This window comes from Silurus meridionalis, chromosome 4 (genome assembly GCF_014805685.1).
Source record: "Silurus meridionalis isolate SWU-2019-XX chromosome 4, ASM1480568v1, whole genome shotgun sequence".
Taxonomy (NCBI): domain Eukaryota; kingdom Metazoa; phylum Chordata; class Actinopteri; order Siluriformes; family Siluridae; genus Silurus; species Silurus meridionalis.
The window spans coordinates 11,868,357-12,140,462 of NC_060887.1; the positions used below are offsets into that span (position 1 = coordinate 11,868,357).

Here is a 272,106-nt window from a genome sequence, read left to right on the forward strand (position 1 = left end):
ACATTGGCAGGTTTTACAAGAGGCACAGCAAAGTATTTCAGTTGAATGTTTGCAGAAACAAACTGTCCAGATGCCAAGAGTGTGTAAAGCTATTATTCATGCTAAGGGAGGATTTTTCAATACAAAAAAAGTTCTGTATATATGTGTTTGCTTGGAAAGAGTAAATCTTCATAGCAATAAATGACCGAGTTTGTTGCATAGAAACAAAAGGACATTTTATTAAATCTTCTCAAGGGACAATACTGTAGAAATTAAACGTGGATATATTTTAGAGTAGTCAAGGTGCAGCTTGTTTAGCAGTACAGATTTACTGTCCTCTGAAAATAACTCAACATACAGGCATTATTGTCTAAATAACTGCCAACAAACGTGAGAACACCCTAAGTGATAACAGCTGTATGTCATTTAACTATGAAAAGTCACACATCTTATATCTTGTATTAAAGCAGTTAAAATGTGGATCTGGATGTTCAACATGGCACCTCATGTCAAAGACTGTCTGGGGATTTAAGAATTAGAATTGTTGCTCTACACAAAGATGCCAAGGCTATAAGAAGATCGGTAACACCCTGAAACTGAGTTACAGTACAGTGGTTAGGGTCATACAAAGGTTTTCCAAGACGGGTTCCACTTGGAACACATCTCACAAGAGTCCATCAAAGAAGTTGAGTCCTCGTGCTGTGCGTCAGGTACAGAAACTGGCTTTAAAAAACAGACTTGTGAGTGCTGCAGGATTGCTTTAGAGGTTGCAGAAGCAGAAGGTCCGCTCGTCAGTGCTCGGACCATACGCCACACACTGCAACAAGTCAGTTTGCATGGACGTCGTCCCAGACAGAAACCTCTTTTGTAACTGTCTCACAAGAAAACCTGCAAACAGTTTGCTGAAGATGACCTGTTCAAGAGCCTAAATGAATTACTGGAACCATATCCTGTAGTCTTATGAGACTAAGATAAATTTGTTTGGCGCAGATGGTCCTGCATGTGTGGTGATGCCCTGGTGAGTAGAACCAAGAAAATTGGTCTTGACTACAGTCAACCATGGTGGTGGTAGCATCATGGTCTGGGGCTGCATGAGTGCTGCTGGTACTGTGGATCTGTGTTTCACTGAGGAAAACATGGATTCCAACATGTACTGTGACATTCTGAAGCAGAACATGATGCTTTACAAAGGAAGCTGAAGGTGAAGGTGATGGTGTGGCCAAGTATGTCTCCAGACCTGAACCCTATTGAGAACCTGTGGGGCATCCTTAAGCAGAAGGGGGAAGCGCCATGTGTCTAACATCCGGCAGCTCCATGATGTCATTATAGAGGAGTGGAAGAGGATCCCAGCAACAACCTGTGCAGCTCTGGTGAATACTCTAAAATATATCCATGTTTCATTTCTATAGTATTGTCCCTTGAGAAGATATAATAAAATGGTTGCTAAAATGTTAGGGGTGTACTCACTTTTGTAAGATACTGTATGTGTCTCTTAAAAAAGACTTTTGATTGGTACTGTAAATAAAGCTGTCAGTTCACAACACTCCATCCTAATCACTGGCGATCTCTAGTGTTGCGCAGTCCGATGTATAAAGTCGTCAGACCACATTCACTGACTTGCATCCACAAATTCTGTAAACGTTAATGACAAACACATCGTTTTCTATAGATCGGGATCGGATGTCTAGTGTGAGGTCGATGGGCCTTTTTACGGTTGTAAACATCAGCACGTTGCCAAGCACGTGAGAGCTATATAAAACGGAACAGTCGAACTACAGAGCCGTTGAAAAATTGGGCTAAATTTAACACACTTGGCACGAAATGCAGTTGTTCTTTGAACCTTAATAAATGCTACACTTGGCGTCAGAAATACAACAACAGGTTTGTGCAAGAGAGGCGTGGGGGTAATCAGGACGAGTAATAAACCGCACCGTAAAGCAATAGTAAAGACGACGTTACAGCTCGGCAAGCAGGTAGGATTCATTACAGCCTTCAGGAACGGCTGCGTTAAGCACAGGGACGGGTGGATTTGTGCGGCAGGTGAAAGAAAGGTTTCAAAATGGCTGACGAAGAAGAGAGAGTCTGAAGAATGTACGCTCCTGTGTCTGTACATCCGTCCAGAAAATCAGGCCCCTGTTTCTATACAGCCCCAGTCGTCATAGCCATTATCCGTCCACGCATGTTCTCTTTCATGTCTCCGTCTTCATGGAGGGTCACGTGTTCTTGTGTTTGTTCTCATATTTACCCAGGGTTTTCTTATTTCGCCTTCCATGCCTGGAGGATGTGATTTGCAAGCATGGAACAGTCAGCTTTTCAAAGATTGACCACGGGAAGTCTGCATAAGGAGAAGGTACGAAAGAGAGAGAGAGAGAGAGAAAGAGAGAGAGGGAGAGGGGACAAGAGTAGGAGAGAAGAAAGTGACAGAGTTTATCTTGTGTGAAATTAAGTTTGAAATCCCCTGGCTGGAGAACGAGTGGAGATTTCACAGGTTGTTTTCTCTCTTCATTTCACTCCCCCCTCCTTCTCCTTTCCCTTTCCTCCCCTCCCTTTCCCTTCCTTTCTCTCTCTCTCTCTCTGAAAAGCTGATATGATTAGTAGAAAAAAGAAATTCTGCCTGTAAAACAGACATTTTGCCCGTTTAGCATAGTGCAAGAATTCCATTATTCACATCATATGCTATAATGATTCCTCTCATCACACAAATCAGCAGCGACATTCTCGTTCTGCCAAGAAACCTTACACCTGTTTGTCTTACGGTCCTCCTGAGGGGCTTTCCTTTGACAGTTATTTCCCAATTTTTCCTTAGAGGTGACCAGTTAAAAGATCTCAAGGGGTCACAACTGCCAGATATTCCTAGCCAGGAGCGAATATTTGGTCCCAATAAGATCTAAACACACACACACACACACACACACACACACACACACACACACACACAATCTACCTTTCTCTGTCAGGAAAAGAAGGGGTGCTCTGAAGAGAGTGCCTGCTGTCCTCTTGGGCCAGGGAATGAGGGATGGCAAGGGAGAGGGGGGGAGGGCGCTGCGAGAGGCTGCGGTCATAACTGAGACATAGAGAGAGAGGAGGAAATGCATTAAGAGAAACATCGCTCGCGTAGAAACTCGTACATGAGGAATAAACCCGAGACATTAAAATAGCAGCGTTCACATTTCAGAGATGCTGAGGGCAGGTTAATGCACTCGCCGTGTTCATCCACACGCCGAGAGACAGATAGAGACGCTGTGCATAATTACAGCTTTCGCTTTTTTTCCCCTTTTTTCATTTTTTTAAATTATTTTACAAATTACAGCCGGCAGTTATTATCTGCGCCAGAGCTACAGGTAGATAGTGCAGAGGAGAGCTCATGCAAAATTCACAGTATTCTTTCCCTCTCTCTTTTGCTCTTTCTTTCTTTCTCTCTTTCTCTCTCTCTTACACACACATTTAGGCTGGAGAAAGAGCTAGATCAGGTTCTGCTTTGAGTGCGAGGCAATAACCAGCGGAGGGTCGTTAGAGCAGGAGGCTGATGCACACAGAATGCATAATGCACAGAACATTGTGCACGTGTGTGTGTGTGTGTGTTTGATCTCTCCATAAGAGGCCGCACAACAAACCGACAGTGACTAGGTTAATATGATGACATGAAGTGCTGCTTGATCTATGTGAGGACTAAAAATGTCCCACGATCACTCAGGTATTGAACAACATCAATACAATGGTTCTAGAAATCAAGCTGCAACACACACACACACACACACATACACACAAACAGAAATTAATCCCATTTAAACTGTTTAAGTCAGTTTTTCAACAAGGTCCAAAACATACATTCCAGTAGTGGTATTACTGGTGCACTCACAGGATATAACCTGTACATTTCATTCATATAAAGGATTTCATATCACAACTTCATATTGCATCAGTGTATTCCCCTTTGCCATAACAGAGACCTGGGCTTAGGACCAGATGACTCCAATACATCATGAGAGGTATCTGCAGATTTGATCAACTGCAGCACTCTTAATAATTTAAAATAAACACTGCCTGCAGGTCCCCCAGCGCAGGTTGAATTAAAGCTGCACGACAGAAAATGGCAAAGCCTTCCACAATAGAGGCAGACCATCAAGCGTTTTTTATTTTTTCAAGAAGCCGTGCAGCCTTCTATCTAATGCCCCTCCACTCACTGAGAGATAACCGAGTGAAAATCTGTTGTTCTGGTGTGTGAAGTATTGCATTATCGGTCTGAATACACACACAAAACACACTTGTTTTAATATCCTTTCACTGTATTAAATGATAAATCTTTGGTTCTAGGACCGGTCAGATATTCCCATTTTTGCAGGGTCATGTAGTCCCTGAGATGATATATAAACACACACACTCACACAGAAAACACACTTCTTTTTTCTATCCTTTTACTGAATTAATTGATAATCTTTGATTCTATATATTCTTTCTTATATATATATATATATATATATATATATATATATATATATATATATATATATATATATATATATATAAACTGTTTCCTTCTGAGGACGTCAGATGTTCCTATTTTTGCAGGGACATTTAGTGCCTGACAAGATATAAAAACACGTACACACACACACACACACACACACACACACACACACACACACTTACACACATAAACACACACAGGGCAGAGAGAACAGATCAAGTCATGAAATCCTCTCACCAGAGTTTGGCCGAAATGATGAGTGCAGAGAGAATCAGGAGAGATGAGATAGTCACGGTCACATAAAACTGAGGATCCACTACAGAGAGAGAGACAGAGAGAGAGAGAGAGAGAGAGAGAGAGAGGGAGGGAGGGAGAGGGAGAAAAAGAAAATCAAATAGATTAGGGAATACAAACAGAGAGGCAGAAAAAAAAGCACAAGACAGAAAGAAAAAAGTAGCACTGTGAAAGTGCAGCAGAGAAAGAAAAAAGAATGCAATGCATCTGAAATGGTTCACTTTTCACTTTCCACGCTTTCATAATGCGTGGGAACTTGGAAGCTTAGAGAGAAGCATTGTGGGTAGTGGACAGCTCAATCTTCCATCCAGTTGCCCACCTTCTTCAGTCTCTCGTTCCTCCGCATCTCGTTCTGGCTCCTCTCCTGAGTCCTTGGCTTCGACGGACAGTGGCTGCTGTTGGGTTTGGTTGGCTTGGGCGTTCCTGCGACCCGGCCACACCCCGGGTGTGGCATGCTTCGTGCCTTCGGCTTCCTGGCTGGACGGGAAATGATGCGTCTCGTCCTCCAACGGTTGAGTGGGACCCCAGTCGACCGCCCAGAGCGGAGTGGGAGTGGCCTGGGGTGTGGCGGACAGCTGCATGTCGGCAGGCTCGTCGCCCGCGCGGCAAGGAGGTGGGCAAATGATGACGGCGACCAGCAGGAGGCGCAAGAGAGCAGCGAGTCCAGAGATGGAGCTAGACAGAAATGGAAAATATTTGGAAGGAAAGGATAAATATTAGCACCATCGATGTTTGACATTTTAATAAGAAGTCAATCAGCAGTTGCAGACTTCCGCACTCTTTTCATTACCATCGCTCCATCGCTTCTCTTTTCACTGGTGCTTTGCTCCTCTGATCATCTCTTGAAAGAGGAAGACGATGAGAGGGGGAGCGTCTGGCGCCTGACACTTACTGAAAGATCGTAAACAGATGGCTGTAGGGGGGAACGACGCTGCTGCTTGAGATGGAAAACACAAACAAACACATTAACTCACGTCTTTCAGTCATACATAACCTCAAGTATCAAACACACACAAAATGCCCCGGGAGGAACATTTAACCGCACATTCATACCCACCCACACATTCACAGATATAAAACAATTTTACACACATACACACACACACACACACACACACACACACACACACTAATAAAATGATTTCTATACATGGACACACACATATATACAATATGCAAGGTATGAAAATAAAGCATCACTGTATATTAAATGTATATATTGCCTATTCTACACACACACACACACACACACACACACATATTCACCTGTAGACACAACTACTGCTTCAATCCAGTTTCCGATCCAGGCAATAACTCTACAACTGGATTCAGATTTGATGACATCTTTTAACACTTCAACATGTAAAACACACAAACCCACAAGAACACACTCATGCAAACTACACACACACACACACACACACACACACACACACACACACACACACACACAATCCTGAAAGCAAATGCAAGCAAATACATGCAGATCACCAGTGTGTAGACAGCAATCAGTCCACATGCTTACCGCTCGCTGCTGATGGAGGGAGTGAGAGAGACCCAGAGTGTGTCAGAGTGAGGAAAAGCATTGGTTGCCTTAGCGACAGAGACATGGAAAGAGGGAGAGAGAGAGAGAGAGAGAGAGAGAGAGAGAGAGAGAGAGAAATACAGGAGCACGAGGGAGAAAGAGTATACAAGCGAGAAAGTGAGAGAGAGTATAAGGGGCATAAACTGGAGAAGGAACATAAACAAGAAAGAGAGAGAGAGAGAGAGAGAGAGAGAGAGAGAGATAGCCAAGAGAAAGATTAGAAGCGAGAGTGCATGAGAAAGAATTGGTGGTTTTCAGTAAAAGACGGATTTAAATGCTAATTATGCTTTTTAACTGGTTCAATTACACGGAACAGAAGAGGGAAAGAGAGCAGATTTTAAGGACACAAACCACAAGATGAAAAATGTCTTAATTTTTTTAGCCAAGAAAAAAAACGAGTGGGGCCAGATTAAGTATTGCATTCGTTTGAGGAGGATAGAATGAATAAATAAATAAAATAGGCAGAGGCAGGAAAAAAAAAAATCAATATGCATTAATTTGGTGTCGGGTGAAGGAGAGCCACAATGAAGAGGGACCCTGATATTTATAGACAAAAATGCCAGCGATGATAAATAATCGCACACACAAGCACAGTCATGGTATGGCACTTTTATTGGCTCCATGATGCAACATTTACATGAAGAACATGCTGGTGTCCACCCGCGCTCTCTGCCCTGCTGCCACTCGCTCAATCTGTTAAACTTCACACCTCACGTTCTAGCTCTTCCTTCCTCTATCTCGATCTTTCTCTCTCTTTCGCTCTGTCCTTATTCCGTCCTTTCTTTCACTGGAGGACGCAGCGTAGCCACGACGATCCTGAGACCTCTTCTGCATCTGGTGCATCGTTCGCCGTTGAGTCTTCGTCTTCATCATCATCTGCTGAAAAAGATTTTTTTTAGCAGATGAGAAAGTTTTTTTGGTATTTTAAGCAGGATCAGGACCTCAAGGTGAAGGTCACGACCATTTGCATTATGGGCTGAATATGAAATGTTAAACGGAATTCATTATGAAGCCGGAGCCTCTTTATCTCGTTCTCTCACCCTCACTCTCCTCCTGGGAGTCTCCGTCAGATTCAGCGAGTAGGCCGTCCAATCGGCTGTCTCGTCTCGCGTTCACGTCACCTCTGGAGTTCGAACAAACAGAGCACGATTGTAAAAAACGCCATCAGTAGTTACTATTATTCCAGTTGGAGGATTTCCTTATTAGCATAGAAGATGAATCTTTTTGAATTAGCTCATACACCACCGAAAGAAAGAAGACTGAATCCCAGCGTATTGTGTAGTTATGAATTGTACAGGACGTTATTTAGCGCCTAGAATAAATTGAAACAAACAGAGAAAGGAATTGTGGTTACGAGACTGAGAAATGCTAGAAAGAAAACGCAAAACCACAAAACAAAACAAAACAGCTTATTGTTCAGTTATTCGTTCTACGGGACATTATTTAGAACCTAGAATAAAGCAAAACTAATAGGGAAAAGGACTGTAGTTACGAAACTAAGTAGAGCTAGAATGAACCTGTTTAAAGTGTTAAAGCGTGAAGGCTGATTTGATGTGTGTCTTCAGGGAAACGGTTTGCACTTGGGTTAACGTGTTAATATCACCTCCTCTGATCGCGCTATTTATACACCTCTTATTGTTTCGGCCTTACAGGAACGTCGACCGACGAGTCTGTGCAACCTGACAGCTCTCATCACATCATGATGCAATCAATGGACACACGGCCCATCTTTATTGTTATCAATACAGGAAATCACGCTGACTGTGCTCCGAACGGGACTGAAATGCCTCCTCAGGTAGCACGAGTAAACTGGGCATGAATATTCCTTACAAGTCAATACCCGAGTCGATATTTCTCTTTTTATCAACACATAATTGCATGCTTTATTAAAAGGTCATGCTGACAAAACCGTTAAAGAGACCGAAAAAGTCCAATCTGTGGATACACAATACAATAAGAACGCTCGACAGATCGTTTATTAACATTAGTAGAAGATTAATGCCTTTCAATTCCTTTTTGCTCTAATTATATCTCCAAAGTCAGAAGCAGATAGCTGTGTCAAAGATTTGCAATGAACCTGTGAGAGGGAAAAATCTAAATACTCCATCCTATATAAACAATCTACAAAAATATATATTGAATTGTAAATATCTCTACCAGATTTCTGAAAGCAAGCAAATACACAAGATGTTTAATATAATTATGCTAATGTTCTTGGAGTAAAAGAGTACATGAATAATCAATGAGTGCTAGTTATGGAGAAAAACAGAGGAAAATGGCCAGACTGGTTCAAGCTAGCGTGAACTCTAATAACTACTCTTTGCAACCACGGTGAGCAGAAAAGCAACTTGAAATGCCTAAGGTGGAAAAGCTACAAGAGCAAAAGAGCAGTCAAGAACATTTAAGGCTACAGTGAGCATAGGATCTATTAGACAGATAAAGGATGCCTGGTATGAATGAAAATGCCTGGAATGGGTTATGTGGCAGGGTCAGAATTAAGCGTGAGCAGTAGCGTGAACAAAATCCATGTATCTGCCCTATGCCAAAAGTTCAGTCTGGTGATGGTGGAGTAATAGTGTTTTTTTTTGTGTGCACACATTGGGACCCTTAACATCAGTTTGAGCACTGTTGAAATGCCACAGCCTACGTGAGTTAGTCTCAGACAGCTCCATAAGCACGAACAAGAGTTTTCAGTGGCCTCGCTATTCAACAGATCTGAAGTCAGTAATGCACCTTTGGGACGGTTGCAGCGTGAAGATGCAGCTGTAAAAAATCTGCAGCAATTACGTTTTTGATTACCAAGCAAAATAAATAAATAAATAAATAAATAAATACCAGGTATTTTTGCAAATCCAAAATTTAAAGTTTGTATGAAAACAGCTGAACAGATGCATTTGCAACACAGACAGAGGAACGGCAGCATCGCACACATCCCACCCATGAAATTAGAGCATGAGAACTGTGCTTTATAAAACAGTGAGCTGTGCCTGAATATGGGATGATAATCTGATACTGTGCCACTTAGTATCATTCAGAATATTCATATATAATAGGCATATTCATAGAAAAATACAAACTAAATATGAGCAAGTGAGAACGCTTTTTCAATACTGGGGTAGAAAATATACATTCCAGTTTTATGGGCTCGGTGGAAAACTTAACACCACACCTTTTTTTTACATTTCCTGGAAGCTGTTCCCAAACTGTGAGTTCACAGCCTCCTGTGACCCAGCGATGACCCCCACTTGGTGTGAGCCACCAAGCAAAACATAGAATTCGTGGTACATCCGAGCTGGTGAGCGAGACGAGGTACCTACACTGTGGAAGAGAAAACACTGAGAGAGGGAAGACAAAGTGAGAAAGAGAAAGTGGATGGAGAAAATGTCACACCGTAAAAATAAGCTTTTAGAAATACATCCTTAGGATTCTTACGTACAGTTTAGGGTATTGTCTCCGCTGGCGAGGTCAGAGCATGAGCCAATCAGAACCCCTGGTATTTGATTGACACAATCCGTGACACCAGCAGTGCTGCTGTGATTGGTCAGTCGCCTCATTGTGCCTAAGAGAGAGACACCAAAGAGTAAGTATTACACATACACACACACACACACATATATATATATATATAGAGAGAGAGAGAGAGAGAGAGAGAGAGAGAGAGATTCATAGTATATCATATTTATTAGCATACTATGAATCTGCATTTACGTATATATATATATATATATATATATATATATATATATATATATATATATATATATATATATATATAAATGCAGATTCATAGTATGCTAATAAATATGATATACTATGAATCTGCACTTATGAATATGCATACTACGAATCTGCATTCATTTATATGCTAAATGTAACATAAATTAAGAATAGAATTGGGATACTTTTTTGAAAATGCCATCATTTGTCTCTAGCAAAAACTATGTCTTAGCTCTAAGGGTTTTTTTTTTGGTTTTTTTTTATACCTCCTCCTCTTCCTCCTCCTCCATCTTTAATGTATCACTTCAAAAGCACATGTGCTCCTGCCGCACGTGAAATGATAAACTACCATCATTACAGCGCTTTTGCATTCTCAATTAGATCATCACATTACGCCGCACGCATTCCTACGAACATCTCTGATGTATCTGGTAGAGTTGGTTTACAGATTTCAGAATGCCATCATTCTATTGAAGAAATATTCCAAGATCCCAGAAAAAAAAAATGTGCTTAAAAAAAATCCTGCTGCCCTCCAGCGAAGAGCTTTCCTGCTTTCTTTTCTTCTGCCTGTGCTCTCTGAGCCGCTGGCACTTTGGTGCTGAGAGCAAGCGTCCCTGGCCATGACACCGTCCATTAATAAATCCATTACATAGCCTTAGGTTGGGGAACAAATGTGTGTCTATTGTGGAGCACAAAATATCGAACACAGCGGGATTCGGCCAAGCAGATAAAAGAGGCCTTTTATGGAAGGAGATGCTAATGGGACATGTGTGAGCTGAAAGCTTAGCAGGATACTTACTGCAGCTCCACTGAGGAACCACCAGTTATTTGATAGAAAACAAATATCATCCATTTAGCTGATACCTTTAATATGAACCATTTTCCAATATAGGCTTATAAGATGTGTGCATCACTGACATTAACACTGTTGATCAGTGAATTTTTAACCCTGAAATTCAGCTAGTCAGCTAAACACTAACAGGAAATGTATGTAGTAAGAAAAGAATTCATGTCTAGAGTTTAAAGGGTTGACAAAGATTTTAATAAGCATTGTTCTCTTCAATATTTTGATCATTCAATTAGCACATATCATTTAAAACATGTACAGGTTAGCTGACTAGCATGCTAGCTTTTTTAATTAGCTGATATGCCTGTGAAGTAGCTAGCAGAATAAGCTACTGAAGTCACATTAGCAGTCATGTATAACACACATTTTAGCAAATGTGATGCTAAGAATGCAATTGTATGCGATATCAAAATATCGAATCTTTTTAACTGCTGTTTACATTTTCTGCCATTTTTCGTTCTTTCTTTTTTTCCTTCTTTTTTTGAAAGGAAAAGGAAGGTGATAGCTACCGGTTTCAATTATTAAAAACATTCCTGAAAGTAATCTGAGATAGAATTGCTGATGCTGTTTATGACAATGTATGAGACACTGTTTAAAAAAAAGAAATGTCGCAGAGCTAAAAACTGTAGCGCCAGCAAGTTCGAAGTCAGAATCCAATTTTTCCTCTCAGCAGAATCAGTTGGGGGGTGCAGCAGATTTCCAAGTGTGTGTGACTTATATATTAGACATGATTCAGATGATGTTACAGCTCAAATCTGATTATTTTTGGTTTTTTACACTTTTTTTCTGCAAGTGTATAAACAAGCTTGTTATTACATGCAAGTGTGTGATGATAAAGGCATAAAAATTAGTAATGATATACACATGCAGTTTGCCCAATGATAACCTGACAGTCATAACCCTTATGTGTTAGTTCCATCAGCTTCATAGTCACAGCGCAATTCTAAGTCTGGGTTAATAAACACATCCTAGCTTTAAGGTAGTATTAAGAAAAAGGATTTTTGATTAACGGTTGTGTAGGAGATGTTTGGCAGAATGGAAATGGCAGTGTGTATGTTAAAAACAGCATTGTTCAAATGCAGGAGATTGGTATTGTGTGTGTTAGTGCTGAAGCTCATACCTGTTCTCCAGTTAAGCACACGAATACTGGATCTCCCATTGGCCAGAAAGACGTGGTCGCCTCGGGCGCTCAGTCTTAAACTCCCATTGACCTCATCGACCCTGCTGCAACCAGTGACCTCTGAACCCCACTGATGCAGCTGGTTAAGGGGGTCCGCTGCTCGGTCACATACCACCCATACACACACGCTCCCATCGGTTGAGCCACTGAACACCAGAGGACCCTGGGACTAAGAGACAGAGAGGATCATAGTCCAAAGGTTCCATGAAAACCACTAGTTCAAAAATAACACTAATACTACTGCTAGTAATACTACTACAACTGCTACTACTACTACTACTAATACTGGACTACTAACACCACCACTACTACTACTACTACTACTACTAATAATAATAATAATAATAATATTACTACTACTCCTACTACTACTAATAATAATAATATTACTGGTACTACTAACACCACTATAACTACTACTACTAATATTACTGGACTACTAACACCACCACCACTACTACTACTACTACTACTATTGCTATTATTACTACTACTACTACAATAATCATAGCATATCCATTTTAAAGCATACTCATTTTGACTAAATGATTTCCACAATTTTGCTCTGTACTTTTCGCAGTATGAACATAATGAGGTGGCTACTGATTTCTAACACCGAATTGTCAAGAGTTTATTTCCTCAAAGAAAGACCGATTCAAACCCTTTTTTTTCTAAAATATAACAGTGAAACTGTGTGATTTGCAGATATGTAATTCGTAATATGATAAGTGTGAATGTGTTAAGCAAGAATGCATTAAACAAGTATGCAAGTCATTGTTAGTTAATTCCAGCAGTCCTTCAATCACAACTGCAGCAGTTGGGTGTTTTGACTTAATATCTTCATATTAAAAAAAAGTCCAATTCCAATTCCGACCACATGAAGTTAAATTACAAATTTTAAATGTCAAACATGAAGTGCATTTTGTGTTATAAGTTCAAATGATTATGGCAAAAAAGCTTTTCAGAATTATTATTCAATATCTTTTATAGTAGATAGTGTCATTCTATTTCCCCTTTGTACCAGACAAAATAGTCATAATAAAATGAATAGTAAACACATCAAGAAAGATAGGGCTTGAATGTTTGGACGTTTTCAAAAGAACAGATTGACTTCAAGTTTGGCTCTGGCACTGAAGCATGAAAGCTGAATATTAAAATGTGATAAAATGTGATAAAATGTGCTGTGTTGGTGCCACTTGAACGCAGAGGCGTTGTGTTCGACAAGGCGCTGTTGCCATGGCACCCACCCACCTGTAATGTCGTGACAGCATCCAGGTGCGCGTTGACTGATTGACGGTTCTCCTGAGAGAGCCAGTCCCACACTTGCAGCTTCCCGGCATCTGTCACACAGTCAAAGACCCATTTCTGACTCACACACGGACACTGACCATGCATACACAAATGTGTACAGTCCCTACAATCCACACACACGTTCCTACAAGTACATTCATTCACAACTATTCCACGCACACACGTTCCCATCCATAAAAGCTTTCACATCTATATAGGTTCATGTATAATATATACATATAATATATCATGTATTTTATATACACACACATATATACTGATTCCCATACATACACAAAACTACGTGCATTATATTGAGTAGACTCCTTAGTGTCTAATTTTTCGAGGCCTGGACTCCTCTGAAGATGTGCTGTGGTATCACCTATAGATCAGACCTGTTTGTCTGGCACATCGCTATATGATCTGGTGAATTTGGAGGCCAAGTCAACACCCTGAAATCTTTTTCAGGCTCCTCAAACCATTCCTGAACAATTTTTGTCGGGTGTATTATCCAGCTGAAAGAGACCATAGACATCAGGGAATATTGTTGCCATGAAGGGGTGTAACTTTTGTGTGCAACAATGTATAGGTAGGTGGCACATGCCACAGGAACAACTACATGAATGCCAGGAAATGAAAGAATACTCAGCCGATCATTCACCAGAGCATCACTCTCTTTCTCCTTACCATCTTTTCATAATGCATCATGGTGCCATCTCTTCCTCGGGTATGCATCGCAAACACACCAGGCTTGTAAAAAAAAAAAGGTGATTTATCAGGCCAGGTCACGTTCTTCCACTGCTTCATGGGCCAGTTCTCATGCTCATGTGTCTATTGTAGAAGTTTTCAAAGGTGTACAGGGTTCAGCATGTATACCGACTGGTCTGTGAATACGCAGCCACATATTACAGTGATGCAATGCTGTGTTCTGACTCTTCTATCATAGCAAGCATTAGCTTTTTCAGCAGATTGGGTTACAGCAGCTGTTCTTTCCGACCGGACCAGATGGGCAAGCCTTCCCCACGGTGTCACTGAACCTTGAGCAGTCATTCGCTTGTTGCCAGTTCACCAGTTATCTATCCTTGGGTCACTTTTCTAGGTACTTACCACTGCAATCTGTCCTTAGCCAAAGTCAACCTGAACCTTACACCTGCCCATTTTTCCTGCTTCCAACATATTCATTTGAATTAAGAACTGAATGTTCACTTGCTCCCTAATATATCCCACCCCTTAATAGATCCCATTGTAATAAAATTATAGATGTTATTTAAGTTTCCTTTTTCCGGTTGAAATCTTCTGTATACTCTATGTGCATTAATCCCCCTAGTTACGTTCCAAAACCGCCCACGATAAACGAACACCACCCCAAAAATGCTATTTTATGTATACAGTACTGTACTGTGTTAACATTTTACTTCATTTTATAATTAATAATTATATTTTTATTGATAGATTTCATTATTTCAACATGAAACTCCATAACAATTCCCTATAAGTTTTTTGGTCTACGGTGCTATCCGTGAGAGGCCGGGAAAATCAGCTAATCAAACCAGTTATGTGGAAAATGCAATTCCGCGATAAACAGGGTGGGTTCTGAACCGTGGTAAAGCGGGGGATTACTGTATTTTCTTTGCTCGTATCTTTGCTCATTTGCTACACAAATCACACATCCACACACTTTGACATTTCCAACACACTCACCTGAGCCTGTCACGATGTAGCCCTCCCACTCCGCTATGAAGCAAAGGCTTGTTACAGCGTTAAACGTGTAGATCGATTTCACGCACTGGCCTGGCAAGGAGACAAACACACAGCAGGTTATGATTCATATTTCATTTTATACCAAGCATCAAAGTATACTGATTCATGAGTGGTGCATATATTATTCGCTGTCAATTGTAAATATTGACAAGTGGTCTTCATTTACTATACTGAAATTACTACTACTACTCAGTACAGCGACACGACACCAGTGAGAAAATAAAGCTGAATCTGTCAATATGTTTAAACAAAAAGCAGCAGAGTTGTAGCTAATAAGTAAGAAGTGCAAATAAAAACTTAAGAGCTGAAGGTGTTTACTTTTATATGCTGCTAGATATGAAGCTTGATATATATTTACAATGGGATATTTCCAATATCACTCTATGTAAAGTCTTAAATAGATCAGAAAATCAGGTATAATGGATTGACCATTTTTACAACAGCTTTTCATGTAGTTTTATTTACATTAAAAACTTATCTTTAATTTTTTACTTGTACATATAATCTATGTATATAACAAATATGTCTATGGAAATATACTATATAGACAAAAGTGTTGGGAACCGTCCACTTCTAGCCAATTGTTAGCACAAAGTTGGAGGAACACAATTGTATAGGATGTAGCATGAAATTTTCCATTCACTTGAACTAGAAGACCCAAACCAGGTCTGTGAAAGTGAACAACGTCCATGGTTTACATGGGTTGGAATGAAAGATCTTGAGTGTCCTTCTACAGACCTCAACCCTCAACACCCTTGGAATAAATTGGAACACTGACTGGCTGAATAATCGCAACAAATCTCCACAACCACAGTAAATGCACAGTAACAGTGTGTAACAGTAACAGTAACTGGGGACTAAATGTGGTAAGATGTTTAAAAAAAAACACCTAGAAATCTTATGGTCAGGTATCCACAAACCTTTGTCTATACAGTGTATCTATAGAGACATTTTATAATGAATGTCTGCCTCGCCACTTGATCTAATGATCTAAAGTGATTTATAAACTTCACTTTGTAAAGTTTGAACCAACGCCATTGCACTCACATCTACATCAGAGCTACAGAGTGGAATTGAAAGCTGACTAAAGCTAGGGCCGAACATTCGCTCATTATCTCTGACAGATATCCGAGTGTTAAATTTTTTTGCCAGAAGCCACATCCATCACGAGTAAATGTCTGCGTTCAACTTTCGCATCACAATAACAACTTTGTGATGTCATCAAAACATGGTATGAAAAAAAAAAAAAACTAACAACAACAAAAAAAATGGTGATCTAGTGCGTAACTAGGCAACTGTTGTGTTTGTGAAAGGATTTGTTTCATGGAAGGATCGAGGTCCGGATTTATGGACGGGATTAAAAAAACGTTGAGCGTGTGACTCACCAGAAGTCAGAGTCCATATTCGTACACAGCAGTCGGTGGAGCCACTTATGATGAACCTTTCCTTCTCAGACAGATGCAGAGCAGATGCTAAAGAGGCAGAGAGGGAGAAATAGTGTGAGAAAGATTGAGAAAAGAGAGAGAGAGAGAGAGAGAGAGAGAGAGAGAGAATGGGCAGGTTGCCCAAAAGCATGATTATAGGAGCAACTCGGGGAAGAAAGATTTACACACACATGCAATAGAGATGATAAAACCGAGAACACAAAAAAAAGCAGAAAAATGAACTGGCATGTAAGAAGACGTCAATCATGTTTTTTGATGTGTGTGTGTGTGTGTGTGTGTGTGTGTGTGTGTGTGTACCTAATTTCCTGCAGTGTTCTGCAGGTGGTGTACTAATACAAGTGACGCCACCACTGTGACCCCCGAGATTGCGCTGCTCTGTTGCCGTGGGAACGTGCCACACCTTTACTGTGGTATCACGACTTGTGAAAGACAAGAGAATTGCACCAAGCTATGATTTCCAGGTCTATTAAAAGTCACAACTCCTATAGATTTGCTCAACAAAAAAAAAGATCTTCCAATACCTGCCAGAAATCACAAGATTGTCCACAGCAGCTACACAAGTAATGATGTCACTGTGCCCTTTTAGAGTCCTCAGGCGAAACTTGGCCTTTTCCCATGATGCTTTGAAAGAGGTGAATTCAGCATCTGGAACAGAAATGTGGATACTGGTTTACTCATCATAGTTTATTTTTAGGCCGGTATGCAAGGAAATTGAATGGGAAATAAGGCACCCTAGAGTAAGATGTAGAGAGTTTAAGATGCCTGAGCATTATTATATATTGGGGTGTGTGTGTGTGTGTGTGTGTGTGTGTGTGTTTGACCTGGGTCTGGGAGCTTCTGGCTTTGTTCTCCGCCCTCTTTCTCTTTTATATCCTCCTCAGTTCGACTTTCTGACTTATCCTCTTTCTTCTGGCGGTCTTCTCGTGGTAGCTTCGCAGCTGGAGTAGAATTTGGGTGATGCTCTGCTCGGATGTCGCTGTGGTCAGCGACAGAATGAAACAACAAAAGAACCCTTCATTTATCTTGAGTAACTGCTGTATCCTGGACAGAGTCACGGAGGAGCAGGATTCTGAATAGTAATCCAGACTATCTCAGGACATTTCATTCATTGAAGAGAGTTCACAACCATTGCCTGTGTGTGTGTGTGTGTGTGTGTGTGTGTGTGTGTGTGTGTGTGTGTGTGAAAACACCCTCGACCTGACTTTGGTATAGCACACAGTCCTCTATATAGAGAGTGTGAATGACTGTGGAGCAACCAACAAGACATAATGAGGAGGAATAGATTGTGGACAACAGGAGATCCATTTTACACACACTTTTGTCCCTCAAACTCGCACGGACTCACACAGATGCACACACTTCATCTCTCTCTACCGCACACTTACATTTGTCTTTTCATTTTATCCTCCTCTTCACCCACAATACATTGGGTTTGCTGGGGGCCAGAAAGTTGCAGCAGGAGCTCGGCCAATCTCCTGCGAAGCTCCTCCTTCTTCGAGACCTGACAGAAAAGGGAAAGAGTCAAATTAAGGGGATAAAAAAGAATTGCGTTCTCTGCATGCAAACTAAGTTGAAGTTAGAGGGGGGGGATTCAGGGGGAAAATGTGATCTAAGTCATTTTAACCATAGCATGGTTATTAGTGTCAGAACGTCTGGTCTGAGTATTTCAGAAACTTGAATGATTTCGTGAAATTCTATAAAATGGTCCAAAAAAACATCCAGTGAGCGAACAGCTCTGTGCTGATGAGAGAAACCGACGAAAAATTTGTTTCGAAATGATGTCTTTCCTTTCTTCTATCTGGTTTACAACAAGCCTGTGCCTTTTGAAGCCTTTTTCCTAGCTGATAACAGCGGAACCCCAAGTGGTCTTCTGGTTTTGTAGTCAATTCTGTTCATGTTTTATGTTTTGTGAGTTCTGAGATGCTTTTCTGCTCACTACGGCTATAAAAAGTGGTAAACTTTTGGTTTATTGACTAGACATATGGCACATGTAATTTTTTTCCCTTATCAGATTTCGAAATCATCAGCCAACAAAAGTTTCTGCTCGATCAAGTTTCTGAAGATCGTGCTGAATTTCTGGCCTGGCAGAGAATTTAAATGGATAGGGGTGGGCAGAATCGCTTGTCGGAAGACCCTGGCGTTATCTATTTTATGTGAAAAGTCATTTGCAATAGCAAATCAGTCAGCTCTATCTATGGCTTTGAGGTCATCGTGCCGGCTGTGTTGCTCAGTAACCGTATTCACGCTCGGTAATTTGCGCTATGGCGCAGAATAAACACCGCTAAACTAACCCGGTCTCAGAGCATCCTCCGCATTTGTATTCTTGTATCTCTTCATCTCGTACACTTTCAGCATACAAAACTGTGAATCATCAGTGCTGACCACTGCCTCTTTGTCATCACTGACATTTACATTGGAATTTGCCTGGACGCCCCGTACGAGCGTCTCCATAGAGAATTACTTGTAGACAGCGAGCACCTTTGAGCTTTCTGCCATCGTGTTCTGCAGTGTGAGTCGGCTGAACCTGCCTTTATGTAAAGCAGATGCCTCCTGGGCTTTGTAATCAAGAGCTAAAAATTTAAACACAGTCTAGCCGCATTAGCGGGAAAAACTTAATCTCCTCTAAATGCTCTCTTACTCGCCTTTAATAATTTGGTTGTGTGCAGAAGCATACAAAGTGCTGACTAGAAACCAGGAACAGGTCTGATTAGCCGATCCTGGGATTAGATTGATCAAGATTAGGGAGGTATTGATACAGTATGTAAGGAATTAATCTTGACAGGATGCTATAGGAAGGTAATACACATCAATACCTGCCTGAATAACAGGAAAGCGCTTGGTTTCCTCTTAAACCACAGGCAATGATCTGAAATTACATGCGGAAATTGATTCACGAATGACACAGCGCACTTTTTACCAATTTATAGTTACATCTCATTGGGAATGTCCCAAAGCAAGTTATTAGTTGTGCTATAGCAGGATTATACCAAGGGACTACACTACCCATCAGCCACTGCACCATGTCAGATGACCATTTCAGCTGTTTCACGTTCATAGTTAATAAGTATGTGTATTTGGTCAAATCCTGCACTTAAATCTTTATCTTGAGTTTGTAGTTAATGGTTGTGTTTCGTGTTCAGTTTATGTTTCAATGCTTCTTGTTTCTACGTCTATTTAACTGGTATTTAAATGCACATCGTTGTATTGTGCACTTTCAATTCTCTGGTAGACTCTGTGTGACCAAGCAAGCAATACGTGCAAATTTCTCCTTCCTGAGAACTTTCCTGTGGTGGAAAAACGTCCTGATTGTAACAAACACAAACGCCTGTGACAGATATAAAAGACAGTTTAATTAAGAAAATGTTTTTTAAAAAGGTTATTGTGACTTTTTAGCTCACAATTCTGACTTATTTTTTCCTCAGGATTGTGAGATATAAACCCGTAATTGCGAGAAAAAAGTCAGAATTGTGAGATACGAAGTATGAAGTCAGAGTTCAGACTTTTTTCCATCAATTGCGAGTTTATAACTCATTTGCGAGACTTTTTGGCAAAGCACGCAAAAGGCTTTTATATCTATTATAACATAGACAAATCGTAAAAAGGATTATCATGCCAAATAGTTAATATGGCCAAATAGTGTCAGGGTAATAGCATACAAAACTCTGTTTACAATAAAAAGGTAACTTAAGTGTTCTGTAAGAATCACATCCCTTGGTGCTTTGCCAGAAAGTGTTGCAAAATTAGTTATTAACTCGCGATTGCAAAAAAAAAATCAGGATTCTGACTTTATAACTCTTTTGTTATTGCCAATTGAGGGTTTAAATCTCGCAATATTTTGAAAATATGAATTACAAAATTGTGAGATATGAACTCGCAATTGCAAGGGAAAAAAAGTCAGAATTGCTAGTTATAAACTCGCAATTACGAGAAAGAAATTCAGGATTCTGACTTTATAACTCGCAATTGAGAGTTCATATCTTACAATTCTGAGAAAGAAAGTCAGAATTGTGAGGTAAAAAAATAACAATAACCTTTTTTTTTTTTATTCAGTGGTGGAAACAAGCTTTCATAGACAAAACTGTAACAAAAAACTGCTTTCTGAGCATCCCAGTCCACATTTAATCCCCATTTGCTGTTCTAATAACCTCCACTCTCCTGGGAAGATGTTCCACTAGATTTTGGAGTGTGCTAGTGGAAATTTGTGCTCTTTCAGCCATAAGGGTGTTAGTAAAGTTGAGGAGGCCTGGGCTACCTGGGGTCAGAGCTCTACAGCAGGCCTTGCTTACACTTGTATGTCTCCAGTTTTGTAGTAACAGTTTGTAGAAGAACCAGATATGGCTGGAAGAGTCAGGTGTCCCAATAATTTTTTTCCATATTGTATATAAATCTGTTACATGTGGTAGAGCCTGAACTGCATTCAAAGCTGATGTGTGGATGCTTCAAAAAAAAAAAAAAAACCTACACTTTACGAGACTTATTTATGCAAATACGATATGCGAAAAACAAAAGAAGAACTGGCAGTATAGCTTTTTACTGTCGCAAATAGAACTCAGTGCGTGAGTGTGTACATCTCCTTTGACCGCAAAGTGGTCGTGTAAAAGTGCTAAGAAATTCTTGGCAGTATTTTGGACAGAAGATACTGTGGTCAACAGAAAGCCGTGTTATGGTCTAGACAGAGACAAATGACTGATGTCCAGGTTTGTCTTCTGGGAGCATTGTAGCAGCTGCTACTCTTGGCATAGGTGTCCAGATATTTGGCATCCAATAAGAGCAGGTAAATTAACATTGCATTCGTTCTCTAGTTGGATGCTTTATCCTGGTCGGGGAAACACTTGACCATAAGATCTGCATGTGCTTTGCAAACATCTCATTCCTCAGTCCCTATTTGCTTTTATAATAACCTCGACTCTTCTGGAGAAGTGTTCCACTGGATTTTGGAGTGTGCTGTTAGAGATTTGCGCTCCTTCAGCTACAAGGGTAAAATCGTGTACCGTTGTAGGGTGAGGAGGCCTGGGGTGCAGTCAGCAAGCCAATTCAATAGAGTTTCCGTTCAAAGCTCTATAGAAGTACACTTAGGATCTTCTTCTTTAACCCAAGTAAACTACATGTTCATGGAACTGGCTTTGTGCACAGGGGCAGTTTAAGTGCAAAAAAAGACGTTGTACAATTGTGTGCCTCAAACTTTCAACCTTTGTTAAATACTTCTGTCCATATAGTATATCTGCATTGCTTTACTGACAGTATTTCAATCCAGTACTATGGTTCCTATCAGCCTGTACACCCTCACATGTCATGTCGCATGATCTGAATCACGTTGTCTTGCAATTAGCATATGTATAAGTCTCATCATTCACAACACTCATAGTGTCACATTTGTCTTCCACAGATCTACAGATGCAAGTGCAAACAGTTTTAATTAGCGGGCGAACGTGAAATGCTAAGACAAAGAAAACCATAACCCGAGCACGAACGCAAGGACTGTGAACGATACCCGACAAGCGTGGAAGAAAAACGCGAGAGTGCTGTGAGAGTGTAACGAAACGTGAGACTAATATATACATGTGCTAATTGCAAGACAAAGGGATTCCGATGCTGAGATCATGCGACATGGCTTGGTTCGGTTACACTTAATATGTTTCTATGTCAGGACGTTGATATTTGACCTATAGAAGGTGCATGTTTGGTTGCAAACAAAACACTGGTCATGACTATACAATCATGTGTATTAATCTGTTCAGGAGGTAAAGCATGTAGATAAATCCTGGAACAATATTATTGTTCTTTATCTGTGCTAGATACACAGTTGATGGCTTTTAATGTGTCAGAAACCCTCTTCTGTGTGTGAAAAGGGGGAAAAGGTTGAGAAACAGAGGCAGGGAGACTCAAATTTAATTGGTGTCTTGGCTATTTCATTTGAATAAAACCGAGCAGGTTTCATGTGCAGGGTTTGTGACTGGCTACATCGGCACAGCTCCACCTTGTGTACTGCCTTGAGAAATGACAAATATGAACTTGCCACGGTGAAAAAAAAAAACACCTTGGGTTTCTCACTTGCCATTAATGTGTCAAGAAGGAGCCTGTGAACATCGCTGAAATAGAACCCTTTACATGTTAAGTGTTGTTTAGGGAGGTTGAAATGAATCGAGGTAATAAGCTGCCTCAGAGGAGACCACCGGAATGAATCTTGTACCGTTCCCTCCAGTTGTGTGTATGTGGTGTTTTACAGATAATGTGGATTTACAGCAATAATTATACAACAAAAACTTTTATAAGTCACAACCTGCAACCATTACACAGGTGTAAAGGTCTCTTCATGTACTAGATTTTCTCTTGAGTTTCTCCTGCTCCATAAAAAAAATGTGCATTTCTACCATTTAAGGTTTAAGAAAAGTAATGAAGAGTGTAATAACATTTACATTTACAGCATTTCGGCAGACTATTTTATCCAGACTGACTGACAATTCTCTTATCAGAGCAGGTGGGGGGTAAGGAGACTTGTTCAAGGACCCAGCAGTGAAAGTGTGGTGCTGCTGGGATTTAAACTCATGACCTTCCAATTATTCATATAACATCATAACCTATGAGCTGCCACTTCCATAAAAAGATTACCATTTGGGAATGGCAGCAAGCATGTCAAATATAATCCTTTTACAATCTGAATATCTAATGGCCACTTGTTGGCATTTTTATTGCTGCTAAATACGGATACACTACATGTATTTGGGATGCAAATATGGTAACACTATTGTATATGTATGAGAGAATATGTTCACATTATATGTATTGGGAATACAAATATGGCAACACTACTATATATGCATTACAGATGTAAATGTGGTAAAGCTATATGTATTACGGATGTAAATATGGTAACACTATATGTAATAGGGATGTAAATGTGGTAACATTATATGTATTAGGGATGTAAATATGGTAACACTATATGTAATAGGGATGTAAATATGGTAACACTATATGTAATAGGGATGTAAATATGGTAACACTATATGTATTAGGGATGTAAATGTAGTAACACTGGGATGTAAATATGGTAACACTATATGTAATAGGGATGTAAATATGGTAACACTATATGTATTAGGGATGTAAATGTGGTAACATTATATGTATTAGGGATGTAAATATGGTAACACTATATGTAATAGGGATGTAAATATGGTAACACTATATGTATTAGGGATGTAAATATGGTAACACCATATGTATTAGGTATGTAAATATGGTAACACTATATGTAATAGGGGTGTAAATATGGTAACACTATATGTAATAGGGATGTAAATATGGTAACACTATATGTATTAAAGATGTAAATATGGTAACACTATATGTATTAGGGATGTAAATATGGTAACACCATATGTAATAGGGGTGTAAATATGGTAACACTATATGTAATAGGGATGTAAATATGGTAACACTATATGTATTAAAGATGTAAATATGGTAACACTATATGTATTAGGGATGTAAATATGGTAACACCATATGTAATAGGGGTGTAAATATGGTAACACTATATGCATGTTTCAGGTATTACACAGTAACACTATATCCATGTTTCAGGTATTACACAGTAACACACATGATCTGGGCAAAATAAAGAGAAATGAAGGGTTTTGTCTGGTGTACCTTCACTGCTTCTTCAGGGGTGAGAGAAACTTTCAACTCCAGATTCTCAATCTGCCTCAACTTCTTCTGCAGTTTCCTCACCTCCCCCATCTGTAGACCTCCAACACTTCTTTCTGTCCTTCAAAAAAATCCCTGAAATGGACTCGTGGTCGTGCAAGTGATCTTGAAATAATATTAAAGGAAATGTCCGTCCACTGGAGCCCCGGGGACAGCGGTGCACTGGACTCGCATCTGGCCTGATGTTGCTGTTAGATCCACTCTGTACAAGGGATTGAGTGTAAACGTGGAAACCGGAAATCAACAATGGGGAGGGAGCGTGGGAGGATACACGGCGGAATGCCGAATAAATGACTACTTCCTGTCTTAGTGCACTATTTAGTGGCGCTTGACAATACAATTTAGGGCACTTCGCAATATGTAGAAAGTGATTTGTAATTCGGATTTGGATTTTGAACACACGTACTGAATTTTCATTATCCTCCTGATATGTTGTTTTTGTTTTTGTTTTATGAACATGGAGTCACTTGTGGTTTTGTAACTTGGGGTTAGATATGGATTTGTGATAAAAGAGGGGTAGTTCTTTGAGGGTTAGTAGGAGAGAAGATAGCTCCAAATTAGTTCTCTACATTATTTCCTATTATACCTACACTATTATATACACTGTATGGAGGAAGACATTGGGACACCTCACTTTTCCAGCCATATGTTCTTCATCCCCCAAGCTGTGAATACAAAGTTATAGGAGGCACAAGATATATAGGATTGTTTTGAACTAAAAAACCTTTCCAACATGACACTGTCCCTGTGCACAAAGCCAGCTCCATTGACATGATGGTTTATATGGGATGGAGTGGAAGATCTTAAGAGCTCTGACCTCAACTCTTTGGGATGAATGTATACACTGACTGCACCCCAGGCCTCCTCACCTCACCTACATCAGTACTTGACTTTACTAACACCATTGTGTCTGAATGAACACAAATCTCCACAAGCAGACCTTAAAATCTAGTGGAACGTCTTTCCAGAACTGTGGAGGTTGTCATAACAGGAGTAGGGGAATAAATTTGAAATGAGATGTTTAAAAAGAGCATACAGAGTTCATGGTCAGGTGTCTACAAACTTGTGTCTGTATTGTGTGTGTGTGTGTGTGTGTGTGTGTGTGTGTGTGTGTGTATATATATATATATATCTATATATATATATATATATATATATATATATATATATAGGAAGTCTCTGACTTATTACAAAATTCTTAGCAATACTATAGCATATATCACGGAAAAACTAAAATGTCACGTGGAAATTGTTTTATTTTTTACAATTTTATTGTGTATCGCTATCATCATGGTAAGATCGGAAAATCGTAAGTCAGATTATAGTAACTGCAGCCCCTCCAAGCGTATCACAATGGCAGTAAAGTTTACATGCCCACGAGGCTGTTTGCGTCTCCAACGTGCATTTTAGTAAACCAGGATTTCATACTAATCATCACTGGAATCATCAAGAGCAGTTTTGTGGAGTGTCTAGTGTCACGTGTCTTATTTTTTTACTATCTATGATTATGATTATTATTATTATGTCATTACAAAATACCTATTGCTGATTATTACGAATGACATTCATTTGACCTTACAGAACTGTAATTTGGTCGATAAACGCCTGTAGAATTAGTGAAAACATATCGAGTACACTGCTGCAAAGCATTTATCAAATCAAATCAAATTTTTATTTGTCACATACACATATATACAGAGTACAACATGCAGTGAAATACTTTTTACGACGGTCCGGCATGAGGGAATAGGATGGTGAGAAAAATAAACCAAGAAAAAAAAGAAGGCAGATAAATAAAGAGTATCAAGTATATAAAATATAAAATATATAAAGATATATATAAAAAAACAAGTGTATCTACAAGGACGCTTATGACAGTAAACAGTAAAACAGTAAAATACAAGGTGGTTAATGTAAAAGAGTCCTGAAAGAGTTTTAATATTAAACAATAAAATAATTACAAATACTATGCAATGGCACAGTGATATATTGATATATGAGGTTTCATTTCTTTCTGGAGCCCAAAGTGTACTTTTATATGGCATAATGAAAGGGGGGTCGCGCATGCGCAGTATGCAGGACTGTACACGTATAGGCGCACCCTGGTGATAAGTCGACCTCACTGACAGGATAGGACGTCATGACGCACGGAAGACGCTCGCTGGATTTGACCTCATCTGCAGGAAGTGAAGCGTAGACAGTTCGGGCAACTCCGTAAGAAAAGGGAAAAAAATAGAAAAAAAAAAAAAAAAAAACGAAGGAGCGAAAACTCGCCGAATTTCTTCACTTGAGTGGTTTTCGGACTCCACAAACCGCCCCGAGTGGAGGAAACCCCCGGGAGAGGGGAAGCCAAGTCTTCGCGAGCGGGTAATTTCGGCTTGATTTTTTTTGTTCCCGTTTGAAGCCTGTGTGTGTGTTTTTTTTCGCTCCTCAGTTCGGCCTGCTCCGCCGCCCGGGAGCCGGAAGTCCTGCGTGAAGCCTCGGTTTCGGCGTCGACGTTTTTTTTTTTTTTTTCTCCTCTCTCTCTCTCACTCTCTCTCTCTCTCTCCCTCACTTGTTATTTTTTTCACCGATCCTCGTGTCTGCTCAGTGTGTGTGTTTTTCACTTTATTTTCACGGCCCGACAGCAGGACTGTGTGAATACGTGAACGTTCCATCTCGCACAAGATAATGTTACCGTCTGCTCACTACTTTGTATCAGTCACCGACAAGACTGTGTGTTTTCTTTTCTTTAAAAAATACAGATATAATCGCGTTTTATTTCTGTTCGGTACCGGGCTTTTCCCTCCTTTTCCCCCTTAATAAACCCCGAGAGCACTTCCTGTTGTGTATTAGTAATAAGCAGAGGTGTGTGTGTGTGTGTGTGTGTGTGTGTGTGTGGTGTCTGGGCTTTGATCAGTGTTTTTAAACTGCGTGTCGAGAAGAAAAAGAGCCCGCCAACTAAACACACACATCCGCACAAAGACCCGCTCCGAACCCCCGTATCATCTATTATATGGGCTGGGGGACATTAAGACAGGGGACAGGAGCAGCTCCGAGCCGTGTGCTAACCTTTACTACTGCTTCTCTACTCCGCTTTATCAGAATCATAGCTCGGTGGGCCTCCATTTACTTTCATTTACCTCACATTTACCTCATTTTTACCTCAATTTACCCCACCTTTATCTTTATTTACCCCACATTTACCTTCACATACTTCACCTTTACCTCCATTTACCTCACCTTTACCTTCACATACTTCACATTTACCTTACCTTTACCTCCATTTACCTCACCTGTACCTTCATTTACCTCACCTTTACCTCCATTTACCTCACCTGTACCTTCATTTACCTCACCTTTACCTTCACATACTTCACATTTACCTTCATTTACCTTACCTTTACCTCCATTTACCTCACCTGTACCTTCATTTACCTCACCTTTACCTCCATTTACCTCACCTGTACCTTCATTTACCTCACCTTTACCTTCATTTACCCCACATTTACCTTCACATACTTCACATTTACCTTCACATACTTCACATTTACCTTCATTTATTTCACCTTTACCTTAATTTACCTCACCTTTACCTTCATTTACCTCACCTTTATCCTCACATACTTCACATTTACCTTCACATACTTTACATTTACCTTCATTTACCTCACATTTACCTTCACATACTTCACATTTACCTTCACATACTTCACATTTACCTTCATTTACCTCACCTTTACCTTTATTTACCCCACATTTACCTTCACATACTTCACCTTTACCTTAATTTACCTCACCTTTACCTTAATTTACCTCACCTTTACCTCCATTTACCTCACCTGTACCTTCATTTACCTCACCTTTACCTTCATTTACCCCACATTTACCTTCACATACTTCACATTTACCTTCACATACTTTACATTTACCTTCGTTTACCTCACCTTTATATTCATTTACCCCATTTACCTTCACATACTTCACCTTTACCTTAATTTACCTCACCTTTACCTTAATTTACCTCACCTTTACCTTCATTTACCTCACCTTTACCTTCACATACTTGCATTTACCTTCATTTACCTTACCTGTACCTTCATTAACCTCACCTGTACCTTCATTAACCTCACCTTTACCTCCATTTACCTCACCTGTACCTTCATTTACCTCACCTTTACCTTCATTTACCCCACATTTACCTTCACATACTTCACATTTACCTTCACATACTTCACATTTACCTTCATTTACCTCACATTTACCTTCACATACTTCACATTTACCTTCACATACTTCACATTTACCTTCATTTACCTCACCTTTACCTTCATTTACCCCACATTTACCTTCACATACTTCACCTTTACCTTAATTTACCTCACCTTTACCTCCATTTACCTCACCTGTACCTTCATTTACCTCACCTTTACCTTCATTTACCTCACATTTACCTTCATTTACCCCACATTTACCTTCACATACTTCACATTTACCTTCACATACTTTACATTTACCTTCATTTACCTCACCTTTATCTTCATTTACCTCACATTTACCTTCACATACTTCACCTTTACCTAAATTTACCTCACCTTTACCTTAATTTACCTCACCTTTACCTTCATTTACCTCACATTTACCTTCACATACTTCACATTTACCTTCATTTACCTCACCTTTACCTTAATTTACCCCACATTTACCTTCACATACTTCACATTTACCTTCACATACTTTACATTTACCTTCATTTACCTCACCTTTATCTTCATTTACCTCACATTTACCTTCACATACTTCACCTTTACCTTAATTTACCTCACCTTTACCTTCATTTACCTCACCTTTGCCTTCATTTACCTCACCTTTATCTTCACATACTTCACATTTACCTTCACATACTTTACATTTACCTCACATTTACCTTCACATACCTCACATTTACCTTCATTTACCTTCATTTACCTCACCTTTACCTTCATTTATCTCACCTTTACCTTCATTTACCTCACCTTTACTTCACCTTTACCTTCACTTACCTCACCTTTACCTTCATTTACCTCACCTTTATCTTTATTTACCTCACATTTACCATCACATACTTCACATTGACCTCACCTTTACCTTCATTTACCTACATTTACTTCACCTTTACCTTCACTTACCTCACCTTTACCTACATTTACCTCACCTTTACCTACATTTACCTCACCTTTACCTTCATTTACCTCACCTTTACCTTCATTTACCTCACCTTCATCTTCACCTACTTCAACTTTATCTTCACATACTTTACCTTTATTTACCTCACCTTTACCTTTATTTACTAGGGATGCACCGAATATTCGGCCACCGAAAAAAGTGCATTTTCGGTTTTCGGCCGAAATACTTTGATCACCGAAAAAACACGGCCGAAACAGTTTGTTGTGATGACGCAAACAGAAACCGCGGCCTGCACGTGCATGTCTGAAACAACATGTCTGCGGTGTGGATGTATTTCAGTATATCGGAGAAAGATCCACGGATAGCGATTTGCAAAACATGTAATGCCGAAATTTCAAGAGGGGGTGCAGGAACTTTCCCAGTGATATTGTTGTATTGTATCTTTAAGCAGTTTCACTCTAAATGCACTTTGTTTTTATGAAAGAACATATTTAATTGTACAACCTTTCAGCAGGCCAGAGGACCTGTACATTATTATTTAAAGTACACGAGTGCATTAAAGTTAAACATTTAAGACTAAATTTTAATTTATTTAATCTTGTGCATTGTTGCAATGTGCTATAAATAAATATTTTCATAATTTGTAATTGATTTATTCTTTGAAACTTTGATATTAATTTATGCAATTGAAATGCCTTGATTTTAGTAAGGTTAGTACACAGTCATAGCCATAAATGCAATGGTAATAATAATTTGCATAATTTCTTTCTTTATTTACTTCACCTTAATCTTTGTTTACCTCACCTTTACCTTTATTTACTTCACCTTAATCTTCATTTACCTCACCTTTACCTTTATTTACTTCACCTTAATCTTCATTTACCTCACCTTTACCTTTATTTACTTCACCTTAATCTTCATTTACCTCACCTTTACCTTTATTTACTTCACCTTAATCTTCATTTACCTCACCTTTACCTTTATTTACTTCACCTTTACCTTCACCTACCTCACCTTTACCTTTATTTACTTCAACTTTATCTTCGTTTACCTCACCTTTACCTTCACCTACTTTACCTTTACCTTCATTTACCGCACCTTTATCTTCACCTACTTCACCTTAATCTTCATTTACCTCACCTTTATATTCACCTACTTCACCTTAATCTTCCTTTACCTTTATTTACTTCAACTTTATCTTCGTTTACCTCACCTTTACCTTCACCTCGTTACCTTCATTTACTTCACCTTTACCCTCATTTACCTCACCTTTATCTTCACTTTTACCTTCACCTACCTCACCTTTATCTTCACCTTTACCTTCATTTACCTCACCTTTATCTTCACCTACTTTACCTTCACCTTCACCTACTTCACTTTTACCTTCATTTACCTCACCTTAATTTGCCTCACTTTTACCTTACCTCTACCTTTTTTCCTTTTTGCCTCACCTCTACCCTCTCTTACTTTATTCTTACCTTAATTTACCTCACCTTTACCTTCTCACTGTGCTTTTACTGTTGTTCAACTTTATTTGGACCGCAATTTTACCTCACATTTTAACTGTGCCTGAGGTTTTACTCTTTTACCTCATTTATGCCATTTTACCTCCAGATTAGACCACACATTGACTTAATTCTGTCACTTTTACTACAGTTTTATCTCATCTGTTTTCACCATAACCTTCCTCATGTTTTCCTAATTTTAACATATATTTTAACATATACCTGGTTTCCTCGTTTTTACTTAATTTGTCATTTTAACCATTTTATCTTGTTTACCTCGTGTTTTCTTCATTTTACCTTATTTATTTTACTATTGTGACATGTTTTCTCAATTTATGCATCACATTTACTTTTTGTCACTTTTACCACATTTTTACATCACATTTACCTTGTTTGTACCATAGTTTTCTTGTTTTTGCCTCACATTTTTATTTTATTTTCATTTGCATCACTCATTTGTATCACAGTTTAACCTTACTTTTACTTAGTTTATTCTTGGGTCACCAAGTTTTCCTCATTTTCTTATTTTCTTTTATCTCACCACCAGTTTGACCTTTTTTTACCTCAGATTAAAACATTTTATAGAAACTTTTTATAACACCTTTATCTTAATTTTAGTCTAATTTTGCAGCACATTTACCTAATTTTAACCTCACAATTACCCTGGTTGATGTTACTTTAACCTCACCCTTTATACCTCACATTTACCAAATTATACCTCACTTTTACCAAATTTATATATATATATATATATATATATATATATATATATATATATATATATATATATATATATAAATTATATAATTTTTTTTTTTATATAAAAATATATATTTTTTTATATAATTTTTTTTATATATATTTTTTATATATATATATATATATATATAAATTATTTTTTTTTTTACCTCGACTTTGTCCACTTTTTACTCACTGTTTTTTCCTTTTACCTCAGTGACTACCGGATTTCTTTCCGGAAAATATTATTTAAAAAAAATATTTTGTTTGGTTTTTACTTCCTTTGTTTGTTTCTAGCAGCTTCCATAACTTAAGTTTCACAAAAAAGTAATAATTTTCTTTTCCCCCCCATTCCATTTTATTCAGGAATGATGGAGGATTCCCATTTTAACTCCTACTTCTGGTCTCCAGTGCAAGGACAGGTGAGAAAGCACGTGGCCTTCGTGTCCACCGGCGCACGTGTGTGTATGCACGCATGTATCTTTAAACCATGTGTCTATATTGTTTTGCTTTAATGCTTGGTTGGTGTGTGTGTGTGTGTGTGTGTGTGTGTGTGTGTGTGTGTGTGTGTGTGTGTGTGTGTGTGTGTGTGTGTGTGTGTGTGTGTGTCAGATTGAGAATGCTGTGTTTCTAAACAAGGTGAAAGAGCAGCTGGGCCAGCAGGACAAAAACCCTGCCTATCCGCATGGCTCCTCCCACTACCCCACCACAGCGGTGGTAGCCGTCGCCGGAGCTATGGATGCAGCAGGCGGGGGACGAGCGCTGAAGCAAGAACAGGCGCATCCACCCCATTCCTCACACAGCATCACGGTGGTACCCGTGCCATCCACCGGAATCATGACAGCTGGTACACTACATATGTACAGTGTGTGTTGTCTAAAGAAAGAGTCAGTGACGGGCCGTGCATTTGGTATCAGTGGGGACTTACCCTACTTAATCCACCTCTTAATACCACCACTATCATGTCACAATTATAGAAACTATCGATACAATACAAAAAACGCAATATAACAACGCATGGCATTACAGAGAGAGAGACATTTTGCATATGGAGGGTGAATACCATTTTACTAAAGCAAGCTCCAAACCTCTACACTACAACCGCAACTGTGCACCTACATCATCTGGAGCAGTTCAGAATCAATATTTGTCTAATAACATGACAAAAACATAATGTTAATAAAATACACCCTACTCTCCAGAGATGCAGATTCATCATTTGTACCGCTCCTCAGAGGCTGTAATCCAGTGGTACTATTCGTATTCACTGGTCTGGAAGTGAAGAACAAACCCTTTCCCTGGGCCGAGACAAGCTAGCTAGCTTCGGGGTTGGTCGACCTCATCATGATGTATAGCTTTTCTTTAAATTATATTTTTAAGTATGTCTGAGACCATGCGTAGGCATAAAAAATCCAACTCTGATGAATTAATGTGTGCGCAGATCGCTACACACGTGTTTTGCCAGTTGAACTTGGCTGTAACGGTTTCCCTCTGGCCAACCAATCAGAGGATGGAAAAATGCTGACGCTATTCTGGGCCAGCTAGCTTATGAATATGAAATCTGATTGGTTAAAGAAACAGACCCGTTGCTAATAGAGACTATGGTAAAAAGGCCAGCAGAACTGACTTTGAAGGCCCTGGGCAAATTAGATCCACATACACGTACTGGAAGCAGTGCAGCCAAGAGAAACGCTACGAAATGAAGAGAATAAGAGAAGACTTTGCTGGCCCTGACCACCCGCCACTTGAAAAAGTGTCGAGATAATCTTAATATTTAACATGATAGTATTATGGGGGTCACTTTGGCTCTCACGCTTGGTGGCTCATACTTTGATAAGGGAGGCGTTTTTGTTTCTTTGTTTGTTTTTAACGTTGAGAAAAAAACAACATGGAGGACAATGTCCTGGGGTAGACTTTCTTTGTGTTACTGGATCTATAGAAGTTGATTTACAACATGTTGAATATAGTATTGTAGATAAAATATGAAATGGCCTTTTCTTGGCATGCCACGAACACAAGTTCTTGTGTTCTTACTCGTTTTTTTTTTGGTTTTTTTTTTTCTGCAAAACTACAGTGAAGGAAAAACGGCATTCTTATCAAGAGATTTAAACTGACCACAGTCTTCTTTACTGATTATAGGAATAATTCTGATACTACCGACTGTACAAAGTGGTATAAGTGTAATGATGGTGACTGTGTGCGCGCATGTGTTTGTTACTTTAAATTTTGCTTCAGCCAGCACTTCCTTTTTTGAGGAAGTTGGAGGTTTAAAGAGAAAAAAAAACGTTTTCCATGTACATTTGGCCCAAATATACTTAGCTTTTTTTCGTGTGTGTGTGTGTGTGTGTGTGTGTGTGTGTGCAAAGCAAGCCAAAACTACAGCGACTTCCTCTTTCACGGCTGCGTTTATTACGCTTTGTTTCTTTTTCGCTGATTGACATATCTGCCTACTAAATACCTTTTTAAACCCCCAGCAAAGTGCAAGTCCTCCTTGTATATCACAACTGCATGCCAGATAGTAATACTTGTAGTTTCCTTTAGTTCTTTTATCATTCCAACCATAATAGACTGCATAAATAGAAAGCAGTTTTGCATTGCATTTATGTCAAAGGATGTCAGGCAGAATAATTTGCCCAAATATGCACAATACGTTCCCAGTATTCTACTCTTCCATTGTAATGTAATATTTGCTCCAACTGAGTATTTGTGTCCTAGCCGACACGTTTTTATACGTCTTCAATTAGCAGAACTAGTCTTCGTGCTCTTTGATTGCCATTTACGTGGTTAAATCTAATAAGCCGCTGTGACCCAGTCCGACAGGAAGTTATGACGCACGTTGACGCTGCAGAGGTTTTCACGTAGGCCTGTCAGTCGCTGAAGCGTTTTCAGTTTTACGCCTTCTCTTGAAACAGCATTGTGTTTTAGAGGGGCATATACACACAGCTCTGGAGATGTGACTCATTTCTGGGTTGGAAAACTCACAAAGAAATGAGTGAGACCCCTTGCAAGTTAGCATAGAAATACACTATGGACAAAAATATTGGGACATCTGATTTTTCCAGCCATATGTGGTTCGTAAAAACAAAGTTGTGGCCACACAATTTTCTAGAATGTTTTTGGATGCGATAGCATTACGTTTTTCCATGAACTTTGAGACCCAAACCTGTTCCTGGCACGACAATGCAGCTGTGCACAAAGCCAGATAAATAAACATATGGGTTAGAGTGGGAGATCTACTGCTCTGTATAAAAGATCTAATTGTTTTGAATAAGAGTGTGTGCGCCAAATCCTTCTCTCATTTTTTTCCCTTTACTTTTTCTCACTTGGTTCAGCGGGATTAGTCACTCTGGTGTCTCCGGTGTCCTCCGCTCCATCTCTAATCCCTGGGCATCCAACAACTACTATGATCACGGTACACACAGGTAAGTACACAAACCGTCCTGTTTTCCACAGAAAATAAAGCTAATAATATGAAAGGCACAAAAACTAATTCAAATTAATACCTTTTTTTTCAGATAAGAAAGAGGACGGCATGTCCTGCTCCCCCGTTGTCATCCCGTTACCATCGAAGCGAGGGAGGAAGAAGAAATCCACACATCCGTTAGTGGGCTCCCCGACAGGAAATGAGTCGCTGATGCTCAGTCACCTGGCTGGACAGGTATATTTCTTTTAAACGCAGGAGTGCTCCGAAGTAAGGAATAAAACCCTGAGTGTGTTGTTATCAAACACAGCATGGGGTGATGGTTCTTACATCAAGAAAAGAATGCCTTCATATTTTTATTTATTTATTTATCGAGGCAATTAATCCGCTACGAATAATCAATTTCAGCCCTAATAAATAAATATACGCGACATCGTTTGTTGCATTATATTAAAAGTTGAAGTTACCAGTATCATTCAGAGGAACAAATCAGATTGGCAAGTTCTTCAGAAGAAAAAAAAAAAAAAAGAGTAGTAGTGCATGTGGCCCAAAACCAGTAAGTCAGATCGAGTAATCGAAACAAAACATGGTGTCAGTTATTGAGACTTGTACCTTTTTCTTTTTTTGTGTCATCACATTGCACCCTAACATCTGGAGCAGTAAGTGTAGTAACCACCACACTGTTTCTAGATGTTTCTGTTGTGTGTATACTGGAATACAAAAACAGTGGTGGTTCTACATAAATAACAAGCACATGTACATGATGCCAACCTGAGACTGTTGCTGGTCATGTTTTCAGACAATTGTGAATTAATGGCACATACAAAATATGCCATATATATTATATATATATATATATATAACAGGAAATGTCCTGTTTGGACCAAATTTAGCTTTAGCTCTACTCTTCGATTCTCTTAGATGAGAGGAGGAGCAGACCCTTCGTCATTAGCAGAAGAGTCACTGATTATTAAACATTGCAGGATATAATGTCAGTCACGCACTCACCAACTCCAGGGGGCACAAGAGTATGGTCGGAATGCGCACTACTCAAAAGCGGCTTACACGCTTCGCAGATAAAAAAAAATCCCTTACTGCTATAGTGAATGTTTGTCAGTGCACCTTTTGGTGCCGTTACTATTTATTAGTGAGATTGAGGGGTTGAAGCAGGTAAAATTTTCTACGAATGTGTGTCCACCAGGAACCAGGAAATGAACGCTCTGCTCTCAAGACAAAATATTCCTCCAAGTATCTTGCAGTAACAGTTTCTACCAGAGGGGGTGGGATTTCTTAACCTTAGATATGGTGTTTTAAAAAGCCATTATTTGTTGTATATACATACAGAACTGTAAAAAAGTTTTTTCATATATTTTTAGGAGGTTCGGGTCAGAGCACAGAGTCAGCCATTGTATAACCGAGATTAATACTTGCTCAAGGACTTAATTCCAATTTGTTGTTCAGTTCCAATTTGTTGTTTAGTAACCCGGAGCTTTGACTTTTTCATTATAATTTACAGCTAAGTTTTATACCCTGTACTGACTCATCTAGTGTCTATATGACCGTGCAGTTTGGTTGTGTATGTTGATTCATTTCCTTCTGAAACAGGAAGTCAGTCTGATGTAACGCGGAACTGATCAAGCAGGCAGTTGTGCATGTTGGCGAAATAAAAGAAGCTCAGACTGTGTACAAAGCAGCTTGATCAAACGGCCCGAAAGAAGCGGCCTTATAACCACAGTATTATTATTCCCCCTGTCTATTAGACGGCTCAAGAGATCATTTAATTGAACAATCATTATCTCATTATCTCATGTCCAACAGATATAAAACAGGGTCTGAAACATGACTTGATTTCAGGGGTATTTTTAAGTGCAGGTTACTTCAGTCCAGCTCATCTCCCGCTGGCATAATGCATGTTACAGAAAGATGATTGGGAGAAACATCATGTCGATACAATAAGTCGAGCAATAAGTCCTGTAATGTATTAGCCTGCATTGCCTGTGACTTCTTTGTGAGCTGTCATACAACCATGTTATTGGTCATTGAAAAAATGTACACTACTATTTTCATTTGTGTTGAGTCAGGATGTTTTTTTTTTTTGGTTTTTTTTTTTTTTTTACTTCAGCATCACCCTGCCGACCCCTACGACCTCTCTGCTGACGAAGGACCTGCTGGAAAGGAGGGAGCAAAGACGTACAGGTACAACGTCTCGGACGTCAGCATGCGTATTGTGTGTGCGCGTGTGTTCTCTGAAAGCTTCTAGCGAAAGGCAGGACTGAACTAGAGCTATTTAGTGCATTGTCCACTTGCACTGCAGCAATGCATGGCCCCTAGCAAACACGCACGCACGCACACACACAACCACTCGAACGCACGCGCTAGTGCTTCTTAGGCTGCGTGTTGAATTTGTGTGTGTCGCAGTCTGTATGCGTCTTGGCTTTACGTAGCGTACGTAGTGTTTTTACTAAGTGTGTGTCGTTGGCTGCATGTGCCAGCATGGCTTTGCCAGTTCCAAACACACACACACTCGCACCAACCACACACTTCGCCACACAACAGCACATCTTTCCTCCACTCACTCGGTCACATCTCTTCCTTTCATCAGTCTGCGCTTGTATGTCTTGCCTTTCCTTCTCATCTTTCTGATTTGTCGGCAGAGTCTACAGTTTCCCCCTGTTGTTTTTCTTTACTGATCTCATCCCCCCCCCCCTCTCTCTCTCTCTTTCTGTCCCTTTACCTTTATCCCTTCACTCCACTCTTTTTACATTTCGTCCTCCATTCATTCCTTCCTTCACTTTTGAACTCACCCATGACCCCCATATCAACCTTCCCCAACCTGCACTCTCTTCACCACTCTTCTTGCTCCTGTGTTTCCTCTTCGACTCATCTCTCTCTCCTCTTTTCCCATTCTTCTATTTCCTTCCCGTGTGTGTGTGTGTGTGTGTGTGTGTGTGTGTGTGTGTGTGTGTGTGTGCGTGTCTGTAGGTGCCGGATGTGCGGCCTGACGTTCTGCAATAAGTCAGACATGCAGCTGCATTCCAAGTCGCACACGGAGGTGAAGGCGCACCAGTGCCCACACTGCTCCAAATCCTTCGCTAACTCCAGCTACCTGGCGCAGCACATCCGCATCCACAGCGGCGCTAAGCCCTACATCTGCTCCTACTGCCAGAAGGCATTCAGGCAGCTCAGTCACTTACAGCAGCACACACGGTACTGGAGGATGCACCGAGCGCCAGGATGTGGAGTGTGTTTGTTTGTGTGTGTGTGTGTGTGTGTGTGTGTGTGTGTGTGTGTGTGTGTGTGTGTGTGGGTGAGAGAGATCTTGAGATAAAGATTGGTAAACATGATGGGTGTTGGCACAACATCAAGCCCTTGCTGGGGTTGTGTCCAGGAAACCAATGGAAAGTGTATGATTTAATAACCATGATTATGTAATCCAGGGTTGAGTCTATATAAGTGATCAACATGAAAAATATTACCTCTGGAGATGAAGAACATTATTTCAGAGCCCACATTACATACATATAACCGTAAGTCGTTCACTGGACACGCTAATAGGAGAACATGTACGCCTACCGCTTCATGCATCTCAATCGTACGGCGGCGGCACCATGCATACGCGTTCTACAAATGAACGCGTTCTGATCCGTGAGCTTCAGTTAACGTTCACAACGTCATTAGAGTTTGTGCACGAGTGACTGTCGTCCAGAAATCTAGGTTCAAACGAATCCATTGAGAGAGAGTTCTGCCTTGACAAAAATACCATAACCGAAGCTCTCGATCTGCATCTGAATGATTTCATGCGTTACGTGGCTGTTTGCATGAATGCGCATGGGTACGGGTGTTCCTATTAAAGAGGCCAGCAAGATTACGAGTCATACATTTCTTTTCATTGCTTTATTACGTGTGTAGCTGCTCCAAGCACGAATTCTCAGGTTTCTTCCTCAACCTAATAACGCATGTAGAATTGACTGCGATGTTGTAGTGACAACGTGGCATCCATCCCATATTTTTATTTTATTTTGTATTTTATTTTTTTATTTTTATTTTTTTTCCCCTCCCGAGTTCTTCGTTTTCGAACCAGCAGTGTTTTGGCTCATTTGCAGTGGAAGATATGAAGTGCTTCGAGATTAAGCACCAGGATTAGTTCTTTATTGGCAGAGAAAAGGCTCATGTGAAAGGGCATGATATGACAAGTCCAACAGCGCTGGCAACGAATTTGAGTACTTTTTATTTCCGTAGCAACATCCTCTAGACATGAAGGGAAACACGTAGAACCCACTGCAGCGCTGTCCTAGACTTTGTCCTAGTCATAATACATGTCTCTATAGTTAGGAAGTAGATTGAGTCCAGTGAGAGAGAGAGGTTTCATCAAATTTACGCAAAGAGGCGGGGAAAAAAACCCTGAACTTTTTTTTTTTTTTTTTTTTTTTATGCTTTTAAAATATTTAAAAAATGCCTCATTTGGAATCGGTCTGTTTCTGAATGAGTGATTCAAAGAGCCAGTTATGTGTCTTGTCTCTGTTTGAACGTTTCTCGCTTCCTAACACTTCTGCGCTGTTCTATTTCTGAATCCTTTGTTTCCTTCCTGTCACACCTTCCATTACTATTCAAACCTGTCTCTTTTTTTTTTCCCCGTCTTCGCTTGTAGACGTCTCGCTCTGACTCTCAATCACCACACTCACACACAAACACGTTCAAACCGAGCAGGAGCGCTGTAATGGAGGTCACAGAAAGGTCCCGTGCCATGCTGAACTCTACAGCACGATTAAAGGCAGTGGGTAACTTTGGGGAAACTTTATATCGAGGGTGGACTCTGTAGATGTGGCCTTTCAGTCACCTAGAACAAACATTTCCATCGGTCGCCCAACCACCAGGCTTTTACGAGAACATTCAAATGTTATTAAATCATGACCCCAATATGGGAAGGGTTTATTTTAACTGTACGATGCACTGAATTTATGATGTATTAAATTGTTTATTAGTATCGAAATAGCTTGGTGGTATTTAGCAGACTGCTGTGATTGTTGCTAAAAATATAGTGTTGTGTACCTGCGGTCTGGGCGAGTTAATTAGAACCGCATCATCTATGGAGGAGTGTGAATAATAGAGAGAATAGAACGAGATGACTCAGGTTCTGCATGACGCCAGTGTCGGAAGGGTACTGCATTGCATTTACAGATATTCATATATGGTCATTTTTTATTTCTTTCTTTTTTTTTTATTACAGCGCAACTGAAACTGGACTCGCTCACCTTCTTTTTCTCTTCTTCCGTCCAGAAACCACACCGAGTCCAAGCCCCACAAGTGTCCGCACTGCACGAAGTCGTTTGCCAACACCAGTTATTTGGCCCAGCACGTGCGGATTCACACCGGAGTGAAACCCTACACCTGCTCCTATTGCCAGAAGACCTTCAGGCAACTCAGCCACCTACAGCAGCATCACAGGTAGCCTTACCTCGTCATCTTCCCAATCCCAACATCTCTGTTTACACTCTCTAAAGAAAGCCTATCTAACGTGAACCTGCGCTTTCTTCTTCAGAATCCATACGGGAGATCGGCCGTATAAGTGTTCCCATCCAGGCTGTGAGAAGGCCTTCACTCAGCTATCAAATCTTCAGGTATAGAGAAACCCCTTCTTAAACCCATTTTAAAGTCCACATTTCAATTTTAGTCCCCTTTTCGCTGTTTATAACCTCAACTCTTTTGGAAAGATGTTCCATTAGATTTAGGTGTGCGCTTGTGGAGGCAGGTACTGATATAGGTACGGTGAGAAGGCCTGGGGTGCAGTCAGTGTTTCAATTCATCCCTAATGGTGTTTAGTAGGGTTGAGCTCTGTATGTCTTTCACTCCAAACCATAGAAACTACACTATATTTCCAAAAGTATTGGGTCACCTGACCTTTCCTGCTGTATGTGGTTCTTTTCCAAACTGTTACCACAAAGCTGAAGGCACTCAATTGTACAGGACGTCTTTAGATGCGCTCTAATAAAATATTACATTCAATTGAACTTGGAAACCCAAAACCTGTTCCAGCATGGCAATGCCCCTGTGCACAAAGTGAGCTCCTTGAGGATCTGGTTTACATGCTATGGAGAGGAAGCTCTTGAGTGGTCTGCTATAGAGCTCTGATCTCATCCCTACTGAACACCTTTGGGATGAATTGGAACGCTGACTGCACCCCAGGTCTCCTCACCTACATCAGTACCTGCCTTTCATAATACACTTGTGGCTGATGAACACAAATATCAATAAGCACAATCCAAAATCTAGTGGAACATCTTCCCAGAAGAGTGGAGGGAATTATAAGAGCAAATTGGGACTAAATGTGGAATGAAATGCTCAAAAATCACACACCAAACTTATAACCAGATGACCCAATACTTTTGTCAATGTAGTGTACTTTTCTATTACCAGTTCCAGGTGGATTTATCTAAGACTACTTTTGTTCAATTTTCTACTTTACTTAAAAGGGGTGCTTTTCCATAGTGAAGGTGAAGATCGATATTGAATATACTGAACTGAAATAATCATGTTTAATGAATGCACATCCTACACAGAATGCAGATGGTAAACCACAAATCAACAAAAAGAAAGCAGTTTAAACGCGATCCGGCATATAATTGATCAGTATATACGCACACGTCGTCTGAGGTTTAGTAAGTGTTTAGTAAGGTTTAGTAAGTGTTTAACTGGTGTAAATATTGTTTAACTGGTGTAAAAACTCCCTGTTCGTGGTACCCATTGTGTGTTTAAAACACTAAAACACTACATTAATATTAATGTAATACTACAAATGTTCGTTTCTGGCTTGTTGAAAGAACAATAAAGTTGTAAAGCATCACTTCAAATATTGTTCACAGTCTCACCGTCGCCAACACAACAAAGACAAGCCATTCAAGTGCCACCACTGTAACCGTGGTTACACGGACTCGGCGAGCCTCGAGGTTCATCTGTCAACCCATACAGTGAAGCATGCGAAGCTGTACTCCTGCGGCCTATGCAATCGCACCTACACTTCGGTACGCCACTAACTGCAACTGAAAGCGTCTTTATTTACATCTGTTGATACATAAATATGGATATAAGCTCTTCTCTGTAACGATCGTTGTGCTTGTCTGATTCGCTCATAGGAAACGTACCTGATCAAGCATATGCGGAAACACTCTCCGGACCTGGTACCAACTCCACCATCTGCAGCTCAGCAGAGCCACAGCCCCGCTCATGGAGGAGCAGGAGGAAGTGCAGACGGAGCTGCAGCAAGTCGTGGTGAGAGGACCAACCCTTACTCGCAGCCAGACGGAGTGCCATGTGTATTTGACCTGCAGCAGTACAAACCAGTGTCGGCGCCAGACGTTTCCTACAAAACGGTCAGCGTGTCTGATCTGTCTTCTCACAAAGACCTGTGCATCACAGTGGAGGCCTCAGCCATACAAGTGGAACACCTCAGTTCATGAGTCAGGAGAGGCCTATGGGAAGAAAAGAGTGAACACAGACTATAAACAGAGGTGGTGCAGCGAAAACAAAGGAACAATGACGTGAACTTAAGTGACCTCTCCAGGTACGAGAGGCCTATCTAAAGTAGGAATGAGAAGAGGGGAAAAAAAAAAAAAAAAAAGGAAACGCAAGGACGATTCAATTAAATATATGCTGATGGAAAGGAATTTCCTACTAGGCCTACTCATGTTTGTCGAAACCAGTACAGTCAAAGAGGAGATAAAATATAGGGGGGGGAGCCTCTTTTTTTCTGTTTTTTTTTTTTTGTTTCTTTGTTTGTTTTTTCACTTTCTTGGTTCTTCACAGATATCCTGCTCTTCCTGATTCCCATCTATGGCTAGACCTATTGAAAGCTTTTTATTTAATACAAGTGGTTGTCATTTGTAGATATTTCTATCTACTCGTACACTACGAACTTTACACTCTGTTAAACGGACAGTATACGAACATCTCCGATATGTTGCGCAATATGCATGCGATCTTTTTGCCCTTACATTTTCAAAAGGGAAAAAAACAAAACAAAAAAAAGCAGTTTTCAATTAGGTTGGGGGAAAAACAATGTATATCTTGAATATCTAGTATATTGTGTGTATGTGTGCAAGTTAAAGGATGCTTTAAAGTAGTGGTTTAAAAAAACATAAAATAAAAAAAATTTAATAAAAAAAAAGCAGGAAAAAAAAAAAGAGGAACTTGAGAGGAACTCTGCACCAGCCAGTCACAAACTCTCCGAGTCCTGGCATGATGAACTTTTTAATAATAATCCTCTTCACTCTTCATTTGTGTGGATGATGTAATACGCTCACTCTTGTTAGTCTACCGCTACTTCATCTTAGTATTAACTCTTGTAATCGACCCTACGCCCTATCATAGTCATTAATACGATCAGAGTAGAATGAATTATCCTTTGAAAAAAAAAACAATAATAAAATGTAAACCGTGTCAAACGTGTTGTTTCATTGCACTGATTTTCAGAAATTGTGGATAAACATTGTTTCGAGACGTTCACCCGTCTGGGTGATCATGATGTATATGAATTGAGCAAGAAATGAGGACTGTTGCCTTTTGTTTTACAGCAATTATTTAAATGATGCCTAAATAAACAGCAGCAAGTACTTGATTACTTACACACACCCGCCAGGCCACGCCAACTAGTGACGGGTCGTTCATGAACTATTCGTTTGTTTTGAACTCTGTACAGTTCTATTTCCTGTACATAACATACAGGAAACAGAAGTGAATAGTTCACGTCTCGACTCTTCTAGTAGTAGTAGTAGTAGTAAGAATAGAGTAGTTTATCTGGAGTCTTCTGGTCTGAGTCATTTGTTCTTTTGTCACTTGACTCCCATCGATTCTGTGCATACTGTATATAAATTATTGGATCTGTACGTGTATAGGGGGGTCTGCTTATTGAACAGTAACATTTTATTTTATTTCTGTTCAAAGGAACGAAATGAGCTATATTGCAAAAAAAAAATTATTCGTGCATTATGATGAACGAGAATCAAAGAACCGAGTCAATAAAACGATCCGATTCTTTCCAACACGATCACGCGCCGCTTGGGTTTTTAAATTAATGGGCGCTACCATTCAGCGTTATGTGCGGGGGGGGGGGATTATTTTGGTAGTGCCTCGAGTTTTCTCCATTTTAGGCAGGATTAAACGTTCAAACTGGTTTATTGTTGGGGGTTTTGGATTCTGTGCGAGTATTACGGGCACTACGTGTGTCGTTAATGCGGAATAGGAAGAAAGAAAGATAAAAAGAATTAACCGGTGGTACGGTCCGTGTGGCTTTATGACGTCACAGGAGGAAAGTTCAGTATAAACAGTGAGTGAGTGAAGGAGTTAGGTCATAATTGCATTAAATCGCATAGTCAAAATGCCGCGGAAGAAGCCCTTCAGTAACAAACAGAAAAAGAACCAACTACAGATGAAGCGACAGAAAAAGAGAGGTGAGCATGGCGTCAAATCGTGTGTGTGCGCGCACGTGAGTGCGTGTGTGTGTATATGTATGCATGCTAGCGAGCCTAGTAGCTTAGCGGCTAACCTGATGTGCGTGAAAAAACACTGCGTCAAGACAGCCGCTGTTTTGTTTTGTTTTGTGCGTCTAATCATGCACTTACGGGTATGTTTATTGGTAAACAAATATATATATGTGTGTGTCATGACTCGCGTATAAAACCATGTCCTGTATTGAGACACGCTTAAAACGTTTTACTGTGTAGTTGGAGTTGAAGAAAAGTAATAACAAATTCACCTCAAACGTCAATGTATATGAATCATATCTCCTATTAAAACACCTTTCTAGGTCTGCTATTGATTTCTACTCGCAGTGACTCTGATTATCACTGCGTTCATTCTCAAGTCTTTTTACTGTACAATTGTAGTTTGGATCCATTTTGCTTTTATTATTGAAAGTCAGTAGGAGTAAGACAGAGTACATGTGTGTGAATGAGAGGGAGGACAGTGGAGTGGTGCGGTTGCAGAGAGAAGAGGTGGAGAAGGTGGAGGAGTTCAGGTACCTGGGATCAACAGTGCAAAGTAATGGAGAGTGTGTTAGAGAAGTAAAGAAAAGAGTGTAGGCAGGATGGAGTGGGTGGAGAAGAGTGACAAGAGTGATTTGTGATAGAAGAGTATCTGTGAGAGTGAAAGGGAAAGTTTATAGGACTGTGGTGAGACCTGGGATGTTGTATGGATTAGAGACAGTGGCATTGAGTAAAAGACAGGAGGTGGAGCTGGAGGTAGCAGAGCTGAAGATGTTGAGGTTTTCGTTGGGAGTGAGAAGGATGGACAGGATTAGAAATTAGTTTATTAGAGGGACAGCACATGTAGGACGTCTTGAAGACAAGGTGATGGTTTGGACATGTGCAGAGGAGGGACATGGGGTATTGGTAGGAGAATGCTGAGGATGGAGCCACCAGGAAGGAGGAAAAGAGGAAGCCCATTCCTGTATTCAAACTAATGGTAAAAAAATCTTCCATAATGCTGAAAGGCAGGTGAATTTGAATCCATGAGCATCAGCGAGGGTGGGGGGGTTTTAGTGCGTTATGCGCAACGTAACAGACGCTAGAGGCAATCTAAGGCTTTTGCCAGCCTCAATGCCCTCAAACTGATTCAAGATGTGCGCTTCAGCTAGATCCACCTTCCTGTCTGTTACTAGGGTCATAATTGTAAGACGATTCGAATGCCATCGAATAAAATCCGCTCTTTTAAGAATGTAGGTTATGATCGTGTAATGTGTGTGTGATTGTAAAGGTGATCCAGGTTTGGCTCAGGGTAGCCGGAACGCGAGTCTCGAGAGAGCCATGAGACGGGACAGGCAGTCGGACACATCAGACAGCGAGACGTCCGACATTAAGAAGATCAACCACCAGCCTGGCACCAGACACAGCAGATACGATCCGAACAGGTGAGCAAAGCGCTAATTCGCAAATTGTCGCTTCGTCAGTTCGAGTTACTTTAACACACAAGCACGATCTGAGTGCAATATACAGCGCCTTCCAGAGTGTAATCACTTCTGTATTTGCGCAAATGAACGGTGCCGTGCGATTTCTAAAAGACAAAAATAAACAATTAAAATCTTACCAGTTTAGAAAGTGAGCAAGCAGAAGAAAACCAGCATCAATTTCCCTTTTTTAAGCTATTTTTAAAAAGCACTAAGAAACTAGTGGTTTTGAGGACACTAGACTCAGTGGTCAGCCAAGGAAATTTAATGAAGCAGATGAAAGACCCCAAACTTAAAGACCCTGGTACACTGTAGAAATCTGGTCTTTATGAAAGAATTGCAGCAAGAAATTCTGTGGTGCAAAAAGTATCCCTATCCAGCTCTAGACTGATGTGCCAAAACTGTTAATATTGGCTGGAGATTGGTACAATAACGAGTGCCAGCAGGCGACAGTGAAGCATGGTGGAGGTGTCCTTAATGCTGAGAAACACAAGCAGCAGGATAACGACCCTACACCTACATTAAGAACGATCTTCGGTGTGGAGAAGATGAAGGAGTCTTGGAACTGATGGTCCTCACAGAGCCCTGGTTTTACCATTATTGAGTCTGTCTGGGATAACATGACGAGACAAGGGTTTGAGGCAGCTTACATACACAACAGATCTGTGGTTAGTTCTCCAATATGTTTGGACCAACCTACCTGCCAAGAGCCTTCAAAAGCTGTACAGGTCTACCTAAAAGAATTGGCTGTTTTCCAGCCAAAATATTGATTTTGATTCCTCTTCTGTTCGTGTACTTCCTGTTTAGTTAGTAAATACCTTACCTTCAGCGTTTTGAGCCACACACGCACACACACACACACACACACACACACTCGTTTGCTCCCGATGCACTTTTTTCTCCCCGCTTCATCCCCTTCACTCGTCACTGCAACAAAGGAAACTGATTAGTTCGATCACGTACAGGCGCGTTTCCTTTAGTCTCCGTCCTCCAATTTCGGGCAATTTATTTCTTTATATCTCTGCTTGAAATATGAAACACTTGAATTGGAGTGATCCCCCTCCTACATGCCTGAGTGCTGTATGCTTCTTTAGATTTATTTTGTTTAGTTCAAGTTGTAGCCTCCTGTCTTTATTTGAAAGCAAGTTTGATTTCTTGTCTTGTTTAATGCGACTCTCTATTGTAAAATTTTTACCTCCTTTTTCAAAGGCAACCATGTTTCAGGCGAAATGTCCTGGTAATTCAGAATTCATCAACGTAAGAGCCTCAGAACAGCTCCAAAATATCTAATCTTGGCTGCAGAGGTGGGAAGTACTGAAGTACAAATACTTATTTACTGTACTTGAGTAGATTTTTCTGGTATCACTACTTCATTATTTATTTTTCGGACAACTTTTTACTTTCAGTTTACATTTTTTACACAAATATCTGTACTTCCTACTTCTTAAATTTTCGTTGCAGACTCGTTACTCGTTGCAGACTCGTTACTCGTTGCAGACTCGTTACTCGTTACAGACTCGTTACACTCATTACAGACTTGTTACTCGTTACTGACTCATTACTCGTTACCGACTCGTTACTTACTCGTTACTGACTCATTACAGAGTTATTACTTACTCGTTACAGACTCATTACAGACTTGTTACTTGTTACAGACTCATTACTCGTTACATACTCGTTAATCTATTTGACAAAATGTGACACTTTTTTTTAGTCCCTCAAACTATTTCTTGTCATTGTGCCACTTTTTCAATATACCGCTGGTGTATCATTTCCTGGCTCTCACACACCACAGATGAAGACTAGATCACAAAGCCAACAGTGAGGAGGCAGGAGGTTACAAGAACTCTGGGGTTAACGTGGATGAGACTGAGGGAGTCAGTGGCATGAACATGACTGAGAGCTGAGACCTTCCTGATCACCATCTTTTCTCTGCTTGTGTTCTATAAGGTGGAAGTTCAGCCTGGATACATTCATTAGACAACAACATTTGAAATTCTTCTATATTAATATGATTCGAGGCTCCCAAACCAGTTACCAGTGTGACACTAAAACAGTTAATAGTAATGGCTACTTTTTACTTAAAAAGTCAGCACCCAAACTTCAGTCAGTACTTCATCTTTTACCAGAGACCTTTAAAAGTATCTGTACTTCTATTCGAGTGAATGAAGTACTTTTGCCACCTCTGCTTAGCTGGCACTGTGTTATATCGTTACCTCAGGGTTTTGGCTATAACACAAAATATGACTCTTATGCCCTCATAACTTCCTTTTAATCATAATGCATACACACAAGTGCACAGGGAAACATGCAAATCCCACATCTTCACTCTGTAGCTTAAAAAGTCTGTTGTTGTTTGGCTGAGAGAAAAGGCACACTTAACATCTATCTGCACTATTTTTCAACCCATGTTGTTTTTTCCCCCTCCTTCATTAATGTTTGGTTTTGATGAGAAAGAAGTAGCAGACTGAGACTGCTACTGTCTGATCAAGACAAAGTCTCTCTCTGTCTGTGTGTGTGTGTGTGTGTGTGTGTGTGTGTGTGTGTGTGTGTGTGTGTGTGTGTGTGTGTGTGTGTGTGTGTGTGTGTAAACAATGGGTGAAACCGTTGGTCTAAATGTCCTTGTGGGATAGACAGAGCCGGGAGTGAGCCAAAATGCCTTTTCTGTTCAGGTTTCAGCTACACTTCGAGAAGGACAGGATCGAGGAGGTGGAGAAGGGGAAGAGAATGGCCAGAGAGAAAATACTGCAAGCAGTACCTGAGAGGGAACTAGAGATGGACTTTCAAGATGTCTACCCCGAAGACCAAGGTTTTTACCTGCTATATTTATTCTTTTAAAAGTTGAGCTCATTGAGAGTTCATGGAGCTTCTTTAAATCAATGTCAGCCATGTTAACGGTCACGAAACAGCACATCGTTCGTCGTTCCTACTTCTAGTTTACATACATACTTTTTTGTTCCCAATTTCAGGGCTGGATTTCCCACGAAGGCCCGCATGGAATTATGGGATGTGCAGAGAGGAGCTGTTGCGGAAGGAAAAGGTGGTGTTTGATGAATTTCTGAAGGCTCTTCGTTCCAAGAATTCTTCTGACACCCTCAGCCATTTTGAACACAATCTGGAGGTTGGTTGGATTGTTTTTTGTTTTTTTTGTTGATGTTGTTGTTTTGTCACTGCAGTCAGAGTCAGGAGTTTGAGAAAAAATATGTAGCACCCACTCCTCTAAATCCTATTAGTAACTCGAGTAATTCAATTACAAAAAATTAATCTAACTACTATACACGGAACACAGAGTTTCCCACGGACCATTATTACTGTCGCACCGCCCGCCGAACTTTAAAGCGCTCTAGACAGGTAAAGACAGAAGAATGAAAAATGGAGGAACTGGGTGGGAACGGCGAGGGGTGAGGAGATGATTCGGGCCATAAAAAAAAAAACAAAAAAAAAACAAAGTTTCCAACATTTGGGATCGTTTAAAACTAAATCACTGTACAGTGCGGTTACCGTTTTTGCAATTTCAGCAATAAAATTTTTTTTTACATTTTTCTAAAAAGAGCACAAATTACTTGTTCATTTTAAGAGTCTTATTTTCTCTCTCTTATTTAGTATTACTCTTATCCGAAGCTCTTAATGTAAAGGATTTTTTTTTTTATCTTACTTGCGTTATTTAGACATTGACACCATATCCATATCCCATATTCCTCGCTCTCTTTCTGAATGTCGAATTTCGTTCTCTTCCTCAGACATGGAGACAGTTATGGAGAGTATTGGAGATGTCCGATGTCGTTCTGCTTATTGTGGATATCAGACACCCGGTGAGTGCTTTGTTAATCATGTGTGTGTGTCGCGTCAGCAGGTGGAGCTAACGGATCTCATTACAGATCTGAATTAGCTTCTGGAGTTCCCTTTGGCCGTGGAACGTCCCATTCCACATTTAGTCCCCATTTGCTGTTAAAACAACCTCCACTCTTCTGGGAAGATGTTCTACAGGATTTTGAAATGTGCGCCCATTCAGCCACGAGAGTGTAAGTTCAGGTTGTGACGTGAGCTGAGGTGAGGAGCCCTGGGGTGCTGCCAGTGTTCCAAATTTCATTCCATAGTTGTTTGATAGGGTTGAAGTCCGAGCTCTATAGCAGACCACTTAAGAGCTTCCACTCCAACCCAGATGTTAATGGAACTAGCTTTGTGCACAGGATCATTTTGGGTCTCCAAATGAAGGGAAAATTGAATGGTACCACATCTAAAGACACTTTCTACAATCGTGCCTCCAACTTTATGGTGAAGTAACATGTGCAGCTGGAAAAGTCAATACCATGTCCATACAGTTGACATCTTGTAATCATCTTGTGTTTGAAACATGTTTTTTTTTAGGTGTCTTCTACATGTTGAAGTTTTAGAAATCTGACTAGGTCGTACCCGGTCTGAACCAGGATAATGCAGAGTTATAATGTTCTTGTTTTTTCCCGTTTTGAGAGAAACGAATTGATTTGCGTCTGTCAGAAACGAGCCTCGATCCACTATAATAATCTGCCCTTCCTCTGTGTGTTCAGGTGCTGCAGATTCCCCCTGCTCTGTATCACTACATCACAGGTGAACTGCAGAAGCAGGTAATCGTGGTGCTGAACAAGGTCGACCTCTGCCCCGCGCCGCTCGTGTTGGCATGGAAACACTACCTGAGCAATCACTTTCCTCACCTGCAGTGCGTGTGCTTCACCTCAAATTCTGGACAATCCACCAGCAGCTGTAAGAGCACACCGAAATTAGAGCTTTTGTTGTAGTATTCGAATTGTAGAGAACATTTTCAGTCGTTCCAGTTTTGTTTTTTTAATCCGCATTTCTATTTTTCATCTGCAGTGTTGAAGAAAAAGCGGATGAGGAAAAGGTGTGGGTGGAGCCAGACAGAAGGACCGATCCAAATTCTGAGGGCATGTCAGAAGATCACGGCAGGAAAAGGTTTTTTTTTTTTTCTCTACACGCTTTTGTTACCATTTAGCAGCAGTTAAATCCAGCAGGGATAGATGTGTAATGTTTTTATTTGTTTAACAGTGGATTTAAGTAGCTGGGAAAAGAAGATACATAGGGATGCACTGGCTGTAGGACCAGATGGCGAGGGGTGTGATGACAGGACGGGGAGAGTGTTGATGGAACACCACACTGATGTCGCCATGGAGCTGACCAGCCCTACACGAGAACTTTACAAAGATGGAGTTCTGACGTTAGGCTGTATAGGTAACAGTGTATACACACACACACACACACACACACTATCATTGGGGTAAAAAAAAAAAAAGAAATAGTTTAATCTGGTCAGTAAGTTTCCCAGTGATCTTTCCTATAGTAATGGAACGCCAAAACCAAATCCAATTGCCTTTTTGTTTTTGTATTATACATACACACGTACATACATACTTGACTGGATAGATTATTCAGTAAATTGGCAGACAGAATGGATCATGCTTTGGATCATGAACAGATCCTTTCTTTCTCTATTTGCTGGCCTTTCCATTACTTTTTGGCCATATTGTGTATGTCGCTGCTTAATGTAATGTTTTTTGGTTTTGTTATTTATCTGCAGGGTTTCCTAATGTAGGAAAGTCTTCAGTGTTGAATAGTTTGGTTGGTCAGAAGGTTGTGAGTGTGTCTCGAAATCCTGGTCACACAAAGTATTTCCAGACCTACTACCTGACCCCAACTGTTAAACTGTGCGACTGTCCTGGACTCGTCTTCCCGTCTCACGTCAGCAAACAACTACAGGTAAAGTGAAACAAACACACACACACACAGAGTATGTGGTGTTGCAAAAAAATGCAGGACAAACACTATTTTTTGGAGACGTTAATGTTGATCTTTGCCCCTTTCAGGTTCTGGCTGGTATTTACCCAGTAGCCCAGGTGCAGGAACCCTACAGCTCAGTGGGATACCTGTGTGAGCGCAGTCCATTCCTGTCAGTACTGAAAATCACACACCCAGACAAGAGTACCGACACGTCAGACACTCCTGGCACTTGCGTCTGGACAGCCTGGGATGTGTGTGAAGGTAAGGACTGACCAAATTAGGGTTTGGAAAACCGGTAGCTGATATCATTTGGAGAATTACAGAATCTTTTAGTGTAAAGCACAAAATTAAAACTTCCTGTTGTCCAGCCGTTTGTGTGTTGGCTACGTACATACATTTTAATGGGTTCAGAGAAGCTGGCACCAGAGTTTCTGTTGATTGCTGAGATAACGAGGACATATTTCTCACTAACGCTTCCCTTCTGTTGCTCTTATTTTGGAATGAACAGCGTGGGCAGAGAAAAGACGTTATAAGACAGCAAAGGCAGCACGGAATGATGTTTATCGAGCCGCTAACAGCCTGCTGCGTTTGGCAGTGAATGGACAATTATGTCTGTGCTTGCGGCCACCAGGATACACACAGAGCAAAGGTATAAAAAAAAAATAATTTATTTTTATATATACAGTATGTATATACATACATACATGACTAAATGTGTTGCGTTAAAGGTGTTAATTTGGCCTCTTATATTTATGTATTTATATTTTGAATAAAAAAATGGTCTAACAAAAATATAATATATATAAATATATAAATAATATTTCAGTTTGACCATTTAATAATTTATATATTTATATAGTTTTTGTTTTTGTTTTGTTTTTAAGTAGCCTTAGATTTCAACCCATTCCTCCCATCTCTAATGTTGCCTCAAACCTCTTTATTTATTTTATTTTATTTTATTTATGCAGTACAATATTAAAATATTTAGTAAAAATATATATATATTTTTTTTTTTTCCAGATAAATGGGAGTCCCATCCAGATTTGGCAGATATCTTCACTCTGCAGGGACAAAGACCTGAGGACAAAGAGAACGAAGGGATGGACGAGGAAGACGACTGTGACGCAGACGATGACGAGGACGCCGACGCGGACGACGAGGACGAAAGTGCGCGGACCGACACAAAAGGCAAAGCCCACAGCCTGAGCCTGTTCGGCCAGCTGGGAGAGATCGAGTGTGAGTGAGGAGCGAGGAGCTGCTCATTCTGTCATCTCAGTCTTCATCTCTCAAATTCCTCTCATCTGCGTCTCTGTACAACTCTGTTCAAGTTACTTTAATGGTCTGTTAAGTACCGAAGCTTTCAATGAAACTTTCAGAGGTTGCACTCCTCAAGATTTTCTTGCCTCTGTGTGTGTGTGTGTGTGTGTGTGTGTGTGTGTGTGTGTGTGTGTGTGTGTGTGTGTGTGTGTGTGTGTGTGTGTGTGTGTGTGTGTGTGTGTGTGTGTGTGTGTGTGTGCGCACCTCTATACCCTTTTCAGCATTGTTTCATGCCTGTGATTTTGTTCTCATATGTGAGAGTTAAGCCTGAATGTAATTACAGTCAGCCAGTTGCGCAGACTGCGTACCGAGTACAATCGTTGATTGATCAAGAATCTGTGAGTTTATTAGCAAAAGGTCATCAGAAGGTCACCGGTAAAGAGAAAAGACAAACGGTGCCTTGGTGCTGCAAGACCCTGCATGCAGCGTTAGGACGAATACGCCAGGGGCATATAAGGGACATAAGTAAATACAAAAGCCAGCAATGACATAGAAATCGAGCAGAAGACAATAAGAGGGAGTATAGAATAGATCTTTAAAGCACTTGTTAAATCAGGAAGGAGCTTTTCAGTATTCCTGAATCAATCTCAACAAACGCAAGGGTGTGACCGGAATATGAAATCGATGCCTCCTGGAGACATCGTCATGTCGGAGTTGGAAAAATATACGCTGCGTTTAAAAAAAAAAAAAAATAGTAATAATCCCGCATGCATCTTTCGAAGGCAGTGACGTCTTTGTAATGTAAGACGTCCGTATTTACACAGCTCAGTGCGATGCGAGCATTAACGAGGAACGCGTTCGAAAGGAACTGCGTAATTCCCGCCTTTTCCGAGTCCATGACATTCCGTTCTCAAAGGTATTTTTTTTTATTTCTTGATAATGGAGCTAATCTGATCATTTGATTAAGTACAATTTTGTAGAATGAGCAACTAATATCTTGCAGATTATTAGCTGTATAGGATAATGGTGGGGGGTTGGGTGACCAGTTTTTAAGTAATGGAGGTGATATTTTGTTACCTGATTATAGATTTCTATCAGGGCCAGTCTGGATGGGGCTGATGCAGGGGATTTGTATTGTGGGGTTGCCTGTGCCTGTGCTTATCACTAAGCGACACTATGCAAGATTAGGAATTCTTTTCGAGTAGGTTAGAAATGAACGAGTCGTCGTGGAAGATGCGCACCATGCCGAGATATATTTATTTATGGGACATTATATTGTACTACACGCACTTAAATATTATGGATAGTGAATGCTGGTATCTAAGGATTATTTTCCTCCAATTTTTCATGCATAAAACTCTGGGAAAACTGGGAACACGAGCTTGCACTTGTTTTGACGCTTTATATATGCAGTTCTCTCAGATCCAATCGTGGATCTTTTCTAAAAGGTTGCCAAAAATGTGTGAGCACACAATTTTATGGTTTCTTCAGTGGATCTAAGGGACCCAAACCATTCCAGCATGACAGTATGTGTTTGTAAAAACCTTGTTTTCCAATGTTGGTGTGGGAGAGTCTGCACAGAGAAAGGATCTTAACCACAATGAAAACCTTTGGGGGGAATGGATTACTAACTGTACCCCCAGACTTCCTAGCATGTGTCCCCATCCCTCTTTGTGCAACACCGATCCCCACAGCCATGCTGCAGGATACTACGAAGGAAAGCTTTCCTGGAAGAGTGGGTGATGAAATAACGGCAACAAAGAACGAAGTCTGAAAGAATCGATGAATTGTGCAGATGAAGGTCACCAATGAAGGCGAGTGTACTGCATCAGATCAACCAATAATCAACTAGATCTCTAAAATAGGTGGATCTCGGTAACCTTCAGTTGGCGAACGACGGAGCAAAACACGGAATTACAATTCTGTAGATGGAGGAACAAGCAAGAAACGAACGAACACTGTTACAGTACGGTAAAAGTTTAAATCCTGTCCGGTCTCTTGCAATCAATATCCATCAAAAATGCTGTCAAATATATAAATTTGTGCTGTGGAAATTCATATACGCCGTACAGAAGAAATTCAATCTCAATCGCTGTCATCCAAACCACAGTTTATATCAGGAAATACTGAAAGTGTGCGGCATCATGCTGACATGACATTTTGACGATCTTGTTTGTGAACAATGTCAAAAGAACTTATTCTGATTATTGTGTGTTATATTTATATTGAATTATATGTTCATAGACACAAATACTAAACTTTGAGAGATGTACTAAGGATTTTGACAAAAGTACAGGCTTTTGCAAGACATTCAATGTATTATGCTGTTTGCACAAATTGTTTTGAGAATGCAAATATTAAGGACGAGTCGAAAAATGCTCCGAGAACTTAAAAAAAAAAACCCAGACTATTCAGGTGAAAGTAGTAAGATATACAGTAATCCCTCTTTTATCGCGGGGGTTACGTTCCAAAACCGCGATAAACGGACGCCACCCCGAAAATGCTATTTTATGTATACGGTACTGTCCTGTATTAACATTTTACTTCAATTTATAATGAATAATTCTATTTGTATTAATAAATTTTATTATTTCAATTTTAAACTCCATTAGTTTTACGGTCTATCGTGCTAGCCGCGAGAGACCGGGAAAATCAGCCAAACAAATTAGTTCTGTGGTGAATGCAATTCCGCGATAAACCAGTGGGGGGCGCGCGAGATTCGAACCCTAGTAAATTGGGGGAAGGGGGTTGTTTACTGGATTCTGATCAACATGACATAAACAACGATAATGCTGGAAACAGCATGCAATTGTACGCAATCAATTTAATGAACGTGCCAAAGCGCTCGCAATTTGTTCAAAGCATTGAGAGATTGCTTTTATGATGTGCACAAGTAGTTTCCAGAACTCCAGTTCTGATCAGAGAAAAAAAATCTTGTCTATATACACGATTACACATATTGGACTGCATATAAATCATAATAAACCTACAGTTCTAGAGTTTTCCCCCTCAGGATAAGTGTTGAGTAAACTTTTGCATATGGCACACGACGTAATTCATATTTGATTGGACAATTCATTTAACGGTCACATGCTCCAGTGTTTATTTTCCCGGTGTTTTTTATTTTTTTTATTTTATTATTTATTATGTGTGGTCATGTCTATAATTTGTTCTTGATTCCAATACAAATCACCTGTGACCACCCGTCTTCCTCCTTACCTCCCCCCACCACCGCCACAACACATGCACACAAAGCAGCCAAATTGAAAATGACCTAATTTCCTGTAGTTAGTGTAAATTCGATTGGCCGCTCACGATCGCTATGTTCCCAGAGCTGCTCTCGTGTTTCGCTCGGCGCAGAACCTATAAACTGCACAAATTAAATTCTGGCGTGTCGCATTCTTCGAGAAGCTTTCGGTCGTGCCAGCACAGGCCATACGCAGTGCATTAGGGTGGAGTGAGACATAGAACATTCTGCCGTTCCCATAACGTTTCAAACAACACTCTGACACCATTACGGCGCTTTTCTCAAACACACACACATGCCATCCATTCCATATAAATTAGTCAAATGCGATGGGGTAATTAACCGAAAGCATCGTGTTACCAACGTCTGAGTTTGTATAAACCTCAGCCGAACCGTAAACAGCAGTTAACACAGACAACAGGCTAAACCATACAACATTCTACTTCTGGTTAAATTGTAGGAACTGTCCTTACGGCACAGTTTTGTGTCTTTTTGACGCTCCTGATTTGACCCACATGAGTTGATTGTGGTGCACTGGAAAAGAAAATACGTCTTTTTAAGGTAACTAAGAAACTCCCGAGTCTGACATGACCACAGTTTATACATCAGGTACACAGCCAGGGGGCGATACAGATTCATTTTTAGCATATTATTCAAATTTTGTTCCTAGCTGAATTAGCAAAACAATAAAGCTAATAATCGGATCCACATGTAAGTCCCAACATCCACTAAATCATCTCTTCTGCAATTTTCTAGTCGGGTTTGTTTGCCTGTACAGAGGCATTGTGTGGAACCTGATGTACTGTTTATACTGGAACTCTCCAAAAAAAAGTTTTGTTTTTTTTTTCTTTTGGGGACACCCTGTGCAATTCAAGTTCCTTTCATATTTATAAATTAAACATATACAGGTGCATCCCATATAATAAATTAGAATATCATTAAAAAGTTGATTTATTTTAGTAATTCAATACAAAATATGAAACTCGTGTATTGTATAGATGCATCACACACAGACTGATATATTTCAATTGTTTATTTCTTTTCATTTTGATGATTATGGTTTACAACTAATGAAAACCCAAAATTCAGTATTTTAGAAAATTTTAATATTGTAAAAAAGTTCAATTCTGGAGACTCGTGGTGTCCCACTCTAATCAGCTCAATAAATCCAAACACCTGCAAACGTTTTCTGAGCCTTTAAATGGTCTCAGTCTGGTTCTTAGTTGGATTATTAAATAAACTAAATAAAATAAGCTAAATCAACTTTTTAACGATATTCTGATTTATTGAAATGCACCTGTATATACAATTTAATTTAATACATTAGATAGATAGATAGATAGATAGATAGATAGATAGATAGATAGATAGATAGATAGATAGACTAAAGTTTGTGGACACCTGACCAACATTCGTATGCGCCTTTTGAACATCTCATTCCACATTTAGTTTCCAGTTCTGTAGGTTCATTTTGCTCCACTCTTCTGGGAAGATGTTCCACTACATTTTGAAGTGTGGTTGTGGAGATTTCTGCTCATTCAGCCACAATGGTGTAGGTAAAGTCAGGTACTGATGTATGTGAGGTGAGGAAACCTGGGGGCAGCCAGAGTTCACATTCATTCCAAAGGTGTTCAATAGGGTTGAGATTAAAGCTCAATAGCAGACCACTCAAGATCTTTCACTCCAACCCGTGTAAACTATATCTTTATGTAGCTGGATTTGTGCACTGCGGTACAATTTTGAACAAAACATCCTATACAATTGTGCGCCTCAAACTTCATGGTAACAGTTTGGGAAGAAATGTATGGCTGGAAAAAGTCAGGTGTCCCTATACTTTTACACTCACACACACACACACACACACATAAATAAATAACTCAAAACATCTTACAAATAAATAAATTCATAATTATCAAAAAAACAAGCAAAATGACAGTGAACTCAACCAACGAACAATGCAATATATTTCTCTCAGAGTCTCTGTGACTCGACTTATTCTGTTATTATATCACTATTAGATACCATGTTTACATACCGCTGATCTTCCTCAGTGGAAAAATCCATTTAATCCACCATTATGGTGCCACACTTGTCCAACATGACACCAGGGTCTAAGGATGGAGAAGAGTTAGAATAATGGTAAACGTGTCACGGTGACTGTTATGGAGACTGATGATCCGCTGTGGCGGCTCCTAACGGGAGCAGCCGAAAGAAGAAGTGGTGTCAGGATGACGTTGTTAGATGATCAGTGTTAAACAATAGGACATGGTAATGGTCCAGTTTCACTTACTGGTGACAAACTGCCAAGATTGTTTATTTAAAGTCAGATACATAAGGCAGTGAACTTGAGTGAAAGTGAATTGTGTACATATATTTCGGGACCAACTTAAAAAACGTCAAATCTCAGACAAATGACAAAAAAAGGAATGAAAAAGAATGAGACACTACACTACGAAGACTATAAAAGACACAAACAGGTGTGGTGCACTTGACTTTTTTGGGCTTGAGGCAATGTGAATTAGTAACAGGCCAAGTAATACCAATAGACCTGACTAATTGAGGAACATCTGGATGACAGCTGGGTGATTTGGCATGTTACCTTTATTTTAATATTGAGAAGATCCCCTCGTGCTGTCAAAACAGCTGACTCATCAAGGTCTGGACTCAAGACTTCTGAAGGTGTGCTGTGGAAACCAAAGCCATGTCTCGTAAGATCTGTGGTGGGGCAGCTTGTCTGGCAGAAGCTCTATTGGATTGAGATATGGAGAATTTGAAAGCATTTAAACTGTAATATTCCTTTTATGTTTTTATTCACTTATAAATAAATAGGAACGACTGATTTCCTTAAATCTAGTTGAGTAAAAAGTCAAATATTTGACTTGAAAATGAGGTAAATTCAAAGTAAAAGTCTCCCCCAAATGGAAACACCAGTAAAATACACGAAAAATGTGCGAAAAGCTACTTAAGTACAGTAACGAATTATATTTGCACAAAGTGAAATTAGTGACCAGAGTTGCATCTTAAAGAAGGGAGGTTATTAGATGTCTTGGCTGTTGTGAGTTTCACTTTTAGTTTGGCCATTCTGAAGGTCCAAAATCAGCAGTTTTAAATTTGCATATTCACAGGCGACGATAGGAAGCCTTCATTAGGAGCTTCATACCTTGTATGTGGATAGTATTCATGTAAACATGTCCCTCTTTTTCTTTTTTGTTGTTTTCTCTATTACAATAAATGGTTAAATTACAATCTATTTTTCTTTATTTGGTTCTCAGACATTTGTGTGCATAATTTGATTGCCCATGAGTGTGTGTGTGTGTGTGTGTGTGTGTGTGTGTGTGTGTGTGTGTGTGTGTTTACTCTGTCCCTGTTTGGAAGTCGGAGTCTGTGTGTCAATAGATATATTTAGCCTGGGTTCTCACTCCATTGCAATGACAGCCATTTAAAAAGTTAGCCCACAACCCCCACTTCACTTACTCTCACTATAGAGTGAGATACAGCCCAGAGAGATGGCGGGAAGGGGGGGTTCAGGCAGAGAAAGAAAGACAGTTGAGGTTATACCTGGAGCTGCAGAATTAGACCTCTGTATCCATGTGACAATCAAAAAATAGGCCCGGGTGTGTTCAGACTCACCTGCCTTCCTGTTTTAGCTCCAAGCCTGTCGGCAGCAGTGGGCGGCAATTTGCAGCACGTGGTGGTTTGGCGTATTCAGAAGAGGCAGAAAATTACAGTAATTTACAGAAAGTCGTGTCAGGTCAGAGAACGAAGAAAAGAGAGAAGGAGCGGGCGAGAGAGAGAGAAAAAGAGAGAGAGAGGAATAATGCAGCTGTAATTAGCAAAGACAATGAGTCTAACAAGGCAGCTATTGAATATGCCAGAGACTCACCAAAACCACTTATTTAGTCCTGGCTCCAAAAAATATATATAAATCTAAGGGGAAAATGGAGCAGGTGGGTCCAGAGATAAAGAGAGAAAGAGAGAGAGAAAGAGAGAGAGAGAGATTTCTCTGTCATTTTCTCTCATTAAGGAAATTAGATCTCATGGCAGGTTCTATTCAGACAAATAGCTGTAGCTGTAGGACAAGGGATCAGTTTCAGCTACCTTTCCCAAAACCAATGCATCATACGGGTATTAAATAACTCAAGGTTTGGAGTTTGCAGACTACAATGTAGACCATGTAACAAAGACCAGGGCATGCTCAGATAAGAGTACTTATCCGTCTAGATAACAATGTGTGGGTGAAGTGTTTGTGAGCACTACTGATAGTATAAGAGTTTAAAAAGTGTACTGCAGAAAAACTTACAAGTCTGCCCTTGATCCATTTATTAGTATTATTCGTATTCTGTCTGAACACTATAAGCAAGCAAGATGTTCATATTTTTTAACCAGAGTTTTTCCCAAACTTCCATACTGACCCCTGCTTAAACACCAGTCTAACACCCAGGGCCTGTGACCCTACAACCTCCTGACATCTCTCTCACCTCTCCCAAAAGCCTCCAGGGAACGCTTCGAAATGGCCAACACACTCAAGCGTCTGACTCATAAAATCCTCCTTAAAAAAAACTTCCATCTTCTTCGACACAATTCTCAAAAATCATTCAAACCTTCTGAATGAAATAGTTTGGAATTTTATACATATTTATATCTCAGTAAAGGGAAAACCGTGCCTCGTTCTAATTTCCGTTGCTCGTTTTTATGACTGAGATGTAAAATATGCTGTAATATCCAGGTTATGGGATGTTATAGCAGTCACCTAGTGTCTGCCACTTCAACATTACCCCTTCCTCCCCTAACACACACACACACACACACACACATGCACTCTTACAAACAAAGCTCAAAGTCACCAAGTCACCCTCAGGCCCCAGACAACATGTGTAACTGATACTATTTCACTTTAAACACACACACATCTTTTGGAATATCTTCCTGAATCATCCCGCTGTTAAGGTTATAATGGAGGACAGCATGAAGGTGAAAATCTCACCTGTAGTGTGTGTATGGGTCTGTATGTGTGTGTTTGTGTTTGCGTTCGTATGCATGCATGTGACACTGACAGCCAGTGGAGAGGTGGAAAGATGTGTGTGGATGGAAACAGAGAGAGAGAGAGAGAGAGAGAGAGATTAAATGCTCCAGCAGGGGAATGAATGGAATGTAAGTTTGTGTCAAGTTCCCAACATTCTGCGGGCCTAACATACTGAGAGTGATCAGACTGCTCTGCCCCTCAACAGCTGTGTGTGTGTGTGTGTGTGTGTGTGTGTGTGTGTGTGTGTGTGTGTGACAAAGAAAAGACACAAAAGAATTGTGTGATCGTTCTCTTTAAAAAAAAAAAACAATAAAAAAAAACAATTGTGTTTTGTCACATACTTAAATAAAAATAATACACTAATAATACACAATGTGGTGATGTAATGAACTCGAATGCTTCCCTAGGATATAAAACACAAAAAACACCTCTCTCTCTCTCTCTCTCTCTCTCTCTCTCTCTCTCTCTCTCTCTCTCTCTCTCTCTCTCTCACTCTCCTTTTCGTTCTCATTTTTCTCTCTTTCACCAAGTAGATTTATAACATTGTCAAAATCCCAAGACTATTTTCCTTCAGCTGTCTGGGACCTTTCAAATGAACCATTTTCTCCTCTTTACGCTTCTTTACCCCCCTTTTCCCTCTTCCCTCTCTCTTACTCAGTGTGAATTCCACACAGGATAGGACCTGCATTTTTCATGCTTCACTGTGTCCTTCACGAAGCATAAAGGAAAGAGGGGAAAGTAAAATCGTGTGCTGTGACAGTGCAAAGTCAGTTCCAACAAACATGAAATAGCGAATTCAGATAACAAAAAAAAGTCTGTGTGTGTGTGTATGTTTGGGGGGACAATTGTGAGGCAATTGTGAGGACAGGAGATGAATACAACAACGTTCAAAGGTCATAGCAACACTAAAAAGAGGATCAGGAGTTACCAGGACGACGCACAAAGGCCCAGGCCGGAGAAGCAGCATTGAAAAAAAGAGACAGCCAACAAGAAAGATGGTGTGAGGAGGGATGGGGGAAGAGAAAAGAAACTAGAGGGGGAGATTTTCTTGCTCTGATGGTAAAAGTTAAGCCGGTGTTTTGGAGAGGGTTTGGGTGTATCACATTGCTTCCAGTTTTTGTAGTAACAAACTGACGATACGAGTCTAAAGCTTCACCTCCACCACCTGTTTTATTGCATTATTAAGTTTTGTACTGTATCGTTTCAGAGTGACTGTTCGGTTATTATGTTTGCGCTGCATGGGGCAACACCAGTTAATTATTCACTGATAAAATAATAAAGTCAACTGACTATATAGATGAAAACAATACAAGGACAAGCTTTTGAGGACACCTGACTATATGGTTTGTATGTTTGTTTGTCCCATTCCACATGCTGGAACAGGTCCCCCCCCTTATGAATAATAAAAAACACCCCACCTCCTGCACAGTATATTTGTGATGTACAAAAAAAAAATAATAATAATAATTTTTTTTTTTATTTTAATTGTAAACCAAATGTAATAATACATAGATAAATGTAATAAATTATTACTATTATTCATTATTTATTAAAAAAAAATATATATTTTTTTTTCATCCTCATAATAATTGTAATTTTTTTTCTTTTATGCTTTGAGATGCTACTTTTAAAGACGCTATAAAAAAATTTGATTGTGATTATTATTAAATGTGTCTAATTGAGTCCAGAAGCAAAAACAGGAGAAAAAATTAAGAAAAAAAAAACCAACAACAACAAAAAAAAAAAAGCAAATATATGAATATCAGTCAATATAGTCTAAAAGTGGTAAGATGTCAGGAAAGGGGTCCAAATACAGGCAAAGTTTGAATTTTTTTGCCGAACAGGATATAATATTTTTTCAGGAGTACTTTAGGACACTAGTTTGTTAATCCAGTGTCTTCTATCTGGGGGAGTTTCCAGTTTCCACTTTTTAAGTATACATTTTTTTTGCTGCAGTACTTGCAAGCAATATAAAATGATTTTTATAATGAGTCATATTCAAAGTTTAGTATCAAAGTCAATATGCTTATGTGATATTTCAGTTATTCAATTATTGCTATTAAGTACTCCAAAAAAACGACAGCTCCAGAGCATGTGAAGAAGAGTCCCAGTTGATGTTTTACATCTCTGACACATGGCTTATTGTTTGTTTGTTGAATCTATAAGAGGTATAATATGTGTCAAATGTAAGATTGAAGTTGTCTGTAATTAGTAGATACCAGTACAGGTTGTGACTTTTCTAGGAGCGTACCCAAGTCTCCACCATCATTAGAACATTCCAAATCCAATTCCAATATAGTGTATGTGTAACGCAGCATGCAAATGATACTGAACATGAACAAGCTTAAAACTGATTAACATTAAACTTGGTCTAGCTCTCTCAGCTAGCCAGTTTTTTCCAAATTCAAATTAAACTTTTATTCTTCACATACATATTCATATATATATATATATATATATATATATATATATATATATATATATATATATATATATATAGGAAAGAGTCTTGATCAATTGTTGCTCATGGTGATTATGTGTCTCCATTGTCTCTGACACTTCAATTGTTGACTGATTGTTTTGTATCTGAAGTTTGAACGTTGCACATTCAGGACTGTGCTTTATTGGCTTCCAGGATTTTATACATTCATAAATAAATAGTGTGAAGTTGTGTAATAGTGTAAGTTGAATATTTCCATTCTTTAAACAAATAAGTTTACTATGATTTATTTTACTAAAAAAAAAAAAAACGCACCAATAACTATTTAGTGGTGCAACATAAATCCAGGAAATGTGTTCAGGTATTAGGAATACTGATTTATTAAACTGTTAATAATGTATATACTTTTTTTTTATCCTGCTTAATACAATGTTTTACAATCTTATGTGCAGTTATGTGCAGATTTCCAGGCGTTTTAAAGACATTATGTAAAAACTTTACATTTATTAAAGACATTATGTAATTAAGGTGTTATTACAGTCTCATATGCTCTAGTTCATTCTGTTGACTGTTTCTGTTTTTCTTCTTTTTCTTTTGGCTGCTCCCATTAGGGGTCGCCACAGCGGATCATCCGTCTCCATACCCCCCCTGTCCTCTACATCTGCCTCTTTCACACCAACTACCTGCATGTCTTCTCTGACCACATCCATTAACCTCCTGCTTTGGTCTTTCTCTTTTCCTCCTTCCTAGTGGCTCCATTCTCAGTATTCTTCTACTGATATACATGCCCCTTCTCTGCACATGTCCAAACCATCTTGATCTCACCCCCCATTACTTTGTCTCCAAAACGTCCTACATGCTCTGTCCCTCTAATAAACTCATTTCTAATCCTGTCCATCGTCGTTACTCCCAACGAAAACCACAACATCTTCAGCTCTGCTACCTCCAGCTCCGCCTCCTGTCTTTTACTCAATGCCACTCAATTCTCCTTTAAGCATCTAATGATATGAAAAAGCGATCCGAAAGAGCCAAAACAGAAAGTACTGACGTTTCACATCGCTGAAGAAAGAAAAATGCATAAAAAGTTACCTTTGTGTTTGTGGATTCCATTTCCAACAGTAAAAGCCATCATTCACAAAAGGAAGAAAGCTGGACGCAAAAGTGGAACATTATCCCGCCAGAGACATTAAACAGAAAGAGACCTGAGAAAGACTTTGAAATAAAAACGTTTCTAGTCGTTTCAGAAATATGAATCATTTGGGTTGTTTCTCTGCTTATGCTTTAATAGACACTTCTGGTTATTGTAAAGATGCATCTGTAAAACATTTGCACTAAAAAGAAAACAGACTTGCATTGAATGTTTTGCTGGTTTCATCGTTTCAGTATGAGGGCATGCAAGCTTTAGTGCTCAGCTGTAATTTGCACAGCTGTGCCATTTATTTGGGACTGGTGCAGCTCCTGCTGTACCGTGTAGTTACTGAGGCATCACTGTTTCATTGTGCTCTGGTGTTTATTTCATTACCCTACGCTCATGCTTACGTCAAATCTATATGTCGTGTTCACACTGGTCTTACACTTGACGAACTATATGCAGTTGTCAGTGTCTTGCGTATACCTGTCCCACTATACGGACAAACATTTGTAAACACTTGTGCATAAGATTGCTTTTTGAACAGTCAATTCCACATAAAGTTCTCATTTGCTGTTGTAAAAACCTCCACTTCCCAGGAAGATGTTTCACCAGATTTTGGAGTGTGGAGGTTTGTGCTAAATCAGCCACAAGGGCGTTACTACAGTCAGGTACTGATGTAGGGTGAGGAGGCCTGAGGTGCTGGTGTCAGCGTCCCAATTTATCCCAAAGTTGTTCAGTAATGTTGAATTGAGTCAAGTCTTATGGGGGGTCCCCAGTTGTTGGGGTGGTGGTGGGGGTCTTTCTGTCAGATTCAGCTATTTACAGTGTAACACAAAACATTGTTTAAGAGCCTGTTTAATTGTTGTTTTTATTGGTTAAAACATCGTAAAATATCGGGGGATGTCAAGGAAAGGATACATGTTAATGCGTAACTTTTCCACCTAGAACAGACTATAGTGGTCTGTCTGGTTTTGTCTGTGCCTGCCTTCCTGTCTTAGTTGCAGTTGACAGTTGATGGCCATCTTTTGAGTGCAAACTCAAATATGTACTGGATTTTTGCCAACATTTTTCCGCAAATATAGGCCACTAGCTTCAAATGAGGGTTGCTTTCGTCCGAGCATGCCCCGCATAACCGGGCCTATTGATAATGAAGAATTTGTAATTCCTGTTTAAAACCCGTGATGTGGAGTTAATACATATAGTAGAAAGACAATCACCTCTCAAAAATGTCAGCAAGTTTTCTCTTCCCAAGCGGCGGTTTATTACTCTCCATCTCATAGCTGGCTTCAAGTAGCGGCGCCAAAAACAAGCAGTAAATGATATCACGTGTATGGCGTTTTTAGATGTGGGGGTGTTTGCATTTTAAAGAGACATGACAACTATTTAAATAAACAGGCTTATGTCACATGAATGCTTGTAAATAATTAATTCACTACTACACTAATACTAAAATAATCTTGGGGACCCCCATAAGTCTATTTTTTACTTGTCATGGGGGTTCCCCAATGCCTTAAGGGCGGTCCCGGATCCCCCCCAGCCCCCCCTTTTGGTAACGATTTTGGTAACAGTTTGAGGAAGAGCCGCACACGACTGGAAAAGTCAGATGTGCCATGTGGACAGCATGGTTATACTGATTCTGCAAATGGAAGACCAGTCACATTGGTAATGTCAGTCCTCATTTATAACCATACATCAACTGGCATGGTTTCTTTTTTGAAAAGCGGGGGAAAAACTAGAGGAAACCTGAGGAACCTGCACAACCCAAGCTCACGACCCTGGAGCTTTGACATTAGTATGCTGTCGGTTTAAATTACACATAGGTCTATTCAAGCCAAATGTCATTAACCGCACAAGTATGGCAATAAAGCTGAATGAGTTAAGCAAACAGTGAGAACAGCAGGAATGCGACGCGCTTAATGGTTGTAAAAAGACTCAGGCCAAGCACCTGCGTTTGGGTCAGAATTTAACAATCAAACACCTGGGCTGTTTAGAATATCTTCAGGGAGACTGTAAATGGCATCCACACACAAAGAAATGACTGTTCCATAAGTGCCCTGGGTACAGAGGGCATTTTCCTGTATTATCCATACATATTATTGTATTATATAATTGAGCTGCCTAAACAGACCTGTCTGGGCCTGGACTCAAAACCTCTGAAGGTGTGCTGTGGTATCTAGCACCAAGATGTTAGCAGTAGATCCTTCAAGTTGTGAAATGAGCCCTCTGTAGATCAGAATAGTTTGTCTAGAAAATAGCACAGATGCTCCTTCAGAATGAGATCTTGGAAGTTCAGAGGCCCGGTCAGCTCAACTCTTTTTAATGTTCTGCCCATAAACTCAGATGTTTTTCCTTGGACCAGCTTTGGTAGGTAATAAACAGTGCATATCATGAACCTGACATTTTCTGGCATTACAGTTTGGCCCTTGTCAAAGTGCCGCAGATCCTTACCCATTTTTTTATGAATCTGACCTATTATCCGAGATGGTATGATGTGGGAATGTGTGTAGAGTCATAGCACTGGATCCCAATTTCTTTTGTTACAGCCTTGCAAGCAAGAAATGGGCAAGTATCAACACATAAACGATCAACACTGTTTTATCCATTCTCTGTTAACCTCCATTGCCTGCCTTCAATTCACCACGCCTTTTCTGGGCTTTTTTTCTGGCTTACATGTCTGAAAGTGAGACTTATACACCGGTTTTTCCACCAAAACCACCATCTCAAAGCAATGGATTCTTCTGATCTACTAAGCTTCTAGTTCTGACTGTGAACACTTAAGCAGTGATCTAAATCACTGTCTTTTCTGCTTCAGGCAGGTAATTGTATACAGTTACAGATGCCTGCTCTGTAATAATAGACTCTTTTTTTTAACAACAAAGAGGAAAATCCTTAGGGAAGTTGCTACAGTACTTTAGTTGCGTTTTTTTTTTTTCGATCTTGTTTTAAATCTTATATGAAGTATAATTCCTTAATAGGATATATTTTGGTCATTAAAAAGGCAGAAATTGTTTAAAAATAAAAGGAGGAGCAAGGCCAAGAAAGGGTTAACAAGGTGAATCCTGTTGTTTCCTTTTCAGTAACTTGATCACTCGTATCCCCTTGACAGGCTTTAAAAAAAAAAAAAAAAAAAGGGGTTGCACAAGCGCACGAGCGCACGTCAAGTCTCATTTACTAGAGCCCCGCTCTACCAGGTCACGGGGTCTCTCCTGATCTCGCACCTGATTGGCCGAAAGTTGGATCGAATATTCAAATCGGAGCGCGCCGATTGGACGCCGCCGGAGCAGGTTATGCAAATGAGCACCTGGTTAGCGGGTCTGGGAGAGAGCGGAGAGCACGGGGAGGGAGGGAGGAAAAGGCGGGCAGGCGGGCGCGGGGTTGGGGGGGACGTTGAGTCCCGAGCGTGTGTGCTGCGTCCGAGCGGTGAATAAGTCGGATACAAATTCGCGTCGGAAAAGTTTGTTTGTTGCTATTATAAAACACCTTCCGCGGTTTTCCGCCGGGATCTTATACAGGTGTTTATAATTGTGTGTTAAAGTCTTTTTAAATCCCCCCATTTTTTTTGTTTGACTCTTTCCTAATCTGTCTCTCGCGCGCGTGCCTCAGTGTTTGTACGCGATAATAGATCACGCTGGATTTAGTTTTTTTTCCCCCTCCCTTTTAAAACCTGATACAAAGTGAAGAATCCGGATTGAGGAAAACTCTTTGAGGAATCCCACACGTTCTTCCTCGCCTGTCTTCTCGGTGAGTAGACTGGACATAACTATTTTTATCCACTCACGCAGACTGTCTGATGATGTGTGTAATCTGGGATCTGATATGTGCTTCCCTTAGTGGATTTAGGGATCCGTTAGATCAAAGTGTGCCACAATAAGAGAGATCACACACGGGATTTAAATGTTTTTTCTTTTGTTCTGACGCTTGTTTATATTCGGAAGTTTACAGATTGTTATGATGATGATTGATGATGATGATGATGATGATTATTATTATCATTATTATTATTATTATTATTATTATTATTATTATTATTATTTAATCACAGAGGCGCGTTCTCTTTTAAGTTGTGCCCGGTTTCTCGGCGTCAGTGTGTCTCAGTGTGTCTCAGTGTGTGTGTGTGTGTGTGTGTGTGTGTGTGTGTTAGGACTTGCGTTGGATGGCTGCCACGAAGAGCTTGCTGTGTGTGTGTGTGTGTGTGTGTGTGTGTGTTTGTGTCCACACACACACACACACACACACTCTCACACACAGTTTCTCATCCAGCTCATGGTGCATGCTTTCATGATGATGAGTCTGGATGGACACAGGTCTTCAGCTCGGGGATTGGACACACACCTGTGTCCAGAGCCTGTGGGACTTTCAATGAGGCTCAAGGGCTGAACAATATATCGTTCGTTCTCGTGTCGATATCCCCCGTTCTGGTACTAGACGAGGCAGTGATATCATGACCTCACTCTCTGTAACCAATCATACGTTGTATCAGTCAAATTGGCACACACTCATTCATGGTGTAATACATTATTACTGTATTGGGACACTGGACATTTTTTCAGCCACATGTGCTTCTTCTGCAAACTGTTAGCACAAAGTTCAGATGCTGTAGCATTACATTTCCTCTTCACTTGATCTAGGAGATTCAAACCTGTTCCAGCATGACAGTGTTACTTTAGTTTTAATCTATTTAGTTTCAGTCTATCAACCTATTTTATTTTTTTGTCATTTCATGGCTTTTTCAATCTACCACTGGAGCATAATTTCCTAGATCTCGCACACCAGAGATATGGTTTACACGGGTGGGAAAGGAAGATCTCGAGTGACCTGCTATAGAGCTCTGAACTCAATCATCAGTACCTGACTTGACTAACACCCTTGTGGCTTAATGAGCACAAATCTCCACAAACACACTCTAACATCTTCCCAGAAGGTTGGAGGTTAATATATCTGCAAATGGGGACTAAATGTGGACTTCAAAAAGCATCTGATTCTGTCTATATTATTCAGCAACTTCTTTTTATGAAGAATTTATGTTCTTCTGTTGATGGTTATGAGGAACGCCTGGACTTTCTGGACTAATGAATTACACTTAGTTGTGAAAATCAGTCGTATAGGGTCCTGCGTCGTTTCTGTCCGTTCGTGTGGCTTCGTGACGTGTGACATCACCTCCTGACACGTGCAGGATGAAGGTGCAGGTGGCTGCTGTGTGTGAGGAACCACCGCCTCGTTGACCTGTTCATAGCCGGATTTCACAGCACAGAGAAGGTGTTAGTGTTACACTGAGCAAATCTTTCTAAAAGAACCTGAAGGTCCTCCTGGGAAGATGTACAGCTCTGTCCCACCTGTCTCGTTTTAGTGTGACAGCATATTTATATTGTGACGAGCGATCATTGATGATGTCGGTGCTTCTACAGATATTGTCCACTTGCATGTCGAACAAATTCGTCTCGAACTCAGGGCTTTGTTTCTGCTCAGTTTCTTTCTCAGTCGCTCAGGAGTTGTCCAGTTATGCATTATCGGACATTCCTTACTCTCTGAGCTGAATACGTCTCTCATTAGTCTCACCGCTGAATGATTCCTGGTACTTATCGTAATTAAAATACAGGATTTAAAGAGGTTCTGAACTTTTTTGTGTTGTAAAAATGATTACAGGTAGCACAAGATCATATTCCCGTCCTCCCTTTAGCTTTACCTAGATCTTGTAAAACGAGATGTGTGGCCTTCTCAGTTTCATTGCTCTGTGGTGTCCTTGAAAGTAAAATTGGTGCTTCTGAGTAGGGCTGCTGCTATCGATTATCTGGGAAACACAGTGCTCCGTGTTTAGTTAAACGGACTGAACGAAGCATTGAATTTGTATGGTAGGTTTATTTTAACAGAGAGAAAGAATAAAAAAAAAAAAAAAATCCATAAAAAAACAAGTGTAACTCGAAAGTTCTGAGTTTCAAAACAGAGTCTGTACTAATAAATGACATAAAAATGTTTGAAAAACAATTTTATTATCGTATTATTCATAAATAACACCATAATAAATGACGTAGTAAATGAGTAAAAGTAGTAAATAAAGCAAGTAATTCAAAATTTTTGTTGAGGTCACAGTACATGTACACACATTTAAATCTATTTAATATTGCGTTACTGGGTCGCAAAGGGAGAGTCAAAAAACTGGTTGCACTGTATACATACATATGTTTTATATATGTTTTTTTCATTGTTCCGTTTGAACTTTAGAAGTTATTGTGAATTGAAAGCCACGAGCCTGGCCTTAAGGTCGGTAAAGTCTGTAATCAGTAACGCGGTCTTTTCTTTTGCAACATAACAGAGCCTAAGTTAATAATTGCAGGTTTGTGTTGTGCGAAGAGGTAAAGACTTACTTGACGCTCGAAGGCATCCGCTCGTACGCAGCGAGTCTACGTTTCCGTGCGTTTCAAATCGGAGACACGATCACACCGAGTCATGAAGCCCATGCACACACCGATGAGTGAAGCGTGAGGAGGGAAGCGGACTCTACTCTTCTAAAAAAAATAATCATTGTTAAGAAACAGCAGTCACATTTTCTGCAACTTTGTTATACACTATATGGATAAAAGTATTAGAACACTTGACCTTTCCAGCTATACCTGGTTCTTCCCTAAACAGTTACCACACACCTGGAGGCACACATGAAATTTTACCCTTCAAACCCCCAAACTTGTTCCAGCATGACAATGCCCACGTGCACAAAGCCAGCCCCATAAACATATCATTTACATTGGTTGGAGTGGAAGATCTGATATAGAGCTCTGACCTCAACCCTATTGAACACCTTTGGTATGAATTGGAACACTGACTGCACCCCAGGCCTCCATCACCTCACCTACATCAGTACCTGATTTGATGGCTGAAGGAGCACACATCTGTTGATTTCTGTAAAGCTGCTTTAAGACAATGTCTGTTGTGAAAAGCTCTTTAGAAATAAACTTGACTTGACTTCACATCTCACACTCCAGAATCTAGTGGAACATCTTCCTGGAAGAGTGGCGGTTATTATAACAGCGAATGGGGACTAAATGGGGATTTAGATCTTTGGATTTTTTATAGTCAGGTGTCTACCAACTATATGCGATTTGATTGGTGATATTGGACATGATACGTGAAGTAGGACAAACTAGAGACATGGTTCATTCGAGTGACAATTGAATTAAAGTTGTCCATTTTCATGAAATAGCTAGTAATTGAGTGCTAGATGTTTCTAGCTCACATTGATTTCTAGTAATACTTCAGTTCAGTTTGTCTAACATTTTAAAATGAGAGTTGAAGCTACAATGGGGACCATACACTGTGAATTTTGACATCACAGATCCAAACAGATCACAGACCCCCTGTGGGTTTTTTTTTTAGAACTTTTTTTACGTTCTTTCTAAGCTCGTTAGCTCGCTACGTTTTTTTTTCCGGTTATTTCTCTTTTTATGGTGTTTCTCTGCTCCAGACAACAAATGTTGATTTACACAATTTACACCTTGCATACTCAATTGTTTTTTGTTTGTTTTTTTTTACAGAAAGAAACAACCCAGCATGAGCGAAGCTTTAAACCCAGTGTGGCTTTTGCAATTTTTAAAAGTACGCTTTTACACATAAATACCCTGAATTAGTGTTTTATATAGTTATAATATAGCAAAACAGCTTATTTCATGAAAAAATAAATAAAATAATCAGATTAATCGAGAAAATTAATCGTCTGATAAATCGATTACCAAAATAATTGTTGGTTGCAAGTCCAAGTAATTTACGTGAATACACACCACAGTGTGTGTTTTTTTTTTTTTTTTACATTATTTTGTGTGCAGGATTCAAGAAATTATGTATGTTATGTTATGGATGAACGCACAGTGCATGTAGGGGGCGTGGCCTCAGTAACCCTGCAGTTAGTGTGCGGTGTGTATGTATATATTTATATATACCACAACTGACAACTGACTCTGTTATACATTTCATACTTATTTGCATATTTGTTATACATTTCATACATATTCGTCTAACACGCTGGGAACTTTTAATACCATTTCACTCAGTATTATTGCATTTTACTTGCACACTATGTACAGCATCTTTGTGTATTTCTTTGCACACCTAATATATGCATTTTACTTGTTATCCTCCGTCTTCCATATTTTTGTATAAAAATACCTCATGCTTATGTCATATATGTAAATCTTCATATCATTTATTTTATATATACTGTGTGTATATATATATATATATATATATATATATATATATATATATATATATATATATATATATATAATACACAATTCTGCACCCACAGTTATAACTTTTACAAGCCTCATTATTACTTTTCTCTCCTTTTTCTTCTTTATTTCTTTTTGTTTGTTAGATTCTTTTTTGTTTGAATAAATGTGAATATTGCTGTAGTTTGCCTGGAGCCTCGCTAAAGAATTTCACTGTACAAACTGTGACATCTGTATATATGACAAATAAAACTTGAACTTAAAACCTTTTTTTTTTAACCCACATTATCCTGCACTTTAACTGCGTACATTTAAGTTCTCTGTTATTGGCTAACCCCCTATTTTGTAAATTCCCAGTTTATTGCCAGTAATTACCGTTAATTCCCTTGGAAAGTTTACAGTCTTGAAAAATCCTGGGATTTTGCATCCCTAATCTACATTAAACAAGCTTATTTCACCTACTCAGCTGCTGTGAGTGGATCAGGTACAACTCTTAGGGGTTTTAAAGTCATAGTAACCTTTCACACCAGAGCAATACGCTGTATAGCTCCAAGGTGGGCCGTGGCGTTGATGGCCGTGGTCGAGTCTGATGTCGTGTACAGCAGCCTGTAATTGTACACCTTCAGACTGACCTGATGAAATTAGCATCATCTGTGTCCGTTTTAGAGTATCCGAATGTCAAAAACATCTGCGGTACACTGCGCGTCGATCGGGGGTCCGAGGGTCAGGACGCGAGATGTGTAATCCTTGTTTTGTTTTAAGCACCAGTTTAGTATCTGAAAGAAATTTTTAACAAACTATGTGGGCCAAATACCAGCGAAAATACAAACAAGCCTTTTCTTTTTAATGAACACAAGATAGAGAGCGATTGATTTCTCCTGGAACAAGCCACTCACGAATTCCCCTTTAGACCGAACGAATATTTACCCGGCAAACAATTATCTCGAAGAAGGAAAGAAATTCTGGCAGTGCCGAGTTCATCTACGTGGACGAGCCGATGGAAACCAGCAGGACCATCCGAGCGCTCTCTTCTGCCTGGAAATAAATGCGGAGGATCATAACGGAGATCTTTTGGATCAGTGAAACGTGAAGTGTGTGCACCCTTTACATCAGGTATATAGACTGAGGCAATTTTTAAAATAAAATAGTCTTCTTTTTTTAATGTGATGCAGAAGTTTGTTGGGGGAACCATCCGCAGATGCCTGAAAGGCCGTACAAGGCTAAACTAGTTAGCCGTTTGTTTTTGCAGCAGACCTGCGGACCTGAAAACGTGCCACGATGAACTCTTAACACAAAGCCGAATTCGTGACTAAACTTGTTCATCATGAGCGTTAGAATAGAATTCAGTTTTGTTTAGTGTGCACTTTGTAAACCCCCCCCGAAAAAAACGTATTTCTTATCCATATTCTGACAAACTCTCTCCTTGCTTTTCCTTTAGGCCCAAACATTATCTTGTCTACACGATCAGTTAGCGCCTGAGGCTAATAGTGTATAGCTTTGTGTGTGTGAAATAGAGAAAGAGAGAGAGAGAGAGAGAGAGAGAGAGAGAGAGAGAGATGGGCGGTTTTATGACTAGTCTTTGCGAAAATCACACAGTCGTGCCACATACTTCATCCTCTCTCAAAAGCCAGGTTTACCTGCACCGAGTAGGTGGCATAATTACTACACTGCTGTGATGATTAGTCATGAATCGCTAATAGGATGCCAGTGGCGGCCATTTTGTTTTTGCAATGTTCCCAGCGCTCTTTCCTCGTATATATAACACATCGATTCGAATTAGCTTTGACGCCATACAGATAATGCAGCATTGAAATACGTTATATTTGCGAAAGTTTGTGGACACCTGACCCTAAGATACCTATGTGCTTTTTCAAACATCAGGTTGAGGTCAGAGCTCTGTAGGTCTCTAGTGCAAGCGAAGGAAATGTTTAATGCTACGCATCCAGCAATTATGTGCCTCCAACTTTGTAACAGTCACGTGTCCCAATATATTCAATCCATATAGTGTCTTTGTCCATTATTGTTATGAAAATAACTCATTATACAATTCCTTGTATCATTGTAGCGTTTGTCCGATCAGCCTAAATACAGTAGTGTAGTTTGTTTTACATGTCGTTCGCTAGTCAAATGTGCCGATTCAAAGGCTCCATATCGGATCTTAATGTATTGTTAGGTTTTTTCAAACACAGAAACATTTGTGTGTGAGAAGACGGTCTGAAAGCTGCGTGTCTGAGGCCAGTCACGCTATAGCTTAAATACAAAAAAACGCTCTGTGTGTGTGTTGTAACCATGTCAGGATTTGCAAGTGAGCAATCCAGAATTGTGTGTGTGCGTGTGTGTGTGCGTGTGTGTGTGTGTGTGTGTGTTTGTGTGTCAGCTAAAACGCTGCTTATGTGGGAAAAGCAATTAATGTAGCTTTCCGTTACAAGCAGCACAGGTGTGCTGTGAGAACTGTCAGAAAGCAGATGAGAACTCATTACCCGGACAAGCGCAGACCTGCTTCTCTTATTTTTTTTCTTTTGCTGAAGGTTAGTATCGATCTAAACGCAGGAGTCTTTCTCACAGTTTTAAGAGTTTAGAGAATTCAGAAAACCTGATCTGAACCCGGTAAGTGTTAAACACCGGATTGTCATTTTTCATACATTAATTGGTTTTGGTTCAGTGTGAGTTGTATCACATTTGTAGGTAATTGTAGGTACAAAATAGATCGATGTTTTACATATTTACATATCCATCCTTTCTTTTGCTAACTTCTCGATGATACCTTTCTTAAAGAATTCTTCCCTCAGAACCGCTGCTCTGTCGATGTTTTTTGCTTTTCGCACCACTCTGTGTTTATACTCTATAGACTGTTACTGGGTTTAATCATTGCTAGTTATTAGTTTATTAATTATCAAAACTTTGACAATCCTTTATACAACTTAATAACCGCTTTATCTCTGTAAAGCTGCTTTGAGCCAGTGTCCACTGTTAAAAGCGCTATACAAATAAAAATGTATCGAATTGTTATACGAATGCAAACGGCATGAGATCAGGAGAGTCTGAAATACTCAAACCAGCCAGTATGGCACTCAAATCACCTAGAGCTCTTTCTCTACACCTGTATGATTTTAGTCACACGATCATCCGATTATATGGATTTGCCGATTCGCATAGCGAACGATACATTACATTAAAAATACTTAGCTGCTAGCAATGCGATGCGATTCACTCCTATTATGATGTCTTTTGACTACATGGCCCTTTCACAAACAGGCACAAACTCCTTTGTGGAAAAAAAAGGAACCATTTTTTTAATAAAACCAGACATTTTTCTGTTCTGGCTGCAAGAAGTTACAGCTCTACCTCTGCCATGTTAATCTGTATTCTACGTGACTCTCTGCTCACAAGTTATTGCTCACTTTCTATATAATACTACCATTAATAAATCTCTTGCCGATTACTACATGAACGCTCATGTCACAAGGTTTCCTAATAAAGTGGCTGTTGCGTGTGGGGCTGAATAGTCAAGACGTTAGAGTGAAAGAAGTTGTAGTTGTCTGTATGAAAGCTGTTACTTGTTGTGGTGTTTGAAGCATCCACGGTATGTACAAAGCGTGGTAGGAAATACAAACAGACTGTTCGAATGTGTGAGAAAACGTATCGACGTCAGAGTCCAGGCATCGCAGCGTTTTTAAGCAGGACCTTTTCCTTTTTCTGGCGAATGAGTCAGGCTTCCTCGTATTCTTCACGTCTTCCATGCGCTCGCTCTCCTTTCAGTTCCGAAAGTGAGTAACTCGTATTCCTCCTGCAACTCTTTAGCGTTGGTCAGCCCAGCCGGATACGTGAGTCACCCAGAGAAATGAGACACACTGAAGTCATCGCTTGGCATCAAAATCATAAAAAAAGGCATCAAACAGAAGGAAGGCACGTCGGGAAGTTCAGAGGGTTGAGTGACACGTCTTGCTTTTCAGGGAAACGGAAACGGCCGATAATAGTAGCACACATTATTGAACAATGGTAAGAACAATAGTAACACCATTCCCACACACACACACACACACACACATTTATTATGTCTATGCATTATGTGTAGATGTAACTATATACAGTATATGGACAAAAGATCTTCTTGACCATCCCATTCCACATTTCCTGTTTGCTGTTAAAATAACCCCAAACTTAGTGTAGTAACAGATTTACGCCAATGTTAGGAAGCGCCGAAACAACCATCAGATACCGATACACAAAGCAAAAATCATGACTCCTTGTCATCACCAGATGTGGAAATGAGCCATGCCCTTTAGTAGGGGTCAACAACTCAAACAATACCTCCTGTCCACTTTGACAACCACCTGAACTCTCCCCTTATAAAGAAATAGCTATTACAAACGCCCTGTGCACAGCCTTAATAAAAACTCCTAAAGCTCCAGTGGCTACGGATTTCCAGAAACCGGACGGCTGAAAACTGAGGAAAACCTCCCTTGATTTATTTCGTGTGCATGTTGTCTTAAAATCTTGTTCCTGACAGACAGTCAATCTTCGGCATGCGAAACCTGAGCTGCTTTTCCGCTCAGCACGGTTGTAACCAGTGCTTATTTATAAGTTCCCTTCAACTTCCTGTTAGGTCTTGCATCAACCGAGCATTTGTACCTTTAAAAGCGCTACTCACCAGATGTTTTTTGGTTTTGGGCACCGTACCGTCAACTAGGGGTGTAGCGATATAAAGTAACCCCTCATTAATCGCGGTGGTCACATTCCAAAACCGCCCGTGATAAATGGAAAACCGCGATAAACGGACGCCACCCCGACAAATTCGATTTCATGTATACAGTTCTGTACTGTATTAACATTTTACTTCATTTTATAATAATTAATGATATTTTTATTCATAAATTAAACTTAAAACTCCAAAAAACCATTCCCGCTAAGTTTTTTCCATCCACGATAGAATAGGGAAATCAGCGAAACAAATTAGTTATGTCGCGAATGCAATTTCACGATAAACCGGAAGCGTGAGATTTGACCCCGTAAAGCGGGGGATTACTGTATATCGTCCACGATAATATGAATCTATGGTTCATTCTGGTGATCATCCCTGGACTACCTGTGTTCCGGAATGTAACCGTTTTCTGGTACATGCCGCTTCCTAGCTTCTGTTCGTTTCCCAAGCCTAATAAAAGTCCTATTCGTAATCTGGTTTCCGACTCTTGATCAAAGCGGGACAATATCAAACAAAAAACATGCCGTTTTATTTATTTATTTAAAAAAAATCTGCTATTAGCAAATATACAATTTTATATTATAATTATATTATTTTTTAACATTATAAAATACATTTGTTTGGTAACAGCCAAAGTATCATATTATTTTAATTGACTGTAAATGTAAAAATTTAATTTGAAAGACAAAAGAGAAAAAAAATGGCTTCACGAAGGTAAAAGAAAAAAAATCTATTTAAACTTATTGGAAAAGTGTCACTGCTCTGAACTGACCATCACATTCCACATTCTGTTTTTAACAGTAAAATCCAACAAAATATTAATAGTTTTTTTGTCACACACCGGTACCGTGATTTAGTCGTTGTGGTGTCTTAATAGTGTTTTTCATCTTCAGTCTTGCAAACTGATTCCTGAGCGTCACTTGGCAGAAAGCTCGTCTCATAATCCGGCCTCCGGCACAAAAATCACTCTCATTGGCCACGATCTTCTTATTTGCATAGAGTTGAGAATCCCTACAATTATTTTTTTTTTTGCTTTTACACCACTCTTTCGCTCCCACGGCTCCAGGTGCAGGATTTTCTCTGAGGCGGGTCGAGGCTTCACTTCGCTGCGGTGTGAGTGAAAACTATATCAAATACTCTGATTATAGATCAAGAAGATATATTACAATATTGAACAGGGGGAATGGGGTATTGTTTAGTAATGTTTAAATGATGTGTAAATATTTCTTTGTATATGGAAAAAAAAGTATTGGGACACCTGACTTTTCCAGCCAACAAACTCTTACCACAAAGTTAACAGTTGGAGGCACACAATCGTAAATGATGTCGCTGAATGCGGTTGCATGAGATATTTCCTTCACTTGAACTTGGAGACCCAAACCTGTTCCAGCATGACGATACCCCATGAAAATATAGTTTACATGGGTTGGGGTGAAAGATCTTGAGCAGACTGTTATAGAGCTTTAACCTCAACCCTATTGAACACCTCTGGAATGAATTCATACTCACACTCTGAAAATCTAGTGGAACATCTTCGCAGAAGGGTGTAGGTTATTAGAACAGCTAATGGAGACTAAATGTGGAATGGGATGTTTAAAAAACGACTGATAAGAGCTTTGTACTGCTGTTATTAGTTTTAATAGCTGTAAATATGGAAGGAGTAGCACAATATGGTAGGCTTGCCAAGCTTGCCAAATAACTGGGTGTAGACTTGAGCAGGAGTTGAGCAGTTTTGAGGAGATGCTGCCTCTCAGCACTTGTTCAAAGCCAAATCCTGCATGCTTTCTTCAAAATGAATTCAATTGGTGGCACCCAGAACCGAACTGTTTCAATAAAAGAAGGAAAGTGTGCCAGTTTTTGGAAGAAAAAAAGGACTTTATGAAGTGCACATGAACAGGAGCGCTAATTCACCACCAAACATTAATAACGGCAGAGCATAAACAAGCAGTTATTTTTAGTCTGGGGCGTGAAAGCCGAGTTTTTCATTCCACAATAAAGAAGGGCTGAATCGGCTCTGGCTCTCGTATTTGCCATCCAGGGTTGAGGAGCACTTGCATTTGCACACCATTACATCATCGTTCAAACAGACTATATCTCAAATGCACACAAATGGTCAAATGTAAGATCGGTCTGTGCTTTTTAAACATTCTAGTCCCCATTTGCCCTAATAATAACCACCAAAGCGCATGCAGGACATTTTGGAGACAAGGTGAGGGAGATTGAGATGGTTTGGACATGTGCAGAGGAGGGACATGGGGTATATCGGTAGGAGAATGCTGAGGATGGAGCCACCGGGAAGGAGGAAAAGAGGAAGATCAAAGAGGACCATGGAGGTAGTTGGTGTGAAAGAGAGAGATGTAGAGGACAGGGGGGGTATGGAGACGGATGATCCGCTGTGGCGACCCCTAATGGGAGCAGCCGAAAAAAGAAGAAGAATCTTCTGGGAAGATGTTCCTCTAGATTTTGGAGTGTGCTTGTGGAGATTTGTGCTTATAGAAGTGTGTTAGTAAAGTCAGGCCCTGATGTAGACTCTTTTCTGTTTTCACACCGAGGTGGTGGAATGAACTTACCCTGGATGTCTGAACAGCTGAGTCACTGCTTATATTTGATGACTGTTGAAGACTCACCTCTTCCTGAAAAAACAACCTTTATTTTTCCTGATAGTTTTTATTTATTTAAAAAGAAATTGGGCTATAATTCCTCCCAAAAGTGTTTAAGGCTGCTGGTATCCTACATTTGCAACCTAGTGAACCGGAGACTCAAAGCACTTTTGTGGCGTCTGCTAAATGCTGTAAATGTAAATGCAAAATTATAGGTGAGGTGATGGAGGCCTGGGGTGCAGTCCGAGTTTCAATATATTCCGAAGGTGTTTAATAGGGCGATATATTTATTACTGCCGAACAATTGAACTGTTAATACTATGGATTTAATCCTTCAGAACGTCCAAGAGACAAGTCATTATCAACAAATGTTTCCCTCATTTTTCTCTCTCTCTCTCTCTCTCTCTCTCTCTCTCTCGCTCTCTCTCTGTTTCTTCTGAGCACACGCTCTCGTTATTTTCCATTAGAAACAGAAAGCACACACTCCTCTGTGCACGACATACACGACCTTGCTTTGCTTTGCGAAGCACCGACGCTCGAGACTCCTATACATTTCTATCCGTTTCTCCAAACGCTATCGCATCCTGTGCACGAGCTGTTACTATGGAAACAACACCACATTGGGATGAGCACATTAATATCGACCGTATCGCTCAAAGTTACAGGCGGAGATATAAAGAAAATAAGCGCACCTTCTGACCAATCAGATCTGAGAGTTTTACTATGGTGTGGTATAAATGGTGCTATAGTATAGTGTCTGGGATCTAATCACGGCCCTGGTCCACTATTGTATTCAGTTACTCTCTCTCTCTCTCTCTCTCTCTCTCTCTCTCTCTCTCTCTCTCTCTCTTTCTCTCTGTCTGGTCAAAGCAATCAGACAAATGTAAGTAAAATGGACATAAAAAGACCCAGGTGGGAATCAGTACACGTTACATGCCAGGTTTGCCCCGCCCCCTCTCCGTCCAGAGCTGGCACTTGACCACAAAGCTACAAAGAATCTACTTTTTTTTTTGCTAAAGTGTAGTAGACATTATGCGGTGTTTATTATTATTATTATTATTATTATTATTATTATTATTATTTTTATTATATTTTTTTGTGTGTTCTGCAGTTTTTTTTCACAGTACCTGGTTTTCTGTCTTAAAAAGTCTAAAATGTACAAAAATCTCAATTTTAGGCCTTATAAAGTCTTACATTGGCTGTTCTAGGTCTTAAATAGTTTTCAAATTGAAAATTTACAAATGAGACCAACATGCAACAGCCAATCAGCTTTTTGCTATTTGCCCGATTCTCTCTATTGGAAGGTCGGAACAACCAATTTGCCGCTGTCGGCTCTTGAGCCCTCAGCTGTAAATCCCTCTGGATAAGGGCATCTGCCAAATGCCATAAATGCCGATGTATGAATGTATGTTTAGTTGGGGAGAGCCCTCGCTTGTACCGGACAAACTTGGTGGTTTGCTGTGGAATTTGTTCACCTCTTCGGCTAATGAGTGTTTACTATCGATCCCGCAATGTGAAATATCCCAAGAAACGAACAGGATGTGTTCAATGCTCGAATTGTGTGGGAGCTGGGGGGATCCGGGACCCCCCATAAGGCATTAGGACAAGTAAACAATAGATTTAAGACTTGACTCAAATCGAGCACTGAATGTGTTAGGTGCATTGTGCTTCAAACTGAGCGCAATTTTGCAGCTGTTTCTGAATCCCAAATCATTCCCGAACGCTCTTCCCTCAACGGGCCTCTTGGCGCTGATCAACTGCAAAGGTGGAGGCCTGTTTGGCAGATTTTTGCCCTCAGAGCAAGCGAACCCATTACAGCTGCATTGCTGCCGAGGGTCTTCGGGTATAGGGACGAAAAAAGGGCGTCGACGCCAGATCGTCTCCTCGCTTTACTTAACTTTGTCATGCTGAAGTTTCCATTTCGACTTGTGCAGTTTCTTTCAAATGTTGATGATTCGAATATTTTTTTTGTTTCTTTTCAGGTTCCTTTGTTTTCATTCTTTCACGCTAGAAACTTGCTCTCTCTCACACTCGTGCATTTTTGTCCGCTTAATTGTGCAACGGAAAAAAGGAGAACCTAATGAAGGATTGTGGAGTTGAACCCGTGTGTGTGTTTTGTGATTTGGCCCATTGAGAAAGGTTATGGGTTGCCAGGGTTACTCGCTAGCTGACCATATTGTTAACGGATGTGTGAGGACTCAGAGAGCCAACGGCAATAAATGCACAGCTTGCATTTCAGCTCGGAACCACGAGGCTCCCGCTCTCTCGCCACATATTCTCACTCTCTGTTCTCCAGCTTTTGGAGACACTTGTATCCTGTGTGTGTGTGTGTGTGTGTGTGTTGGCCACCGCCTGTCTCTGGCAAAAGACAGCTGCACTTGCTTAAGCAGACACACACACACGCTTGCACACAAACTCAGACACCCCAAAGTCCATTAAGTAGGGATCTATACACTCTTTCCTTCTCAGTGTATCCCATAACAGTGATCAGCGCTTCTATTCCACACTTCCCTACCGTTTCTTTCTCTCGCTCCGTGTGCCCTTGTGTACTCACAGCTGTGTGTCAGCTGTCTCCTTCAGAGACTCCACAACAAACTCTTCACTCTCCACAGCGACAACTGTCACCTCCCCCATCCCCCTCTCTTTCTTTCTCTCTCTCCGTCCCTCCACTTATCCCAAACATCCCACATTTATTTATCTTATTGCGACTGATTTCGGGAAGGAACTCCGGCCTCTGTGAGGGGACCTGTGTTGTTGTCTATGCCACCAGACCGAGACAGGAGAGCAGATTGTATGCGGTGTAATTACAGCGTAACGTGTGCGTGAGTTGTGTTTCTGCTGCAGGAGGATGAACGTACTCGGTCGTGCTAATGCGAGGCAGACCGCGCTGCTCAGATGAATTAAACGAATGCCCAATTGCTGTAAGTTCGAATGTGGCAAGGCAGCATCACCTGTTCCTCCTGTTCGAATGAACCAGCTTCAAACACACACACACACACACACACACACACACACACACACACACACACACACACAGAATGAGGGTCTTTATTTTCATTGAAACTTAAAAAAAACATTAGTATATGTAATGTATAAACTATGTAAACAGCTAGTGCTGATTATCTAGCTTAATTACAATATTGATTATCCAGTGAGCACTTCCATAACCCCTTTTAACTTCTGTTTCGTGGTTTACTTTTCCCAGGAAAGAGTAGTGTACTGAATACTGTACTCCTGCTATACGGTACAGAATACTGTACTCCTGCTGTACTGTACCCCTGCTGTACTGTACTGAATACTGTACTCCTGCTATACTGTACTAAATACTACACTCCTGCTGTATAGTACTGAATACTGTACCCCTGCTGTACTGTACTGAATACTGTACTCCTGCTGTTCTGTACTAAATACTACACTCTTGCTGTATAGTACTGAATACTGTACCCCTGCTGTACTGTACTAAATACTACACTCTTGCTGTATAGTACTGAATACTGTACTCCTGCTGTACTTTATAGTACTGATTACTGTATTCCTGCTGTACTGTATAGTATTGAATACTTTACTCCTGCTGTACTGTACTGAATATTGTATTCCTGATGTACAGTACTGAAATCTGTATTCCTGCTGTACTGTACTGTATAGTATTGAATACTGTACTGCTGCTGTACTGTACTAAATACTGTACTCCTGCTGTACTGTATAGTACTGAATACTGTACTACTGCTATTCTCTATGGTACTGAATATTGCATTCCTGCTCTACCAGACTGTACAGAATACTATTTATTTATTTATTAAGCTCTCGTTTGTTTAGTCATTGGGAATCTTTGGAAATACGCAATAGATGTGCAAGTACCGTAAAACATGCAGTGCGCTGATCCTGAGGATAATTGCTTTGGGAAACAAATCAAGGTCACGCTTTTAATAATGTATTATACCCTGTTTCATGAAACCCATGGTTCAAACAGCCTCTCATCGGGAAACAATGCCCTTAATCATTTCTCTCTGCTGTCCATGATACACGAGGCAGGAGCATTATGTGAAAAAGAAAACTCAGGGTATCCAGTTTGAGGAAAATAAAACACAGCAAGATGGTATGTTACACCTCAATGCAAAGTGGAATCATTTTCCCATTAATGCTGTTATTATTCCTCAGAGAATGCTAGTGATTATTTTTCATTGATTAACCAGTAACATATTTGAACCATTCAGCCATATATTCGCTTTATGGACAAATGTGAAAGGACCCCTGACTTTTCCACCCAAATGTGGTCCATCGCTAAACCGGCAGCACAAAGTGTGAGTGACACAACTGTGTTACGACTTAAGATGTGGTAGAATTCAATTTTCCCTTTCGCTTAGACTAGGAGACCCAAACCTGTTCCTGTATGACAATGCCCTCTGTAAACATATGGCTTACATGGGTTGAACTCTGATCTCAACTCTGCTGAACATGCACACTACAAAATCGAGTGGAACATCTTCCCAGAAGAGTGGAGGCTATTATAACAGCAAATGGGGAGGTGAATTGGGATGTTTAAAAAGCCATTCTTATGGTCAGATGTCCACAAACTGTATATTCAGAACGATATTTAATAGTCTGGAATGTCTGCAGGGCAAGTTAGTTCCTGTTAGCGCTTTTATTATTACAGCTTCAACAGTTGTTCCTTCATCGCTTTACTTTTTTTTCCCCTTCTCTCTTTTGAAGTTAATAAGACAAAGAAGCAAAGCTTGTTAGGTTACAGAGAAACTGGAGAGTACAAAGTCCTTTGTTACTCGGTTACAAAGAGCCGACACTCCAGACTCCATCCATTTTCACTGGTTATGTAAATTGCTTCCTATGTAACTCCCTGAATGACATGATGATAAAAGTACATTATATGCCCAAATGTATACAGATAGTTTGCGACTTTTCATTTGGAGCCAGCTAAAAGTAACTCGTGAAAAATCCGATAGAAGCCGCGAGTGGCTCGAAAGTCCGGAGTAACATTTCAAAATAGAGTTTTTACTAATAAATTGCATACAAATGTTTGAAAAATTATTTCGTAGTACATTATCATATTATTTATTTAAAGTAGTAAATAAAACATTTATGACAAGTAATTCACAATTTATGTTGAGTTTACTGTACAATTCCCCTTGAAAAGGAACCATCAAAAGGGAAAGTCAAAACCTCGCCATTTTTTTATTTTATATATATACAGTACAGACCAAAAGTTTGGACACACCTTCTCATTCAAAGAGTTTTCTTTATTTTCATGACTATGAAAATTGTAGATTCACACTGAAGGCATCAAGGGCTATTTGACCAAGAAGGAGAGTGATGGGGTGCTGCGCCAGATGACCTGGCCTCCACAGTCACCGGACCTGAACCCAATCGAGATGGTTTAGGGGTGAGCTGGACCGCAGAGTGAAGGCAAAAGGGCCAACAAGTGCCAAGCATCTCTCGGGGAACTCCTTCAAGACTGTTGGAAGACCATTTCAGGTGACTTGGCATTCTCTTGATGAGCTTCAAGAGGTAGAGTGTGCAAAGCAGTAATCAAAGCAAAAGGTGGCTACTTTGAAGAACCTAGAATATGACATTTTCAGTTGTTTCACACTTTTTGTTATGTATATAATTCCATATATAATTCCACATGTGTTAATTCATAGTTTTGATGCCTTCAGTGTGAATCTACAATTTTCATAGTCATGAAAATAAAGAAAACTCTTTGAATGAGAAGGTGTGTCCAAACTTTTGGTCTGTACTGTGTGTGTATATATATATATATATATATATATATATATATATATATATATATATATATATAGATAGAGAGAGAGAGAGAGAGAGAGAGAGAGAGAGAGAGAGAGAGAGTTAAATATTGTTGCCATATTATATATGTAACTAGGGCGATTATTTTAGTAATCAAGTATTCTACCAATTATTTCATTGATTAATCGGGTAATCGGATAAGTTCTTTTATTTATTAAAAAGCTAAATAAATTTACAAGAGAAAATAAGATGGTTCTCTTAAAATGAAAAAGTTATTCGTTTTTCTTTTTAGAAATTTTTTTATTTTTATAACCGAAAATTTATGCAAGAATATCTGTAAAAACTAAACCCATTTTATGCATTCAATTGCCATATTGCACCAAAAAGCAAATACGAATAAGTCGCCATGGCTGCTCATCAGGGATAAATACACACCATTTACCTTAACTGTTGATTTCTGTAAAGCTGCTTTGAGACAATGTCTGTTGTGAAAAGCGCTATAGAAATAAACTTGACTTGACTTGATCTAATTCCACATCAATTGCCTATTTGCAGTTATAATATCCACTGTTCTGGGATGATGTTCCATTAGATCTTGGAGTGTGTTTATCGACAAATCTCACAACTCTGACGTAGGTGAGGTGAGGAGGCCTGGAGTGCAGTAATTCATCCCAAAGGTGTTCAGTAGGATTGAGGTTAGAGCTTTTCAGCAGGTTGTTCCAACCCATGTAAACCAGATGTTCATAGAGCTGGCTTGGTTTCAATGAAGGGAGAATATGATGCTACCGCATCAAGAGACATCCTCTGAAGATGTGCGACTTTGTGGTATCACTTCATGGAAGAACCACAGGAAACGTAAAGTGTTCCAATACCTGTGTCTATGTAGTGTATTATTCACGTTGGAACATCTGGCCGAGCCATGTGATTATACAAAAAAAAAAAACATTCATCACATTCCTTTTTAAGATGGTAACTGCTTTTGATCAGGGCACATCACAATACCTTACTGTGGATTATTTTCCTGTAACAGAACACCGTGTTTTTCATTCCTTACATAATATCGAAAACCTATCGGTGTATCGCCTACACAAACTATGTTTCCCTTCAGCCACTGCACCCCACTTGATTCTCTGCTTACATTACATTACATTACACTTATATAGCGCTTTTCTGCAGCATTCAAAGCGCTTTACATATGAAAGGGGGGATTCTCCTCAACCACCACCAATGTGCAGCATCCACCTGGATGATGCGACGGCAAACCCGTGTGACCCCCTCTTTCGAAAAAAGAGGTCGCACTTGTATTCGTGGCTCACCTTCCACAGCACTCATGGTCACGTGGCCGTCGTTGTTGCTCAGTCCTTATATCCACACTTCGTCTCTTTTGCGTTTGCCTTCTTAATTCAATATTTGCACTTGCACGACACACCCATTATAAACACAAAGGACTATTTTTGCCCATCACTCGAACCCGAGAGAATGACGCAATTAGGATGGAAATACACGATATGGTCAAGTTATGAGCATTGAACTAGCCGTCATCTCAACCTTAAAACCTCTAAAAGGGGGACATGAGAGACGATGGAAAAGTCTTCTATAGGGTGCAGGTGGTTGCTTCATAACTGCATTGTGAAGGACTAGTGTTAATGAACATTTTTCTCCTCTTTCTGTCTCCCACAGGAATGTCAGGGGCAGTCACTCCGGACAGGTAACCCGGTGTGTAGCTGTTGCCATGGCAACGCGGCCGAGGCCGATGTTGCGTCTCGTCCTCGGCGCTCTCCTCCTCTGCTCGACGACGACGGCGCAGGACCACGAGTGGCATTTTGACTCAAGTAAGAAGAGGCGCTCATTGTGCGGTGCTTTTGCTTGCTCGTAATCAATTTACGGAGGCCGCGAGACCCCTCTACGTGTGTGTGTGTGTGTGTGTGTGTGTGTGTGTGTGTGTGTGTGTGTGTGTGTGTGTGTGTGTGTGTGTGACCGGTAAACTTTTTACAGCACTACTGATGACTTCAAAACCTGCATGATTTATGTGCCTTGAAGTCTGTGTGTGTGTGTGTGTGTGTGTGTTTAAGAAATATTGACATTTTAAAAGGAAAGAATCGATATTGCAGAAAAGGAACAAATAAAAGTTTTATGCAGCAGAAAATAGTTCTGCTACCCGTCCCATGCTAAAAGTACTAAAGGAGCTTTGTTAGAAAAACTGGCAGAAACAGATTTCCGAGAAGGCTGGGAAAAAAATTACGCGTGTTCCAGACTGTACCTGCGGACGTATAGAAGGAAACGGTAGGTTTTCAGCCGTCCTTGGAATGTCTGCGAAAGCCGAACGGCTGCCGTCTAGACGCTTCCACTTCGTTTGAGCTTTTTAAGAGCCAATCAGAACGCAAAACAACTTCCTATTCTCTACTTATGTGCTCTATCCAGTGCAAAAGTGGTAGCTTAGGTTAAGACATTGGACTTTGGATTTCGAAAGGTCTAATGCTCATCTGTATAAATGAGAGAATTGGGAAGTCTGGGAAATGCCATAACTGTAATATCGGGTTCATCCATCATTAACTAAGTATGATTAAAACATCATTTCCAATTGTGTCGTTTCTGTTTCGACGAAGTTCAAAATTCATTCGTCTCTAAATAAAAAATCTGATTTGAGTCTATTTGAGTCACAGTTTGAGTTGAGGTTAGGGGGCAGGGTCAACTGATGTCCCATTTCATACTCTTCCTTCTTCACATTCAAATTGTAATGAAAATGTAGTTTTTCATAAAATACTGTTTTCCATCTAAGACCCACGGAGTTTTTCGATCCCACATCATTTCCCGCTCGCAGGAACAATCCGTCCTCCAGTTCGAGTGAGTAATAACAGAATTTACAACTCTCCGCTGAACGTCATGAAATCAATCAGCCGACATCCGGGAACGCGACGGAGTCTAAACGATCGTCTCAAATGCCCGGCGTTTACGCCCTCGCTTGGTCACGCTCCGTAGATCCGCTCCCTGATGACGTCCAGAGCGTGGGCCTGGTGGAAGACCTCAGGGACTTCAGAGTCTTCAAAGCAAGATTGTTCGCCGCTGAAGGAAGCGAAAGCGTTTATATAATACCGACTTGTTTTATGTAAACTATGATCCGTTTTGTCGAGTGTCTGTGAAAAATTGAAATAAGGTCCCATTTCTCATGCATGATTTGGGATACAGCCCGAAAATAGTGAAGAAAGTGAGGGGGCTTGTGAGGGTGGGGGTGAGGAGGGAGCAGTATGCATGTTTGCATGTAGAGAGAGCTTTATTGGCAACAGACTGGTGACGTAATGAAATCGAGACGACGTGTGTGTGTGTGTGTGTGTGTGTGTGTGTGTGTGCGCGCACGCACATCACAGCAGGGGCAGAATTTGTCTTCCATCTATAACATTCCTATTCAGTGACTCATGGAGAGCAACTGAATCCCCTCCCTCTTTGTGAATGCACACACACACACACACACACATACACACATACACACATACACTCCAACTGCCTAGGTTTTATTGTATTAAATAGCATTGTGAATATTTTAAGAATGCATGGATGCTGTATGTTGCCAGACATGGTTTTTTTTTTTTTTTTTTTTTTTTTGGGGGGGGGGGTGTTCGGTACAACAAACACACTCTCATAGTTGTGCTAATAGTTCTATGTAACTGAAAGTGTACTGGCACAAAGATCGGACAGTTCTCTCTCTTTTGAAAGCCTTTCATGGAGACTTCAAATACACTATATGGATAAATGTGTTGGGACAGCTGACTTTTCCAGGTTTATGTTGTTCTTCCCCAAACTGTTACTACAAATTTGTCTTTAGATGAGGTAGTATGAATCTATCCTTCACTTGAACTAGGAGACCCACACCTGTTCCACCATGACGATGCCCCTGTGCACAAAGCCAGCTCCATGAACATACAGTTTCATGAGTTGGCATGGAAGATCTTCAGTGAACTGCTATAGAGAACTGATCTCAATCCTACTGAACACCTTTGGGATGAACTGGAACATAGACTGCACCCATCCTCACCCTAAATCAGTACCTGACTTAACCAACATCCAAGTTGCTGAATGAACACAAATGTCCACAAGCGAAATGTAGAGCATCTTCCTAGAAGGGTGGAGGTTATTCTACCAGCCAAAGAAGACAGAATGTGGAATGAGATGCTCAAAAAGCACATACAAATCTGAGAGTCTGGTGTCCACAAACTTCTGTTCATATAGTGTCTATCTATCTATCTATCTATCTATCTATCTATCTATCTATCTATCTATCTATCTATCTATCTATCTATCTATCTGTCTGTCTGTCTGTCTGTCTGTCTGTCTGTCTGTCTGTCTGTCTGTCTGTCTGTCCAATGCTAATATTTGTTTTATTTAGAAACACGAAAGGAAATTGAATTGAATATTGGATATTGAATGATTCAAATCTATTAGTGATTCATCATTAATGATGATTGGATGCTGCTGTTGAATTTGAATTAATATGCTAATAATGAATCTGCATTGCCCCCTGGCTGTGTATCTAAAATTGAGTGGAACATCTTCCCAAAAGAGCGGACGTTCCTATAACAGCAAACGAAAGAGCACATATGAATCTAACGCACAAACTTTTATCTTGACTCGAAGCCTGCTCTTCTTGTGTAACTGTTGACTATGAAATCAGCAGTCCACTCCAGAGGGTATGCTGTTGAGGACCAGAAGAATCAGTAATATCAGTCTGATCTAATGTAGGCACACCAAATTCATCCTTTTTTTTCTTTCTCTCTCCCACACACAGCGATATGTCGTTACGCACTGGGGATGGAGGACGGAACGATCCCGGATTCCGATATCTCAGCATCCAGTGCCTGGTCTGACTCAACCGAGGCCAAACATGGCAGGTAAACGTGTGTTTGTTTGGGTGTGTGGGTGTTGTTCTTTCTATAAATCACTCAAAGCGACACCAGCGCATTACGCGAGAGGTTAGTAATGAGCTGTATCCTGATATAGGACATTAGGTAATGGCATTACTGCACTGACTGTCTAGGGTAGACTTACTTGATGGAGAGCACAAGCCAAAAAACACACACGCACTCTTTTATTATTTTAAGAGAGATCTTTTAGTCTGGTCTATGGGTGGGTTTGTGGGTGCGAAAGAGGTGGCGGTCGTGCGAGTACGAGTGTGTGTGTGTGTGTGTGTGTGTGTGTGTGTGTGTGTGTGTGTCCTTGGCCAGCATGCTAGTCATGTGTTTGTGATTAAGCTCATATTGAGTGTAAGACAGCCAGGGGTATTTACATGGGGCGGACAAGCCTTTACGGGGATCATGTGGTTGTTGGAACATTCTCAGGGTCTCCACCAGTGAGGTAGCGTATTAACAGAACAGTGCGAAACTTTCACTTATATTTAAAGTGGAGCAGACGCACGCGGACGTGCGAAGGCGAGGAAGAAGGAACAGGTTTTTAAAGTCTCAGTTAGGTATCATTTGAGTCTCAGCAGATTTTTAATGAATTACCGCTACGCCGATACATTCGCCATGGCCCCTTTAATGTTTTTTCTTCTTTTTTTTTCTCCTGCCATTTCTAGTGCGGTTTAATCCTCGCCAGTCTCTCACACCAGGTGTGTACATATGCTATGTGAGTGTGAGGTCTTGGCAGCATGTAGAGGATCCATCATCTGTACGATTGGGGCACTGGGTAACTGAAGTGTAGCTGGGTTGTTATTGCAGTTGAGCCTCAGATCATCTGCACTCGGAGCAGTCATGCCTCATTAGAACCTTATATACTTTCAGAACCTCATGCACCAAGCTGTGCATTTTCGACCTTATTCTGTGCTTGATGGGGCAATGAGCGCACGGCGAAAGGTTGATTTGACCAGGAAATTAGCGGCGCCCAATACGCAACTGGGCATCTGGGAGAGCAAATATGGCCCTTATCTCTATGGGAGAGATTCTCTCAATTCAATTCATTTTAAAAGCCATTTTCAATTCATTCAGTTCCTTATACTAATACCTAATACTAAGTTTGTCTATTTCCTTTCTTTCATTTCATTAGAACCAAACCAGATTAGAAGCATGTCATCTGTATTAAAGCCCTCAACTCCTCATCTTTGGAAATACGAGGGGAATAGAACTGGCAGCTTTCACCGTTTTTTTTTCTGAGATACATCTTTGGCGCTCATTTTATTGACATATGAGCATAAGTCAGATCTCACAAGCCAGACGCTAAACTTGGCCAAAAATATCACCTCCTTATGCCAGTAAAGTCATTTGACTGGCATTGCATGGCATCACTTGCAAGATCCTGAGATTTGTGAACAGTTACAGTATATTATATGTGAGCTGGGTCTGGAAGTTAGACCAACCTGATTCCTAAAGACTTCCACAGACTAGCTGCAGAGTCAGTTTCCAACACCCCACCACTAAAATCCACCTACACGCTAGAAGGTTTTCTGGAGATGATCTGCATTCTTTGAGATTGTCAGCTATCATTATGTAATGATGTTCTAGTAAAACCCTGTGTGTTCCTCAGGCTGAGTACAGGAGAAGGGGATGGTGCATGGTGTCCATTAGGTTCAGTCTTCCCCCATCCTTCAGAGTATCTGCAGGTGGACCTGCACAAACTGCACTTCCTGTCCCTGGTGGGCACGCAGGGTCGTCATGCCGATGGGCACGGGCGGGAGTTTGCGCGCAGCTACCGGCTCCGGTACTCTCGGGACGGTCGCCAATGGATCACCTGGAAAGACCGCTGGGGCCAGGAGGTCAGTATTTTTTTTCTCTATTCCATTTTTTTTCATCTCCTGATATATATTGAGTTTTACTCATCTCGTATACAGGTGATTTCAGGCAACGAGAACACGCACGATGTGGTTCTGAAGGACCTGGGCCCTCCGATCATAGCGCGAATGGTCCGGTTCTACCCTCTGGCTGACCGCATGATGAGCGTGTGTATGAGAGTGGAGCTCTACGGCTGCTTGTGGAGTGGTAAACTTTGTAAACATTTGTAATGGGAACTAGATCATTGCATTGCACAAGAAATTCTACCCTACATAACCTGGCAAATATTGGGACAAACCTTTTCTTTTTCTGTACTAGTTTTTTTACTGTTTTTAAAGAATATCGAATAACACCATGATGTAATATACACTATATGGACACAAGTATGTGCACACGTGACCATATGATTCATATGTGCTTTTGATTTGTGATCATTCAGCTACACGGATGTTAGTAAAGTCAGGTAGATATACCAGCTGTAGAAGAATATCTACCGTATTTTTTGGACTATAAGCCGCTACGTTTTTCCCACGTATTGAAAGCGGCTTAAACAACAAAGCGGTTTATTTATGAATTTTTCCTGGGTTTTTCCCGGTTTCACAAACTTCAAGCCAAAAACTGAGCGACATAACATTAGACCCATGAAATGTTCGAACGGAAACGAAAAAACGCACTTCACCTGTGTTCTGAGCTGCACAGCATCGGGAGAAAAAACTTCCATTGGGTGATTTTTAAACGCACGACGCTGCCAAAAGATAAACTCCCAAGAGAAATAGTTGTGAAAGGAAGAAGGAAGACAGTGAACAATGACTTACTTGGTAGGCTACTGTTTAGATACAAGCCTTTGTAACGCGTTGAGTCTGGGTGAAGGGAGAGCTCACTAACTCCAGTTGCAACAGAAATCATATAAGCAGAGACAGGTTTCCAAAACTCGTGCTTTTTTATTTTTCTTGGCAACAGCGTTACGGGTTATTTAAAGAAACGTAGAAATGAGCATCAGAAAATAATAAGGACATATTCCTCAGTCTTGCACACACGCAGTATACCGGAAGAATGCAGTGCCAGGCTTTTCCCAAAATACCGCTATGCTCCTAAAGGAAGCGCAACATATATCGCCCGTTACACCGTGTGTAATGTGTCTTTCGTTAAAGCCTGTGTTAAGTACATTAGTGTAGACACCTGCGGCTTATAGGCTTATTTATGTTCAAAATAAAAATATTTGTAAAATTCAGTGGGTGCGGCTTATATATGAATAGAAGAATATATGGAATTGTTAGATTGTGAGTTCAGATCCCAGCGATGCCACAGCCCTGTTACTGGGAGGATGGGTGGATGGCATGCTTTATTAGCTCTACGGAAGCATAAACAGTATTTCAAGGAGATGACATTGGCTGGCTTTACTTGAAGGTCTTCACCCTCTCCAGGTGGAAGTTGGCTGGCAGATGGGAGTTGAAAAAAAAAAAGCTGAAATATGTTAATAAATTAGCATGGACCTATTTGCATTTGTTTTAGAATCATATTAGAATATCTTTAAACAAGCTCAAAAGGGAAATGGGAAAGAAAAGAAGGGAGCAACAGGAGTAACACATTCAGAACGGGCACTAGGGTCGGCTCAACGGTTTCAGCAGTCAGAATTCTAATACTGACATCAGCATTCAGGTATGCGTTGTCCACATTAACGCAGGGTGAAGTAACTGGAAAGGAAAGGCACATCTGGCAGTATTGCGATGCCGAGAGTGCAGCACCGTTCCGGTGTACGATCTACATGCGCATCAGGACTGAAAAAGGTCTCGGAATATGTCGGGTTTTACTCTCAAGAGAACGAGCGCGGGTCGGCAAGTTCACGGGCAAGACACGCATTGCCAACGTGAGCATTCCAAAGATAGGACTTTCGCTTTGAATATGAATTGTAACCCGTTTCTTAGTGGTGGCAGCCGCAGCACATTCAATACAGGCTGAAGCACCGATCTTTTTATACAACAAACTAGGTCAAAGAGTATTGGACAAGAACTGGACAGCGAATGACTGGAAGAAAGTTCTGTGGACAGGCCAACTTTGACATTTGTGGTTCCGGCATAAGAACTTATATAAGACGTAGAACAGGAGAGATGATGTTAGCGGACTCACACACAGTCAGACTTGGAGGTGGAAGCTTTAATGGTTTGGGGTTGTTGTGGAGCAGGGAAGGTTGGAGACTAATTGCCAATACTAAACCAACTTGGCTTTCATTCCATACTTTCATTCATCACCATCCAATTTCATTCTGGACTGCGGCTTATTGCAAACAACGGCACCATACAACAAGACAATGACCTGAAGCGGATGTCCAAGATCTGTAAATGTTATTTAGAGAACAAACAGTCGGTTTGAGTGTGAACCACCTGCCCAGTAACCGCACCTAAATCCTATTGAACTGCTCTGCGATTAACTTGATTGCAAGGTCAGAAAGAAACCACATGTCTCTCAAGAACCATACAAGACCAACTTTTTATAGGAACTCTGTATTTGTTTAATAACTCAGATATCCAGATGTTAAACTTGTATGGTGTAAACTTGTGTCTCTCTCTGTGTGTGTTTGTGTGTGTGTTGTGCTCTCTTGGTTAGATGGACTAAAGGCCTACACTGCACCAATGGGCCACATTATGAACATGTCTGGCTCTCCTGTATATCTCAATGACTCCATCTATGACGGCAGTATGGAAGCAGGGTAACACTAACTCACACACACACACACACACACACACACACACACACACACACATGCACACACAAATGAGGTAGTGTTGGATGAGGTGACATCACACAGCAGCTGGATAATTTTGCAATGGTGCCTGCAATTCTTTCTGTTACAATTTGACCATATTATTTTGCTTTCCTTCTGCCCTCGTCCTGTGTGGTTTCATACCTCGTGATAAATGTGAGCCTCTTTAAATACAGCTTCCTCACCCACTGTCATCACCGACCGTCAGGGTCTGTGTGTGTCAGAGCCGGTACTCATGGGGGTGTAAGCACTCCCAGATGTGTTTTTAATAGGCTTGAGATGTTTGCATTAGCTGAGCTAAGGTCTTTTTTTTTTTTTTTTTTTTTTACCCCGACCAGATGTGCATGCTGCAGCTGTATGTGTGTACTGTATGTGTGCAACTCGCTGGATGATGTGTCCATGGGAATTGCACGTGTTTTGTGTCAAGACTGTGTATTCTCAGTTGCGTATGTTTTGGGAATCAAACATTCTGCCTCGTTCTCTCTCTCTCTCTCTCTCTCTCTCTCACTCTGCAGGATGTTGTTTGGAGGTCTGGGTCAGCTATGTGATGGGGTATTGGGAGGGGATGATTTTGTGGAAAGTAAGGAACTACGGGTGTGGCCAGGTTACGACTACGTCGGCTGGAGCCGGGAAGTCCTGGGCAAACCCACTGTGGACATCGAGTTCCACTTTGAGAAGCCACGCCTCATTCAAACCATGCAGGTGAGCATGTGGGTGTGTGTGAGGGTCAGAGTTCATGGCTGGAATTGTTCTCCCGGACGGCAGGGTCAAAAGTATTGGGACACACACTCTTTCAAACCACGCGTTTTTACTCCATATTAAGTGTTGGCCCAAAGTTGGAAGCACACAATAGTATAGGACCTCGAGATCTTTTGATTTGCTGGAGCTAGGAGACTCAAAGCCGACTTCACGAACATATGGTTGACACAGGTTGGAGTGGAAGATCTTGAGTGGCCTGCTATAGAGCTCTGACCTCAACCCAGGTGTCCTCATCCTACATTAGTACCTGACACCATTGTAGGTAAAAGAGCAAAAATCTAGTGGAACATCTTCCCAGAAGAGTGGAGGTTTTGCTACATGGCAGAAACTGGGAATTTGTGTGGATTTTCACCTACAAAATAACTTTTAAGTCTTCAGCGGAGGCTGGGTAGACTGGTTTAAGTCGAACAGAAAGTCTAAGGTAACTCAAGTAAGCACTCTTTGTAATCACGGCGAGTAGAAAAGCGTCTAAGAATGCGCAACCTGCTGAAACTTCAGGCTGCAACATCAAAAAGCCATATCAGGTTCCACTCCCATGGAGCAATCTGAGGTTACGGTGTGCACACGCTCACCAAGACTAGACTTTTTTTCCTTCTCTGGGCAGCAAGTATTTCATTCACACGATTCTCATCATACTATTTTATCTTTCCACCATAGCTGTCAGCTGCGCTTTGCTTTTGTGCGATTTTCTCGTGAACTGTGCAATCACATTTCTTGCCGCTTCTAGGATTATTTCATTTGAACTCAGGATATTGCTTAAAAGCCTGACAAAAAAGGGGTTGTCTAGGGGTTTTTTTTCTCTGGAGATTTATAGCTCCTTCTTGGCAGATTCCTGACTTTAGCCCTAGGAATTCGTATTTCACTTTATCTGCAGGGTAAATGCTTTCTGCAGGGTTTAGGGGAAGTGCACGGTGACTTCCAGACCTCCTGAAGAAAACCTATTACAATTTAAACCCCCCCACACATTTATTTCATCGGTTTGTTTTCTAACGAACCCGTTTGACCTCACACACGTAGGGTTAAGAACTAACCAGTTGTACGCTTACTTACTTTCCACCCTTATTTGCGAGTACATCTGCTTTCCATTTTCCTCTGCTCTCATCATCTCATCTGCTCTCTCTCTAAAGGGTGGCAAAATTCCGTGGGAATTTTGAAAATATTCAGAGTTGGAAACGTACCAGGAATTTCTGTGAATTTACAAGAATTTATGGTAATTCATTAGAAATTTGAGGAAATATATCTATCGTATACAAACATGATCACCAAGATGGACATTTTTTTTTTTTAAACATTAATTGGTGTGCAGGATTTATGAAATGATGTGTGTTATGTTATGGATAAACACAAAGTGCATGTAGGGGGCGTGGCCATGTGCATGTGAATGATGAATGCGCAGGGTAGAAATTCAACTGAAATTGTATTAAATCTGGTTGTTTGACCTACAAAATTCATTTCCATTAATTCCCATTAATTGGAAGGTTTTCAGTTTAGAAAATTCCTGGAATTCCTTATGCGTTGTCTCTGAGGTCATCGAAAATTAGCTCACGTTTCGGCATGTTTTCGGCAGGTGCACACCAATAACTGGCACACGCAGGGCGTGCGCGTGTTCTCTGAGGTACTGTGCGAGTTCAAGGCGAGCTTGCTGAGCCCGTGGAGCGAGCCAGCTCTGAGCGTGCACGTGCCCCTGAGCGACCTGCGAGACCCCTCGTCACGCACAGTCACGCTGCCGCTCGGTGGCCAGCCTGCACACATCCTTCGTTGCCACTTCACCTTCTCTGACAGCTGGCTGTTGATCAGTGAGATCAGCTTTTACTCTGGTACACACACACACACACACACACACACACACACCATAATGCTCTCTCGCATAGTTTACACACCAGCTCTCATACAGTACATACCAATCACACACACACACACATACACCATACGGCCAAACTGTCACTCGCCACATACACGCCACAGTACAACATAACACACACAATTTTTTACATACTTGTATACAAGTAAAAACCTATTTATACACATGATACTGTACATTTTGAAACGATCGGTTCATAGTAATGACTCTTTCTCTCTCCCTCTTTTTCTCTCAGAGCCGTTCAACAGCAGCTCACCGTTTCCCTCAATAGCTTTTCCTCGTCCCTCCCCCACTCCTCGCTCTCCTCTCCTCACCTCGCCCTCTTTGACCTCCACCACCTTTGCCAGCACTACCAACTCCAGCAGGCGCCGAACAGGTGAGTCAGGGCTGTAACGCTCGAGTTTTAATACCGTGTGTGTCTGTCAGAGATAGAGGTAGACAGATTAATGAATCCTTACACACACCTTTAATGCGAAAGATTTAAAGGCTAAATCAGTACGAGATTCCTAACATATAGTTTTGTTCATTTAATTGATTCGCTCAGCAGTGAATATATAAAATCATATAGTAATCTTATGGTCATACATACACATTAGGAAAGGGTTTGAATGAGACTCTTGAGCTGATCTCAGCACTATACACCAAAACATTAGCTGAGGTTCAGAGAGCTGTTTGAGCTGACAGATTGCAAGTGTCCTCTAGGTGGATGAATGCCCAGCCTTTTTCTTCATCGCCCCGTGTCTTGCACTCTCTTATATCTTCTTTCCCTGTTGGTTTTTTCTCCACATTGCTAAAGACAAGGAGTCTATTGTTGAACGAGAGAGGGAGGCAAAAACAGGAGGAGAGATAAGCTGCGTGTTGAGAAGTCTGTGTACATAGCTGTGGTTTGTTAGGGACTTTTGGAATCTACTATTCTCTAGTGGTGGAGCTGCAAAGCACTGCAGAAGCAATTCTGAGTGTCAGCTGTTTTCTTCTTTTAATGTGTCTGTACAACCAGTGTCATACAACTAGGGTCGCGAAGGAAATTTCCGGAAACGTACCAGGAATTTAATTTAAATTAAATGGGGGAAATGTATATAAATGCATCATATACAAACTTAAATATAAACATTTTTGTTTGGTCATAAGTTGACATGAATTCGAACTAATACAGATTTAAAAACATTTTCGACTTAGTATAATTTTGTTTACACAAGTTTTAAACATAAACGTATGTAATATTTATATAAGTCACATGAATATGCGCCAAGACGGACATCTTTTATGGCCTCGGTGGCGCCGCAGTAAGAGTGCCGCGTGCATGCGATTGATGAATTTGCAGAGTTGAAATTGAACAAAAATTTCATTAAATCTGGTTGTTTTAAGCAAAATTGTCCAAAAAAGTTCCAATGCAAATTTTGTAAATTTCCAGTTTATTCCCAATTAATTCCCATGGAATGTTTCCAGTCTTTAAAATTCCCGGAATTTTGAAACCCTACATACAACCGGGAAGTGTTACATTACTGATACTGTCTTTGCATTGGATTTCAGTCAAATCTTCCTCACAAAAACACGTGTGGACATCTTCAATTGACCTCTAAATGACTCGTGGTCATCCTGAGGCGCTGACCATTTGAAGCAGCATACAGGGGAAACGCTTTGATTGTGCAAATACCTTCGAGTTCATTTATAATCCCTTTTGGGATGAAGTAGCGTACACAGACAAATGCAGGCACTTATAATTTATGTTTGTTTGTTTTTTAAGGTGCTGCTGGTGATGATTTTGCTGCTGTTACCCCAAGGGCAGGGCTTCCTGTTGCTAAGGATGACAGCAGCAACACTGCTATCCTGATCGGCTGCCTAGTGGGCATAATTCTGCTGCTGTTGGCTGTCATAGTTGGTATTCTCTGGAGGCAGTACTGGAAGAAGCTGCTTGGCAAGGTGAAGCGCTCGACACCTGCTTGATACAGGTGCTATTCCAACTGTTGTTCGAAAACGGTTTAAACGTGTTGTCCGTGTGTGTGTGTGTGTGTGTGTGTGTGTGTGTGTGTGTGTGTGTGTGTGTTTGTCCAGGCCCAGGGTAGCCTGTCGAGCGACGAGCTGCGAGTTCATCTCTCAGTTCCCTCAGAAAACGTAGTGATCAATAACACAAACACACACACGTACTCCAGCCGTTACCAGCGAATACACACTTTCCCTGATGACCCAGATAGAGACGGGGAGTATCAGGAGCCCAGCACTGTGGTACGCCCTCGGGAGCAGCGTGACAGCACAGGTGAGGCTCCGCAACTACAAACCACACCGTAATATGAGAAATATAAATCAATTCTAGTTTTTCAAATCCAAACCGTTCAATAAAATGCAAAGACTTTTCACATACACTATATGGAAAAAAGTTTGTAGACACCCGACCATAAGATTCGTACGTGCTTTCTGAACATCCCGTTCCACGTTAGTCCTCTTTGGCTGTTATAATAAAAACCTCCGCTCTTCTGGGAAGATGTTCCACTCGATTTTGGAGCGTGCTTGTGGAGATTTGTGCTCATTCAGCCATCCATGGACAAAGAAAATTGCGACACCAGACTTTTCCGCCTATATGTGGTTCTCCCCCAAACTTCTAACCAATTGTATAGTTTGTCTTTGAATTAGGTAGCATTATGTTTTCTCCTCACTTGAACTCGAAGACCCAAAATTAGTTACAGCATGGAAATGCCCCCTTGTGCACAAAGCCAGCTGTATGGTCTGCATGGGTTGGAGTGCTCCATAACAGTGGCCTGTTATGGAGCACTGCTCTCAACCCTATTGGACACCTTTGGTATAGTTTGAAATGCTGACTGCACCCCAGGTTTCTTCACCTCACCTACATCAGTACCTGACTTTACTAACACCATTGTGTCTGAATGAACACAAACCTCCACACTCTAAAATCTAGTGGAACATTTCAGAACATTGGTGTGTCCCACCTCATTAAGATTATAGACCTTAAATTCCTCAAAACATCCTGAACCATCCGTAGATTTACCAGCACTATTTAGATTGCGCTTCATGTAAAGTTTGGACTTCTTCGAACGTTTAAAGGCTCTGGTGAAGCTGGTGTTGGATCTATGATGATCTCAAATATTGAGCTATTTTATGAGTTGCTCAGCTATTTTTTTTGAGTCTGGTTCCTCTTTTAGGGTAACATCTGAGGGAGTTTTTCCTCAGTTTATTTTAAAAGCGCTATAGAAACTAACTTGGACATCTTCCCAGAAGAGTGGAGGATTTTAAAACAGCAAATGGGGACTAATTGTGGAATGGGATGTTCAAAAAGCACATAGGAACCTTGCAGTCATATAGTTACATGGAGTTACAGGATAGCAGATGAGATCGAGTCTTATAGCGGGCAGAAACCCAACATCAGGACTTTTAGTTGGAACAGAGTTTAGGAGAAATCCAAGTATTGTTCAATGTCCAAGGCGCTGTATATAAAACAGCAGAACTTTGTGGGTCCATTACTACACATAATCAACAACTCGTAGCCTAGATTCATATGGGAGGGTGAAAGAAAGACAGAGAGAAAGAGAGAGACGAAGGAACTAATGGACGTTTCCCAAGCAACATAAAATGAAGAAATACTTGAGACACTTCACTAACCAAACACTCAGTGTCTTTGCTGGAAAAGATGGATTAAAGGAGGGATTAAAGGATCCACACCCACACACCAAATGACCTGCTGTTAGAATTACTGATATGTTGGCGGTTGAGTGTATCAGAATTATTGTGTATATATATACGGTATATGTGTTGAAATGTCGATTAACTGCCTGCAGTATGAATAACAGTAACCCTGCTTGCTTTGTTGCCTTGCTCCTGCATCTGATTTGTGACAGTTATGTCCTCCTCTGCCTCCCATCTCCCCTAACCATCACCTTATTTGTGTTATTTTGTGTGTGTGTGTGTGTGTGTGTTGTGGCTTGTGCTAAATCGTGTCTGTCGCTTTGTTTTTGTGTCGCATTGTATTTTGTGTGTCGTGCATTGTGCTCTCGTGCTGTGAATGTGTTTGTGTGTGTGTCTGACCAGCCTTGCTGTTAAACAACCCAGCCTATCACCTTCTCCTGTCTGACCTGAGATACAACCCCAACAGGCTGCCAAAGTGCTCCAGAGACTCTGTTAAACCCCAAAACCTGCCCCAGGGTAAGAGCGAGGCATGTCCCTGCCTCACAGAGTAACGGATAAATAGAGTAACAGACAGTGCTACGAAGAAAAAGAGAGAGAAAAAGAGTATCTGTTTGATATAGGATATAGTTAAGGGTTCACGTGAACAGGAAGGGATTGAGCGAAACGTTTCACAGTGATGTTCATTGTGAATGGGAGAATATGAAGATCCCAGGTGTGTCTGTAAAAGCCTTATATTTCGGTGTATTCAGGGTTACACACCACACCGCATTCTCATCCCCTAATCGCATAAACACCCGTAACCTCCCCCAGCATGGGCGTGCAATGCATTGTGAGAATATGAATATTCATGAGCGTCGTTCACGTATTTGATCAGATATTAACCTACTGTCGGTTTAATTCATTCTATTTCTAGCACTACTTCAATCGACTTTCATTCACACCGAATGTCATTTATTTTTTCTTCTCTCCCATCGTCCTGCCTGTCTGATTATCACCTTCACAGCATGCAGCTTAGATATCGACGATAAAGCACTACCTGTTCAGGAAGGACCGCCCCCATACCCTGGAGCCCCGCCTCCACTCCTGGGAGCTCATTATGCCGAAGCCACCGGGGGCGGCCCCAGTGTGCCTCATTATGCCGAAGCAGACATCATCAGCCTGCAGGGTGTAAGCGGGAACAACACGTACGCGGTTCCCGCCCTCTCGGCCACACCCATGGAGTGTCCGCCCCTTCCTGAGCTGCAGCGGGAACGACTCCTCTTCAAAGAGAAGCTTGGAGAGGGCCAGTTTGGAGAGGTAGTGTGCTTAAAATACGGTCATCAAAAAGCTAATAGTGCGCTTCTGAAACATTTTACATGGTTGATATTGCATGATGAATGAGCTACTTGGAGGGAGGTGGAAACTCAGTGGGTAAGACATTGGACTCTGGATCAGAGGGTCACGAATTTAAATCCCAGCACCACCACGTTGCCACTGCTGGGTCCTTGAGCAAGGCTAAAACCTTCAACTGCTCGGTTGAGTAACTGTAATTCAGTCAGGATACGAGGTGGTATCAAAAAGTTTCGAGACTTTGTTTATCTTCTTTACACACGGCCACCTTCAAAATAGTCCCCTTGCATAGCAATACAGTGCTCCCAGTGTTCCCAGTGTCAAATCGACGACCTTCGAGCCGTCATCTTCATCTTCGGGAAGAGGGAGAAGTCCACGGGAGCCAAATCTGGTGCGTAGGGCGTGTGCAGAAGTGAGATCGTGTGAATTGTGCTCCGACGATCATCATGCACAATTTGCTGAATGGTTTCCGGTGAGGTTCTTCCGCTCTTGAAACGCACGTGCTGCTCAAAACGCCTCGAACGACTCACTGCATCATCGCTATAAACTTTACAGAATCACGTCTCTGTGACAGATTTGTCCAGTTTTACACGGAATTTCACGTTCGCTCTTTCTTCTAACTTACTGTGCATGAGGAAATCGCAGACGCGGTAACGCACGTGTTTAGAATAGCACCATTAGTCTCGAAACTTCCATACTGCCTCGTATGTATTGTGAGTCAGTAAAGATTTATATTGTCAATCTTCTTCATTTATTCTGAAGTGCCTCTCAGCAGCGTGACATCTCTCAACATACCTCCTCTCAGGTTCATTTGTGTGAAATTGAAAACCCTCAAGACCTCCCAAATCTCGAGTTCCCTTTTAACGTGAGGAAAGGTCGCCCTCTGTTGGTGGCTGTGAAGATTCTTCGGCCTGACGCCTCGAAAAACGCCAGGTCCGTCCCTTTTTTTTCCCCATCATCTTACCTTAAAGAAATGACTCGTAACCACGCTGCATGTTCTACCATTCTGCAGAAACGACTTCCTGAAAGAGGTGAAGATCTTGTCTCGTCTGAAAGATCCTAACATAATCCAGTTGCTGGGGGTGTGTGTGAGCAGTGACCCCCTGTGCATGGTCACTGAATACATGGAGAGTGGCGACCTTAACCAGTATCTCTCCCAACGGGTGTTACTGGATAAGAGTGGACCGCTTCACAACATGCCAACCATCAGGTACAATCAAGGATGACCTCATGATCTGTGTATTTTTTATATATATATATATAATAAAGCATTTATTTTGAGTAAGTTACCAGAAAAGATATAAGCAAGCCACTTCATATGTTTGGTGCTTTCAGCTACCCCGCTCTAATCTCCATGGCGAGTCAGATCTCATCCGGGATGAAGTTCCTGGCGTCGCTTAACTTTGTCCATCGAGACTTGGCTACACGTAACTGCCTAGTCGGAGGCGAGCTGGGAGAAGGAGACGACAGAACAGGAGAGAGGCACATTAAGATCGCTGACTTCGGCATGAGCCGAAACCTGTACGCCGGGGATTACTACAGGATCCAGGGGAGAGCTGTGCTTCCTATCCGATGGATGGCCTGGGAGTGTATTCTTATGGTGAGGGTTTTGTTTTGGTGTGTGTTATAAACCGTTAGCAGTTTAGTTCAGGAAATTGTATTTGCTATTTGTTTGTCAAAACGCGATTCTTCTTCTTCTTCTTAGGGCAAGTTCACTACAGCCAGTGACGTGTGGGCGTTCGGAGTGACACTGTGGGAGATGCTGAGTGTGTGTCAGGAGCAACCGTATGGCCACATGACTGATGAGCAGGTCATCGACAATGCAGGGGAGTTCTTTAGAGACCAAGGAAGACAGGTATGCGTGCACACACACACACACACACACACACACAGATAATTTAAATAACTTTTATTTTATTAAGAATATAATTAAGAATTTGTAGTACAAATATTGTTTTTGTATATAAACCGATTCTATATGACAACAGCATGTTTTTGTCAACAACAACAACAACAACAAAATTCATTTCGGAGCGAAAAACGCACCGTTTTCACACACTGCAACTGCACTGCACATTTATCCTGGAGAGCATTTTCTCAAATTCGTCTCGGTAAAATACGGAGAGAAAATGATGTGGTTTCAAGCGAAGTTAAGAGCAGACTATCGAAAGACTGGATCCGCACAGCTGTGATTGGTTGTTACATCCTGAGGCAGCAGTCGCCGTAACTGTACAGCGCCCCCTACCTTGCGACTAAGCTCATTGAAACCATCAGAGGAATCTGATCTGATCTAAAAACATGAGAGGACTTCTGACTCTGACATACACCAGAGATTGTAACGTTATTACGGATGTTAAATGTGCTCCTAAAATCTGCATATTTGAGTCTGAGGGAAGTATTTAAAAATGAAAAAGGTGTAGGAACCCTGTCAACATCAGCTAATTAAGCCTTTATTCAAACCCTCATAAATCTTTCTCTTTCTCTGTGTCTTTCTCTGTATCAGGTATATCTGACTCGGCCGGCAGTGTGTCCCCAGGGCCTGTACGAGTTAATGCTGAGCTGCTGGAACAGAGACTGTAAACTCCGGCCCTCTTTCACCCAGATTCACTCTTTCCTCACCGAGGACGCCATGAACATGGTGTAACGAGATGAGACAAGCGGATCTCTCTTCTCACGTAAAACAGAGGTGTAGCCTGCACTAGCTGCTGGAGGTGATACTCGGTGTAGAAGTAGGCTGAGCTAAGCACTCTTATGTACATTTTGCGCAATTTTACCTTCGACAGGTCCGGCCTCGGAGACGCTGCTGGTTCGGTTCTCGTGCTTGACCTGCTTCAGATCTAGAACCCTAATCCCTACACCCTTAACGCTAGGTCGGGTTAACCCGTAGTCCTGAACTAACCTCCCGAATATGCAGTTCATCTTTAATCTTTTGAAAAACGAGAACCATTTTAGTTTTTTCTTACACAAAAAAAAAGGTGGAGGGCTTTTCTATCGCTGAGAAAAAAAACTATATAGACTGTGAATGAAATAGTTGATGTGATTATCCCAGCAATTAACATGTACTTACAAAGAAACATACACATACAAGCATTTATTTCAGAAGTAGGTTAGGAGTGAATTCTGTCTAATCTCAGTCTTCATGCTGGGTATGAGGGGTCTTCATTCCAATCGTGAGCCTTTTTTTTGTTGTTATTTTTGGGTTCATTGGTGTGTAAATCTCTTAAACACAAGGCTCGAGCACTTCTCTCTGAATCGCTCAGCAAGCAGTGTACATTCTTAAGACTGGTTGAGGGGTTTTCTGTTGTTGTTTTTTTTTTGTGCAATTACATGCTTAATTTTGGAGGTGTACTTTTTTTTTTCCATCGTGAAATCAGACATGGTGCCCTCTAACCATTTGGACACGTTCTCCAAACGTCGCAGGATCCCTCCCTACCAGGTCACACCGTCTGCTCAACAGTTAATAGACTCGAGGAACGAACAGAACAAAATGAGTCGCGAGTCAATTCCAGATTCGACGTTCATAATTCGAAGCGCCGTAACCTGATAGAATACGTTCGTGTATATGTGAATTCTCCCAGTGACTGTATATACGACAAACGATTTCCGACGCCTTTTCATGGAGCTGGCTGTGATTTTCGAGTTGTGAGGGTTGCCCTGTCCGGTACATTCGTAGCATGAGCCAGAGAGGTCGAGGCAAAGTCAAGATCAAGCGCCGTGTCAGTCTGGGAAGAGTTCATTTGGGCGGTTTTCTGTACACAGAAACCCTGTCACCAAGCGAACTGGTCTTTACAAAAGTATATCACTATTAAAATCCCCCCCCACACAGAGCATACAATCATGCAGATGCAGGCAACAAGCTTCAGTCTATGTTTAAATCAAAAATCAGAAAGTAGGGAAATGTAATATCTGTGAATGTAATGATGATGTAAGGAGAAACTGCTGAGCTATCAAAGGGAATGGATGGAAATGGCTTGCTGATGGGAGTCAGGGGGGATTCGAGCTGGCAGGAAAACTACTGTAACTCAAATAAGCACTCTTTACAGCCGGGGTGAGCAGAACAGCATTTCCGAACACATTCAAACTTGAGGTGGATGCACCCAGCAGTCTCGGGCTACAGCGGAGTGCACACACAGAAACTTTTATGACCTGGGCTGCTGCTACACGATCAGCTGATTGAATAATTACATGATGGTCCAGGTGTTCCTAAAAAAGTGGCCTGCAGGTTTAATATAATGTGTTTAAAACTAGTACTAAATGTATAGGCTATGATGAAATAGACTTTCAGGAATCTCCTATTTGGCCCAGGCAGTGCTGTATCCAAGTCTGTGCCGTAATAATGTGCGCTTCCTGACCACTAGGGGGCACTCGAGACAGCATTGCCCATGACTACACGAATTAAAAGCACAGGGTGTTGATGCAGATCTGAGATTTCATTTGTGTTTTAAACAGGAGTGTGTGAAAATCTGAAAAAATGTTTCCTGTGTGCTTTTTTTTAACACTCCATTCCACATTTAGTCTCCATTTACTGTTCTAATCACCTCCACTCTTCTGGGAAGATGCTGGATTTTGGAGTGTGTTTGTGGAGATTTCTGCTCATTCAGCCATAATGGTGTTAGTAAAGTCTGATGTAGGTGAGGTGAGGAGGACTGGGGTGCACTCAGCGTTCACATTTACCCCAAACCTGTTAAATAGGGTTCAACTCTACAGCAGGCCACTCAAGATCTTCCATTCCAACCTGAGTAAACCGTATGTGCACGGAGCTGACACAGGGCCATTGTCAATTTGGAAAAGTATAAGAGTATGGAACACATATAGCTGGAAAATCAGGTGTCCAAATATCTTTGCTGACATGCTCGAAGTGACGGAGCATTACGGATACACTCAAGTCTCGTCCGCTTCCTGTTATTATTGATCTTCAAGACCTTTTTAAGTATTAGAAGTGTAGCATTGAATCAAATATACATAACATCCTGTAAAAAGTGATTCATTAGGTTTGGATATCGTGCTGCACGAACATGAACAATGGGAGATTCAGGCTTCTTGTCTTATATACAGTCACTGACTCCACCTGCTCTACTGTAAAAACGGGAACGATGTGAAATCCGCATGAAATCACTTCATCTGAATCGCTCTGGAACTCCAATAAAAAAATGTCATTCGAGTTTTAGAAGATTGAAGCATCAGCGAAAGATTTTGGACTGTTATCCGGCTTTATTTGCACTTTATTGTCAACTGTGATGTCAACTGTTATGATCCGTGACAGCAGAGTCGTTATTTTCCTAAGTGTGAACGAGTACAAAAAAAAGTCGATCAGAAACTTCTCTGGTGAACGTTAAGTGAATTTTGTATCAGAATTGTCGCTTGTGAACCTTATAGATGTGCGTGTGTGTGTGTGTGTGTGTGTGTGTGTGTGTGTGTGAGAGAGCGGTGGTGTTCGGGGATGATAAAGCCACCATGATGCTTAACCCCACACACTGCACCATTCACAAAGAACGAATGTGATCCACAAACGGTTATGTTGCCATGTTGAATGTTCTTCCACCTTTTTGATACACTGAACTAAAACTTTTTTTCTAACTCAAGATTTCAGACGGCGTTTGTTTTTGTTTATTATTTTCCTGTTTTTTTTTTTTTTTCCCAGCTATGCCTTGTGCTCCTGTTTCTGTAATGTAAAGGGATATGAGGATTATGTAAATAGTCAATGGGACATAATGTTCTTCACTGATATTCGGTATGGTTGTTGTGAATGGTTCTGAATGGGTCTGTCTCTCTCTGAGCTTCGCTGACTGTGTTAAATGTTGTCTATATTTTTTGTAGTATTAATAAAGTAACCATTTCAGACAAAAAAAAAGCATCATATTTATACATATAAACAGAATATTCCTGATTTGTTTATTTAGAAATAATCGAAACAATATATATATATATATATATATATATATATATATATATATATATATTCCACAATACAGCACAGATATGACAGAAGAGTTTAGTATGGGATAGGATTACACATATAAATATCAGAAATGTAAGGATTATTTGACACAAACACTTCAAAGTGAGAGAGAGAGGCATTTTTGCAATAATGTGGGCTTAAAAACGCACACGTGCTATGCAGAGGTTAGACAGAATGGACGCGTGAATGCGAACAAGTTGTGTCGATAGGCACTTTGTGATAACTGACGGACGGCGATTTACGGCTCAGACCGGAGAGAGAAATGGCGTGCGGTAGAAACGAGTAGAGATTTCTCTCTCTGTTCATGACCTACATTTAACAGACTTTACATGACAGATGTGGCCAACTTTACCACGCTTTGTTCCTCTCCTCTATTGCATTTCTTCCTTGCACAGCTCTTCTGCAGATCGTGTTCACGTCCTTTCACTTTCTTCTATTGACCGCAGTTTTATTTTTTGGTCGCTGATATTTTGAAGTGTAGGAATGGAAACATGAATTTATTTTACATGCATATCCTATGCCATGTCCTTTTGCTTTGGCTGAATTCGTTCTATATGCTTTTAGGTAACAGAAAACTAGTAAAGCTGTTAATACTACACACACAGCTGGACGGTAAGTATGTGAGGGTTACACTGGGTAAATGCACTTTGGGATTTAATCATTATGCATGCCTATTATAAACACGGACTCTGAAATCAAATCAGCGGCGGTGAAAGGTGTATACAACGAACGTTTAGCGATTGCCTGGATAACTGGTGCTCGAGAGGACGAGGACGAATTTCCATACAAAAATGAAGATATCTCATGCTGAGCCATAAAAAGACTTAAAAAAAAAATTATTCAGTAATAAATCGTCCATGAACAAAAACATTTTTATAACACGCCGTCATACAACTTGGACAGCTGCAAACTTTTAAACCGTGCACATGTACATAGAAACGGGGGGGAGGGTGATTACAACATCTATTAGTGAACAGCTTCTTCTTCACATCTCCAGGGATCTTGTTTAACCCATGCGGGTGGAGGAAACCTGTTAACGCAACACACAACGTACAGTATTGTTGAAGCAGGAACGTCATTCTTGTGTATCTTATGACGTCTTAATGACTTTTTATGGTACCCAGGTGCCATGAGGAAGAGATGATCACCGGTCATAATGTTATGCCTGATCGCTGTTTGCATTTGTAATTATGAGTGGGTGTGTGTGTGTGTGCTCACCTGAGAGATGTTTACTCCAGTCAGCTTCTCCACAGTCTGAGGCAGGCGGACCATGATGTCCAGGACCTCTCCTGTCAGCTTGGATGCTCCGACCTCTGATCCTCCACTGGACACCATGGTGATCTTATGAGCTGCCGAGAGCGGCTTGCTGATCTCTTCTGCCATCTAAGAAAAAGGAAAGAAAAAAAAAACCGAAGGTTGTTTATCCTGTACAACAGAATCGGACAGAATGGAGGTTAATATGGACGTTCTGGCTGACCAGAGGCAGTTTCTCCAGCAGCATATCCACCATGGCTCCCTCCTTGTATTGCTTGAAAGCGTCAGCCTTCTTGGCCATCTGCTCGGCCTCAGCGCGGCCCTTAGCCTCCATGGCGAACGCCTCTGCCTCACCTCTCATCTGAGAGCGAGAGAGAGAGAGAGAGAGAGAAAAATTAGAAATTTGGCAGAAATTCGGTTGAGTTTGTTTTTTCTTCAGAATTAGCTTATGGATGCAGCAGTGCAAAAAAAAAAAACCCCGTCAATGTCTAAAAACAACACGACGCTATATCGGAGTTTTTCATGAAAAGAAAAAGCAAACATTTACTCTAATAGATTCAGCCTCAGCTTCAGCCTCCATGATCAGCTGCAACCTGTCAGGGAAAAGAGAGAAAGAAGGTGTGATGTTCTCAGTCGTCCTATGTCCATGTCATGTTCAGGTGCTGAAGCTTTGCTAACCTTTCGGCCTCGGCGAGTCTCTCCAGCTTGTATTTCTCCGCCTCGGCTGGCTTCTTGACTTTGGCCTCCAGCTCCTTCTCCTTGCGGGTGATCTCCTGCTCCTGGAGAGTGATCTGCTGACTGCGCTCCACCACCTGCACCTGCATCTTCTCCTCCTCGATCCTCTGCTTCGTTTTGGCTACCTGATAGAGGAGCAAAGCAGATACAGCTGAGCGATTTTTTTTCTTTCCTTTCTGAAAGGAAGGTCTGTTAACTGTTGTCAACTGTTGGACTTGAGAAGCGCTAGGTTTTTGAGCTCGTATGCGTCTTGTGACTGCTGTACCTGAAGCTGATAGGCCATCTCCGACTCTGCTTTCTTAGTGTTCACCTCCATATCATAAACAGCCTTTTTCAGCTCGTAGTCTCTCTGAGACTTTGCCATCTCGATCTCGTTCTTGTACTGCGCAGAAATCTTCTCCTGCATGGCATGGGCTTCCTAAACACGCACATATAACATATACCACATGTTTCCAAAGGGGGGAAAAAAAGAAAAGAAAGAAAACGCTACAGGAGGAAAGAGAAAGAGAGGTCGTACCCGGATCACTGCGTCTCTCTTGTATTGAGCCTCTCCAATGCGGGCGTCTTTTTGCACCTGGGCTGTGCGAGCTTTACCCAGAGAGTTCAGGTAGTCCTGCAAGAGGAACGCCGCACACACACACACACACACACACACACACACACACACACACAGTGCGCTTACCACAAACCTTAACACATACGACTATGTGTACGTGAATGAGAAACGACATCACGTGGACTTAACCTGGTCATCATGAACGTCTTTAAGCGTGTAGCTGACCACACCAATGCCCATGTTGACCAAATCAGAAGAAGCCACCTTGAACACTTGCTCTGAAAACTTCTTACGATCCTGATAGATCTCCTGCATGGAAGAAACCAGAGAACATACACACACACATCCCTTAGCATATATAGTTCATTGTTGTCACGGTTTCAGCTGGGTGTCTGATGCAAGAAATCTCAGTACCTCCACGGTCAGGTGAGCAATAATGGCTCTCTGATGGCCTTCCAGTGTCTCCAGGGCGATATGGGTAATCTCAATCTCCGATTTCCCCAGGAACATCTGGCAGGCTGCAGCCAACATCTCTTTATTCTGGCCCTGGATTTTGACCTGCGAGGCAAATCCCACATATTTAAGTACATGAAAGTGAAAATGTGTGGGTGCGCATGCTATTGTTGCAAAATTCCAGATTGGAGACGGGAATTAACAGGGAATTTAAATGTAGTTGGGGAAAAAAAATGCAGGATAATCTATAATGCAGGATTACTGAGGCCACGCCCCCTGCACTTTGTATTCCTCATAACACACATCGTTTTATGAATCCTGCACAGTACATTTAGGTTTATTGTGCAACAAAATTATACTAACAAATAAAACAAAGTAAAAAAATGCAGTTTTTTTTATCCGTATCATTTTGCACGTCTGATTATGAAATGTTTGTATATAATACGGTTTTTATACATTTCCCCAAATTTCTAATTAATTCCCATACATTTCCCCGAAAATTCCCACCATGGAAGTTTTACTGGAAAATTTCCTGCCCATTTGCAACCCTAGTGCACGCATACATAAAAACATATGAACGCCTGACCTGTGCAATGCCAGTCACTGAGATGGGGACTCCATGCCTGGTGTAGACCTTATCACTCTTCACATTAAGAGTCAGCGTATTTAACGATATCCTGAGAGAGAATCGTGCAATTAGACAATTTGTAGGAGAAATAAAGACGGATTAATGAGGCTACTCAGACCTAAGGCCACCAAATGACCGTCACATTTCACAAGCAAAAATACCCAAACCATTTCACTGACAGTTTCATAGTGGGATTAAAGTTGTAAAGGTAACCCGATGAACCTTCGATGTTGCTCAAAGGGCCGTTTGTGTGACATCTGGGTACCTCCTTGTGTGTATACATTGTTGGAGACCTTCCAACAAACTCATATCAGACGAGCAATCATATTCTTTCACCTCTCCTTCCTACCGGGAGTGGTGTGAGGCACGAGGATAACGTAGACCAACATGATGGTCTCACATTTGGACTACACTGAAAATTGCTCACCATACTCACAACGCCAGGAGGTGCAATGTTGTAAAATCTGGTTAAAAATATACATGGTAAAGCCCAGGTAGAGTCTGTTTTTTCTTCGAGTGGTCCATGAGACTGAGAGGCTCCTTGTAAAGTGGCGTGTCTATGGGTTATGTTGAAAACATGTACCATCCAGTGGGTTAACTTTAGCTAAAACAAAGTCTTATCCCCTAAGCAAATAAAGAGTGGGTCTGTTAGATTCGACGACACTAGAAGAAGGACATGGTTGAGTGACACAGTCCTGGCAGGAATCCCGGACTCATTTGCAAGATCTCCCTGGAATTATCTGGCCTCCAAAACAAGTGAGATGAGCTTACAGTCAGACCAACTCCCCAATTCTGACGTGATAATGAAAAGCAGTTCTGATATAAAAAACCTACATCAACGCACTTCATTCAGATCTAAAAATAGTAATAAAGTACACAGATGTTATATAACTCCCCACTAAACATTCCAAATGTACTGTAATTTGTGCTCCAAATGTTTAAGTGCTATCAGAAACCTTTTGCCCATGTGTCTGATCTAGTTAAGGAGGCCACTCAAGCAACCCATACGTTCCCGGAGCTGGCTTTGTGCCCAGGAGCATTGTCATGCTGGAACAGGTTTGGTCTCCTAGTTAAAGTGAAGGTAAAATATCGTGCTACAGCATCCAAAGAAAAAAAACGAGTGGTTTGTCCGTTCCTGCAATTAAAACCAGCAAGCTATACTACATCCTCCAGGCTCTGAGCTAAGTCATGACATTTGGTCAATCCTACTATGTTAAAGGTATGTTTCCATGGTAATCAGCTGGAAGGCAGGGTGAGATGATTCTGGACTTTGGTCCTGAGCTTTGTGTGCTCAAGAATTCCTATTCGAGATGAAAGAGATCCTGTTAAGTCGACCCCTTTTCCTTATCCTAGTTCAGGATTTCTGTAGTAATTCGTTTGACCTCAGGGGGGCACACGTCATTCGATTTCGCTCTTTAAATTCGTTCATTATCGTAATGTTTGCTTGATCGTAATAAGCATTATATATTTTTATACGATGTTTGAAAAATAAGCGCAACGCATCTTCAGACCTTTCTTCGTGGCCAGAGTAAAAGAACAGTTACCGTACCTCTGAATCTGCTGAATGCAGGGGATGACGAACACTCGTCCACCTGCGACCATAAGCGGAGGAGATCGGCAACATCCTGAAGCAGGTCGAGAGATGACAAATCAGATTAGTGTGGAAAACTTAGTGTGTATTCATTTCCTCACACTGTCCTTTTATCTGTAGGACTAATCGTGATGCACTGGTATGAAATAATGGGGGGGAAGAAAAAAAAAAGTCATTGCATATTAAGGGGGAGTGTTTTCTACTTGGTATCGGTGTTTTCAAAAGTTTGTGGACACCTGATCATATGATTGGTTTGTGCTCTTTGAACATCCCGTTCCACTTTTAGTCCCCATTCGCATTTATAATACCCACCACCCTTCTAAGATGATGTTCCACTAGATTTTTAAAGAGAGATTTGTGTTCATTCACAAACGAGGGAGTTAATAAAATCAGGTACTGATGCAGGAGATGATGGAGGCATGGGTTTCCGAGTAGTTCTGAGGTCAGAGCTCTATAGCAGACCACTCAAGATCTTCCATCCTTTGTGCACAGGGGCATCGTCATGCTGGAACAGGTTTGGGTCTCCCAAGTTCAAGTGGAGAAAAAGGAAGGTGTCCCAATACTTTTGTCCAATATGACAAGAGGACGTCATTTAGATTCACGCCCAGATCACGTGACACACCGGTGTCTATGCGTCTATTCGTCACTTCGTCTATACACACCGTCTAGACAGAAGCAATAAGACTAATAAATAGTCCAGACGGTGAACTAGAAAATTTCTACTCGCTATTAAAGATACTCATGAGTTCTATACCGTCTTTTATGTCCTCAAAGCTTCTGCTTAATTTGTTTCTCTTGGTTTTGTTTGTTTCAAATCAAAAGGGAAATCCCAGATTTACAGTGTGTCTCTAATGTCTTCATGCTTTCTGCTCACGAGATCGGCTGCTATGTGGATTTCACAATCCCAGTTTGAGGTCAGGAGACTCAGGAAATGAACCAGTCCTCCTGTTCGAGTGTGAGCTATATAACGTGAATAACGTGGGTGTGCGCCGCATACCGAGTGAAAGGTCGCATAATTACACTCGCATAAAAAAAACCTAAACACACAAAAGCACATTCACTTGAGGAGTTGCGTGTCTTACCTGAGACCACCATGGCCTCGTTGGGACCGCAGGTGTAGAACATGTTCAGACCTATGGGGATCTGTGCAGAGTTCACACACACATTCACACACACACACACACACACACACACACACACACACACAGTAATGTAGGTTTACACAGGAGTATGAACCTGAGAGAATCAGATTTCACACACAAAGAATGAAGTGAACCAGACCCAAATCACATGACTTCTCTTTTATCTTTTATCTCCCTCCCTCTCTTCCTCTCTCTCTCTGTCTCCTCCCTCTATCTCTCCCTCCCCCTCTCACTCGCAAGACTTGGTTTATTGGCATGGCAAATATAAACACATTACTGAAGCTTTTACCGCCATCTATCTCCCTCAACCCCTCTGTTCCTCCCACCATCCCTCACTTTCCCAGTTCCTCCCCTTTCCCACATCTTCCTCTTCCTCCCCCCCTCGCTTCCTGTTTGTACAGCTCCATTCGCCTGCACTCAGAGGTGCAGCAGAACACTGTCTAGCCACCCAACCAGACCTTCTACACTGACACACGTGGTCTGTATGTTCTAAACGAAGCTCTGACAAACTCAAGGCATTAAAATGCTCCTTAATAAATGCAACCCAAAGTGTTCACACAGCTCAAGCACTTCATTTCACACTAACCACCATCATCATCATCATCATCACCACCACTATAATTACTACCTTCACCATCATCACCACCATTACCAGTACTAATACATTACTATTATCACCATCAGCTCCATCATCATCACCACCATCATTACTACCTTCACCATCACCAGTACTATTACATTACTATTATCACCATCACCACCATCATTACTACCTTCACCATCATCACCAGTACTATTACTATCACCATCACCACCATCACCATCACCACTATAATTACTACCTTCACCATCACCACAATTACCACTAGTAATACATTACTATTATCACCATCATCACCACCATCATTACTACCTTCACTATCATCACCAGTACTATTACTATTATTACCATCACCACCATCATTAATACCTTCTCCATCAATGCCAGTACTATTAAATTACTATTATCACCATTACCAGCGTAAATGTCACCACCATCATCACCTTCACCATCATCACTACCTTCATTACTACCTTCACCATCATCACCATTACTATTACATTACCATTATCATTATCCCCCCTTTCATCACTACATCATCATTATCACTGTCACCATTACCACCGCCTCCGTTATCACCATTACTTTCACCAACATCAATATCACCACCATCACCACCACTTCCATCACTACTATTTCAGTCACTTTCAACATTACCACCACCTCCATCGCCACCATTACTACACCACCATCATAATCACTACCATCACCACTACTATCACCATCATAACCATCACCCCACCCCCACATCTAGCTACTGTAAGGTAACTGGGGTAGTGAGAATGAACTAAAGTCATACCCGTGTGAACATTAACACCTCACTTTTAAAAGACTTTATTCCTTATTCCCCTGTTATGCGTGTGAAACATGTATCTGTACACTGAATTTAATCCAGTCGTGTTGAGCTGCTGATCAGTCGGTCGGTCGGTCGGTAAGTTTAGTATCGCCATGCAGACCAACACCAAACCAAACGCCGTTAGAAGCGCTTATAACACACCAATAAAACATTTCTGTAATTATTTACATAAAAGAAAATTACGTTTACAAAGAATGAAATAAAATAAAGGTGTAAAATCTGCGCTCGAGGTCATTCTGCAGAATGCGGTAAACAGCTAGCCTGCTAGCTAACAATAATCACTATCATCATAAAAACACAAATATGCGAAACCGTTATATGACGGTTTACATTGTTTATAATTCATTATATGTATCTTTCATGTGAATAAATCAGATGTTAGATCACTTACAGAGAAACTATTAGCAAGAAACGCTGGAGTGTTGACAGATCAAGTAGATCCCCTCCTCCCAGAGTGTGTGCGTGAAAACCTCCCTCGTGAACACGACACCAGACAGAGCACACACACACGGTGACCACGCCCTGTAACTGGAAAAACAGCAGACCACGCCTACTTTTAAAAACCCTGCACGCAGCGCCTTCTAGAGGAAGATATACGCCAAGGCAACTTTTCACTCAACTCGGTTCAGTTCAGTTTTATTTGTAAGAATGGACATTAAACAATGAACATTGTCCCAAAGCAGCTTTACAGAGATAAAGAGGTTATAACATTTGAATGTATAAGTTTAGTGGCTTATAAGTTTATCCCTAATGAACGAAACCAGGTGCAATAAAAAACTCCCTGAGATAGTTTGAGGAAGACACCTTGAGATGAATCAGACTGTTCATGCAGTACTCATTTATTGTAAACTGTTTGAGTTGCTTAGGAAGCTATGGTTATAATATGCAATGGGGCCAAAATACAGCACCCCTGGAGCACTGAGGGTTAGGGGCCTTGCTCAGGGGCCCCAAGAGTGGCTGCTTGGTGATACCAGGGCTTGGTGAACCCCCAACCTTCCTATCAGTTAAGTAAATAAAAAAAAGCAGAAAAATAAAGGAATGCTAAAATTAATTTTAGCATAAACCATTTTAAACGCAAAACAGTAATATAATCAAATTTTAAAAAAGCAGATGGTATAATATAACTGATAGAAAGAGGGGATTTCTGCAAGCGCTTTTCTGTTTTAAATAGAATTAGATTAGATTAAATTAGATTAGTTTAGATTAGATTAGATTACCGATCACAGGGTCACGGTCTGGAGGAAATGGATGTGGACAGATTTGTTCGACAGACAGCACACAGGATCTCCAGACGGCGTGTTGTAAAATCCTACACACTAAATCAATACTCTATATCATATCCTATTGCTGTGGGTTTTCACTGTCATTTTAGTGAACGCTTTTTATTTAACAGCAAATTTAGCAATATGAAAATATGAATATGTTGAGTTAGGAACATGTACAGGAACATGTTTCATTTCTATGACGATCGTTACAATTTTATTCGGGAAAAATCGTTGAAAAAGTATCAAAAAGTATCCAGAGTTATAAAAAAAATAGCAGAAAGAAGAACGAGAGTGATATAAGAGCATTCTATAAACAAATTAAACATAACTCCATACAATTTTTTGGAGAACACTGTGGAAAAACATAAATAATAATTTAAATAAAAATATTTCATCTACTTAATAAGAGAGAGAATATTGCACTGTGTTTGTATATATATTTTAATACACTATTTATAGTATTATATTACAATAATGTGTTGCAGACACAATTATACAACTATAAATAAGTATAGGATTTCCATGCAAGAAAAAAGAAAAATTCTAACCAGAAGGTGGCATCAAATGGAAGATGATGTATTGACTGACGTCCCACTTTCTGCAAAAGCTGCAGATAAAATAGCTTTTTAAAGGATTTGTTATGCAACTATTCAAATAAGCTTTAGCTGTACTAAACTGTAATCAAATTAATTTCACTTCTGTAAAACATCATAATCAGCTGTTCAGACCATATCTCTGTTCTGTTTATCCCATCATCCAGCCCCTATATGGCCCATCCTGAAACCAGTGAGAACTTGTTGTGAGGGAGCCTTTTGATCACTTCAGGACAAACACACACATTGAAAGATATTCAAAGAGGATGATTAATATACAATAGAGACAAATGGTTTGGGACACCTAACTTTTCCAGATGTTTTGCTTGAACTAGGAGACCAAAACCTGTTCCAGCATGACAATGCACCTGTGCACAAAGCCAGTTCCATGAACATATGGTTTACATGGGATGGATTATCCTCATAATCATCTGCACGGATACAGTGGAGATCATTCAGTGGTGGACACGTACATAAAAACATGTACTTGAGTTAAAGTAGAGATGCACTAGTTAAAATATTACTCCAGGAAAAGCAAGCCAAGGACCCCCAATAATGCAAAGTGAGTGTATATAATAATAATAATAATAATAATAATAAAAAAAATAGAGCTCCCCTGATTAAATAACCATGCCCCTTTTTTAATTTTTGATACTGATTCATTAATTACATTTTATTTTCATTGTATTTTCATTTCTCAGTGTGCAGTATGACGCCATTTTAGTGGCACCTTAAAAAAACTGCTTTAGGGTACATTTCTATGATCAGCCTCATAGTCCTATTGAGAAACAACAATCCTCTTCGAATAGCACGCAGATGTAACCATCGATATAATTCGAACTGCACAAAAGAGGCAATTTCCTTAATGTCTGAATGATTTTTTCCTTCAGAATACATTTTCCTAAAAGTTTCCTACATTACCGCTGCCATTTCTGTTTTTTCATCATAACTCAATGTTGATGCAGAATAAAAGTTTTTCAATCCTAACCTAAAGTCTTCATCTATTTTATGCAAAACAGCGAAAGGCTTCTCACATTTTTGTGATTTTTTTCCTCTCAAAATTTTACCACTTTCATGTCATATTAATAATATGTATTAATAATAATAGTCTTCTATTTTGCACTATTTATATCATATATATCACATGTATATAACCTTTTCATAAACACTCTATACAATATCTCCTTCATTGTACTCAATGTATATAATCCTCTTTTGTTTATTTTATTCATATTGTTCATTCATCTGTCATTATTTATATCTTATATATCATAACCTTAACCAACCTGTAACTCAGCCATTAGTGTTCCACAAGCCAGAGCGCTCTTAGTGCTGATCCCAATCCCAGATAATTTCAAGTTCAAGTTAAAGATCAAGTTTATTTCAATAGCGCTTTTCACAGTGGGCACTGTCTCAAAGCAGCTTTACAGAACTTAAGGATGAAAGTGAATTATATGTATTTATCCCTGATTAGCAGCCTGGGGAGACTGTGGCAAGGAAAAACTCCCCTAGATGTTATGAGGAAGAAACCTTGAGAGGAACCAGACTCAAAAGGGGAACCTATCCTCATTTGGGTGACATCAAGAGTGTGATTATAAATCTTAAAACAATACAAGACACTGGAGAGTAATGAGTAATGTTCTTTCTACAGTCAGTTGATGTTGTGGAACCAGCAGCTACTAAGCAACTCATAAAATAGTTCAACATTTGAGATCATCACAGATCCAACACCAGCTGGATCCAATGCCAAACTCTACATGAAGTGAAATCCAAATGGCGCTGGTACTCTAGATGGTAAGGGATGTTTGCGAGTTCGGCATCTACACTTTGAAGGTCCATAATCTTCATGAGGTGGGACACAACTGGAGCAGGCGCAACCTCAGGATGCCTCGGGATGGGGAGAGAAAGAGAAGCAGTGGAGAGAAATTAGCGTAGCTGCTATTCATGATATCAACAGCACAAGTTGATAATGTGCATGTGATCAGATGTTCTGGAGCACAAGGTTATGACATGTGATGTATGTTATGTGTAGGATTTGCTAAAAAGATACGTCTTTAATCTGCACTTAAACTGGGAGAGTGTGTCTGAGCCCTGAACACTGTCAGGAAGACTGGGGGTCTGTACACGGTGGCAAGAGCAAGAGATAGAAGGTGAGATGATGCCTGAGGAATGGAGAAGGAGTGTGCTGGGACCAATTTTTAAGAATAAGGAAGATGTGCAGACCTGCAGTAACTACAGGGGAAAGAGCACTACGAGGAAAAGCACTACGGACGCATTATTTGCTTTGAGAATGTTAATGGAGAAGTACAGAGAAGGTCGGAAGGAGTTGCATTGTGTGTTTGCAGATTTAGAGAAAGCGTACGACAGAGTGCATGTGTGCGAATGAGAGGGAGGTACCTGGGGTCAACAGTGCAAAGTAATGGAGAGTGTGTTAGAGAAGTGAAGAAAAGAGTGCAGGCAGGGTGGAGTGGGTGGAGAAGAGTGACAGGAGTGATTTGTGATAGAAGAGTATCTGCAAGAATGAAAGGGAAAGTTTATAGGACTGTGGTGAGACCTGCGATGTTGTATGGATTAGAGACAGTGGCATTGAGTAAAAGACAGGAGGTGGAGCTGGAGGTAGCAGAGCTGAAGATGTTGAGGTTTTCGTTGGGAGTGATGAGGATGGACAGGATTAGAAATGAGTTCATTAGAGTAACAGCGCATGTGGGACGTTCTGGAGACAAAGTGAGGGAGCTGTGATTGAGGATGGAGCTGCCAGGATGGAGGAAAAGGGGAAAACCAAGAGGGAGGTTTATGGATGTGGTGAGGGAAGACATGCAGGTAGTAACCCTAGACAATACTTTTAATAAACCAATGGACTTTATCGTGTTCTAGATTCTAGCCAATCAGAAGATACGTGGGCGGGGTGTTAGATTAGCCCCGCCCCTATCGCACCCAGTCTCACTCTGGAGTAAAACCAGCAATATAAAGCCTTTGTCTAGGCTACAGAGATCAGCGCCGCGTCGCCGTTCCATCCGAGAAACCCAAGCCGTTATACCAAGTGTTCATCATGAGGGAGATTGTTCATATCCAGGCCGGTCAGTGCGGTAACCAGATTGGTGCCAAGGTAAGAACAGCTTACTTTGTTATTATTTTTATATATATTCAAGTGTATAGAAATAAACTGTAACTTGTATAGAGTTAAACTGTAACCTGGAGTTGCAACAATGCAAAGCTTCAGACTGAAGAGGAGTCCCCTTCATCCCTTATAGCACATCTTAAAACTTTCTATTTTATAATAAAATAGTGTAATTATATGCAAAAGCTATATATGCATGCATGCATATATAGCTTGTGCATATAATTACATATGCATATATATATATATATATATATATATATATATATATATATATATATATATATATATATATATATATATATATATATGTATCCTGTATTTATATTTTATAATTAAAACAATATTTAATAGTCAAATTATTCTTTTTTTTTTACAATTAAAACCTAGTAAATCTCAGATAAACAGCCAAAACACACCCAATTGTGTCTCATGTATTTCATTTATGATAAAATAAATAAATAAATAATTTGTTGCATTATAATATTTTCTTCCACGGCCATGTACTGTATTTACCTGGTAAATCTACACTCCCAGTTCACATAATGTAAAATAAAATGGATTAATAATAGGGTATACAGTGCTGCTGTCGTGTTGCCGGGCGTCACCCGTCCCTTTAAACAGCTGTCACATTGGCAACCAGGGCACTTCTTCACGTTATTGATAGGTAAAATAGTCTATTAATATATAGGTGGTTTTTTTTTTCATTCATAAAACGTTTGAAGATGCCTACTGCCGCTAAGACAATAGGCTGTTTTTTCTCAGAATGTGGAGATTTCATTGGAAGCTGTTGCTCTTCGTTCAGAGGATAGGCGAAGGGTGGGGCGAGAGAATCACGGACAAAGAAAAACTAGTTCTCCGTGTAGAAAACCACATCACAGGAGGTAGACAGGCAAAATGAATGTTTGTTGTGTCCGGTTGGACTTGGTCGAACTATACGGGAGCACATAAAACCTTTATTTTTTGCCGGGGAACAATGAGATGGAGGAGATGAAGGCGATGGAGGAGGTTTTAGCCGTGGTGGACTGCAGGCTTAGCAACAGATCTATTCTTATTGACAATATATAAAGAAAAATTTGGCCTGAATCTGACCTTTTTTTCATGTTCTGGTGACCCATGTTCTATTAGCAGTCCAGTTTTCTCACCAAATCCAGGGTGTCATGGCTGAAAAATTCCTTTTTTTAAAGGACCATTCACATTTGTCTCAGATATTCAATAGGCTAAATAAAACCCCATTTCTTTTGAGATAATGCCTTCAGTGTATTCCCCACATTAGTGGGCGTGGATGGGCTTCGACATTCAGCCATCAAAGTGTGTGTGTGTGTGTGTGTGTGTGTGTGTGTGTGTGTGTGTGGGTGGGGAGGGGCGAGCCCCAGCAGATGGAAGACGTGGCTCTAGCAATGGGGTCTCCAGCTGCTCAGAGACTTAGGGTGAATAGCAAGTTGCTAAATCACAGTCGCTCTTGTCTGTTTAATAATGCACCCGAAAACCAGCATGGAGATGTCTGAATACCCTAACATTACAGAGCATTTATAGATTTTTCACTGACTGGTGTATATGGTGACAAAACCAAGTAAGGTTTGATTTGCAGGTCGTATAAGAACATGGTTTTCTTTTTCCTGTGGTTTGATGGGGGAATGAGTGGGAGGTTTTGGATTGTACTCTGTCAGCAAACTCCTTCAAGATGTCCTCATTCTTTTCAAAGCAATTTTGCCACATATATCTCAATGTCTCTCCTTTTCCCAGCATTTTTAATTGAAATAATAGGGGTAATTTGGCACTCTCATTCGATGCACTCTCCAAATGTAGTGCACTCACAAATAGAGGTGTATTTTCAGACATGAGGACACCACAGATGCCATATGATTCGATACATAATTATATATGAACTGCAGGGGCGTTTGGAATTCAACCAGGCACATGCTGCGCTGTTATTTCCCTCCCTCTTTTTTATTTCCCCATGCCTCCCAGTCATAAATTACTGTACTATGCAAACTGGAGATATGATGAGGGTTGTCTTGTAATCTAATTAAATAAATGAGATTATTAACAATTTAACTGATTTGTTTTTTTTAGTTCTGGGAGGTGATCAGCGACGAACATGGCATCGACCCAACAGGAACCTACCACGGGGACAGCGACCTGCAGCTCGACAGAATCAGCGTCTACTACAACGAGGCTACAGGTACAAAATAATACCCACACCCCTTTTACACTCTTTAATCTACCTCAGGTCATCACAGCAAAGAATTTCGAAATATATACAAATTCGTGTATGTGTTGAACTCTTGTTCTCTCTTTTTTCCCCCTTTTTTGAATTAAGGAGGTAAATATGTGCCCCGAGCTATTCTAGTTGATCTGGAGCCGGGGACCATGGACTCAGTCCGTTCTGGACCATTCGGACAGATCTTCAGACCTGACAACTTTGTGTTTGGTAAGTTTGTGGAGAAGAGATTTGTGGATTGATTGATTTTTTTTTCTCAGAATTGTTCATAATTTAATAAAATCTGGAGTGTTACATGTGTTTAAGATCTTTAACTATTTTTACGAGGTATTCTTCAATCACAGCTACTCACTAGAATTCACTAGAAAGTTTGCCGAATAACATATTTAATGGACCAAAAAAATAAATATTGATATTTCCACTTTATAAATATCTGACTATTTGAATGCCATTTACTGATATTCGCTTCATTATTGGTCCAGGTCAGAGTGGTGCTGGTAATAACTGGGCTAAAGGCCACTACACAGAGGGAGCAGAGTTGGTGGATTCTGTTCTAGATGTGGTGCGTAAGGAGTCCGAGAGCTGCGATTGCCTCCAGGGCTTCCAGCTCACCCACTCTCTGGGCGGCGGCACTGGCTCTGGTATGGGAACCCTGCTTATCAGCAAGATCCGTGAGGAGTATCCCGACCGCATTATGAACACCTTCAGCGTGGTGCCTTCTCCTAAAGTGTCCGACACCGTGGTGGAGCCCTACAATGCCACGCTGTCCGTCCATCAGCTGGTGGAAAACACAGACGAGACCTACTGCATTGACAACGAAGCTCTGTACGACATCTGCTTCCGCACCCTGAAACTAACCACTCCCACTTACGGCGACCTGAACCACCTCGTCTCTGCTACCATGAGCGGTGTCACTACGTGCCTGCGTTTCCCCGGGCAGCTCAATGCCGACCTGCGCAAGCTGGCCGTCAACATGGTACCCTTCCCACGTCTGCATTTCTTTATGCCTGGTTTCGCACCTCTGACCAGCAGGGGGAGCCAACAGTATCGCGCACTCACTGTGCCCGAGCTCACACAGCAGGTATTCGACGCTAAGAACATGATGGCTGCCTGTGACCCACGCCACGGTCGTTACCTGACCGTCGCCGCCGTGTTCCGTGGCCGCATGTCCATGAAGGAGGTTGACGAACAGATGCTCAACGTGCAGAACAAGAACAGCAGCTACTTCGTCGAATGGATCCCCAACAACGTCAAGACTGCCGTTTGTGACATCCCACCACGCGGGCTCAAGATGGCTGTCACCTTTATCGGTAACAGCACCGCCATCCAAGAGCTGTTCAAGCGCATCTCCGAGCAGTTTACCGCCATGTTCCGACGCAAGGCCTTCCTGCACTGGTACACCGGAGAGGGCATGGATGAGATGGAGTTCACCGAGGCCGAGAGCAACATGAACGACCTGGTATCTGAGTATCAGCAATACCAGGACGCTACTGCTGAAGAAGAGGGCGAGTTTGAGGAGGAGGGCGATGAGGTTGCGTAATAAGTAAAGCAGAGGCGATCGAGAGAGGGCTGGGGAACGGGAGCAGGATTCGAAAGGGAGTAGTGGTATTTTAAAAGCGGGAGAAAAATGTAGCACAGCACATGCGGAATTAACCGTACGTGTCTTGAAGTTAAAGTTAGCACTAGACAAATGGGGCCAAAACAACCAGAGGAGTCTTGAACAAATGTTCTTGAGCACAGAATAAAAACAATAGTAGTAACAGTTATTCATTGCGATTTTTTTCCTTTACCTTAACAATGTCACATCAGGAAAAGGCATGATGTAGTCTAGTCTCTCTTGCCTACATTAAGTTTGATCCGACCTTAGAAGAGATTTTTTGGTGCTAAAATAACTTGATAATGGTTTAAAACCTAGGTTTTGGAAAGCGGCCATATTGATTGGCAGAGCTGTATAAGCTGGATAACACTAAATAAACTATACACGCATCTAAACGGTGAAGCTGTGATAGAGCCTGGGGGAAGGATCCTTAATGGTGGTATGAGTGTTCAGATGCATCATTCATTTTCTTTATCCTTTTTTTTTCCTCTTTTATTTTAAACTGTTTTAACACATGTGAAATGTGAAAACCCCGAAACAGATTGAGGTCCGAAAGATTCTTAAAGTGTTTGTGTATTCCTCCTAGCGTGAGCGGTGCACTACAATGGGACGACTTTGCACAATGATGCCACTTCAAAATGTCCTTATACACAGTATTCAGTCAAATGGTTTACAAAGAGAGGAACAGGGTTTTATGGAATGATGGAAAGGAAAATCAGAAGTGCAGGAACAAAGGGTGAGATTCAAACCCGAGAGCGATGTTTAGTCTCCCTGCCTGGACGCCAGCCAACGTCTGCAGAGGGGAAGCCTGGACACCATGGGTGGTACAAGAATTTAGAACGGATCACGTGAGAACACTTGAACTTAAAAAAAGACCGATTTTAGAACATTAATAAGAAGGAACTTTTTTTGCCATAAATCTAAAGAACGTGCGTCCTGTATCTGAGCCCAAAGCTTTTCAATTTGTTTTTGGCATGTTTTTGTTTCTTTTTTTCATCAGGAAGTTTTAAGAATGTCTTTTACATTTTTATACTTCGATTTCCTAATGGAAGGACCTGAGCCTCTGGGAAAAAAAACAATAAAATAAACATAAAATGCTGTCGACTTTTTGACTGCTTCTTTCACATATAGTTCTTTAAGACAAATACTTGGCAAGACAACATTCTATAGCTTATAAATTACATATATTTGTATAGTTATTATATTTATATAGTAAAATATATTAAGACACTGTATTATAGCGGCCATTTTGTATTAGACACTGTATGATAGCGGCCATGTTGTATTAGTCAGCGTATGGTAGCGGCCATGTTGTATTAGACACTGTATTATAGCGGTCATGTTGTATTAGACACTATTATAGCGGCTATTTTGCATTAGACACTATTATAGCGGCCATGTTATATTGGACACTTCATTATGGTGGCCATTTTCTATTAGACACTGTCTTATAGAGGCCATGTTGTACTAGTCAGCGTATGATAGTGGCCATGTTGTATTAGTCAGTGTATGGTAGCGGCCATATTGTATTAGACACTGTATTATAGCGGTCATGTTGTATTAGACACTATGATAGCGGCTATTTTGCATTAGACACTATTATAGCGGCCATGTTATATTGGACACTTCATGATGGTGGCCATTTTCTATTAGACACTGTCTTATAGCGGCCATGTTGTACTAGTCAGCGTATGATAGTGGCCATGTTGTATTAGACACTGTATTATAGTGACAATTTTTGTATTAGTCAATGTATTATAGTGCCCATGTTTTATTAGACACTTTTATAGTGGCCATTTTATATTAGACACTGTATTATAGCAGCCATGTTGTATTATACAATTGCAGACATGTTGTATTTGACATTGCATTTTAGCGGCCATGTTTAATTAGACACTATTATTGCAGCCATGTTTTCCAGTGGGGAAATTTCTGTTTTACAGCAGCACAGAAAAGGAAATATAATACAGTATATACAACACAATGTATAAATAAAAAAGAAAAAAAAGAGACCACGAATATTGAAACTTATTTCACTTAGTTATTATTGCACGGTTTTAAATTATTATTATTGTTTCAGTAAAGCCAATGGCTTTACTGTACTGTACTATAAATAGTACTATAATATATAATATAAATAATAAATATAAATAATAATATAAATAATAATAATATACATTTCTATAATAATGTACACACACACACACACACACACACACACACACACACACACACACACACACACACTGCACTGCCCATGCCCATGCCCATTGAGTGAAAACGCGGGGAAATGTATACAAAACATGGCGTCCGCTACAGAACATCCAATCAAAAATCATTATCTTTTGAGCGACAGTTTCTTATCCAATCAGCTTTAGGCAGCATCTATGTTGACCAATGGGCGGGCGTATTTACTTTTAAGGCGTAGCTTACATTTCCGGAAGTTTTCCCTCACTGCTGCAACTACGTGGTAATGTATATGATTGTCATTTATGTTAACCAAATACATGATCAAAGGCAAACTACCGCATGGTAGCAGAATATGTCGTAACATTGTGGCATGTTTTCACGTCTTTCATGGTTTAATTTAAAAAGTCGAAATGGCCAGAAACTAGGCCAGATCAACCTTCTCGAGATGTTTCTTGACCTCCCTGGCCTGCTCAGGGTGCTTAGAGATCAGGGCTGAGCTTTGAGGCTTGAATTTGCAGCTGCAGATGTAGATCCTGCAAAAGGGTTTCACACAAATATCTCTGATCTCTGTCTCCTCTGCAGGACTGCATGGACGCCACCCAGCAGATCGAGGACTCCTTCTTCGGAGAGGAGGATAACTCTGATCATGAGCATGACCTGGAAGAAGGAAAAAGGCAAAGAAAGCCATTGGCTTTACTGAAAGTTTTAAAAAACAACCACGTTCCAGAGACAGGTGAGTAAAAACATACTCACGCCTCAAAGACCTACAAAGACACACACACACACCCCTATCTATCTGTGTGTGTGTGTGTGTGTGTGTGTGTGTGTTTTAAATATTCCATGATAGATAACACTCCAGCCGACTTGTTCTCTGAGTAACACTTACAGAGCTTCGATGTGTGTTTCAGCTCATTGTTATTGTTGTATGGTGGAATGGTAATCATGTTGGTTCAGTATTCATTTCACCTGAAATAAGTCTTGTGTGTTTCTTTTCTATATGCAACAAACACACAAGCCTTGGACAGTAATTTGCCTGGAGGAATGTTCTTTGGACAGATGAGTCCAAATATGACATTAGTGGCACTAACAGAAGAACTTGTGTAAGATGAAGAACTTCATGAGGTGAAAGCTTAATGGTTTGGAGCAGAAAAAGTTGGAGACTTTCTGTGTGCAAATACTAAACTAACACGGCTTCCATTCTATACTTCAACATCATGCAATTCTGTCTGGACTGCGTCTTATTTAAACCAACTTCATCATACAACAAGACTATGACCTGAAGCGTATGTCTAAGATCTGTAAGCGTTATTTAGAGAGCAAACACTCGGCTGGACTGTTATCTATCATGGAACACCCTGCCCAGTCACTGCACCGAAAATCCTATTGACCTGCTCTGGGATGAAATGGATCACAAGGTCAAAAAGAAATCTTTAACTAGTGAAGAACATCTGTGACAAGTTTTCCAAGAGGCAAGGCAAAGTATTTCAGCTTAAATTGTTGGAGATATTAACTGGTTGCTGATTATTCATGCTAATTTAAATTGGCATTTGCATCTGGTCTTCATGCTAATTGAAAATTTTAAAACTTTGACCAAACAAAAACATAAATGTACAGATGTTCAACTTTATTTTCATTGAAAGTTTTCTGGTCAAATTACATTTTCATACATCTCTTAAAAAAAACCCTATAAAAGTCTTTTGTAGTTTACAAACAGATGAGACAAATTAGTTTGTCATCATGCATTTCCCGCTCCGGTGCAGAGGCAGGTGTCTCTTCAGCCGCATGGCAGTTAAAACAGTCAGACAGCATAAATGTCTTCAAACCCCATCACGCTCATGAGCGACTGAAAATCCCGTCTGAATTCCATGTCCTGTATTTAATGTTCCCATTTTTTCTGACTGCTTTATCTTAATTTTCCCTACTACCTCAAATCCACTTGATCCCCTCATCACCATATACAAAGATTGTGTGTTTTGCTATTGTATTGTAAAGAAATGTTTGTCAGTTACTGTATGTATATTGTGAGATACCATATACCAAATTATCTAGTGCATTATTCAATTCAGTTCAGTTTTATTAGCATTTATCCCTGATGGGTGAGCCAGAGATGATAGGTTGAGGTAAAACTCCCTGAGATCATATTAATGAGAAACCTTGTGACTCTTGGATGTCCATATCCTTATACACTGATATATCATATAATGCAATGTTTAAATTGAATCACCATGTTATATATTGTAGTTCAAATTTCTTTCTCCATCATTTATCCACAGAGGTGCCTCTCTACCAAGGAGAGAATGTTTTAGGAAGAGATCCTACATCGTGCTCTGTGCCGATCGAAGCCCGTTCCATATCCAGCCGTCATGCCGTCATCTCCGTTTCCACGTTCGGTGCTAACGACCCTCGTGGTCACAATGAAGCTACAGAAGCCCTGCTGTGGGACCTGGGCAGCTTAAACGGCACCAGGAAGGGTCGGCTTAAACTGACCCCACACGTACGCTATGCGCTGACTGAAGGAGACGGCGTGGTGCTCGCCGATCTGCCCTGCCAGTACGTCGTCTTAAACAACGCAGAAAGGAGCACGGTTACGTCCGCAGCTGACGGAGGGAGAGGGAAAGCGAAGGGTCAGACGTCCGGTTGCAGCGGCTCCAAAGGAGTGGAGAACGGTTCGAAGAAGAATAATGCGCTACCTCCTGTTCCAGTGTGGCCTGTTGAAGCGAAAAGTCCGTCGTCGACGACCCCTAAGAAGCCAGAGAGGACCCTGGTGCCTGAGTCGGAATCAGATTCTGATGGCGAGAAGCATACAAGAAGAGACAGGAGGAGGATTGTGGGTGGGTGACGAGAATAGCAAACAGGCATACCGTACTGTATTCACACAAGCATTCGTGATTCTCTCTCTCTCTCTCTTCCCCTTTGTCATTTTTAGACTCCGACTCTGCGTCTTCTGATTTTTCCAGCCCAACATGTTCGACATTCCTGACTCCAGCAAACAAAGTCATTCCAGAGAGGTAAACAGCACGTCAAACACTCAGATGTTCTCCTAATGTGCTGTATGTACAGGTTTGCCAGTCAGCTTGCCACTGACATGGACATGTTGCATTGGATTCCCTTCTTCGTCGTCGTCGTCGTCTTCTTTCGGCTGCTCCTGTTAGTGGACACCGCAGCGGATTATCCCTGTCTATACCACCCTGTCCTCTTTCAAACCAACCACCTGCATGTCTTTCCTCACCACATCTATAAACCTCCTCTTTGGCTTTCCTTCTTCTTTTTCTCCATCATACCTGTACGGTCCTTCTAATAAACTCATTCCTTGTCAATCTGAAAATCGCAGGATCTTAAGCTCCAGCTCTGCCACCTGTCTTCTCGCCAGTGCCACTGTCTTTAAAACATACAACACAGCAGGTCTTATAAACTTCCTTATTTTTTTCTCCCCACAGTGAAGATGAGAGCTCCATTACTCCATCCCCAGCACTGCAGGGGAGACTTGTAAAGACTGAGAACGACCCTGAAGTCTCTGCAGACTCCTCGAAACCTGACCCGCTCCTCTTCAACATAGACAGCGATTCGGACGTTGAGGACGAAGACGTTGAAGCGGCAAAAGTGACGCCGGGAACCGAGGCTGCTCCCCCATCTGGAGCGGGCGCTAAAAATCCTGTCGGTCTGCACATGGACAGCGACACCGATGTAGAGGAGGACTTAATGGAAAAAGACAAAAAGGATCCCAATGTTTTGGCGGCACCCGTGAAACAGGACTCTGTAAATCCGGCCGCACTGAACATGGACAGCGATACCGACGTAGAGGAGGACGAGCTGGTTAAAACAGACACCACGGAGAAGAAAGAAACTGCGAGTTCTGGCCAGTTCCACTTAGAGAGCGACACCGACGTAGAGGAGGACGTAATGGAAAAAGACAAAAAGGATCCCAATGTTTTGGCGGCACCCGTGAAACAGGACTCTGTAAATCCGGCCGCACTGAACATGGACAGCGATACCGACGTAGAGGAGGACGAGCCGGTTAAAACAGACACCACGGAGAAGAAAGAAACTGCGGTTCTGGCCAGTTCCACTTAGAGAGCGACACCGGCGTAGAGGAGGACGTAATGGAAAAAGACAAAAACGATCCCAAAATTTTGGAGGCACCCGTGGTACAGGACTCGGTAAATCCGGCTGCACTGAACATGGACAGCGATACCGACATAGAGGAGGACGAGCCGGTTAAAACAGACACCATTGACAAGAAAAAAACTGCCAATTCTGGCCAGTTCCACTTAGAGAGCGACACCGATGTAGAGGACGAGGATGTCCCTCATATCCAAGATTCCCGACCCAAACTGAGTCACGTGGCGGAGCTCAACATGAACAGCGACACTGATGTAGAAGAAGAGGAGGTTAAAGGGACAGGAAAAGCTAAGGAGCCACCATTAGACGACATGACAGATGGCAAAGACGGCAGAATTTTAGGTCATCAGTCAGACAGCGATACAGATGTGGAGGATGATGTCACTGAGATCAGAACTCCTGCTGCAGCCAAGGAAACAGGAAGCTCTCAGACACGTTCAGATATCCAGAACGCTAGTGAACGCAGCACAGACGCACGACACGAGAGTCCTGTTCAAGCCCAGCATCCTGCTGAAACAGTGCAGGAGGAGTTCAGACTGGACAGCGACACAGACGTGGAGGAGGATGAAGAGAAGACCGAGGAGAAAGAACAGAAGTCAGCAACAGAAGCTGCAGTCGTACACATTGTCCATTCGTCTACACCAAGAGGAGCAGGTGCATTTATTTTACTTATATTAAAATATAGAATTTGTGTAAAAAAAGTAAAAATTAAATAATAATCAAAAAAATTGTAAATGTATTGCTGTTTGTGCGCTTTGATGCACGCTTTGGCAGTACAATATAATAAAAAATGGGGTGATGGGGTCCGAAAAAGATGCTGATACCTGTAAGTGGATTCTTTTTGGCAACCGCACATCCCGTAGTGTGTTATTGCTTTTACACCACAGCGGTTTGCCTCAAAATGTACATGTGAACATTTTATGCTTTTTTTTAAATGTAAAATTTACATTACACCCCCCCCCCCAAAAAAAAAACACATCTTGAGACACTGGACATCGCAAATTCCTCTCACACTTGCTAAAGACTCTCTCTCGTGGTGGAAAACCTACTGATTCCTGTGACACCTTCAAATCTTAATACCAAGCATTACAAGTTTTTTTTTTTTCTTTCATTCGGTAAAATGAGCGTTTCTTATTAGTCTTTGAATATGTGGAACATCCACTATATTGTACAGCCCTGTAAATAAGCTACTATAAACTACTATATGTGTAATGTTTGTGTGTTTGTGTGTCTTTTACAGGCTTGTCTGAGGAGATGGAAATGGAAGCATTCCTCAGTCCAACTCAGCTGTTCAAACGTGAGAGCTAATACGTCTGATCGAGGCCAAGTGTCTTGTAATCCGATCACTCTGACATCTTGTAGAGGGAATGGATGTAGCCACGTGTCATTTCCTGTGTGTTTTTCCGCAAATCGAAAGACTATCGAGTCACTAGGGTTCCGATATTTATGAGGCAGTTTTTCCATTTTTTTTTTTTTTCAAACTATTTTTCAGATTAACACTGCAACGTTAGTGGGCTTTTTGTTTGTGAATTGGTCTACTCATTTATGTTTAAGAATACGACATCATTTTGGCACCATACATCCACTATATAGATCAAAGTATGTGGAAATTGATTATTGCAGTTGAAAGCACACATTTGTATAGAAATGAAAGGAACTTGATTGGGGCTGAACTGGAACACCGATTACGCCTGGACATCACGCAGCAAACAAATCCCTTCAGACACCTTCCAAAATCTAGTGTATAGATGTTCCAGGAGATCGGTGGTTGTCAGGGTTTGCTTTTCATCTAGCGATTCAACACTGGAAGATGCCATCCAATTTTTTCGAGGCTTTCACCTTGGTCAATTCATTAACACTTTCCAGGCTGGGGGTGTGTGTGTTTTTATGTAAGATCTCTCTATACTCTGTCCCCTTCTTAACGCCATTCTCTTTTTTTTTTTTTCTCTCTCACTCTAGGGCCGGTTCTCCCCTCTCTGCTTCACCCGTCCGTCTCTCCTGGAGCGCTCGGTCACAGTGATGATGAATTTGCTGTGGCTGAAACTCAGTCCTTTGTGTGTGATGCTGCTCAAGCTGACGCTACTCTCGACGAGACGCCGCCGTCGCCGGTTAGTGTGGAATCGCGGCGCTCAGACGGAGCCTCGTCCTTCCAGCTGGGCCTATCAGACAGCAGCCATCAACTGCCAGAAGCTCGAGAGCATAACCGGGAACCTGCAGAGGACGACTGGCAGCTGCAGGCAACTCAGTTATACGGTAACTAAATCCATCATGGCATTTTCTTTGAATAGGAAACAGTAATAAAGCCAGAATTTTTCAGAATTTCTTTCTTCACATTTAACATTCACATAAAGCAGTTTGTGTTTTTACATTGAAATTGCAGAGACCTGCAGATAAACATGCAAATATATGTACAAAGAATTAATCAATCAGTGTAGAGCGTGGATGCATTTTTCAGCTTATTGCCATGTTTTATGGTGAGTTTTTCTTTTTTTTTTCCAATTAGCTGCAGTCCAGACAGAATTGGATGGTGTTGAAGTATAGAATGGTGGCCATGTTGGTTCCTTTCACCTGTAATTAATCTCCAACCATCCCTGCTCCAAAACAACCCCAAACCATTAAGCTTCCACTTCTATGTTTGACTGTGGGTGTGAGGAAGTCTAACATCTTCTCTCCTGTTCCTACGTCTTACATACGTTTTTCTGTCACATTCGGACTCATCTGTCCACAGAACTTTCTTTGTTAACTGTTCAATCCTTGTGTATTTTCACCTTTTAACTAGTTTGTTGCGTATAAACACAAGAAACATGCATTTGCCTCAAAAAAACAAAAGACTGTGTTTCCAAATTTCTGACAGACTCTGTAGCAACTACGAATTCTCATTACATGATAAAGCAAACAGTGTTGATATTATCTTTCATGTATTACAGCGATGAAAAATTCAGAAGACAGTACTAAAGCTGGGCAAACGCAGCCGGATCTGGATGCTACGCAGGCTTACACCGATGTGACGGAAATAGATGAGGAGGAAGATGTTGGAAAAAAAGAGGGAAAAGGAGAACAAGACACTCATACTGCTGAAAAAGTGCTCATCAAACACAGCGCGTGGAAAGACGAGAACAGTGACGTCGTCGTTAGTGAACCGGAAAAAACGACGGAAGAGGATGAAGAGATGCGAGTGGATTCGCATCTCTCCACTGCAGACACTCTGCTGATCGTCAGGAGCCCGAGGCAGGAGGAGCAGACTCAAGCCGGCGTCTTCCTCGCAGCCCAAAGTAAAAAAGAACAGGAGGAGACAGAGACTGTGGAACATGGGAGCAGGGATAAGGAGCTGCAAGAGACAGAGAAGGCTCGAAATGAAAGTGCGGAGCTGAAGAATGATGAAGGGCAAGCGAAGAAAGAGAAGAGTGAAGTAATTAGAGTTGGACCAGAAGAGGAGCCTCTCCAGATTGATGATCTCGCTCAGGTTGCTGTTGCCGGAACGCTGCCTATGAGTGAGGAAGAAGATGAAGAGGATGAGGAGCAACCGATTGAAACAAGCTCAAACAGAGGAACCCATTCTGCTAAGGTTGACCTCGCTTATGTTGCTGTTGCTGAAACGCTGCCTATGTGTGAGGATGAAGATGGAGAGGATGAAGAGCAACCGATTGAAACAAGCTCAAACAGAGGAACCCATTCTGCTAAGGTTGACCTCGCTTATGTTGCTGTTGCTGAAACGCTGCCTATGTGTGAGGAAGAAGATGGAGAGGAGCTGATTGAACCTAGCTCTAAAAGACCAAAGCAGCCTGCTAAGGTTGAATCAACACAACCTCTTGAGCTTGATGATCTCACTCATGTTGCTGTTGCCAAAACGCTTCCTATGTGTGAGGTAGAAGAGGGAAAGGACGAAGAGCAGCTGGCTGAACCGAGCTCCAGCAGACCAATGCAGCCTGCTGAGGTTGAATCAACACAGCCTCTTGAGCTTGAAGATCTCACTCATGTTGCTACAGCCGAAACACTGCCTATGTGTAAGGAAGAAGAGCAGATTAAACCTAGCAGACGCCCTGGCAGGAGGAGACCGCCTGCTGGTGCTGTGCCAAAACAGAGCATCAAGTCTGATCAGGAGGATAAAGAGGGGCAAGAGGGAGACCAAAAGAGTGAAGCAACATTTACTAGGAGGTCCAGTATGAGGAGAATCGGTGCGAAGGCGAAGCCGGTTGAGTCGCGCACTACCATTCCTGAAACCCTACCGATGAATGAAGAAGAGGAGGAACAGGAGGAAAAGGGACTGAGTGAAACCAAACCCGGTAGAAAATCTAGCCGAAGAAGAACGACCTCTAAACCTGAGTCTACACAACCTCTCAAGCCTGAAACTGTGAAGATGGATGAAGAAGAGGGCGAGCAAGACTCTAAAAGGTGCCTGAGAGGAAAAGGAAGAGCAGCATCTGGAAAGGGTAAACCCGTTGGGAAGAAGGGAAAGCGAGAGAAAGGAGAGCAAGATTCAGGCAGTGAAGCGGAGGAGGACAGAGGGAATAAAGGAAGACGACGAAAGGATCTGAGGCAGAAATCTAAAGATGATGACGAGGCCAGAATCACAGAAAGCGAAGAAATCGAACATTTAAAAAGGCAAGAGGAAGAGGAGGAAAGAAAGATACTGCAGAGGAAGAAGGAGGAAGAGGAAGCTAGAGAGAGGGAGGAAAGAGAAGAGAGCATGAGACTGGAGAAGGAAAGGGAGGAGAGAGAAGAACGTGAAAAGAGGGAGCAGGAGAAAAGGATAGATTGAAAAAGAGAGAATAGAGAGGAGAAGAAGGAAGAGGAAGAGATAAAAGCAAGGGAGGAGAAGGAAAGGGTCGAAAGGAGAAGCAGCTGGAAAAGGAAAGGAGAGAGCAAGAAGAGAAAGAAAGGCAGGAACAAGAGAGGATGGAAAGAGAAAAATGGAAAGGGAAGAAAAGAAAAGCTAGAAAAGAAAAGAGAGAAAGACAAGCGCTTGAGGAAGAGCTTGAAAGAGAACGGAAAAACGAGAAGAAGAGAGGATCGCGAGAGAAAAAGGGAGAGTGAAGAGAGAACAGCAAGAGAAAGAAATGAGGGAAGAGAAGGAAAAACAGGAAAAGGAAATGGAACAGAGGAAGAAGGAAAAGAGAGCAAAGACAATGAGAAGGGTATGGAAAAAGAAGAGGGACAAGCACCAGGAAAACGGAAAACATGGCTAGGAAGAAAGGGGAAAAAAAGCATAAAAGGGGAGGAGCAAAAATTAGAAGAAGGAACTGAGGAAAGAGTGGAGACTGATCAAGATTTCAGTGAGAAACAAAAACAAGAAGATAAAACAGTGAGCGGTAAAAAGCGAGAGGATGAACAACCCGAGAGTGACGCAAAACCCAGACGAGGCCGACGCACCACCAGAAAATCTGTTGCGCCCCCTGCTGACGTGGAGGACGAAGGCGGTCCGGCTAAAAGAACTCGTTCGCGCTCTAACTCCTCAAACTCTGTCTGCTCGGAGCAGTCCACTCAGGATAGCCTGAGCGAAGGAAGAAAAAGATGGGGAAGGAGAAAAACTGCTGAAGAGGTGAATGAGAAAAGCAGTGTATCAGGCAGAAGAACATGCACAGCGCCCTCTAGAGAGAGGGAGGACACAAAACAGGCTGCTCGTTCTCGCTCCAACTCCAGGAGCTCCGAACGATCCAGCAGCAGCGTAGGCACTCGGAGCCAAGGCAGAGGAGGGAAAAGGAGGAAAACTTTAAAAGCTGAGGAGCAGGAAGGAAAGGAGGTGGAAGTGGGAAAACAGTCAGCAGCTGTAGGGAGAGGAAGAGGACGTGGAAGAGCACGAGGTGGGAAACATCCCGGTCCAAATGTCATAAAAGCGGAGACTGCTGGTGAGCTCGAGGAGCCTAAACCCGAGGTCCCAGCCGTTTCCAAGGACAGTGTTACGAGCCCGAGCAGCAGCAGGGGGCGTAAAAGAGGTACTGATGTTTTAGTGCTGACGCCAGAAACTCCTCAGCCGACTCCTAAAACCCCTAGGCGCTCTATAACCGGACCGACACACAAGGTAGAGGAAGTCACCTTTCGTACAGCATACAAGAAATGACCACTAGCAGTATTATCGCTAGAGTAAAGATTGTCTCTCACTCCCTTTCAGGTTCTATTTACAGGAGTAGTGGATGAGGACGGGGAAAAGGTGGTGACGCGTCTGGGTGGAAGCCTGGCCAAAGGCGTAGGCGATATGACCCACCTAGTGACGGATAAAGTCCGTCGGACCGTGAAGTTTCTGTGCGCCGTGGCCAGAGGAGTGCCGATCGTAACCCCTGATTGGCTGAGAAAGGTGAGGAAATTGAGGAGGTCTGCACTTTAGCCAAAAAAAAAAAAACCAATGGTATTAGACAATACTCTGAAATGACTGAGATTTAGGCCGCATCAAAAACATGACACTGTAGAACTGTAGAATGTAGAAGCAAACACCCCCCACCAATGAAAAGATCAATTCTGTCTGGCTTTTTTCACATCGTTCATTTCAGACAATTTGGCTAGCTCACGTTGAAAATGAACGCTGCATTGCGTCATTGCCGTGCCGCCGAACTGTACAATGATCCCTTCTCATGCTTCTCGCCCACCACGTGTTTTCAAACCACTGCTACTCAATGTTCACACACTCCCACATTTTTTTTCCACTGTCCTCTTGAACCAGAGAGCAGGGCAGCTTTATTGTGGATTCCCTGCTCTGCGTGGCCGTGGCATCATCGGAATTCAAGCTTGTGATCCCCCCGAGGAGTGCATAAGAACTTCTCTTTTGACACTTGGGATTGAGAAGTCAAAAAAACAACAACCTGGCAATAAAGCGATATAGACTGACACCAGAGCAAGAGTATTGTGTATTGTGGATATGAAACCGAATTGCCCACAAACACTTGGGTTTCAAATAGGTTTCTAAACAGTTTTTTCCCTCCCTCCCTCTCTGTGCAGTGTGGTAAAGCCGGAAGCTTCCTCTCACCTAATGGATTCCTAGTAAAAGATGTAGAGCAGGAGAAGAGATTTAACTTCAGTCTACAAGATGCTCTAAGAGCAGCCAGCTCTCAGACTTTATTGCAGGTACAGTCTTCTATCTTCTCTTCTATCATTTTTAAATCTCAGGCTCCTGCCCGTGATGAATTCTGTTCACCACGAAGCCGGTACCTGTTATTCGGGTGATGGATTCTTCTCAGCAAAGTGACGACGGCCGACACTGCATTCTACCGTGTTCTGATACCAGTGTATCGCATACCACACCATCACCGCATCATTTCTAACGAATTACATTTACTCGCGTTACTGTAATACATTTTTTTTTTGTACTACTACTTTTTAAAGTAGCTTTTAAAATGTGATTTTCCTTTCATTTAAATACGAACATTTGTTCAAATGTTGTACTTAACCACATTTTAAATCGTATCCGTTACCGAGTAAAATAAATTAAATAATATTAATTATTATTATATATTATTATTATTTGATTATTTATTATCTGTGATTACTCTCATTATCATAAATGACATAACAGGAGTTTTTTTTTCCTTTTGCTTTGAAACTGCGTAACTCAAATTTAACTCAGGTCATGGACTAGAATGGGTTTGTTTGGGGTTTTTTGCTCTGAAACTGCAAAACTCAAATTCAACTCAAGTTGTGGACTAGAATTTTTATTTATTTATTTATTTATTTTGTTATTCCACTTTAATTTTTAAAGGTGTTCCTTCAATATATGATTTTGAACTACACTAGAATGTACCTTTTGTAAAATTTTGTTGAAGTAACAGTAGTTTTACTTGAGAAGAATATTTTATTGCTCTTTCTACCTCTTCATGTGATAGAATAGTCCTAATGCATATATATTTCTATAACAGGGCTATGAAATCCATGTAACGCCCTCTGTGAAACCCGAACCGGCTCAGATGAAAGAAATCATCACCTGCTGTGGGGCACGCTTTCTTCCCAAAATGCCCTCCGCCCACAAGGTAGCAGCTCACACGCATTTAGCAACACTGCTAATTTGATCACATTTGCCTTTGCTCTTAGCATTCACCTTATTCACAATTCATTCTCGCCTGAGGCTGGGAATATTTTATAAAGCCTTTTTGATCTTCTCTTTTTTGAATACTGCATACATGTCCAAACCTTCTCTACAGACAGCCACGCTTCCATTTTCGTGCTTCCGCCTGTTTTTCGGATTCTTTACACTGAACCAGATGCCTTTTTCTTTCTCTGCCTGTGCTAGGCTCAGACCATAGTGGTGGTGTCGTGTGAAGAGGATCGGGCGTTGTGCGAAAGAGCTCGGAGTTTGGCTCTTCCCGTGGTCAGCGCCGAGTTCCTGCTGACCGGCATCCTGCAGCAAAAAGCAGACGTCCAAACACACGCGCTGTCTCTTTCGCCTGCTGCTGCTGCTGCTGCTGCGCAGACAAAACCTGCTGCACGCAGCCGGGGAAAGTAGTTTCTGGACGTACAAAAAAAAAACGAACAAAAAAAGCTGCTATTAAATAACCAGTGCTTAATACATCCCTGAACTTGTGGAATGTCAAGTCATTTTTAAGCTACTCTTTTAGAAACTGTCCCTTTCCTAGTTGTTGGGTTGGTGGCCTTGTTATTTTTATGTGCATCTTTCATTTGGGAATACAGTGGTTTACCTTTTACACAACTGAGCTGTGATTTAGTTTTTAAGGTAAAGCAGTGTTTTTTTTAATGATAATTATTTAAAGGCACACTGTATGATAAACTGATGTTAGGGTCACCCTTTTTAAATCCACTTCGCCACCGTTTGTCCAGCGTCAGCCGTCGCCTTACGTCGAGGATAAGTGCCCCTTCAAATCCATCTTATGTCAAATGTGCCTTCGCCACCCTTTTTTTTTTTTTTTTTTGAAAGTCGGCAGGATTGTTACAAAACGTGATCGATCCGTTGCCAAAGCTGGGCAAAGACACAAACACATACTGGACCAACATCATCAGACTTCTGACCCTTTTCCAGTGAAAAGACACATTACATGCACAGCTCAGGTTTCCAACTGAAGGTACCATTCCAGCAACGGTATTCCAATGTAAATAAACTTTTGTTAGCTAAAAAAATGTGTTTGTTGTGTCTTTGAACCAGATTCTCTGATCTGATGAAACCAAATTTGAACTGTTCAGCCTCAATTCTACTTGTTATGTCTGGAAGAAACCAGGCAGCACTTATCACCTGCCCAAAACCATCCCAAAAGTCTAGCGTCATGCTGTGGGGGTGGTGTTCTGCAGCAGGGACTTGGCAAATGGTCATGGTTCAGGGAAAGTAAAAATGTAGTGGAGTAAAGAGATCTCCTCAATAAAGAAAACCAACCAAAGGTTCACCTTCCTGCATAACAACAACCCTAAGCACACTGGAACCCTACTGAGTCTCTGGAGAGACCTGGAGGTGGATGTCCACTGATGGTCCCTATCCAAACTGACCCAGTTTTAGAGGTTTTGCCATGAAGAATGGCAGAAGATCCCCCAGTCCAGGGGTGCAAAGCTTGTTACGTCATACCCCTGAAAGACTAGAGGCGGTAATTGTTGCCAGATTGTGTGTGATTTTAGGGAATATATAATGATTTCATTTCTAAGGAAGTCTGCTTGAGTTTTTGGTGTTTCCATAAAACGCAGCTCGGTAGATTCCGAGATTTGCCGACCTCGAACGAGCTTCTCCGAGAAGGCGCGACGCGCGCGCCGAACGTCTCGACAACGAGCGCGCGCTCTCTCTCTCTCTCTCTCTCTCTCTCTCCTTCTCTCTAGCTCCTCAAGTGACTTCTTTCGTCGCGGGAGGCGGAGAAAAAGAGAGGAAGAAGCAGCAGCGCCAGGAGCAGAAGCGAGAATAAAACGATTAGCGCAGGGAGGAGAGAAAAAAAAAAGATTGAGCGCGCGCCTTGGACCGTCAGACTCACCGGCACGCGCTATTCATTAATGCGGATCTACTCACTGCAGTCAAGGTAAGAAGAGCACGCGCTAAAGAGAGAGAGAGAGAGAGAGATAGATAGAGAGAGAGAGAGAGTGTGTGGAAAGGATGGATGCGGGGTGTGAGGGGTTAAATTTTGCAGGGTTTTTCCCCTTTTTGCACTGTGGGAGAATTTTCAAGGGCGAGTTTGGGAAATGAGTTTGAGTTATTAATTTTGTGGATTTTATTTTTCCATTGAGAGAGAAAGAGAGGGGGATGACGAGGGAATGTGCAAATTAGGTGGTGCGGAGAGCCGCTTAATAAGGCAGAGAGAGATGGAGAAGGTGGGATGGAGCTAGTGAGAGAAATGGAGAGAGGGATGGGGAGAAGAGAGCGCGCGCGCGAGCATCTTGAGGAACGCAGCGTCAGCACCATTTAATAACGCGACATTGTGCTAATGAACAGACGAGCGAAATAACAGTGCGGTCCAGATGTTTTAAATAGTATACAGATGTGGATGTTGCTGTGTGTGTATAATGAGATTTGTTCTTTCGGATCGGTGCCAGTTATTTGATATTCACCCCGTAGGCGAGTTCTCATTCGTTATTCTCTCACTGACCCACTGAAATGCAGAAATGTGTAGGAATGGCAAATATGTCTAGCACGAGGAAGGGGAGAAAAAAGATCAAGAAACAACTCCCCTGCGCATTTGCGGGGGGGAAAAAAAGCCTGAGAAAGCCCCGAGAACCGTTTCATATCATCACCGGTCACTGATATCGAATCCTGCAAGATCGAGATTTTTTTTTATGCCTCGATTCATCAGTGCACCCATAGGCTCCACCCATAGACACCGCCCACACGCATCATTTGCATATGCTGATATATCAGTATTGCTATAAGGAGATATATCAGGCTGCTCCTAGGTGGTGTGTTATGACGTCAGAGAGTGGCTTAAAAAGCTCTGCAGGCCAGCTGTGACAGCTGTAATGTTAAAGACAAACTGCAGATAAATGAAAGTGGACTTCTTATTAATCATATATGTGTGTGTGTGTGTGTGTGTATATATATATATATATATATATATATATATATATATATATATATATATATATATATAATATGTATATGTGTATATTTTATATATAATGCTTTAGAAATGCTTATAGAGCACTGCATGCATCCTTCTGGGTGGACTGTGTCGCCATGCCTCTAGCCTATTATGGGATGCTTGAATGTTACGTAAGGGGAAGTCTTATGGGGAAGACAGGTGGAAGCAATGGGGGTGTCCATTCAAAAAGCAAATAGAATTGGATACCAACAATCAGATCAGTGTGTGTTTGCGATGTAGAGATCAAGAAAAGTGCGCGTGCATGTTGTGTTTCTTGTGAGTACACGAGTACACTCGAAGTGGGATTTGATGTCTGAAAGGTTAAAACAGAATCATATCACGGTATCGTATGCCTTCCAGACTTGGCCGCGTGCCATTTGGTTTGGCTCACTTTTATTTTTTTCTGTATGGAAACCTACTTGAATCACATTAGGCATGAAGCATGGGTCTGGCTTTCTGTGTGTGCAGCCTGGCGTAGAGTGAAAAAAAAAAACCGAGACAAAATGGAAACGAGAGAGATTCACGTTGCAGCTGATGCTGCTACCACGGGCAGTACTTGATCAGACTGGTCAGGTGCAATCTCTTAACTTATTATGACCTTCAATTATGGGGAAAAAAATATCAGTATTACCTATGTTAAGCAAAAAAATATTCCATGAAGGTTTCTAGGCATGCAGAGATGCATGGGACATCATAGTAAGGCAGAGAGAATGAGAAGGAAGAGAATTTAATACCATATAAAATTTAAGATATTGTTGGCAAAAATTCAATATATTTCTATTACAAAAAATGACATTAAAAAATAAAATATCATACTATAATTTCTTTCCTACATTTTTGCTTTTATAAATATGAATTTTATTACAATATCAATGGTTAACGATTCATATATGCAAGATTAATAATATTAAATTACAAAAAAAAATCCAAAGTGATCATTTTGGCCCCAATACTGCCATTTGAGGTCCATATGGCTGGCTTACTCTTCACCCTCTGGTAATGGCACCCCCCTCTGAGTGTGAGCATATTGTGCAAAAAGTGAGTATTGTGCAAAAAAAAAAAAAAAAAGGTAGGATAAATAGGACCTGTTTAAGGTTGCATTATACCTAATGCATACTTTTCAGGAGGAAACATACTTAGCAAATAGATTTAGATTAAAGCAGAATACATTTGTTATAGGATCTTAACTGCATTCAGTAGAAGCTTAGATAATTTTTTCCCTCCGATAAGGATTTTAATACCCACTTGAGATGTTAGCCTTCCTTCAAAACCGTGCCAGAATGAAATTGTTAAATAAACGCTACTGTTACACCTCAGTAGTGTGAGATGTGAAATGCTCTAATTTCTTTTTCCATTATTCTATATAACTGCCATAGCAGCAGAGTAAGAGATATATCATGATAATAAAGTAGTATACGGTCATTTTTATTGGCATGAAGATATCCATTAGATATGGTTTACATTGGTTGGAGTGGAAGATCTCCTGCTTTAGAGCTCTGACCTCAACCTTACTGAACACCTTTGGGATGAGTTGCAATGCTGGCTGCACTCCAGATCTCCATCACCTCACCTACACCAATACCTGACTTTACTAACACCCATGTAGCTGAATGAGCACAAATCTTCACAACCGCCCTCCAAAATCTAGTGAAACATCTTCCCAGGAGAGTGGAGGTTGTAACAACAGCAAATGAAGACTAAAAAATAGAATGTGATGTTCATAAAGTATGTTCGGATCCTAAGCTCCACAAACATTTGTCCATACAGTGTATATTTGAATAAGTATTGAGGTGGACGTTCCCTAATGCAGACCATTTCTAGCTCTTTTATATCTGTGCGTATGGCCTTTTCTTTTCTATTCCTGTTTCAGTTGAGTTCAAATCCAAAAACGTGAATGTGTTCGTGTTTTAAAACCAGTTCTGTGCCGCTTTAGGTGTATTTCCAAGTTCATTATTGCAGCCAAGCTGTAACCTTCTTACCACGGCAACCTGGTGCTGAATTAAAATATCTTGGTACTTAGGGGAATTTATAACATTCTTCCTAAACCCCCCTCTGAACAATATTAGGTGTTTTATACCTTTTTATACAGTTCTCAGTTTGTGAGTACTATGTTCTAAGCCTGTACAATGCACACAAAGATTCTATATTGCCATTATATTGGTTTATACAGTATATAAAAAACACATTAATGGCAATTGGAAGACATATGACTGCACCGCATTATGTAACAGTTTCAGTGTCGCATGTTCTGTGGACAGAACAGTCGATTCTGTGCCCTAATAAAGGACTTTGTCAAGAGGTTGACGGTGTGTAAGAATGATGTGCAAGGAAAGCGTAATCTAATCTCTTGAGGAAGCACCTGGACGATGTAAACGATGATATATTGTATATTAATCCCTGAAGCTCAGGGCAGCGCAGAACGGATCTGCAGGAACATAACCATGTGCTTCCACGCAACTCGCACCATTTCTCATAAAACCTTTCAATGTCTGCTTTACTGGATATACTTTAGGTATGTCGGTCTATTAACCTATTAAGCCGAAATGCAATACAAGCGAGTCAGAGGCAGGCAATACTTCATGTAGCCAAATGGCTTTCCCTGTAATACTTCAGCTGTCAAACCTTGCTCATGTCATTTTTTTGCAATTCAATTTTTCCCCAACACCCTTTTCTTTGTATTGTTTATGAACCAACCTACCCCCATACCCATTTTCTAGCTTAGTGGTGAAGATATTGCGTAATAATAACCATGAAGGTTATCATCTTAAAATCCCTGAAGAGGCACTGGTGGACCCTTGTGCAAAATTTTGAAGCCTCAGCAACTTAGGTTTCTTTTTAAAGCATTGCAGCACAAAGATTACTGTAAAAACGAGAAAAGTAAGCATCACATTGGACACTCTTCATAAACATAACGTCCCTAAAGGGTTTGCTTGTAAGATGTGCAGTTTCTTTGCTTGGATTATATTCCATTTCACCATATTTCCTGTTTTGACTCTATCCATTACAGCATTACTATAACCAGGATCCTACTCTGTTCTCAGACGATCATTTCAAGTCTTTTTGATCGGTAAATGAATTCCCAAACCAATCTCCTGATTTCAGAATGTTGTTTGCCTCACATCCACATGCTTGACATTTACAGGAGACAGTCGTCTATTCACAGTTGTCTCATGACACCTGTAGCTGCCTATGTAGGCGGAAAAATCATGCTCCAGTTGAATAAGCCGAATTTTCGGATTGCTAGGTAATAAAACAAACTGACTTTTTTCCTCAAATAACAAATACTTAGTGTCTCATCTCCGCCACACAAATATGTAAAAAATGAAGGAATTTTGAAATGCGATTAAATAATCAGCATTTCCAATCATCAAATACAATTGTGTATACAATAATATGTCCTTTATTGGTCATTATTCACAAATGATAACCTTATTTTTATGTTTAATTAGTGGTGTTTGAAAAGCACTGGGATTCTGGGAATTCCATGACATTAATGACCCATAGAAAATCAATGGGGGATCTGACCCGCTGTTCGACTGCCGCTCGCCCGACACACCAGTACGACATATCCACTCGTCCAGGGTGGGCAGCAGATCGTGCCCATACACCAGATTCATCGATAACCCCGGGAACCATGGTTAAGGGGCAATTAATCACCCAATAAAAAATTAATGGGGCAGAAAACTTGTGTGTCACAGCTCGGACTTCGAGAGTCCGACATGCACATATGGCATATTCGCTCGTCCGGGGTGTGGAGCAGATAATACCGATATTACTCCTGTTGTTAAATACCCCCTGGGAACTATGGGTAGAGGGGGCAAATTATTATTTTTTTTCCTAGTATTAAATAATTCACTTCCGTTGATATGGCACTTTTCGGCCCCCTGTTCACCCCGACACGCCAGTACGACATATCCACTCATCCGGAGTAGCAAGCAGATCGGGCAATTAAGGGGCAATTAATCACCCTATAGAAAATGAACAGGGAATAAAACTCGTGTGCCACAGCTCAGCCCTCGAGCGTTCGACATGCACTTATGGCATATCCACTTATACAGGGGGCGGAGTGGGTCGCAGCAATATGCCCCTCGAACCCCGGACCTACTCATAATTCTGGGAATTTCACGACCATCGAAAATGAATGGGGAATCCAACACTATACTGTTCAGCCCACATTTGCCCCACAAGTCCCGACGACATATTTACTCGACAATGGTGGGCAGCAATTAATCACCCCTATTGAAATTAATGGGGAAACACCTAGGATTCATATACATAGAGTGAATGAGCTGGGTTAAAGCCCACAGACCCCAGGCATGCCATTCATCAAAGCAAACAGCCCGTTGGGGGAATTGCATAATGGGACATGCTCTTATCTCACACTTAATGGGGGGAAGGGGGGTAGGGGCAACAAAGAGGGCGGGGACACAAAAATACACCAATGTTGACGTGATAAATCAACAGACTCAGCCTAGCATAGGGAGTTGCACTGTGGCTAATATAGTGACAAACCCGGGTCATGTGACTCGGAAAACAAGGGCAATAACAGCATGCGAGGTATCGAAAACGCTCATCTCCCAAAGTAACACTTCAACACTTTTGCACCGTTAACTGCAAAGTTTTTGTGTAGGAAATGTCACATTCTAGTTTGCAATTGTTAAGTACACAATAAAAAGTTCGAACAATATTCCGAAGAGTATTTTTTTGCTGCAGACCTTCATGAATCATATCTTAATCCTGTCAGATGTCCACTCATTGTACAGACTGGGGCCAAGCCTATAGAATTCAGGGCACAATTGCACACACACATACAGACATATCCAGTTATACACTACAGACAATTTGAAAACACCACTTACTATACAGCAAATCTCTTTAGACAAGCGAAACAAACTAGAGTAACTGGAGGAGTTCTAACTTCAAGAGAGATGTTTTAAAAGCAGCATGAGAACTGAATGTGGGCGCTTTAAAGAAATTGTGGAAAGTTGTGGAAATTTGTTGTGTAGTATTAAACATAATAAAACAACACTGTTATTGTGTAACATTGTTATAAAATCAATAATGCGACAGAATAAATACCTTTTATTTGTGCTTTTGTGTTTGAATTCTGCACATGTATGACATTAATATACTGCCTTATTTATAAAATAATAATAATAATACTGTTTAATATAATATTCTATGCAATTTAAATGTATTGAATACAAACAATAAAAATGATTGGGTGTAGCTTAACACTCAAATTTGCTCATTTATGACTATGCATTTTAAATTCAGGACAGTACACAACTATAAAAACATTTTCTATAGCTTTTTTTGTACTATTGCAATTTTTATGACATTAAAAAATATGCAACTATTCAACTTAATAAATTAATCAAATAAATGTATGCATACATTCAAAAAAGAGTGTAATGTTTTTATTGATTTTGCCAGCTATAGAGTAAATAAATGATGGGATTTCAATTCAATCAGTTGTTTCATTTGAATATCATTTACAAATGTGCAGAGATGTAGATGTATACCCCAATTCCAAAAAAGTTGGGAATCTGTAAATGTAAAATGTCAATTGATTTACAAATCTCATAAATCGATATTTTATTCACAGGACATGGAAAACATTTACCATTTTACAGAAAAAATAAGTTCTTTTTTTTAAAGTCTGGAAAAGGGTTAAGGGTTAGGATTAGGTTAAGCCTTGCATATTTGAGCAAGACAATGCTAACTGCATACTTCTAGGGTTAGGGTTATCTATTACAATAGCATGACTTCATAGTAGAAGAGTCTGGGTGCTCAACAGGCCTGCCTGCAGTCTAGACCTTTCACTATTTAAAAACATTTTATGCATCATGAAATGAAAAATACAACAAAGGACACCCAGAACTGTTGAGCAGCTAAAATCCTATATTAGACACATGTGAAACCAAAACTTCACCCAAAACTTAAGTAATTGGTCTAGAGTTACACACTGGTAAACATGGCCCTGTTCCAAATCTTTTGAGCCATCAAAATCAAAACCTTATTTTATCTATCTATCTATCTATCTATCTATCTATCTATCTATCTATCTATCTATCTATCTATCTATCTATCTATCTATCTATCTATCTATCTATCTTTATTTATTTTTATTTTTTTTATTGTGACTAGAATATGGCTTTATGAGATTAGCAAATCATTGCATTCAGTTTTCATTTGTATTTTGCACAGTGTTCCAAATTTTTTGGGGAATTGGGTTTGTATTTACATCCCTAATGTGCAAACCAAAAGACCATTGTGGTAAGAAAGAACTCTTTGAGACGACACAAGGATGAAACCAAAGAGTAACCAAAATCCTTGTCTGGGTGAAAACAGATAGCAGGAATATAAAACATTACTCTTCCAAAAGGAGTATATTATGCAAACAAACAGTAGTATGGTAATAATATATTTAGGAAGTACAATCATTGGACTATCCGGAGCAGCAGAGGGTGAGTCAGGGAGAAGAAATGTGTATATAGTGAGAGAGAGAGAGAGATTATTAGGTATGCTCTTCAGTCAGTGTTCTATTGTTAAAGAGTTCTGTCTGAGGTGTTTATTTTTTATAAGAGGTGTTTTTTTATTTTCATTAAAAGGAGGGGGGCTTGGGCCGTTTCCACAGCTTTTCTTGTATATCTAGAGCTCTGAGGTGTGAATCCCATCTCTACCTGTGTGTATATGTGTTTGCATGTTCTCCTTGTGCTTCGTGGTTTCCTCCAGTCCAAAGAAAGGTGCCGTTGGCTGACTAGAATTTCTAAATTGCTAGTTCTATAAATTCTATGGGATTAACCCAGTCTGTGTGGATTAAGTGTTATCGAAAATGAACAGATAGATGGATAGATGACTTATTGGGGATAAATACACATAGTTCACATATTAACATTTTTGTTCTATAATTCGTACATTCTGTAAAGCTGCTTTGAGACAATGTCCATTCTAAAAAGCGCTATAAAAATAAACTTGTAGTTTTAGTCATTTTAGTAATAAACACACGTTTTAGTCAAGAAAGCGTAAAGCAGGCACAGTCATTGCTGATATCAAATAATATTTAGCTCAAATGGACAAATGACTGTGAGCAAATGCATTATTCTTCTTTAATCTTTGTGTCCTACACAAATGGACAAATCAATGGACAGCCTGAAATCAGCAATAAATGCAGCAAGACCCCGGATGCCCATGATTCCGAACATGAAGTATTGAGTTTTTTTAATGAGCTAAATCAGCATCACTGCCCTAAGCAACCATTACTGCTCTCAGTAATTACACGAATGGAACAAATTAGCTGTCTGATCTGATGCACACAAAAAAAAGAGAGAAAGAGAACAAACCTACGACAGTGTACATTTCCTAAAAGTGCGCTACTGAATCCCTGGTGTAATAGCTGGGTACTAATATGACTGGCCTGGTTTTATGATTATGATTAAGTTACACTTCTGTCCCTATGCTCAGATCCACTATGGAGAGCCTGAGAGTCTTGTGTTTCAGCATGCTGCTGTGTGTGGGTAAGAAATGCAGTTTTTTTGCATGTTGTTCCTGATAATTATCACACAATTAGCCATATTTCTGTAGCTATATATATATATATATATTGCTATGTGCACTAGCAGTTGAAAGTTGCTTAGACAATTGAGTTTTATTATTGATTTTTATTAATGCCAAGATATTTTTAATGAATGCTTATTTATTTATCAGAATGTCATATTAATAGCAGTTTGTTTTACTTTTAATACAATTGAACTGATGAAAAAATGAAGTTTGTATAAAAAAAACCCCTAAAATGCTGGTTGATTAGACGTGCAAATACTTTTTATAAATCCTGTGAATAATGAAATTATTGATTTATGACCAATGTGATATTTTATAGTGATTTCATGATGATTTAATAGTACAAATGAGTTGACTGGTCAATAGAATTAAATGTTTGACTTGTGTGAATATTAACTTGTTCATTTGCGTCACTTTTTAGCGTTCACTGAAACTTTGAATGGTAAGATTTCTGCCTGTGCAAATATATATAAACACATATATCATTTTTTCTTATTCTAAGTGAAACCACTTACAGTAATAGATCACTCTTGATGTGCTTTGGTCTTTCTTAGTGCACGATGAGGAGGTGTTCTTGAACGAGGATTTTCACATCTTGTTGCCTACGGGCCCTGCTAACTTGATCTTCAAGCCCAGGATTGGTCCAGCAGGTGACGGACTAGAGATGATGAAGGACGGGGTCGTGGTAAGCCCGCGGGTCAAGCTGAACCAGGCTTTGAGCCACCTGATTCTGGAGAATGTTGGAGAAAGTGATGAGGGACTATACGTTATCAGTTCCGAGCAAAAGCCTGAGGACACCAAACAGATTAATCTCATCGTCAGAGGTGATACTCAGCTCTGCTTAATCGAGTTCTTTTGCTGGCTAACAAATCTCTTTTGATTGATGTCTAAAAATAATTAGCAGTGTCCTTTCCATTTTTTGCAAAAACCTTTAGTGCAGTGCAGTACAATGTATTTTATAGATTTTCTTTTTTTTTTGTTAAGGAATCATTTACCTGATTCATTTGTTGGAGCCTTATATCAATGGTTCAGCTCAGATTAGAATCAGAATCAGAGTACTTTATTGATCTAATAGTAATGCAAAAATATAAATATAATATCTATTGTTGAAAGTGCTATAAAAATACAGTTGAATTGAATTAAATATTGCACATTCACTTGTTCCTAAGTTCTGTTTAGTCCTGTGGTGTTTTTGACAAAAAAGAAAAAAGAATAGCATGGAGAACACACCTTCTGCCAGTTTTCTCTACTATTCTTTAGGTATATTTTTTTGTTTTTCCTGTCATTTTAAGTAGGTTTTTAAATCTTCATTACTTTCAATCAATTATGAAGCTCTGCACCGGTAAAGACCATTGGTGGTAAAGGAAATTGTTCCACTGACCAGCCAATCGCAGCTTTGCCAATGATGGTTTCTAGTATAGATACATATATCTCAATTATCTCAAACAACTCAATCAACTCAACTCAAAACTCAATCCTGCTATACTAATCATGCCTACAAATGTGTTCAAAGTCCCTAACTAGACAGAACATAATTACTACAATTAGATGATTTTGGATGTTTTGTTTAATCTCGTCAGATATAGTTAGTGATGTACAAAGAATGGGCCAATCTTTGTCTGGGTCTTAACAACAAATTATTGGTCAGAAAATTAACAAAAATTTAACAAATAGATAACATAGTAGAGTTTGGGATAGCTTAAAGGTTTAAGACTTGTGGGTAAACAACTTCCATACTTCTGGCTTCAGGAGTGCATTTCTTTCATTCTTGCACATTTTCTGGAGATTCTGTAAGTCGCTTGGAAAAGCCTCCATCCGATATGCATGTAAAAACACAAATTCTACTTCTTCTTCTTCTTCCTCTTCTTCTTCTTCTTTCGGCTGCTCCCATTAGGGGTCGCCACAGCAGATCATCCGTCTCCATACCACCCTGTCCTCTACATCTGCCTCTTTTACACCAACTACCTGCATGTCTTCCCTCACCACATCCATAAACCTCCTCCTTGGTCTTCCTCTTTTCCTCCTTCCTGGTGGCTCCATCCTTAGCATTCTCTTACCAATATAACTCATGTCCCTCCTCTGCACATGTCCAAACTATCTCAATCTACCTCGCTTATCTTGTCACTAAAACTTCCTACATGTGCTGTCCCTCTAATAAACTCATTTCTAATCCTGTCCATCACTCCCCAAGAAAACCTCAACCTCTTCAGCTCTGCTACCTCCAGCTCCGCCTCCTGTCTTTTACTCAACGCCACTGTCTCTAATCCATACATCATCACAGGTCTCACCACAGTCCTATAAACTTTCCCTTTCATTCTTGCAAATACTCTTCTATCACAAATCACTCCTGTCACTCTTTTCCACCCACTCCACCCTGCCTGCACTCTTTTCTTCACTTCTCTAACACACTCTCCATTACTTTGCACTGTTGACCCCAGGTACCTGAACTCCTCCACCTTCTCCACCTCTTCTCCCTGCAACCGCACCACTCCACTGCCCTCCCTCTCATTTACGCACATGTACTCTGTCTTACTCCTACTGACTTTCATTCCCCATTCCGCATACCCCCACCTCTCCAGGCTCTTCTCAACCTGCTCACTACTCCCACAAATCACAATATCATCTGCAAACATCATAGTCCAGGGAGACTCTTGTCTAACCTCGTCCATCAACCTGTCCATCACCACTGCAAACAGGAAAGGGCTCAGGGCCGATCCTTGATGCAGTCCAACCTTTACCCTGAACCAGTCTGTTGTTCATACTGCACACTTCACTGCCGTCACACTGTCCTCATACATGTCCTGCACCACCCTCACATACTTCTCTGACACACCTGACTTCCTCATACAATACCACAACTCCTCTCTCTGCACCCTGTTGTATGCTTTCTCTAAATCTATAAATACACAATGCAATTCCTTTTGTCCTTCTCTATACTTCTCCATCAACATTCTTAAAGCAAATAAGGCATCTGTGGTGCTCTTCCTCGGCATGAAACCATACTGTTGCTCACAGATGGTCACCTTTTCTCTCAGCCTGGCTTCCACTACTCTTTCTCATAACTTCATGGTGTGACTGATCAACTTTATTCCCCCTGTAGTTACTGCAGGTCTGCACATCTCCCTTATGCTTAAAGATCGGTACCAGCACACTCCTTCTCCATTCCTCAGGCATCCTCTCACCTTCCAGAATCTTGTTCAACAATCTGGTTAAAAACTCCACTGCCATCTCTCCTAAACATCTCCATGCTTCTACCGGTATGTCATCTGGTCCAACCGGCTTTCCACCCTTCATTCTCTTAATCGCCGCTCTCACTTCCTCCTTACTAATCCTATCCACATCTTGCTTCACTAACTCCACATCATCCAACCTTCTCTCTTTCTGAATTTCTTCATTCATCAGCTGCTCAAAATACTCCCTCCACCTTCTCAACACATTTCCATCGCTATCCTTTATTGCTCTAACTTGCAGTACATCCTTCCCAGCTCAGTCCCTCTGTCTGGTCAATCGGTACAAATCCTTTTCTCCTCCCTTAGTGTCCAACCTCTCATACAACACAAAAAAAACAAAAAGAACAGACAAAAAAAACAACACAAAATCTTAACAAATCAAATGGTTTCACATATACTAGCCAAATACTGGTTGTGTTTATTGCATTACTGTCTATTACTGAATGGTCTTTTAAAAAAATTTGTGGTCAGAGTGTTTAATTTTAGTATTGTTTTTAAGTTTTTGATATACAGCATTTTTTCACACATGCCTTGGTTAGGGGTTAGGGTCAGTAGTTAGTGTTAGGGGTAGCTTTGAGTGTAATGTTAGGGTTAGTGTTCTAGTAAGGTAAGGGTTAGCGGTAGGGGTAGGGTTTAGGGTTACTAGTTAGGTTTAAGCTTAATGTTGCTGTAGGGGATGGGCTTACAAATTAGGTTTAGAGGTAAGAGATAAGAGGGTTAAGGGTGGTTAATGATTAGGGTTAGTTTTAGGGCTTAAGGGTTAGAGTTAGGCTAAGGGCTTAAGTGTTAGGAGTTATTAATAGAGTTATGTCTTGGGTTAGAGTTAGAGGTTAGATATAGGAGTCAGGGTTAGAGATATGTGTTAGAGTTAGAGGTTAGAGTTAGGAGTTAGAGGTTAGAGTTAGGGTTTGAGTTACGGGGTTATGACTTAGAGTTAGGAATTGAGTTAGGGGTTGGGGTTAGGTTTAGGGGTTAGGGTTCGAGTTATGGGTAGAGTTAGGGTTAGAGGTTAGGGAGTTGTGTTAGGGGTAGAGTTAAGGTTTAGAGTTTGTGTTAGGAGTTAGGGGTTAAATTTAGGGTTAGAGTTAGGGTTAGGAGTTAGGGTTAGAGTTAGTGGTTATGAGTTAGGGTTAGGGGTTGAGTTAGGTTAGGGGTTAGATTAAGGGTTAGGTTTAGGGGTTGAGTTAGGTTAGGTTAAGTAAGAATTAGAGTTAGGGTTAGGGTTAAGGTTTGAGTTAGGGTTTGAGATAGGGTTTAGAATTGGGGTTTAAGTTAGAGGTTAGAGTTAGGTTAGAAGTTAGGGTTTGAGTTGGGGGTTAAAGTTAGGGTTTGAGTTAGGGGTTATAAGTTAGGAGTTAGGGTTTGAGTTGGGGTTAGAGTTAGGGGTTGAGTTAGGGTTAGGGGTTGAGTTAGGTTAGGAATTAGAGGTTAGGGCTAGGGGTTAGAATTAGGGTTTGAGTTGTGGTTTGAGGTTGAGTTATGTTACAAGTTAGGGTTAGAGTTAGGGTTTGATTTAAGGTTAGAGTTAGGAGTCAGGGTTAGGAGTTAAGGGTTGCAGTTAGTGTTAGGTGTTAGGGTTAAATGTTAGGGGTTAGAGTTAGTGTTAGGGGTTAGAGTTAGTGTTAGGGGTTAGAGTTAGGGTTAGGATTATCTGTTTTATCCAAATACAAATGGAAAGTGTAAGATAAACGTATTGTCTAACCTCTATTAACTGTATGCTGCTACACAATTGTTCTTGTGTACAGTGTTTTGTAGCTACAAAGAAACAAATGCAGCATGAGCCCTGAATAGTTTGAATTATTACAGGGTGCATGTAGTTAACAACATGGGGGTGTAATGATGCAGAAGTTAATTGCAGCTCTGCCAAAAACCACCCATGGTGCTTTCCTTTTTTCTTTTTTCTTTGCCTCTGCATCTCGTCGACTTAATCCCCCTTTTTGGAAAAAACCTTTTTGTCTCTTTTCAGATTGCACGATGGAGATGAACGTAATTTACGGAGCCGATTTCCAGATTTCGCTGATTGGTGTCGCTACTCCTATAAGTGTGGGCTTTCGTCCCAGGGCTGTGGAGGCCAATCAGACATCTGATCCAGCAAAACAGCTCCTGACAGCTGATGAAACTTTAATTGAGGGCTACGAGGGCCGCATCAGAAGCACTGAGCAGCGTTTTGTCCTGAGAGGTGTGACTGTGGCTGATGAAGGCAGCTACACCATCACTGATGCAAATGACAAAGTAAACAAGAAGATCTGCCTTAATGTGAAAGGTGAGAAGAAGAAAGTTGTAATCCAGTGCCTTGTATTGTGTTTTCATATATTATAGTTTGTCTTATATGATCAGGTAAAAAAAAAAGGTTATTAAACATGAAAAAAAGAAAACCTATAACATATTAATATGAGCCCAAGCATGTACACAGGGCAGTGGTGACTAGGTTTTGGTTTGAAATAATTGCCAAGATTCCTGCAAATGTGGTTAATTCTGCATGTCTTTTTTTAGAAACACTTAATGGGTATAATAAAGGCTCAGGATGCTTGGCTGACTTCATCTTTGGATGTTTAGTACCCACTATCTTGGGCATAATGATCATATAACATTAATAGTGTCTTAGTATAGTTTGAAGTGCTATTACTGTGTTTTTGGAAGGAAAATAAGAGACAGGACCCTGTGGAGGAAAGAATCGATGCAAGAATTGATTCTGGGTTTTATAACACAGTCAGATAAGAAGGTTAGACATATGAAAAAATGTCAGATGATGTGGCCTATAGAAGGCAGACAAGAAGTAAAATGGGTGTATGCATGAAAAAAAGAGAGAGAAGGACAAAAGCAACAATGAACAATGGGTTGAACTGATAAATTGTTTAAAATGACTCCTATCCTGACTGCACTATCTGTCTAATAAAATATTCATGCTTGCTTTCTTTCACTGACTTCATTTCTACTCTTTTACGCTTTTGCGTTTTGCATTTTTTCTTTTATGGCATCTCCTATGATGTCATTGTAACGAGTGAAGAATGATAATGTAACGTTGAGCATTTTTTTCGTTCATCTCTTCCATTGCAGAGCATCAGAAGTTTCTCAGAGTGTCATACGGGGGCACATTTAAAATGAATCTCCACTTAAACAGTTCCTCTGCCCGTCTGATCTACTCACCTGACTCCAGCGGATCAAACAACAACAACCAATTGGTGATTATGGAGAAGGGCGAGCTGACCCTGCCTCCAGAACGTGACCTGGAGGGACGATTCTCTGTGGAGGACACGGTGTGCATCCTGGAGAATGTGAAGACAAGTGATGCAGGACTGTATCAGGTTACTGATCTACAGGGCTTCACCGTGTCCAAAGTCTACTTGGGAGTGGAACGTAAGGAAACAAGAGCACTTTATCTTACTTTAAATATATGATGTGTTATTTTATATAAACTGTAACACCATGTCATGCTTATATGTGCTTGCTAAATTATTTTAGATTTTGTTACCTCTTTGCTCTTATAATAATATCTGCTCTTCAGGAAAGGCATTGCATTAGATATTGTAGCCTGGCTGTGGGGATCTGCTCATTTATAGTAAAGGGGTTTATCCTAACAACGAAACATTGGAGCAGGTCAATAAAAAGATCAGGGAAAAAAAATGCAATTATGAAAGAAATATAACTTCCATAGGGCAGTTAGTATCACAATCAACTATTTGAAGATGACTGAGCACACACTTATATCGGCCATTTTACAAGGTGCAAACAACGTACAGTAAGAATCAGAAGGTTGGAGATTTTCGAAAATAAATAGAGGGATGCACCACAAAGTTCTCATTTGAGTATAACTGAACATTATCCTGAAGCACATTTTTAAGCCAATGCAGGTTCTGTACAAATATTTATTTTACATTTTTTGTGTAAGGAAATTCTTGTATAATTAACACACATACACATGTTTTGGTGAGTGTGGTTTTGAGTAGAAACTCACCCCCCTCTCTCTCTTCTTCTCTCTCTCTCTATCTATCTCTCTTGGTGTCTCAGCATACAGGCTGCCTAATGTCTTTGTGGCAGTGATTTCTCTGGTGGCTTTGCTGGTGGTGCTGCTGCTAGTGTGTTTGGTGTCGTGTTTGGTGAAGGTGCGCAGAAGGGCAATGAAAGCCCGAGCCATCGAAAAGATCGCAAAAAATGCTGGCAAAGAGGAAGGGGGTGCCTTTAGACAGGTAACAAAACTACTGAAAGACACCAAACATTAAGTCTATCAAACATTACACATTAATATGCAGCTATTAACTGAAAACCCCTTTACAGCTCCAAGACTCGTTATAGACTATAGTCTAATAGCCTTTCTGACAAGAACATTAATAACTCCACAAAGTCAGTAAAGCGACCCATCAATGCCTGAAGCTCAGTGGGTTAGGAAGCTGTGGATTTAGCATTTTAGTGCTAGGCCTTTAGTGTAGTCAGCAGCACTAGGAAGATGTTCAATTTACAGTTGAATAGATCACACTGAAGACAAACCCAATGAACTCCCTAAGGCACAGATAAAACAGAAAATCATTACATTACAGACAATAATACGACAATAATAAGTAGAAAATATGTTTTCCCTCATAGCTATATGAAAGAAAATATATATAAAAAAAAAAGAAGCAGCATGACTCATCATTATTGCTTCCTAATTCTGCACTATCACATGACAGTTGTTAGCCAGGAAAGCTTCAGTCTAGAAACAATGCTACATTGCTAAGTCACAGGCCAGCTGAACACATCCACATACATGAGACAGTTATGCTCTCTTGGAATTGCCTTGCTGCAACTCCTGGACTACTCAATTGGCCAATTGGGAGCCAAACAGTTATTTATGGCAAACCCTCAGAACAAATCAAACTGATTTTCCTCTGCCAACACTACGATATATATATATATATAATGATCTATACCATTTTGCTTCTAATGGACACAGATGATGGTTAATACTTGATATCACTGACCTACTTTTTTAATGTCAAGGCTCATATTTCATTGTAGGTGTATTGATTATGTGGTTGTTGTGTGAAGTCCATATTGATTTTTCTCTAATGAAAACAAGTTGCTTGAACCCATGTTTTTTTAAAGATTTTTTTTAATCACTTCCTACATTCCAACTACTTTCACCCCATGTTATTAAACCCCAAGTTGAAATCCCAGCCACACCAACAACCACACCTGCGCCCCTGAGCAAGGCCCATTAGCCCATAACTTCTCAGTTGTAAATGTAAATGTAGATGTTATTGTATTTGTGCCAACACAAATGATTTACCTGTGATGATTGAAGCTCCCTGTCTGCTTGCAGGTAGTGAAGGAAGCATGCTCCCGCCAAACTGATGAGGCTCCGGCTCTCTCACAAAAAGAAGATATTACAGAGAAATCCCAGAGTACTGAAATCAGCATTAAGGTTTGTATCATAAAGACTAAACCAAGACATATTTTAGGATATTTACAATATTTTTAATGTGTCTTCCATTTCCCACCATATATATCTGTAATATGTTCAGGGTCTGGAAGTGTCTGCAAAAGATACAAGTATCCTTGAAAAAAACCTAGAGACCAGCGACTCAGGAGTAGGTTTCACTACTGCTGGTCTCCCACTGGACAGTGATACTGAGGCACTAACAGTACCCATTCAAGAATCTGATTTCCTGACATCCTCTGTTGCCTCTGATACCAAACCAACTGCCAAGCAAGACTCCAAACTTACTGTGTCTTCACCTCCCAAACCTGCAACAACCCCTGAGGTGAAGACGCCATCTGAAACACAAGTTTCCGCAACTCTGAAACCTGCACCATCTCCTGAACCCAAACTCTCAGTAACACCAACAAAAGAAACAAAAACCATCTCACCCACTCCTGAGTCAAAACCGAGCTTGAGCCCATCTCTAGAACCTAAAACCACCCCAGCACCAGAAGTCAAACCACCTCCAAGTCCTGAACCCCCAAAAGCAATGACACCAACACCTGACCCGAAACTAGCTGTCACTCCGACTAAAATGGCAGTGTCTCCAGCTTCTGATCTTACACCAACCAAACCTGATGCCACACCATCTGCACCAGCTGCTGCTGCAACTCCTGACACCAAGCCTACCCTCTCTCTGACTCCAGAACCCAAACCAGCTCTCTCACCAACTCCTGATGAAAAACCAACCACCAATGGTACCCTTGAGTCCACCCCAGCTATAGGATCTTCTGAGTCAAATGCACTCCCTGCAAAAACCCCAGAGACTGAGAAAAGCTCCGCAAAAGTACCTGAGGTCATCTCACCCGAGGGTACAGCTCCAGAGGCTGAGCAAGCCTCTGCCAGCGATGGTGCTGCTTCCTCAGGAGTGGAGGAAACTTCTACCACCTGAGGTCCAAACCACTACCTGATTACTGCACCCTCCACATGTCTTTTAACACCGATGACAATCGAGATCTAACAGCAAACAAAAAAAAACTCAACAATGTATCACGGAGGGCAATTTTACTCTATAAAAACTTCACTATAACTAACATCCACTGTAGATTTACCTAAATAATTCCTATCTAATCACTTTGTAACACATCCATAAACACTAAAGACATACCACTACAGGTATTCATTGACTGTTTATCTGACGCAGGCTGAGAAAGACTGCCTCTTCCATGCAAACAAGATGTACAGATGCAACATTCTTATGATACCTAAATACGATTACACTGCATGCAAAAAAAAACAACAAAAAAAAATCAAGAGAATGAACTAACTTCAATTAATCTTTGATGTATTTAGAGACTGTGGTAGTGAACTGGGTGACGGTGATCATAGACCCCAAACAACTCTCTTTTTCTTGTTCATTCCCCAGAGACATTGGCTCAATGTGTTTCTTTTCAAGTTTTGGAGAATACATCGACGCTGTTAGAAATATCAACATAAGAAGAAATCTTAAAATAGCATTGAAGAGTATTAAAATGTATACTGATCTAAAAATGTTTACTGAGCTAAAAAAATTCTGGGACTAGAGACTATTACCAAGCCCAACCACAATACCTGGACCTTTCTGATGGAAAGATTTTTGGAGTATTTCCAAGGAAAACTATTCCAGGCCATATTACAAATCCTATAAAACCATTTATCCGGATCCTTTCTCCCAATCTCAACACACTAGCAGAGGTTTCCAACACAGGATTGACTTAAAAAAGGTAACTGAAAAAAGCATACTCTAATGTCATAACATTCCTTATTTCTAGTGCGAGTACTAGTACTTTCAGTATTATAGGCAAAAAACCTGTAGATTAAGATCCAACTGGCATGAGTCTGTTACAGTATGTGTACAATATGGCTGCCTATTTTTTAATTATGTAATGTTTGGTGAGGAACTACAGAAAGATTTTGAGTGGCCCCAGGTACTTGATTGAGATTGAGATTGCGATGAAGGGCAGTTACCACAGGGTTTAAATGCTGGTCTTCATCTTGGACTTAATGGAATACAGGGAGCTGATCATAAACCGGTGCTTTTACTCCAGGAATTTTAGGGAGCCTCGATTAGTCAAAGGATTGATTGATTTACACAAAAGTTTGACTAATATCTATCAGAATCAGTTTACAGAGATATCGGGTGCTTCTTGTGGAATCTGAACACCACTGCCCTCTTGCTGTTGCACCAGTAATGTAGGAAAGGAAGCAGTTCTCTGTGACCTGATTGGTCAAGACTTTCATTGTCTAAAAAAAAAGAAATGGGTGTGGCTTGCAGCTTGTTTACATGACATCGTGAGGTTAGATTTTAGCCCTGGGTAGATTTAGCTAATGCAGATGATTTTTTTCGCTAATGCGTCTACCTCGTATTGTAAAAGATCTTGGATACACTTAGAAGGCTAACTTTACTGTAGTGCAATGATGGGGGATAAATGGTCTAGACTGAGTTTCTGATTAAAGCACAAAACTTGTTAAGGCTTTACTACATTTCCTTAGGCAATTTGCCGACCTCCCTCTTCCCCCACCATTAGCTCAGAATGGCCTTGTTCTTTCTACACCTTTTACACTTGCACCAGTATTACGAATTAAAATTGTACAGCCACACGGCCTTCTAGTGTAACATAGTTTGACACACAATATAAGCGTGTTAATACTCGTTTTACCCACTCTAAGATAATTACTCACCTTGAGGTTATAAGGTTCTATCTAATTGCTTTTGGATTTTTATCACACTGTATGAAAAGATCGACAACAACAACAACAACAACAAAAAATCACAATATCGTAAAATCATGGAATGACCTGATAGAATCTTGTATTTCTAAGATTTTAAACAGATCTGTAAAAAGGTTTGTAATCCATATTTAGAAGCTGTAGGGAATGTTAGCTACCAATATTACCAATATTAGCGAATAACCCTTGCAGCCATTAATGCTTTTACACGTATTTCTTTCTGTTTCTCCCTATCTCTCTCTAACCTAAGTGCTATAGACCATGAGTCATTTTACTCCCCAACAGCTGGTCTGTCGTTATTTTAAGAACGATTTAAGCAATACTACGAGTGCAAAAGACTATGCACACTCATGCACATTGGTCATTAAGGCAGGAGCTTCCAAACCAAACAAATTCTGCAAGGCAGTGACAAAGCATATGCAGTATACATATTTTTCTTAGAAAAATGTACACTTATTGCACACAGTATATAACGCATGCAATTATATAATGCCTATAGTTCCATTGTAATGATTTATTAGGTACAGAATGCATCACTGAAGTCGAGTGGCTGTGCAATGCATTGCATTCTTTAGAATTCATCAGGCGATCAAAAATGCTGTTTAATACAGAAAAAAAAACAAGGTAAAGGAATAAACTATATATTCTGTACATGAAAAATTTGGTAATATGGCATGAAAACACGGGAACTCAATGAAATAATTCTTTCCCTCCCACTATTCACTCTTAACAAAAGTTTCCCACTGAGTATATTCTGTATCCTGAAGTATCTGTACTGATTTTCTACAGCATGGTAGTACAAATATATTGGTGTGCATCAGGGTCTACGCAGTGACAGGAGAAGGGTCAAGCATTTAATAACGCTATTGCCTCCACACCAGACGAAGGTTAAGTGCCTTGCTCAGTGGCACAATCGCATTTAACAAAACCGAATGGGGGCAAGTGACCCATTCTTATAGACACCAGCTCTTGAAACACGGTTTGTTAGACAATGAAAACTTTGTATGATTTTGATGTAATCCATTCACTCACCTGTAAACTCTTCTCCCTGTCACGCGCTTTACCGTTACACCACGGCCAAATGAAATGCTAGTCAAAATAATTATATAACCTCTAGATGAGTAGTAGTCATAGTAACTGTGTTTGCTAAAAAACAAAAAAAAAAAACCAATAGCTAAGTTAGAGCATGAACTCATTTTTCTGAACATTGCTAAGTGATAACATGCATCCCTTTTTTGTAAAAACAAAACAAAACAAAAAAACACAACAAAAAAACAGTGCTGTTTTGTTCAATATTTAGTGAAAAGCGCTGCAATGATTTTTTTTCCCCCTCCACACGTTTGTAGTGTGTGCGCAGTATGTTTGTGTATTCAGTGTTTGGTACTTATATTGTATGTATTTACTACTAGCACCATAAGTATGCATTAGGTGGATGTGTGTGTGTGTGTGTGTGTGTGTGTGTGTGTGTGTGTGTGTGTGTGTGTGTATGGGTTCTGTGTTTACAAAGAAACTACACTGGAGAAATGAGGAGGGCGAACGCCGCTGGTTGCTGGCATTTCACGAACCATAACATCCCGCCTAGCTGTTTCTGCTCTCTCGCATACACATGTCCCAAGACCATACAGGAGACCTCCCTTTTCATTTTTTCCTTGACTAGTTGTTCGGCTAAAGCATCACGAACGACAGGATGTGGTGTGCAATAATCGCGGTTGTTTTTATGGCGTCACAGTGCTGACTGAGATCTCGAATGTCTATTTACTGAAGAGTTGCTTAACTTTTTAGAGAGGAACTGGTCATTTGCTGAAATGTGATTTTTGCTGAAACGTGAGAAAAATAGCTGAAATAAAATAAAAAAAATCAATCAATTTTAGTAGCTAGAACAAAAAAATTGTTTACAGATATGAAAAAAAACTTGAGAAGTCTGTACTCGGATTATCATTAGAAGATATTTGCAATACTTTCATGGTAGTTTTTGTTTATGTTGAGATTTTTGACACGCTGAGGCAACATTTTAATTGGTAGAAATCGAATAATGATTCAACTAAAATTTGAAAAAGCTAACAAAAAGAAAATGCAAGAAATTTCAACATAGATCAAGGTGATCTGCAAATTCAACAGACTATTTCATTGAATCTTTCTTTGTTATCATAAGCAATGTGAAAAAAAATGGAATTAATAAACAGTTCAGTGAAGAAGTCTTAGGCACAGGAATTGAGGATGCAATGAAATGAATATCTTTTCACATAAGGAAGAAGTATAATAAACAGGAATCAATGATAAACTGGACCAAGTCAATATTTGGTGTGACAACCCTATGGTTTTAGGTATAATTTGTGCAGTTTTATAAGAACATTGAAAGGGATGTTTTTGAAATGAAAAATCATTTTGAAATGAAAACCAAATGAACGCAACATACACAGACCATTATTTTGACTAATTTTACACATTTTAATATCCCTTACACACTTATCAGGACACATTTCTATATAAATATGAGCTGTTGAACGATTATTAAAGCAAGAGTGCAGCCTGAAGCCTCATTCTCTGTAAACCCCAGTAACTACACTAACCTAGATAGTGACATCCTGTACTTTAGAAAGGAGACTTGGATCTTTGGAGAGAAGTAATCATGGCTGGTCTAGCTGTATGGGACAGTCAAAAGTCACGTGTACTCGTGTGTGTGGTAAAAGCTTAGAAGATATATCGGGCATATGAAAGAGCATTGTGACTATGAAGGTTGGTGTGTCGTTAGGATTGAGCAGTTATGTCTAAAGCAACCTATGGCGTGTGTGTGCTGAATAAATGGAATAATAGGCTGTGCCTGCAGGATGACACGAAGTTCCAACTGCCTCTATCTTGTGTCCATCAAAGCCCAGCCTCTATTCGAAGACCTATTTCCAGTTTGTCCATCTCTGTGGTTCTGTTTTGCACAGACACAAATGCACACATTTTGTGAAGGAACATGACATTTGTTCTGTTATAATAAAAAGCAAGGTGTAAAAAGCAACAGTTTCAGACAGTTTTTCTTGCTGTTTATCTGCCCTGCTTTTGTAAAAACAAACGTCCTCTGAAACATTCATACTACAAAACCGCACTCACGCACACACTCGGTGCATTGTTCACATAACAGTTCCTCACTGTAACTACAGTGTGTTCAGTTCAGCAGGTGACCATGATAATTATAGACAACATAAAGTGAACAATTCCATCATCTCTCCCTTCCTATACTGTTCTCCCTCGCAACTTTTCTCTTTTTTTTCCTTTCCACTACCCTTTAATCAAGTGAGAGATTTCAGTACGCCATTTATTTTCACATGTTTATTTTGCATGAAAATACCTGACAGACAATAAATATTTCTTGCACATACACTATTATTAGAAAGAAGAAAAAGAAATTCTAACATCCAACATAGCAACAGCTATTTTTGAGTTTCTTGTTGTGTACACTTTTTGCAAAATCCACTTCTAAGTTCTAAATTCTTGAACTTAGTAAGAGAAAGTCCATCTGCTCAATCTTTCTGTCAGAGCGAAGGATAGAAGATGGAAATAGGATCGAGGTTCTTCCCGTCATCTGAGTCGCAAGGGTTGTAGAACGGGTAAATGGGGACGAGAATGGAATCCATGGAGATGGAAAAGATGGGTGCCATGGTAAGAGCGTCGTAGAATGAGACTTCCTCGCCGTCGCAGTCCAAGAAGACGCCAATGCGGCTGGGAAGAGTGGCTCTACGTATCAGCGTGGGCTTGGGGTCAGTGCAGGCCACGATTGAGCCGTTCTTCAGTGCCAGCGTCCACAGTCCATTCGCTGTGGTGGATGAGTCCATCTCACCGCGGCACACATCTTCTCTGGCCACGCCCACCCGCCATGCCGTCTTGCCTCGCACCTCCACCTCCCAGTAATGGCGACCGTGCATGAAGCCTTCTTGACCCATTAAGCAGTAGTAATAGTGGAAACGTTTCTTGTTTTGATCTGCAACGGGTTCCTTCTTTTCGTCGAAATGCACCGTTGAGTTGTTGGCAGACAGGGTCAGAAGCGGGTGAGCAGTTTCAGGGTCAAAGGTCAACGATGATATGTCTGTGCATGAGAAGAAGTTAGGTAAAACAAAAACACAAAATACACAAACATTAAATAAAACCTCTTGAATAAGGTAATAACTCCATAATTTGTGGGTGTGTGTGTATATATATATATATATATATATATATATATATATATATATATATATATATTCATTCATTATTTATTCAGCCAAACACTTGGCATTAGTGAAATCCATCAAACCAAGTAGATATGGACCAGGAAATTCAGTTAATAATTAACCTTCCGAATCAGTGGTGGACAGTAAAGTAAATGTAATTTGTTACTTTTTTTTTTTCTTCAACTACAATTTGCCAAATCAGTTGTTCCTTTTTATTTATGAGTGGATTAAAAACTTAACTGGTCAAACACACAGCAGGGTTGAGAGCACACTCTGTTTAAAAACTTGATCTGTTTGCTGCTTGGTGTTTCTTACACTAACATACAGTTCAGCATCAGTTCAACAGCAAGCAGAACATTTAAAGAGAAATACATGATGGAAGAAACTCCTGACTCTAAATTGCAACGACACCTGTGGCCTTATTTGCACGATTTCTTTGAAAAACTTATATCGATCAGTGTTTGACTCATTAATATCATTCTATTAAAAGGCTGGTGTGTTAAGAGTAACATTAGATCTTTTTAACATAAACTGAGTTGATTGTGTAAGAGTCTTGTGACAAAAATGTATAAATAATAATAAATAAATAAATCATAGTACTTTGGTTACTTTTGAAAAGTACATTGCAAATACTTTTGTACTTTTACTCAAGTAAATGTTTCAAGGGAGCACTTTTATTATTACTTTTATATTTAACAAAGTGTATCTCTACTTTAACTCAAGTACATGCTTTGTGTACATGTTTGTCTACCACTGTTCAGAATGAGGGGAGACAATGTGATATCAGTGATTGTTGGTGTCAGACAGGCTGGTTTGACTATTTCTATAACTACTGATCTCTCTGGATTTTCACCTAGAAAATTCGTTAGAGTTTACTCAGAGTAATATGGAGAATGGCCAGACTGGTTTGGAATGACAGAAAGGATACCCTATACTGTGGTAATCAGGAAGGCATGCATAACACTCTGATCCCTAAGAAGTATTGGCTACAAAAGCAGAAGACCACATTATGTTCCACTGCTGCCAGTCAAGAACAGGCTGCACTGGTTACAGGTTCACCAATACTGGACAGCTGAAGTCTGGAAAAATTATGGTTGATCTGGTTAATCCGGATTTCTGCTGCGTTACACAGATTGCAGGGTCACAATTTGGAACCAACAGCATGAATCCATGAACCCAGCTTGCCTTGTGTAAACAGAAACAGGCTGGTGGGGGTAGTGCAATGGTGTGGGGAATATTTTTTTGGCCTATTTTGGGCCTTTAATACAAGTTATTCTTTACTTTAATGCACATACAGACTACCTGAGTGTTATTGTTAACTTTGTGCACTCAATATTGACCACAATTTACTGTCTACTTTTAACAAGGTATTTTACTCTGCCACAAAGCAAACACAGTTTAAACGGATTTTATGAACATGACTTTGAGTTCAGTGTTCTTTGGAATCAGAGGCCTTCCCACATTTGGGAAGAAGAGATTCACTGCATGAAAGTGCCCAGGAAAAAACGTGCAAGAATTGTGCAATAAAATCATGTTAACATACAAAACATCATGTTTCCAAAATCCTATGGAATCCATGTCAGAAGGAATTAAGGATATTTTTTTAGAAAAGGAAGCCTCTATTCAGTATTAGTATAGCGTCCATAATAAAGCATTATGTGTATATTTGGTATATGTATGCAAACTGGCTAACACACAATTTATTTCCCAAGCAGAAAGAAACCATGCTGTCAAGCACAGCCGTTAAACCAGTACTTGGGTAGAGACAAGCCTTCATGTGCTTCCAGATTCTGTACTGAACAGGACCCACAAACTGTCCTGTGCAAATCTCACTGTCCACCATTGCTGGCCTGACAAAATTTACTTCACACCTGGCAGAAAAATGGAAAGAAAACACAAAAAAACTCCCCGGAGTTAAACCATTTTATGTTGCTTAGTGCACTCACATTTAAATGGCTTAATGTCTAAAAGCATTAAAAGTAGTTTTTAAATTATAACACACAAACCATATAATAGTAGTAGTAGAGCAGGCAAACATAATGTGGCAAATAATAAATGATTATATGCACAAGTGTTTATTCTCAGTTGTACCCAGCTGTAAAAAAAAGAATGCAAAATGACTCCTTTACATATTATATAACAGCTACATGGATGTTAATAGAAAAAGGATGCATTAATAAGAAATAAGGAACAGCAGCTGGACTTGGTAATGGTTCCTGTGGGTTTAAATATTTTACAGTCATGTAAAAATACAGGTACACACTATTTTAATTGGATGGTTTTATGTATTAGGACATAATAAAAATTATCTGGTTCTTAGCAGGTCTTAAATTTAGTTAAATACAACTTCAGATGAACAACAAATATTTCATGAAATAAGAGGCTAAGTAGCAGCCGGCTGCTAATTAAATACTTTTGATTAACTGATCATCAGTAAGTGTGACCCACCTCTACAAATGCCCAAGTTATAGTAGTTTGCTGTACTGGAGCATTAAGTTCTGTGTAAACATGACGCCGAGGAGGAAAGCAATCAGCAATGATTTAGAGAAACAGTTATTGCTGCCCATCAATCTGAGAAGGGCTCTAAGCCAATAATTTACACACTTTAACCTGACTGAAATGCTGTGGACCTGAAGAGCTCAGTGCCCACAAAGATCAATAAAGACTGACATCCAAAATGATGTGAGAGACTAATAAAGTCATACAGAACATGACTACTTCAAGTTAGTCCTGCAAGATAGTTCTACAAGCTACTGAATCATAACCTGTACTTAGTTTTTTTGACACACATTATCTAAATAAATAATGACACTGTATAAAATGTCATGTGTTGCTCAGGACCGGATGATTTTTATTATATCCTGATGCGTAAAACCATAAAATTCAAAAAGCGTGCACTTTCTGTTTTCACACAACAATAGGGGGTTTAAATAAAATAGATCATGTGGGTTGGTGTTATTGTGGGTTATGGATTCATTTAAATACAAAACACTACACACTTACCTCTTTAGGAGTTCTTTGATTTCCTAAAAAAAAGGTTTAAAAGGTAGAAATTGTGTCTTTTTTTTACACACCACTCAGGTCAGTATCAGCACTTTAGCTTCCATTTACACCCAGTTAATCATGTGATGTGAGCTAAACAGTGCCAGATAGCATCCAGCATGTTCTGTGGATCTGCTCCAAACCCTTGTGTGGTACCTCCTCCCCTCTGTACACTTAACAAGCTGCTTTTCGAGATAATGCAGTGTCGCACACATAAATTAACTACTAAATCCAGATAGTAAATACATAAAAATAAAACAAAAAACCTTTCGTGCATTATATATTTTAGATTTGCTCTTATGTAATCCTTAAGGTTGTATATGTATGCAACAAGATGGTGAGTATAAATCTGCCAGAAGAACATTGTTATTTACAGAAGTAGACATTTGATATAATCCCTATATAAGCACCTTAAGGAGTTTGGGGCTGTCATCTTCTGTTAGTTTGGCGTTCAGAGTCTCGATGGCCCTTTCCAGGTCTCGGCCCTGCCCTGCAATCTTCCTCTCTCTCTCCTTCAGCATTTTCACTCGCCTATCCCTCTCCTTGCTCAGCCTTTCCAGGTCTCTCTCTTCCTCCTCGTCCAGGAAGTTGTGAAGGTTCTGGAACTCTGCTCGGATTTCCCGCTCCATGTCCTCAAACTGTCTCTGTGGGGATACAATGTCGGGGAGAGAGAAATCAACCTCTGATAGAATGTTTGAATGCAAAAGACAACTTTTTTTTTGTTTTTTTTGTTTTTTTTACTTTACTTTACAAATGAATTCTATGTCTGTCTAATTCTGAAGATTTTGTGATTGTTGAGCTATTAATATGTAACTGGGGGTTCACATTGGGGTAAAAAAAATGCTATCTTGGACTTTCCTTTATACTGTAGGTGTTGAACAATAAAAAAAAACATTCAACTCAGCTCTTGAGAAAGTCAAGAAAATCTACGTGGCCATGCCATTCGATTATGGATAATAAGCCAGAAAAAATGAGGCTTGGGGGTCAGAAGAAATGTTTGTTTGGGGGCATTTTCAGTTCCAGTAGATATACTTTATAGTGTATATGTTCGCAATGTCGATACTGGTACGTTTTGTTTTTATTATACATCCTGTCTTTACCTCCACAGTGACTGCATCTGCAAAAGTCTCTTTCTCTGCTTCATGGCATTCATCAACTTCGTGCTTAATCTTCTTAATCGCCTGGATGAGCTTCTCCTGCAGGCGAAGCAGTATTTAACCACTAGTGCTTATTTAAAGTGGATAACAAAATGATCATCAATGTTCTTGTAAATTATAACCTTATCATTAATCATACACTGGTGATATGCTGTTGCCCTTCTAGGCACACTTTTAATAGAAACCCAGGTCAAAATGTGCATTGGTCTAAGCATACATCTCATCTTTCACCTCGAGGTGACACTTCAAAAGTTCTCTCTTACCTTCTGGTCATTGAGAAGAGACTTGCTGTAGTTGTTGTTCGTGTCCTTCATGTGATTCGTGTACATTCCAGATTCCTTGTCAGAGGCGAGCGAGAGGATGATGAACCTTCAGGATGTTACAGAAGAGAAAGAGGACTTGGTCAAAAAGTGTGTGTGTGTGTGTGTGTGTGTGTGTGTGTGTGTGTGTGTGTGAGAGAGAGAGAGAGAGAGAGAGAGAGAATAAAAGCAAAGGACAAAGACTGTGAGTGTGAGAGTAGTATTTCGGCAGGGGGGGGGGATTGGGCCAGAAGTGTAACAAGACTGAGAGCATATGTTACATACATGCAGCACACGAACCCACATTGACACTCTAATGTCCCAGTCCATCATCATGCTCAGATTTAAATGGTAAAAGGCGAAAACAAGGGGATTAGGTTTATATCTGTCACACAGCACAACACATGCTCATATGGCCATGAGAGAAGGGCTTTCTATTTTTGTCTCTGCAACAAGAGACGACGTCAGAGAGGACAATGTCTCTGAAGCTTTTGTGTGTGTGTGTGTGTGTGTGTGTGTGTGTGTGTGTGTGTTAACAAGTGAAAACAGGGGAACATTATGCGGCACAATTAGGATCCTGTGTGATTAAAATTGTGAATATTTCCGTAAATGGAGCGATTTAACCCTTACAGAGCGATTTAGCGTTCTGCTGAGGACTGACGGAGGCATTTTTTGGCACCATTAGAAATCATGTCAATCAAAAGGTCAGCTTGTCAGTCCTTGTTTTACCAACTCACATTCCCAGCCCCGACCATACAATCTCCACACACACCCCTTGTCCCATAGCCATCACTTTATAACTCCTCTCTAGCCTCCTCCCTTTTCTCTTCTTACAGCTCCTACATCGACATCCTGTCAAAGTCCTGTCAGTGTGCATAAATATAACTTATCCGTACAGATGTATTATTCATCTAATCTTGCTCTTTATCTCTACGGACTATTCTGAGTCAGACTTGGGTATGAGCTTAGAAACTCACTCTTGCAATGGCTTTTACAGGCTAAACTTTCCAGAACATTCTATGGTAAAATATCAGTGTTTATTGACTCATGCACTCATCGAAGCATGCGTTACTCTGCATTCATGGATAAAAGTGCATCTATATTTAATAAAAAAATGTTAATAATATTGTTTTCCTTTAATGGATTTTAATTCTTTATATATATATATATATATATATATATATATATATATATATATATATATATATATATATATATATATACACAATGAGGTAAATACACGTCACAAATTTAATTCAAATTTTACAAAAAAATTTAATTGTCCAAATGTAAATTCAACAAAAGTGCCTCTTCCGGCGCATGATTACAACGTATGCGGAAGTAAACACATCGCGTTTGTCCGTTTTGAGTTCTTCATGTGCGGTCATACATTTCAACTGGGTTTACTTCTTGTACGTCTGTAATTCAGGTTGGCATCTTGTCTTTATTTTCGGTCATTGCAAATGTATTTAAAGTAAAAAAAAATGTAATAAAATAATAATTTAGCGATCTGGATAATTCAATAAAATTTTATTTGTATATCGCATTTAACAATGGATATTGTCCCAAAGCAGCTTTATAGAGATTAAAGAGGTTATGAAGTTGGAATGTATAAGTCTAGTGCTAATAAATGTATCCCTAATTAGTGAGCCAGTGGTGACTGTGGCAAAAAAAGCCTCCTGAGATGGTATGAGGAAGAAACCTTGATAGGAACCAGACTCCTCATCTGGGTGGCACCGAAAGTCCATTCATTACAGTTCCATTATTATTGGGTTTTACTGGTCAGTGATGGATCCTTAAATGCAGAACTGTAGTCCTAAGATGTTACAACAGTCTGTTTATTTGGATTACAGTCCAAATCCATGCTCAAAGTTCTTGAGCTGCTTAGCAACTTCATGGATCTTTAGACTGTTCATGTGGATCCATCCTCAGCTGCATAGCTGTGGAGAGAGAAGGTGGCCATATTGTTGCATGAAAGTTAAAGACAGTAATTGTTTGTTAAGAAATTCGTTAGTGAGACGTAAACATGGTTTGCAGCAGATCCTGCGTCCTCACCCGTGTTCTTGATTGCGAGCGAGAGAAACAAGACTTCTACATCCTCTACATATACATTGTATTTGTATAATAGGTGTGAGCATCTACATTCCACTAAACCCTGATGTCCTGTTCCTCTGCAGACATGAACGGCCAAGCCGAGTTAGATGTGGATTACAAGCGGAAGTACAAAAACCTGAAGCGGAAATTAAAGTTTTTGGTGTATGTAAGTAACCGCAGTTTTACTTTTCTTTTGCTTTACTGGGGGTGTGATGGAGGATGTGACTTTGTCTGGTTTCATTTTAGGAGCAAGAATGCTTTCAAGAGGAGCTCAGGAGAGCACAGAGAAAACTCTTGAAGGTCTCCAGAGATAAAAGGTGATACATTTTTCCCCTTAATGTAATACACACACTGCCTGGCTACACGGTTTTCATATTAATGGAGCTACACAGTGCATCAGTTAAAACATTAATCATTGCAATCTCCATAGTCTCTGATGTATTCGCATATTTGAAGCCCCCTTCTCCAGTCACTGTGTGTACGTGTGTAGTTGTGTATACACTGGAAACTAATGGCTCTCATCTTATGTGTCTCAATGTGCATCAGTTTCCTCCTGGACAGATTGTTACAGTACGAGCGTGTGGATGAAGACTCATCAGGTAAGTCTTTACTTCATCACCATTGTTTCTTCATTCCTTTCCTAAATGACCAGAAGAGTCTCACGTGTGCAGCCTATAAAAGTCCCTGAATGTGGCATACACATACTTTGGTCAACCCGGAGTGATTCTTCTGGCCTGGTGGTTTTTCACTTAGTCACAGAACCACAGTTATGCACTCAGCCTTCTGGAGCGTCTAGAGACCGCAGTTCCTGCAGCAGTGCTTAGTCTAAGTGCTGAAATCTCTTTTCTGTGGAAAGATAATTGCTTGATGCTTCTTTTTGGTCATTTTGAGTTTGATAGTCGCTGGTGTGTGATGATCATGAACTCATATGAACTCAATTTATAAAACTTGAATGATTATCACACTCAAAATGCTCTGGTGTATATGTACTCATTTATATATACACCGATCAGGCATAACATTGACATTATAACATTGAGAGGTGAAGTGAATAATAACTGATTGTCGCTTCATTATGTCATCTGTTAGTGTTACTATCTATCTATCTATCTATCTATCTATCTATCTATCTATCTATCTATCTATCTATCTATCTATCTATCTATATATCTATATATATATATATATATATATATATATATGTATGTGGGAAAACAAAAATCCAAATCTACATGGCCCTGTGTGAAAGTGTTTGCTCCCCTGTTAAAACTGTGGTTTAAGGGGGGCAAACACCTTTTCACCCCACTGTATATAATTGCACCGTGTGTAAATTTGTTGCTTTCAAAAGGGCAAAATGCACAATATATAATATCTATAGACATGATCCACAGAACGTTCTTGACCTGGTAGCTATTCTTCCATGACCTGGTACTAGTTTGCATTCCAGTGCTTGGGGACCTGATCTAGAGCATTCCGGATGCTGGTCCTCTCCTCTCCTCTCGATGGAGCTAAGGAGGTGAACCCATCAGTGCAGAGCTCAGTGGCTCAAGGAATTGGCTTTATTTTGCCACAGTAACGTTTTCACGCTCTACTTTCACCGTTTTCCTCATGCACACGCGCACACACAATGCTTTTCTCCACGCCCTTCTCTCTCAGGCTTCCGTTTCTCTGTTCTTTATCCTCTGCCGCTCACTACTAACACTTGTTACTCGCACAGGTGTGTGGTCCTTACCCCTCGTTTACTCCGGCTCCACCCTCCATTCACAAACCAGCGCTTGCTCACACCCCTAGTTTAACTGCCTTTTTTTTTTTTTTTTTTTTTGCTTCAGAGTCAGTGTTCAGTTTGCTTCACTTCCTGCTGCACTTTCACATTGTCAGCTTGTGCGCCTTTTGAAGACTTATGCTGCAATTAGGGCAATATCAATATTGTTGCAATTAGAGGAATATCTACTGTGCAGCAATTAGAAGGCTGTCTAAGTGCTTGTCCAGGATCAGCATCGCTAATGTGTGATGACTTCCGCTGGTCCGATGAAACTTTACAGAACAAACAAATTACGTTGTATACTGCAAATACAGCACTTTTTTTTTTTTTACAAAAGGTTGTAAGTTTAACAAATTCAATAGTCATTTTTAACAATTTATAAACCTCGACTCAGGTCAAAATATGAATGCTAATGTGGACTGAGGTACACGACAATCCACTCTATTATTGTGTATTATGATGTCATTATTTGATTACTACAAAACCACTAAACACTGCGGTCATGTTCCAGACTCGGACGCAACAGCCTCATCAGACAGCGAGGGAGAGGCTCCGAGAGAAAGAGAACGAGAACCAGGAAAGAAGTGAGTCCATCCTGTGTTCTGATGGGTATTGACTTTTGTCAGTACTTTTGCTTTCTGCTCTTTTTTTATTATTATTATTATAATTTTTTTTTTTTATATTATTACCTTTCCATTCGTACAGATAATGTGAAGTGAAGTTAAAGGGGGGAAGCTTTTGATCTATTTTATTTATTGATTAATTTTTGTTTTAATTTTATTATAAAGAGGTTGAAGGCTGTTGTTGTGGCAAAGTGTTAAAATGTTTCTTTTTGATTTTTTTTTTCAACAATCAATGTAGTGCAATATCAGTAATTTTTATTGCTAATATATGAGAATGTTTGAATCATCTGTGCAAAACTGGAAAAATTGCAAAAAAACTGCATTCATAGCCATCATGATTCTGTAATGTAAATCACTGTCACACAGTTCGCCATCATCCACAATTGCAGTTAAAAGCTCTTATCATGCAAAGCAGAAGATATGCGTGAACATGATCCTTCTTCTCTGGGGTAAAGTTTCAAATGTACTAAGGCAAAGTGGAAAACTGTTCTGTGGTGAGACAATTCGAAATTCGAATTTATTTTTTGGAAACCATGGACACTGTGCACTGGACTAAAGAAGAGAGGGACTATCTGGCTTGTTATCAGCGCTCAGTTCAAAAAGCCACAGCCCTGATGGTATTGGAGTGCATTCGTGCCCGTTGAATAGGCAGCTTACACATTTGGAAAGGCTCCATCATACATGAGAAAACATCTTTTTCATTGAAGGCCTTGAACAAGAGCATGCATACTGCATATAGCATGATGTAGTAGGAGAACGATGCTGAACTGCCTGCAGTCTAGACCTTCCACCATTGGAAAACATTTGGTGCATTATGAATAGAATAGAAAGTGGATTTATAAGATTTGCATAAGATTTATAATTGTTTTCTGTTTTTATTTACATTTTACAAAGTGTCCCAACGTTTTTGGAATTAGGGTTTTAGGGTTTTTTTAGAGGCCAATATACGAGTCTGTTTCTGTCTAACCTCAGCTTTAATATGTGTACACTACAGAAGGAGAAGTCCTGCAGGTCCATCTCTTGCTTCGTCCTCGTCCCCGCAGCTCTCTCTCCTCTCACGGCCCGGAGCGAACGCTCTCCAGGCTTCGGCACCCGCGCAGTACCTCAACGCGGTAAGGCGCCCATAGAGCGCAGCCCACATCACTAACCTCATCCCATTTCAGTGTATTGCTTTAAGTTCCTTTTGACATTTTTAATTCATTCATTCTTTTCTTTCTCTTTTCTGTTGTGTCCTGTCACATCATCTGCTTATTTTTGGACCCATTGTCTTATGGGGTGGGGACTGTGCGTGCGGACATGGCCGTGTGTGTGTGTGTGTGTGTGTGTGTGTGTGTGTGTGTGTGTGTGTGTGTGTGTGTGTGTGTGTGTGCGCGCGGTGAGCAGTTACCCTTCCCTCCTGACTATTTGGCTCCCTCTGCTGAGCGAATGAGGAAAGAGAGAAAACCAAAACCACCCAAACAGAGAAAAGAGTCTGCAGGAAAGGTGAGAGAGAGAGAGAGATACCGAGGGGGAAAAAAGAAACAGGAAGTCTGAAACGGCTTCCACTGTTTTCTGTCTCGTCAATTAAACACCCAATATTTCTATATGTGCTGGGTTAAAGGCGGAAATAAATTTACAAACTCATTAAATTTTAGAAGGTTGTGTAAACGATGGTGTATTTTTACGTTGTTGAGAAATGCTTTTTTTTTTTTTTTTTTTTTAATATACATAAGATAGTAAAAAGAATTGCATGTTGATGACCTATCTTTAAATAAGTTTTTAAGTACAAAGTGCATTTTTGAGGATTTGCATCATTGAAAATAAAACAATTGCATTCATTTATTATAAAAGGCCAAAGCCTGTACTTACAAGTGACGGTATATCAAATATTTATTGTAGGGTTTAATTTGCTGATTTTCTGGAAGTAATACAAAACCATATAAAATCCATTTATAATAGTCAATAACATTTTTCTAAAAAAAAAAAAAAAACAAGAAGGAAAAGACTTTTTTACCACGTATACCATATAGACAAAAATATAGGGACACCGTATTTGATGGACCACAGGGTTACACTCAGTTTTAAAAGGTGTTTTTGGATGTGATTTTAACTGGCCTGCTGTAGAGCTCTGACCTCAAAATTGGACAGCCGACTGCACCCCAGGCCTCCATCATCATTTACTGACTTTACTTACACCCTTGTGGCTGATTGAGGAATCTCCACGAGCACACTTGTGTCCAGAAGAGTGGAGGTTATAATAGCAGCAAATGGGGACTAAATGTAGAATGGGATGTTCAAAAAGCACATATACCAATCTAATGGTGAGGTGTCCGCAAACCTTTGTTTTTATAGCGTGTATAAACGTATTACAACAATAAGAATAATTATTATTAATAAATATAATAATGTAGGTTACCTGATGAACACAACATCCTGTTCCACATGTTCTAATTGCTGTTCTGTCCAAAATAGTTGTCGATGGAAATTTCCATCCAGATGCAGTCATTTTTGAGCGTGACCCGAGAGAGGACGGAGCATTGCATCTTGTTAATGCTATATATAAACAGCGTGGATGAAATCCCCGAAGAGCAACGCGAAGGTCCATTAGTGCATTAGAGCGAGGATGTGGGTGTGAGGGGGGAGAAAAAAACAGGATGAAGCAGATCCAGAAGCGAAGTCAATGCCTCTGTGGCATTTATTCGAGCGGATTCTTACATTACTGTCCTAAATCTATCAGATGGAGAAAATTGTATAATAACGAATATTTCACATTCATTAGAGTTGAAATCCCAGCGTGTGATCACTAACATGACTGACTCATTATGCGAATAATTCTTTCACATCGTTGTTGTTGTTGTTGTTGTTTTTTCTTTTCTCAGGTGGTATCTCCGTTAGGATCGAACTACCCAGCAGGCGGTGCGGCGGGCGCGGGTTCGTCCGGGCCTTTCAGCTGGGTGCCGCGGCAGATGCTGAGCGGAGACGCCGCCGAGGAGGAAGGAGAGAGCGAGGGAGAAAGTGACGGAGGAGACGAGGAGAGAGGAGAGGGAGAGGAAGCAGAACTGGTCATTGACATTCCTAACGAGTGAAGAGACGTCAAAAGACTCTAGCGTGAATACGGCGAGGGGGAACGCCAGTTATCCAGCTGCGGATGGTGCTTTGGAGAATTCTCTCTTCTCCACCACCTGGTTTTTTTTTTTGTGTGTTTGTTTTACATGTAAAATAGCAACTCGACTCACAATTCAAGCTGCAGTACACATAGGATGTGATTTTAATTTGTGTGAAGGAAAAGCACCCGGTGGACCTCCTAGAAAGGAGTTTGTAGTAGTTGAATCGGAGGGTAATTTCGATGCTCGGATACAGCGGATGCATCCATCGTTCCTGAAAATGTTGATCAGGACGAATCAGGACAGAGTTTCATAAACTCGAAGTCGCTTGTAATGTACACGGCTGTAGATGTTTGGAAAGAGGCACATCTGTAAGTACAGATTCAGGATCAGGTCCATCAGGACCCTGTATGTGGCCAAAAGTATTGGGACGGTAGCGTAACATTTTCCTTTCACTTAAACTAGGAGACCCAGAGCACTTCCAGCATGATAATGCTCCTGTGCACAAAGTCAACTCCATGCGTTTACATGGACTGGAGTGGACGATTTTGAGTGGCCTGTTATAAAGATATGAACACAAACCTGTTGAACACCTTTGGGATAAATTATATAATTCGACATCCAGCAATTGTGGTGGTGTTTTTTTTTTTTTTTTTTTTTTTTTTTTTTGAGTTGGAGGAAAAATTTATTAAAGTGAATGAATTGTAAACTGATTTCTTTGGTTAAAACAATGACCTTTTTTGTGTGTATGAACTCCCTCACCACCATCAGCACCCCAAAAACTGAACCGTTATACAAGGTCTTAAAAGTTCAGTACTTTTTTAAGTACAGGCTGTGGTCAGAAGCTGTTTAAGTGGAAATATGAGGTGCAGAGGAGAGTATGAGACTATTCTTGAGAGCTCTCTTGTGCACCTGGTAAAAATAGGGGCTTTTAAAACCCACAAGATTCAGCTTGTTATATAATTAATGCAATAGCACCTTTTTGTGCAGCCAAAAAACCCCAGATGTCTCAGGCTGCTTTTAATGGTACATATTTAACATTCTGGCACAAATTCAGTCTCTAACATCAATTTATTGTCTTTCTTTGTTTATATCATTTATTGGATTATTATATACAGTGTTGTGAAAGTGTGTTCCTGATTTCTTATTTTTTTTAATGTATCAGATCATCAAACTAATTTAAATATTAGTAAAAGATAACAAGTGTACACAACATTTAGTTTTTAAATGAACTATTTATTTTAATCCAAAACTACTTGGCCCTGTGTGAAAAAGTGTTTGCCCCCTAAACCTAATAACTGGCTGGGCCGCCCTTAACAGCAGCAACTGCAATCAAGCATTTGCGGTAATTTGCAGTGAGTGTTGGAATTTTGGTTCACTCATCTATTCAGAATTGTTGTAATTCAGCCACATTGGAGGGTTTTCCAGCATGAACCGCCTTTTTAAGGTCATGCCACAGCATCTCAATTCAGGTCAGGACTTTGACTAGACCACTCCAAAGTCTTCATTCGGTTTTTCTTCAGCCATTCAGAGGTGGACTTACTGGTGTGTTTTGGATGATTGTCCTGCTGCAGAACCCAAGTTCACTTCAGCTTGAGGTCACGAGTAGATGGCTGTTCATTCTCCTTCAGGATTTTTGGTAAACAGCAGAGTTCATGGTTTCATTTATCACAGCAAGTCTTCCAGGTCCTGAAGCAGCAAAACAGCCCCAGACCATCACACTACCACCACCATATTTTACTGTTGGTATGATGTTCTTTTTCCTGAAATGCGGTGTTACTTTTATGACAGACGTAATGGGACACACACCTTCCAAAAGGTTCAATTTTTGTCTTATCAGTCCATAGAGTGTTTTCCCAAAAGTCTTGGGGATCATCAAGATGTTTTCTGGCAAGACGAGCCTTTATGTTCTTTTTGCTCAGCAGCGGTTTTCATCTTGGAACTCTGCCATGCAGATAATTTCTGCCCAGTCTCTTTCTTATGGTGGAGTCATGAACACTGACCTTAACTGAGGCAAGTGAGGCCTGCAGTTCTTTAGAGGTTGTGTTATCTTTTACTAATATTTAAATTAGTTTGATGATCTGATACATTAAAGTGTGACAAACATGCAAAAAAATAAGAAATCAGGAAACACTTTTTCACACCACTGTATTTTACACAGTATTATACAAACACCCTGCCATGTCAGTGTCACTGCTGTATTATTAATGACCCACTACCCCAATACTGTATTTTTATCATTAAAAAAAAAAAAAAAGGTAGGTTTTCACCCTTTTATGCCTTTAAACCTTCCTACACCTTCTAGTTCTAAAACCTGGACCTGAAAAATACTTATATTTGACATTACATGTCACAAAGCTACACATATATTTTGTATTTTTTTAATAAATACAATAGTGGAGTAAAAAAAATATATATATATATATATATATATATATATATATATATATATATATATATATATATATATATATATTTACTGCAGTTATTTATGAATCAGAAGTTGTTTAGGGTTATGAAACCACTTTCATCACTTAATCTCGTCACTTTTTCTGAAATGTTCTTCACTTGACCTGTTGCCATCCAAAGTAAAAAATCGAGTTAATTCAAATTCACCAGCATGCATTTATTAAAGTGCCGTTTGGGTACATTATACATTACTGGTCAGGAAAGGCCAAAATGGCGCTACGGTTCTAAAAACGCATCCCAAACATTCATTATTAACAACAGCAAAGAGTGGCTCATCATTGCAACACTGCCTTAAAGCCATCTTTAAGACACTTAACATGATGCTACCACCACCGTGCTTCACCTAAAACCTACACGGCACACTGTATATTATCAAAAGCTCCATATATTTGGGTTGCACTTGCATAACTGGCTCAGGATTTGTGAGGATTTGTGAGCATTGGCTTAAAGTTATACAACTAGAGAATTTCTTCAGGTTTCACATGTGTATGTGTGTGTGTGTGTGTGTGTGTGTGTGTGTGTGATCAGTTGAGGCAGTTTTTCCTCTAATGGATAGATAGTCAAATGGGTTTTAGATTTATGCTTAAATGTACACAAACATTCATAGCCGGGTGTGAGGTATGAAGTATAACTGGGTGTATTAAGCATGTAAAACACACACACACACACACACACACACACACACACACAAACCCAGAAAAACATAAGATTCTGAGGGTTGCAGCCACACCTATCTTGCCCTACAGCTCAGACTCCAGTTCAGACAGGCAGTTCTGCCATGAAGGGTTACAACACACACACACACACACACACACACACACACACACACACGGCTTACCGTTGTCATACCTACAGAGCTTTGCACAATTCTTCCTGGTATTTGGCAGCCAGGTTTGGAGCTGGTTTCAAACAGTCGTTTTTATAAAATCTGTCTGGGAGCTACTGCATAATTCAAAAGCAGTAAAACTTTGCAGTGATGTGTGTTTCTGAGGGCATGCCTCTTGTTTCCCTACAGAACACACAAGCAATTCTGGTGTCCTGCTCAAATATGGTAAGAGAGCAGGTGTGTTTTTTGTTCCAGCACCATTATAAATGACAATATTGCTTCCTCATGGATAGATCTTTATTTTTCCCCTGAAAAGTTCGAGAAGTAGGGATGGGCGAGGATGAAGATATCTCACGTAGATAATACAATCCACATGTGTGTGAGTATGAGAGAATGCTGATTTACAGGTAACAGTGATAGGCGTGAGAGGGCGTGTGCACAGGTTTGTGTACATTACAGCCGAACCACCACCAGAGGAAGTGATTTACTGACAGAAAAGAATGAGACGGGAGAGCAGGAGGGGTAAAAAAAAAAAAAAAAGAAGAGAAAGAAAGCACCCAAGCGTAGTCGAGAGAGCAAGGAGAGGGAGAGAGCATAGAGAGTGGGAGGGAGAGAGGAAGACAGGGTGACTTGCAGGATCTTGCCTTGTGTAATTGCTGCTTCAGCGCTGTCATTTACAGCCATTGCCAGACTGCAGAGAGAGTGTTTTGGCCATGGCGTGTGCAGCACTGAGGAATAATGTGTGGGAGCTTGCAGTGCTGATCCTGGGCCTGCTCTCTCTGGCTCACATTGTCACAGCTTCCGAGTGCAAGGAGAGCTTCTACAGAAACACACCCCCACACTGGGTCACTGAGTCGGGCCTGGAGAGGCGATGCCACAACCTGGGAGCCGGGCGCACTTTTGCTTCACTCTCCCACCCGGGACACCAGTCTCACATCTATACGGCTCTGCACCTCGGCCAGCACAACGCATGGGGCAAAGGAACGACAAAAGAGTTGGTAGGATCTGTTTTTCTTATTGTCAAGCTGTACAGTAACAAAAAAAAATAACCTTAGAAATCAAATCAATACATGGTTTAAGAAGATACTGATGAGAAACAAGTCAAATGATCTGCCAGTGTGGTAAGATCATTACATTGGTAAGGTTTTTTTGAAATAAGGAAACATATCTGGTGTTAGAAAATAACAAAATGTCTTCAAATAAGCATTAAAACACTGCAAGCAGTCTACTGAACTTACTGGATCAACGTTGAACAGTTTGCTTTCCATGTGAATAAGATCTTAAAACCAGACTAATCAAGAAAATTGCTCTTAATTAATGAATAGTCATTATTATATATTGTCTCAGAATGAGACAAAAATGAGATTAAAATCAATATCACACATCAACAATTATTATTTATTCAAATAAATAAAGCTAAATCATTACTTGCTGCATTTTTGTTTATTAACAACATATTCAACATGAGGAAATCAAACTACAGAACAATTCAGTAAAAAAAAGCCATAAGTACTTTGTATAAAGAAGTCAGTTCCAAAAAAATGAACCATAATGGATAATTTTTGGAAAGAGACTTAATACTGCGGAGCCTAATCATTTGTTATATTGTAAATAAATGTGTTGGTATTGATATAAAACAAGCATTTGGAATAAATGATACTAATGAACAAGCCATAAGTGAATATTTGACGCTAATTTACCTCATATAAACCGATTATAAGCTTTACTAACTAAGTAAGAAAAAATAAAGATTATGAAAGATCTGATCTTGCACAGTATTTATTCTTAAAATAAGATCAATAAGATTTTTATGGCTATAAAATTTTAGTCTTGACTAGAAGAGGAGTTTTTGCATCGTAAACGTCAACTCTAATTGAATTGCGCCGCTTGGTGAGAAATCACATTTATGTGCAAAAGCTTTTGCCCCCTGAATTTGACTATACGAACTTCCTGACAATCCTCTGGCTCTACAGAAGCAAACGAGTTTCAAAAATAAAACCAAGTTTGCAAAATTGCGAAATGGAGCGTGCAAAAAATATATATGTTGTGACAAAAAGCTGACTTGGGAATAGAACAAAACACACACTACAGCGAATGTCTTAATGACCCTTGTCAAGTTTAATGAAAGGACCCATTTAGAGGCACTGCATACATTTGCGTCTCAGAACAGCCTCTGTCTTTTAGCCACAAAGGAAACTTTTCTTTTTTTGTGACTTGATTCTGTGTAGCAGTGCTGAATGTAATAGAAAGCTGTATAACAAAGAACAGGCCTGATCTTTCCGTTTTTGAGATTTCTCTATGTCGTGTAATTCATGTTTATGTGTCTCTCAAAAGCATGTGCAGGACGAGACAAGCGTCCTCGGAGGAGAAGATCATTTTGTCCCGGGATTGTACAAGAAGGACCAGCATGTAGCTTCATCACCCTCACCGTCTACTTTCCATAAACTGGATGCTCTAACTTCAGAGCTGGTGGAGAGCAGGATCACGCCACAGTGCTCTAAGGCAAGGGGAAGTGTGTATGTTCAGAGTGGCATGGGTGGCCTGATCGAGACGAAGGAGGACGTGCTATGGTCGGCAGTGTGCTGCGATGTTCCTGAAGGAGCCGGAAGCTTCAGTATGGGAATGGTCCTTGAGGGTGAAGGGGAGATAAAGCTGATGAGTGTGAAAGAGCTGGAGGAACTGATGGACTTTAAAGAGCTTTTTTCAGGTGGATGTGGAGAGACAATTCTGGAAAATGGGGCATTGGAAGTCGGTGAAGTTTCACACACAGATGAGACAGACAAAAGCAGTGATGAGAATGAGGTATCGATAGAAGAAAAGATAGAAGAAAGAACCCTGTCTGAACCCAGTCTGGAAGAAAGCAGCGAAGAAGCCGAAAGCCAAGAGGAGAGCGTTGTCCTCTATGTTCTGTCTTCAACCATATCTCTCCTGTTTGCTCCTCTATCTCCGGTTGTCTCCACCCTCACTAACTTGCCCTTTCAAATCTGCTATGTCTTGCAAGAGGACGCAGCCGTGCTGACATCGCTGCCTGGTGACAGTCTTAGTTTGGTTCAAAACATGGGCTCTGGTGTCGTCTCGGGTGTTGAGAACGTAGGTAGCATCGCCTATCAAGTGGGTGAGCATGGCGTCTGCTCACTGTATACATTAATAAGCACATTAACAGGCACGCTCATGATCTCCTGCCAGGAGGGAATTGCCGGTACAGGGACGCTAATGGGTGATGCTTTGGGGTTGGTAACCGGTGCACTTGGTGAGGTCTGGGAATTTGGCTCAGAAGTTGTAGGGAGCATGTGCCAGGGATTTTGTGGGTACTTGGGTGTAGTAGGCACAGAGATTGGCGAACAGGGCATGACAATAGGTAAAGGAATCGGCAGTCTGGTCTGGAGGGGACAGAAGGGACTTGGGCATGTAATAAATATGGTTGTGGGCGTCTTTGGGGGAGTGTTCGGAAACATGATGGAAAACATCCAGGAAGCGGTCACTAAAGAGTGAGAGAGCATCAAGGTATTTTTTGTGCATGAATGCATGGATCTGGCGCGGATCTTTCTACTTACACTATTCCATCATGGTCGGGGTCTCGCTGCACGAATATGCTTACGTGGACTGGCTTTTACATGACGGCTCTTAAATCGGAGGAGTGGGCACTGACATGAAGATTTGTGTGGATTTGAGATCTTAGCGATTGATCTTATACACTCTTTGTGAAGTTGGTGTGCATTCAGTGCATTCAGTCGAATATGGAAAGGGGAAATGGTTCAAAGGTTATGGATTACAGAATTTCAGGTTTAATGCAAATGATTTTGATGCCAAAATTGAACAGTATCATAGAGACCATGAGGCAAGATCTTGTACAATACAACGCAGTTCAGTCTCCTCATTGTTAATCAACTTTCCAGCTTTGCTTCGGTGGAATATTTGTACAAACTGCCCTCAATATTAAGCAGGATATCAGAAAAACCTGTAACAAATGTAAAAAAAAAAAAAGTGTTCAATGTCCAGTCATCTCCTCAGTGAAACTGATATATGTAATCATCAACTCCAACTTGATTGATGTCTAAATAAAAGAAAGGATTGTGTCATGGATTTTGAATGCCAGTGTCATCTGTTCTGATATGTATTTTTAATTTTTTTGAAAAATGGACATTGGAGAAATCTACAGCGATCAGGCATAACATTATGACCACTTGCCTAATATTTTGTTGATCCCTTTTTTGCTGCCAAACCAGTCCTGAAACATCAAGCATTACCAGTATTAACAGGATAGATACTTTTGATAGATACTGACCACTGCAGACCAACAACAGCCCAGAAGATCTGCCGTTTAATAGACGCTCTGACCCAATCGCCTACGCGTCACAATTTGTCTTTTGTCAAACTCGCTAAATTCCATTTTTCCTGCTTCTAACACGTCAACTTTGAGGAAAAAATTTTCATTTGCTGTCTAATACTGTGTATCCAACTCACTAACAGGTGCCATGATAAAGAGATAATCAATGTTATTCACCCCACTGGACATAATGTTATAACGCCATAATGCTATGCCTGGTTGGTGTATATTGGTGGAAAGTGCATATAGGTGAAGGAATGCTGATTGAAGGGAAATATTATACAGTAGGTCTATCTTTATGTCTAAAGGATTCCCCAAGGGTTCTCTCTTTAAACTGTAAAAGGTTCTAAAAGTGTTCCTTATGATCGGAAGGCACATCTATAAACATACAAACAGAGATCTATTATATTATATTGGAAAACTGCTAATTCATGATTATTAGTGTATACATTAGTGTGTACAGCACATAAATGAGACATAAAGGGCTCATAATATTTTCTTACAATTCGTTTTATTCAATATTTGCTTATTAAAGCATAACACCAAAGGGAACAGTAAAGGTAAGGGGAATGTTTCGTTGTTGATTTTTTTACAATCAGTACTTATTTCAAAACATATAATGCTCAAAATGTACTACTTATTGGTATTGTTTTGAAACTAGATCCGATGACCTTGCTCAATGACATCCTGCTGCCCATTTATTCATCTAGACCTTTCTGCAGCCAGAGAATTCCAATACTGTCTGTGGTCACAAACGACATCATGAGCGAAATTTAAGCCCTTTGCCTAAAGTTATAGGTCTCTGATTGCTTTTCTATGATTGATTAGCCAACAATTATAGCATGTATAGCTCAGAGTCTGGCTGCTTGGCCCCAGGTAAAATCTGTCTGTTATTCTACACATTTATAGATGACAAATCGCAGAAAAAAATGTTAAATCTGTTGATGTGTGTACAATCAGATGGAAGCATTAGTGCAAATCAGAACATCAGAAGGAAAAAGTTTTTCTGACTGATCATCTACATTCTATGATGAAACATTTTTCTCCTGATAGATTTGATCTCTTCCAGGATGATCCCATTCCACCCACAGAGCAGAGCACCCTCTAAACTGTTTGTTGACCAGGTAAATCGCAAGCTATGACTTTCAACCTATGGAACATCAAGGGGAGATTTTATCACTCATATGGATTTGCTAGTACAAATTCTTCAAAACAACAGCTAGCGAATAACTGCATGCTATTTATCCCTGCAGTACATTTCTACAGTTACACAGACAGGTTTAAGGAACCCCAGGGCAGTGATAAGAAATCATCCCCAGCTGCACAAATTGGCTTTCAATCGAAGAGAACACTATCCAGAGGCAGGCCAGGATGAAGTGGGCAGATCTAAAGTTCTGTGTCCCTCTGTACTTTGAGGGACACAGGTTCTTCCTTGACATACATCCTCAACCTTTACAAAACATGTCCTCATGGACTTCACTTTGGGTCACTTAGTTCTAGTAAAGGGAAAGGGCAATGCTACATCAAACAAAGATATTCAATACAAGTATGTGCTGTTAAAATGTGGCAGAAGTTTAAAGAAGGCTCATTTATGGGCATGATGGTCAGGTGTCTACAGACATTTGGTCATATAGTGGTTATTATTTGACTGTATTCTTGAGATTGAAATGCAAAAAGAAAGCAGATACACAAACTCATTCTATTGCATGGCATATGACTTAAACCTTTCAGTTTTAGACATAGATGTTCCACTGCTTTTTCTCAAGTTCTTTATAAGAACTCAGACACATGTGAAATCAGACTAGATCAGATTTTTATTTTTATAGGGACATGGAAACAAATTACATGCTGAGGTTTAACAGCTAGTTGGGTACTGTTCATGTTTCATAGCTCGAGAATTCCTGGCTTTATCCTAAGTTGAGCTAAACATGGAAACTCTGCATAGTTTCTTCTAAGTTTCTCTCATGGGTAAAGTAAACCATTGGTGTCAAAATTCTATACTGGGTCTAAGTAGAGAGCCAAACACTGTGAACATTTTATGAAAAAAAAACAGAATACAGAATAAATTGCAAAAATAAAACATTAGGTAAAAGCAGTACATGCTGTTTATTTGCACAATTGATGTTTCTTGGCTGTCAGTTTAATAAAGTTTGGGGGTTAGGGTCTGTGCTGTGGCAACTCTCAGGATAGAGTGAAGATCTGCATCATTGAGACTACTCCTGTGTATGCTTTTGTTGATCATAAATAACTCAAAGATATGTAGTGTACTTCCAAACATGCAGAGGCTTCGAGCGGCCTGTAGGTGGAGATGGGGCATCGTTTTAGGAATGAAGCATGGAAACTGTGCATGTCACGCCCACAGAATCAAACTTTGACAGTTATGATATATATATAAATATGACATTACCTTGTGTGCCTGATATGATGGATCTGTAGGCGGGAAGTTGCCCAGGGGTCTTAAGTTTGACATGTCTGCTCTAAATAACAAGTGTGAACAGGTATGTGAATGTGTCCTGAAAGTGCCCTTAAATGGACAACACACATTCACCTCAATGTGTCCAGTGTTTTCAGGCCGATATACAATAGTGGGCTGTCAGGGCTAGCAGGGCCTTATCTGCTGGCCAAACCTTTATCAGAATCACTGACTTACATTTTAATATGTAGTTTTCCTTTGACATTTTCTCATCTTTTGAAGGGATATTCAGAAAGCGCAATATTCAGAGCTCACAAACTGCAAAAATCCAGTATCTATTTGAAAAACTATAGGTTGATTAATCGGTTATCGGCAAGTGCGGTCCATTGTGGCTATCTGCATCTGTAAAATCCATCAGTCGACCTCTAGTTGTAAGTGTATGTTGCATGCCTTGATGACAGGAGTAGTGCGGCTTCCATTTAAAGCACTGTGGCCCAAAGCCAGCCATTTTCACCGTCATGATGGATGATAGCGTTCTATTCAGAGCCAAACTATTCCTACTCAGCTTGTCTTCTACCAAAGAGATGAAGCAGTAGGAAGTAGGAACAGGTAGGTTAATAAAATAATAAGTTAATAAAAATAATATTTGTCTTTACAGAGTTCATTAACAACTGAAAATAACCACAATTGCTAACTTTAATTCAACAGTTCCTTTGTGGTCTGTGGTGTTGTTCAGTGTGTATTTAGTGTTGTGTTGTACAGGTATAAGGCGTGTGTGTGTGTTATGTTAGGGGAACTGGTTGGCTTATCTCTTTTCTGGTAGAATTAGAAAGTAAAAACAACAGCGATGAGACTGATCTCTCTCTCTCTCTCTCTCTCTCTCTCACACTGTCTGTCTGTCTGGCTTTCTCTTTTTCTCTCTTTATCTCTCTGCCTGCTTGCCCTTGTCTATGTCTGTCTGCCTGTCTGTCTGTCCATCTCTCTCTCTCTCTCTCTCTCTCTCTCTCTCTCTCTCTCTCTCTCTCTCTCTCTCTCTCTCTCTCTGCCTGCTTGCCCTTGTCTCTGTCTGTCTACCTCTGAGCTCTATGAGCTTAGAGAAGGGCAGCAGATAGCTGCATTAATGATTTTATTTTGTCTTTGTTGCTCATGTATTCCGTCTTTAATTCAACAGCAGTTTAACTCACAAAACACAACGCAAATAAGAGTACTAGAAATCCAACATTGGGAAAAAGAAAGATGATGCAGACAAAAAAAAGTAGGCAGTTACACCTATCTGAAGCATGGGAACATTACCTGTGTGTGTGTGTGTGTGTGTGTGTGTGTGTGTGTGTGTGTGTGTGTGTGTGCACGAGCATCCATGTTGCCTAATAGTGATGTGTCATCTATGGACGATTCTTTGATTCTTTTCATTCGTTGATTTTGAGTCTTTAAGACGTCTTCAAGAGTCGTCTCAAAGAGTGATTCGTTCATTATGTAAGGGAATGAGCAAAATCTCCCTAGGTTATGTAAAGGGAACAGAATTGAGTAATTCATCATTAGTATTGAGTAGTCGTTGAGTAGTACCTCATGATTCTTCTAGTCCGAATCGTTTCGTTTTATCAGGTGACTCCCACATATGCTATGCAGTGCATTACACAAGATACTAGGACATTTTGAGGGGCAGTGGCCCAAACGACAAAAAGGGGAACTAAATGGGTGGATGCTTGACAGAGGTGGCAAAAGTACACACATCCTTCACTCAAATAGAAGTACAGATACTCATGTTTTAAAAGATGTTGGTAAAAGTTGCAGTACTGACTACACTTTTTCATTCAAGTTAAAATAAAGCAGTTTGGCCTCTGACATGTACTTAGGTAAAAAAGTAGCCATTATATTAATACAAAAGATTTAACATTTTTTTACCAATTGAATGTTGCCTGAGAAATAGAGAAGGATCAGTCACACCATGAAGTTATGGGAAAGAGTAGTGAAAGACAGGCTGAGGCCATCTGTGAGCAACAGAGCACCAAGAAGGAGGAAAAGAGGAAGGCCAAGGAGGAGGTTCATAGATGTGGTGAAGGAAGACCTGCGGGTAGTTGGTTAGAAAGAGGGAGATGTAGAGGACAGAGTAGTATGGAGACGGACGAGCCGCTGTGGCGACCCCTAATAGGAGAATCCGAAAGAAAAAGAAGTTACCTAATGAATGTGTCCAGACTGAACATCCACCATATAGAACACAAGCAGAGAAAAGATGATGATGATCAGGTGATCAGGAATCTCTCTGTTCTCAGTAATGTTTCCACCGCTGACTTCTTCTGTCTCATCTACATTAGCCCTACTGTACTTCTTGTTGCCTTTCTGTCTTGCTCATTGTGTGCTTCGTAAACTAGCCTACGTCTGTGGTGTGTGAGAGCCAGGAAATGGTATGTGCAATGACAAGAAATTGTTTGATGAGCTAAAAACAGCACGCAATGAGAAGAAAAAATATTGATCACCAAATAGATTAAAACTAAAGTAACGAGTTTGGTTTGAAAATGTAAGAAGTAATTACAGATATTTGTGTAAAAAAAGTAATGAGAAAAAAAACAGAAAAATCTACTTAAGTAAACTGCTTGATAAATACAAATGATCCAGTTGTTACAAATATACATCTGAAAGAGAAGACAGCACACTCTGTAATAGTTTCAGACGTAACCGTAGATGTTTTGATAGTACACAATTACACATTGCTGATAATTACAAACTATTTACTGTTTTACATTTTGATACCTCATTATTTATGATTCGCATTTACACATTATTTCTAAGAATGTCAATATTTCGTACAAGTTGTTAACACGTTTAGAAGACAAATCATTAGTGACAGAAATACAAAAACAAACTATCAAATGACTAAATTAGTGGATCGCCACTGACTGTAATCAAGTCAAGTCAAGAAGCTTTTACTTTTGATTCATTTCAACCTTTTATAGCTGACACAGTACGCAGTGGAATGAGACACCGTTCCACCAGAACCCTGGTGCTACATCACACAACATAAAGTTACATAACAGAACACAGAGCTAAGGACTAAAGTGAGTGTCCTCACCACATAAAGTGCATCGTGTGCAACCGAGTGCAAACAGACAACACAAGAGAGTGTGGGGCAGATACACAAAACACAAAATAGCACTGACCAATGAAAATATTGTATAATATGATTATACAGTAATGTGCAAAAGGGAACTATAAACAAGAGTGTATTTGTAAACATACACACAATGTAGTGCAAAAAACAGCAGTAGCAGCAGTCCAGATGTGCAAAAACAGCAAGTAACAGTATAATATGATAAAATATGAATATACTATGGGTAGTGGAATGGATTGAGAGTAATGAGTGTGTGTTGAGTTCAGGTTGTACAGTTTCGTAACACACAGTTGAGCGTGTTAGTGTGTTTTGTACAGTTCAGTTCTGTATCAATATGGTAACAGAACGTTTTGAACTTGGGGTTTTAGTGAGATGGGCATTGGCTCTAGCCACCGGGCCACCCTCCTGTGCACGGCCCTGCAGGAAACAGAATTAAGTAATGGTTAATCTCATGAGTCCTCTGGTCCAAATCGTTCGTTCTTTTGTAATGTAACTCCAATATATATGCTATGCAGTTATAAATACATATATAAATAATTGGAACTATAGTCAAAGTTCATGTATGTAGACCTTTTGGGCGATTTGCGTATTATAAAAATGTAACATTTTATTTGATTGTATATTTGATCGTTTTGATGAACGAGATTCAAGTCAGTAAAATGATCCGATCTATCCATTGTTTTTAACAGACGTCATTTACCTGGAAACAAAAAATTATAATTTCCGATTAGCTTCTACAGTAGATGGCATTTAATTCTGTATTATTATTCTGTATTCTGTATACTAGAGACAGCGATGAACACGGCAGAAGAACTTCCTCTCTGCATGCCTGCACGTTGAGCACACTACAGTTGGGACATTTACATATTGGTACACTGTTTAAGAAAATCTGCCTATTTTAAAAATGTTAGTTTATTTTTCACTTGTTTTAAAAACGTGAGTCAAAAGGTTAGTGCCATCATCTTTGAAAGTCCAGTGTAGGTTTCTGGGTCATGGAACAGAATAGGCCCTGGGCATCATCACAAAGTATAACCCCAGTCTATTAGTGTAAAAGGTCATAGTGCAAATACTAGTGCCATATTCTTAGACCTGAAAGCCTATATTTTATGAATTATTCATGATTCACAATATTTATGGCCGGGCCAGTGTAGAAAAGATGATGCAAAGGGAATGGAAAATGTCTAAAGCTTCCTTTAAGATGCTGAAACATTCTTTCGATTTGAGACACAGCCGGACGTGTTTGTTGCATCAGTCGCTTCTACTTTACGCCAGTCGTTACGTCGGTGTAGCACTGCTTTACGGCAGCGTTGGAGCTTTCTTGTGACGCGGCTGCATGCTGGAGGAGGTTGACGGCTCTCATTACTGCGTTTAAAGGTGGGTTTATCAGCACCAGTGCAACTCTCAGAAAGCCCAAGATCCATGTGCACTAACGATCTACACAAACCGTTGCATTAAGTCTCTTTCCAAAAGATTCAGGAACTTCTGCCGGCTCTATACTGCTGTTAAATGAATGGACTTCAGAGTGTGTTGTGTTGTTTTGTTCATTGTGTATTGTAGTGTGTATTTAGTGTCGTGTTGTACAAGTATAAGGCGTGTGTATTATATTAGGGAAACTGGTTAGCTGAACTCTTTTCTGGTAGAATTTGAAAGTAAAAACAACAATGATGAGACTGATATCTCTCTCTCTCTCTCTCTCTCTCTCTCTCTCTCACACACACACACTATCTATCTATCTATCTATCTATCTATCTATCTATCTATCTATCTATCTATCTATCTGTTTTCCTTCCTGTCTGTCTGTCTGCCCCTTCTCTCTCCCTCCCTCCCCCTGTCTGTCTGTTTTTCTTCCTGTCTGTCTGTCTGCCCCCCTTGCTCTCTGTCTGTCTGTCTGTCTGTCTGTCTGTCTGTCTATCTGCGCATCTCTCTCGCTTTCTCTCTGCGTCTCTCTGTCGGTCTGTCTGTCTTTCCTCCTTCCTGTCTGCCTGCCTGTCTCTCTCTCTCTCTCTCTGTCTGTCTTTATCTATTGCTCTCTCTGTCTTTATCTGTCTCAGTCATGGACTCCCTACACGTGTCCTCCAACCCTGACGACATCAGGAGTTTGCTGGTCCTGATCGCTGCTGAATTCTCTCCCAGCCGCCCACGTGTGTGTGCTAAGGACAGTCCAGCTAATGTTGTGCATTCTCACCCCATTTTGGTCCTGGGAGGAAGCGAGGGAACGGCGCTGTGCGGTGCCAGCGCCGTCAGCTGGTACCTGGCATCCGCAGGCGAGAAGGTGGGCAACGATGCCAAGCAGCAGAGCCAGGTGTGGCAGTGGCTGAGCTTCGCAGAGAGCGAACTGATTCCTGTGGCCTCTGCTGTGGTTTTCCCTCTGCTAGGTGTGACAGGCATTGACAAAAAGGTGGGACCCATGGGACCTAGATTTCCTGATTCATGTGCTGACTTGTATTATTGTAACTATTATAAATTGTATAATTATGATTACAATTTCTTCCCCCAGCTTCAGCAGACTTCCCATGGAGAGCTGCTGCGTGTTCTGAAGATTCTGGATCAGAGTTTAGAGCCACGGACGTTCCTGGTTGGAGAGAGCTTGTCTCTGGCTGACATGGCTGTCGCAACAGCTGTGCTTCTGCCTTTCAAATATGTAAGTCTTTGCATGAAGGCAATTTGCGTGTGTATTCCGTAGGGGTGACCCTGGATAGTCGAAGATTCGATGCTTCGATAGGAGGAGTCTGATTACCAATATTGTAGTAGAATCTTTGCGGAGGTGTTCTGTCATTTTGGATATATGAGGGCGCTCAATGTCTGATTTCACATAACTACCGGTTTTCTTCTAATAGATTGATATACAGACTATTATTATAATGCTGTGAATAAAAATCCAACCTCCCCGTGACAGATTTCGGTTTCACTTCAATATATACCAGCATCTGGGAGATTCTGTAATTGAATATTCCATTCAAATGTAATTCTTTGCGTTAATATGTGATTGAGCTTCACTCAAAAGCCCAATGACACTCAAGACTAAGACTCGACAAATCGGTGTAAACCCTTGAAATGAGGACACCCCTAATATTCCAGTGTGCTTGATCTTGGACGGGGTCTTCCCTTGCTGTTTATATAGATTAACTGCTTGACTGCGATCGTACACCGTTCATTGTTAAGAAGATTAATTTTGACTGCATTTTTCCACCCGTTTGTGGTTCTTCCCCATACTGTTACCACAAAGTTGGAACTTTTCCCATCTCTTTCATAAAGAGAACCAAATCTGCTCCAGCATGACGGTGCCCCTGTGCACAAATCCAGCTCCATGAAGATATGGTTTGCATGAGTTGGAGTGGAAGATCTTGAGTGGCCTGACTTAACCCTGTTGAATGTCTTTGGGATGAATTGGAACGCTGACCGCACTCCAGGCCTCCACATCCTACATCAACGGCCTTGCGGCTGAACGAGCACAAAATCTTCACAAGCACACTTTAACGTCTAGTGGAACATCTTCCTAGAAAAACGGAGGTTATTAGAACAGTACCGTATTTTCCGGACTATAAAGCGCACCCAAATATAAGTCGCACCCACTGAATTTGACAAAGATTTTTATTTTTTACATAAATAAGCCGCACCTGTCTATAACTGAAACTAATGAACTTTACACAGGCTTTAATGAAAGACAGTGTCTGTTACACGGCTTGTATCTAAACAGTAGCCTACCAAGAAAGTCATTGTTCACTGTCTTCCTCCTTACTTTCACAACAATTTCTCTCAGGAGTTTATCCTTTGGCATCGGCGTGTGTTTAAAAATCACCATCGGTGAATCTTTTCTCCCGATGCCCTGCAGCTCAGAACACAGGTGAAGTGTGTTTTTTCATGCCCGGTTGTTTTCAGCGTGACGAATGATTCGCATTTCCTGTAGACAGTCCGAGTGAGCGGAAGGTCAAACATCAGAGAAACCTCATCCATATTTATGATGTGGTGCGGCCCGATTCAGTGGGAGCGCATCTGATTTAATATAAAGAGTTTCATTGGTTAACCTGAACCCGTTCGGCAATATAATCGGTCTAATGTTATGGGGCTCAGTTTTTTGGCTTGAAGTTTGTGAAACCGGGAAAAAACCCAGGAAAAATCCATAAATTAGCCGCTTTATTGTTTAAGCCGCGGGATTTAAAGCGTGGGAAAAAAGTAGCGGCTTATAGTCCGGAAAATACGGTAAATGGTGTTTGTATGTAGAATGGGATGTTCAAAAAGCACATCAATAAGATCATGAAATGTATGATCAGGTGTCCAAAAACTTTAGAAACTTTAGTGTGTCTTCGCATGCTGTTTTCTTTATTAATGCTTGTAGCATGTGTAGGAAGACTCTGTGAGGCAAGAGCTATTTTTTCTTTCATTTTTTAGTGTAGTTGTTAATAATGTGGATATAATGATCAGTGGAAGCTCAGAGGTAAAGATGTTGGATTTCTAGTTGGAAGGTCATGAATTCAAATCCCAGCACCAAGTCGTTGCCTCATAATTGATATTCGCTCTGGATAAGCGGTGAAACAATGCACACACACACAGGTCTTATTCATTTGCTCTTTCTTTCACCAAAAAAACCCAAACCTGGGTTTAAACAGGATGTAACGAATTGCAGGAGCGATTACTATACATTAGGTTCATGTTCATTCTGACGCCCACGCGCATGCTTTAAAAAGAAAGGGAATGCATGTGAGATATTTATATGGTGCAAAAAAAAGCACAAATTCTGTGCATTTATTTCAGGGGACAGTTATAGCGAAACGACATCTCTCTCGATAACACTTTCCAGAATGCTGCACAACGACATCATCGTCTGATTCAGGGAATATGATTTCTTGCTATGTCTCTCTGCAGGTTTTGGACTCTTCAAACAGAAAGTCACTGGTGAACCTGAGCAGGTGGTTTGACACTTGCGTGAACCAGCCTGAGTTTTTGAAGGTGTTGGGTAAAGTGTCGCCCTGTGAGAAAATGGTGCCCGTGACGCCCAAACCGAATTCTACCACCACTGATCCTGCTGCAAACAATACGTCCAACGGAACAGCTGTTAGCGGTGAGTGTGTGTGTGTGTGTGTGTGTGTGTGTGTTAGCATGGTGAAGAGATGGTCGCTAAGCTTCTTCCTGCGCTATTTCATGTCTAACTTGCACTGTCGGGGAATGTCATAATATTTTAACAAGTGTATGAATGTTCTTTGTCTTTTAACGTTTTGCTTCACCGGGTTCTTGTCAGGTCCACCAAAGACCGAAGCACAGCTGAAGAAAGAGGCCAAGAAGCGTGAGAAGATGGAGAAGTTCCAGCAGAAAAAGGAGATGGAGGAGAAGAAGAAACAGATTCAGTCACAGTCGGAGGTGAGAGCGATGGACTTTCATGTATTTTCGGTTTCTCTTCGGGTTGTATCTGGATTAAAAAAAAAAAAACGAGAATCTGGAGGAGACGTCTAGACGAGGGTTTGATCAATCAGTCCTGAATTCCGGAATTGTTGGGACGTTATTATTTTTGATTTGAATAAAATGGAAACCAAAAGACGGCGATTGCGGACCATGTTGTCACATGGCTTCCTTTTTGCATGATGAAGCTTCAGTTGGCATCTGCAGATGGCACAGTGAATTGTGTTTACCGACAGTGGTTTCTAGAAGTATTCCTGAGCCCATTTAGGGGCCAGAAGACAACGGGGATCCAACAAAGGTCTTACACACCGAGGTCTCTCTAAATCTTTGGATGTACTGTAGATGATATTTGCAAAGCCTTAGCAATTTGACGTTGAGGAACATTGTTTTTTAAAGTATTCCACAATCTTTTTACACACTCGTTCATGGATTGGAGAGCCTCTGCTCATCTTTACTTCTGAAAGACTCTCTAAGACATCCATTTTATAGCTAATCATGTTACAGACTTGATGTCAATTAACTTAATTAGTTGCTAGATGTTCTTCCAGATGAATCTTTTCAAAATTTCTGGCTTTTTGAGCCTTTTGTTGCCCCGTGGGACCCGTTCCTGAATTCAGGTTGTACATGTGGTCTAATGAGATGTGAACAACAACAGTGCGAATGAGGTTTTTTTTTTTTTTTTTTTATGCTTAGAAAAAAGCCAAACCTGAAAAAAAGGAACTCGGTGTGATCACATACAACATCCCCACCCCGGCCGGAGAGAAAAAAGGTAGGTTTTGCGTATAATTTAAACCTACCTATTGATGGAGATGTCAAAACATGTATTTGTAACCTTCTTACATTTACTGCATATTGTCTCTGATTTTCAAAACCGCTCAGACATGCTCGGCCCACTGCCGGACTCGTACAGTCCTCAGTACGTGGAGGCAGCCTGGTACCCTTGGTGGGAGAAACAGGGTTTCTTCAAACCTGAATATGGAGTAAGAAACTCGTTATTCCTTCTTTATCAGGTGCTTAATGTAAATGTTTTTCCCTCACGATTTCACTTTTTCGATCTGTTTGTTTATTAGCGGAAGAGCATTAGCGAAGCGAACCCCCGCGGTATATTTATGATGTGCATCCCTCCTCCTAACGTGACAGGATCTCTTCATCTGGGTCACGCCCTAACCAATGCCATTCAGGACTGCCTGACCCGATGGTAAAGATTCAGTTTCTTTCTAGTACGAATTCATGTGCCGATTGTGTATTAGTACATTGGGTGTGTCATACGATTGAGCGTTCAGTCTTCAAAATAGAATCCAGTTTGGAGCAGGGTAAGTTTCTGTTTTCAAACAGTTCACTGTTTTCTTTCTTCTCAGAATGTTTCGGATTCTACCACTATTTAGGTAGAAATCCACAACCATTACAAGGTCTGTGCAGCTAGGTTAAGGAGGTTAAGTACAGTTTGCTCTCCTGTAACCCAGCTCAGTTACCTTATGTATTATACACGATGTAATTTATCATTAAGTGATTGATTTAAACGATCATTGGCTCCTTCTTGTTACCAATTTGTATGACTTGGTTATATTTCAAACAATGACAGACTAGTTCAGACATGTGACTTTGCTGTGCGGTGGTTACATGAAGAGAAAGAGCACCACAAATGCATTATTTGCTTTGAGAATGTTGATGGAGAAGTGTAGAGAAGGTCAGAAGTAGTTGCATTGTGTGTTTGTGGATTTAGAGAAAGCGAACGACAGAGTGCCGAGAGAAGAGTTGTGGTACTGTATGAGGAAGTCAGGTGTGTTAGAGAAATATGTGAGGGTATGTGTGCAGTAGGAACGACAGACTGGTTCAAGGTGGAGGGTGGACTGCATCAAGGATCGGCTCTAAGCCCTTTTCTGGTTGTGAATGAGTTTAGGTACCTGGGGATCAACAGTGCAAAGTAATGGAGAGTGTGTTAGAGAAGTGAAGAAAAGAGTGCAGGCAGGGTGGAGTGGGTGGAGAAGAGTGACAGGAGTGATTTGTGATAGAAGGGTATTCGCAAGAGTGAAGGAAAGTTTGTGGTGAGACCTGAGATGTTGTATGGTTTAGAGACAGTGGCATTGAGTAAAAGACAGGAGGTGGAGCTGGAGGTAGCAGAGCTGAAGATGGTGAGATGCAGCACACTGTGGCGAGTAGTACAGCAAGTGCGTGCAGTATTTATGTCAGTAGCACAAGGCAGCTCAGTGACCTAGCAGCTGTCCTCCCGTGTGATTACGCAGGCACAGGATGAGAGGCGAGACCACGCTGTGGAATCCAGGCTGCGATCACGCTGGTATCGCCACTCAGGTGGTGGTGGAGAAGAAGCTGATGAGGGAAAGAGGGATGACCAGACATGACCTGGGCCGAGAGAACTTCATTGCAGAGGTCTGGAAGTGGAAGAACGAGTAAGTACAGTTTAAAGGGACACGGGAGGTGGTTAATGTGAGGTGAGGAGTCCTGGGGTGCAGTCATGGTTCCAATTCATCCCAAAGGTGTTAAACTCAAGCCATCTGTTCATGGAGCTGGCTTTGTGCATAAGGACAATGTCATACAGCATTTAAAATGCCTCCCACATCCTATACAATCATGTGTCTCCATTTTTGTGGTGACAGTTTGAGGAAGAACCACATATGGCTGGAAAAGTTGGGTGTCCCAATACTTTTGTAGTGTATGTGTACATTATTCTGTCAGTACACCCTCATGTAGCCGGTCTGTCTGGTTCAGTGATGAGATGATCTGCCTCTGCTCTGCCATTAGAAAAGGAGATCGTATCTACCACCAGCTGAAGAAACTCGGCTCTTCGCTCGACTGGGACAGAGCTTGTTTCACTATGGATCCTGTGAGTAGACAAAAAAAAAAACATCCTTTCGGATAACTCTTTGAGACCGTTGGGCTTTAATCAAACAGCAGTAGGGACTCGACTCATTCGAGAGCTTTGTTTAGACCCTTCATTACTCTTATTTATTCTATTGACCCAGATGTCTTTTAATTTCCACGTCAGACCACACTGGAGTAGTGTGTAATGATGTTTAAATCTGATCGTCAGAGGGAATGCGTTAAAATAAAGAATATGTATTTACTTTTAATGATACAAATAATGGATCAAGGACACAAACTATCATATACCTAAAATTACATAGAAAATATATAATACATATGTCTGTGAGTGGCATTGCTTTGGTCACAGGTTGTTTTTTTTTTTTCAAGCATTATGCTAGCATAGTAATTATAATTGTACTGAGGATGTGCCTAATGCTTTAAAGATACAAACATAATTAGTGTAATATTTATATATGAAATCAAAAATTTTCAAGGGTGCCATTAGTAATGTTCAGTCTAGCCCAATGCCAAACCCGGCCTGATACTAAAATTCTTACTTTGTTTATTACCTAGGTCAATTTCTTTCCTCATGGTGTTTATATGCATGTGTGTGCAGAAACTGTCCTATGCTGTTCAGGAGGCATTTATTCGTATGCATGAGGAGGGCGTGATCTACAGGAGCAAGAGACTGGTCAACTGGTCCTGCACCCTGAACTCTGCCATCTCCGACATTGAGGTGCGTTTACTGACTTCTGCCATCTGTACGTTTGGTGCTTAATAACTAAATGAGTCCGGTTGGTTCACCGATCAGTCGACCAAGCCGATGTTGTTCTTTTGTTGCAAATGTTTGAGTATATTGTCATTCATTTTTGCGTTGCTTCAGGTGGATAAGAAGGAGCTGACGGGTCGAACGCTGCTTCCCGTGCCAGGCTATAAGGAGAAGGTGGAGTTTGGAGTGCTGGTGTCCTTCTCTTACAAGATTGAGGGATCAGGTAAGACAATATGGAGGATATATGTGTGCTTTTTAAACCCCATTCCACATTTGCTCTCCATTTGCTATTCTAATAACCTTCACTCTTCTGGGAAGATGTTTCACTAGATTTCGGAGTGTGTTTGTAGAGATTTGTGCTCATTAAGCCCCGATGGTGTTAGTAAAGTCAGGCACTGATGTATGTGAGGTGAGAAGGCCTGGGGTGCAGTCAGCATACACATTCATCCCAAAGGTGTTCAAAAGGGTAGAGGTCAAAGCTGTTCCACTCCAACCCATGTAAATGATTTGTTCAAAGAGCTGACTTTGTATACAGGGGCACTGGGAGAATCCCAAGAGATCATCAGATTTCTAGTATTTTTTGTATTTTTCTTTTTCTAGTATCTGTCTTTTGTGAAAGAAGTTCTATAAGATCAGATTTGTAGTGTAATTCTGCAGTCACACATGTAAAAACAACAGCATGTCAGTGATGCATCTCTAGAGGGCGCTATCGTAAAGACAGTGGCCCCTCTCAGCCGCTCCGTCAATGGACGCGACCTGGAAAAACTATCGCTTTGGATTTTTGCCAATAGTTCCAGCAATGGATTATCGGTGCCGGCAAAACGGATGAATCTCTCTACCTATAATTGTCATGCTGGAAAATGTAATGCTTCTGCATCTAAGAAACGTTCTTGTACAACCGTGAGTCCCCGAAACTGAGGCTTCCGAATACTTTTTAACGTAAAGTTTATTTTGTGCTTTCCTTGGATAGATGAGGAGGTGGTTGTAGCAACCACACGTATCGAGACCATGTTGGGCGACACAGCCGTGGCCGTGCATCCTAACGACTCCAGATATCAGGTAAATAAACAACCAGGTCTCTTTTTGGTCTCTTCTGTCCTTATTTTACTTCTGTTCGACTTTTACACATCGCCTGTTTCCAATCAACTTCTATATACGCCTAAAATCTCGATCTTATGGATACAAACCCATGAGCATGCGAACCTATGAGCATCGTCAAAGTCTTCTTCATTTGCTTTCTCTGCTTCTACGGTGATTCTGACTGACAGGGTAATAAACAGATGATCATTTTGCTTTCTCTGTTCCGGGTTTGTTTGATCGGAGTTCAGTCAGATTAATACCATATCCTTATCCTGTATGTGAAAGGAGCCAGTGTTCCTCCACAGATTCTGCATACTCTTTCTCTTTTTTTTTTCTTTAGCACCTGAAAGGAAAAGTAGCAGTTCACCCGTTCTGTGACCGCAAGCTGCCCATCGTGTTCGATGACTTTGTGGACATGAACTTTGGAACAGGTTAAAACGCACACACACACACACACACACACACACACACACACACACACACACACACAATCACACACACAATTACACACATGTTTAAATGAAAGCATCTGCTTTTACATCACCAAATGTTTACACAAGCACTATTTACTATTGTATGGATGTTTGTACACGTGCACTTTATGCAGTGTCCTAATTAGTTCAGTGTCTACAGAAATCTTCGCAGTGTACTCTACTGTACATAGCTGAAACGATTTGGCTTGAATGAGAGTCCTAAGGAGAGCGTGCTTTAAATAACTCTGTGGTTGATGATTAAGATCAAGCTTTATTTTAGGAATGGTGATGTGTGCTTGTCTTCTTGTGCTGATTCAGTGGTGGAATTGAGGTGACATGATTTTATTCTTTGACTGAGCTCTTAATTATTGGCGTAGGTGCGGTGAAGATCACACCTGCTCATGACCACAATGACTACGAAGTGGGGGAGAGACACAAACTGCCCTTTATCAACATCCTGGATGAGAATGGCTTCCTCATCAATGTTCCTCCTCCATTCCTGGTACAAACACATGCACATTCCACGCACACTGCGCACTAACGCACAGTATATACACCTTGTATACACTCACTCACACACACACACACACACACACACACACACACACACAAAGCACAGATACCAATCATGCACACACATTCTGCCAAAACACATACCACACACACACTGCACACACACACTGCACACATTCTGCCCAAACACCTACCACACAAACTGCACACACATTCTGCCCACATACCACGTGCACACACATTCTGCCCAAACACATACCACACACACATTCTGCCCAAACACACTGCACACACACATACTGCACACATACTGCGCACACACACACACTCTGCCCAAACACATACCACACACTGCACACATTCTGCACACACACACATTCTGCCCAAACACATGCATACATACTGCGCACACACACATTCTGCCCAGACACTGCACAAATACTGCACACACATTCTGCCCAAACACATACCACACAAACTGCACGCACACACAAACATTTTGCCGCACACTTGGACCGTGTGTGTGTGTGTGCTTGTAATATTTCTTGGTCATTATAATAAGTAGCACCTTATAAAGATCTTAGTTGTGCTTTAAAATATAAAGCAACAGAAATATACTTTTTGAAGACACATGATCATCTTTTATAGTCCATCACAGCTGACCCCCAGAACCCCACTGTACAAGTCTGATATCCTTCAGTGCAAGTATAAGGAAGATAGTGAAAGCCTGTGATTTTAGAATTAGGTCGATTCTAAATATAGTCTTTACATAAGTATTAAGTGTGATTTGGTTGTTTGATTCATTTTTTTTTTTAAATGATTGGTAGCATGTCTTTCGTAAGACGAATAGAGATGACCAAACACACACAATAATTTGTTGTTCCATTAGACTAAATAATTGTTGTTGTTGTTGTTGTTGTTGACGACAGGGTATGAAGCGTTTCGAGGCGAGGAAGGCTGTGCTCCAGGCCCTGAAAGACCGAGGCCAGTTTAAGGACATCAAAGACAATCCCATGGTGGTGCCTGTGTGCAGGTCAGTGCAAGAAACCCTCAACAAAAACATACACACTATATGGACTAAAGTTTGTAGACACCTGAGCAAGTATGTGCTTTCCGAACATCCACATTTAGTCATCTTTTGTGGCAATAACAACCTCCACTCTTCTGGGAAGATTTTCCAGTAGATTTTGGAGTGAAGAGGTTTGTGCTTAATCATATACAAGGGTGTTTGTAAAGTCAGGTACTGATGATAAAGGCAGTTCGTTTTTTTTTTTATTCTTTATTTTTAGTGCAGTAACAAACAACACTATTTTTTTCTTCCCCTTTTTTAAATTCTAGAATTCTAGAATACAAACAAACAAATAAATGTAATGAAACAAATAATTATAATAACCTGTGGGAGGTCAGATATATGCTTTATTTATTTATTTATTTATGCTAATTGAAGGTTCTCTGTATACTGTATAGTAGAGGCTTTAGAAAAAAAGCATTCTAATTTCCAATATGTAATAGGGGAGAAGTGTTGCAAGAGAATTTTTAAAAACAATTTCCATTCAAAAAGTAAAGCACATCTGTTCTATACTTCCACAAAGTCTGGACACAGTTGCCCTACATATTCAACCCAATTAGACCAGAATCCTGTTTTAATGTTTATGTTCTAATAGAATGAGAAACAGATTTATACAGATTGGCCAGGCAGAGGGACCGAGCTGGAAAGGATGTGCTGCATGTTAGAGCAATAAAGGATGGAGATGGAAATGTGTTGACTAGTGAGGAGAGTCTGTTGAGAAGATGGAGGGAGTATTTCGAGGAACGAACAAGGAAAATGAGAAAGAGAGAGAGAAGGTTGGATGGTGTAGAGATTGTGAAGCAGGAAGTGGATATGATTAGTAAGGAGGAAGTGAGAGCAGTGATTAAGAGGATGAAGAGAGATGGCAGTGGAGTTTTTAACCAGGTTGTTCAACAAGATTTTGGAAGGTTGAGAGGATGTGCAGGAATTTAGGAGTGTGCTGGTACTGATCTTTAAGCATAAGGGAGATGTGCAGACCTGCAGTAATTACAGGGGAATAAAGTTGATCAGTCACACCATGAAGTTATGGGAAAGAGTAGTGGAAGCCAGGCTGAGAGAAGAGGTGACCATCTGTGAGCAACAGTATGGTTCTATGCTGAGGAAGTATGTTGATGGAGAAGTATAGAGAAGGTCAGAAGGAGTTGTATTGTGAGTTTGTGGATTTAGAGAAAGCGTACGACAGGGTGCTGAGAGAGGAGTTATGGAATTGTATGAGGAAGTCAGGTGTGGCAGAGATGTATGTGAGGGTGGTGCAGGACACGTATGAGGACAGTGTGACAGCAGTGAAGTGTGCAGTAGGACCGACAGACTGGACTATGATGTCCAAGGAGACTCCTGTCTGACCTCATCCTTCAACCTGTCCATCACCACTGCAAACAGTAAAGGGCTCAGAGCCGATCCTTGATGCAGTCCAACCTCCACCTTGAACCAGTCTGTCAGTAGTCGGTCCTACTGCACACTTCACTGCTGTCACACTGTCCTCATACGTGTCCTGCACCACCCTCGCATACATCTCTGCCACACCTGACTTTGGGATATTGTTATCTGTGGTGAGATTAGGGAGCAGGTTAAGAAGAGCTTGGAGAGGTGGAGGTATGTGCTGGAGAGAAGGGGAATGAAAGTCAGTAGGAGTAAGACAGAGTACATGTGTGTGAATGAGAGAGAGGACAGTGGAGTGGTGCGGTTGCAGAGGGAAGAGGTTGTGAAGGTGGAGGAGTTCAGGTACCTGGGGTCAACAGTGCAAAGTAATGGAGAGTTCGTTAGAGAAGTGAAGAAAAGAGTGCAGGCAGGGTGGAGTGGGTGGAGAAGAGTGACAGGAGTGATTTGTGATAGTAGGGTATCTGCAAGAATTAAAGGGAAGGTTTATAGAACTGCGGTGAGACCTGTGATGTTGTATGGATTAGAGACAGTAAAAGACAGGAGGTGGAGCTGGAGGTAGCAGAGCTGAAGATGTTAAGGTTTTCGTTGGGAGTGAGAAGGATGAACAGGATTAGAAATTAGTTTATTAGAGTGACAGCACATGTAGGACGTTTTGGAGACAAGGTGAGGGAGGTGTGATTTGAGATGGTTTGGACATGTGTAGAGGAGGGACATGGGGTATATCAGTAGGAGAATGCTGAGAATGGAGCCACCAGGAAGGAGGAAAAGAGAAAGACCAAGGAGGAGGTTTATGGATGTGGTGAAGAAAGACATGCAGGTAGTTGGGGTGAAAGAGGCAGCTGAAAAGGACAGAGGGGTATGGAGACAAATGATCTGCTGTGGTAAATCCTAATAGGAAAAGCCAAAAGAAGAAGTTGTTCTAATAGAATGTCTTAATGTGTGTGGTGTATATATGCAGTCGCTCTAAGGACATTGTGGAGCCCCTGCTGAAGCCTCAGTGGTACGTCAACTGTGGGGAAATGGGGAAGCAGGCAGCCGATGCAGTCAGGAGCGGAGAGCTGAAGATCATCCCAGAGCACCACCTGAAAACCTGGTTTAACTGGATGGATAACATCAGGTGAGGTCTCATCAGGGTTAAAGCTGACGACCACTGCTCGTTATGACACCTGAGGTTCTCATTGTTCCATCAAGCACCGTGCCATGAACCTGTTGTTTACTCTTGATTGTGTTTTGCACGTATTCAGGGATTGGTGTATCTCTCGTCAGCTGTGGTGGGGTCACCGGATCCCGGCGTATTTCGTCACTGTGAACGATTCCTCTGTGAAAGCTGGAGAGGTGAGCAAAATGCTTTGGTGCCGTCACGACCTTATGTTCAAAAGTTTGTGTACACCAGGCCAAATAATTGTCTGCTTTTTGAACATCCCATTATACATTTAGTCCCCATTTACTGTTAATTTCCTCCACTCTTTTGGGATGATGTTCCACTGGATTTTGGAGTGTGCATAGATATATGTAGATGTAACCAAGTTTATTTCTGTGAAGCCGATTGAATTGAATTCCCTAATACACTAAATCCTACTCTGTATTCACTTGTGTGTGTGCGTTTAAAGGATGTAGATGGTCATTACTGGGTCAGTGGACGGTCAGCGGAAGAAGCCCAAGAGAAAGCAGCGAAGCGCTTCAACGTCACTGTAGACAAAATCTCCTTGCGGCAAGGTAACGTCATCTTGACCCCACGGGAAGGGGTTCAATCGGTCACTTGTGGGCCCTTGAGCAAGTCCCTGAACCTTCAACTGCTCGGGTGTATAAATGAGAGGATTGCCGTCAAGTTCCTTCATACAATGCAGTGATCAGAAACCTGGAAAAATCGTTTTTTTCTGTTTGTGTTTTTTTGATTGATTATGTAAAATGATTATATATTTTTGTTTTGATGCATAATGTTTAAATGTGTATGTGTGTTAGATGAGGATGTCTTGGATACCTGGTTTTCTTCTGGGATCTTTCCCTTTTCCATTTTTGGATGGCCAAATGAAGTAAGCCCATGTCAGCTAATTATTTCTGCTCTTAAACCAAGAAGAATATGGCATTTTTGTAAAAGTGTGTGTGTGTGTTTTTTCTGCAGAACGAGGACCTGAGCGTATTTTATCCAGGCACTCTGTTGGAGACAGGCCATGATATACTGTTTTTTTGGGTGGCTCGTATGGTCATGATGGGCCTCAAACTCACAGGCAAACTTCCTTTCAAAGAGGTGTGTTTATACACAGGTAGTCCCCGAGATACGATGGTTCAAATGTTAAAAAAAAAACATTTGAAGGTTTTAAATGTCTACCCTCTACCATTTACAGTATATATATTACGGTTTCGTGTGGCCAAATTATGTATTGTGATTTCAATTACGGTACACGGCCCCCATCATCATTATTTGAGTTTCCCGGCTAGGCTAGACCATGTCTTGATTTGTGATATATTTTCAAGTTACAATGATGTATCATAAAACCACTGTGCTCTTGTGTAGGTGTATCTGCACGCCGTGGTGAGGGATGCCCACGGCAGGAAGATGAGCAAGTCTCTGGGGAACGTGATCGACCCTCTGGACGTCATCACTGGAATCTCACTGGAGGTACAATAAAGAAAAAAAGGCTGACGTATTTTTTAAGCTGCTTTCTAGTTGAAGTCTGGGGTTATTTTGAAAGTATTTGAAGCGTTTTAATTGGACGAGTTTGTTGTATACACTGTAGGACATCAGAGCATTAGATTACTATGTACTTTTTGAACTGCTGGCTGGCTTTGTGCACAGGGATATTGTCATGCTGGAACAGGTAATTTACAATTGTGTGCCTCCAGCTTTTTTCAGAACAGTTTGGGGAAGAAGTGCATATAGCAGGAAAAGTCAGGTGTCCAAACACTTTTGGACATACCACGTATCGACATTTCTGTTAGATTCAGAAGGTGTTCAACTCTATATATGCTTTTATTATATATATAAAAAAAAAGGATTATTGTATTTTAAATGTATCTAATTAGCTAATAAAATGTGGGATTTTGTGTATATAATTTTATATATATATATATATATATATATATATATATATATATATATATATATATATATATATATATATATATATACAAAATACCACGTTTTCAGGGTCTTCATTGTTTTTTTTCTGAGCTGTTTGTGTATATGTGTGTAGGGTCTCCATGCTCAGCTGAAGGACAGCAATCTGGACACACTGGAGATTGAGAAGGCTAAACAAGGACAGGTAAATTTCCTCTACTCTAAAACGGTCTAGCATGTAGTTAAGACTCCTGCTTTGAGTGCAGAATAAATATTTCCATATTGGTTGCAAGTCAAATTTCATCCTGTCCTTTTTTTGGGGGGGTAGAAATCTGATTACCCCACCGGAATTCCAGAGTGTGGAACCGACGCTCTCAGGTTTGCCCTGTGCGCCTACACCAGCCAAGGTAACACATTCTTTAATCAGAGTAAAACCTCCTCTATTTACCTTCCTTTCGAATCACACTTCAAAACCGCTCTCGGCCTCAGGACGGGACATTAACCTGGACGTGAACAGGATTCTGGGCTACAGGCATTTCTGCAATAAGCTGTGGAACGCTGTGAAGTTTGCCATGAGGACGCTGGGCGAAGTCTTTGTGCCGTGGGAGAAAGCTCAGGTGAAAAGGTTTAATAATGCAGTCAGCCCCCGACTTACAAATTTTCACAGATACGCACACGGCCAAACAAGAAAAAAAAGAATCGTGCGACTGAGACACGTCAGTCTCACTCTTCTCGACTTACGAAATGTTTTTCCGGTCCCTATCTATTTTGTAAGTCGAGGGCTACCTGTATTTAAAAAAAAATAATTTGAATAATGGTGCAATTATGAGTGTATAGCGATGGCTTGTGCATTTACATATGTGGTGTAAAACGTGATTTAAAACGTTGCTCGTGTGTGTTCGGATCCCTCGCGTGACGCAGCTGTGCGGCAGTGAGGGCGTGTCCGATAGGTGGATTTTGTCGCGCCTCTGTGCTGCCGTGGCCCTCTGTGGAAACGGATTCCAGGCGTATGATTTCCCAGCGATCACCACAGCTATTTACAACTTCTGGCTCTACGAACTGTGTGACGTTTATCTGGTAATATACCTGCTCCTTCAATTTTTTTTCCCCTTCTTACAGAATTGCCTCTCTTCATTTCAACAGTCATGATAGAAAACAAATGAAATTTAAACTGTTTCTAGGAAAGCGTGAAGCCTGTTTTGAGCAGAACAGACTCAGAAGGCCTGAAGCAAGCCGACATCTGCAGACAGACGCTCTACACCTGTCTGGACGTCGGGCTTCGCCTCCTGTCTCCCATCATGCCTTTTGTCACCGAGGAGCTCTTCCAGCGGTTGCCACGGAGACAGCCCCAGGACAGTCCCCCGAGTATCTCTGTCACTCCGTACCCTGAAACCTCAGAGGTGAGCCGGTCAGAAGAAATGGATGCACACAAATGATTATTACTAATCAATGATGTTCTGAATATTGAGGCTTGGTGAATGGTCTCGATGATGTGAATTCCAGATGCAGTGTAGTAAATAAAATGCTTAAGATGTGGTCTCATAGAAAATAATACAAAGTATCCACCAGGGGGAGCTAATGTTCCCACTTCTAATGCTGAAGCCAAATGCATTCCTGCAGACCCTTAATCATGTTATCAGGCATTAGGTATCTAAATAAAGCATCTGTATAGCTTAGGTGTCGCTCAGTGGTGAAGGTTCAGGGTTAGTGATTGGAAGGTAAGGAATTTAAGCCCTAGAATTGGCCCATGCGCAAGGCCCTTAACCCTCTCTGCTCCAGCGGGCACTGCATCATGTCTGATTCTGTCTTCTGAACTAGAGGTTGGCGGATTCATCCGTTTTGTTGATTAATCATCACCGACGGTTGCTTGCTGGAACTATCGTCTCTGTGCAAAAATCCATAAAGTTAGTTTTTCCAGGTTGCGCCTGTGGAGGTCCACTGTCACTGTATGAGTGCGCCCTCTAGAGGCGAATAACTGAAGCTATGTGCTGTCTTTTCTTGGGATTAAACTTTTTTTTTTTTTTTTTTTTTTTTTTAGCAAAGAAAACCTAAGAGGCCATGCATTATAATATTTGTTTTCTCATGATCACAACAGAATTTTCTTGGGACCTCGATATCAGTGAGGTCTCGCGATCAGTACTTAATGTTTCTGTGTATTCAGTGCACGAGCGTGTTCTAGAGAGCAGCATCGTGGATAATGAACATAACCATTTGTGGCAGCACAAAAACAATAACCACAGATGTTAGGGTTATTATCCACAATGCTGCTCTCTAGAAAATTCCTCATGATCAGTACTTAATTTTGCTGTATATTCGGCATGTTCTAGAGGCAGCATCTTTGCAAGATTCATGGATAATAACCATGTTATATTTTCCATAATGCCACCTTTATAACATGCTCTTATGCCAAACATACTGAGAAAAACTGAGTACTGAATATGAGGAACCAACAATCAACTTTCGTTATGTCGAGATGATGAGAAAAGGAAGTCGTAATCACGAGAAAACAAAGAAAAAAATAGAATGCATGGCCTCTTAGCGTCACCGTTTTATTTATTAATATAAATTTTACTTATGAATACAGTATATTCATATTTAACTTTAGTACTATTTTACTTCTCCAGTATCCATTTTAAGAACTAGTGGTGGGTTATTTGGTTATCAGTAAATCCGATCCAACCGAGCTGTCCGTATTAATAAAACCTACACACTGTTCCACTCCTACTCTGAGCTCAGCTTCCTAATAAGAAGGGATATAAGAGGAAAGAATTCACTGTACTGTATATGTGACAATCAATTTATCAGATTTTTTTTTAAGAATATCATAGGATTTTTCACCAACGCAAAGAGGAAGTGGTGGGAAGTGGAATGTGTTGTGTCATGCTCTGGGGGTGGGGGGGTTCAGCTGTTCAATCACTGCTTTTATGGTTTGTTCTGCAGTTCTGCTGGCACAGTGAGGAGCTCGACCAGCAGATGGAGTTTGTGATGACTGTAGTCAGAACCATTCGATCACTCAGGGCTGATTACAACCTGACCAAGACACGTGCAGACTGTAAGAGCACTCTGCTACACACATACAGGGAAAAAAAAACAAATATATATATATATATATATATATATATATATATATATATATATATATATATATATATATATATATGGGCTGCAGCGAACAATTATTTTGATAATCTATTAACTTTTTTTTTTTTTCGATTAATCGGAAAAAATTTACATTGTTGAACTACCCTAGTTCAAGGTATTTGTATAAAAGTGTACTTAAAAAAATGCAAAGCCACATATTGAGTTTAAGTATCTAGAATATTTGACATTTTAAAGCGTATAGTAGCTGCTTGTGTAGGAGTGCATGGGGGATTTCTTCTTGAACAAGTTCCCTCATGCTGGGTTTAAGAAAAAATATATATAAATACAGCATTCGATTATACAAACTGAAACAATTTTGCCGCATTTGCATCGTTTTTAATGATAATTGCAGATGGTAAGTTGACAACCATGTTTAAAATAATCACTATACAATATACACTGTTTTGACAATTTAGTTTGGAAAAAAGAAAAACATACATCACATATTTTATTTACTCTATTTTTTTAAAATCCGCCACGACGTCCACATCCGCCAATTAAAACCGTCCGTGTGGAAATGTAGCAAAAGCTGTTTGGTGTCCTGATTTACGTAATTTAAAAGACCATGATTAAAACTTTTAGAAGAATATTTTGTCTTCATGCTCTATGATGAGTTTGGTTTTACTAAAATTAATCATACATTTGCATAATGAATCCATATTTGTCCATGGCCATGTCGATTAGATTAGATTGTTGCCTCATATATTTGAAGATACCGCATCCTATATAGAGTTGTGGGCCTATATAGGTGGGAAAGGCGGGTGTCCCAACACTTTTGGTTTATGAATATGCATCTGGAACCGAAAACAGAAAGAGAATCATGTTATCACATCTAGATCATAAAGCTTTTGAAAATCCAGCGTTCAGAAATGAAAGGAACCCATTTTCCTGTCGCGCGTTTTTTCCTCTCAGGTTATCTGCAGTGTATAGACTCCACTACAGCGTCTCTGGTGGAGGAATACAAGCTGCAGATCCAGACTCTCTCCTACTCTCAGGCCATCCACCCAGTCACAGGGAGTGAAGGCACCATTCCAGACGGCTGTGCTGTGGCCATCGCTTCAGACAAGTGCACTGTTCATCTCATGCTGAAGGTGAGGAGTGTCATTATTTACAATGGGACATGCTGGTTATATCACCACGTCACAGCATCGCTCTAACGTACAGCCGCAGTAATTATGATAGTCCTTTTGATAATCATTCCCATTGCAAATACAACTCATGATTAAATAGAGGTGGAATTGAAACCTTCAACGCAACACACGTTTATTCACGACGTCCGTTCTTTACTCGGATATAGAAAATATTAATTAACTCCACCGAAAAATCTTTTTTAATCACTAAACATTTGTTTTACTGGAAACATAGGAAAAGTTCCGTTTGGTGTCCCGATGATTTACGTCATTCAAAACATCGTTATTACTTGAAAACCTTTGGAAGAATTGTGTCTTCATGCTCTATGATGAGTTTGGTTTCATTAGTATTAAACAAAGATTTGCATAAAGTATCAATATTTGTCTATGGCCATGTTGATTTGATTATTTAAAAACTTAAAGCATTTAAGTTGCATTTAGAACAGATATGAATGTGTGATTAATTACGAGATAACTCCTGACAATCGTGCGATTAATCACGATTAAATATTTAAACAGCCCTAATATAAATATATATACACATGTATATATGTGTGTGTGTGTGTGTGTCACCACCTTTTCTTGTTCTTGGTTTCTCCACCCAATTAAACTAGATTTAAAATAAAAATTGGAAGTGTGTTGATATGACCTCTGTATTATCGCTGTGTGTGTGTGTTGGTTGACTGATTGCCATTTCCTCCTCATGTTCCCGTCCTCAGGGTTTAATTGATGTAGAAAAGGAGGTGGCCAAACTGACGACAAAGAAGGGCGAGCTGGAGAAGCAGATGGAGAAACTGGAGGAGAAAATGAAAAAGAGCGACTACAAGGAGAAAGTCCCGCTGAAGGTTCAGGAGCAGGATGCTGACAAGGTAATGAAGATGGGGTTGTTTTGATGCATTCACACTAGATTTTGGATTACAAATTGATTGGAGCCAAATATCTAATTCTAATATCTCACTCTCTCTCTCTCTCACTGTACAGCTGAGACAAAGTCAGATCGAGCTACAGAAAGTGACTGAAGCTATGGAGAACTTCAGAAAGATGATGTAATGCTTCTTCACCTCTTCCTTGGGTATATTTTTTACACGTCGATGGACGGCTTGTAGTCTGTAGCTGTGAAAGTGCGTCTCTGCTGCTTAACCGCTGTCTTCTAACATCAGAAAGGTTCATTAAATATTATCTTTGAGTCTCTATTATCTTGAGTTCTTTATAAAATGTTTTAACCTCCACTACAAAAATGGCCTCTGATCAGCGAAAGGGTTGCACACCATTTATATTTAACTTGCACTATATCGACTTGACAAAAGTTTGTGGACACCTGGCCATATGATTGGGATGTTCAAAGGATACATGGCAGTCCTCCTTTGCTGTTATAATAACCTCCACTCTTCTGGGAAGATGCGCCACTAAACATTGGACCTATAACTTTGTGGTAGCAGTTTGGGGAAGAACCACATAGGGCTGGAAAAGTCAGCTGTCCCAATACTTTTGGTCATTGTGAATATTTAAATGAAAAAACAGGAGTCTGTAGGAGAAACTGCATCGAGGGTTGGATCGAGCAGGCTGCTGGTTTTTACAGGAATCACACCAGCCCTCATCTTTATTAGGTGGTTTTTTAATACAGTAATATTCAGCTTGGCCATGACTCATAAATAATAAACTGCTCACAAAAACCGAGGACAGAGAAACACACACGAAGCAAAAAAAATTAAAAAGTAAAAAAAGGGATTGGCCCGGTACCTTCCGAAGGAACGTTTGCATTAAACGCTTGTTTATTTTAAGCCTTATAGAAGCACCAAATTTAAACGTCCAAAATTCTTCAAAAGAAACATGCAGACGTCCAAAAAAAAAACAAAAAAAACCTAAATCGAACATTTCAAAGTTTAACACTAACATTCCACAGTTTCTCAGTGCTTCACTTCGTGTAGTCTCTCCATTCCAGTCTCTATTTCTCTTTCTTGCTGGCTTCTTGGAGCTTCGAGGGAACATGAAACTCCGAGAAGGGGAGAGGAGTGCAATGCGTCGTCTCGAAATTCCTCAAGTACTTTCGAGCCTACGGAGAAACGTTCAAGAAAAATAGATAAATAACCCAAGCGAAAGTCATCACTGGTCAGCACCTTTTTGAAGAAGTGATTACTGCACTGATTAGTACGAGGAGGTATCAAAAAATTATTCAAGTCACAGGGAGCACCGATCTTCATGAGTACATGGTCCTGTGTACATCGGGAGCTGCGCACAGATTTGGCTCCTGTGGACTTCACCCTCGTATGAAGCTCACTGTTTTGACATTATTGTGGCGCTCCATAACGAATCGCTTAAAAGAGTTTGACACGCTTCGAAAAGAAGACCTCCGGGACACATTCAAAAAGTGGCAAGACCACTGGGAGCGCTGTATTGTGCAAGGGAAATGTTTTGAAGATGATCGGGTGTAAACGTAGATGAAAGTTCTATCTTTTTAACCTTTTGATGCCACCTTGTATGTTTTAATATTTTTTGGAAAAGGGACCATGTACAATTTTAGCGTAAGCGTTTTTATTTGATACCTTGTACCGAATTTAGCCAATGGCTAGTTTTCATCCATGGTCCCTTGGCAGGTGGTAATAAACAAACAAACGCGCACATACAATACAATAACACCTTCCGTTAAGTTAGTGTTTACCGATTTGAGTTGATTTTAAATAAGGTTTTAGTTTTATTTTAAAATGTGTCAATAGATGTACACATCGTTATGTCATCTGGTAGAGTAAAAGAAAACCAGTGAAATTGGGTTAGCAACTGTCCAATGCATTATTCGAACCTGGAGACATAGTGGTGAACCGTGATCGAGGAAGAACTGAGGTGAGTTGGTGAGGTCTGAATATATTCTAAATAACCAGGTTTTACATGATTTCTTCATAATCCTAGATCACAATGCCAGGATTCAAAATGTTCAGGAATCTTGGGCTGTGCTGGAGAAGACTTTGAATCGAACTCTGGATAGAAAAATTTATGTTGCTATATTGCATAATGAAATGATGCCATGTCGAAAGCATGGTGTGTTTCATTTCTGCTTGTGTTTAGAAATACATTTGAGTAGGAGTAATATTTTCCCCTCACCAGAAAAAGAGCGAGCTGCGGTCGGCCTTCGAGATTCATTTCCTCCTGACCTGTAACACACATGAGAGCAGATAACAGATCACCCCCAGCCCCCACCAGGTGTTTATACGCTCTGCATAACTCATCAATTTGCGATGTGTTCGAGTAGCAGAGTTTGGAAATGTGTGCAGCAGCACCTCCAATGATTATGAAGGAAAAAAAAGAAAAATACAAAAGAATGATGGGAAGAAATGAGGCTGGGACTGATTTCTTTCTAACCCAAGGTTCACGTGAGATAAAAACCCGAAGGAGCTGAACAATTGACCGTTCTTTTTCCCCAAAATGCTTTTGTAGGTAGGGGCAACTAAAAGTGAATGCATCCAACTTCCCATGTCTTTACGAAAAATAGTTGGGCACAAGTTCTTTATCATTACCACCATCAATAAGACTAGAGATCGACCGATTTTACCGAAAGCTATGTTAGGATGGATGGTACTTGCCGAAAACAGATTAATCAATCGTTAATAAAAAACGAATCATACTGAATCATGAAAATGTGGCAAATTACATAAATCTTAATGACAAAAGAAGACACTTTAAATAAACAGCATGTCGCACTAGTGATTCGTCTCTAGAGATTATTAAGGAATGCAACCCGGAAAAACTATCGGTATTTTTTGTTAATAGTCCAGCAATCATCTTTCGGTGCCGATTAATCAGCAAAACCGATGAATCGATTGCCCTCTAGACGGGACCCACGTGATATAATGCATAGCTCAACTTTAGTGGGTTTTCGAGCTAATATTCAAAATTGTAGGTTTTGTACGTCCAATCTTTGGCCCTGTGCATATTGCCGTGAGCATGTTTTAATAGTTTTGCTGTAAATCTCCACACCCAGCTTCTGTGGTTAATGTTATTAAACACATTACTGAATATATAGTAGTGATCAGTTTTCTTACCAAAGAATGAAGCGTCTGTGTCTGTTTGAAAAGTCTGCAGCACAGACAGACACCAGTCATCGTCCACCTGATACCCAGTGTATACAGACTCTAAAAAAAAAACCAAGAAAAAATGGATGGGTCATTTTTATTATTTTATGCACTACAAACAAGCAGGACAAGACAGGGAATGTCACACACACACACAAACCTCCATCTTCTTGTGAACCTGCTGCAAGCCACTCTCTCACTGCTCGGATGCCGTCCTCCTTCATCACACTTGGATACCTGAGTCGCACAAAGAAACCGGACATGACGTTACACTCTGTGTAGAACTGCGAACGTCGCCGAGGTAAGCGATCATGCATGTTAAAGGGAATTCCGTCTTGAATTTTTTTTAACTGCTCATCAGCTGAACAACAGCTGATTTAAATGTCAAGCAATCAGATGGATGGTGACTATTGCTGATGGTGAATAGGTACTGTAATATACAGTGATGGACAAAGTACACAATGCATGTACTTGAGTAAAAGTACAAGTATTTGCCTTCAAATTTAGTTAAGTATATATATTTTTGTGACAAGACTTTTTATGAATCTACTGTTTATGTGAAAAGACTCTGTTACTCTTAACACACCAATCTATTAATAGAATGATATTACTGAGTCAAACACTGATTGATATCATGATGATCATGAGCCCAAAACCTTTCAGCTTCAACAACAACAAAAAATATCATGCAAATAAGGCCATGGGGGTTGTTAGGAAGTTCGAGTCAGGTGTTTCTTTCATCATTTATTCCTCTCAAATTATTATTTTTGATGTTGAACTGATGCTGAACTGTATGTTGGTGCTGAGTAGATACCACCAAGCGGTAATCAAAACAAGTTCAAAAAGAGCGTGCGCTCGACCCTGATTGTAAGCTTGCGCGTGTTTGACCTGTCAAGTTTTTTCCACAAAAAGGGACGAGTAATTATGCAAAAAGTAGTTGAGTAAAATGTTAAATATTTGACTTTGAAACGTCACTGATTATCTCATTATCAGAAGCAGGAAAAATGGACGAGCGTAAGGATTTAAATGAGTTTGGCAAGAGCCAAATTGTGACGGCTAGACGACTGGGTCAGAGGTCGCAACATGCAGCTGTCACTTAGTGTGTACTCATTTTGTTGGCTGTATGTGGAGTTCTTTTCAGAGGACAGTAAATCTGTACTGCTACACAAGCTGCACATTGACTACTCTAAAGTATATTTAAGTTTCATTTCTACAATATTTTCCCTTGAGAATATATATACAGTGGTACCTCGACATACGAGTTTAATTCGTTCCGTAACCTTGCTCGTATGTCAAATTGCTCGTATTTCAAAGCAAATTTCCCCATTGAAATTAATTGAAATGCCATTAATCCGTTCCAGCCCCCAAAATGCGACCCCAGTTGTTTTTGTTACGTGTTTTTGAATAAGAAAAATTTATTCATAAATGACAAATATTATATAAAACCATTATAAAAGAGAATGTAAAGATATAATAAGGTTTTATTCAGTGTATTTTCCTTGGAGATGAGACGACTTGAGCTAACGAAAACTCTGGTGGTGTGTGTGTGTGAGTTTGCTCGCGTATCAAAGCAAAAAATCGCTTGTATCTCAAAAAACTCGTATGTTAGGACACTCGTATGTCGAGGTACCACTGTATGTGTATGTATGTATGTGTATATATATATATATATATATATATATATATATATATATATATATATATATATGTATGTATATAGAGAGAGAGAGAGAGAGAGAGAGAGAGAGAGAGAGAGAGAGAGAGAGAGAGAGAGAGAGAGAAGGAAGGATATAAAGTGAAAAATGTTCTCCAACCTGTGCTGGAGTATTTTCAACAGTAAGTCATTTCCTCGGTTGGACATGATGTCCTCTGGTCCTCTGCAACAAAGCACAGAAAAAAACATTCAGTACTGTGAATTGGTAAAAAAAAAAAAAATCACAATCCCAAATCCTGATTAGAGAGTGTGAGCGCTTACGTGGTTGTGATGATTTCATCCTTGGTTCTCCTGATCAACAGGACTGGTCCCTGGTACCTACACAACAAAACGTCACGCTTACTCACCTACACGAGTTTTATAAAAAGAAACGAACGTGACGCGTACAAGGTCTTACTTGCAAAGCTGTTCGGCGTTGTTCAGGTTCATGTACTGCCGGACTGTGTGGGTCACCAACGGCCCTGTTTTCCCCCAAACACAAGCACACATTGAGCGTTGTGTTACTTTACACTACTGACTAACATCGAAATGCGGACGTGATGAATGTCAGGACACTTACTCCAGCTGTCGGGCATGACCTTTAAGGCCAGGGGCAGGAGGTCATCGAATGAGGCGTCCAAAACCAGCGCACGGATCTCGGGGTATGACATCACTGCCCAGGTGGCTGAAGGTAGACCAATAAAGAAGAAAAAAAAAAATGTACACAATTACTTCGAGTCAAACTACAAGGATTGTGCCTTATACGTCACCTGTGTACAAAAAACGTAAGTGATCTATTCACTCACAGGCCACTTTGACAGGAACAGATATATAGCAGCCAGTCCTACAGCTCCAGGTAAGACTTCAGTGTTCAATGTGAGCTGATTAATCGAGCAGTCAAATTGGAAGATGGTGCCAGGTGGGCTAGTTTGAGTATTTGTGACCCCTGCTGAGGTCTTGAGGAATTTCAACAGATTTCAACATGTCACGATTTTACACAGAATGGTGCACTAAACAAAAAAACAATCCGATGCAAGAGAGTTAAAGGAACTCAGATGAGCACCAGCTACACCCGCAGAACAGTTGAAGTCTAGGAGAAGAGCAGCCAACAGTGTACTGGTGTTCCTATTAAAGTGGCAGGTGAACATTGTTTTTTTTTTTGTTTTTTTTTCTTTTGGAAGAAATCTGCCTACCTGTAAAACCTCCTATTGACCAGGCGTACACAATAATGTCACTCAACTGGAAGCCCAGTTTGTGCACAGCAAACTGGATCACTACGTCCATTGCGTTCGCCTCGTTCTGAGGAAACGGCACACCCTGGAACGCAGATGTGAAACACACAGATGGTCAGCTCCCGACACTGAGATAAGCACCAGAAACCTGAGATACTGGTTTCATCATCTGACTTACTGTACTGCCTGCGAATCCCGGGTGATTCCAGCCTAATACGGAGTAGTCACCTGAGAAAGAGGTGGAGGGGTGCAGAAAAAAAAAAACTCAATCAACTACTTCATGGGTTTAAATTTTTTTTTTTTTTTTTTATAATCAGTCACAGTAACACTCACCATCCAGTGGAGTGCTCATGCAGCCAACCTCATAGAAACCTGCGTTCCCTTCACAGCAGATCACCTGTAGGGAAGAAACTATGAGATTTTTAATGCTCTTTTGGATATTATGCTTTTTGGGTTGTCTGCCTGTAAAAGAATCAGTAGGACTTATTATGCAAATTATCCAGATTTTGGAAATCGGTCCAAACAATTGACACAGTCTGCAATTGTACTTATTTACACAACCGGCAATATTATTTATTTACTATCACTACTATCAAAAATATACACATACGCTATTTTTACAAAAGTATCGGGTCAGCTGCTCATAAGTATGTGTGTGTTTTTTTTTAGCATTGTATTCCACATTTTGTCCCAATTTTCCCTCCACTCTTCCGGGAAGATGTTCCACTAGATTTTTTAGTGTGCTTATGGATATTTGTGTTCATCAGCCAGAGGCCTGGGGTGCAGTCAGCTTTCTGATTTATCCCATAGGTGTTCAGTAGGGATGAGATCAGAGCTCTATAGCAGACCACTCAAGATCTTTCTCTTCAAAGCATGTAAACCAGATCTTCAAGGAGCTCACTTTGTGCACAGGGGCATTGCCATGCTGGAACAGGTTTTGGGTTTCCAAGTTCAAGTGAATGTAATATGTTATTAGAGCGCATCTAAAGACGTCCTGTACAATTGAGTGCCTTCAGCTTTGTGGTAACAGTTTAGAAAAGAACCACATACAGCAGGAAAGGTCAGGTGACCCAATACTTTTGGCAATATAGTGTGTAGGTGTATATATATATAAACTACTTGTGTATTCTATTTCATATAAAATACTGTGTGAACCTTTGTGACTAAAGCTGATTCTTAGAAATGCACACGAATTCCAATGTTCAAAAGGCAATACACTTTGTAGCTCAGTGGTTAAGGCTCTGGGTCGAGGGTTCAAGCCCCAGTATTGCCAAGTTGCAACTCTCGAGCCCATTAGCAAGGTCCTTAACGTGAATCGAGAATATGCGAAAAACTAATTTCACTGCTGTAAAGTACATGCGGAAAGTATAAATCACCTTTACAGCAAATTTTTTTTAATGTTTGAAGTATATTTAACTACATAAATAACTTCAGATTTGGTCACGTTGCAGTTATGTTTCATCAGAAGTGAATGAAGTACATCATTTGGGTAAAAGTATGCGCTCTTGAACGTACTTGGGTATCAAAAGTAAAAGGTTTATGAGAAACTGATTGGACTCACTGATGTGTTTCTATTCTCCTGCACATCATCGCTTTATAAGGTGAGACTTTTCTATAGGTCACAGACACACCACTTTCACCTGAAACCTCTATGTTACGCTAATGCTCTCGCCACAGCTTCTCATTTAACGCAATTATTTATTCCATTTAAAGTAGTGAGAAGCGGCTTGTTCTTCTGTAATGTACCGGAGTAAAAAGAAAGTAAAAACGTATGCTTTAAAAGTCAAAGTTTCCTGAAAACAAAATCTCTAATAAAGTATAAATAGTACAATCCTGTCCGTCACTGGGTTCAATGTTGCGGTTACAAAATGAGGGGCTTTTATTGGCTTTTCTATGAACTGCCTCTGGGCGTTTCCTCTCTGAAATTTACAGAGAAACGACGGTACAGTTTTACCTCTGACTTTTCCCCAAAAATCGTATTGGGACGAAAGTTTGCCAAAAACGTGCAGTTCATCTCCTCGGAGCAGACGTCGAGTTATAGACAACTAATCAATAACCGATTATAGCTGAGAGTTTAACAACGCTAGGGTATAAATAGTCTGGGATTTATTTGAACACAACTTACCAGAGTTTTCCCATGACTTTTGTTTCTCCTCCGATCCACAAAAACGGTGTCGATTTGGTTTCCATCGCATGCCACCAGCTTGTTTCTCTGACCGTCGTACTACAAGTAAACAAAGAAAACAGGCCAAATTGAAAAATAATAATGATAATAACATGCGTATATGGTGCCAATACTGTTTTTTTTTCTCTAATGTGTTTTGAAGTTACCTCCTCGATTAGCTTAGCCCTCCCCTGTTGTAGCATTGACCTCATAGCCTTCTGCAGCAGACCCACAGAGCCTGGGTACAGCATCCTCCGGCCAAAAGAGTGCGCTATCAGATAGCTGGAACGCAAACGCACCTTTCCGTTACGCACTTGGACCCATCACCCAAACTCACAGGTTTATAAGATATGAAAGACTGCGGTGATAAAGAGCTTTACGGCTTGTTTGGCTGGAAAGAGGGTATATTTGGGATAAGTGGGATAACCCATGCGCAGTGATATGGAGAAGCCTTGAAATATTTGTGCACTACAATGACGTTTCCCCTTATCAAGAAGCGCTAATGACTAGCACCATTAGGTTTGCTTTTGTGACGTGAAAAGCGTGAAAAGCAAACTAAAGCTCCCAGCAGTTTTCAGACTAAATATAACCTGAACTGATTAGACACACAGCTCCGGAGCAACGTGTTAAAGGCGTGATATTCGCTGTGTGAGGAATCACACCGCCTTGTAAGTATCTAGCGACGGTTTGAACTTCACTTGAAGTTAAAGGCAAGAACATATGATATTTGTCATAAGTAGGTCAAAAGCCGAATGTAGCAGAAAGCCAAATGGTATAATGCACGCATAGGCATGGATTTTCCCGATGTTATATTTGAATCTAGAATTTAACCCGCTGTAATTCACACACAGAGATGAAGCGGTGCAATAAACTCACGTTTGTTTGCGTTTCATTGCATAGTTATTAAAAAAGACAGAGAGAAATTGTGTGTGTCTAGGTCACGTTTCTCTGCTAATAAATAAAGCTGGTGGTGGTAACTCCGTGTGCCCTTTAAAAAGTCATGCAGAAATCATCCGTTCGCTCAGCGAGGTCATTAGGAGGTCTCCGTCTCACTCTGGATGGAGCTGTAGCTGTATGTTTCTATGGTTACAGCTGTCTATAAGGCAGTGCGTTCATTTACATCTCTGCTCAAACTGACTCTGACTGCTTGCTTCCAGCTAATTCAGTCCTCAGTATTCAACCAAACATCATTTTCTATATGGTTATTTATTTGTAATTGAGTCCATGTCGAAATGTTTAACATCCAATTACGTACCATCAGTCGCCGGCTCGGCTGAAACTTTTTTTTTTAGGTCAAAAACAAACAAAGGTGTGTGTGTGCCTGATAGTGATATTACATGTAGGTAATATTTCCAAAAGTTGTTCTAGATCTACCGACCCGGTTATTTTTATCCATTCGGTCAATTCTGCAGTGCAAACGTCAACAACAGCTTTTACTGGAACGTAACCAGAGTATAAGCAGGATAACTCGCTGCTAGATGTCCTTCCCATTCACGTCGTGTGCGATTTGCCTTTCTGTGAATCGTGGCTGTTGTGTGCGCATTACCCGATGATGTGGCATGGCAGAGTCCGTAGTGAAGTCAGCAGGCTGTCTGCTGCTCCTCTGTGTTTGGGCTCTGGCTTCAGCAAAGACACTCCTGCCTTCGACAACTTCCTGTCAACACCCAAAGACCCTGTTATCACCTCCAGTAAGTCTAGTTCAACATAGATTCCTCTAAGCACACAACAATAAGTATATACAGTGGATTTAAAAAGTCCAGATCCAAAAAAGGTATGTATTGGTATCACTAAGCGTATCACGGTGGAGAGAATCATGTATAGTACTCAAGTTGAAGTGCAAATTCAAATTGTTGTTTTGTTTTTCCATGAGGGACATGATTTTTTTAATTTGATTACCCATTATACATACACACTTACGGATTGCTGAATTCCGTCCAGCTGAAATCCGCCGGCCAGTGCGAGAAGTCGAAGTCGTAGCTGGCGAGTTTTTTCTAAACGGGACGGAGCACAAACAGCGCCAACGGAGGCGTGATTACATCGGGGCCTGATTGCATCAGCATGCTGGTCTCGATGGGAATGTTGCTAAGAAGTGCTCATGGCCTCACCTTGTTGCTGCTTGTGTGGTTCTTCTTGGTCTCCTCCAGAATGGTGATGAACTGGTGATACTCGGGGTTTCTCCAGCGACCCCAGCCTAGCGACAACCCGAAAGCAAAAACACAAGCGACATAGGGATGTTTTTATTTATTTTTTTGCTTGGTTTGCTTTGAACTTCTCAGTACAGGTCATTTACACTGAGTGACTGCTTTTGCTTAGTGTTTAGAAGAGAAACAGGTGAAAAATGATGCGCTCACCTCTCAGACACGCGACTCCCAGTAAACACACCAGTACCGTGCCAATGTACTGGCTGATAGGGATGAGCTTAGTGCTACAAATATAACCTGAAACAAACAAAATAATATCACTACAATATTCCATGTGTTTAATGCAACAACAACAAAAAAAATCTGTATAAAGGTATATTATCTTTTAAACAGAAATGACTGGTGAACTTTAAAAACTCATGAGTGAAACCTCGGAAGGAAGCAGCCTCAAAAGGGAACACGTGCTCTTTTGGTTACACTGGAGAGTCAAGTATGCGAGTGTAATGTGAAAAATATTTCAATGTGACACTCGCAAAGACCACAGGACAGCCTTATAGATTACAGGAGCTATAGAAGGTTGTCCAAGTTAAAGGGAAATGCAAATATCTTGTAATTATTATTATTTTTTTTATTGCGATATTAGTTCCAGTGACATTGGAGGGCAAAATAATAACGGGTACGATATAAACTGTAATAGGGTCTGAACTTGTAAACTGGACTTTCGCATTTAATGACAATTAAACGTGTAATTCTGCAGACCATGATTACACTCCGACCAGAGAACCCGTTTATTAACCACTCGTCGTTCGTCGTCCATTATCGGTAGACAGCCTCGTTTTTTTTGTGTGTATACACCCACTTGACACGGGACTCAACCATCTACAAGGAGGCGGACGCGCACGCACATACGGACGGCGCTGAGGTGCTATTCGCGAACGGCATTAGCATATACGAACCGACTGCTATGATTAGACTTGATTAGGCCACCATTATAATCAGCGCTCGTGGTTGGAAGCAAATGCAACCTATCAACTCTTCGCGCCGAGAAGAAGCAATCAGGCGTCTGCGACCCTTGATTACCCGACGCAGGAGGTGGAACGGAGCGAAAAAGTGGAGCGGTTGGAATTGTGCGAGAACCGGATCTGCGACGTGAGCGGTTGTATACCTTTCCTGTAGAGATAGCTGAGAATGAGAGGAGAGCTGTAATAGGAGAGGGACCACAGCACTGAAGCCTGGAGGGAAGAAAAACACAGTTTAATTACTTTCAGGACTCTTGGGACCAGCGCATCGAGTTCAAGCCAGAACATTGAAACCATGTGCGTAATATCATATAGTTCCTCTTGTGCCCCCCAAAACAGTTTTGACATGTCCAAACCTGGACACGAGACCTTGTGCTGTGGAATGTGGCACCAAGACGTTTTGCAGAAGATCCTTTAAATCCTGGAAGTTATGAGAAGGATTAGATTGTTTGTCCAGCTCGATTGGACTTAGATCTGGGGAGTTCAGAGGCAACACCTGCAACCCTTTATTGTGTTCCTCGAAGATTCCTGAACGGTTTTTGCATTGTGGATGTTGAAGGCACATTATCCTGTTGAAAGAGGCCTCTGCTATAAGGGAACACTGTTACTAACTTGGTCTGCCATGCACATGCACCCGGCCGTCCACATGATATAAAAGGTTCTTTAGTTACTCCATGGTCCAGTTCTGGACTGCGATGCATCTCCATACACAGCCATTTATCATGCATTGTTTGTTTTGACTCCTTTTTATCAGAGCCAGCATTAACTTTTTCAATGGTTTGTCCTACAGTAGCTCTTCTGCAATATCAGACCAGACCTTGGACCACTTTTGGTAGAAGATAACCACTGCATCCCAGGAACACCCCACGAGAGCTGCAGTTTTGGAGATGCCCTGACCCAGTCGTCCAGACATCACACATCCAGCCCTTACCCATATATATATATATATATATATATATATATATATATATATATATATATATATATATATATATATATATATATATTTTTTTTTTTTTTTATTGCTTTTCACACATTAACTGTGAGAACTGACTGTTCACTTGCTTATTAATGTATTCCACACCGTGTCAGGTGCCAGTGTAATGAGATAATCAATCTTATTCCCTACATCTGTCAGCGGGTTTAAACATCATTGCTGTTCAGGTAATGGAAATACAATGAACATTTATTATTATAAATACCCAGAACAATACCCAGGAAGCTGACTGGGAAAAAAAAACAAACTTTAGAACAGTATCGAATATAATGTTGTAACCAGAAACAGCAATCATTCTCAATCCTTTCCAGATGTAACATGGCCTGCATCTCAATTTTGCCCGCTGAGGAAGTTCAACCTGCACACAGGATCTGCTCACACAGTTCTACTCGGCCGTTATCAAGTCTGTCCTGTGCACACTACAGGAACTGATCACACTACTGAACACGTCCAGAGGGAGAAAAAGGGCTCCGAAAATCACCCTGGATCCTTTTGTCGTCTGCCCGACGCTACAGAGCACCAAGCACCAGGAAAAGTTTCTGCCCCTGGTAATTTACCTCATAAACACTTAAACGCTCTCCCCGATGTGCAACACCACTTTTCCTAATCTAAAGCTGTACTTTTTTGTGCAATAATACTCTTTATTTTCTTTATAAATGTGCAATAACATTTATTCTTTTTTTATATAACTTATTTTCCTTTTTTATCTCCATTTTACTTTAAAAATGTGCAACTGGAAGCTTCTGTCACCAAAACAGATTCCTTGTAAGTGCACACATACGTGGCAATAAATCTCTTTACACACAATCCCACTTGAAAAAAAGAATCTTCTCAGGACCATGTAAAACAAATGCCATGCAGCTGTGAGTGAGTCACTTACCCAGCTAAGGATACTGTCAGTGTGTCTTTCCAAGCCTCGTGGATGGTAATCCCAACCCTGCAAATCAGAATTAAGTGTGAATGAACTGACAGCCTTCCACTTTTTTTTTTTTTTTTTTAGGAACGCTAATACGTTCATGCGTATATTAAATCAGCCAAACAGGTGGCAGCAACACCAGATACAGGTTTTAGTTAATGAGCCATGGGAATTCAGTGGGTAAAAACACCTCTGTGAGCAGAAAAGCATCTCCGCATGCATAAAACAGCCGAGAGAGAGAGAGAGAGAGAGAGAGAGAGAGAGAGAGAGAGAGAGAAAACACTTGTTACATGTGACCAAAAGAAAAGCATGTCTGCATACATTAAACATCCAAGCTCAGTCAGAGAGAGAAAGAGGGAGAGAGAGAGAGAAACCACTTGTTACAGCCGTGACCAAAAGAAAAGCATGTCTGCATGCATAAAACAAAGACGAATACATTATGTTAATGAGAGCTTCATGAATAAACATTTTTATAGGTATGATCAATGGGATTCACATTTAAAAGTCATGTGTTTTACAGTTAAATGGGCTGCAGAGGTTTGAGACTCTCTCCTTAACTGATGCATAAATAGATAGATAGATAGATAGATAGATAGATAGATAGATAGATAGATAGATAGAGACTCAAAAGAAAAATCACTTGTTACAGCTGTGGTCAGCAGAAAAGCATCACCACATGCATAAAACATCCAAACTCAACCATGATGCACCTGAAACGTTCGGAAGGATCTCAAATCCAAAATTCAGCACTAATAGTCAAGATATTGATTATTTCTTGACCTGATCAGGAGGAATTGATCTTATATTAAGCCTAATATTTTGTCAATAGAAACTTCTGGAATATGATGAATAGGATGCACACTTATAAATGATGTGTTTTAAAGTGAAATGGGCTGCAGAAAGGTTTGAATCTCTGCTTTATTATTTATGCAGTATGACCGGTATATACAGTGCACTTCTATAGTGTGTAAAACCTGAGTTTCCCCGCAGCACTTATATAAGACCTAGTGAGAGTCACAGCAACATGGTTTCATTTTCTACACAGGAACATGAAGACCTTTTTTTTTTTTGCACAATTCAGCCATGTCTTTTTATTCCTAACCCTAATAAATACTCTTTAAATCAGCCGTATGTCATTTTGATTTGTAATAATATGATTCTTAGAGGTCACTGTGGCAGACCTTTCAATCTTTTCACCCGGTATTAGCATGCTAGCTGCAAACCGAAAGCGCATACTTGTGTACTGTGTAGTATGTTAAAAAAAAAAAAAACAGTTTGCAGTGGTAAACTGGGATACTAGCACACTACCGAGTACAGTAGTGTGCTGAGAAAGAAGTAGTGCGGTAGTGTGCCGTTTAGGACGCAGCCGAGCCCGGTTTAAAATAAAAAAAAGGAGTTTTTATTATTATTATTTTTTTATGAAGGTGTCAAGTGCGTACCCTTCTTCCTGCTCTGCTCTCGGGTCGGGGGTAGTCCTGGGGCCGATGGATCCGGTGCAGACTGGGCCCGATTACGCAGCGCAGCCATAACCAAACAGCCATTATTCCTCAGTCGCCAGCTACGGAAGCCCATGTGGCGCAGCGCGAATACGCAAAGTATTCACCGAGTCTACAGTGCACTGGCTTGTCCTGAACGACTTCTTCCTTCGTAGAGAGACATTTTCTGTCACAGCAACTATGAGAGGAGAGTTTTAGTCGATTTTTAGTCAAGTCGAACCTTCAACATTAGTGGCAGGGGTGTGCTTAGCCCACCCAATCAACGTTTGTTTTTATTATTTTAGCCATTGGAGAAAATAACCAGAAAATAGCAGCATGATTTCTGGAAATGAACCTCTGCATGAACCTCTGATTGGGTGGGCAGCCCACATCCAAACCCAAAACCCCACCTCAGCAGTGTAGAATAGTTTTTTCACACACTACTTTCAGAATATTATTAACTCCTCACTATCTTTGGGTCACGTCCCTAAATCCCTCAAGTTATCAGTTATTGAGCCCTCATTAAGAAACCTCATTTGGATCCAAATAAACTATATTACAGACCTATTTCAAATCTTCCATTTCTGTCTAAGATTTTAGAAAAGATGGTGTCTGCCCATTTATGTTTCAAGAAAACAATATCTTTGAAGAGTTCTTATTAACTTGTTAACTTGTGCTTGTTAATATCATAAACAGCAGCCACACTAATTCCTCTCCACTGCTTCTCTTTCTCTCCCCATCCCGAGGCATCCTGAGGTTGCACCATCTCCAGTCACGTCCCACCTCATGAAGATTATGGACCTTTAAAGAAGTAGATGCCGACCCCGCAAATGTCCCTTACCATCTAGAGACGTACCAGCACCAATTGGATTTCACTTCATGTGGAGTTTGGACATTGGACCTCTTTAAGTGTTTGAAAGCTCTGGCATGGAGAAGCTGGTGTTAATCTGTGATGATCGCAAATGGTGAGCTATTTTATGAGTTGCTCAGTAGCTCCTGGTTCAATAACCTCAAATAAATATAAGACTGTAGAATGGACATTACTCATAATCTTATATTCTGGTGCTGATGTTAGTTTTCACTTTCCAGTGTTTTGTATTGTTTTAAAGATTTGGCTTTGTATGGGTTTTGAGGATTTTGAGTCTGGTTCCTCTCAAGGTTTCTTCCTCATAACATCTAAGGGAGTTTTTCCTTGCCACAGTTGCCATGGCTGCTCACCAGGGATAAATACACATCGTTCACCTTCACTTTTAAATTCTTAAAAGCTGCTTTGAGACAATTTCCCTTGTGAAAGGTGCTATAGAAATAAACTCGATCTTGACTGTTTAGTTATATGTGAAATTAGATTTTTTCCAAAAGTTTTTTTAATACTAGTTATTGGGAGAACTGGCTTAGGTCCCCTGGTGGTCTAGTGGTTAGGATGCGGCGCTCTCACCGCTGTGGCCCGGGTTCGATCCCCGGTCAGGGAACCAATCCCAGCCACTCTTAGTGCCGGTCCCAAGCCTGGATAAATGGGGAGGGTTGCGTTAGGAAGGGCATTCAGCGTAAAAACATGTGCCAAATCAAACATGCGGATGATCCGCTGTGGCAACCCCTAATGGGAGTAGCCGAAAGAAAGTTTATTGGGAGAACTGGATTAGGTGTTGGGGCCACGACCACTGATTGCCCACCTATTATTTGTACCAGCCCACCTTATTATAATTGGCTAGAACCAGGCCTGAAGGTGTTTCCAGTGTCTGTGCTTGCAAACCATTAGCGATACATCTGCTCCGTTATGTTTAACAAGAGAAATGGCGAAACGTGCTATTAGGTACATTGAGAGATAGAGAGAAGAAATATCATACAATTCCTGTCAGATGTCAGGAACACCCATACTTTTATGGTTCTTAAGAGAAACATGCATGTTCCCTTTGTTTATACACAACAGTTAACTGTTACTTTGACCAAACAAATATAAATGTACAGATGTTCAACTTTATTTAAATTGAAAAGCCCTTTGGCATTAATACCAGCCTTACACAACAGACAGTTTGATTCTCCAAACATTCAGCTCAAATGATTTTCCATGCTTCAAGTATAACTTGCAAAAATGCTCTTCGCTTGTTGAAGATTTCTTTCTGACCTTGTGATCCAGTTCATCCCAGAGCAGGTCAATTGGATTTAGGTGTGGTGGCTGGGCAGGTCATTCCATGATAGATAACACTCAAGACTCTAAACAAAACTTACAAACAAATGCTTCAGGCCATTGTCTTGTTGTATGGTGAAGTTTAGCTGTAGTCCAGAAGGAATTGCATGGTGTTGAAGTATGAAATTGTAACCATTTTGTTTTAATATTCCTTTCAACTGGTCTTCCACCTTCCCTCGTCCAAAAAACCTCCAAACTATTAAGCTTCCACCACCATGTTTGACTGTGGGGTTGAGACAGTCTGCTAACTTCTTCTCTCCTGTACCCTGTCTTACATAAGTTCTTCTGTTAGAGGCACACATATCAAATTTGAACTCATCTGTCCACAGAACTTTATGTATGACAATAACTGTGCCTTGTAAACCTCTAGCTAGATTTATCTTTGTGCTACTTCCTGAGTATACTGAGGAGGAGTGTCCCACAGGCCCAATACAATCTTTTGGTATACACACACACACACACACACACACACACACACACACACACACACACACGGCTACTCCAGTGTTAAATTCTATATCTGGGAACTAGATTATATAGATTGTCTATGAATATGTATTTAATTATTCCCAATACTCTATTATCTTCATTCCAAAGCATTATTTTCTTAGGTGAAAGACAGTGTGAGTTTAAGTTAGAGTTTCTATTCAATCAGATTTCAGCCAGGGTTAAAGAAATCTGCCATGAGCCTTCAAAATCAGCAGTGTGGGTGCCATTAGTGTAATCTACATGTTGTTTGAAGCTGTTTTTTTAACCAATAGGATTTCAAGACATGGACTCTACATCTGCACGTATATCCTCCATGTTTACTTCGCACACTGAACGATTTATGTATGCAACATATTTTTTCTCCTCTTCTCGCATCCGCACTACTCAATTTTAATTTTTTACATTTGTAACATGTCTTTTAATGTTGTTGTTTTTTTCACTTACATCCTTGATAATTTATGTCATAGGATTTGCTGGAGGATTCACAGTCTAAGAATTTTATTGTTTGGTGTAACAGATCATGCTGTACTAAATCATTCAGCTCATGACACCTAATACATTAGCTAATATGATCAAATAAATCCTTATAATAAAGTGCTATTGTAGAGTGTTTCCCTACACCCCTAACTGGCCATCAATGCAAAAACTGAACTGGCAGCACCATTGCTTGAAATGCAGCTATTAGGTATGGTACATTGTGTGATCCTATTGTAAGAATTACAGTCTGCCTCTACCCAGATTCCACCCCACGCTATATCAAATTAAGATCCTCCACAAAACGGCTTAAATTTGATAAAAATGTAGTTATGTAGTTTGATGTAGAACTTTAATCTTAATTAGTCTTAATTTAATCAGTCTGAGAGAGGCAGCAAGCCCTCAAGGACCATCTCTAACCAAAAGGTGTCTGAGACTATCTATGATATATATGATTATCTTTCAAACAATATCCTATCCTGACCTGCTGGGGGGCCGGGACCAGCAAAGGTGTAAACAACAGTGACCTCCGGCTCGATCACCCAGCCATGTGTTCCTCTACTCATTTCCTACATTTCCTAATTTACATTTAAAAACTAAACCCTATCTACATTTCAAATGGAAGAACAATGTAAATTATCTGGGCAGAGTTTGCTCTGGGTTCTTTCGGACTATGATGAACCCAAAGTGCTTCATGTATTTTGTCTGCTGATAGAAGGCGCTGAAATGCTGGAATGTAAGATGTAGCTGTAGAGAAGAGCAATAGAACAGCATGATTTGCCACATCTTACTACCATTTGGAGAAATTGTAGTTTAAAAGAATCCGATCATTAAAGTTTCATCATTAGGAAACAATTATATAAACATTTATTCATTTATAAAAAATACACAATTCTCAGGATTTGCCGTGAAGAATGACAGAAAATCTGCTGATCCAATTGTGCAAAGCTGTTGCATCACACCAAACAAGACTCGAGGCTGTAAGTGTTGCCAAAAGAGCTTCCACTAAGTACCGCGTAAAACGTACTTATGTGCACATGATATTTCAGTTTGTTTGTTTTTTTTTAAACATTTACAGACATTTCCAGAATTCTGTTTTCACATTGTCATTATGGGGTACTGAGTGTGGATAGATTAATGAGAAAAAATCAATTAGGCTGCAACATAAAATTGAATATGTATATATAGTATTTTGCTCAAAACACAACATTTGTTACTTGGGACTGTGAAGAGATATGAGTAAAATCCATCAGACCAAAGGTCTTGTGTGTGCCATGACATGTCCTTGCATCCTAGGGGTATACAAACATTTGCATATACTGTACATTTGTGTGAACAATCTCATAGTGGGTGATTATGGGTGGAAATTTTGGTGTGCCAATTCAGTAATCTTCAGTAACCTTGTTATCCTGGTCAGGGTCACATGCACTCATATACACTCATTCACACAGGCATGTACACCTAGGGAGAATTTTAGCACAACCAATCCCCTACCCTCATGCTTTTGGGTAGTGGGAAGAAACTGAAGAACCTGGAGCACAATCCAACAGCTCAGGATGGAATGCAAGACCCAACACCTTGGGTGTTTTCATGAAATTCTGGAGTAAGAACAGGAGCTTTGAGGATGGATTTGGAATGTAGTTAATGTCAACAGTCTGCTACATTGACTCAGGACTACAGTTTGCTTCTGATAATCATCACTGTACCCCACAACATCTGCAATAAATGGACATTCGGTGCAACCCAGATGAGGATGTGTTCCCTCTGGAGTCTGGTTCCTCTCAAGGTTTCTTCCTTATGCCATCTCGGGGAGTTTTTCCTTGCCACAGTCGCCACCGGCTCGCTCATCAGGGACAAACTTACTTATAAAGAACATCTTTATTTTTATCACCACATTATCTGTGTAAAGCTGCTTTGAGACAATGTTCATTGTTAAAACTGCTACACAAATAAAAATGAATTGAATGCAATGAGGTGGCAATGCTACATGACCAGAATCATTACCACCACAGTTGCTCTCGCAGGTATTAAAATACCTTAGTCTCAAAAATATCTTGGGTTCGAATTACTTGTTGGTTATGGTCCGTATTTTGTTTTTTTCTCTGTCAGTATTTATTATCTACATCATGAACCATTAGTATGCTGAGTACAAAAGGGGGAAATGTATACTACGCACCGTACACTAGTGGTCTTTATTATAGTGATGCAGAAGGCAGAACACTGGTAATAAAGTTCAAAAAGCCTGTAATTATGAGATATTGTGTTTTATGTACAGGTCTTCAGGTTACATGAGAGCTCAATCGGCTCCATACTGTAAATTCATCCAAATGCGCTTTCTGAACCACAACACTGGTCGGATCTGCAACGAAACACACACAGACACACACACAAATACACACACCTATTAAGAGAAGCAGCTATGATAGACAGTCACATTCATGTTAATATATACCAGTTGATGGACTGAAAGGTGCAGTAATAGGGACAGCAACAGCACTAGGTCACGTTCTTCGTGCAACTCACCGTCCATCTTCTCTCACCTGTCCAATTCCCTATAAATGTCCGTCTCGCCCGTGAATTTTAGATCCTGCAGTGGTGAAAGAGAGGACAAAGAAGGGGAGGGGACGGTTATAAACGAAGCACGAGAGAGAATCAGATTTATGGTTTGACAGAGGTCTGACCTGATTCATCTGCAAATATATCTAATATGCAACCTGACAGTAAACAGAGGGCAGGCACTAACCCTCTCTCACACACACACACACACACACACACACACACACACACACACACAAACCTATTCAGTAGATCCTACCATCAATCTTACAATATTGGTCTTTGAGACACACACACACACACACACACACACACACATACAAACAGTGATTGCTCACCATATACACAGCATTTGGTGAAGGTGACTGGGGGAAAAAAGTAAAAACAGGGAAGATAAGAATGCGTTCGAGATACCAGATAACAGATGATGAGAACAGATACCAGAAATCACCTGTCTCACATCCTCAGGATTTTCATAGATGTTCTCGACTTCTCCAGAGTAGTGAGACAGAGTGCGCTCCACATCTGCGAACACACACACACACACACACACACACACACACACACACACACACACACACACACACATATATACAAACTGTATATTAGGGATTGTAAGAATTGTCATTTTGTATCGAGCAGCGGATAAAAGTTTGCATTTGTATCGAGATGCATCTTTTTTATTTTTATTTTAAATATATAATTTTTAGTAGATAACAGTAGATACTTATAATTATTAGTATAGAAAAGTATGAGTAGATATTTTGATAATTTGGAAATGGACTAATAACTAATAACCAATATATTATATGTAGATCGATTTCTCCTCGCTAAACTGTTTCTCGAGCGCGTTCTCTCAGCACCGCCGTTGCTGCGTGAATATGACGTATCACAACACTACGGAGAGCGAGGCGTATCCTGAGAGTCACCTAGAATACAGATTAACATTGCAGAGGTAGAGCTGTAACTTCCTGGAGACAGAACAGAAAAACTACTGGTTTTATTCAAACTTTTTTCCAATACAAAACCCCGTTTGTAAAAGCGCCATCTGTTAGAAGTCAGAAGGCAGTAAAGTAAATGAATGATTTGCTGTCTGTCTGAACCAAAGAACTAAAAGTGAACTATCTGTACCATATTTAATTGTGTTGCAATATATTTTATCCATTGCATCGTATATATAAATATATAGACATACATACACACACTACAATTATCTACCTTTTAAATCTCTGTCCATCAGACAGTGTGACCTGATGGCATTCAGAATAATGCATGAGGAAAGATAAACGACAGAACTCACTCTGAGGGAAGGTACAAGGTCCTCGTCTCCATAGCAACACTCCGACAGCAACGGCAATCATGGGTACCAAAAAGAGGAGGAGAGAGAGAGATGGCAGGAGGACGGACGGCTCGGGTGTACTGTTGCCATCTGGAGAAGAACAGAACAGACAGGCAGGAGAGTAGAACAGACAGACAGGTGATGGAGAACGGGTGCAGGTGTCAGAAAGTGTGACGGTGTGTCGTCCTCACCAGTAGGCTGCAGCAAAGAGACGGCAGAGCGGGTGGTTAATTCATCAGGCAGCTTGCTCACACAACAAGGCGTCTCTGTAACAGACACAAAGGGGAAGAAACAGAGCCTTGACTCCATTTATTTCTATTCAAGGAGAGAGGCTATGCATTATCAAATGCAGTCCATAAACCGTCGGAAAAAAAAGAAAAGATGTGGACGGGAAAAAATCCTAAGAATTCAAAGAGAGGGAGGGAGGAGGAGAATGAACGGCATTACGTAATGTTCTTGTGCTGAGCGTATTCAAATTCCCCATGCAGTGATGAGGAAACAGGCCCGAGCCGGATTTGCATATGGTGGCTTAACATGCAAAAAAAAAAGTAGTCTATTGTGTTTCTGTGACAACCAAGGACACTTCTGGTGCCCTGGCAACCGTGGGGTGAAAGCTTCAAATCGAATTGTAGTTCACTACGTTTGAGCAATTTACAGTACATTTACACTGCGGTGCTGTTGAGTTCTTTAATCCGATTGGTCGGAGGATCCTGATTGAATTTTCAAGAACAGCAGCTCTGACAATAGTTCCGGCCTTGGCGTTTATGTACGGATGCACTCGTCCTGATGCGTCATGGTTTTCATGGTAAAGACTTGCACAAAGTCTTGGGACTTGTATGGCGTGAGATATAATCTTCAGTTGTTAGGATGGTGGGATTTCCTGTCTTTGTGTGTTTGTGGTGTTAGATTTCTGAAAGAAGTCTCCAGTCGGTGCTTTGTAACAGCCAAAAGCTGCAGGTTATTTTTTTTCTAAGTATATCACTTTGACATGCTGTTCGTCCTTTCCGTAATATGACAATCGTCATCAGTGTTTGAGGAACTTGTATAGTTGTTATAAGGCAAGTGGTAGCAGGAAGTAAATGATTTGCGGACATTCCCCAAACCAACAATGAATTAGAGCGAGGTATCTCGGAAATCTCTAGGACTGAGAGGTTGTGACAGGGTTAGGTTTTTTTTTAAACTAGGGCGGATAGAACACATAAGGGAGAGAAGGACAGACATTCTTTTATAGGCTTCTCTATGAATGTACTTTAGCAATAGAAATGCTCTCATCCTTGCTTTTGGATCCAATACGTACTGTATTGTGAAGGTTGTGCAATTGAAATCAGTGAAGCCTTACAGCTCTTAATCAGGAGATGACTTATGGAATCTGCGTTATATATCTTAGCGGGTGCGGGATTACAGGCTTTAATACAGTTTTAATAGTCATAGATTGGCTGTAATTAATGTGACAGTCCGCTGAGTAAGTGAATGTAAGGACTGTGGAATGTGACCTTTTTAGTGACCCGTGGAATTCCACTCCCTGATCTGCTGCGCTGCAGGAATAATGATGTGCAAGTCAGAGTGAGGTAGAGAGAGAGAAAGAGAGAGAGAGAGACACACACACGCACACCCCAAAATAACTCGTTATCTTTCACTTTTTTTTTTTTCTCGCGCGCCCTTTAACACATTTAACAGCAGTAATAAAAACTTTCTTGTTCGCATTCCCCCCCCAGTGACCGTGTTCCCTCGTTTCAGCATTGTCCCCTGATCCAGCAGGCTTTCTGAATCCTGCTTCTGACCTCAGCCTGCCCATTTGTGGATACGATTATGCCTGTGGTGACCGTGTCTGGCGATTTTTTCAACCCTAGCTCGAAAAACAAGATTACTGGTAAAGCCTAAAATAAAGAGATTTCTTTTTGAGGCTTTTCCAAGTTTCCTGTGATCTACATAAGTATTTTAGACAAAATAAACGTTTCACACAGGAGGATCTTTGGGGACTGTTTAGGTCATTGACAAGCAAAATTTATGAACGATTCATAGGAGCATTTCAAGATGTGTCTTGAGACGTCTTACCTGCAGTAGGCATTGTGGGAGTGTACCGGTATTCAACTGTTGGGCCGTCTATTAGTATTAGAGTGCAGGCATACTGGCCAGCCGTGTACTGGGTTAATGGGAGGTCGATTGAGATGGAAATCCGACCCAGAACCGCATTTATTGCTAGCTGGCGTTGAGGCTTCCGGACGTGCGTCCATTTCACAGAATCGACCTGAGAACGCTCGGAATACTCACAGGTCAGTTCCACAGAGGATGAAGAGTATGTGCTACTGCCTGAAACACACACACACACACACACACACACACACACACACACACAAACCAGATCAGTAAATGTATAGAGGAGAAAAATGACAGAAAAAGAATGGTTAAGTTGATGCTTATTCATTAGCTAGGTGGATAGCCGAGCAACCAGAGCTGACCGTGACTGATGCACTGTGTCTTCTTCCACTCAAATCAGAATCAATCCTGGCCTAATTGAGCCCACCAGTTTCCACGGTAATGGCAGAGCCGCCAGCGCCGTCAGAAGCGACTGGCAGCAGGTGTAATTACACATAATGAGATCTTTAATGAGGCCTACTAAAAGCCATTATATTAGTGTGTGAGAAACAGAGAGGGGGTCCTTGAAAGGCAAAGACATGACAGTGAGTGAAAAGTAAGGGGAGGAGCAAGAAAGACAGGAAGAGATAGATAGATAGAGAGAGAGAGAGAGAGAGAGAGAGAGAGAGAGAGAGACTGATGAAGGGCATGAAAATGAATGCACACAGAATGATAAGCTGGTGTATTCTGGTCAGAGTGATTGATTTCAGGGACTGTGTATTTTGTGAAAACAAACCCAAGGCCAGCATTGTAATTTGCATGTGCATGTATGAAGTGTGTATGTAAAAGCAGGAGGGCTACACACGTGTGACACTATTACTGCCTTTTTTTTCAACCTAATGTGGATCTACTTACCCTTTAACACAGTCAGCATCGTGAGCTGGGCGAAAACCTGGTCATCAACGAAGACTTCACACTGATAGCGTCCTGCGTCTTTCAGCTCCGGCTTCAGGAGGAAAGAGAAGTTTCCCGAACGCACGCCGTAATGATTGTGCAACTGGAGGTAGTGGTTAGGCTGATCCCCGTAATTTCTCCAGCGGTCAAACTGGAAGATCAGCTGTGGGTTTGAGCGCGGTAAGTCCGGACGCCACCAGTAGAGCAGGACGTAGTCGCCATTGAAGGCGGCACATGGGAGCGTGACGGATGAGCGAGACAGAGCTGCCAGACTGATCAAATGTCCTATTGGGTGAAGAGACAGAAAGAGACAGAGCAGAAATACAGGAGAAAAAAATATTTGCTTCCTCAGAGCAATGCACATTTTCTTGGAGCATACAGTGCCTTGCAAAAGTATTGACCCCCCTTGGCGTTTTTCCTATTTTGTTGCTTTACAACTTGGAATTAAAATTGATTTTTATTTGGATTTCATGTAATGGACATACACAAAATAGTCCAAATTGGTGAAGTGAAATGAAAAAAATAACTTGTTTCAAAAAATGTTTAAAAATAAATAACGGAAAAGTGGTGCGTGAATATGTATTCACCCCCTTTGCTATTAAGCCTCTAAATAAGATCTGGTGCAACCAATTACCTTCAGAAGTCACGTAATCACATAAATAAAGTCCACCTGTGTGCAATCTAAGTGTCACATGATCTCAGTATATATATACACCTGTTCTGAAAGGCCCCAGAGTCTGCAACACCACTAAGCAAGGGTCACCACCAAGCAAGAGGCACCATGAAGACCAAGGAGCTCGCCAAACAGGTCAGGGACAAAGTTGTGGAGAAATACAGATCCCACAGAGCACCATTAAAGCCTTAAAGAATATGGCACCACAACAATCCTGGCAAGAGAGGGCTGCCCACCAAGACTCACGGACCAGGCAAGGAGGGCATTAATCAGAGAGGCAAAAAAGAAACCAAAGATAACCCTGAAGGAGCTGCAAAGTTCCACAGCGGAGATTGGAGTATCTGTCCATAGGACCACTTTAAGCCGTACACTCCACAGAGCTGGGCTTTACGGAAGAGTGGCCAGAAAAAAGCCATTGCTTAAAGAAAAAAATAAGCAAACATGTTTGGTGTTCGCCAAGGCATGTGGGAGACTCCCCAAACATATGGAAGAAGGTACTCTGGTCAGATGAGACTAAAATCGATCTTTTTGCCCATCAAGGAAAACGCTATGTCTGGCGCAAACCCAACACCTCTCATCACCCCGAGAACACCATCCCCACGGTGAAGCATGGTGGTGGCAGCATCATGCTGTGGGGATGTTTTTCATCAGCAGGGACTGGGAAACTGGTCAGAATTGAAGGAATGATGGATGCCGCTAAATACAGGGAAATTCTTGAGGGTAACCTGTTTCAGTCTTCCAGAGATTTGAGACTGGGACGGAGGTTTACCTTCCAGCAGGACAATGACCCTAAGCATACTGCTAAAGCAACACTCGAGTGGTTTAAGGGGAAACATTTAAATGTTTTGGAATGGCCTAGTCAAAGCCCAGACCTCAATCCAATTGAGAATCTGTGGTATGACTTAAAGATTGCTGTACACCAGCGGAACCCATCCAACTTGAAGGAGCTGGAGCAGTTTTGCCTTGAAGAATGGGCAAAAATCCCAGTGGCTAGATGTGCCAAGCTTATAGATACATACCCCAAGAGACTTGCAGCTGTAATTGCTGCAAAAGGTGGCTCTACAAAGTATTGACTTTGGGGGGGGGGTGAATAGTTATGCACGCTCAAGTTTTCTGTTTTTTTTGTCTTATTTCTTGTTTGTTTCACAATAAAAAAATATTTTGCATCTCCAAAGTGGTAGGCATGTTGTGTAAATTAAATGATACAAACCCCCAAAAAATCCATTTTAATTCCAGGTTGTAAGACAACAAAATAGGAAAAACGACAAGGGGGGTCAATACTTTTGCAAGGCACTGTATTTTGTGGCTGATGTGGTGTGATAAATCTCATTGACATCCACTGGGTTTGATCACAATTGTTGATACAGTATTCTTTGATATTTACACTTGATTCTATTCACTATAAGCACAAAATATTGGGACACCTGACTTTTTCAGCCATATGTGGTTCTTTCTTAAAATGATTGAAGCTACTCAGGAATGTTGGAGCAACTTATTTATGTCAGGTCATGACCGGATTCAAGCTCTATTTTCCATCAGACATTGCAGCCTTCAACTCTATCTCCCAATACACACTGATTAGTCACACCTGTTTTCAAATACACACACATCACCGTCACAGTTTAAAAGGACTCTCAGTCATTCAGCTCGTTGCAAAATAATACGTTCAGTTGACTCTGTTCTCTGGTTAACCATGTTTAGATTTCATTCCTTTTTTTTGTTTCTTGGTCACGCTATTGTTTTGCCAGTTTTTGTTGCTTGATAATCGCCTGAACCACATTGGATTTGGCTGCTTGTTTATTATATAAACGTCCCCCCAATCTGCATTTGCATTCGCCATCTTCCTTAGTCCATGACAATTCAGTAAGCTGTTCTGTAAGGATCCTGTCAGGATGTCGAGAATCGACGTTAACGTGGTTCGACAAAACTAACACTTGCTAGTCCTTGCTAGTGGCATTAGCTGTCATCTACAGATGGAGCTATCATAACTCCAGCTAATAAAACACAGTCTGATCTTGTACAGCAAAGCATAGTAAATGTAATAATCTTTTACACATATCATGCACTATGCTGCTTTGACTGTTTTTTTTGTCTCCAGTTTGGACAAAGAAATTGCATCTAAACCCCACAAAACCTCTTCAGAAATCTACAGCGTTCTTTAAAACACCTCATTTACAGTAGCTGTTCGTCGTACGAACGGATAAAAATCCCAGTACAATCCCAATGGGGATTTCCTCTAAAGAAAATATCAAGGGCAAGTCGGTACAAGAGGGGCGTGTTTAAAAAACAGGCACGGAAGCGAAAGAACTGAATATCAGCATTAGTGACAGCTATAGATTGATAGCAACGAGGCAACAATATGGTCTGGTTTGATTCACAATCATTTACGGAGCGGCTAGTCAATTTTAGAGTCGTTGTGCAGACAGTTATGTGAATGGACCCTTGTGAACAAGAGCAATGAAAGCAGAAAAGAGAGGAAGAAGCTTAAGAATGGGGAGGAAGTTTCCTCAGAAGCATGTGAACCGAATCTAAACATGTGTTCTGACGCACTGTGCTCTAAAGTGTGTGTGTGTGTGTGTGTGTGTGTGTGTGTGTGTGGCTTACTGCCTACTATCTCTACTTAAACACAAAATAAGAGTAAGGTATGAAATATGGCCTTCTGCATTCTGATATAGAAGAGGAGCCAGTTGGGATTCAGCCAGTGAGGGAGTGTAGTGGAGCATGTAGCATGATGTTTGCTTGATGATGTAGAATGTTTGGATTAGTAGAAAGTGGTTTCAGGCGGAACCAGATGGTGTGAGACTGATGAGATGGCAGCGTGTGTAAGACCGCGAGCTGATCGGTGTCGAGCACGGCTGAGACAATGGAGGCACAAAGTCTTACCATATGTAATATTTGGGAAAATTGCCGCTTGCTTCTCTGTGATAAGAAAAAGAAGAGAAAAAGACAAAGTGTTTTCGAAGAGTTTCAGAACTGTAGTTATCACATTGCCTTTTGTGCAGCTGTATTCCTTAATATAGGTTTTTATATAAAAAATTTTAATCTGCTTAAAAAAAATAAGTGCTGAAACCTGCCACAGTCTTAATGATCTACAATAATCTATAGTCTAAACTAAGAATAAAATATGATAAGGGCTGTTATACTGACAGAAAATGATCAGCGATAGAATTGTGTGACGCTGTTACCGAACCAACGTTGATTATTTTCCTAGAACAGTGTGTGTTTTATTCCCTTTACCCCACAGCAATTTGCCTTTTTACACATCGTTCTATTATGTATTAAAGAACAGGTCATACACAAGATATCTATTAATACTCACAGTCCGAACATAGTTAAAGATATCACTTTAAAACATTTATAAACATTACCAGTCTCCTGATGTTAGATAGCCAATGCTAAAAGATACACTATTTGCCCAAAAGTATTGGGACAACTGACTTTCCCAGCCATATGTAGTTCTTCCCCTTGCTGTTGACACAAAACTGGAGGTACACAATTGCATGGGATGTCCCTGGGTGCGGTTCCATTAAATAGTCAATTGAATATTATTTGTATAGCACTGTTAACATTGGATGTTGTGTCAAAGCAGCATAACAGATATAAATAGATTAGGAATATAGATTTTATCTTATATTTCTAGTCCCTAGAAGTTAATCTCTAATAAGCGAGCCAGTGGCGCCATTGGCAAGGAAAAACTCCCTGAGATGGTAGGAGGAAAAAACCTTGAGAAGAACCAGACACAAAACAGAGCCCATACTCAAGGTGACGCCAAATGTCGGTTCATTATATTTCTATCATTGTTATAATCTGTTCACTGATAGACACTTGAAGGCAAAACCGCTCATGGCATTTGTTAGTCCTGAACTATTGCAGCAAACTGTTGTTAAAAGATTAATTACAGTCCAAATCCATCTTCATGGTTCTTGAGTTTAACCTTCCACAGTAACCTCATTGATCTTTAGTTTGTTCGTGTGGAACCATTCTCATTGCAGTGAGTGGTTTCCAATTGAAGAGAACTCTATCCAGAGGAAGGGCATAATGAATCAAAGATAGTTCTATGAACATATGGTTTACATGAGTTTTGGAGTGGAAGATCTTAAGTGGCCTGCTATAGAGCTCTGACCTAATCCCTATGCAAAACCTTGCCACCCTACATCAGTACCTGACATTACTAACACCCTTGTGCCTGAAGAAGCACAAATCTCCACAAACACATTCTAGTGGAACATCTTCCCAGAAAAGTGGAGGTTATTATGACAGCAAATGGGGACTAAATGTGAAATGGAATGTACAAAAAGCACAAACAAATCTTCTGGTCAGGTGTCCACCAACTTTTGCCTATAGATTAGCTTGTCAAATGAAGTTATAGCTTTATGAAGCACTGAGAATGAAGACACCTTACAAAGAAATGCTTAAGATCTCCCAATGTATGTTATAACCTTTGTGTCTTTTGTTACAACTTTCATAACGTTACAAAAAAATATATTTCATGTGCATTTACCATTGTGAATGATTTGTTACTATAGAAACCGAAATAAGCATGTTGACCTACCACAAATGAAAATTCATAAGAGCTGTAAAATGCAGGCAAATTCAACGTGCTAATATACAACAGTACATGGACAAAAGTTTGTGCTGACCTTATATTCGTATGTGCGTTTAGTCTCCATTTGCTGTTATATGGTGCTCCACTCTTCTGGGAAGATGTTCCACTGGATTGTGTAGTGTGCTTGTGGAGATTTTGCAGGGTGTTTGTACATTCAGGTACTGATGTAGGTGAAGAGGCCTGGGTGCAGTCAGCATTCCAATTCATTCCAAAGGTGTTTAAAAGAGTTGAGGTCAGAGCTCCATAGCAGGCCGTGCAAGATCTTACACTCCAGCCCATGCAAACCAAATGTTAATGGAGCTGACTTTGTGCAAAGGTGCATTGTCATGATTTGGGTCTCCTTTCATGCTACAAAATGCAATTGTGTACCTACAACTTTGATAACAGTTTGGGGAAGAACCACATATGGCTGGAGTTGTCAGGTGTCCCATTCCTTTTGTCTGTATAATGTATTTCACATTTACTTCATTAACTTCACCAGATGTTATAAGAAAAGTAATTTGTTTGGTTTATACAGTATATTATTATCAAAAAATTGTTTGGTTGTGTAATCAATTATTGAATGCAGAAAACATTTTTGAACGCTGTTTATACATCATACATGAGAACGAGGATCTGGGTAGTTTGAGGAAATGTTATTGTTTGCTTATTCGCTGCATGTTCAATCATGTTTACTGTTAATGCCATTAGTAGTTTCCAGTAGCTTAATAATAGAATTTCCATAAGCAGGGGATCACTGATCAGATTCCAGTAAGCCTTATAACCTTGTAGCATAAATGAGCTGTTTATATTTGTATTACAAATCAGAATGCACTTAATAAATCGTTGTAACAAAAAGCGTGTCTGTTTTTCCAGCGTCTGAATTCAGTCACTGCCACCGTGCCGTAATCTCTTGTTTGCTCCGATTTTAACATTCTACTGAATCCTATATTACTTGTCAGCTGGAGAAACTTTATATAAGCTTCTGATATTTACACAAGTGACTTCAGGTTAAAATGGAAGATCAGTCTAAATGGAAAAAATAATTCCTGCAAAGCTTATAATCTTAAAACTTGAGCCCAGTCTTATAAAATATTTTCTATCCAGCGGCCACGACAGTGACACCATTTTTTCTCAGATGAGGCATGACTTCAGCGAAAACATCATTACTCATTTTCACACCCGCAAACGGCTTATTAGGTGCTTTTTTTTTTAACTTTGTTAATTCATGGACTTAATGTGTCAGCCAATCACGTTTCAGCAATGCAAGATATCGTGTAAAAAGAGGTCAGTTTAGTTTTTAGTTTTTTAGTTTCATGTTTACATCTCAGGAAATTGGTTGTTGGCACCAGATGGGCTGGTTCAAATTTTTTTGTTTCGTTTTTGGAAATTTAATTCACTCTGAATGGTGCGCAAAACAAAAAACACCCAGAAAGCAGGGTTTGGGTAGAAATGCCTTGAGAAAGTTAGAGGAAAAGACCAGTGAGAGTTAACAGAAAGGCAAGATTTCTCAAAAGAACACTATGGTGAGCACAAAAGCATCTTATAATGTCCAATGTCAAACCACGAGGCAGATAAAATTAGCAAAATTTGCATTAAATATAAACGAAAGTGAAAGGGTAGAGTTGCGGTTGCTAATAATAAACATGTTTTGGTCATGCCCTAAGCTTGTTCATTTCTGGCAATTAATGTTTGGTTTTATTTTAAATCAAATCAAATGTATTTGTCAAATACACATACATACTTTTTTAAATACTTTTTTTATATTTCAGAAGTTCTGTATTTATCTATTAATCATTCTCCTATTTTTGCAATAGTTGGTTATGTAAACAGAACTCTTTTTAGATAATAATAATAATAAAAATATATAATAATATTAATAATAATAATAATAATAATAATAATAATAATAATAATACAATTAATATCTTTTTCGACTTTAATATACAGGTGTCATATATTGCGTTATTCACTCGTCTAATATTTAAATTCAAAATGAAATGTGCTTTGTTCTTCTTTTTTTTTTTTTTTTTTTTTATGAAATTGTTGTCATATTATGTAAAAAAAAAAAAGAGAAATACCACAAAGCAGAAACTCCAACCACAAAAGATCACATCAGTTTTTCAATATTCTTAGTCAAGAAAAGGATCTGAGGTTACAGTAAGTACCGTTTCACTGCGTTTGGAAACTCCGAAAAAGGAGCATGGCGGTTTGTGTGGGAAAATTCCCAGCATTCGTTTGTTGATTTGTGAAATGGTCAAAAGCAACAACCATGCCACGATCAACATCGCTGAGATTACATTGTAAATATCTGATGTAACCCTGACCTGAAGCGGTGGACCTGAATCTGCACGACTTCATGCATTATATATGATCTAAACTGAGCAGTGTGTTCAGGTGAATGAGATTTCTCACCATTCACCGTCAACCTGAGTGTGTAGCTGTAGACAGGGTTCCTGCCTCGTCCGTCCACAGTGATGTTGCAGGTGTACGTGCCGCTGTCTTTTTTGGTGACAAGGGGCAGTTTGGTGATCAGGGTGCCTGGCGAGGACACGATGGTAAATAACGGAGAACCGGTGTGTGAGACCCATGTCCCACCCACTACGGCGTAGGAGGGAGAGACTTCAGCTTTTAGCCTCGCTGTATTACGAAAGTAGATGACAGGAGCTGGGGCTAAGGTCACTGAAACACACACACACACACACACAAATATGAACACACCCAGATACTGTTAATTGTCTGTAATAAATGATTCCTGACCATTAAGCCAATTACTATTTTTTAAGTAATTCATATTTAATGAAGTAAAGAACACATTCTGTTTACTGCTGTGTCCCCTGATGTTCTCAGATTATCTGTCAGCATGTACTAGCAAAATAGACGGTCTGGAGACATGGGAGAAGAAAAACAATCCACCAATGCATGCATGATAAAAATAAAGACTAAGAAGACTACTCAACATTTAATAACAGCCAGAAGAACAATTTTTTCTTTGATCTTCTTGTCATCCTTCTCTAGCAGGCAATTGTAGAGTCCTCCGCTTTCCATCGTAGCAGTAAACTGCAAAGAGATGGAATTGTGGTTCGATATCAGCAGAGTCCTGCCTGCTTGACGGTATGTTTGCTTGCTGTTCACACTTTCTTTGATGACGTTCACTGAAAACAGCATCGTCCATAGTTTCTCCAAAGCTGGCATCACCAACCATTCGACCTGCCTTAGGGTTACAAAGGGTTCCTCAGGGCAGAGCAGGGTGACGGCTGCACCATCTTCCACCACGATAACGTCACTCCAAGCATTAACTTAAAAAAAAAAAACCACACCGAAAAACATACACTTTAAGGCATTTGTATGAACAACAATGGAAGTTTGGTGATATTTGAGTGAGTTCTGTTCTATTCTATAGGCGTTCTATGGAAATTAATTTCCCATAACTTGGCAAAAGACTCCCAGAGTTTGAGCGTCTTTCATCTTCCCTTAAATCATTTCAAGATTATGTTTTATATGTTTAATTAAATCATTTTAAATAATGGAGGCCTGGTGGGTTTCACGAGCACATTTCTGAAGAAGCTATTTTACTACTAAGAGAGGTGGGGGGAGCTTTGGAGGGAGGTTGGTGCCACAGAAGACTGGAATGAAAAATGGATGGCGTGCGAATCCCCCAAGCATCCAAGCATCAGCCTTTCTTTCTTTTTCTAAAATGACTTTAATATCTTACTGCCTGCCATCCTGACTTTCCACATCAGCACTGAAACCCTTACAAAACACAGCATGACTCTTGAGCTTCAGCTTGCATATGAGCAGGATTTCTTGCTTATCTGCTATGCAGGGTGTCAAACGAATACCATTTCAGTCAACTTCAGTCAATTTGAAACACTGAAAGAGTAAGGTCCATACAGAGTCTGAGTGCTAAAGAAAACAATCAGATGTTATGACGTGCTTTTAACTACCAAATATGGCTTCTGTGCGCTACTGGGTTTTATCAGATGACGCAGCAGAGGCCTGTGAGAGTTTTGCCTAAGGGGTTTCTTGGAATTTGGAGATTAAGAAATGTCTCTGTGTGGAAGTTTCGTGTGACAGTTTGCCGGGCAGCCAAAAATGAAAAATACATGTGGGTCGTTAAAACATTCATCATTTTTATGTTTTTTTCTTCCTTTATATTTCTTGTAGTCTGGCTCTCTGGCTACTTTCACTGCTGTCACTGAACAGATGTGTGAAAACCCTGATGCAATACACCACGAATGGACCTGCATTTACTGTGGAAATGTGATGGAATTATGCAAAGGAAAAGCATTGTTATAATAATTGTTCTAAAATTTGCACTTTGTTCAAGAAATTCAGGACATTTCCACATCCTTTTTAATCCTTTACTGGCTTTCAAAATACCTGTTACAAACCTCAAATGACACAAGACTTTTCTTTTTGTTAAATTGTTTAAAAGATTCATACAGGATAAAATGTCCCATTTGCATATTATTTAAGATTTAGACATTTGTTAATTTAGCTAGTTAAGTTTCAACTTTTTAAATATTAGATAGTTTAGTTTTATATATTTTTAATATTAGCTAGTAAAGTTTGGACTTTTGTTATACTAGCTAGTTTAGGTTTAGATATTTGTTAAATTATCTAGTTAATTTTTGGACTTTTATTAGATTAGCTAGTTTATTTTTATATATTTATAATATTAGCTAGTTAAGTTTTGGACATTTGTTAATTTAGCTAGTTAAGTTTAAACTTTTTTATATTAGCTAGTTTAGTTTTAGATATTTATAATATTATCTTGTTAAGTTTTGGACTTTTGTTACATTAGCTAGTTTAGTTGTAGATATTTATAATATTAGCTAGTAAATTTTTGGACTTTTGTTATATTAGCTAGTTTGGTTGTAGATATTTATAATATTAGCTAGTTAAGTTTTGGACTTTTGTTATATTAGCTAGTTACGTTCTAGATATTAAAAATATTAGCTAGGTATGTTTTAGACTTTTAATAAAGAAACTACGCTAAGGCTAAATAAATATATAGTATATACTTATAGTATACAGTGTAAGTCTATATACTATATTTATGTATTGTTTTGTTTTATTGTTTAATATTCTTAAAGTATATAGTATATAATTTAATATTAAAACAATATTGTCAATGTAATTACTTATGTTTATTTTATTTATTTATTTTATTACATTTATTTCTTAATTTATACGAAAGTTATAAACGATATAAAAGGTTTTCATTGACAGCACCGGGTTCAGAACTTGTTCTGATAAGGATTGACACAAACTAAACCAAACTGTACTTTTTTTTTTTGTGAATTGAACAGCATAACTTACCTCTTTGTGCTGCAGATGGAAGGATGAAACATACACCAATGCATGTGAGAGTAAAAAGAAGAGAATAAGAACTCATATTGTTGTTTTCAGCAATGCTCCCTAGAAGATGTACAGCAGGAACTGGACATCATGTAGGAAGTACAATGTGTCTGTATATCTGTATATGTAATGTGTGTGTGTGTGTGTGTGTGTGTGTGTGTGTGTGTGTGTGTGTGTGTTACTAAATATGAAATAGCCAAGCTAGAGCATACTGTGACAGTATGCTGGATAAGTCTGACAGCTGGGAAACAAGGATGAAAATTGCACACTAGAGCATGAACACACAGGAAAACACACCAGTAGTGTTAGGAATTGATAAACAGAAATACACGCACTTTTGTGCAGGCAATACAACATACACTATGTAATGCAAAATACATGGCAAACGCATATGTACCTTTGTGTATATGTATGTGTGTGTGTGTGTGTGTGTGTGTGTGTGTGTGTATATATATATATATATATATATATATATATATATATATATATATATATATATATATATATATATATGTTAAAATGAACACATTAATAACGTTAACCCAAATTAATTTTAATGGCACAATTTTAATGCAGCGCGCAATTCTGTTTGGACAGTTTTACCAATTATAAAAGTAAATAAATATAAAAGAGCCAAAATTAAAGCCTTTAACACAACACATTTAATTACAACCACCGAAAAAATACATTTTTAATCACTAAACATTTTTTTTACTGACGTGCCAAGTCTCGAATCAAGCACCAAAATCTTCCATGATGCACACATCCGGCAATTAAAACCGTCCGTGTGGAAACATAGCAAAAGCTCTGTTTGGTGTCCTTATGATTTACGTAATTTAAAACACCATAATTACTTTCAAACATTAACAAGTATATTTTGTCTTCATGCTCTATGTTGAGGATGGTTTCACTAATAATAAACATACATTTGCATATATAAAGAATCAATATTTTCAATGGCCATGTTGATTAGAGTATAAAAAACTCTAAATGTTAATTAAATTGTTAATTTAGGGTACATTTAGAACATATAAAAATGTGAGATTAAGTTGCGATTAATCACAAGTTAACAATCATGTGATTAATCGATCTAGATATATGTGACACCATTTCCAGCTGTATAAAGTGCATCCCCAAACTGTTACAACAATGTTGGAGGCACAATCTTGTATAGGATGTGTTTGGATGCTGTAGCATTACATTTTCTCTTCACTTGAATTAGGAGACCCAAATCTGTTCTCTCATGGCAATGCCTCTGTGCACAAAACCAGCTCCATGAACATATGGTTTATATGGGTTGGGGTGGAAAATCTTGAGTAACCCGCAAGAGAGCTCTGACATTAGGCCTATTAAACACCTTTGGGATGAATTGGAACGCTACACTGCACTACAGGCCTCCTCACTTCTTCTCACAAATCTCCACAAACACACTCCAAAATCTAGTTGAACATCTTCCGAAAAGAGAGAGGGTTATTAAAACAGTAAATGGGACTAAATGAGAAATTGAATATTCAGAAAGCAGATACGAATCCGATGTTCTAGTGTCCACAAACATTTGCAATATAGATGGTTTAAATTGCATTCGATTATTAGATTTGAGATTATTCTAAGAAGAATTTATGCATAATCAAGAACTATTTTTTACTAATCTAATATTTGTTTTTTGTTTTCATAATCTCATAATTAAAATTAAGTCTGTTTACCAATATGCAAGAAGTTTTCTCTAGCCAAGGTTATTTTTGTGGTGCGCAATCTAAAGCACATATGTTATTAACTCTCGCTCTATTAGCGTCTGCTTCTGCTGGACTTCAGTCACACACTGCCCACACAAAAAATTACAAATAAGGGTGGAAACTGTATAAGGCAACTTTGTGTGTATGTGTGGTGTGTGCAATAGATGCAGCCATTAAGCAAGTAAGAATTTAAGGGTCTGCAGTATAACTGAATGAGTCACTAATTCTTTGGCAAAAAAAACCCCGTCTCCATTCCTATAAAGGTCTTTAATTAAAACGAACACGAATGAAGTTAATTAAAACGAACACCGACAAAGTTATCATGCTGCTAAGCGCTCGTACCTTCTAATTACCTCTTCATGTAAGGCCGGAGAAGGCAAAGAAAGAATGAAAGTGCTAGGAAATAGAAGATGAAAGCGAAGAGCCAAAGTGAAAGACTGATAAGGCAGTGAGATAGAGAGAGAAGACATGAATTAAAGACAACTTCCGAGCTAACAAATGTAGGACAACAGTAGCTAATGAGAGCCAAGGCAGTGTACATATCCCGATCCCTGTGTGAACACTCAAGGGGGAGCAAGGGATTAGTTATGATAGGCAGAAGACGAGCCCAGGCGTACCGAAATATTATTCAAATGAGGTCCCTGGGTTGTTAAAGTAATCAACTGTGGGTACCTGCATTCAATTTTGGACACACACACACCACACACACACCGATTAATAGTTTAAAATAAAAACTTTCCTCTGTGTCATCAACTGTGCAAATTGCCATGCATGTGAGATTTTGATATGAAAAATAAATAGGGCCCGTTCATTTCACAGGAGTTTATTAACCTAAGGAGAAATAGATTAATCTCCAGCAAGTCACATGGAATGTGTTATCTTCCCCTTACACTCTTCCTATGCTGTGAGCTCACCACTCAACACCACAGGAGGGGCAAATTTGTAAAAAAAAAAAAGAAAGAAAAACACCAGCATGGCCGCTTATTCCTGATAAGCAGCAGATAAAAAAGCCTGAGCAGCAACACTGGCTCGCCTTTCATTCCTTTCACTGGCATACACACACACACTTGTTTAGAATGCTCAGGCGTTCTTCACTCTTCCCTATTATTTGCTCATTCATTTGCTCATGACTGTTGTACGAGAAAAAAACACGTCGCTAATGGATATGCACTTGAGGCGGCAAGAATGAGGCTAGAATGATGACTCGCTATGAGCGATGTGTCGGCTCGGTGTACGTGGTGAAGGTGTCTGCAGCAGGTAGTGGTGAAAGTGGTGGTGGGGGGCATGTTAGTGTTGCTTCTACGCAAAGATTAATTGCACTCAGGAAACCCGAGGCCAATTATTCCCATTCTGACACCTACGTACCGAGCAATTTCAACAAGCTGCTTAATATAGCCTCTACCGTATATTTAGAGTAATGACACACTGAGATCTTCGGGAATAATAAAAAAAGCAACCTTTTTCAACTCCTCAAATTAGAACGTGCTATCTGTGTTGATGGATTACTGTAATCCCATCGTTTTCCTCCTCTGGTTCCGGTAGGTGGATTGGCATCGTTTTTTTGTCCCAACCGTGATCATATAGACCCGGCAAGCATAAGTGTGGAATGGTTAAGATGTCAGACTTAGGTCATTGGGGTCAAATCCCACCTGAGCCTATAAGCAAGGTCCTTAACCTTCATTGCTTAAGGTTCAAAGGTGTATATAACATACATGATGTTTTTTTCACATTGTAACTAAAGACACAAAACAAAAAACACAAACTGATATAATAAAGTGCAAATTGTTGCAAATCTTTGGACAGTCATAACAGGAAGAAAGTTCTGTGGACAGATGAGTCCAAATTTGGCATTTGTGCGCTCTAACAGAAGAACTTATGTAAGATGAAGAACAGGAAAGAAGATGTTAGCAGACTGTCTCACCCCCACAGTCAAACATAGAGGTGGAAGCTTAATGGCTTAAAAGTTTGGGGTTGTTTTGGAGCAGGGAAAGTTTCTACTACTTTCTACTACTACTTTCTAACTACCATGCAAATGTGTCTGGACTGGAACTAATTTGAAACAACTTCAGCAAACAACAAGACAATGTCTTGAAGCATGCGTCGTGGCTCTGTAAGCGTTTTTTACAGAGCAAACAGTCTGGAGTGTTCTCTATCATAGCCCAGTCACTGCACCTAAATCCTATTGAACTGCTCTGAGATGAACTGGATCTCCAGGACAGAAAGAAATCTCGAAGGTAACAACAGGTTACCTGGTGTGCAAATCTGTTATTCATGCTAATGGATGATTTTTTCAATAAAAACCAAGTGTAACATCTATACATTTATATATTTGTTTGATCAAATTAAATTTAAGTAATCTACCATTACTTAACCTAGTTTGTTGCATATGACCAAAGGAACATGGATGTTTTTTTCAAAAAACATAAAAGACTGGATGTTTCCAAACTGTATGTTTCACCTTATAGAACTCATTGTATTTCGGTTGTCTTCCATATTTTGTTTTCTGTCACTTCCTTTAATCCAGGTTATGCTTACTTTGTTCCTTTGTCAGGTTCGCGTGTTTTGTTACGTTGTCTTTGTTTTTAGTTTATACGCTGTGTAAATAAAACTGTCTACACTTGCCTACACCCACCAATCTGTTCCATTACATGACAATCTGGGAAATCCTTCTGGGAAACATGTATATACACACTGATCAGGCATAACATTATGACATTATAACATTATGACAGGTGAAGTGAAGAACATTGATTATCTCTTCATCATGGCACCTGTTAGTGGGTTGGATTTATTAGGCAGCAAGTACACATTTCCTCCTCAAAGTTGACGTGTTAGAAGCAGGAAAAACAAGGTTTGACAAGAGCCGAATTGTGACGGCTAGACGACTGGATCAGAGCGTCTCCAAAACTGCAGCCCTTGTGGGATGTTTTCAGTCTGCAGAGGTCAGTATCTATCAAAAGTGCTCCAAGGGAGGAACAGCGACGAACCGGCGACGGGGTCATGGGTGGCAAAGCCTCAATGATGCACGTGGGGAGCGAAGGCTGACCCGTGTGGTCCGATCCAACAGACGAACTTCTGTAGCTCAAATTGCTGAAGAGGTTAATGCTTTTAATGCTCAACAGGTCAGGACTGTTTTGGCAGCAAAAGGGGGACCAACACAATTTTAAACAGATGGTCATAAAGTTATGCCTGATCGATAGCCATAAAGACTGATCGGTGTATCTTATATAGCTTTTGAAGAGGAAATGAAAAGAATGTGATTTTTTAAACAAAATAATAACAATTTACACCGATCATCCTGTTAAAAGATTTACACCTCCTCTTGAATGTTTGCACCTTTTGTAAAAGTTAAGTACGATTATCTCAGTTGTCCTGTGAAAATTATTTCAAAGTCATATAGTTGCTATTAGAATGAAATTAAATAGCATAAAGGATGCTGGAAAACCAAATAATCTGCAGTTCCTGCACCGTTTGATGACAAAACATAAAACATTGTTCAGTAAACAAAGCACAGTATTAAGAAACAAGTGTATACACTTCCAATCGGATTAATTTTGAGGGTAAATTTAGGTATTATTATATCTTGTGGACTTTTTTTGGAAGCGTCTTCTCTACAAAATAGTTTATTGTTTATTATATGTAGTCCAGATAGTACTAATAATATTTAATATTATTTCTACAGTTTCTTATTTTACCATTTGTAGAATTCCATAAGATGTTTGCATACTAATGGAAGTGGTAGATCGGTGGTTAAGATTGTGGAAGGTTGTAAGTTCAAATCTCAGCACCACCAAGCTGCCACTTGGCTTTTAAGCAAAACTCTTTTAGCCCTTAACTGCTCAGATATATAAATAAAATCATCGTAAAACAGATTACTAGGGTTTGCCAAATGCTGTCACTGAAATGATCTCAGCAGTAAACTATTATATACGCCCATTATTTCTGTACCTGTAATGATTTCAGAGAAACAAATGCTGTGTACCAGAACATGTTTACTTTTTGTTTCTTTTTTCTTTTCTTGTCCCGGGGCGCTGTCACAAGTTAAATCCCTCCTTACAACTTACACAACTCACAGAAACAGTCACTGGATGTTTCCTTGTAAGCTGTTCATCACCACTGCAAACAGGAAAGGGCTCAGAGCCGATCCTTGATGTAGTCCAACCTCCACCTTGAACCAGTTTGTCGTTCCTACTGCACACTTCACTGTTGTCTCACTCTCCTCATACATGTCCTGCACCACCCTCACATACGTCTCTGACACACCTGACTTACTCAAATAATACTACAACTTCTCTCTCGGCACTCTGTCGTACACTTTCTCTAAATCCACAAACACACAATGCAACTCCTTCTGACCTTCTCTATACTTCTTCATCAACATTCTCAAAGCAAATAATGCATCTGTGGTGCTCTTCCTCAGCATCTTCCTCAACCATACTGTTGCTCACAGATGGTCACCTCTTCCCTCAGCCTGACTTCCACTACTCTTTCTAATAACTTCATGGTGTGACTGATCAACATTATTCCCCTGTAGGTACTGCAGGTCTGCACATCCCCCTTGTTCTTAAGCACACTCCTTCCCCATTCCTCAGGCATTTTCTCACCTTTCAGAATCGTATTTAACAATCTGGTTAAAAACTCCACTGCTATCTCTCCTAAACATCTCCATGCTCAATGTCATCTGGTCCATCCGACTTCCCACTCTTCATCCTCTTAATCACTGCTCTCATTTCCCCCTTACTAATCCTATCCACTTCCTGCTTCACCAACTCCACGTTATCCAACCTTCTCTCTCTTTCATTTACCCTGTCATCAGCTGCTCAAAATATTCCCTCCACCTTCTCAACACACTCTCCTCACTAGTCAACACATTTCCATCTCCATCCTTTATTGCTCTAACTTGCAGCACATCCTTCCCCGCTCGGTCCCTCTTATGACTTTTCCTTGGTTTTCGCCCATCCCTCTTCACCTGCTGCTGCATCTTCTTGTACTCCTGCCTACTTTTCTAATCACTCTGTCAATCCCAGTTCTGTTTCACCAACCTCTTTCTCCTTATGCTCTCCTGCACTTCCTTATTCCACCACCACGTCTCTTTGTCTTACTTTCTATTTCCATATGTTACACCAAGTACTTTTCTAGCTGTCTCCCTCATCACTCCTGCAGTAGTTACCCAATCATCTAGCATCTCTTCACCACCACCGAGCCCCTGTCTGACCTCTTCCCTGAACCTCACACTACAGTCTTCCTCCTTCAGTTTCCACCATCTTATTCTTCTTTCAGTCCTCACTCTTTTCCTCTTCTTCTTCACCTCCAAAACCATTCTACAGACCACCATCCGATGCTGTCTAGCTACACTGTCCTCCACAATCACCTTAAAGTCTCCAATCTCCTTCAGGTTGCATCTCCTACATACAACATAGTCCACCTGTGTGCACCTTCCTCCACTCTTATACGTCACTGTATGCTACTCCTTCTTCTTAAAATAAGTGTTTACCACTGCCCTTCCACATTACTCTCCTTAAAGCCATACCTACCCATCACCTCTGTTCCCTTCACCTACATGCCCATTAAAGTCATGCCCCAATCACCAAAATGTCATTCCTAGTTACACCATCTACCACTTCATCTAATTCACTCCAGAATGTTTCCTTCTCTTTCATCTCACAACCCACTTGTGGAGCATAGGCACTGATGACATTTATCATCACCCCTTCAACTTCCAGCTTCACGTTCATCACCCTATCAGAAACTCTCTTCACCTCCACTCCACTTTTACTCTTCCTTCAGAATCATCCCTACACCATTTCTCTTTCCATCCACGCCATAATAGAACAGTTTGAACCCACCTCCAATGTTCCTGGCCTTACTCCCTTTCCACTTGGTCTCCTGAACACACAACATATCTACCTTTCTTCTCTCCATCATATTAGCTACCTCTCTCCCTTTACCCGTCATAGTACCCACATTTAAAGTACCAACCCGAACCTCCACTCTCCTACACTTCTCCTTTCCTTGCTGTCTCTGTGGACATCTTCCTCCTCTCCTTCTCCTCCTTCGGCCAACAGTAGCCCAATTTCCACCGGTACCCTGTCGGCTAACGATACCTGTAGTGGTCGTTGGTAACCCGGGCCTCGACCGATCCGGTATGAAATTCTGATTTGTGATCCGCATATTCGATTTGGCACATGTTTTACGCTGGATGCCCTTCCTAACGCAACCCTCCCCATTTATCCGGGTTTGGGGCTGGCACTAAGAGTGCACTGGCTTGTGTAACCCTTATGGCTGGGTTAATAATAATAATAATAATAATAATAATAATAATAATAATGTATAAAGATAATGAACTAGTCTATAGTTCACTATGTGGCAATTTCTCCTGTTTTGACCATCTTTAAGTAACCTGACACACTTAATACTGTGCTGACAACGTGTGTGTGAGAGAGAGATTAGAGAGAGAAAGAAAGAAAGAAAGAAAGAAAGAAAGAAAGAAAGAAAGAAAGAAAAACTTAGGGGACTTCCTGATCCACCTGCCTGGATGGCTTTCAATTTTTCTTTTCTTTTTAGTGACGTCGTGGTGTGCGTATGTGTGCTGAGAGAGAGAGAGAGAGAGAGAGAGAGAGAGAGAGAGAGAGAGGGAGGAGGAGGTCACGTGACACACATGCTCCAGTAGTAGAGAGAGCGAATTTGAAGGTTTCGGTCAGAGCCGAACCAGACGCTGTGGAGATCACTGCACCTATTTATTTCATTACAGGGAAGAAAAAAAGAGAGTCTGAGAAGGATTTTAATTATAAGACCAAAAACAGTGTGCCGTTTCGAGAGTATTATTAGGAAGGAGCGGATGAAGGGAGACACCGAGAGAAAGTATCGGATGAGCAGTTGAAACAGAAAGTCAGTAAGTTTGTTGCTAAAAAAAAAAACCCAACAACATCTACTGATATCGGATACACTGTCACTATTTCTATATCTGTTTATTTACTAAGACGTGTTTTGGGGTGGGGGGTGTTGGTAAATAGAATAGGATAAAGACTTCTCCACGAAGACTGAATTCAACAAACAAGATCCAGAAACCATGGAGCGGGATTCCGCTTTCTGCTCAATTCATTTCCTCCTTCATCTCCTCCTTCTTCTCACATGCCGAGGTAAGATCCCTTAATCATTCCCTATTCCAGAAACACACTGTCTTTCACATCGTCCTGGAGTTTCTCCATACTTTCAGCATCGAGTATCGGTTTACTAAAGAACCAATGACTCAATATCAGACCCGGCTTTTCTCCTCTCTCCTCTAATATATCTAATATATAACACCCTGGTATTCTTCTATCATTCCTGACGTTCTTTATGATTTATGATGATTATTATTAGAAGTAACTATCATTTCCTGGAAGCTCTTCAGGGTGAAATGTCTGGGTTAGACCTCTGGACATGATACTTCAGGTAGTTTCGACGTGCGCCATGTTCACAAGGTGTGGCCTGGGAAAGTATTTCCCACTGAAGGTGTTCTCAGGTAGAGCTAAACTTCTACAATCGTGCTCGGCGCTAAGCAGAAAAGCCTTTATTGATTTTTACAATCTATATCATTGAATATTTTATTGTTTGTTTTTTTTAAATAATAATAAAAGGTCCTTGTGTCTGTATTCCGCGGTGTAGCTGGGATTATTATGGGATAGAGAAACGCAACAGGGTGTAATCCTGTTAAAATATGTGTGTATATATTATTTGCTTTATTTATATTTGTTAGCATTTTAATATTATTTTAAAAAAATGTCCACGTTAGAATTGATGTTATGTAAGATCAATTTATCGGAAAAATGTAATGTTCCGTCTATCAGCTCTTCCTCATATCTTTACCGGGCAGAAGGCAACCTGTTGCCTACGCAACCAGACTTCCGGTTTCCTTTTATGGGCATTCAATTATGCATGGTTGATAATTAAGGCCAACAGGTGTATTTACGCACGTGACCATATATATATATATAATGCCATTATTGTTTTTGTTTATTCATTTACTGTGTATAGTAAATAAATAATTAAGGCACTGTTTGGGATTGAACCTGTAGCTGGCACCAAAAGGGGAGAGCTGATTGCTTAGACGGAGGGATATCAGTGTAACACCGGACTTGTCTCCCATGCCCCAAGAGAAGGGATTTAATAATGGATCGACCTGACAAACGGCTAAAAGTTTTGCTATGCCAACGCATTTTATCCCCACCCCCCTTGCCAGAGAACATTTCACACCACATCAAATGCAGTGCAGAGTGTAAAGGTTGTCAGAGCTGGGACTGAAATAATGCAACAATAGATTTTTATTTATGAAGGAAGCAAAGGAAGATAAAGCACTAAATGGCAAAAGCAGGGCCTAACCCCCCCCTTTTATTTCTTATCGCTCGGTTAAATTCTGTGCCGTGGGAGCGGTTGCACCTTTTTCATAGCGGTTGTAAAAAAAAAAAAAAAAAAAAAAATACGTGAGAGTCATGGGACAAATTTCAGGACTGTTTTAATATAAGCGGCTGAAAAGGAACTGGTCAAAAATGTGGATGACGGCGAAGCAGAATTCGGCCGAATGAGTGATATGTCGTTAAATATTATTTTCCTCAGTCTTCCCTGTGAAATTTTGGGCCTGGCGATTGGTTGGAAATTTCGAAAGAGAAATATCTCTCCAGTCATCTTTATAACACGACATGGTCACATGACCAGTTGAGTTGGGGAGGGTAAATCAAAATACATCTGAGAGGCAGTGAAAACTTTTTCCTACCTCAACAAGCCGCCTTCAACTAAACGATTTACACACACGCGTGTGATTGGCTAGAACAGATTTGCTAATAAAGGAGAAGCCAGTAGACTGACTTGTTGGACTGCTCCTTTCACACGAATATTTCCCAAACGCTCAGTTCAATGCACTCGATTTCATTCCTGGGTTTGCATCTGCTCGGACCATTTTTGCATCGCCTCGAACTAAGACCGCTTTACGTCTCTAATTGACGCTCGCATTCGAACACGAGCCGCATTTCTATCATTAAGAGATCCAAGCCCTGAGATTGCAGGCTATACGACCAGGGCTCATGAACACGAGTCAAAGCTTGAAGCAGTTACTATGGAGATGTGGAGAGTTTTTTAAACAATGGGCAGGAAAAGGGATGGGGGGGTGTAGTAATGTCGCTCTGCGTGAATGCATCAAGTGCTCTGTGTGTGTGTGTGTGTGTGTGTGTGTGTGTGTGTGTGTGTGTGTGTGTGTGTGTGTGTGTGTGTGTGTGTGTGTGTGTGAGGGTTTGGGAGCAAGCAGAAGTGGGGGGTTGGGAGTGAGATTTTGTCTGCTTAGAGGGCAAGGGGAAACCGACTGACCTGTGTTTAGCTGTATGTAAATCAAACTTTTAGAATCAAGTGCGTTAGATGATGTATTGAACATAAAAATGATCAGCACAAAACACATTTTACACACACACACACACACACACACACACACACACACACACACACACACACTGCTCAAAATACTATTTTGTAACTTTGGGTGTACGACTCTTTCCTGCCTTTACTCCTCCCCTCATTCTTGTGTGCAGTTTGCTTTTGTTTGGCGGAGGTGATTTGTCATTGGTTTATTCAAACCTTGAGCCCCGACACACACACACACACACACACACACACACACACACACACACACACACACACGCATGCTGGTGGTAGCCTCTGACTGACCCTCTACACCACCACCAAAAGTCTCATACACATCATACCCATGAGCCAGACTTAAGGCCAGTGCTTTATTGCATTCTGAGTCAGACAATGAGGGAGGGAGAAAAGAGTGAACAGGTTTATTGAATAGAAATACAGGAATGGAGTGTAGAGAGGGAAAAATTAGCTGGTGAATAGTGTGTGTGTGTGTAGGCAGAGTCAGAGCCTTAATTTGTGCAACGTTGCGCTTTGGCAAATTTCAACAATTGGCTGGCCTTGTAACTATCAAACCTACAAAAATACACCCTGCAGCTTTGATGTGTGCCTTTTAAAAGAAGCATACAGTCTAACTTCTGATGAAGCTTGTGCGAAGCGGGCGATTGAATTTTCTATTACCTATATTTTTCGCCGTACTGATTTCGACACGTCCGTAATCCATCATTCGAAAAGAGTGCATGATCACAACGCTGCTAGATGTCAGCTACATCATGTATATATTTGTGGAATACTGATAATGTAACTAAGCGTTCAGGACATTGGGGATCAGTGAGGAAGGCGTTGGTGTATTAATTGGTGATGAGGAACACATTGATGATCAGTAATTAGTAATAAGGAACACATTGGTGATGAACACATTAGTGATGAGAAACACATTGGTGATTAAGACATTGGTAATGAACACTTTGGTGATCAGTAATTGGCAATGAGGAACAGATTGATGATGAGGAACACATTGGTGATCAGTAATTGGTAATGAGGAACACATTGGTGATGAGGAACATTGGTGATCAGTAAATAGGGTTGAGAAACACATTGATGGTGAGGAACATTGGTGATAAGTAACACACTGATGGTGAGAAACATTGGTGATAAGGAACACATTGTTGATGAGAGACATTAATGATCAGTGATTGGTGACGATTGTTTTGTTGTTTAAATGCAAAGAAAAGAATCAGTAAGTTGTTAAATCTTAATGAGCCTGGGTCTCAGAAGCAATTACTAAAAGGCAAAGCTTCTCTCATCATTCTTCTACTTCATCGTTACTTGCAGCCCCCCCAAGCTTTTTTTTTTCCTTTCCCATTTATTTATTCCTCCTCCACTCCTTGTTGGGCAGATGTCGGCTCTCAGAATGCTTTTACAGCGTCGGAGATTCATGAAGTCGACACGGCCATTTAAATCACCCTCATAATTTAATCATTTCTCCTGTGATGCAGGGCAGCCATGCAGAGTGTGTCAGAGAGGGGTGAAGTGAGGATTATAGGCAGAGATGGGCTTCTCTACTGTGTGCTCTCTGCGTGCCGTTTGCTCACGTGTCTTTCACTTTCATTTTGAGAAACGATCATTTGATTAAAAGAGATGGCTGGTCACCTAATGCTTAACAAGACATGAATTAGAAATCATATACACATCACAGAGAAAGATATTTATTTCATTTTCAATTCCGGAGGTTACTTGACATGACAAATCATCATCATCATCAAACATCTATACATCTATACATCTATACATACCCTGATTGAACCTACACTATATGGACAAAAGTATTGGGATACCTGACTTTCTAGCCAAATGTGGTTCTGCCCCAAAATGCCCCACAAAGTTATGGTTTTACCTGGGTTGGAGTAGAAGGTCTTAAATAGAGCTCTGACTTTAACCCTATTGAACACCTTTGGGATGACTTGGAATACTGACTGCACCCCAATCCTCCATAATCAGTACTGAACTTTACCTCGTGGCTGAATGAGCACAAATCTCAACAAACACACCCTAAAATCTCGTGAAACATCATCTCAGAAGAGTAGAGGTTACTGTGTAATAACAGCCGATTGGGACTAAAAGTGGAATGGGGTGTCCACAAGCTTTGTCAGCTTGATGATGCGGTGTTTGCAGAAGCGGCTTTCATTAACATTCCATAGTGTTCTGTTCGGTGCAGTGAAAAGGCTTGAGCGAAGCGAGTCTTCTGGACTCGAGTTTTATTTGTGAGCGTATAATTGATTCTCCATTGCTGTTTGAACGTCATGACTCAACACCAATTACCTCCCGTCACACCTCACTCTGTACATTCTTTCCCTTACTCACACACACACAGCTGATTCCTAACGACCTAATAGCTGAAGAACGGGTTATCGGAGCGTCGGAAAACATTCCCGCCTGACTTTTAATCAACCTTCGAGAACGGAAAAGATGATTCCTTTGGTGACCTTGACTCGCCTGTCTACCTCCTACCATCTTAATATAGACTGTACAGGAGACACCCCTCCATCCCCCCCCATCCCCCCCCCCCCAACCACCACCAAATCATTGTCCTTAATGTGTCCATCCTTGTGTCTGCGAGACAGACCAGCTTGGCTCTATCGATCCGTATTGATCAGCGATGCCCTTGTGAGCAAACACGCTTTCCGAGCGTCAAACCTAGCGGCTAGCTGGAATAAAGCAGCGGCTCGAGGTCTTCTGAAGAGGTTTTGACTCAGACTTCTTTTTTTCCCCCACAATTTCTTTCTCCATCTAGTGGAACCTCATCATCCGGTCCCTGCTCTGTGCTGATTTCTGTAAGACGCATTCGGCCGAGTGCTAGCTCTCTGAGCTCATGCTCCTTGAGAGGCAGCTAATGCTATTAGGATGCCTATCGCAGCGTGCTATTGGAGGAAAAACGGCAATGACCTTTGAGATCATTCCATGCACAGAGGCAGCGTTATTAGAGCGGAGCGGTAGGTGGGTTTCACGGACGGAGGCGCTAGTTGTGAAAGCCAAAGCAGGCCTGATGGAATTTGCTGCGTTAATCGAACCGGTTAAAGACCTCAGCCGAGGTGCGGTTTGATTACACTGCGCTGTCATATTGTGCTCCGGCTCGTCCGGCTTTCTCTCACGGTTATGTCGCATCCGATTTATTCCCATCGGCCGCTTAATGGATTTGCTTCACTCGCTTCTTCGCTTTCCTTTGCATCCCTCGCATCCCCGACTGTACCACTCTCTGATTCAGACCACATAATGGATCCGGATGTCTTTGTATCTCTCTCTCTCTCTCTCTCTCTCTCTCTCTCTCTGTCTCTCTCTCTCACCTTCATCCTTCTCTTTTTTTTTTTTGCCATCCTCTTTATCTCAGTCTCAATCGTTCATCCCCTCCCCGATTCTCCTCCCAAATGAGACACCATTTTGTCTGTCGTCACCCCCCTCACCACCACCACTTCTACCTCACCATTTTCCTCTCTGAGCAACACAAATGATGCCACTCGCCATCCTTTTGTAGGTGTGCTCTGAGCTTATTGCCCTTTTACCAGCAAGCGTTGCAGGTTAAGTCCGAGAGGCAACACGCAACAATCGCTCGCACGTCCTTCGATCTGCTCTGACCTTCCGCCTCAGAAAGAGCGAGCGAGAGAGGAACGAGCAAGAATATTTCAGGCCGCGTGACTAAAGATGATAAAGCGGCGTTGTGCCGAGCTGACTGTGAACAGGGCGAGGGAGATGAGCAAATTAAAATTCAGCTTTCAGATTGATCACGCGAGTGGGGCTTTTTTGTGTGTGTGTGTGTGTGTGTGTGTGTGTGTGTGTGTGTGTGTGTGTGTGTGTGTGTGTGTGTGTGTGCGCGCGCATGCATGCGTTGTGCACCACGAACAGGTACGGTGACCATGCAGAAACAGAGTGCTCATTGTCTCTGCCCTACTTCCATTAGTTACACTGTGTGTGTGTGTGTGTGTGTGTGTGTGTGTGTGTGTGTGTGTGTGTGTGTGTGTGAGAAAGAAAGCTTCTGTGTTGTATCAATTACCTGTGTGGGCTTCTCTCTGTGTCTCATTCTTCGAGAGGTTGGCATTTAGAATAAATGAGAGGCGAGCACTTGTAGCTTCCTTCACTGGAGGCAGGGATGAATAAACATTCCTTTGTTTCTCTCCCACCCCTCTGTCTCTGTTTGTGTCTCTCTCTCTCTCTCTCACGCTTCACTGATATGACAATATTCACGTGCAGAATTCACCAGAAACTGCCCCACCTAAAAAATAATGAAAAAAGTGTTGGGGAGGGGGGGGGGTGTCTCTTAAACAGATAAAAGGTGTAGGATCGAAACACTACCACACTAAAGTTACAGCCAGTGCGTCCAGACGCGATTTGGGACATTGTCCCAAAATATGTTCCCGTCCTGGCACCCGTTGTCCTCTTACACAAGTCAGACAAGTCTCCTTTTAAATTCAACACTTCCTAAATCACGCTGTCTGGCCGAGGACGGATGGCATTGGTTACTTTTTGGACATTGAGCTGCTTTTGTTTGTGTAGTTGTGTGTGTGTGTGTGTGTGTGTGTGTGTGTGTGTGTGTGTGTGTGTGTGTGTGTGTGTGTGAGAGAGAGAGAGAGAGAGATCATAATTCATGTTCATAGCAGTCCTTGAAGCGAGTGTCAGAATAGAGGACTGAGGAACTCGGAGGAACAGAAGAGGAGAAAAAAAAAAAAAAAAATCAACACTCAAAGTAATTAGGGAAGTTAGACAACTTGACAGATCCCTTTTTTTCCTCTACCCACTACATTTTTTTTCTTGTAGCGACGCTGTAAAGCTTCATCCGCTGTAGATTATTAATAGGCAGCTTCTCTTTGCACTTCTCTTTGCTCTGTCTTTCCCCTCCTCCCTTCTTCTCTGTAGCTTTAAAAAAAAAAATCCTCTAATTTTCCCATCTCACCTGGATCGCAGCCTGTTAACCAGACGTCATCCGTTTCGCTCTCTCTCGCTCTCTCTCGCTCTCTCTCGCTCTCTCTATGGGGGAAGGGACCGGGGTGAGTCCCAGGTTGCGCTGTCCTACTTTTGCTTTCCCGGCCTCCCCTCTCGATCCCGAGTTTATTTATTTACAGAAAGACATGGGCGGAGGGAGGATGGATAGAGGAATCAATGGGTGCAGTGGGAGCCGTGAGAGGTGCGAGAGTGAGGCAGCATTGAGAAGGTGATGCAAACATTTTCACGAATGAAAAGGGGGGGGGGGATGAGTGCGCGATAGAGACGTTCTAGCTGCAACAGCTGGCTAAAGACCAACATCGTTTTAACTGAAGGGAGGAAGCAGAGAAGCTTATTTTAGTGCGTCTTTTCTGCCAGGAGGCTTTTAATTAATTAATTAATTAATGTATTTATTTATTATTTTTTGCCCCCAATCAAATCATCTCGTCAGGAAATCGGGTAACAGAAGTATGACGAAAAATCGCATACGCTTTTAATATCGTGTAAAGGAGAGTCCACGATCTCTCAGCATGACACAAATTGATCAGGAAGTCAGTTATATCATTGTATGGCCATGTGCTTTTTGGATTTTTTTTTTTTAATGTCACGCTCTCTGAGCCGCGAGCGCTCGCGCAATATCAGTTACACAATCATTCACAAATGCCACCAAGTCTTTCGCTACTGGAGAATTTGGTACTTTCCTGGTGCTTGTTCAGTTAATTTTGACAAGTGGCCATGCTTCCTCTAAAGCATCTGTGTAATTACACATCTATGTGTTACTCAGGGAACTTTTTTCTTTTCTTTTTGCTGTGTGCAAAAGAGCTAAGTGTGCAAAAAAAAAAAGTTAGGGGTCATCCTGTGTCTAATCACATAGCAGCATTAGCAGCATGTATCAGCTCAGTAGATCAACACTGAATATCTTTGTTAAAATTTTGCCTCTTACAAGGTTCCAACGCTGAGAGATTGTGTGTGTGTGTGTGTGTGTGTGTGTGTGTGTGTGTGTGTGTGTGTGTGTGTGTGTGTGTGTGTGTTTAAAGTTTGTGTGCCTTATCAAATTTTGGCTGGAAAGGCTGATAGGAAAACACACACAGACTTCTCAATTAGGTGCCGGTCACCTCCTGCAGAGAGAGAGAGAGAGATAGAGAGAGAGAGACGTGGTGCTGATAAACGGGAAAAAAGGCAGACACAGAGAGTGTGAGCAAGCGTTGATGTTGAAGATGGACAGAGACAGCGAGAGAACGAGAGAGGGCGAGAGACGTGTTAGTGGTGTGAATGGACAAAGACCGATAGGCAGACTAAGTTGGAGAGAGAGAAAGAGCAAGAGAAAGAAAGGCGTGGCGTGGATGAACTGAAAAGGTACACTAAATTGAAGAGGGAGTGAGGTGGTGTTGAAGATGGTCGGAGAGAGAGAAAAATGTGGTGGTATGGATGGATGAAGATGGAAAAAGTTAAAGTTGGAGAGAGAGAGAGAGAGAGAGAGAGAGAGAGAGAGAGAGAGAGAGAGAGAGAGAGAGAGAGATACACATGGTGGTGGTGTGGATGGATGAAGATATGGAAAGGCAGACTAAGTTGGAGAGAGAGAGGGTGGTGTTGAAGATGGACAGAGAGAGAGAGAGACATGGTGGTGGTGTGGTTGGATGAAGATGGAAAGGCAGAGTAAGTTTGAGAGAGAGGGCGGAGAGAGGTAGTTCTGAAAAGAGAGAGAGAGATGGATTGATGGGTGGAGAGAGAATGCAAGAATAAGCGGAGCGAGATGTAGCCAGATGAGAAGAGAAAAGTGCAGATGGAAAAGGAAAAAGAATTTGGGTGGAAAACAGGCAACAATGGGCAAACTCAAGAAGACCGAGAGGTTAAATGCACTACACTATTTTGTGTGTGTGTGTGTGTAGATTAGCAGGAAGAGCTGAGACGGAGCAGGACAATGGCTGCTTGTGCTGCAGTAAATGTTTTGCTTCGGCTGTCAGCGTGTGCGAGAGATCAATCAGTACAAAAGCTGATAAAGGTCTGAGCAAGGGACAGACGGACAGCATGGGGTAAAGGCAACATGTAGATTTCCCCCTCGTATACTCATTTGGGCGTGTGTGTGTCCTGGAGAGATCTCCGAGGGGTGCCCCAGGAGTAACTCTTTGGTCACCATGGGAACATGGCGTACCCCTTACTCTAGTGACCTCTCACCTTTTTTTTCTGTGCGTTCCCACAAAAAGCACGTCCTGTAATAGCATTGTGTTTCTAAACACATGGCCCTGTGTGTGTGTGTGTGTGTGTGTGTTCACATTCTAAACACTTCACATATTTTCTATTGTACCTCTCCTTCCTACTCCGAGCTCCATTTTCCCTGTTTTACGCACGCACACACACACACACACACACACACACACACACACACACATACACACAATCAGATTTTCTCTCTGGGAGTATCTTATGACTCTTTGCAGATGTGATGTGGAGCAGCTGTTGCATTTCTCCCAGTTGCTATCATTTCCTTCCTTTATTTTTTTCAGTTCCTCCCTTCTACCATTACAATAGCAGAGTTTTACTTTGGTATTCGGAGAGAGAGAGTGTGTGTGTGTGTAAGAGCGAGTGATGCCAGTATGGGGCTGATAGTACAGGGCGAAGCAGTATCTAATCTTTCACATGATCATCCTCAGACCTGTTTGAAATCAGTCTCATCTCTGCCTGCTGCTGGCTTGCTCCACCTCCCGCCGTCTTCCTGTGCGTGTCTGCGTGCACGCACGCGTGTGTGCGTGAGTGTGTAATTAGCTTTTCTCTGACGTTACGGGAGTGCATGTGTGATGGAAATCCAGGATGATCCGCTCCTAATCATCATCAACGCTTAATACCAGAAGCTTCCGCTTAATCTCATACACATCCTCTGATGGAGACACTGCAAGCCGGCTCATTTAACAGTTTAATGCTCCATGTGTGTGTGTTCAGAGGTATCTGTGTGTATGTGTGTTTGCCTTTACTAGCAGATGGAGCTCATTGGCGTTGGACGAGCATGGTTATTATTTGACTGCAGAGAAGCTCGGAGATGTTCTGCTTTCCGTACGCACAGATCCGATCCGACGCCTATTTCGCTCCGTCTCCCTTCTAACTCTAATTACAGAGCACCGGTTTTAATTAACGTGCGAGATCCTGTGCGAGCACTCACGCCTCAACCTGGCTTTTCTCCACGCTTTCTCCTTGAGAGGCCTTGGAGAACAGCAGAATTTAGATTGCGGGTGATGAATAAGTGGTCGAGTGAATGTCCAGTGGAAGTAGGGTTGCAACATTCGAGGAATTTTCAAGACTGGAAATTTTCCATGGGAATTAAATGGTATTAATAGGAATAAACTGTTCATTTACAAAACGGCAAGTTAGCCTATAACGGGGAGCTTAAATGTGGTGAAATAAAAAAAAATCTTGCAGGATAATCTCCAGATTTTACTGAGGCCACGCCCCCTACATGCACTGTGCGGTCATCCGTAACATAACACGCATCATTTCTTGAATCCTGCACACAAAATAATGTCAAGGAAATGTGAATCTTAGTGAGTATTTATGTAAATTACAAACATATTACATACATTTATGATTTCATTTGCATTCTCTACATCCGTTTCCTCCAGATCTCAGAACACTTCCCAGCAACATGCTAGTGTGAATAGATGTATAGGATGCTACAGTGCCTCTGCTTTTGACTGTGTGTGTGTGTGTGTGTGCTGCTTTGTGATGGATCAGCATTCCATACACCATTCCTACTACACACCAGGTGTTCCCAGGATAATCCCAGGGTCCCCCATGACCCTCGCTAGAATAAAGCGCTTACTGAACACGAATCTAAAATGGCAGCGTTCGTTTCGTTTCCTTTTTTTTTTTTCTTCAAGAAAGTTAGTAAGCATTAATAAAGTCGATACACTCCATTTAGCAGCCAGTTTAATAATCAAAGTACTTAAAACAGTAACTAATTAAAGCCTGATTATGGAAACCCTCTCGAACGTCTACTGTATATCTCAAGTCCATTAGTTTAACACCATATACCCCAATTACATTTACAACTCGAGAGATCGTGCATGAACAGAGCCATCTGTTTTCATAATCCAGTCCATTTGAGACAAGATTAATGAACGTAATCCTCAAAAGGGGGACGGCATTTAAAAAATATCAAACTCGCACGAGGAGATCCTCTCCGAGGTTTCTTTTTAAAATGTTCTCCATGCAGGGTGCGTGACGCAAAGCAAACGTGAAATTGTTTTGTTGCAGCGTGCAACCACCAGTCATTTTAAACGTTAACGTTTGCATAGATATAACGCGTCCGTTCCGAAGAATTCTAGTCGTAGAAACCCCATGGCGCCGTGATAAATGCGTCCCGAGGGGGTCCTTGGACTTTATTTTACGTTTTGTCTGCACAAAGATTGAGAAACTCTGCCGTAAGGGTCTAAATGTTACCACATGACATTTTGAGGGGGGGAAAAAAGAACCTCTCTACGTTTGACTTTTGTTCTCAACAGGCCAGCCAGCTAAGTGTGATGAGTGATGTAGATTTTCCTCCTCCAAAAGCAGTGCACTGTGTAATCACTCTATAATGTTGACCGATCTAAAGCATATACAACCACGTTCATATTTGGACAATGACACTGACCAATAGTCATAATTTTGCCTCTGCACATCAACAAAATAGATTTGAAGTGTCGTCTATCGGCTTTAATATAGCGGGTTTAGCAAAAACATTGTCTGGAAAAAAAGTTTAGGCAATATATATATATATATATATATATAAAAACAGCTGTTATTCCTAAATTATTATTGCTATATTACTTATATTACTGATTAAGCAAATGATGGCAAAATACATGAAAGGTCTGGACTTGCTGCCAAATGTTGACTTTGCATTTGGAAGCTGTATGTGGGAATTCAGTTTCAATGCAAGTAAAGGAGGCCGTCAACAGCTGGAAAAAAAAAACAAACTCAACATATCAGACTGGCCAAATTAACAATTCTGATGATTAGACTGGCCAAATCAACTAATGTGGATCGTAAGCAAGTGGTAGATCATTTGTTAAGATTTTGGTCCATCAATCTGCCTGGGCCCTTGAGCAAGGCCGGTAACTTTCAACCGCTCAGTTGTATAACTGAAAGTTGCTTTGGATGGGGGCATCTAATATAAAAATGGAAATGATTGCACAGTTCGTTCCTCGCAGAAGAAACCAATCTTTATAACATCAAGAACATTCTGGAAGAGGTAGGCCTTTTTCTTATCAAAGGCTACAATCAAGGGACACCTTCACATTTTTTATTTTTCTTTCAAAATGCAAACCACTGGTCACACTCATGAGCAGAAAGGCCAGATTAGACTTCTTAAAAAAATATAGATAGAAATACCTTTCTTTAGAAAGATAAGACCAAGGTTATAGGAAGAGAAGAGTGTGGAGAAGGCAAGGAATGGCTTATGATCTGAAGTATACTACATCATCTTTTAAACTAGGGGTGTTTTAGCATGGGTAAAAAATGTCCTATAATTGCACTGGGTTGCTGGTGTTTACAGGTGATGTAAGAAATAAGACCAACTGGTTGTCAATTGATATCTTTTCATCATTTTATATTCTCCAGATTTTCACCTTATTAAACAGTGCACCTGTGTTAACAGGTGGATAGATGAGCTTTAAGATAACTCAATGCTCCTGCCATAGTGCCTCATCTGAAGGAGCTACTTCTATTTACCACATGCCTGCCATCCATGGAGGTATCCATGGAGACCATCATGTGGGTGGTGAAAGACTGGAGGGCGTCATTTAAAGTGTGAGGAAAGGTCCTTTGAGCCTTGGCTTTAAGATGTGATGAAGCTCTGGGCAACACGAAGACCTATTCCATTCTATACCACACCTGTGGAGGAGGATCTTCTTACACTGTGTATATATGATAGACAGGAAGGGAGGGGGCCAGGAAGAAAGCAGTAAGAAAGAATAGTTTTTTTTTTTTTTTCCTTTCTTCCCAATAGCATTCAAGCGTCGCTCTCAGGATTTCTTCTCACTGTATTTCGCCCACAGCTGTATTTCTCGTTCACAGCTGTGACTTCAAAGCCTTCAAAGCGAGAGACGGCGACTCGAGATTGATCAGAAGCAAGGACGCTTCCAAAAAAAATCAATCAAGATTTTGTTAGTCCACATTACTCTCGTTTTTGCCAGCGACAACATGTTCCGACTTTGACGACATTAACTCGGCTTGTCATAATAAATCCGCGCCGCACGACTCGCGTTTCCTCGGGCTTTCGCATTCGGAAAAAATACAAATCACCTCAGCGTTTTAAGAAAACAATGTGAACGACTGAAATCGGGAAGGTTCCGGAAATAGGAGCTGTTCTTTGAAGGCGAAACCCTGGGTGCTGGTAGCCATCACAGCGTTTCAGTATAAGTTTACACGCCCTGCTTTTTATATAACTTCAAAGGTGTTCATACAATCTTCACGGAAGGAACAACGGAACAAAAAAGGCAGGCGCGGTCGAATTTGGTCAAAAAAATGGATGCCAAAATCCGTCTGTGGCGCGACGAAAATCATGACTTGTAACAGTATCATCCACGCAACGAGGCTACGCCATTGCGCTCACTGAACACTTGATGGGTTGTCGCTTCGGTAGGTTTGCTAAATGAACAAAAACATCTGACAAGGCTGACATTAGAAATGTAGGACTGAAATCTGTAATGGTTTCGATAAGATTCCTGACATGACCCTTGCCTACTGGCGAAGAGGCGAAGAGGCAGAACAAATGTAAGGCACTCCAAAACCGTCAGTGGTGGGACGATAAACAATGCCTTTTTTCAGCCAGTTCACAAAAGAATGCTGCGAGATTTTGATCTCTGTCCTCTGTGCCACAAATATGGAATGCAGTTTTTGTTTGTCTGTTTACTTTACTGAGGATATTTCTGAAAAAGATACTAGACATTAAAGCTACACATTTAAAGACAAACTCTCCAGACAACGATTCAGTCGGTATTTCTTACATAATATTAATATGTACTAATATCACCGGTCTTGTCAGATCAGGATTTCACCATGATCTTGACTCATTCACCGTCTCCCAAATTCACGTTGCGTTGCTTCATCCCTCTCGGTGTCTCACCTGCGAATTTGCAAGCGTCCCCAGTATTGCACGTTTATTCTAATCATTCTGTAAGCAGTGTAACACTCGAACACGGGCGTGTCCGTGTTGTGCTAGGACCTGAAGCACACATACAGAAAAAACACTTCAACCACAGTTAAGTGTTCCACATGCGTGACCTATTTACACTGAAAAATAACAAGCCGTGATTGTGAGT

At 40.6% G+C, this 272,106-nt stretch overlaps 16 protein-coding genes across 36 annotated transcripts in view; 10 read left to right on the forward strand and 6 right to left on the reverse strand.

The window, feature by feature from the left end:
- Nucleotides 1–1,343: 1,343 nt before the first annotated feature.
- LOC124385076 (PILR alpha associated neural protein) lies at nt 1,344–6,494 on the reverse strand. 6 transcript variants are annotated; one of them, XM_046848185.1, is made up of 6 exons: nt 6,267–6,494; nt 5,532–5,675; nt 5,061–5,416; nt 4,685–4,763; nt 2,924–3,043; nt 1,344–2,314 (listed from the first exon to the last, which is right to left on the reverse strand). In XM_046848185.1, the coding sequence occupies exons 2-6, from the start codon at nt 5,540–5,542 to the stop codon at nt 2,293–2,295; spliced, it is 588 nt and encodes a 195-aa protein (XP_046704141.1). In that variant the 5' UTR covers nt 5,543–5,675; nt 6,267–6,494; the 3' UTR covers nt 1,344–2,292. The 6 variants fall into 6 exon arrangements, with proteins under 6 accessions (XP_046704141.1, XP_046704140.1, XP_046704137.1 ...); XM_046848184.1 differs by having other exon boundaries at nt 5,532–5,678; XM_046848181.1 differs by having other exon boundaries at nt 6,008–6,494.
- A 426-nt stretch (nt 6,495–6,920) lies between these two features.
- On the reverse strand, nt 6,921–24,527 carry si:ch211-154o6.3 (uncharacterized protein LOC563854 homolog). Of its 2 annotated transcripts, none has more exons than XM_046848180.1 (13): nt 24,220–24,527; nt 17,952–18,067; nt 17,388–17,542; nt 17,088–17,211; nt 16,864–16,985; nt 16,507–16,593; nt 15,062–15,151; nt 13,322–13,410; nt 12,011–12,239; nt 9,763–9,885; nt 9,496–9,661; nt 7,367–7,449; nt 6,921–7,202 (listed from the first exon to the last, which is right to left on the reverse strand). In XM_046848180.1, exons 1-13 carry the CDS (start codon nt 24,307–24,309, stop codon nt 7,111–7,113), a joined length of 1,566 nt encoding a protein of 521 aa, XP_046704136.1. In that variant the 5' UTR covers nt 24,310–24,527; the 3' UTR covers nt 6,921–7,110. The 2 variants fall into 2 exon arrangements, with proteins under 2 accessions (XP_046704136.1, XP_046704134.1); XM_046848178.1 differs by having other exon boundaries at nt 6,921–7,205.
- Nucleotides 24,528–26,141: 1,614 nt separating this feature from the next.
- Nucleotides 26,142–43,518, forward strand: znf384b (zinc finger protein 384 b). 2 transcript variants are annotated; one of them, XM_046846789.1, is made up of 11 exons: nt 26,142–26,643; nt 32,031–32,086; nt 32,277–32,511; nt 34,997–35,086; nt 35,180–35,322; nt 37,208–37,281; nt 38,068–38,292; nt 40,363–40,530; nt 40,625–40,703; nt 41,946–42,104; nt 42,216–43,518. In XM_046846789.1, the coding sequence occupies exons 2-11, from the start codon at nt 32,033–32,035 to the stop codon at nt 42,537–42,539; spliced, it is 1,551 nt and encodes a 516-aa protein (XP_046702745.1). In that variant the 5' UTR covers nt 26,142–26,643; nt 32,031–32,032; the 3' UTR covers nt 42,540–43,518. The 2 variants fall into 2 exon arrangements, with proteins under 2 accessions (XP_046702745.1, XP_046702746.1); XM_046846790.1 differs by lacking the exon at nt 38,068–38,292 and having other exon boundaries at nt 26,144–26,643.
- Nucleotides 43,519–44,289: 771 nt separating this feature from the next.
- Nucleotides 44,290–53,185, forward strand: gnl1 (guanine nucleotide binding protein-like 1). The gene is made up of 12 exons (XM_046846788.1): nt 44,290–44,528; nt 45,832–45,985; nt 48,694–48,830; nt 48,991–49,142; nt 49,762–49,833; nt 50,569–50,761; nt 50,873–50,971; nt 51,065–51,247; nt 51,594–51,772; nt 51,880–52,054; nt 52,302–52,442; nt 52,814–53,185. The coding sequence occupies exons 1-12, from the start codon at nt 44,456–44,458 to the stop codon at nt 53,035–53,037; spliced, it is 1,782 nt and encodes a 593-aa protein (XP_046702744.1). The 5' UTR covers nt 44,290–44,455; the 3' UTR covers nt 53,038–53,185.
- Nucleotides 53,186–68,258: 15,073 nt separating this feature from the next.
- Nucleotides 68,259–108,853, forward strand: ddr1 (discoidin domain receptor tyrosine kinase 1). Of its 6 annotated transcripts, none has more exons than XM_046846815.1 (18): nt 68,259–68,633; nt 87,851–88,002; nt 90,951–91,053; nt 92,681–92,909; nt 92,985–93,132; nt 95,530–95,632; nt 96,202–96,388; nt 98,013–98,262; nt 98,542–98,682; nt 100,051–100,226; nt 100,359–100,560; nt 102,345–102,458; nt 102,946–103,238; nt 104,077–104,204; nt 104,284–104,481; nt 104,607–104,871; nt 104,977–105,126; nt 105,775–108,853. In XM_046846815.1, the coding sequence occupies exons 2-18, from the start codon at nt 87,903–87,905 to the stop codon at nt 105,913–105,915; spliced, it is 2,928 nt and encodes a 975-aa protein (XP_046702771.1). In that variant the 5' UTR covers nt 68,259–68,633; nt 87,851–87,902; the 3' UTR covers nt 105,916–108,853. The 6 variants fall into 6 exon arrangements, with proteins under 6 accessions (XP_046702771.1, XP_046702774.1, XP_046702769.1 ...); XM_046846818.1 differs by lacking the exon at nt 68,259–68,633 and adding an exon at nt 75,700–75,718; XM_046846813.1 differs by lacking the exon at nt 68,259–68,633 and adding an exon at nt 76,938–77,110.
- A 1,235-nt stretch (nt 108,854–110,088) lies between these two features.
- On the reverse strand, nt 110,089–117,568 carry flot1b (flotillin 1b). Its single transcript, XM_046846821.1, has 13 exons — nt 117,438–117,568; nt 115,530–115,590; nt 114,406–114,481; nt 112,815–112,905; nt 112,190–112,333; nt 111,965–112,084; nt 111,737–111,832; nt 111,485–111,637; nt 111,163–111,344; nt 111,032–111,077; nt 110,708–110,845; nt 110,449–110,613; nt 110,089–110,260 (listed from the first exon to the last, which is right to left on the reverse strand). Exons 2-13 carry the CDS (start codon nt 115,570–115,572, stop codon nt 110,237–110,239), a joined length of 1,278 nt encoding a protein of 425 aa, XP_046702777.1. The 5' UTR covers nt 115,573–115,590; nt 117,438–117,568; the 3' UTR covers nt 110,089–110,236.
- A 4,286-nt stretch (nt 117,569–121,854) lies between these two features.
- Nucleotides 121,855–126,941, forward strand: tubb5 (tubulin, beta 5). The gene is made up of 4 exons (XM_046846819.1): nt 121,855–122,010; nt 124,099–124,207; nt 124,346–124,456; nt 124,729–126,941. Exons 1-4 carry the CDS (start codon nt 121,954–121,956, stop codon nt 125,784–125,786), a joined length of 1,335 nt encoding a protein of 444 aa, XP_046702775.1. The 5' UTR covers nt 121,855–121,953; the 3' UTR covers nt 125,787–126,941.
- A 1,308-nt stretch (nt 126,942–128,249) lies between these two features.
- On the forward strand, nt 128,250–140,653 carry mdc1 (mediator of DNA damage checkpoint 1). The gene is given in 15 exon segments (XM_046846822.1): nt 128,250–128,313; nt 128,616–128,766; nt 130,307–130,864; nt 130,960–131,041; nt 131,471–132,089; nt 132,092–132,806; nt 133,393–133,449; nt 134,112–134,405; nt 135,080–136,980; nt 136,983–137,152; nt 137,154–138,171; nt 138,262–138,444; nt 139,083–139,208; nt 139,997–140,107; nt 140,368–140,653. Coding segments are annotated over 14 exon segments (6,192 nt in total). The 5' UTR covers nt 128,250–128,313; nt 128,616–128,621; the 3' UTR covers nt 140,581–140,653.
- A 1,229-nt stretch (nt 140,654–141,882) lies between these two features.
- On the forward strand, nt 141,883–165,104 carry si:dkeyp-77h1.4. Its single transcript, XM_046848013.1, has 9 exons — nt 141,883–142,084; nt 150,605–150,657; nt 151,122–151,142; nt 151,255–151,524; nt 155,897–156,193; nt 156,988–157,287; nt 157,939–158,117; nt 159,230–159,331; nt 159,432–165,104. The coding sequence occupies exons 1-9, from the start codon at nt 142,059–142,061 to the stop codon at nt 160,278–160,280; spliced, it is 2,097 nt and encodes a 698-aa protein (XP_046703969.1). The 5' UTR covers nt 141,883–142,058; the 3' UTR covers nt 160,281–165,104.
- Nucleotides 165,105–165,400: 296 nt separating this feature from the next.
- si:ch73-54f23.4 (zinc-binding protein A33) lies at nt 165,401–171,152 on the reverse strand. 2 transcript variants are annotated; one of them, XM_046846298.1, is made up of 7 exons: nt 171,077–171,152; nt 170,756–170,861; nt 170,436–170,531; nt 169,746–169,979; nt 169,297–169,319; nt 168,049–168,164; nt 165,401–166,169 (listed from the first exon to the last, which is right to left on the reverse strand). In XM_046846298.1, coding segments are annotated over exons 1-7 (1,128 nt in total). In that variant the 5' UTR covers nt 171,079–171,152; the 3' UTR covers nt 165,401–165,618. The 2 variants fall into 2 exon arrangements, with proteins under 2 accessions (XP_046702254.1, XP_046702252.1); XM_046846296.1 differs by having other exon boundaries at nt 171,096–171,123.
- A 982-nt stretch (nt 171,153–172,134) lies between these two features.
- ino80e (INO80 complex subunit E) lies at nt 172,135–179,062 on the forward strand. 3 transcript variants are annotated; one of them, XM_046846227.1, is made up of 8 exons: nt 172,135–172,220; nt 172,969–173,051; nt 173,132–173,202; nt 173,432–173,484; nt 175,159–175,231; nt 176,265–176,382; nt 176,654–176,752; nt 178,129–179,062. In XM_046846227.1, exons 2-8 carry the CDS (start codon nt 172,971–172,973, stop codon nt 178,333–178,335), a joined length of 702 nt encoding a protein of 233 aa, XP_046702183.1. In that variant the 5' UTR covers nt 172,135–172,220; nt 172,969–172,970; the 3' UTR covers nt 178,336–179,062. The 3 variants fall into 3 exon arrangements, with proteins under 3 accessions (XP_046702183.1, XP_046702181.1, XP_046702184.1); XM_046846225.1 differs by having other exon boundaries at nt 172,138–172,220; nt 172,920–173,051; XM_046846228.1 differs by lacking the exon at nt 176,654–176,752 and having other exon boundaries at nt 172,138–172,220; nt 172,920–173,051.
- A 3,103-nt stretch (nt 179,063–182,165) lies between these two features.
- On the forward strand, nt 182,166–185,731 carry LOC124383894. Its single transcript, XM_046846254.1, has 2 exons — nt 182,166–182,646; nt 183,983–185,731. The coding sequence occupies exons 1-2, from the start codon at nt 182,362–182,364 to the stop codon at nt 185,138–185,140; spliced, it is 1,443 nt and encodes a 480-aa protein (XP_046702210.1). The 5' UTR covers nt 182,166–182,361; the 3' UTR covers nt 185,141–185,731.
- Nucleotides 185,732–192,718: 6,987 nt separating this feature from the next.
- Nucleotides 192,719–213,517, forward strand: vars1 (valyl-tRNA synthetase 1). 2 transcript variants are annotated; one of them, XM_046846860.1, is made up of 31 exons: nt 192,719–192,868; nt 193,546–193,892; nt 193,992–194,135; nt 196,358–196,553; nt 196,731–196,849; nt 197,582–197,657; nt 197,768–197,868; nt 197,959–198,086; nt 199,132–199,296; nt 199,649–199,730; nt 200,328–200,447; nt 200,595–200,703; nt 201,451–201,539; nt 201,901–201,991; nt 202,411–202,535; nt 203,476–203,579; nt 205,954–206,112; nt 206,240–206,330; nt 206,606–206,711; nt 206,958–207,028; nt 207,118–207,243; nt 207,511–207,615; nt 208,190–208,258; nt 208,382–208,460; nt 208,543–208,670; nt 208,975–209,130; nt 209,235–209,453; nt 210,994–211,105; nt 212,107–212,285; nt 213,044–213,193; nt 213,306–213,517. In XM_046846860.1, the coding sequence occupies exons 2-31, from the start codon at nt 193,548–193,550 to the stop codon at nt 213,372–213,374; spliced, it is 3,813 nt and encodes a 1,270-aa protein (XP_046702816.1). In that variant the 5' UTR covers nt 192,719–192,868; nt 193,546–193,547; the 3' UTR covers nt 213,375–213,517. The 2 variants fall into 2 exon arrangements, with proteins under 2 accessions (XP_046702816.1, XP_046702817.1); XM_046846861.1 differs by lacking the exons at nt 192,719–192,868; nt 193,546–193,892; nt 193,992–194,135; nt 196,358–196,553; nt 196,731–196,849 and having other exon boundaries at nt 197,582–197,656; nt 197,766–197,868.
- A 340-nt stretch (nt 213,518–213,857) lies between these two features.
- On the reverse strand, nt 213,858–228,224 carry abhd16a (abhydrolase domain containing 16A, phospholipase). Its single transcript, XM_046846862.1, has 20 exons — nt 227,990–228,224; nt 226,515–226,571; nt 224,784–224,850; nt 223,829–223,915; nt 223,583–223,668; nt 223,395–223,468; nt 223,024–223,131; nt 221,645–221,759; nt 221,439–221,537; nt 219,647–219,710; nt 219,492–219,541; nt 219,275–219,398; nt 218,662–218,766; nt 218,500–218,563; nt 218,364–218,420; nt 218,203–218,265; nt 216,549–216,625; nt 216,359–216,448; nt 215,421–215,470; nt 213,858–214,377 (listed from the first exon to the last, which is right to left on the reverse strand). The coding sequence occupies exons 1-20, from the start codon at nt 228,089–228,091 to the stop codon at nt 214,270–214,272; spliced, it is 1,647 nt and encodes a 548-aa protein (XP_046702818.1). The 5' UTR covers nt 228,092–228,224; the 3' UTR covers nt 213,858–214,269.
- Nucleotides 228,225–233,346: 5,122 nt separating this feature from the next.
- On the reverse strand, nt 233,347–248,849 carry g6fl (g6f-like). 3 transcript variants are annotated; one of them, XM_046848567.1, is made up of 12 exons: nt 248,682–248,848; nt 246,317–246,655; nt 245,772–246,038; nt 241,655–241,690; nt 238,060–238,383; nt 237,124–237,378; nt 235,260–235,334; nt 235,030–235,158; nt 234,181–234,254; nt 234,068–234,094; nt 233,714–233,760; nt 233,347–233,532 (listed from the first exon to the last, which is right to left on the reverse strand). In XM_046848567.1, exons 1-12 carry the CDS (start codon nt 248,755–248,757, stop codon nt 233,493–233,495), a joined length of 1,689 nt encoding a protein of 562 aa, XP_046704523.1. In that variant the 5' UTR covers nt 248,758–248,848; the 3' UTR covers nt 233,347–233,492. The 3 variants fall into 3 exon arrangements, with proteins under 3 accessions (XP_046704523.1, XP_046704524.1, XP_046704525.1); XM_046848568.1 differs by having other exon boundaries at nt 233,697–233,760; nt 248,682–248,847; XM_046848569.1 differs by lacking the exon at nt 241,655–241,690 and having other exon boundaries at nt 248,682–248,849.
- An 8,282-nt stretch (nt 248,850–257,131) lies between these two features.
- Nucleotides 257,132–272,106, forward strand: part of si:ch73-22o12.1 (nectin-2) — a 63,940-nt gene continuing 48,965 nt past the window's right edge. Inside the window, exons 1-2 of one of the 3 annotated variants that reach the window (XM_046846376.1) lie at nt 257,132–257,345; nt 257,467–257,592. In XM_046846376.1, coding sequence (XP_046702332.1) covers nt 257,523–257,592 — 70 coding nt within the window. In that variant the 5' untranslated portion in view covers nt 257,132–257,345; nt 257,467–257,522. The remainder of the gene's footprint in view (nt 257,346–257,466; nt 257,593–272,106) is intronic. The other 2 variants (XM_046846377.1, XM_046846379.1) reach the window with 2 other exon arrangements.

Bases quoted from the DNA above. Each gene is read 5' to 3' on its own strand.
- LOC124385076 (XM_046848185.1), bottom strand. The intron at 4,764-5,060 runs GTGGGCAACTGG...CTCTCTCTGTAG, and splicing joins GGAACGAGAGACTGAAGAAG to TGGATCCTCAGTTTTATGTG. The intron at 2,315-2,923 runs GTAGATTGTGTG...CTCCTTATGCAG, and splicing joins TCTTTTCCTGACAGAGAAAG to ACTTCCCGTGGTCAATCTTT.
- si:ch211-154o6.3 (XM_046848178.1), bottom strand. From the start codon at position 24,309: ATGGGGGAGGTGAGGAAACTGCAGAAGAAGTTGAGGCAGATTGAGAAT. The intron at 9,886-12,010 runs GTATGAGCTTCA...TCTCTCTCTTAG, and splicing joins TGTGCTTAACTGGAGAACAG to GCACAATGAGGCGACTGACC. The intron at 7,206-7,366 runs GTGAGAGAACGA...AATCTTTTTCAG, and splicing joins CTCCCAGGAGGAGAGTGAGG to CAGATGATGATGAAGACGAA.
- znf384b (XM_046846789.1), top strand. From the start codon at position 32,033: ATGATGGAGGATTCCCATTTTAACTCCTACTTCTGGTCTCCAGTGCAA. The intron at 35,323-37,207 runs GTATATTTCTTT...TTTTTACTTCAG, and splicing joins TCAGTCACCTGGCTGGACAG to CATCACCCTGCCGACCCCTA. The intron at 42,105-42,215 runs GTACGCCACTAA...ATTCGCTCATAG, and splicing joins GCAATCGCACCTACACTTCG to GAAACGTACCTGATCAAGCA.
- gnl1 (XM_046846788.1), top strand. From the start codon at position 44,456: ATGCCGCGGAAGAAGCCCTTCAGTAACAAACAGAAAAAGAACCAACTA. The intron at 50,972-51,064 runs GTTTTTTTTTTT...TTTGTTTAACAG, and splicing joins GAAGATCACGGCAGGAAAAG to TGGATTTAAGTAGCTGGGAA. The intron at 52,443-52,813 runs GTATAAAAAAAA...TTTTTTTTCCAG, and splicing joins AGGATACACACAGAGCAAAG to ATAAATGGGAGTCCCATCCA.
- ddr1 (XM_046846813.1), top strand. From the start codon at position 76,953: ATGAGACACACTGAAGTCATCGCTTGGCATCAAAATCATAAAAAAAGG. The intron at 77,111-87,850 runs GTAAGAACAATA...TGTCTCCCACAG, and splicing joins GCACACATTATTGAACAATG to GAATGTCAGGGGCAGTCACT. The intron at 88,003-90,950 runs GTAAGAAGAGGC...TCCCACACACAG, and splicing joins CGAGTGGCATTTTGACTCAA to CGATATGTCGTTACGCACTG.
- flot1b (XM_046846821.1), bottom strand. From the start codon at position 115,572: ATGTTCTACACCTGCGGTCCCAACGAGGCCATGGTGGTCTCAG. The intron at 112,085-112,189 runs GTACTGAGATTT...TCTTCCATGCAG, and splicing joins TTGCTCACCTGACCGTGGAG to GAGATCTATCAGGATCGTAA. The intron at 110,261-110,448 runs GTGAGCACACAC...TTGCGTTAACAG, and splicing joins CTGGAGTAAACATCTCTCAG to GTTTCCTCCACCCGCATGGG.
- tubb5 (XM_046846819.1), top strand. From the start codon at position 121,954: ATGAGGGAGATTGTTCATATCCAGGCCGGTCAGTGCGGTAACCAGATT. The intron at 124,208-124,345 runs GTACAAAATAAT...TTTTGAATTAAG, and splicing joins CTACTACAACGAGGCTACAG to GAGGTAAATATGTGCCCCGA. The intron at 124,457-124,728 runs GTAAGTTTGTGG...TTATTGGTCCAG, and splicing joins ACCTGACAACTTTGTGTTTG to GTCAGAGTGGTGCTGGTAAT.
- si:dkeyp-77h1.4 (XM_046848013.1), top strand. From the start codon at position 142,059: ATGCGGATCTACTCACTGCAGTCAAG. The intron at 150,658-151,121 runs GTAAGAAATGCA...GTCACTTTTTAG, and splicing joins CAGCATGCTGCTGTGTGTGG to CGTTCACTGAAACTTTGAAT. The intron at 158,118-159,229 runs GTAACAAAACTA...GTCTGCTTGCAG, and splicing joins AAGGGGGTGCCTTTAGACAG to GTAGTGAAGGAAGCATGCTC.
- si:ch73-54f23.4 (XM_046846296.1), bottom strand. From the start codon at position 171,121: ATGGACTGGGACATTAGAGTGTCAAT. The intron at 170,532-170,755 runs GTAAGAGAGAAC...CTTCGCCTGCAG, and splicing joins CTCTTCTCAATGACCAGAAG to GAGAAGCTCATCCAGGCGAT. The intron at 168,165-169,296 runs GTAAGTGTGTAG...TTTTTCTGCCAG, and splicing joins ATCAAAGAACTCCTAAAGAG to GTGTGAAGTAAATTTTGTCA.
- ino80e (XM_046846225.1), top strand. From the start codon at position 172,950: ATGTCCTGTTCCTCTGCAGACATGAACGGCCAAGCCGAGTTAGATGTG. The intron at 173,203-173,431 runs GTGATACATTTT...AATGTGCATCAG, and splicing joins AAGGTCTCCAGAGATAAAAG to TTTCCTCCTGGACAGATTGT. The intron at 173,485-175,158 runs GTAAGTCTTTAC...GTCATGTTCCAG, and splicing joins TGTGGATGAAGACTCATCAG to ACTCGGACGCAACAGCCTCA.
- LOC124383894 (XM_046846254.1), top strand. From the start codon at position 182,362: ATGGCGTGTGCAGCACTGAGGAATAATGTGTGGGAGCTTGCAGTGCTG. The intron at 182,647-183,982 runs GTAGGATCTGTT...GTCTCTCAAAAG, and splicing joins AAGGAACGACAAAAGAGTTG to CATGTGCAGGACGAGACAAG.
- vars1 (XM_046846860.1), top strand. From the start codon at position 193,548: ATGGACTCCCTACACGTGTCCTCCAACCCTGACGACATCAGGAGTTTG. The intron at 197,658-197,767 runs GTAGGTTTTGCG...AAAACCGCTCAG, and splicing joins CCCGGCCGGAGAGAAAAAAG to ACATGCTCGGCCCACTGCCG. The intron at 202,536-203,475 runs GTACAAACACAT...TGTTGACGACAG, and splicing joins ATGTTCCTCCTCCATTCCTG to GGTATGAAGCGTTTCGAGGC.
- abhd16a (XM_046846862.1), bottom strand. From the start codon at position 228,091: ATGGCTGTTTGGTTATGGCTGCGCTGCGTAATCGGGCCCAGTCTGCAC. The intron at 224,851-226,514 runs GTAAGTGACTCA...TCTTCCCTCCAG, and splicing joins CTGACAGTATCCTTAGCTGG to GCTTCAGTGCTGTGGTCCCT. The intron at 219,399-219,491 runs GTAAGTCAGATG...TCTGCGTTCCAG, and splicing joins CGGGATTCGCAGGCAGTACA to GGTGTGCCGTTTCCTCAGAA.
- g6fl (XM_046848567.1), bottom strand. From the start codon at position 248,757: ATGAGTTCTTATTCTCTTCTTTTTACTCTCACATGCATTGGTGTATGT. The intron at 241,691-245,771 runs GTGAGAAATCTC...TTCTTATCACAG, and splicing joins ACTCAGGTTGACGGTGAATG to AGAAGCAAGCGGCAATTTTC. The intron at 235,335-237,123 runs GTAAGACGTCTC...TGTCTGTTACAG, and splicing joins TCCCACAATGCCTACTGCAG to AGACGCCTTGTTGTGTGAGC.